The 241,374-nt window shown below is 57.9% G+C and overlaps 13 protein-coding genes and 1 non-coding gene across 25 annotated transcripts; 7 read left to right on the top strand and 7 right to left on the bottom strand.

Moving 5' to 3' along the window:
* Positions 1–643: 643 nt before the first annotated feature.
* LOC132081239 (small nucleolar RNA SNORD60) lies at positions 644–734 on the bottom strand. The gene has a single exon (XR_009419659.1). It is a non-coding gene; the product is annotated as a small nucleolar RNA SNORD60 (small nucleolar RNA).
* Positions 735–1,188: 454 nt separating this feature from the next.
* On the top strand, positions 1,189–28,860 carry TRAF7 (TNF receptor associated factor 7). 4 transcript variants are annotated; one of them, XM_059484315.1, is made up of 22 exons: positions 1,255–1,265; positions 3,502–3,559; positions 9,343–9,461; positions 9,632–9,689; positions 10,695–10,786; positions 15,303–15,419; positions 16,653–16,745; positions 18,362–18,395; positions 19,657–19,840; positions 20,533–20,667; positions 21,738–21,955; positions 22,153–22,226; positions 22,711–22,759; positions 22,884–23,011; positions 24,022–24,104; positions 24,242–24,281; positions 24,556–24,672; positions 25,683–25,805; positions 26,527–26,646; positions 27,199–27,330; positions 27,515–27,634; positions 28,158–28,860. In XM_059484315.1, the coding sequence occupies exons 3-22, from the start codon at positions 9,381–9,383 to the stop codon at positions 28,170–28,172; spliced, it is 2,013 nt and encodes a 670-aa protein (XP_059340298.1). In that variant the 5' UTR covers positions 1,255–1,265; positions 3,502–3,559; positions 9,343–9,380; the 3' UTR covers positions 28,173–28,860. The 4 variants fall into 4 exon arrangements, with proteins under 4 accessions (XP_059340296.1, XP_059340298.1, XP_059340299.1 ...); XM_059484313.1 differs by lacking the exon at positions 3,502–3,559 and having other exon boundaries at positions 1,189–1,265; XM_059484316.1 differs by lacking the exons at positions 1,255–1,265; positions 3,502–3,559 and adding an exon at positions 2,782–2,841.
* A 228-nt stretch (positions 28,861–29,088) lies between these two features.
* CASKIN1 (CASK interacting protein 1) lies at positions 29,089–60,514 on the bottom strand. The gene is made up of 20 exons (XM_059484312.1): positions 60,421–60,514; positions 46,468–46,519; positions 43,868–43,965; positions 43,621–43,766; positions 43,442–43,537; positions 42,958–43,088; positions 42,779–42,887; positions 42,233–42,341; positions 42,030–42,124; positions 41,832–41,949; positions 38,360–38,467; positions 38,117–38,235; positions 36,923–37,010; positions 35,052–35,149; positions 34,802–34,912; positions 34,630–34,731; positions 34,064–34,202; positions 31,879–33,993; positions 31,383–31,776; positions 29,089–30,961 (listed from the first exon to the last, which is right to left on the bottom strand). Exons 1-20 carry the CDS (start codon positions 60,512–60,514, stop codon positions 30,865–30,867), a joined length of 4,419 nt encoding a protein of 1,472 aa, XP_059340295.1. The 3' UTR covers positions 29,089–30,864.
* A 2,628-nt stretch (positions 60,515–63,142) lies between these two features.
* Positions 63,143–68,627, bottom strand: LOC132080921 (hexosaminidase D-like). The gene is made up of 15 exons (XM_059484317.1): positions 68,424–68,627; positions 66,737–66,935; positions 66,434–66,539; positions 66,084–66,318; positions 65,872–65,981; positions 65,494–65,581; positions 65,252–65,416; positions 64,976–65,159; positions 64,706–64,777; positions 64,401–64,605; positions 64,230–64,312; positions 63,951–64,029; positions 63,691–63,792; positions 63,491–63,580; positions 63,143–63,403 (listed from the first exon to the last, which is right to left on the bottom strand). Exons 3-15 carry the CDS (start codon positions 66,526–66,528, stop codon positions 63,220–63,222), a joined length of 1,692 nt encoding a protein of 563 aa, XP_059340300.1. The 5' UTR covers positions 66,529–66,539; positions 66,737–66,935; positions 68,424–68,627; the 3' UTR covers positions 63,143–63,219.
* A 1,137-nt stretch (positions 68,628–69,764) lies between these two features.
* Positions 69,765–74,435, top strand: MLST8 (MTOR associated protein, LST8 homolog). 2 transcript variants are annotated; one of them, XM_059484336.1, is made up of 8 exons: positions 69,765–69,991; positions 70,083–70,134; positions 70,209–70,371; positions 70,696–70,771; positions 72,608–72,760; positions 72,853–72,977; positions 73,398–73,561; positions 73,953–74,435. In XM_059484336.1, the coding sequence occupies exons 1-8, from the start codon at positions 69,863–69,865 to the stop codon at positions 74,069–74,071; spliced, it is 981 nt and encodes a 326-aa protein (XP_059340319.1). In that variant the 5' UTR covers positions 69,765–69,862; the 3' UTR covers positions 74,072–74,435. The 2 variants fall into 2 exon arrangements, with proteins under 2 accessions (XP_059340319.1, XP_059340318.1); XM_059484335.1 differs by having other exon boundaries at positions 69,787–70,134; positions 72,591–72,760.
* A 7-nt stretch (positions 74,436–74,442) lies between these two features.
* Positions 74,443–79,189, bottom strand: BRICD5 (BRICHOS domain containing 5). Its single transcript, XM_059484649.1, has 6 exons — positions 79,139–79,189; positions 77,218–77,352; positions 76,712–76,864; positions 76,459–76,557; positions 75,477–75,630; positions 74,443–74,969 (listed from the first exon to the last, which is right to left on the bottom strand). Exons 1-6 carry the CDS (start codon positions 79,187–79,189, stop codon positions 74,875–74,877), a joined length of 687 nt encoding a protein of 228 aa, XP_059340632.1. The 3' UTR covers positions 74,443–74,874.
* A 992-nt stretch (positions 79,190–80,181) lies between these two features.
* On the bottom strand, positions 80,182–83,786 carry PGP (phosphoglycolate phosphatase). Its single transcript, XM_059484727.1, has 2 exons — positions 83,048–83,786; positions 80,182–82,256 (listed from the first exon to the last, which is right to left on the bottom strand). The coding sequence occupies exons 1-2, from the start codon at positions 83,784–83,786 to the stop codon at positions 81,931–81,933; spliced, it is 1,065 nt and encodes a 354-aa protein (XP_059340710.1). The 3' UTR covers positions 80,182–81,930.
* Positions 83,787–84,044: 258 nt separating this feature from the next.
* Positions 84,045–93,254, top strand: E4F1 (E4F transcription factor 1). 5 transcript variants are annotated; one of them, XM_059484352.1, is made up of 14 exons: positions 84,045–84,339; positions 84,667–84,806; positions 84,935–85,031; positions 85,672–85,853; positions 86,052–86,172; positions 86,441–86,593; positions 87,064–87,230; positions 87,548–87,775; positions 88,083–88,188; positions 88,718–88,935; positions 89,779–89,977; positions 91,061–91,221; positions 91,947–92,009; positions 92,169–93,254. In XM_059484352.1, exons 1-14 carry the CDS (start codon positions 84,204–84,206, stop codon positions 92,511–92,513), a joined length of 2,316 nt encoding a protein of 771 aa, XP_059340335.1. In that variant the 5' UTR covers positions 84,045–84,203; the 3' UTR covers positions 92,514–93,254. The 5 variants fall into 5 exon arrangements, with proteins under 5 accessions (XP_059340335.1, XP_059340334.1, XP_059340333.1 ...); XM_059484351.1 differs by having other exon boundaries at positions 88,080–88,188; XM_059484350.1 differs by having other exon boundaries at positions 87,049–87,230.
* On the bottom strand, positions 93,170–101,439 carry ZDHHC4 (zinc finger DHHC-type palmitoyltransferase 4). 2 transcript variants are annotated; one of them, XM_059484354.1, is made up of 7 exons: positions 101,360–101,439; positions 100,887–101,017; positions 97,932–98,005; positions 96,677–96,855; positions 96,468–96,593; positions 94,892–95,136; positions 93,170–94,065 (listed from the first exon to the last, which is right to left on the bottom strand). In XM_059484354.1, the coding sequence occupies exons 2-7, from the start codon at positions 101,007–101,009 to the stop codon at positions 93,796–93,798; spliced, it is 1,017 nt and encodes a 338-aa protein (XP_059340337.1). In that variant the 5' UTR covers positions 101,010–101,017; positions 101,360–101,439; the 3' UTR covers positions 93,170–93,795. The 2 variants fall into 2 exon arrangements, with proteins under 2 accessions (XP_059340337.1, XP_059340338.1); XM_059484355.1 differs by having other exon boundaries at positions 101,222–101,426.
* Positions 101,440–116,035: 14,596 nt separating this feature from the next.
* On the top strand, positions 116,036–139,768 carry GRID2IP (Grid2 interacting protein). The gene is made up of 21 exons (XM_059484515.1): positions 116,036–116,070; positions 119,155–119,406; positions 121,671–121,756; positions 122,481–122,550; positions 123,696–123,790; positions 124,830–125,013; positions 125,511–125,665; positions 127,121–127,219; positions 128,640–128,734; positions 129,322–129,442; positions 130,077–130,387; positions 131,073–131,486; positions 132,453–132,540; positions 133,452–133,529; positions 134,434–134,630; positions 135,269–135,424; positions 135,864–135,950; positions 136,368–136,497; positions 138,271–138,389; positions 139,054–139,218; positions 139,697–139,768. Exons 1-21 carry the CDS (start codon positions 116,036–116,038, stop codon positions 139,766–139,768), a joined length of 3,009 nt encoding a protein of 1,002 aa, XP_059340498.1.
* An 8,795-nt stretch (positions 139,769–148,563) lies between these two features.
* On the top strand, positions 148,564–159,528 carry SLC5A11 (solute carrier family 5 member 11). The gene is made up of 15 exons (XM_059484648.1): positions 148,564–148,593; positions 149,530–149,634; positions 149,804–149,863; positions 150,228–150,332; positions 152,192–152,297; positions 153,211–153,291; positions 153,742–153,947; positions 154,681–154,816; positions 155,141–155,248; positions 155,484–155,634; positions 156,049–156,217; positions 156,290–156,505; positions 156,994–157,044; positions 157,773–157,840; positions 158,319–159,528. The coding sequence occupies exons 1-15, from the start codon at positions 148,579–148,581 to the stop codon at positions 158,584–158,586; spliced, it is 1,845 nt and encodes a 614-aa protein (XP_059340631.1). The 5' UTR covers positions 148,564–148,578; the 3' UTR covers positions 158,587–159,528.
* Positions 159,474–200,253, bottom strand: ARHGAP17 (Rho GTPase activating protein 17). The gene is given in 21 exon segments (XM_059484104.1): positions 159,474–160,445; positions 164,702–164,783; positions 164,785–165,335; positions 165,969–166,141; positions 167,597–167,818; positions 169,484–169,640; positions 169,766–169,857; positions 170,208–170,321; positions 170,955–171,035; positions 171,456–171,537; positions 172,056–172,167; positions 172,569–172,696; positions 174,778–174,859; positions 175,014–175,082; positions 175,798–175,909; positions 176,559–176,635; positions 176,838–176,949; positions 177,990–178,066; positions 179,599–179,703; positions 183,136–183,175; positions 200,123–200,253. Coding segments are annotated over 21 exon segments (2,649 nt in total). The 5' UTR covers positions 200,176–200,253; the 3' UTR covers positions 159,474–160,317.
* Positions 200,254–200,684: 431 nt separating this feature from the next.
* On the top strand, positions 200,685–216,918 carry LCMT1 (leucine carboxyl methyltransferase 1). Of its 3 annotated transcripts, none has more exons than XM_059484324.1 (11): positions 200,685–200,792; positions 201,769–201,860; positions 202,388–202,509; positions 204,448–204,524; positions 205,220–205,281; positions 210,180–210,282; positions 211,612–211,732; positions 212,381–212,482; positions 213,135–213,226; positions 214,383–214,480; positions 216,130–216,918. In XM_059484324.1, the coding sequence occupies exons 1-11, from the start codon at positions 200,716–200,718 to the stop codon at positions 216,150–216,152; spliced, it is 969 nt and encodes a 322-aa protein (XP_059340307.1). In that variant the 5' UTR covers positions 200,685–200,715; the 3' UTR covers positions 216,153–216,918. The 3 variants fall into 3 exon arrangements, with proteins under 3 accessions (XP_059340307.1, XP_059340309.1, XP_059340308.1); XM_059484326.1 differs by lacking the exon at positions 200,685–200,792 and adding an exon at positions 200,820–201,041; XM_059484325.1 differs by lacking the exon at positions 200,685–200,792 and adding an exon at positions 201,060–201,230.
* A 5,824-nt stretch (positions 216,919–222,742) lies between these two features.
* On the top strand, positions 222,743–227,489 carry AQP8 (aquaporin 8). Its single transcript, XM_059484737.1, has 5 exons — positions 222,743–222,954; positions 224,685–224,811; positions 225,761–225,975; positions 227,028–227,162; positions 227,447–227,489. The coding sequence occupies exons 1-5, from the start codon at positions 222,743–222,745 to the stop codon at positions 227,487–227,489; spliced, it is 732 nt and encodes a 243-aa protein (XP_059340720.1).
* Positions 227,490–241,374: the final 13,885 nt, after the last annotated feature.

The raw sequence follows: 241,374 nt of genomic DNA, 5'->3' as shown, positions 1-241,374 counted from the left end.
AGTTCCACTGGGTACCCACACAACATTTCCAGTCAGTCTGTAAAGGTACACGTGTCCCATGGAAACACTGATAAACAGAAACAAAACCCAGACTTGTCAAAACTTTATTCACCTGTAAGCTACAAAATTTGCTTTATATAGAAGCCGAAGTAGAAATACAACAGTAAAACATTCACAATTAAGGCTGGTCTTGAGAGAGGGAAAACCTTAGAGGAGTAGCTTGTTTTATCTACCACGGAGGTAAACAGAAAAAAGATTTTAATTCTGAATCTACACACTGTAGCACTACAGTTAAGAATGTAAATCCATTCATTTACACTACTGCACCCACCACCCAGCCAGGATATTCACCTTTAACTAACCCACGAGGGAGAGCAAAACTCGGTGAATTCTTCCCTCCAGCCCATTCCGCAGCTGCTTCTTTGTGTTTCAAGATCCGTCTCGTTGCAGAGCAGGAGCATTTCCCGGGGCTCAGCCCCACTTACCGCAAACACCGGAGCAGGGATCGCCGCCTTTTACCGGCCCACAACGCCGGGGACCGCCAAGGCGCTCATCGCGGCCGCCTCCCGCCGAGCCTGAGGGGAGAAGGCAGCGCGTGAGGGGAGGAGCGCGCCCGCCCGCCCCGCCGGGCCGCAGGCACTGCAGGCCTCAGCCGTGGCTGCTCAGCAGGGGCTGCGGCCGCCCGCCGCCCTCAGACGAGGTGTCAGAAAGGTAAATGTGGATCATCAGCGGCCCGTCCTCAGTAATAGCCCCGTTACCGGCCCCGCTCCCTCCCTCCCGCCCAGCCCGCCCGTTCCCGCACCTGCGGCTGGAAAGACCGCACGTGCTCCGCGCTACGTCTTTTATGGCCACTGCGACGCCGCTATTGGTCAGACTGCTGTGGACATAGCCAATCACCAGCGGTTGGCGTGACCACCGCCCCGCCTCTCCCAGCGCTGATTGGCCGCCGTTCTCCTCCCTGCCAATGGCGACGCGCAGCGCAGCGTGGCCCGAGGCGGCAGTTGCCGCCTTCTGATTGGTCACTGCTGGAGGCTGGACAGAACCAGTAGCAACAGTGGTTGTAGCACGGAGTGACTGTCTGCGGGGGCTGCTGGGAGTTGTAGTTCGAGCGGCCCGGCGGCGCGGGCAGGAAGCGGCGCACGGGACTACAAGTCCCGAGGAGAGCTGGGCGCGGCTCTTCCGGGCCGGGCGGCGGGGGGCGGCAGGCCCGGGCGCGATGTGCCGGGACCGGGCACCGGCGCTGCGGCCGCCGCCGCCGCTGGGAGGTACGGGCGGGCCGGGGGGAGCCGGGTGGGCCGCGCCGGGCGGCTCCGGCAGGGGAGGGGCCGGGCCGGGCAGGGGCGCCGGGCCGCGGGCCGGGGAGGCGCCGGCGGAGGCTCCCGGTGCCCACCGGGCGCTGTGTGTGGGGTGCCGGCGGCTCTGCCGGGGCGCTCCGGGCAGCCCGAGCACCATCGGCGCTGTTCCGTGCCGGTGAATGCCGCCAGGCCTCGCTCACCGGGCCCGCTGCCCGCCCGGGGTGTTCGCTGGCTCCCATCGCAGTGTCCGCTTGGCTTTGGCTTTTTCTGCTCAGTTCTGGCGTTTTGTGCCCCGTTCCCCGTCCGAGCAGCACGTGTTGCTGCTGCCTCTCTCCTGCCCTCGCACTAAGCTCCTTTCCCTGGGCTCTGGGCTCACAATACACAAAATGCGGGTCGGTCTCCGTGCCTGCCGCAGAACACGTGCAGGTCCGGATTGCGAACTGTGAATTGTGGATTCTGCCAATCCCTTCTCATTCCACACGAGCTCTCGGGCTCTGTCCCTGCCGCTGTGAGCTGGGGAGGGCGGCGGGGAGAATTCCCCTTGGTTCCGCTTCCCTGTGGGCTCTGCTGGGCTCACACACAGCCACAGGGCTGCTGAGCGCTCCAGGAGCGGGTTTGGGGGCTCACACACAGCCACAGGGCTGCTGAGCGCTCCAGGAGCGGGTTTGGGGGCTCACACACAGCCACAGGGCTGCTGAGCGCTCCAGGAGCGGGTTTGGGGCTCACACACAGCCACAGGGCTGGATCAGGGGCTATAGGGACAGCCGGGACCAGGAGGAGGCAGCTGGCTGCTCACAGGGGTTCCTGTCACCCCTCTTTGAGCTCACCCCAGGAGCCTTTGGTCGCAGCACCCCGAATTACCCATTCAGGCTGCTCTGCTCTGCCCTGAGCACAGCCCTGGAGCTTCAGAGGCACCTCTGAACGGGGTGTCCTGGGGCTGGAGGGAGCAGTGCCTGCTCCTGGGACAGTCTCAGCTCTGCAGGGCTGTCCTGGCACGGGAAATCCCGCACCAGTACCAGTGTCTGTGTTTTGGGCAAGTCCTGCTCCCCAGCTCTGCCCTTTTGTGGCTGTTCCGTGTAACTGGGTTTCCCTGGATTGTCTCTCCAGGCAGAGAGCGTGTTGCTGTTGTTACACAGAATTCTGAATAGTTTGGGAACTATAGAAGAGGGTGGGAAACTCCAACTCCCCTTAAAGCAAGCGAAGAACTTTCTGTCTGCGATCAGGGAATAAATCCTTGCGCTGGGAGAGGGTTGTTTTTCCTGCACCGAACTGAACCCGGAGCGGCCGGGGCAAAGCCGGGAGGCAGCTGGAGATTGGCTGAGCTGTGGGATTTTCCAGCTGCATTTACATATCGCCCACTGCTCCGCATGCCTTTGTGTTTACATCACCGGGAGCGATCCACACGCGCGCTGCAGCGGAAGAGGCCGAGGAGAAGCCCGTCCCCAGCTCAGGGCATGCTGCTGGCATCTCTTTGGCTGAGGAGAGGCCTGTCCCCAGCTCAGACCTGGGCATCTGGCTGGGCTCTGCTGCTCCAGGATGGCCAGGGGTGAGTGTGCTCCAAGGAGAAGGGTGTGCTCCATGGAGAGGGGTTTGCTCCGGGTGCCGGGTGTCAGGCAGCATTCCTGGGAAGCTGCTGCCCTGCAGCAGCGAGGGAGGAACTGTTTCCATCCCTCCAGGAGGCACCTGGAGCCTGCAGCACTTTAGGAATAAGGGAGGAGCTGTTTCCATCCCTCCAGGAGGCACCTGGAACCTTGCAGCAGTTTGGGAATGAGGGAGGAGCTGTTTCCATCCCTCCAGGAGGCACCTATAGCCCTGCAGACTTTGCCAGGGGTACCTGTGGCCTGTCCAGCAGCTGCAGCTGTGTTGGGCTGGTTTTCTGGTCCTTCAGAGTGACCTTTGCAAGGGTGTGGAGTGTTGGATTGCAGCAGCCCAATGCTAAGGTTGGTCTGGTGTTCCAGAAGTGGGAAATCCTCCATGTTCCTTGGGCAGAGCTGTGAGCACAGCAGCCAGGCTGGAGGATTCTGTGTCCCCTGGAATTCTGAGTCACCCTGGGGCAGAGTTTAATCCCTGGTGCTTCTGTCTCAAAGCTGTCAGCAGATTTGCCATGGTGGAAGTGTCCACATCCCCTGGTCTCTTTTGGAGTCAAGGATTTGGTGCTGTTTCTCCCAGGATCACTGATTTGATCGATGAGTGTTGGTGTCCACAGGTGCCTCCTGCTTGTTCTCAGTGGCAGAACCCAAGGGAGCTGTACAAAACAACAGCAGGTGACTGGAATTTGCTGGATTTTTTTTTTTCCTGAAGGAGATGATGCACTTCAGCTGGATCTCTGAAGTGTTCTAGTCTCATCCAGAGGGCAGAGAAGAGTGTGTGTCACGAGGTGTCAAAGCTTTGGAGGGCGTTGGGGGAACAGGGGGTGGAAGTGCTACTTTGTGCTTTTTGAGTCATGGCTATGGGCTCAGGTTTGCTGTGACTTCAATCTGGAAGAATCCCATCGTGTGCTGGGGTGGTTACAGCTTTCCAGAGGATGCAGTGCAGCCAGCCAGAAGGAAAAGCAGCTGGGAAAGGCCTCAGCCATGGCACGGGAATTGGGGAATAGAGGAGAGAGGAGCTTCGATTGCTTTGGGTCTAGCAGAGCTCCAGGAGAGCAGAGTCCAGGTGAGACAAACATTGCTCTGGCCTCCTTGGAAGAGCAGAGGCCAAGTCTCTCCATCCCCAGTCCTTGCTGCAGCCCCGCCTTGTGTTCAGTTGAGCTGCAAGCCCCTCTCTCTGTCAGATTTGCAGCAGGGACACCAAGAGCAGAGCTGAGCCAGCCCACAGACCCTGTGGAACCCTGGCAGCCACTCTGTCAGACAGGTGTGAGGGGTGAGGGTGGCTGCTCTCAGCTCTCAGGTGGGGGATGTTCCATCGGGATCTGGTCGTTCCCTCCCAAGGAACTGCAGCAGCACTGAGGATTTTGCCTTGGAGGGGGAGGATGTTGTTGGTTTCAGGCCTTGGCTGGGGTTTTGTTCTTTTTCCTTCACCAAATCCATAATTTAGCGGTGTGATGTTCTCAGAAGGGGTCTGTTCTGTGAGGGAGGATGTGGAAGAGCACAGGCTGTGAGAGGCACAGCACGCAGCTGTGCAGCGCCAGGGCCAGCTTTTAAAGCACCTTTTGATTAAGGGCCTTGTGTGGCAGAGCTGTGGATGTGCCTGTTCTGCCCAGCAGTGCCTGAGGAGCTGCTGAGCCCACACAGGACAATTTCGGTTGCGGGGTCAGAGCTGGGCTGCATAACAAAAGTGGTGCTGTAGGTGGATCCTCCCAGGTTACCTGAACTGGAAATAAAACTTCAAATGTAGCTTTTGTGTCATGGAACAGCACTGAATATTGGCCTCTGTCCTAACTTCTAATTTAATTGTATTTTTCTGGGAAAATTGAGGTGCTTCATTTCAGCAGAGCAATCACTTTTGATCCAGCCGTGGGGACATTTGAAAGCTGGAGCCTCAGCTTTTCCCATGGAGTATTGCAAATATTCTCCTATCCCAAGGCTTCATTATCCTTTGGGAAAAGCACCATATGAAATGCTTTTCCTTTCTGAACTGCATTTGTTCAAAGGCATGGCAGTGTTCAAGCAGCTGCTGAATGTTCTCTCTCAGTCCCGCAGTCAGTGCAAGCACTGGCAAAAGCAGCAGCAATTAAAAATATCCCTTTTATTTTTATTGATGATGGCTCAGTACAGTTATGGTCCCACTGTAAGACACTCAGAAAAGCTGATGTGACTTATAAGAAAAACTCACAAACAGTAAGAAGACTGTTCCACAGATTCATCAGGTGGAGGTGCCGCGTCCTGTCAGTAAGGCTGAGCTTCTGTTCATGCTTTATGTCCTTCCTGCACTGCCTGACATCTAAGGAGTGTAAGAAATGTCCTTCTGGCTCAGGTAGTTTAGATTTTATCTTGTCTGCAGCCCCTTTGTCTCCTTAGTTTTGTGAGGTTTTTCATAAGTTCTTCAGCACCAGCTGGCACTGCGTGCTGGGCAGAGCTGGGTGTCACCTGCAGCCCTGGTGGTTTCACTGCTGCCTTTACTGCCCATCCTCACCCGGGGCTGGGCCAGGCCGGCTCAGCTGTGCTGCTGGGAGCCCTGGCCAGGTGTTCCTGGGATGAGGGGTGACCAAGGGGCTCCACTGCCTGTCTCTGGTTTGGTGTCCATGGAGAGGGTCCATAGAGTGGTGTCCAGGGAGCGGTGTCCATGGAAAGGTGTGGATGGAAAGATGTCCCCTGAGAGGTGTCCATGGATGGAGAAGTGTCTATGGATGGAGAGGTGTCCCCTGAGAGGTGTCTAGGGATGGAGAGGTGTCCCTGAGAGGTGTCCAGGGATGGAGAGGTGTCCATGAATGGAGAGGTGTCCCCTGAGAGGTGTCCATTGAAGGAGAGGTGTCCCTGAGAGGTGTCCATTGAAGGAGAGGTGTCTGTGGATGGAGAGGGGTGCCCTGAGAGGTGTCCATGAATGGAGAGGTGTCCCCTGAGAGGTGTCCATTGAAGGAGAGGTGTCCATGAATGGAGAGGTGTCCCTGAGAGGTGCCTGTCTCAGGAGCTGCTGTAGCTCTGCATTCCCACACCCTGTGCTGTACAGGTCAGACCAGATGCTGACAGCCCTCGTCAGGAGCTGCACCTGAGGTGCTGCTGGGTTAATTACCTCAGAGTGGTTAATTACCCCAGAGTGGTTAATTACCCCACAATCACCCTGTGCCCTTGGCACCTGCCTGTGCTTTTGTGGGAGTATTTCCCTGGGATGTGCCAACACTGTCAGGGATGTGTAACCCTTCTGTTGAGAGTGCAGTGTTTGTTGTAAGAGGAACAGGTCTTACATCATAAATACCCAAGAAGTGAGATAAGGAAGTTCAGGCAGGGCAGGATAACCCGTGCCTGCCTCTCCCACTGCCAGGCACTCCTGCTCTGGCACAATCTGCCAGCCCAGCAGTTTCCTTGGGGTGAATAACCTCAGAGAGAGGAATCAGCCAGGCCACTGGTGCTGGTTCTCCTGCCAGCTCTGGGGTGCAGTCCTGGGGTGGTGTGTGGCTGATCCTGTTGGGTCTCCCCTCAGCAGTGGGACAGGGAGCGCTGCCTCCCTCTGCAGCTGCTGCTGGTTGGGTTTTCCTTGCCTGAATTACTAAAGGAGGATTTTAAGGCTTTTCCTCTCATCGAGTCTCAAAAGCCTCGAGTTGATCCCTGCGATGTGCAAATGCTGAAACCTATCCCTGCCCCCCCTCACATCTAGTTATGATCAGCTGTGGGATTTACTGAATATTGGGACCCCACAGCTTCCTTTTTCCAGGGGAGATTTAGATTTCTCCCCCTCTTTGTTTACTGTAAAAACCACTGATGTTGCATGTTAAAAGAATTAAGTCCAGGCAGGGAGGACGTGGATCACAGGCTGGGTGCCCAGCAGCAGCCACCCAAGAGGGACACTCAGGCTGGGAGCACAGGGCAGGGTTCAGATCCAAGCAAAGGTGCAGAGATTTTTGCAAGTGCCGTAGGAAGTTGGTATTAATGTTGACACAATCAGTTCTTTTCTGCCTCCTTTTAAATTCTTTGATATCAGTTGGAAAAGGTTCTCAGATGGAAAGGAGGGTGTGAGGAGCTTGTCAGACAATGCTCTGGAGAGGCATCTGCTGTGCTGAAATGCTCCTGGCTGTGGTGGGTGCAGAGGTTTGGGCTGAAATCACATCTTGCTGGGGTTGTGCAGCCTGGCTGATATTCTGCTGGAGATTTTTGCCATTGCTCACATTCCTCTGCTCTCTGCTTGGAGCAGACATGAGCAGGCTCCCTCCTGCTGCTGCTGCTGCTGCAGGTACCTGCTCAGCCAAGCTTATAGCCAAACAGTGAGTGGGAAATCCCTGAATTCCACTTTCCTTCCCCACTTTGGGTTTATTGGAGGTTCCAGACAGGGATTGAAGGACCATTGCAGTGGCTCAGGTGGCTGCAGTCACTGTTTGTGTCACAACTGATCCAACCTTTGATGATATCACAGAGCTCCTCACACTGTCAGTTTATCCCCATTTTTGTTTTCCCTGTCTCTGAGTGTTTCCCATTGCTTGAGTCTCCATCTGTTCATCTGAAGGTGATACATACCCTGAAAATGAGAGGGAATGGAGCTGTGCCTGAGTCTCCAGACAGCCCAGATCCTCCATCAGGATCCTCCTTTCCTCTCTTTCCATCTGGGAATGACTCTTTGCCCTAAAGCCCATGAGGAATATTTGATATACCAGGCTCCCTTAACCCTCACTGACGTGGCTGATGAGGTGGGAGCAAATTCCTGCTCCTGCCTTTGAGCAGGGCAGGATAAAGGGGGTCTAGGTAGGTGTTGCATGGATTCATATCCCTGGAAATTTGAATATTTCTCTATTTTCAGCCAATTATGGGAGGAGCAGAATGCTGAATCCCTTTTCCAGAGGAGAGTGGTGAGCCCAGGTGTACTGCTAGGTGAGGGAACCTACATTTTAGGGATGTACATGTTACTGGCCATGAGATAATGCAGCCTTGAGATGGGAAATCCCAGGAGATGCAGCAGTTCCTGCCATCGCTCATGAAAGTACTTGCTTTGCTTAATTTATGAGCACTGCGTCATCTGGAGACCCCAGCTGGAGACCTCTCATCCTTTGTGGTTGGAGAGGGGAATCCTCAGCCTTGTGCAGAAGGGGGGAGTTTTTGCTGGGAGGAAACCAAGGGCTCGTCCAGGGCTGCCAGAGGGAGAGGGGCTGGGTCAGAGGGGCTCAGAAATCCTGGGGCCAATGGCCAAACCCTTTGTCTGCCCTCTACCACCTCCCTGTCCCCCTCTGCTCTCTGTGCCCTTGGGAGCACAGACAGAATCAAAGGATGCAGTGGGCAGAGCCAGCCCTGTGGCTGCTGCAGCCCAGCTTTAAACCCTGCAGGTCTCCTGATGCTGCAGCACAGCTCTGCTCGTTCCTGCTGCTTTTGAGACAGCTCCAGACTCTGTGCTCAGCATCTCCTCAGGGATCTGGCATTTGCAAGCAGCCAGGACAGTGCTGTCACGTGTGTGGAAAACATGATCCAGATCCCTGCTTTTCACATGGATTTGGGTTTGGTTTCGGGGTCTCTGTTTGTTTGGTTTTTCTTTGGAAGTTTGGGTTTTTTATAATTTCTGACCATAGTTGTTTCTGAGCGTTCAGACCTGAGCAGCAATCCCCTGCCCAGGGTTCTGCTGTCGAGGCTGCCTGCCAGCTGTTGGATCCAGAGCTGCAGGAGCCCTGGAATTGCTGTGTCAGACCCTGAGCAGAGCCTTGGCCGAGGACAGCCCCAGAGTCACCCTTGCAGTGTTCAAAATGTGTGTGCAAGGTGTGCCCAGTCCTGTGTGCCAGGGCTCTCAGGGAGGTGGGAATCCTGCACAAATCCCAGCTCACAGCTCTGCTGGGATCCTGGCTCTCTCTGTGAGCCTCAGTTTCCCTTTCTGGAAAGTGCAGAAATCCCAGTGGTGGTTTTGTAAAGAGCTTGGAGATTTAGGACTTGTCACTCCCAGGTAAGAGAAAACCAGTTGCTGGGAACACCTGGGACACTTCACCTGTCTCTGAGGGAAACTCCAGCCTGGGCCAGGAGCACCTCTGTGTGATGGCAGAGGAGCCGCAGCTCCTCCCTGAGGCTCTCCTGGCTCTGAAGGAGACTGAGAGCATCTTGGCAGATTTGCTGGGACAGCAGCATAATTGTGCCCTAAAGCAGTGTCAGGTTTCAGCAGAGGTTAAAGGAAGCAAACTCCGTGTGTTTCTGCAGGTTACTGTTGTGGAATTCTTGACTTTGCAAACTTGAGCCTAATGGACCGTTGGAGGGAGAGAAATGAGGCTCTTATTAAAAGATAATAATATATTTTAAAAATGCTGAACACTCACTCAGGAATGATTTGAAGGAATCTTTGTGCTCTTGTTTCTGAAAATCCAGATTTATGTGAGTTTAGGTAAACACTTGTGCTGTGTGCTGCAGGAGAGTGTTCTCTGATATCTCTGAGCCCGGGGAAATACCCAGAAGGAGCCTGACTCCCTTTGTGTCCTTTTCTCCCACAGAGCACGCTTCCCATGACTAACAGATGCTGGCCTAGATTATGAGCTCAAACAAGAGCGCTCGCTACAATCGTTTCTCCAGTGGCACCACCAACATCACAACTGCTGAGAACACTAACGGGGTGAGGCAAACAGCACAGCCCTGCTTCCTGGCCTCCCATCCTCCTTTTGAACAGGCTGTTTGCCTGCCACTCAAAACCTCACTATTCACAGTGTATGTGCAGCATTTCAGCAGCCCAGGCAAAGCCTGAAGGCTTTAAATGCCCTGACATTGTTTGTTTCAATATTTCAGACAAGAATGGAAACAACTTTTGGACCAGCCTTCTCTGCTGTGACCACCATCACAAAGGGTGGGTATTTCATGTGTGGTTGTTGTCCTTTTACAGATGAAAGAGCTGTTGGGAGAATCTCTCTGGTCATTAACCAGGTGTTGAGGGGCTGGTTTGGTGTTATGTGTCCTGCCAGGATGGAAACGAGCAGGCACAGGAGTTTTCTCTCCTCAGGCAGACTGAGCAGTACCACTGGGAAGCCTTTGCTGAAAGCAGAGTAGTACAGCAGGGTTTGATGCTGAGCTCAGCACCAAGTCTTATTGATCCCTGTGACAATCATCACCAATGCTGAAAATTTCCATCTTCCCTCTGTGCCTGACTGTGAGTCACTCTGGAGATTTGGTAAAACCCCGTGGCCACTTTTAGCTCAGACAGGAGGGGATGCAGATGTCCCTGCTCATTTACAATTCCTGTGCCTTGTTCCTCAAAGCTCAGCAGGTGAGGGGAGCCTGAGCCCTGGCACGTGGGGGGAATGTAGGAAGAGGCCTGGTTTCATTTTGGGATACAAATATCCTTCCTTTAATAGAAACAAAAAGACTTCACACTGATTTTGATGAGGATATGAACATCTGCCCGAGAAAAATGTTTGGATTACATTTGTCCTGGACTCTGGATGGTTTTGGACTCCCAAATATTTACATTCAGACTTTTATACGTATCAGAGTCAGTTATATGATCTCTATGCAAATATTTCATATTTAATTTAGCATGGCTCCCCTGTGCCTCAGGGATATCCAGACCTCCCTGCATCCAGGCAATTTTTACTGGTGACTGAGATACATGGGAGTATAAAGTTTCCTTTTAATAGTATTTTTAAGGATATTACCTGTGCTCTTTTCTGGGCAAGCTCTCAGAGATCAGGGTGGTTCTGCCTGTGCTGATACATCCAGTCGTGAACCAGCATTGCAGATTCCCCGGTCTTTTCCTTTTCTAAGGAACACTTACAGCTACAGAGGCTGTCCCATAGTTTGGCAGTGTTTCTGAGGAGCCTAACTGCTTGTTTTTCTTTTTGAATTCCCTGTAAAGCTGACGGGACCAACACTTTCAAGCAGCACCGTCGGACCCCGTCCTCCTCCAGCACCCTCACGTACTCGCCACGGGACGAGGATGACGGCATGGTAGGTGTGGGCAGGGCCCTGCTGGCTGGCTTAGCAGAGCACAGGTGAAATGAGAGGTGTCTGGAGCTCCTCTGGACTGCTCTACCTCCCTCAGCATTGTCTGTGATGTGTGCCCCAGAGGCAGGACCAGCCTCGGCATTGCTGCTGCCATGGGGGAGCAGCTCATTCTCACCTGGGGCTTCAGGCTGGAGCTGCTGCTGCTGCTGCTGCTTTTCACACTGCTAGAGATTGTTATGGGGGTCCAAAGCCTGGCAACTACAAATCCCAGAGTCTCCTTGAGAGGCAGTACCTGGCTCCTGGGAGAAGCAGCCCCTGCCAGGATGTCTGGGCTGTGACTGGGCCAGGCACTCTCTGTGCTGTGTTGGATGGATCCCAGCTGGCTCTGCAGTTATGGCCAGAGAATCCATTCCTATTCCCACCTCCAGATGGGGCCTCTGACCACCGGGAGAGGGTTTGAAACCTGCAGATTGGGATGTTGGACACTAAGGGCTGTGCTGGGCTTCCCACACGAACCATTCCTGTATCTCCCAGTGTCTTGGTGGTAAAGCAGTTCCCAATTTTGTATCCAGTTTTATCACTCGCTTCTGAGTAAGTTCTTTTTGGGGAATTTAGTGATTCAACAGTCTTCAGAGTTAGCTGCTTGGAGAGAAATTAAATTAGCTAAATCAATTAAATAAAGAACAGCAACAGCAAAGCAAGGATGACAGAAAGGATGGACAGCTCTGAGGCTGGACCTTGTCTTGTCCCTGGTGCTCCAGCCACATCTCACAATTCAGATCTATTCAGATCTAAACATGTTAGTAACAAACTTCAAATGAAGTATTTGTAGACTTAGGTTACAAGACCCAATTTCCACGCCAGGCATAAATGGATCATTGCTGCTGGAGTTAGAGACTGGGGTCAGCAACAGTGTGGAGCTGCAGCACTTCTTAAAATAAATTTGACACCAGATTGCAAAGAATTTTATTGTCAGCATCCTATAAAGTTCCTTCTGTTGCTCAGAGATCTTGCTGTGTTTTATGTGAGCCCGTGGGGGTTTTGTTTGTTGTTGTTCTTTTCTCTAACAAGCCCTTTGAAAATGTGCCTGGTGTCCTTGGCAAGTGCAGCTCTCCAGCCCACCGCTGACCCCACGAGCTGGGCCAGGGCTCAGGCCCCCCCTGGCTGTCAGCACAGACCCTCTGGGCCCTTTTCACAAGCTGGGCAGCTCTCACAGGGCAGAGGGGAGGATTTTTCCAGAGGAGGGGAGGCTGTGAATATTTCATTGAGCCAGGTCTGATAAAGAAACTCCCTGACTCCTTTGGAAACCCCGCTGGCACAAACTGGGGTGTGCAGCCAAGAATGGGGGAGATCTCTGCTGGGAGCCAGCTTCAGTCCTCTTGGACAGTCTCAGCCCACTTCCCCTGGAGTGTTAAATATTCTTCAGCAATAACAGTGAGAGGATTAATGAGTGGTTCAGGAAGCAGCGTGAGGTGCTGACAAACCAGAACCGCCTCGGTCCTGCTCTGCCTGCTGCTCCAGGCAGGCTCACTAACCTTCTTAGGAAGCTTCATTTGCTTTGTCAAGGAATAATCTGGGATTTCCCTTCCTCATCACTGAGTTTTCCCTCCTCCAGAAGCTGCCAAGGGCTTCTCAGCCATCAGAGAGACAGCTGGAGAGGAGTCAGAGCCCTCCTGTGACCTCCACCACCCCTTTTCTTTCCTTGTAAAGCTGCTGTTATTGAAACAGGAGCAGAGCAGTGTGCTCTGTGTGCAGGGCAGGGATTGCTGTTAGTGAAACAGGAGCAGAGCAGTGTGCTCTGTGTGCAGGGCAGCATTGCTGTTAACAGGAGCAGAGCAGTGTGCTGTGTGTGCAGGGCAGCATTGCTGTTAATGGAACAGGAGCAGAGCAGTGTGCTGTGTGTGCAGGGCAGGGATTGCTGTTAGTGAAACAGGAGCAGAGCAGTGTGCTCTGTGTGCAGGGCAGGGATTGCTGTTAGTGAAACAGGAGCAGAGCAGTGTGCTGTGTGTGCAGGGCAGGGATTGCTGTTAGTGAAACAGGAGCAGAGCAGTGTGCTCTGTGTGCAGGGCAGCATTGCTGTTAATGGAACAGGAGCAGAGCAGTGTGCTGTGTGTGCAGGGCAGGGATTGCTGTTAGTGAAACAGGAGCAGAGCAGTGTGCTCTGTGTGCAGGGCAGGGATTGCTGTTAGTGAAACAGGAGCAGAGCAGTGTGCTCTGTGTGCAGGGCAGCATTGCTGTTAATGGAACAGGAGCAGAGCAGTGTGCTCTGTGTGCAGGGCAGGGATTGCTGTTAACAGGAGCAGAGCAGTGTGCTGTGTGTGCAGGGCAGCATTGCTGCTGTCATCCTGCCTGGGCACAGTGCCACAGGTCCCCACCTTGCTGTGTCTGCATGGAGCTGGAACCAGGGCTGTGCTGGAGCCTCCACCTGGAGGCTGCTCCTGTTGCTGAGGTGGTGGGAACTGCAGCTAAAGATTTTAGCTCAATATTGGAACATTGGATACCATGGATGGAGGCTGCCTGCCTGTCCAGATCTGTTGTTTACAGGGAGCTTCACCTCTGAGCCAGAGGTGGAAACTCTCCATCTTCCATCAGATGTTTGAGTGCTCTTTGAAGGTGTGCCTGATGTTTAATGCAGAAATGAGGTCTCTTGAGTTTTATCCTTGTTTGCTTGGCAGATCAAGGCTGCAGATACCCAGAGGGTCTGGAACTGCCAACACATCCTGTTATTCTGTGTTTTCCCCCCAGCCTGGGGGGAATGAAGGATCCTTCTCAGCACATCCCCTACTCTGCTGTGCAGTTAACACCAGCATTATCCAAACCAGGACACAGGGAGCTCAGCCCAGAGTCCTGCACAAACCTTCTGTGTCTCACACCCCTGGAATGCTGCAGTCCCCTTCTCTGTTGGTGAGAAGATGGATGTTGCCTCCCTGCAGGGCCTGCCTTTGCTGCCCTCACTCCCTGTCACCTCCAGAGTGGGAACTGTGCACAGTCATTCTGGTTATTTTAATAATTTCTGCTTCTAGTGGAGGAAAATCATAAAATGAATGGATACACATAAAATGGATTTACCTCATTATAACCATTCCTCCTTAAGGTTTATGTATTTAGTCAATAAATATGCTGTCTTTAAGGGAGAGACATTTATGCTTTGGCTTCTAAGCAGATGCAGCATTTCTGAGTTCCTCAGAGCCCAGGATCATAAAAATGAGGCAGCAGAGCAGAATGAGGAAGCAGCAGGATCCTGGTCTGCTGCTCTCCTGCAGCCCAGCCAGGCTTTAGGGACTGCAGCTTTGTCTCTGGGGAGGGCAGCAGCCTCTGAACCTCATCTTGCAGCTTTCATGGCTGAATTTCCTGCTGCCCCTCTGCCCTCCTGCATTGCCTTTGTCTGGCCCTGGCTCTGAGGTCACCCATTTCACCCAGGGCAGGCACACAGAATGCAGCTCCCGAGGCTCACGTGGAACATGAGGAAAAGTGTTTTTCCCACAAGGTGCAGGACAGGAGCTCAGCAGAGTCTGGTCATGCAGCTTTGCCTGTTCCCTGGGCAGTGGGAGAGAGTCCCTTTTCCAGTGGGCAGCCAGGGATCTCCAGAGCTCCTTCCAGCCAGCACTCCTCATGGCTAGGGACTGACAGGGGCTACAGCCAAGCCTTGGCGAGTGTGGCACGTGCAGATGCTCATCCACCATGCCTCGTCTGAAGTGTCTGAAGCTTCTGGCTTCATTCTTCCATTTCCTTGTCCAAGCATGCATTCTGCTCATTGAAGACCTTTATTCCTCCTCTCTGCACCTTTTCCAGCCCAGCAGCAGCATCTCTCCCAGAGTAACCCCTCAGTGGCTGCACTCCCAGCTGCACTGGCTCCTCAGATCCAGCCTCCCCACGGTCTGCAGCCTCCAGTGGTGCTTTGGCACCGAATGGCACCTTGGCTACGTGCTGGTGGTTGCCATTCCACCCTGGGAGACGTGCTGTGGTTAATATTCCAGCAGCAGCACTCCCTCCAAGCCAATCCCAGGGCTGCCATGGCAGAGGATCTCTCTGGATTGGTGCTCAGTGTGTGCTCTGCTCTCCCCTCCCGAGCAGGAAGCGGCAGAGCCGGGCTCACAGAGAATTCAATAGAAGGAAGTCTCCGCACTTACGCAAAGAAATTTGGCAGAAGTTAGATAGCGAGTGCAACAACAAGTGCTGCTGCAGAGATTAGAGGCATTGCAGGAGCTGGAGCGGTCTCTGGGGGAGATCTGCAGAGCTTTCCATGAAGGATTAGTTCTTGCAGGCCGTTGCTTTGCGGGTGTGCACGGTAAGTGTGCAGGGAACGCACCTTGGAGGAGGTGATGCGCTTGGAATGTCGGTGTCAGCCCGGCTTAGGGAGTGAAACCCCAGTGACTCCTGTCTGTGGGCACGGGGCAGGGCAGGGCACACAGCAGCAGGGCCGCTCGGTGAAGTGTTGTGGAGGGGGAGAGCTGAGCCTGGGGGCCCTGCCTGCAGTTTGGGAATGACGGCACTGACCAGAGCTGCCCTGTGTCCGCAGCCTCCCATCAGCACCCCGCGCCGCTCCGACTCCGCCATCTCCGTCCGCTCCCTGCACTCCGAGTCCAACATGTCCCTGCGCTCCACGTTCTCGCTCCACGAGGAAGAGGAGGAGCCAGTAGGTATTTGGGATTGCCTCAAGGAGCAGGATTGGGAAGCTCAGTGTCAGAGTAACTTAGTGGGCTGTTGTGAGTACGCAGAGCTCTTGGGGCAGATTTTGTGCGGTGCCTGCCTCAGGCTCCTGCTTTTCGCTTTGTTTCCACCACTGACTTTGCTTCCTCCTGTACCACTTCCCTGCCTGGAAAGCAAGGACAATGGTGAGGCTTTTCTGCTTCCCAGAAAAACTGTAAGTCTGTGCAAAGTCCTGCTTGATTCCCTGGCCCAGCAGCAGAGCAGGGTGGGTTGCAAAGCTCAGGCTGGTGGTCTGGCCCCAGGCAGCAAAAAAATACAATTCCCCATGGATTTGGAGCCCCATCCCCATTCAGGGCTGTGTGGCACCCCACAGACTTGATTGTAAGCCCCAGGAGGGTGCAAGGAATTGTCTGCATGCTGGGGGAGGATACTTTTAAACTGAGCTTAGCGTGTGACCCAGTAACCAACCCCAAACTGGATGAATAAGAGGTCAGGCAGCGTTCTGCCACTGATCTAGGATAAGAGTTTGTTTCATATTTGGGAACCCAGGGGGCTGTGTTTGCATTTCTGAGAGCAACACAGGATGAAAAGGCAGAGGGAACTGCAGAGATTGATTGGAAATGCTCTGAAATGTGAGCACGGAGAGCCGTGGTGCTCTGGGAGGACGTGCTTGGAGCCCTGTGCTGCCTGTCCTAGTTGGTAAACAAAACTGGGGAGATGGGCCCATTGCAGCAGAAACAATGCTGTTTCTGCTTCCTGAGGAGTGAAGTAGCCCTTCCTTCAGAGTGCTTCAAAAGCACAAGAGTGCAGGCTGTTTTAAAATTGCTCTCAAGCTCAGGCTTAGTACAATTTTGATAACTCCATGCTTAGGCCTACCAAGGAGAAAGTCCCAGCCAGTGCAGCTCATGCAGTTCTGGTGACTGAATCCCTGGAGTTGGTCTGTGCAGTTTGCTGTCAGGTGCTGATCCTGCCAGATGCTGTTGGCCCCCAGTTGGTGATGAGCTGAGTGAGGGTGTCCAGCCATTCCCAAGTTCATTCTTTCCCTACTGGAACTCAGCAGATCCAGACAGAATTTTATGTTGAGACCATGAAAAACCCTCAGTGTGCCCCAGGCTCCCCGAGGCTCAGCACTGAGGGGTTGTGTTATTCCTCCTGCAGAGCTGCAGGCTCTTGGTTTGGACTAATCCCTGCTGTGTGTGTCCCTGTGTGTGCCCTGCAGGAGCCCCTGGTGTTTGCAGAGCAGCCCTCTGTGAAGCTGTGCTGCCAGCTGTGCTGCAGTGTCTTCAAGGATCCCGTCATCACAACCTGTGGGGTAAGCATGGCCCTCCCAGACACCCTGGCTGAGCCACACTCAAGCCTGGACTGTCCCCTCTGTCTCTCCCTGGGGACTGCCAAGCAAAACTAAGGTGGGATGGCTTTTCCCAGGAGAGCTGGACTGCCAGCCACCCCATCCTGGCCATGTTCAGTCTCCTTGCTGTGGCTTCCATGAGGTCAAAAACTCCTCCTGAAGGGCTCTGCAGGAGCTCCTGGGCACCCCAGGAATGCTTCAGTTGTGAAGGAAGTGTTGCTTATAAAACAAGAATGGCTTGAAGCTTCATTTAGTTAATGCTTGCACAGGGATTTGAGATCCTCAAATGAAAGGCACGGGGTGTTATGAATATTCTTCTGGATTCCATTTTACTGGGGTTTAATAGAAGCTGTATATTATTGCTGTGCTCCTTGTGAAGAAAGATGGCTTTGAGGCGGCTCTAATGCTTGTGACGTGATCTGATCACCAGGATGGGGCTGTAGCAGCAGCAGCAGAGCTCAGGATTGTTTATTGCAGCGAGGGTGACATTCCCCAAAAGTGCTGGAAGCTGCTGCAGTTTGGCTGCACCATTCCAGTGAGCAGCTCTGCACAGAGACACTGAGATTTAGTGGTTAATGTGGAAAAAGGCCCACTGCAGGAAGCAGCCTGGCTTCATCTGCAGTCCTGCTCTGGAGGGAGCTCAGTGCAGCTGTGCCGGGCAGGAAAAGGCCATGGGAGCAGGGCAGCAGATAACAGCTCCAGAGGGGGACCCACAGCCCTGCCAAGAGCTGGCTCCCTGGCCAGGGAACGTGGCTGAGGAGGCTCCAGGGAATGCACAGGGCAGGATCAGGACCAGTGAAAGCTGCAGCCTTTGTGTTCATTAGTGTGTTAGACTGTGCTTGCTGCTTTGTCAACTTAAACTGTCACATCGGAGAGGGGAGCTATTTAAAGTGCTCACATTTACAGAGCATTTAATGGGCTTACAAACCAGCTGTTCCATCTGCCTGGCAGCAGGACAGGGCCGCCTCTGCTGCCTTGAGGGGGCTCCAGAGGGATGGCTGTGGTGGGCTGGCTCGGCAAGGACAGGGAGAGGCACAGGGGACAGCCCAGGCTTCCCCTTCCCCAAGGGCTTCTCAGGGGAGTGAGAGGAGTGACATGGGCTACAGGGGAGGGTGAAACCCATAGAGAAACCCTATGCAGATGTGGAGGGTAGGAAAGACTTGGATGTGTCCAAGAGCAGGCTGGATGGAGCCCTGAGCCTTGGTCTGGTGGGAGGTGTCCCTGCCCGTGGCAGGGAATCGGAACTTGATCTCTTAAGATCCCTTCCAACCCAAACCATTCCAGGATTCTGTGATCCCATGAATATCAGTGTGGCAGAACACACCCTGGGCTTTGGCTTGCACCACAATCATGGACTGATCCTGAATGGGGAGAAGGCCAAAGCTCCAAACTGTCTGTTCAGGACCTGTGCTTGCCCCTGAGCAAGCAGCTGGGGTTTGCCCTGAGCTAGCACACGCAGAGCAGCTGCTGAGGCTCTGAGCCCAGGCTGTGCTGTGTCCCCCCCTTCCCAGGGGCAGCCACAGGGAATCATTTGCCCACTGGTTTTACGCTGACGCTGCTGTTGCTCTCTGTCTCCACAGCACACGTTTTGCAGGAGATGTGCCTTAACATCTGGTGAGTACAGAGCTGTTCTTGTGTGATGCAGCCAGAACACACTTATTTCCTGGTTGATTTGCTTTCACCTAAAGAGAAACCTGCAGAAAAATGTCCACAGGGCTTAAAACAAGCTGTCAGTGGATGTGGCACTGCAGCAGTGAGGGGCTGGGGGTCAGTGGTGCACTCTGGAGCAAGGGCTGGGCACAGGATGTTCTCAGATCCTGGAAAATGCACTGGATAATCTCAGGATAATACATGTCTCGCCCAGAGCTGACCCACTGATTTCAAACTGAAAGCTTTCTGTGGCTGCCTGGATAAAGAAGCAGGGGCCACGTTTGGCATCAATTCCTTCTCTCCATCCCCTCAGTGCCAGGGCTCTGGCCCCTGACTGAGCCCCACTGAGCTGCTTTAGCTCACCCAGCTCTTCCAGAGCCCTGGGAGAGCCCAAGCTCCTGGCTGCTGGCCTGGGCTAACCAGCTCCCACTTGGGTTGGACTCTGGCTGCAAAGAAAAGACTTTTTTTGGCACAAGCCCGTGCCCCTCTTGGCAAGCTGTTGTTCAGCACAGAGCCAAGCCATTGGCATTACCAGAACAGTGAGCCCTGAGGAGGCTCCCTGGGGAGTCCTGCAAAGCAGCAGCTCTTTCTGCCTTAAGATTTTTGTGTTCCACACATAAGAGGTCCCTCTGCTTTGCATGTTAATCCCCTCACTGTGCTCTGCTATATCAACCCCAGCCCACAGATCTGTGGCAAAAGGCTTTGCAATTGCAATCCCCATGCCTGGAGTGTTCCATGAACAGCTGGATGTGGCAGAGCTCAGTTGATGAGGTGGTGATCAGTCCAAGGCTTGGACTCGATGATCTTGGAGGTGTTTTCCAAGCTGAAGGATCCTGGGTTTCAATGGTTGCTGGCAGCAGGAGCTGAGCCCAGGCCTGGGTGAGGAGCAGGTTATGGCTGGGGGATCTGGTGATTGGTGCTCACTGCCTGTGAACACTCACTCTTCAGCCAGCACAAGGCATCAGTGTGGGCTCCTTTCACTGGCAGCTCCCTCAATCATTATGCATTAACATAAACTGTAACTTTCCCACACTCCAAGACAACCAAAGATGATGGCTGGCATATTCCTGGTGAATATTCCTGGCTCTTTCCATGGCCACTCACCTGGGACTTGGCTGACCCCACCTGGGAAAGCACAAACCACAGTTTCCACGCAAGGGCTCTGGCAGATGCCAGTGCCCCGTCTCAGCCCTCAGTGACTGTGCCATCCTTCCCTCCCTGGCAGAGAAGTGCCCCGTGGACAACGCCAAGCTGACGGTGGTGGTGAACAACATCGCGGTGGCCGAGCAGATCGGGGAGCTGTTCATCCACTGCAAGTACGGCTGCCGGCCTGCCGCCAGCAGCAAGAGCCCTGCCTTCGAGGTGGACCCCCGAGGCTGCCCCTTCACCATCAAACTCAGTGCCAGGAAGTGAGTGCTCCTTCCAGGGATCCTCTCCAGGGAAAGGGCACTGCCAGCCCAGCCTGCCGTGTGGCTCCAGGGCACTGCCAGCCTGGCATGCCCTGCAGCTCCGGGGCTGTGCCAGCCCAGCCTGCCCGAGCTGCCCCGTGGCTCCAGGGCCATGCAGCTCCTGCCAGCGCTGCTCTGTCTCGCTGTGCCAGGGAAATGGGCAGGGTGGCTTCAGGGGACAGCTCGGGGCTGGTGTCAGAAGGAGCACACTGTTTTCTGCTCCCTGAGTGGCAGTACTGGGACAGGGGGTGCATTGAGAGCAGCCATCTCACATCTGGGATGAAACTCCATGGCTGAGGTCAAGTAGAGAACTTGGGATTCTTTTTGTTATCTTCATTGTATCCTATGAATTTGAAATCTATCTCCCTCCCCATCCCTGTTTTCCTTGTCCATTCCTGTTGTTGATGGCTGGCTGAAGGCTCAGCCCATCAGCTGCAGAAGTAGATGTGCCCTGTGAAAATGTGGCCTATTATTACTCTCAATTTTCTGGCCAAATGAGAACTTAAAGCTGGAATTGCAGCCTCAGAGCAGGGGGCTTTGGATCATCTGACAGCGTCCCAGGGCTGGTTTGCTCCTCTCCTGAGGATCTGTGTTGTTCCCAATAATTTTTGCTCGTTGCTGATTTTCCTGCCTTTGTTTCTCTCCGTGCACAGGGATCATGAGAGCAGCTGTGATTACAGGCCCGTGCGCTGCCCCAACAACCCCAGCTGCCCTCCCCTCCTCAAAATGAACCTGGAGGCTCACCTGAAGGAGTGTGAGCACATCAAGTGTCCCCACTCCAAATACGGGTAAGGAGCTGATGCTTTGGGGTGGGGAACTGCACTGAGCTCATGACTGAGCTGCTTTTGCCTGCTGCAGCCTTGGGGTGGCCTGAGGCTCTGAGCAGCTCTCCTCAGTGCTCTGCATTGGCCTGAGGCTGAGCTGGGGGTTCCAGGGGTGGCAGGAGGCAGCCCTGGAGCCTCGGGGTGGGAACAGGCAGGTCATGGTGAGGAGGAGGGCGAGGAGGGTGAGTGCACAGGCAGAAGAGCTGGAGGAGTCAGAGCACGAAGAGAGGGAGATGAGAACAAGAGTAATTTGAGCACCATGGCTGTGTCTTGCCAGCCAGGCCTTGTCCCAGACAAGGGAAGTGCTGATCCACCCCAGAGGGTTCCCTGTCACCCGAGCCCCAGGGCAGCCCCTGCTTGGGTTTACTGTTGCAGGGAGAGTTCACAGAAAGTTCTTCCATCACTGGCACAGGGCAGTGGAGGAGTGCCCATCCCCAGGGGATTTCAATGCCATGTAGATGTGGCACTTGGGGACATGGGTTAGTGGTGGCCTTGGGGCACAAACGCATTCGATGATCTTAGAGGTGTTTTCCAACCTCAGCAGTTCTATGATTCCATGATCCTGAGCCATGTCTTGGCAGAGGCAGAGCAAGGCAAGTCCTGGCAGAGCAGCCCTGACTCTGTGCCATGCTGCAGGCCCAAGGCAGCATCTGCTGAGGTCAGCTGCAGTTTTTTCCACTGGTTTTGATGGCTCCTGGTGAGCCCAACAAACTGATACCACCCTCTGTCTCCTGCCCAAGATCTGCTTTTCCTTGCAACTTCCCAGACAGACAGTGCAGTTTGGGGCCAGTGCCCTGGCTGGAAGAGTGGGAGCTGCTTGGCCTCTCTTGTCCTGCAGTTGCCTCTCCCAGCAGGATCACAGAATCATTAAAACTGGAAAGGACCTCCACGGTGATCAAGTCCACCCTTTGAAGGATCAGGAACCACAGAATCCCTGCTGCTGGCAGGAGGAGCAGGACAGCTGGGGACCCACACAGGCTGAGCCAGGAGTCTCCAGGAGAGCCCTGCTCCAGCCAGCACCTGCCTTCCCCCAGGTGTGCATTCATAGGGAACCAGGACACCTACGAGACCCACCTGGAGACGTGCAAGTTCGAGGGGCTGAAGGAGTTCCTGCAGCAGACGGACGATCGCTTCCACGAGATGCAGGTGGCCATGGCCCAGAAGGACCAGGAGATCGCCTTCCTGCGCTCCATGCTGGGCAAGCTCTCGGAGAAAATCGACCAGCTGGAGAAGAACCTGGAGCTGAAGTTTGGTGAGTGTGCAGCACACGAGCTCTGTGCTCAGAGCTGCAGGGACAGGGCTGCCCTTGGGTGCTGCATTACAGGGCTGCTCTCCCTGCTGATGGCAGCGGTGTGTTCCCAGGCTGGGGGGCAGTGGGTGCCCTCTGCCTGTTCCCTGGGGTGCCAGCAGTGGCTCTGCAGTGACTGTGGGCCTGTCCCTGTCTCACAGATGTGCTGGATGAGAACCAGAGCAAGCTGAGCGAGGACCTGATGGAATTCCGCAGGGACGCCTCCATGCTGAACGTGAGGAGGGACCCTGGGCTGGAGTTACCTGGCTCTGCCCCTGCCTGGGCTTCCCTGCAGTGGGGGGAGCCTCTGGGGAGAGCCTTCTGCTCCAAAGCCTGGGCCTTTTACAGGGCATTGTCCCCAGAAAGCAGGGAGATGGGCAGATCCAAGCAGTGTGGGGAATTGCAGAGTGAGGACAGGACAGTGTATTCTGAGAGGTATTTCTGGGCCTCTCTGAATACTGAGAGTTTAGTGCTGGTGTGAGGTGCTGTCAGAGCCCTGTGGCCTCTGGAGGGAGGTGACAGAGGGATGTGGCAGTCACAGAGTAGAGCAGAGACCTCTTTGATGGCCTCAGGGGATGAGTTGGCCGCTCAGGAAGGGCCCTGTGGGAGTCACAAAGACAAGAGGGGTTGGAGCAGTGGAGGGGACAGTCCTAAATCCATGTCCAGGCCACGCTGGCCCGGATGGCCCCACAGCTCACACAGCCTGTTGTGTGTTTCAGGACGAGCTCTCCCACATCAATGCTCGGCTCAACATGGGCATCCTTGGATGTGAGTATCCCCATTGTGGCCTGGGCTGGGTGTGGGGAGCCCGGGGAGCCCTCCTGGCTGCTCTCAGAGCAGTGCAGGGCAGCAGCACTGCCCTCCCTCCCTCACCTGGCTCTCCTCTCTGCAGCCTATGATCCTCAGCAGATCTTCAAGTGCAAGGGGACCTTTGTGGGCCACCAGGGCCCCGTGTGGTGTCTGTGTGTGTACTCCATAGGAGACTTGCTCTTCAGTGGCTCCTCAGACAAAACCATTAAGGTAAGAGCTTTCCTCTTCCATGCCCCTTCTGCATTTGCACGTGGAACAGAAGCTGAGTTCGTTTGTGGGGTGGGTGGATGTTGCTTCCTAAAGTTTCCTCCCAAGAATCAAATGATTCTTTATGATTATAGCTGGACAAAATTATCTGCAAGGAAACATTATGTGCTAGTGAAATTGAGAGACAAGCAGAGATCTTTGCGAGGCCAAGATCAGAATCTCATTCCTGCAGCTGCTGGTTTTGCTTTATGTGGCATTTAGGGTATTCAGGACTATTTCAGCTTCTGATTTTATGTTCTTTTGTCATAAAAAGTCATCTTTGAACAAAACATTTGTCCCTGATCCGATGTGTCCTTTCCCTGTTTTTTATGGCATGTTTGTTTTCCTTTGTCCTGTTTTCAGTAACTCAGACTGACAGCACTGCCCCAGTGCAGCCTCAGCAGCCCTGCCCAGTGTCACTGTGGTGGCTGCTGGTGGCTGCTGGCCAGGCTGGGGACACCATGGCTGCCACAGCTGACCCTGCCAGGAGCAGAGCTTTGCTTCAGCTTCCTTGGTTGTAGAGCCACGTGGAGGGAAATGGATATTGCTGTACATTAGGGCTGGAAAGCAGATTCTCCCCTGCTCTGCTCTGGGCACCACATTCCTCCTGAGAGAGGATTCCTCCCTGTGTGCTCAGGGAAAAGCCTCTGCAGTGGCAGGGGAAGCTGTGCTGTGCCACTGGAGCCCTGGCATGGGTGGGAAGTGCTGCAGCAGGAGCCTGAGAGCTGCTCCTGTGTCAGAGTTGGTGCTGGCCTGAGCTGAGGGAGCAGAGCTGGAGCAGCTGCTGGCCTGTGTCTCATTAGCTTCAGCCTGGCCCTCTGCAGCCCTTTCCCTGTGCTAGCCAGGCCTGCAGGGCTGGGAGCTGCCAGGCACTGAGTGCTAAGGTGCCAGGCAGTGCCCAGGTGCCAGGCAGCCTGTTTCCTCCTCTGGCTGCTGCCATGCTGCCCAGGCTCCAGCCCCGTGTTCTCTGTTAGGTGTGGGATACCTGTACCACGTACAAGTGCCAAAAGACCCTGGAGGGTCACGATGGAATTGTGCTGGCTCTCTGCATCCAGGGGTGAGTGAGGAGGGGCACCTGTCCCTGGGGAGAGTGGGGACAGCCCTGGGACCCCTGAGCATGCCCTCACACTCCCCATCCTGTGTCCTGCCTGTGCCATGGCACTGTCCCTCGGTGACCCCCTTGTGTCATTGCAGGAACAAGCTGTACAGTGGCTCTGCTGACTGCACCATCATCGTGAGTACAGGCCACCCACAGCAGCAGGGACTGCCCCTCCTCTGCCAGGGGGCACTGAGAACCCTCCTGTGCTGGATCCACCCCCTGGGGTGGGCTTGGGGCTTTCCTGCAGGCTGCATTTCCCACTCCCAGCTCCTCCCTGGGAGCAGGGGGCTGGTGCTCTGGGCTGGGGCAGGGCAGCCTGCCCAGCCCCTCATGGGCTCTGCTTTGGTGGGCTTGACAGTGATCTTAGAGGGCTTTTCCCTCCTAAGCCATTCCATGATTCTTGTTTTAGGTCTGGGATATTCAGAACCTGCAGAAGGTGAACACGATCCGAGCACATGACAATCCTGTTTGCACTTTGGTCTCCTCACACAACATGCTCTTCAGTGGCTCCCTCAAAGCCATCAAGGTGCAGCTCCAGGGCTCCTCTGGGGCTGCTTGGGGACCAGGGACACAAACTCTGAGGCAGAAGTGTCCAAAGAGGAAGGAAGTGCCATTTTTGAGCTGTGGGTGGCCTTGTTGCTAAGGTCTCCTGAGCCACAGGGCAGCCAGCACTGCAGAGGTTTAGCCTTGCTCTGTGCTCAAGGGAAAGCTGTTCTCTGGCTGCAGAAGCACTGTATTTCTTCCAGCTCTAAACCTGAGGCTGCAGCTGCAGTATCCTGGCAGTTCCTGAGCGTGTGTGTCCTCAGGCCCCCAACAGACCTGCCCAGACTATTGGGAATTGTGTCTGGGCTCCAGAACTGGCTGCAGATTCAGGCTGTCTGTTTTGAAACCACCTCCAAAGGATCTTGAGTCTGCATTCCCTACCTAAAACATGCAGAAACCAGAAACAGCTTTTCAGGCTGCCCTTTAAAGCCTTGGCTAGATTCCTGTGGTTGTGCTTCCAGCTCCTGGTGAGACAGCTTATGGGCCCGTCCATCTGTAAGTGGACTGTGCTCTTTTCTTTATCTGGGGCCTGGAGTGCTTCAGCTCTGGAGAGGGCTCAAGGCTGGAGCAGCCACACAGCACAAGGAGAATTTGGGGCCTTTTGGGTTTGTCATGCCTGGCCACTTGCTGCCAATGAGGCAGGCAGGCTCAGAGTGGGGGGAGTGAGCTCTGCCAGTCCCTGTGTGCCAGGGTGGGAGGGGAAGTGCAGGGCAGTTCCTTGCTGCAGCTGTGCTTTGGGCTTTGCAGCATGGCTCTGCTAGGGAAGGGTCTCTGCCAGCAGTAATGCAGGCTCCAGGCTGGCTCCCTCAGGGAATGTGCTTGCTCAGCAGTTTCTGCGTTTTATCTGCAAGTCAGTGGGATCAGGCAGTTCCCATCAGGCAGGAGAGCTGGCACAAGGATCCCCACAAGGGCTGTGAGGGAGGGTGGGCACTGCTGTGTCCTGCCCAGCCCCACTGAGCTTCCTCCCCCTGTGTGTGTCCCTGCTTTCCACAGGTGTGGGATATTGTGGGAACTGAGCTCAAGCTGAAGAAGGAGCTGACAGGTCTCAACCACTGGGTTCGAGCGCTGGTGGCTTCCCAGAACTACCTGTACAGTGGATCCTACCAGACCATCAAGGTGGGACTGAGCACTGGTGACACCTGAGCCCCTCTCCCTGTCCCTCTCTGGGCTCTGCACTGGGGCAGCAGCACCTGAGGCAGCTGCTGGGCTGTGAGAGCACTGCTGACACGTGGGGTTTTCCTGTGCTGATTGCATCTCTGGGCTTTGGGAGCTGCTGGGGAGGCTCCCTGGGACAAACTGGGGCCTCAGCCCTGGCGCCTCGAGGCTGCTGCAGCCTTATCTGCCCTGACACTCCTGCTGATAACGGGGGAAGGTCACTGCCTGGCTGCAGAGCGACCATAAATCCGTGTGAGGGTTCCCAGTGCCCTCCCTCCTCTGTGCTGGCTCAGGTTCTGATGAATAGGTCACCTCTCAGGGGTCAACTGTCTGGGGGACACAGGAAAATTGGAAGTTGCCCTTCTCAGGGTTAATGAATCTCTGTTAATTTGTCTGCGTTGGGTTTTAGTGCTATCAAGGACTGGGCTGTGTGTGCAGTCACACACAGAGGGTGTGAAGTCTCCACCCAACCTTTCCAGCTTGGATATTTAAAGTTGGGCAGCTAAATAAGATAACAGGGATTTGCTCTGCAGTGCTGAACATTCCCAGCTGGATAGGGTGGTCCCTAAAGGTGTGATCTGGGCACACGGGGAGCCAGGCTGGCTCTGTGCATGGCAGAATGGCTGCAAGGGATCTCCCCTGCGAGAAGGGTCTCATCCTGCCTCTGCTCCATCTCTCCCAGATCTGGGACATCCGGAACCTGGAGTGTGTGCACGTGCTGCAGACGTCGGGAGGCAGCGTCTACTCCATCGCCGTGACCAACCACCACATCGTGTGTGGCACCTACGAGAACCTCATCCACGTATGGCACAGGGCCTGGGGATGGGCACAGGGGAACCTCATCCACGTATGGCACGGGCACAGGGCCTGGGGATGGGCACAGGGCCTGGGGATGGGCACAGAGGAACCTCATCCACGTATGGCACGGGCACAGGGCCTGGGGATGGGCACAGGGGAACCTCATCCACGTATGGCATTGGGCACAGGGCTTGGGGATGGGCACAGGGCCTGGGGATGGGCACAGAGGAACCTCATCCACATATGGCACGGGCACAGGGCCTGGGGATGGGCACAGGGGAACCTCATCCACGTATGGCATTGGGCACAGGGCCTGGGAATGGGCACAGGGCCTGGGGATGGGCGCAGGGGAACCTCATCCACGTATGGCATTGGGCACAGGGCTTGGGGATGGGCACAGGGGAACCTCATCCACATATGGCACGGGCACCTGGCTCTGCTCATCCCCTCGGGCACAGCACCCCCCTGGCACTGTGCATGGAGGCAGGAGCAGCTCCCAGAGGGGAGCTGGGTGGCCTCAGCACAGCGTGATGCCCAAGCCCAGCTGTCCCCACAGGTGTGGGACATCGAGACCAAGGAGCAGGTGCGCACGCTGACCGGGCACGTGGGCACAGTCTACGCCCTCGCCGTCATCTCCACGCCCGATCAAACCAAAGTCTTCAGCGCGTCCTACGACCGCTCGCTCAGGGTGCGTGTGGGGCCGTGTGTGGGGCTGGACACAGGGTCTGAGACAGCCCGGGGGCCCCGAGGGAAGGGTGGCGGGAACCCCAGGGGCCTCTGTGTGTCACCCGTGTCACCCGTGACATGCAGCATCCCTGTCCCTCGTGGTGCTCCGGGCTGTGCTGGGCTCATCTCCCCGTGTGTCCCCGCAGGTGTGGAGCATGGACAACATGATCTGCACCCAGACCCTGCTGCGCCACCAGGGCAGTGTCACCGCCCTGGCCGTGTCCCGCGGCCGCCTCTTCTCCGGTGCCGTGGACAGCACTGTCAAGGTGGGTCTGCTCAGGCTGCTCCTGCTGGTCTGGGCTCAGTCAGGGCTGGAGTTAGGGCATTAAATGAGTTAGGGGTCAGAGTGACAGGAGGGGTGGGGACAGGTGAGGGTTCAGCTCTGCTGCCAGGGAACAAGTGACCAGACAAGAGGACATAACCTCCAACTGGGCCAGGGGAGGTTCAGGTTGGACATCAGGAAGAATTTGTTCATGGAAAGGGTTGCTAAGGAAGGGGCTGTCCAGGGAGGAGGTGGAGTCCTCATCCTGGAGGTGGCACTCAGTGCTCTGGGCTGGGTGACAAGGTAGGGACCAGTCACAGGTTGGATATGATGATCTCGGAGGTCATTTCCAACCTTAATGATTCTGGGATTCTCTGAAACAAGGGGATGGTTCTCCAGGGGCAGGAGGTTTCTCTCCTGACAGTGTTGTGGATGCTGGCAGTGCAGAGGGAAGCTCTGTGGGGATGAGGAGAAGCCCACAGGGCTGCTCAGGAGTCACTGCCTGCGGTGCCATCGTCTGTCCGCAGGTCTGGACGTGCTAACGAGAGCGTCACACGAGTCCTGCACACTGAAAGACCAAAAACTCTCCCCTCCATCGGCCTGTGGGTGACCACACCACTGAAACGACTGCTGCAGCTCCTCCTGCACCAACCACTGCCTGCTGCTGCTGCCCCTCGGCCGGCGGCTCTGCGGACGGCTCTGCCCCACGGACGCTCCAGGTGTTCCCTTAGATTGCCCCAGATGATGGAAAAGAGGAAGCCCTTCCAGTGCCAGTGCCCTCCTCTGCCTGTGTCCCCCCAGCTGGGGACACCCCCAGGCTGGCGCTAGGGTGGCACTGGGCCTGGGGGCTCAGTGCCAGTGCCAGGACTGGGCAGATCCGTGTGTCCTGTGGGGACAGGCTGGGCCCTGTCCGTGGCAGGACTGAGCTTTAGGCCGTACCCTGGGTGGGCACCCGACCCCTGTCTGTCTCTAGTATTTAATTTACTGCCAAGGCGCCGGGCCGATCCAGCTGGGAAGAGGTGTTTCCTTGAGTAGCCAGGTACGATTTTTATTGCCACAGCTAGTTCTCAAATCAAGTTCCACAAGCCCATTGTTCACCACCCTGTAATAATGGTCTCCACATTAAAGACAAAAAGCCTCCGTTGCATTTTTACTCACATTTTCTACTGTTTTTAAGATTGTAATATAGATTTGATTATTTCTTCATTGACAATAAAAGCAGAAAGAGTTGTTCCTGCCCGGTGTGAGTTATTGCAGGGAGCCAGCAGCCAGCACTGGCCCCGTGGGGTGAAAATTGAAGTGCCTGGGCCCTACACTCCACAGGGAACAGCTCCCAGCCAGGCCCCAGCACCCCACAGAGACACCCAGGGGTGCCCTCAGACTGTGCAGCACAAACACCCAGCACGCCACGAGGACTCAGGAAGGTTTGGGGACACAAACAGTGGTGGCAGCCCGGCAGGGGTTTTATTTTTTTATTTTTGTTTAAATATTTGTTGCCAGACTTGGTATAGGAGCAAACGTCTTCACAGCACCACGAGCCATCTACAATTCAGAATAGGAAGAATAAAGACGAGTAGAGGTGAAATCTAAGCACAGAAGAGCAGGGAGCAGCACCAAGATGCAGAGCTGGACAGATGGGATACGATACAGAGTCCATAACTTAATCATAAAAAATATATATATGTATATATCCATCATGTAGAACTTTATGGATTTTTTTTTAGATACATATTTTTTTTTCTTTTCAACAGATAATTTCAGGCGGGTGATTTATTTATTTTTTTAAATTATTTTTAAAGTCTTTTTTTTTTGTGTTTTGTTGGTTTTTTGTTTTTTTCAAAAGAAATTTCAAAGTTGTGCCAAACACATCTGGATCAGCGACCACAACAGGAGAGACGGGGGGAGACAGGGCAGGGGGGGAGAGGGAAGGAGGGAGAGACCACTCCACGTCTCGAGAGAAAGAAAGGAACAGCAACACTTCTGTTTGGAAACCACAAGCAAAAAATGCATTCATCAGGACTCAAGCGACTGAACCAGACTCCAACTCCAGTTTGTACAGGAATATACAGCGGCGCATCCCGCGGGACACGCCGGGCACACGCACCCCGCGTGCACACCCACGCACACCCACACGCACCCAGACACAGACCGACAGCAAAAGCGAGGAAAAGAAACCGAACCAAACCCTGAAGACACTCCAAAGGAAATGAAACACCTCCGGTGTAAGAATTAACAAAAACCTCCATAAAACAAGGCACATCCTTTGAGTTCGTAACGGTGGAAAAAGAAAGACGCGACACTGAATCCCAACGGAAAACCCGACCAGAACCGCTTGCACGTACCTTCCACCCAGAGAAAAGGTAAATATTGTGCTACTCTTAGAATGAGTTTGCCACAAGACACACAGCTTAGTATAATCTAATAGTTTTTCTCAAGCTAAAATCCATTTTTCTCTTGATTTCTTTTAAACTGCTTTATATATAATTGCTAATATTTTTAAATCTTTTAAATATATATTTGTTAAAGTTTATTTCTTCTTTATTATTTTGGGGTTGGGGGAAATCTGCTTTATATCCTTTTTTTTTAATTTTTTTTTTCCCCTCCAATAAATTAATACTTTTTTTTTTTAATAGCTTATCACCGTCCTGTCCCCAGGTGGGGAGGGGCCGGGCAGGGGCACGTCCCGCTGCCCCCAGGGCCACCGCCAGCCTTGCCGCCCCCGCCAACGCCGACCGAGAAAGAAAACAAAGTTTAAAAATCAAAATTAAAAACGGAGCAAAGAAACCCAAGTGCATTTGCCCGCCCGGCCCCGCCACCAGCAAACGCCGTCGGTGACACGCGGCCGGCGGAGCCACCGCGCCGGGCAGGGCTTGTGCTACATTCGGGCGGCGGTGACCCGCGGCACCACGGCTGCCAGGGTCAGCCCCGAGCCCCCCGAGCCCCGGTCCGGAGCTTTGTGTTGCTTTGTTTCTTCTGTTGGGTTTTATTTCTGTGTTTTTTGTTCGTTTGTTTTTTGCTTCTGCAAAAGGGAGTCCTGCCGGAGCCGGCGCCGAGTCCGTGAGCACAATCCTGAGGTATCTTCTTCTTTGTGCAAACCCCGAGGGACGGGATGTCCGGGAGGGGACGGCTGTACAAAGGGGACGGGGGGAGGGCGGTGGGGCCGGGGGGTCGTGGATCGTTGTGCCCTTGTGCCCACATAAGCCCTGAGGTTCTCGGGGCCCTGGCGCCCCTCACTCACTCCAGCATGGCATCCAGCTGGTCCGCCAGGTCGTCGAACATGCTGCCGATGTCGTCCAGGATGCTCACGGTGCTCTTCGACTCCACGGCCGAGCTGGAGAGTGACAGAGACGGGTCGGGGCAGGGCATGGTATGGGGACAGGGCACAAGTCCCCTGGGCCCCATGGCACGGCCCTCCTGCCCCTTTGTGCTGCGGCGCCCAGCACTGTGTTCCCAGTGCCGTGGCACAGTGTTCAACCTCCATGTCTCCTGTGTCCCCTCTCCAAGGTAGGCCCCAGGGCACCCACATGCCACCCTTGCCGATGCTGCGCCAGATGACCTTCAGTGTCACCTCCCCAGGGCAGTTCCAGCCAGGGTCCCCTGGTGCCCCACCGGTGTCCCCCAGCACCACCTCACTCCCACCGTGGTGTCACAGCCTGATCCCTGTGCATGCTCCTTATGGCTTGCTGTGCTCGGTGGCACCGAGTGGCCTCACACCCTCCTGGGGCCCACAACCCACCCCTGCACCCCCTTACTCTGCCGCCTGACTGTCCTCCTGCTTGATCTTCTCCTCCACGGCCTGCAGCGCGGCCGCCAGGGACGCGCTCGTCTCCTCCAGCTTCTGCTGCGCCAGCTCGGGGCCGCCGCTGTCCACGGACGGGCTGGCGATGGTGGAGCGGGGCGGCTTCACGGGCACCTGCTGGGGCTGCGCGCCGGGCGACAGGGGCTTGGCGGGGCTGGAGCAGAGCGAGGGCGGCGTGCTCGAGGGCTTGCCCGCGGGGCTCAGCTGCCGGGCTGGCGACGGCGCCGGCGTGGAGCTGGCGCTCACCGACTGGATGGCGGCGTGGGGCTTGGGGGGCTTGGGCGCCGTGGGGGGCGGCGTGGGCTTGGGGGACACGGGGGGCGGCGTGCCATGGACCCGCTTCACCTCTGCGGAGAGAAAGGAGAGGGGCAGGAGGGCGGCGGGGCCGGCTGCGACCCCCGGCGTCCGCCCCGCGGAGCGCCCGTCCCGGGGGCTGGCGGGGCACCTACCTGGGCTGCCGGGGCTCGGGATGGGCACCTTTTTGGGGACGGGCACGGGCGGGCCGGGCATCTTCTGCGGCGGCTGCGTCAGCACGGGCTTGGGAGACACCGGCGGTTTGAAGGGCTTCTTGGGCTCCGCGGGCGGCGGGGCGAACTCGGGGCCGTCGGGGCGGGCGGCGGGCGGCGGGGTGGGCGGCGGTTCGGCCCCGCTCAGCTCCGAGGCCGGCCGCCGCTTCACGGTGCCGGTGCCGTTCTGGTACACGGCGAGCGTGGTCGGCTCCAGCGCCGGCTCCTTGTCCTTGGCTTTGGGCCGGCGCTTGACGGTGTCGGACTCGGTGAGGACGAAGCGGACGCCGTCCTGCTGGCTCTGCCTGGCCCGGATCCGCCGCTTGAGCGTGGCGCTGGCCTCCACCTTGGCCAGGTCCCCGTGGCGGTGGGCCGGGGACAGCCCCTCGCCCGTCTCCCCGCGGGCCGGCCCCAGGGGCCGCGGCCGCTGCTTGATGGTGAGGGTGCCGTCCTCGGCGAAGGGGATGCCGTCGGGGGAGCCGCCGCGTTCCACCCGCAGCCGCTCGCCGGGGCCGTCGGCGGCCGCCTCCGACCGCACGCTGTCGGCGCGCTCTCGGCGGGCGGCTGCCACCAGCCCGGTGACGGGGCCGCTGATGGTCCGGCGCCGGTTCACCACCTCCCCGTCCAGCCCGATGGCCTCCTTGTGCTTGACGGTGGCCAGCACGGTGGCCACGCGGGCGCGGTCGGGGCTGCCCGGCGGCGGCCCGGGCTGTAGGTAGTAACCCTCGGGCGCCTTGGCCGGCGCCGGCCCCGGCCCGGCTGCCACGTGCGGCTTCTGCAGCGCCAGGGCGCGGGCCCCGCCGCCGATGGACGACATCTCCAGCATGGCCGCGATGCTGCGCACGCTGCCGGCGCTGCCCGTGTCCACGCTGCCGCCCAGGTCGCTCGCCCGCCGCTGCTCCCGGCGGCCCTCGCCCTCGGCGCTCGGGGCTCCCACGGCCGCCTCGCCCTCACCCTCCTTGGGGAAGTCCTCGGCCATGCCGGCGCTGGAGATGGCGGAGCTGGAGCGCTTGGGAGGGGGCGGCGGGGGTCCCTTCTTCTTGGGCCGGACGGCGAAGGACTGGCTGCGGTTGACGTTCTTGTCGCCGCCGGCGGGGGCCCGCACCGAGTGGCTGCGGCCCACGCGGCGCTGCACGGTGGCGTAGGGCCCCGCGTCCGGCACCAGCAGCTCGTCCCGCTCCTGCTCGCTGTCGGAGGCGGCGTAGCGGTTCAGGCTGTGCGCCCGCTTCTTCGGCCTGCCCGGCTCCTCCTCGCCCTCGCCCGCGGGCGGCAGGCACAGCACGGGCACCGAGACGGGCAGCACGGGCACCCCCGGCGGCGCCGCCTCGCCCTCGGCGGGCTGCGGCAGGACGTAGGCGAAGCCGCGGTGCGTGGGCGACTGGGGCAGCGAGCGGGGCGAGGCCGGGCGCTCGCCGGGCGGCAGCAGCTGCGGGGTGGGCTTCACCTTGGCCGTGGCGTGCGGGGCCGCCGGGCCTTGCGGGGACGAGGGCCGCGCCTTGCCGGGGGTCTGCGGCGGCGTCAGCTGCCCGGCAGAGGCGGGGAAGGGCTGCCGGGGCTTGCCGGGCACCGGGGGCACGCTGGCGCGCTTCACGGGGTGCCCGTGCCGGGGCGGGCGGCTCTCCTTGGCCGGCGCAGGGGGGCTCTCCCCGGCCCCCTCGGCCAGGTACTCCTGGCTCTTGGAGATGGCGGCGGCGGGCGGGCCCCGCGGGCCGTCCCCCAGCAGCTCCTGCGAGCTGCTCATCCCCCGGGCGCGGCCGCCCAGCCCCGGCGGCGAGCGGTAAGCGGGGCCCGCGGGGTTCGGCGCCTTCTCGGGGGGCTCCTCGGGGCCTTCGCCCGTTATGGCCACCTGCAGCTCGCTGCTGAGCTCGCTGTCCTGGAACGTGGTCATCTTGGGCGACTGGCACTCGGGCGGCTCCGGCGGCGGGGACTCGATGGCCAGCACCTCTGGGCTCGGCCCCGACGCCTTCCTCTTCAGCGTGCCCGGCTCGTACTTGCCCAGCTCGGCGCGCTGCAGCTCCGCCAGCTTCTTCACCGCCAGCATCAGCTTCTTCTGGTGGCCTGCGGGCGGCACATGCCATCAGCGTCACCGCCAAGGGCACCATGGGCAGCGCCGCGCGCGGGGCCTTACCCAGCTTGGTGATGCCGATCTCCTGCAGGTCCTCCCAGGTGATGTCGGTGATGAAGTCGATGTTCTCGTAGCCGTTCTCCACCAGCACCTTGTAGTACTGGGACAGGCCGATCATGGAGAGCCACAGCGCCAGGTTGGCCTGGGGAGGGGGCAGGGCATGGATCAGGAGCTGGCAGCAGGGTCTGGCCCTGCCACCCAGGCACCCGCGGCACACAGGAGAGCCCATCTTGCTCAGGGATCACAGCCCCAGGGGACTCTCCCTGTCCCTGTGCTGTCCCTGTGCCCCACAAGCATCCTGGCCCATTGCCAGCCCTGTTCCCATGGGAAGCCTCTCACTGTGCCCAGACATTGGGGCAGGAGGGGTGTCACAGTGCCACATCCACAGGGAGGACAACTGGCAGCAGCCTGATGGGCCCTGGGGAGCTGCCGGGACGGAACATGGGCAGCTCTGGGACCATGGAGCCAGCTCCACCCTTGTCCAGTGTCACCCTCCCCCGAAAGACAGGACGGGACTCGTTGCCACCATGGCTGTGGCTTCTGTCCCCCTGGCCCCGCACGGCCCTCACCGGTTTGTACTCGGGCAGCCACTCGGGGATGCTGAGGTTGTTGATCTCGGAGGCGATCTTCTTCCTGTGGCCCGGCTTGGTGACCCCGATGGCCGTGAGGTCCTGGGGCAGAGAGGGGGGTCAGTGCCGCCCTGCTCCGGCCGCGCCTCCCTCCCACCGCCCCCGGCCCCACCTCCGGCGTCATCCTGCTGATGGTGGTGATGTCGTAGCCGGCGTTGATGAAGTTGGGAGCGTAGAGCTGCAGCTGGAACTTGCAGAGCCACTGGTACACGGCCTCCGAGCTCTGCGGAGAGGGGACAGATGGATGGGGCAGCTCTGGGGATGGGGACCCGCCCTGGGGATGGGGACCCGCCACTGCTGCCCCTGTCCCCCAAGCCGTCCCCACCCCACGCTCCCCACGGCACCCAGCGCTCCCTGCTCACCTTCCCCTCTGATGGAGGCTCCATTTTCTTCAGCTGGGGCTCGGCGGGGGGCTGGGGGGCGTAGGGGGAGCTGGCCACGCTCTGCGACCGCGACGAACCTGCCGGAGGGGCGGCGGTCAGCGCGGCCCCGGCTCCGGCCGAGGGAAGGGAGAGCCGAGCCCTGGCCTGGGCAGGTGCCACAGCCCCGGGCTGGCAGGGCCAAGGCAGGCACAGGAGGGCACACAGGACACCCAGCCCAGCACAGCAGCCCGGAGCACCCGCGGTGCCCCGAGCAGGGTGCTGCTCCTCGGGGAGGGGCAGGAGAGCTGCTGCACCCTGCACAGCCCTGAGCAGTGGGACCCAGCCAGACCTGTCCCCCAGAGCCAGTGTCCGTGGAGCCCAGGCAGCAGCCAGAGGGGCTCTTGTGCCCAAAATCCTCTGGTCCTACTCCTCTGGCCTTGCCACCCGCCAGGCAGGCTCGCAGGAGCTGCTCATCCCTTGGGCTCTCCCACGGGCATCCCTCCAGGGTAAGGAGGGCTGCCCTGAAATTTTTCCTTTATGTTTCTGATCAGGATGTACAAGGGAAGCCCCTTCCCGCACGCCAGCAACTGCATCTTCCATGTGTGTGTGCATCCCCCCTGTGTGTGTGTGCATCCCTCCTGTGTGTGCATCTCCCCTGTGTGTGCATCCCCCATGTGTGTGCATCCCCCATGTGTGTGTGTGTTTGTGTGTGCGTGTGCATCCTCCCGTGTTTGCATCCCCCCTGTGTGTGCATCCCTCCTGTGTGTGCATCCCCCCGTGTGTGTGTGTGTGTGTGTGTGTTTGTGTGTGTGTGCGTGTGCATCCCCCCTGTGTGTGCATCCCTCCTGTGTGTGCATCCCCCCTGTGTGTGTGTGTGTGTGTGTGTGTGTTTGTGTGTGTGTGCGTGTGCATCCCCCCTGTGTGTGCATCCCCCCTGTGTGTGCATCCCTCCTGTGTGTGCATCCCTCCTGCGTGTGCATCCCCTCTGTGTGTGCATCCCCCCTGTGTGTGTGTGTGTGCGTGCGTGTGCATCCCCCCTGTGTGTGCATCCCTCCTGTGTGTGCATCCCCTCTGTGTGTGCATCCCCTCTGTGTGTGCATCCCCCCTGTGTGTGTGTGTGTGTGTGTGTGTGTGTGTGTGTGTTTGTGTGTGCGTGTGCATCCTCCCCGTGTTTGCATCCCCCCTGTGTGTGCATCCTTCGGGCATCTGCATCCCTCTCGCGTGGGCATCCTCCTCACATGTGCATCCCTCTGCCGTGTGCATCTCCCTCCCGTCTGCATCCCACTTGCGTCTGCATGGCTCCAGCGTTTCCCCCTCTCCCTAGCAACGTCTGCGCCCCCTCCCCGCGTGCCCCCCGCCCTCCATGTGCGCGCCCCCTCCCGTGAGCGCATCCCCCTGCCCGCCTCTCCCTGCCCGCGGCCCGGGCAGCTCTGGGCGTCCCCCCACGCCCACGCCCACGTGTGCCTCTCCCGTCTGTCCCCCCGCTCCCCGGTCGGTGCCACTCCCGTGGCGTGGGCACCCCGGTGGCGCGGCCGTGCTCCCGCAGCCCCCCAGCGCGGTGGCGGTGCCGGGCCGGGGGTGACCCCGCTCGGGCTCCAGCAGGGCTGGCGGGGGGCCCGGGAAGGGAAGGGGCCGGGGAGCAGCGGTGCCCCCCCTGCCCGCCCCGCGCCGCCCCCCGCCCCCCACGGGCCCCCACTAACCGAGGCAGGAGAAGGCCTGGCAGCAGCCGAAAGGCGACAGAGTCATTTTTTACCCACACGTTTTTCTTCTGGCGACGGGTGCCGTGGCAATAAAAAAAAAGACAAATCCCTGGATCCACGGCACGGCCAGGGCTCCTCCTGCTCCGGCAGCCGGGCGGCCGCAGCACGCACCTGCGGGGATGTCCTGCGCCTTGGCCGGCCCATCGCCCACGGCACACTCTTGCGCAGAAGCCTTCTGGGAAAGGACCGTTGCCAGCAGCTGAAAAACACCCCGGCAAGGGGGGAGAGCAGGCACAGTGAGGCGGGCGGAGGGGGCCGGCGGGCCGGGGCTGCGTGTCGCCGGTGTCGCGGGTGTCGCCGGTGTCGCGGGTGCCGTGGGTGCTGCGGGTGCTGCGGGTGCTGCGGGTGCTGCCAGCTCGGGCGAGGGTGGGCAGGGAGGGTTGCAGCAGATTTCGGCGGCAGCGGGGAGAGCGGGAGCAGCAGATGGTGCTTTGCCGGCAGCAGAGCCCACGGCACCGCCGCACCCCAAAGCCAGCCTGGCACAGGCCCAGCCCGGGCTGCCGGCACGGGCTGGGGGTCCCTGTGCCCGCAGGACGGAGCCCCCGTGGCTGGCAGCGTGGCACGCGCTGGGGTGTGGGCACGGCAGGCAGGGTGCCAGGGGATGTGGGCTGGCGGGTGCTGGGGTCGGCGGGCTGGCAGGTGCCATCGCCAGGGAATGGGACAGCCCAGGGGCACTGCAGGGCTGTTGTGGCAGTGGTGGCAGGGCGGCGTGCAGGGCAGTGTGCAGCCATGGTGGCAGCAGTGTATGGTGGCAGTGTGCCATGTTGGTGGCAGCAGTGCACTGGTGGCAGTGTACCATTCCAATGGCAGCAGTGGATGGTGCTGGTTGCAGTGTGCTATGCCAGGGGCAGCAGTGCACTGGTGGCAGTGTGCCAGGATGGTGGCAGCAGTGCATGGTAGCAGTGTGCCATGTTGGTGGTGGCAGTGCATGGTGCTGGTTGCAGTGTGCCAGGCTGGTGGCGGCAGTGCATGGTGGCAGTGTGCCAGGCTGGTGGCAGCAGTGTGTGCAGAACAGAGCATGGTGCAGAGGCCCCTGCGAGTGGCAGCAGAGACATGGCACAGCAGCCCCCATGGACCTGTGGAATGTTTTGCAGGGCCTGAGCCCAGGTTGCCCAGGCAGCACTCAGGTGCCAGCTGGAGGGGACACGCTGGTGGCCGCTGTTGGTGACAGCGTAGCTGGTGGCACACAGGTATCGATGACACTGCACAGCACCCTATCAAGCACCAGCTGAGGTCAGGCAGGCAGCAGACGCTGCACAGTGCGGCCAGCAGCAGCTGGCACGGCCGCCTCGGGGCTCTCCTTACCTTGACACCCTCGGAGCCGGCGTGCAGGGCGTGCGCCCCGCTGCCCGCGCTCTGCCCGCTCCCCGAGCTGCGCGCCGAGGCCACGCTGCCCGTGCTGCCCAGGCTGCTGCGGTCACCACCTGCACACAGGGGAGAGGCTGTCACGGCTCTGTGCCCCGCTCTTAGGGACACCACGGCATGGCAGTGCCCCACGGAGCCTCCGCCGCGTCCTGGCACGCGCCGCACATCCCACCAGTGCCGTACCTGCGAAGGGTTTCCGCAGCACCCAGATCTCCTCGGCGGGCGCTGCCGTGGCCGATCCGCCCTGCGACGGGGACAGGTGGGACGGGCTCATGTCGGCCCCGCGGGACCCTTGGTGGCAGAGCGGAGAGAGCGGCTGTCAGGTGTGTGGCACTGTGCCCGCCTCGCACGGCTGTGGCACGGGGAGGTGACCACGGCCCCGGGACTGGCACTGCTGCACGTGGGAACAGCCCCACAGGGATGGGGTGGGAACAGCCCCACAGGGAAGGTGTGGGGACCCCGGCTGTATCCATGCCCAGGGATGCCAGAGCCATCCTAGGGCCCTGTCCCACCCCAAGCTGGCAGAGGTGACAGTGACCTGTCCTGGGCTCCATCGGCAGAGCATCCCCTCCTCACTGCCAGCCAGGACAGACCCATGGTGGGGTGATCCAGTGCCCTGGCAGAGCCTGGACAAGGGACAGGGACTGTGCCATCCCTTCACAGGACAGGATGGGGACATGACCAGTGCAGGGAGCAAAGGGAGCTGGGCAAACTCAGGCAGTGGGGACCAAGGTTCCCACCCCACTGTCCCCTGTCCCAGGCCGTGCTGGCCATGTCCCTGCAGCTGCCTGCACCCATCTGTGGGGACACTGGGTGCTGAAACCCAGGTGACACACAGGGGACACAGCAGTGGATGAAAGGACCTGGTCCTCCTCTGGGGCAGGGCATGGCTCCTCACCAGCTCCCTGTGCTGGCCACCTCTGCCAGGTCCCACTTGCACCAGGGACAGCCAGCTCCGAGTGCAGGGGGAAAACAGCATCAGGTGAGATGGACAACAGCCCTACAGGGCCAGTGCTGCCACGGCCCCACCACGGCCCCACCACTGTCCTGCCAGCCATGGGGCACTGCCACCCCGCCACCAGCTGTGGGACATTGTCACCCCACTGCCAACCAGGCCAGTTCTGTTCATGGAGCTGCTCGCTCCAACAGCACCAGCCATAGCAGGGGACAGGTGGTACCAGGTGATAAAGTCACTGAAGGAGCATAGCAGGGACAAACAGCCTCACCAAGTCAGGCTGGGACATCCCTGAGCTGCACATGCCACGGTCACACCAAGAGGAGTCTGGCCTAGTGCAGCTCCATGTGATCCCAGCAGGAGAGAAAGCCCCAGGGCAAAGAAGTGCTCCCTTGTCCCCAGTGCCAGCAGAGCCACCCAGTGCCCCCCAACACAACCTCCTTAGGCACTGCCACCGGGGCATGTGCAAAGAGCCCTGGCCCCAGCCACAGAGGACAGAACCCCTGCAATCCCTGCTCCTGGGTGCTCCTGACGCACAGCCCTGCAGCATCTGTCACCTGCCTGTGTCCTGGGGACGGTCCCCAGGGCTCACCTGGGCTCTGCCTGCGCTGAGCCAGCCCCGAGGGCATCCCCTGGGAAAGCCCTTCCAGCTCTGCGTGCACAGCCAGGACCTGCTCAGAGCTGGGCCCTGCAGGGAGCCTGTGGCCAGCAGAGGGTCCCTGAGCCCGTGGCACTGAGATGTGACACTGAGAGGTGGCACTGCGCTGCCAGCCCTGCCTGGCACAGGGCCGTGAGTGCTTTGGGGGTGCCCATGCACCCGGAAAGGAGCACGGGGACACCGGGGTGGGGAGGGTGGCTGTGCCTTGGGCTGTGCCAGCAGCCCTGGAGCAGGTGTGGAGGGAGCAGTGGCAGTGTGTGCCACCCGAGTGCCCCCGCTGCCCCCGCTGCACGCATGCACGCGCATGCACACGCTGCATGCACACACACACACCCCTGCAGCCCCCGTGGGGGCGAGAGGCCGAGCAGAGAGAAAGGACTCGACACACGCTTTAGAGGGAAAGAAAGGAAAATCCATGGAGAGCACGAAGCGAGCGGTGAACTACCTTGTCCGTAACGCGGCTCGTCGGCACTGCTAGGGGAGAGCCTGTGATAGCCAAAGGAACTGAAAAGAGTCTGATGGGAATGTGGTGGTGGAGGTGGAGGTGGAGGCAGGGAATGGAACGGATGGGACGAGGCGTCACCGTTTAGCACAGCAGCCCCGTAAGCCGGGAGCGGGATCTTTTGGAAGTGTTGGGGGATTGTTACAGTCTCCCATGAACCTGATAATAAAACATAACAAGAGACAAAATGAAAAGAATCAAAATAATAGAGGCACGTTCAGTGCCGCCAAAAAAGAAAAAAAAAAAAAAAAAGGAAAGGAAATAAAAGAAAATTAAAGAAAGGGAGGAGAAGGCAGCAAATCAAAAATGCGACCAAAGGGACGTGGAGAAGCCAGAACCGGGACCCAGGTGATGCGGAGCAGAGCTGAGGAGCAGCAGCGGGAGCTCAGCACAGGCACAGCCCAGCACAGGGCACGGACGCATCCCTGGGACAGCCCCAGGGTCAGCTCACGGGCTCTCACAGCCAGGCTGAGGGTCCTGCTCCCTGCAGGGCCATCCCAGGGCTGTGGGGCTGCAGGCAGGGCCGGGCTGGGGCCGCAGCACTGCCACCCCCATGTCCAGGGTGAGCTGTGACACAGCGCCTGCACCCCACACTGCTGCCACCAGTGGGGTGGGTACAGAACCTACAGCCTGGCTGGCACTGCCGTGGGCCAGCTGCAGCCCAGGAGCCACAGAGCACAGCCCAGGAGTCACGGATGGCATCTCTGCTACTGGCACACGACCCACACCTGGAGGGTGGCTCTGACCCTGCCTGTCCAGCGCCAGGTGCCTCCAGAGATGCTGTGGGTTGTCCAGCAGCCACTTGTGCTGCCGGGCTCCTGAGACACTGCTCAAGTGCCACCATTCCCTGCCCATGGCCCCATGGTGTGGCTGCCCCCAGGATCCAGTCCCAGGGCAGGGGTGAGATGGTTGATGTGGGGCCTTTCAGTGCTGCCTGCAGAGGCACCAGCCCCATTGGGACTCTCCTGGCAGAGGGCACAGCCCAGGGGGCTGCAGACGCCCCCAGGAGCCTAAAGGGATGACGATGGCAATGGGGATGGGAACAGGCAGCCACAGGGCAGGGGAGCAGGGGCCGATCCCTGAGATGGCCCTGGCTGGAAAGGCGCTCTCTGTGTGCCCAGCCTCTGCACAGACCCTGAGCACCAGCTCCTGCCACCCCACTGCTGTGCCCGTCCCCCCAAACCTCAGTGGCACCCTGGGTCTCCTCATGCACCAACCTCCCAGCACCTCAAACGCCTCCCCCAGCCCAAGGGCAGCCAGGGCTGACCCCAAACACCCCAGGGCTGCCAGCACCAACCCCACAGACACCACAGCAACACGGACCCTGCACACTGGATGGGAGCGCCAGCCCCACAGGCACCATGGGGACACTGACCCCACACACTTTGGGCGCCATCCCCATGCCCATGGCGGGGACACCAACCCCACATGCATGAGGGGCATCACCCCTCTTTGCCCTCACCGCTGCAGCCCCACAGCCCGGTCCCCACCAAGCCAGGACGGGCTCCCCGGGGCTGGGGGTCTAGGGGGGGTTATTTGCCTGTTCGTTTGCTTATGGCCTCCACGAGGCTGGAGGGGAAGTATCCCACGCGGTCGTTGCCGGTGCGGTTGTCGTGGATGCAGCCCTTCCATCGCCCGTCCGCGTGCTGCTCCAGCACCTGTGGGCGTGCCAGGTCAGGGCCGGGCCGGGGGCTGGCACTGCCACCGCGCCGTCCCCGGCCCCCCCGGCCGCACTCACGGTGATGACGTCCCCGGCTTTCACGTTCAGGCTGGTCAGGTCGTAGTTGTTGCAGTAATCCTTGACGGCCCGGACCTGCAGGGCTGCGGAGGCGTCTGTGGACGGAACGGGGGCGTCAGCGGCCGCGCGCCCCACGGGGGTTGGCACCCCCAGCCCGGCGTCCCTGTGCCAGCGCGGCCGCCGTGTGCCCTCCAACCCCCTACCCCGCAGCATCTGCTTGATCTCCTTGCCGGCCTGGCTGGTGGTGAACTGGTTGACGATGTCCAGAGCCGTCTGGTTGTAGGTGTTCCTGACGTGGGCGTTGATCCCGCTCTGCAATGGCACCGAGAGGGATTGGGAGGAGGCTGGTTCCCGTCCTGCCAGCCCTGGGACTCCCTAGGCCACCAGCAGACCAGCAGCTGGAGGGCACAGCTCTCAGACCTTCGTGTGTACCCCCCTTGCGACCCTCACCCCTCAGTGCGCATCCCCAAGACCCTCAGAGCCTTGGTACATCCCTTCCAGAACCCTCAGAGCCTTGGTGCATCCCCTGCAGGACCCTCAGAGCCTTGGTGCATCCCCTGCAGGACCCTCAGAGCCTTGGTGCATCCCTTCCAGGACCCTCAGAGCCTTGGTGCATCCCCCCAGGACCCTCAGCTCTGCTCCCAGGGAGGGCTGCACAGGCTGCTCTGAGCCCCAGCTGTGGGGTCACCCCTTCCTGGCTGGGTTGGGGGTGCCTGGGGCCATCTGGGGGTGCCGAGGGGGGCCCTTACATCCAGCAGCAGCCGCACCACGTCCGTTTTGCCGCAGAGCGCGGCCTCGTGCAGCGCCGTGCCCGCCTTGGTCTGCCGGTTGATGTCGATGCCAGCCTGCAGCAGGAGCCTGCGGGGCACAGCGGGGTCAGGGGGGCACGGGGGGCGCGGGTGCTGCCCCCCCTGCCCGCGGCACGCACCGGATGATGTCGATGTGGCCGTTCTTGGCGGCCAGGTGCAGCGGGCTGGTGCCGTTGGGGTCGGTGGTGTCCCCCGGTTTGGGCTCCAGCAGCGCCGCGCACATGTTGCTGTTCAGGAGCAGTTGGACCACCTGGCTCAGCAAACACAGACGGAGCAGGGCTGCAAGGGCGGCTCGGCCGCCCCCGGGCTGCAGCCCCCGGCCCCCGGCCCCTGCCTCCCCCTGCCAGCAGCCAGAGCTATCCTGCAATGGTGTTGGCACCAAACTGCCCCGGTGCCGGCCATCCCTGTGCCCCTCCAGCAGCCCCGGGACCTCACAGTGCCCCTGTCCCCCTCCCAAGGGATCTCACAGTGCCCCTGTCCTGCCCCGGGACTCACAGCGCCCCTGTACCCCTCAGAGTGCCCCTGTTCCCTCTCAGAGACCTCAGAGTGCCCCTGTTCCCCCCCAGTCCTCCTCTGGGGACACCCATCCCCGTGAGAACTTACCCCGACCCGGCCAAACTCGCATGCCAGGTCCAGGGGCGTCTTGCCCGAGTTGTCCATGATGCAGGGGTTGGACTGGTGCTGCAGGAGCATCTCCGACTGGGGACAAGCAAGACCCCGGCCTGGTGAGGGCAGGGCTGGAGGGGTGGCACCCCCCCCTGCCAGCCCCGTGCCCTCCGTACCACATCGTAGTGCCCGTGCTGTGCCGCCAGGTGCAGGGGGATCTGGCCCTCGTCTGATGGGATGTTCACAGAGGAGCCTGCCTTCAGCACCATCTTCATGGGCTCCTTCTTGCCCTGCCAGGCTGCGTAGTGCAGGGGCCTCATGCCTGCAGGGGCAGGAAGCCGTGAGCCTCCCATGTGAGCTTTCCATGTGCCAAGGCAGCGGGCAGAGCCCGCAGGGGCACGGGGCGGGGGACCCGGGACTCGCCTTTGTTGTCCTTGATGTCCACGGCAGCCTGTGCCTCCAGCAGCAGCGAGATGAGCTCTGTGTTGCCGTTAAGTGCCGCATGGTGCAGAGCTGAGAACCTGGGGAGCGGGCTGGTGTCAGGGGCCACTGTCCCCTCACAGCCCTGCCAAGCCCTGCCCAGCACCGCAGCCTGAAACCTGCCCCTCTGCAGCACCCGGGGCTGCCCTGCCCTCCATGTCCCCGGGAAAGCCACCCCCTATCCCTCTGTGGGCTTTGGGGTGAGAGCTGCTGCAGGCCTGGCAATGCTGAGACCCCTCTGGGCAGGGCAGGCACAGAGGATGGGGGTACCGGGAGCCCCCTCCCCAGTGACCCACTTCCCCCAGGCTGGCCCCAGCAGTGGGGCCATGCAGGGTAGGGCAGGCATGGAGGGTGGGGGTACCGGGAGCCCCCTCCCCAGTGACCCACTTCCCCCAGGCTGGCCCCACGAGCACAGATGGCAGCGCTGCCGTGCCCGGTGCCGTGCCCAGCTCTGGGGTGGGGAAAGCCCCCGGCCCCGCACCCCTCTGCTCTGGCAGCTCCCGAGGCTCCCGCCTGGGAAGCAGGCCAGGAGCTGACCTACTTGTGCTCCCGGCAGAGGCATCCTCCTCCGTGTGGCTGCGCTGGCACCCACCGTGCTGCTGCACAGCGTCCCCATCCCGTGCACAGCATCCCCATCCCATCCCATCCCCAGGGCCACCCCGGTGTCACCGCCGGAGCATGGCAGCCCCCAGGACACGCTGACCTCTGTGGCTGCCCGGTGCCCGAGGGGCAGGTGTGGGTGACAATCCCCCCGGCCCCGTTCCCCAGTGCCCACGGGGCTGTGGGTGACAATCCCCCTGGCCCTGCGTCCCCAGGCTGAGGGGACAGGTCCCGCGGGAAGCAGGCTGCAGGCGCGGCGGTGCCCAGGAGCTGTGGCTGCCATCCCCAGCGGGGCGCGGCGATGTGAGCAGACAGCCTGCACAGGAGGCCGATCCCCAACGTCTGCCTGGGAAATGTCAACATTTTCCGCTCCAGCGCCCTGCTCAGATCCGCTCAAGATGGTGCAAATCGCAGCCTGGCCCGCGGCTGCCTCGGGGGCTTCCCTCGGGCACCTCCTGGCCCAGCCGGGCACCTCGGCCACGAGCAGGGGAGCAGGGCACCGGGGCCAGCACCGGGACACCAGCACGGTGCTCACTGACACGGGGACACCAGCACGGTGCTCACCAGCTTGGGGACACCAGCATAGTGTCACCCATGCAGAGACACCAGCACGGTGCTCACTGACACGGGGACACCAGCACAGTGTCACCCATGCAGAGACACCAGCACAGTGCTCACCAATGTGGGGACACCAGCACAGTGTCACCCATGCAGAGACACCAGCACGGTGCTCACTCACATGGGGACACCAGCGCGGTGCTCACTGACACGGGGACACCAGCACGGTGCTCACCAACGTGGGGACACCAGTACAGTGTCACCCATGCAGAGACACCAGCACAGTGTCACACATGCAGAGACACCAGCACGGTGCTCACTCACATGGGGACACCAGCGCGGTGCTCACCCATGTGGGGACACCAGCACAGTGTCATCCATGCAGGGACACCAGCACGGTGCTCACCCACAGCACTCCCAGCCAGGAACGAGGCAGCACTGCCGGGATGGGGAAACTGAGGCACAGAGTTGGCTGAGCTCACACAGAGCAGAGCACAGCCAGGCTGCAGCCTGCATCCCAGGCATCCTTTCCAGGAGCAGTGCCTGAGGCTGGACGCTGCTCCCCTTGTGCTTCAGCACCCCCTGAGCCTTCCAGGAGCCAGACACGAGCCGGGCCCTGCCTGCAGCTGCCCAGCCCTGCCACGATGCTCAGCCCTGCTGCTCAGTCCTGCTAGCTCTGCTGAGCCTGAGGTGGCCCCTGGGGTGGTGCCCCTTGCCCCCGGCACAGCCGTGAGCTGGCAGGTACCAGGGGATGCCCACTGCCACCACCATGGTGACGAGGATGAGGAGGCAGCCGGGCTGCTGTGGCTGTACATCCCCAGGGCATGGCCTCCCGTTCTGCTGCTCTCCCTGGCATTGCCCTGGCACGGCAGAGGGAACAAGTGGCATCACATCGTGCTGCTGCCCCGCTCAAGGGGGATCTCGGAGCAGGGGGAGCTGGGGGCAGCTGCTGCCCAGCCCCACAAGCAGCACTCCCAGGGCAGCATCCCCTGTGCAGGGCCCCATGGCCTCCCTGCAGCCTCATTAGTGTCATTAGCAGGGTGGTCTGCAGCCCCTTTCTGCTGCTCCTGCTCCTCGGATGTGGCTGTGCAGCATCACCCGTGCCTGGCGGGGTCACAGCTCTCCCACCCAGCTCCCCACAGGGCTGAGCTCCCCCAGGGCTGGGAAAAGTGGGGTGAGATGTGGGCACAGCCCTGCCCCTGCCTCCAGCTCCGGCTCTGGGTGCAGGCAGGGCTCAGCCACGGGGGCTAATGGGGCCAGAGCCCTGGAGCTGGCAGCTCGGGGAGCCTGGCATTGCCACACAGACCCCGGGCGCTCCCACAGCAGGGCACCCCCTGCTCACAGCACCCCACAGCACCCACACCCGGGCTGGGGCTCCCACTCACCCGTCCGTGTCCTGGAAGTTGACATTGACTCTCTTTGCTGATCCGAGGAGCTCTGGAAGGGAGGGAAGGGGACAGGGTGTTAGAGGAGGAGGCTGGTGCAGGGACAGGGGCACACTGCAGAGGGGATGTGCTGGCAGCTCCAGGTTTCCCTGCACACCAAGGCTGGGGCTCCCTGCAGCTCCACAGGCGCTGAGTGGGGCTGCCCGAACCTGCAGGCTCAGGGTGGGGGTCCCTGCTGAAGGGGGCAGACCCTGGCAGGGCAATGTTCCCCTGACTCGTTCCCCCATCTGGGGCTCTGGAATGGCCCCTGCAGCCCCCCCTGGGCAGAGCTCAGCACATCCCCCTGTACCCCAGCCCCCCTGCACTGCCCTCCCCACCCTCTGGGAAATGAAACCGCGCCGGGGCAATCCAATTAGCAGCACGAGGAAGGATGGAGCCAGATTTACATAAGATTTACCCAAAAAATGCCACTCAGGCTTTCCAGAGAGCTGCTCTTCCCACAGCGGGAGCAGCGGGAGGAAGAGGAGGGTGGGAGCAGCACGGCAGAGCCGCACAGGGGACCCACACAGCGAGCACAGCTCCAGCCCCACAGGGGACCCACACAGCAGCCCCTGAGCCCAGCACAGCGAGCACAGCTCCAGCCCTGAGCCCTTGGGAGGGGACCCAAAGGCTGCCTGGCCCAGCAGGGAGGATGGGCAAAGGCACTCAAAGCCAGGGACAAGCTCTTGCTGGGAGAAGCTGGCTGGAAGGGGCTGCTTCAGGCAGGGAAAGGGAATGCAGGGCCAGAGAGACACTCCCTGTGTGCCTTGGCCGTGGCCTTGCTCTCTCCCCCTCTGCCGTGTCCCCTTGTGAGTGTCCCTGTGGTTATTGATTATTGGACACAGGGCTGTGCCACAGCCCAGGAGCCCCTGCACGGGCACACAGGGCTCAGAGGGCACCGGCAGCAGGAGGGGTGGCTGTGTCCAGCCCTGAGCTCAAACCTGGGGAGTGGTGCCAGGCTGAGCCAGCCCTGCCCAGGCCACACAGCACAGATGGGCCCAGGACAGAGGCTCTGGCACCCAGAGCTGGCTGCCCCCTGCACTCCAGGGCTGCCCGGCTGTCCGAGCTGCAGGACATTTGCTGATGCTGACACAGCCCCGTGTGACAGGTGACAACTGCAGAGGACAGGTTCTACCAGCCACAGCAACCACCCTCCAGCCACCAGGTGCCCAGGGTCCCCTCCCAGATGAGGTGCCTCATGTGGGATGAGGAGAACTGCAGGGTGCCTGGAGAGGGACAGGGACACCTTGGGGTCCCCAGGGTGTGGTGAGGGACAGGAATGCCTCAGAAACCCCCGGATCCCATCCCTGCCATAGCATCACCATGCTCCCCTGGGAAGAGCTGCACATGAGAGGTGGGCAGAGCCCCTGTGGCACCAGCACTGACACTGCCCCGGTCCCTGGCACAGCCCCTGTGGCACCGGCAATGCCCCGGTCCCTGGCAGAGCCCCTGTGGCACCAGCACTGACACTGCCCCGGTCCCTGGCACAGCCCCTGTGGCACCGGCACTGCCCCGGTCCCGCAGCCCCGCGCTGCCGCCAGCGTCCCCAACAAAGGTGCCATTCAGGCCCATGGAGAGGAGCCCAGCGCCGCTTCCGCTGCTGCCTGCGCCAGGAGCCAGCTCCCAGGAGAGGGCCCGAGCTGCCCCCAGGGATGCCAGGGCCAGCGGACAAAAGGAGCCGTGGGCGCAGGAGCGGCACCGTGCCCGGCGCTGGCTCCAGCCTCCGGCCCCGAGACGGGCCCCGAGACGGGCGATGGGGCCTTGCGGGCGGACGGACAGACGGACGCTGTCAGCGGGTCTGCAGTGCCTGGCCGTTCCCACAGGTGGATCCCAGCGAGGGGCTGGCACGGGGCAGTGCCCGGGCACCAGGGTGCAGTGGTGATGCCGCTGGTGATCCCCAGGCACGTGGCACCCTCGGCATCACCAAACCACCATGGCCCCGGCGCAGCGTAGCGGCAAATCTTCCCTCCCTGCACCTGCAGGAGAGGCTGCGGCTGCCAAAATCTGTGTAGCACTTCCATCACTGCCCGTGCCAAGTGCTTAGTCAGTGACTTGCAGCCATGCAGTGGTTTGACTTTCCTTAGAGCTCTGGAAGTGGCCGTCAGCGTGCCGAAGGCAGCTGGAGCACGGAGCCCAGCTGGGCTCTCAGAATAACCCCACTTCCCAGAGCAGGAGAGAAGGAAGGATGGCTGCCCTGGCCACCAGGTCCACAGTGAGATTTGCAGCCAGTCTGGGGCAACAAGAGCCAGGAGAGCTCATTAATGGCTGGGAATTAATGACAAGGAACATTCCTCCGCTAACAAGGCAAAGAGAAGGGAGCCGAGTGCTTCCAATTAAAAATATCGGCTACAAAAGGAGATGGTGGGGAGGAGAGCAGAGCTCCTTCATGGCCACACTGCCAGTGAGCACCCAGTGTGTCCCTGGCTGTCCTCTCTGCTGGGATTCCTGGGGGGTGGCAGGGAGCACCGAGCACCTGCAGTCACCATCCTGCCCTCTCCATGCAGTGCCATCAGGGGTGGCACATCTTTGCTCAGACAGCCTGATCCCCACCACCATCCCTGGGACACCCCAACGACCCCTCTGGCTCCCCATGGGCTGCTCAGGTGATGATTGTTCCGTGTACGATCACAGTGCTGCCCTGGTGTCTCACGGCTCTCAGAGCAGTTTGCACCCCACAAACACCTGGATTACGATGGCAGCCCCAGGGAAGGGGGGCACACACAGGCCCTGGCACCGTGGGCTGCGCTGTGCAGCGGGAGCCGCAGCGTCTGCCATCGACACCAGCTATAAACAGCGCCTGCCGGAGTAAACACCGCGGCGGGAGCGGCCTGCTCTGCTCCAGGAACGCCTTCCCTCAAACACAGGCACTGCAGGAGCTCCATCACGCTCGGGTTGAGCCCGGCGCTCCGCGTGCAGCGAGCTCCTCGCCGGCCCCGCGGCAGCCCCGGCCCCGGCGGGCACCGCGGTGTGAGTGGCGCACGGGCAGCTGGCACGTGCAGGGCCCGGGCATGGGAACCCGCTGTGCCCCGCCCCAGGGGCACCGGGGCTCCTGGCACTGCGCCTGGCAGCTGCTTTGGGTGTCCTGGAGCACGCCATGAGGAGACCTCCGTGCCCAACCCTAGCTATGGGCACAGCGATGCATGGCCACATGGAGACCCCTGTGCCCAACCCCAGCTGTGAGCACTGTGATGAACGGCCACGTGGAGACCCCTGTGCCCAACCCCAGCTGTGGGCACTGTGATGAACGGCCACGTGGAGACCCCTGTGCCTAAACACAGCTCTGGGCACTGTGATGAATGGCCACGTGGAGACCCCTGTGCCTAAACACAGCTCTGGGCACTGTGATGAATGGCCACGTGGAGACCCCTGTGCCCAGCCACAGCTTTGGGCACTGCAATGCATGGACATGTGGAGACCCCCGTGCCCAAGCAGCAATCGCAGTACATGCCACAGGGAGACCACAGTGCCCAGTCCCTGCTCCAGATATCCCAGGTATCTCACGTGCTGTATGGACACACCTGTGCCCAGGTGGCCGGTGGATGCCTCAGTGGCCAAGCACAGCTCTGGGCGACCCAGTGCAGGTTGCAGTGAACCCCCTGTGCCCGGCTGCTCCATCCCCTCCCTGCACACGTGTCCAAGGCCACGGCCCCACGTGGAGGGGCTGCTCGGGGGGCTCCTGTCCCTTGCCAGCACCCCCTCCCGTGCTCCTGTGCCAGCCTCTGCAGCCAGCGCAGCGCCAGCAGCGATCGATGCCCGGCCCGAGCGTGGGGGCTCCCGGCCAAGCCCCCGCTGACGAAGCACATCCTCACCCAGCTCCCCCGGCAGGCAGCAGGCGGCTGCTCCAAGCAGATGGCTCCAGCCTCCGCTAAATCAACATCTTCTTAATGAGGGGAAAGCATTGCTGCCCCCTCCCCAGCATGGCGGCAGCGGATCAGCCAGGAGAACCCCCCAAATACTCCTCTCCATCCCTTCCCTGACCCCTCTGCAGTGACCCCACTGCCCCCCAGCCCCAGCCCTGCTGCTTCCCCACTCCCCAGCTCACATGGGCAGCCAGAGCCCTGCGTGTGCCCCCACAAACACAACAGCACCCCACAAGCAGCCAATACCCACAGGGAAGAGATTCAAGGCAAGCGCCCGTTTCAGAGACAGGGGGGAGGATCCTGCAGCGGCATCGCTGGGAGCTGCCGGATAAAGGAAGCATCCAAAATAGCTGCTCTTAATTATATCCCTGCTAACGAGCGCCACGCAAACAACGGGCACTGCACGAGGAGCCCTGCCATGGGGAGGTCTCATTCCTCACTGCGAGGATGGGGTCCCCACGGCGGCCTGTGCCATGGGGGGACCCCACCGAGGCAGCCACAGCAGCCCTGGCTGGGGCCGGTGATGATGGTGACACCGGGGAGCCGGTCCTGACAGGGAAAAGCTGGTGCTCCTGCAGCCAAGGGGAGCCGGTCCTGACAGGCAAAAGCTGGTACTCCTGCAGCCAGGGGGAGCCGGTCCTGACAGGGAAAAGCTGGCACTCCTGCAGCCAAGGGGAGCCGGTCCTGACAGGGAAAAGCTGGCACTCCTGCAGCCAAGGTCGTGTCAGGCGCTGGGGCCGCGATGCTCAGATGCTAATGAAGCCGTTATCATCTTCCGATCGATCAGGACTGTATAAATAATGCACCGGGAGGCTCGTTGTGCAGGGAAAGGGATTGCCTGGGGCTAAGGGGTGCCTGGGATGGGATGGAGCCATTGCAGGGCAGAACTCGGCACAGCTGGATCACTGCTGCCCACCACAGCTGGACATACACCTCTCACCACAGCTGGATAAAAATTGCCCATCACAGCTGCACAGCCCAGTGTCCACCGCAGCTGGATAACAACTGCCCATCACAGCTGGACATACACCTCTCACCACAGCTGGATCTCCCAATGTCCACCACAGCTGGATAACAACTGCCCACCACAGCTGCACAGCCACAGCTCTGTGCCCCTCTGCCCATCCCCAGCCATTCCCCAAATCCCAAGGCACTTTTGGGGGATGCTGCCCATGTGCCCAGCGCAGGTACAGGTGCTCCGGATGCCCGTCCCTGGCAGACCCTTTGGAGAAGGAGGGGTGAAATCCGCACTGGAGGCTGGCTGGGCTCTGGCAGCCTGAGTCACCGCGCAGCGCTGTCCCCTGGGGCTGCAGGAAGCAGCTTAAATGCAGCTTTCAAGAGGCAGCAGGGACTCCGCTGTGATGCTTTTATTTTTACAAAAAGGAAACTTTTCAGTCCCTCGGGATGGCGCGGGGCTGAGCCTGTGGGCTGCCAGGGCAGGCGGGGACAGGGGACACGGGTGTACCCAGGGCAGAGCCGACCCACCAGGGCTGGGGCTGGCCAGGGGGCCCAGCACCCTCCAGCAGCTCCCGTGGAGGGAGATCCCCACTCTCCCCCTGTACTCCCAAGCCATATCCTCGCCTGACCTTTGCTGTGTGGTGCCGTGCAGCCAGGCCAAGCCACGCTGCATCAGCCGGACCCCTTTGGGCAGTGCCAGCCCCCCAGAGCCCCGAGTACCTCATGGGGCTCCGCTGGGCAGGGGCTCCCTGGTGACTCGGCCCAGGGCACCCAGGAACGTGGGGAAGCAGCAGCGGGGATGGGCAGGACAGAGATGTGGACAGGGATGTGACAGGGGGACATGGGTGGGACACGAGGGATTGTGCCCGGCTCGGTGGGACCAGCACCGAGCATCACAGCTGCCCACTGTACCCAGCGCCAGCCACCTGCCATGCCTGGTGCCCAGTGCCTGCCATGTCTGATGCCAGCACTGTGCCCAGTGCCCGGTGCCTGCCATGCCTGGTGCCAGAGCCTGCCATGCCTGGTGCCAGCCGCACGCCCACACTCGTCTCTGTGGAAATGAATGTTGGTGTCGCTTACAGGGAGCCCTAATTGGCAGCCTGTGGCAAACAGGTAATTTTCAATAATCACCCTGGCTGGAAGGAGCTGCTGCTGGCACAGCGAGGCTGGCATGGCAGGGACGGGCACGTGGCTGCTCAGGGCCACTGTCACCTGTGTCTGTCCATCCATCCATCCATCCATCCATCCATCCATCCCAGCACGGCTGGCACTGCACCTCCTGGGACACGGGAGCAGATAGAGATGGATACACACTGCTCACCTCCACCCTGGGCAGAGACCATCCTCCCCATCACCATCCCCATCCTCATCCCCATCCTCATCCTCCCCAGCTCCTCCCCCTCCTCACCCCCTGGGAGGAGGGACCCTGTCCATGCTGGCTGCAGGGCGGGACCCGGAGCTTTGTGCATCTCAAAGCATCATTAACCAAGGCAGGCGGTGATCGCTGGCCTCCCATGAACCCGGCACGGTGCAGCAGCACTGGGAAGTGGTGGGAGCTCAGGGTGTGCCTCGAGTGTGTGCACATGTGTGCAAATCTGTGTGCAGGCAGCCCAGATCAGTGTGCTCTGAGTGTGTGCACACGTGTGCACATCTGTGTGCAGGCGGCCCAGATCAGTGTGCTCTGAGTGTGTGCACATGTGTGCACATCTGTGTGCAGGCGGCCCAGATCAGTGTGCTCTGAGTGAGTGCACATGTGTGCACATCTGTGTGCAGGCAGCCCAGATCAGTGTGCTCTGAGTGTGTGCACGCGTGTTCACATCTCTGTGCAGGCGGCCCAGATCAGTTCCTGGTGTGCACACATGTTCACATCTGTGTGCAGGCAGCTCAGATCAGTTCCTGGTGTGCCCTGAGTGTGTGCACATCTGCGTGCAGGCAGCCCAGACCCATCAGAGGCTCCGGGGGCTGCTGCAGCGCTGTCTCTGAGCTCCCAGCCACGCAGAGCTAAACAGGCCCTGGGTTCTATTTAAACCTGGTGCCTCCAGAGCCATCGTTTGTCCTCGTCCCCGCCCGGTGCACCGTGCCCACCTTCTGCTCCAGGGCTCCATTTCCGGCAGGAATGGAGGGGCAGCACGGGCACAGGCACGGGCAGCTCTGTGGCCTGGCAGCTCAGGGATGTGCCAGTGACCACCAGGGTGGGTGGGCAGCAGGGATGTGCAGCCAGGCCGTGCCCTGCATCATCCAGGAGCACGGGGAGCGAGGCTGGAGGCCTCAAACTGCTCCCAGGGGGCTGGCAGAGCTGCAGGGGAGGCACAGGGCTGGCAGGACCCGTCCCAGCGTCCCAAGTGCCCCCAGTGTCCCCATTACCCCCAGTGTCCCCAGTGTCCCCAGTGCCCCCAGCACGGCGGGCACGGGCAGGGGCTGGCAGGGGCTGGCAGGGGCTGGCAGGGGCTGGCAGGGCTGGCAGGACCGAGGCTCAGGCAGCCGCTGAGCACACCCGGGAGCGGGGCTGTGCTGCTGCAGGGCTGCGAGGAGCGCGCTGCCGTAAACAGCCCAGCTGCAATGCAGGAGCCGGGCAGCCGCCGCCGCTTTGTCTCTGCTCCAGCGGCTGCCGCGGCCGGGAACCCGCGGGGCCTCTCGGGGAGCTCCGGCAGCCACATCTGGAAGGGATCAGCGGCTGCTGCCGCCGCCACGAGCCCGCCGTGCCCGGGGCCCGGCCCCTCGGCCCCTCGGCCCCATGGCCGGGCAGGCGAGAGGCACAGGGGGCACGGGGCAGAGGCACATGGGCACACCATGCCCACGCCTTCACATGGATGCACAGGGGCACGCACAGCATGCACAGGGGCTGGGGCGCTCAGAGGATGCACAGGGGCACGCACAGCATGCACAGGGACACACACAGCATGCACAGGGGCTGAGGCACACACAGCATGCACAGGGGCATGAACAGAATGCACAGGGGCTGGGGCACTCAGAGGATGCACAGGGGCACGCACAGGATGCACAGGGGCATGAACAGAATGCACAGGGGCTGGGGCACGCACAGGATGCACACCAATGGATGCCCAGGGATGCAGAGGGCCACACGTGGGCACACGGGAGGAGCCCCCAGCCACCCGAGTGCCGAGGAGCAGAGCCTGTGGGGGCTCCTTGGGCACCATCTTCAGCTTGGTCCATCTCCAGATGACCGTGGCAGGGCACAGCGCTGGGGTCCCCTCACCCTGCTGCACCCTGGGGCACCCCAGCCCCACAGCCACCTCCACCTGCTCAGCGCTCTCCAGGTGCTGGCGGTGACCTTGTGGGGACACCCAAGGAGACCCGGGCAGAGCTGGCGCTCCCTGCCAGCCGCTCTCCCTCCCAGCACGGTGCTGCCCCACCGGGTGGCTGGTGCCAGCACCGGGACCCATCCATCACCGTGGAGCAGTCGGGAGAGGCCAGGCCAGCTCTGCATCCCAGTTCCCATTTCTCAGGCTGATTGCTCCTGTCGCTGCAGAGCCCCGCGTTAAACACCTCATTTTCTACTCCCGGACTGAGTTGGAAAATACTATTAACATTTCATTAGCGCTTAAAGATCCCTCTCAGCCCGGCAGGATGAGCCAGCCCTCCTCCTGCCGGGCAGGGGGCATCACTGGGAAGGGGAGAACCAGGAGGGCAAGTCCCAGTGCCCCAGATGTGGGACGGGATGGTGAGCCAGGGCACAGGGGACATCAGCACTGCACTCTGGCTCGGTGACCTGCTGGCCATGGCCCACCCTTGCAGTGCACTTGGCCAGGGACAGGACACAAAACAGTGGCAGAACAACAGTGTCCATGCAGGCACTCCTGAGTTTTGCTTCCTAGTGCCTCTCCCTCACTGGAAGGGAAGCCTGGCCCAGCAGGACCAGCACCAGTCATTAAAAGTCAGCAAATTCATTCTCCAACATTCTCCCAACAGTGCTGAGCAGCATTCCCAGCACACACCAGCCGGCGCCAGTATGGGGACAGACAGAACTGTGGGAAACAACCTCAGGCATCACCCAAGAGCTGGGCTGTCACCTCCAGCACTCGCCCCCCAGCCCTGCCACAGCTCCCACCTGCCATGAGGCAGGAATGTGCTCACTGAGCGCCCAGCACTGCTGTGGGACCCACCCGGGCCCTGGGCACAGCAGCACGGAGCTGCCATCCCCAGGCACCACTGCTGCAGCCTCTGCAGACATGTGGGAAGGGGCTGGGGGTACCTGGGCACACCAACATGGGCAGGGGACTGATCACAGCCATTGCCAGCAGCTGGGAAGGGGAAGGAAGGGTTAAACAGAGTGCAGAGAGGAGGAGAGGAGCCAGAACCCAGCCTGGTTACTGGAAACCACCGTGGGCTGGCAGCAACTGGGACGGCTGTGGAGAGGAGCTCAGGGCACCCGCAGCACTCAGAGCTGCTCAGTGCCAGCCCTGCCACCCTCGGGTGCCGGCTGGCCCTGCCATGTCCCCCCCAGTGCCACCCCCAGCACAGGGGCAGCGAGGCCCTGGTGCACACAGAGCCGTGGCACAGCCCCGCACAGGGGCTGCCAAAGGGCTGCTGGTGCCCAGCCAGGTGCATTCGGGACTGCTGAGAGAAATCCAGGCCAGGAGGGAGCTGGGAACGGAGCTGCCGGCCCGTGGCTCACTGCCCCTCCGTGGCAGCGGCCAACCGCCCCCGGAGCAGGGACAGGGACCCTGCAGCCAGCCTGGGCACGGGGCTGTGCTGGGGGCAGGGGGCACTGAGGGTGTGCACGCACAGCTCTGCCCAGCCACAGAGGCAAGAAATGTAAAATGATGAGAAGCCACCCCAGGCTGGGCAATGGTGCCCCTGTGGAAGGAAACTTGGCACACTCCAGCCCACACTTCCCTGCCAAGTCCTGCTGGGAGCGAGGCTTCACACGGGCTGGGAACCCCGAGAGGCTGATGGGGGACCCGCAGACACATGCAGGAGCTGGGCAGCAGCTGGGGGAGCCTGCCTGTGAGCAGGGCTCAGAGCACAGCCTGGGCCACGCCTGGGAATCACCATCACCTCCCCTTGCTGGCACTACCCCTGTGCCCCAGCCCATCCCCTGGGCATCGCCCCTCCGTCCCTGCCAAGGGCACAGGGGAGGCGTGGGAGCAGTGCCTGGCCATGCCATGGGGGATGCACGGGCCCAGCACCTCTTTGGCCACAGGATCTGGCCCCACAGCCCCTTGCCCCTGTCCAGATGTGCTGCCCAGCACTGGTGGCTCCAGAGACAGCAGCATCGGGGCTCCAGCACTCCAGTGACCACCACCTGCTCATCTCTGCCTGGCTTTCTCTGTGGGCAGGGAGCTTCTGCCCAGTGCCCAGGGAGCAGCAGCAGGGGTCATCAGGGGTGGCTGCATCCCAAGAAAAGCTCCTGCTCTCCCAAGGAAGGCTCCTGCTCTCTGAGAAGGTTCCTGCTCTCTGAGAAGGTTCCTGCTCTCTGAGAAGGTTCCTGCTCTCCCAGGGAAGGTTTCTGCTCTCTCCCAAGGCCGGGGGAACCGGGCAGCTCCGGCGGCTGCCGGCCACGTGTGCCCTGGGCACTGCACCACAATTGGATTTGCATCTGCCCTGCCTTTTACTGCATGGAAATTGAATTGTAAAATGTCAAAGACATTTCCTAACTGCGCCATATTAGCCCGGTTTTATTAAATACTGTTATCAGAGCAGATTATGAATGCAATCAAGTGCAGGCAAGAAAAGCCAGAATTAACTGGCCACTGTGCAGGAGGACACACCGGAGGGCAGGAGGCAGCTGGCGAGGCTCTGCCCAGAGCCCACGTCCCCAGGTGCTCTGGCTCTGCTGCCCACTGTCCCCAAATCCTGGAGCACCAGTGAAGGAACGTCCCCACCCAGCCAGTGCAGCTCCACTCACATCCCAGGACGGCTCCCCAGGGACAGCAGGACACTGGGGGTTCTTACTTTGAGGTTCCTTTGAGCTTTGAGGTCCCTTCCTAGGCAGGGCAGGACCTGCTCCCTGCACATGGCAGCAGGGCCAGGACTGATGGGACGAGCCCTGAGATGCCAGAGCTGCTGCCAGTGACACACAGGGCAGCATTCAGAGCCCTGCCCAGGTGGCAGTGCAGGAACAGGGCTCTCCTGCCCAGAGTGGGGACACACCAGCATCCAAGCAGTGGGGCCAGGCTGGGCTGGGTTACCCAGGGCCACCCTGATGTGGCAGGACACAGGGGATGCAGAAATCTGTGCCCAGCCCTGGCTAACCCAGCCCTGGGTGGCCCCAGAGCTCCAACTGCACACCAGGACACGAGTCCTGATGGCAACCTGGGGGACCAGGGTGGCACTGAGGACCAGGCATGGGGAGGGCAGCACAGTCCCACAGGTCACAGCCCTGGATTCCACACACACAGCCAGTTCCTGCCATGCTGGGTGCTTGTCCTGCCACTGCAGGGCCACATGCTGGGACATCTCCGTGGCCACACGAAGCTGCCATGTGTGGAAGTGCTTTACAGAGCCCCCCAGCCTGGCTGGAGGAGAAACCGGAGCAGAGGATCCAACCTTTGGCTGGAGGTCCCACACTCAGCACCGGCAGCACCACACAGGAGCCATTCCCAACGTGGATGAGCCCGGGCAGGGAAGGATCCAGTCCACTCCAACCCTCCACAGCCACGGAACTGTGGATCCTCTGCACGGCACAGCATGGCACAGCTCCTCTCCCACTGCCCAAAGCCCCAGGTGCCCAGGACAGGGAGGGCACAGCGGGCACAGTGCTCCTGGAGACACCCCACGCTCCCATGCCATCCCATGCCAGGCTGCTGGAGCCGAGGGGAAAACGCCAAGTCACCACATTTCTTCGAGGTAGCACGGAGAAGGAGGGGACAGGGAGGGAAACAGTTTGCTGCCAAATCCCTGCATCTGATTTGCGCAACTTTCAGACAACCTCATCAATTATGGATGGCCCGAAGCAGGCGCGGTGTGCGCTGCGGCCGGCCCGGCCCGAACCCGCACTCACACCGACGGGGCCCCTGTCACCATGGCAACCCGCGCTAATTCACGCAAGGATTTCCAAAATCTCGTGTATTAAACCCCACATGAATAGGATATTATCAGATAACAGAGCTAAGTTACAAATCTTGGCGGTGCCGCGCGGGGAGCGCCGCGGGCGTGCGTGGGACCAGAACTCGGAGGGGACGTGGGGACAGCGTGGGGACAGCCCTGCCCGCTGTCTGCCATTCCATGCACCACCCCAGCCCCACTGCCATGGCCAGAGGTGCTTGAGCGCCCCAGGCTGGGAGCACGGCACCCACAGCACACGCGGCACCCGCTGGCACAGGGGAGAGCGGGGTCCGGTGGGGAAATGGCCCCAGACAAGCCTGGCATTGGCACTGTGGGTCCAGCAGAGCTGGGGATGGACAGCCCAGCCAGGGAATGGCGTGACATCCACCCCAACAGCAGGCTCAGCCCCACTGAGTGTCCCTTGTCCCTAACCTGTGACCCTGGCACGGGAGCACTGCTGGCACCCGTGGCCATCCTGCCTGGTGGGCCCAGCCATGGGAGATGCAGCAGAGCCCTGGGAAGGACAGGGATGCGGGAGAAGGTGGTGGCACTCAAGCACCTCTGGTTGTTCCCACAGCAACGCCAGCTGTGTGCCCAGGCCAGCAGGGGCTGGAGAAGGGTGTGTGGGGACACTGCTGGGCACAGGCCAGGCGTTGTCCCCATACCCACACACTGCCCCAAGAGGCCACGGCAGCAGCAGTGTCTGGTGGGTTGGGAATGAAGGGGGCTCTGAGCTGGAGGTTCTTCTTGCCCAGTCCCTCAGCAGTGACAGCAATGATGGCACTGGGGACAGGGGGTACAGCATGCCATGCCAGCCCTGCATGGCATGAGGAAACACATGTTGGCCTCATGTGGCACCGTGGACATGGTGGATGCAACACCAGAGCAGGAACATGGGGAATGCCATGCCAACCCTGCTCAGCACCAGGACATGGAGCCCCACGCTGGCCCTGCTTGGCCAGAAACGGCCCTGCACGACCAGGGACAGGGGACAGGGAACAGATCACCAGCCCTGCCCAGCTCCAGGGGCGCCCACATTTGGGGAGTGCCGGCCCTGCAGAGAGGGACAGTGGGCACAGCAACGGAGGGACCGCGTGCCCAGTGACCCAGAGCCACACGAGCGCTCCCCGTGGTCCCTGTCCGTACCCAGGGACCGTCCCCGGGCGTCCAGCTCGTCCCCGGCACCAGGCCTGAAACCTGCGGCTGCATCAGCACCATGAATTATTCAGTCCCGGGCGGAACGCCTCGACGGAGCAGTTACATCCTACAGCGAGTAGATACTCATGGAGCTACACACACGTACGCCCGGAGCCGCACACGCACAGCACACGCACGCCCCCGCAGCCTCACACCTGGCCACGCACCCGCGGCGCCGGGCACAGCCAGCCGCAGGGATGCTCCGGGAGACACCCGGGAGCGACATCCAAACACCCCCTCAGCGAGGAACACCAACAGCCCAGCCAAACGCGCAGATGCCAGGGTACACACCGCCACGCAAACACCCCACGCACCCAAACACAGCGGCACACGCGCCCGCGGCAGCGCGGACACACGCGGGTGTGCGGGCAGCGAGCCCCGGCGCTCTCCCGCCGGCCCGGCCGCGCTCCCCGCACGCACACGCGGCGCGCCCGGCCGCAAACCCTGCCCAGAGCCCCGCGAGCACCGGGCCCGGCTCCCGGGGGTCCGGAGTTGCTCCGGGGCACGGGGCAAGGGCAGCCCGGCCGGAGCCCGACCCGCCGGGGGTGCCCCGGGAGCGGCGAGGGGAGCGTTCGCAGCGCTCCGCACCCGCGCGGCGCCCGGGGATGCTCCGAGCCGCGCCGGGCGGCGTCCCCCGCCCCTCCCGGGCCGCCGCCGGGGGTCCTCGGCACGTCCGCGGTCCCCGCCCGCCCGCTCGGAGCCGCAGCCGGGGAAGGGCCGGGGATGCTCCGGGGCGGGCAGGGCGGCATCGCGGCCGGGCCCCGGGAGCGGCGCTGGGATGCGGCCCCGAGGCGCCGCGCCCGCCGCCGGTGCCCGTGCGCGCCCCCCCTCCGTGTGTCCCCCCGCAGCGGCGCCCCCCGCCCGGCCCCGCCGCCTCCGCCGCCGCACTCACTGGCTTTGCCGGGCTTGGGCCTCTGCAGCAGCTTCTGCACGGCCGCGATGTCCTCCGCCTTCACCGCCTGCACCAGCTCCTGGTCCTTGCCCATGGCTGCGCCGCGCCGGGGCTGCCGGCTGCGGGCTCACGGCCCGAGCATCCTCCGCGGCGCGGCGCGGCGAGGGGCGGGGGGCGGCGGGGGGCGGCTCGGCGCGGCTCGGCACGGCGCGGCTCGGCACGGCGCGGCCCCCCCGCCCAGCCCGCCCGCTCCGGAGGCGGGGGCGGGGGCGGCGGCGGGCGCCCGGGGCGGGGCGCGGCGGGGCGGGGGGGCCGCACCGGGAGCGCGGGGGGCAGCGCGGGAGAGGAGGAAGAGGAGGAGGAGGAGGACGAGCAGCGGGAGGAGGAGGAGGAGGAGGAGGAGGAGAGGGCGGGGGCCGCCCGGTGCTGCGGGCGGAGCGCGGGGATCCCCTCCCCGGTGCCGGGCCCGGGGGACGCCCCGGTGGGCGCCGCCGCGCAGCCGTGCCGGTACCGAGCTGGCGGGGCTCAGCGGCCGGAGGGGACGGGGCAGCGCCGCTGCTCGGGGGCTCTATCTCCCGAGGGAGGGTCCCGGGGGATCCAGCAGATCCCCTCCCGGGGCACCCCCTGCTCCCCAGCCCGGCTCCGGGGCGCCCTTCGCCGCTCCCCGTCCCGCCTGACCATCGCAGCAGCTCCGATATCGGAATCCGGGCAGGAGCAGCATTCCTTATTTCTGTAAATAAAGCGCTCATTACCGCGTCATTTTCCACTTTTGTTGACACAATGGCCGGTGACATTCGTCCCTTTCACTTTTAAGGCTGAAACGACCGAGACATTACGGTTGCGGAGGGTTCCCGGCTGTGCCGAGGGCTGAGGAAGCTGAGGAGCCCGGTAGGAAATGGGGCCAGTGATGGACGAGGCGCTAATGTCCCCGCGGTGCCATCAGAGCAGAGCACCGACATCATTCGCACGGAATCAGCCCAAATTTCTGCCCTGCCGGACAAGTTCCCAGCTCAAAGCCTCGCGCAGTCCCGGCTCCAGCAATCCGCGCTGGGGCACACGGGGCCAGAGGGCTGCGGGCCAGCCGGGCACCGGCGCTGGGCACGAGGGTGCGGTCACAGGGCTGCGGGGTACGGGCACCGGGAGCTGCAGCCCCGCGGCACACGGGAAGATGGAGGAGGGAACCAGCTGTCCCCGATGCCCCCTGCCCGCCCCGGGCTGCCCGTGCCCCCCGAGCTGGAGCCCAAGGGTCCCTGCAGTGCCCCCAACTCCCGCCCAGGCCCCATCCCCGGGCTGACCCCCCCTCGGGCACGGCGGGGTCCGTCTCCTGTCCCCACCCCCACTTTCCAATCCAGGACATTTGGGTTGCCAGCACGGAGCGCCGTCTAATCTGCCCTCTAATCCCGCAGCCGGGCGCCGCACGGGGCCCTGAGCCGCGGCCGGGCCCGGGGCTGGGGGCTGGGGCGGGGGCTCCGCAAGGCTCGGGGGCTTCCCTCGCATCTGCCACCACCTGATAACAACCGGAGCGCCTCAACAAAGCTCCCTTTGTGCCCCACGGCTCCCTCCTGCTGGGCCCCCACACCCGGTCACCCCGCACCGAGCTCCTGCCCCGCGGCCCCGCCGGCACCGGGACCGCAGTGACCGGGGCACACACGGGGCACCGGGACCGCTGTGACCGGGGCACCGGGACCGCAGTGACCGGGGCACACACGGGGCACCGGGACCGCTGTGACCGGGGCACCGGGACCGCAGTGACCGGGGCACACACGGGGCAGCGGCTGTGGGGCCGTGGGGCACACCAGCCCTGTCCCTCCTCCCCGCCTGAGCCGGGTTTGCGGGAGGAGCTCCAGCCCGGCGTTCCTGCGGCTCCCTCGGGCTCTTGCCAAGTCGGGTTGGTCTTTGCAGAGCACAAGAATGTGCAGTGAAACGTCCCCGTTCCTGCCCTGCGCTCGCCGGGAGAGAGCAGCGCCCGGAACGGGCAGAGCCTGGGGCACGGGGGGTTTACGGTGGGCACCGAGGGCAACGGGCACGTGGGAATCTGACTGTGGGAACCGGAGACGGCGGCAGCAGCAGGAGGGCTCGTCCCACGCAGAGATCCCCCAGCACAGCTGCCTTTCCATGGGAAAGCAGCACAGCAGGGCCTGTGCCCGGCCTGGGGAGGCAGGGGGGGTCTGGGAACACGCGGGGCCCTGTGCTGGAATTGCAGAGAAGGAGGAGATGAAGGCAGAGTTTGGAGGCTGAGGAAGGCACCGCTGGGCTCACAGCCCTCCCAGCGATCAGAGGACTGAAAGCAGACACAGTGCTGGGCAGCGGGTGCTGGTGGGAGCCTGCCAGGGCCCCTGCACGTCCCTCTGTCCCTGCTCCGTCCCGGGTGCCAGCCCTGGCCTGGGACACGCAGCAGCCACACGCTGGGTCCTGTGCAGGGATGGCACTGCCACCCTCGAGGCCAGCATGAGGCACTCGGGTGTCCCCACGGGCTCTGTCACACTCTGCCCTGTGTCTGCCAACCCCTCTGGCTCCATCAGAGCCTGAGCAGGGGTCCGGGGCTGGCACAGGGTGCAGCCCAGCCCTCCACCCTGTGTCCCCTCAGCAAGCAGCAATATCTACGAAAATACTTTATTGTGGAGGGGCAGTGCAGGGGCTCCGTACAGCGCAGACAGCAGCAGCACTGTCACCAGCAAACACACACACACACACACACGATGGTGGCCATCACCAGCAAACACACACACACACACACACACACACACACACCACGATGGCCCCAGAGCCAGGGGGCAGCAGGACCCACGGCTGCAGCCCCTACGTGGCCTTGGGCCGGCCCTTGAGGCGGATGATGGCTCGGTAGTCCCGCACCAGGTCCCGCAGCTGGTCCAGGTAGGGGTTGACGTTCTCCTCCAGCCACTCCTCCACCGTGTCAGGGAAGTAGATCCTGTCCAGCTGGGCACGCAGGTCACGGACAAAGCTCTCCCAGTCCTCATGGAGCCTGAGGGGCAGAGCAGGGGTGCAGCTCCCTCCTGCTAGGGAGCCCCCCAGCCCCGTGCCGACCCCTCCCAGCCCCGGCAGCACCTACTTCAGCACCTTGCTGCCAAAGCTCTCCATGTTGCGGGGGTTCCCAAACTGCCGCTTCCTGTGGTAGGGGCTGAACCAGCCCTTGATGGCACTGCAGAGGCACAGGGGACTTGGGGCACGGGGCACTGGGGACGGGGAGCTGCGCATCAGGCAGGTCCCCTCCCATGGAGATACATGGCCAGAGGCACCGATGCCTGTTACCTCTCCTCCTCCAGCACCTTGAGGATGCTCTCCTTCAGGTGGCCATTGACCTGCTCCACCATGTGGTAGATCTCCACACCAGGGAACGCTCCCCTGCCCTCGCTGGGGAAGGGAGGGGAAGGTGAAGGCTCAGGATGTGGGGTGCCCTGGGCTGGGTGAACCCCAGCACTCTGGCAGGTCTGGGACCATTTGGGTGACCAGGCCCTGCCTCCCTCCAGTGCATCCCTTGTGATGCAGCTGCCCGCACCACGCGCACGCACCAGGTGCTCTGCTCCAGCTGCACGCTGTCCAAGCCCAGCACATCCAGCACCTTCCTCTTTGCCTCTTCTGTGAAGCCCCCTGGGAGGGCGAGGAAAGGGACAGAAGAGGCAGGGACACCATCAGGCTCACCCTGGCTTCACCACACCCCAAAACTGAGTGAGCCGAAGCTCTTCCTCCTCTTCCTCCCACCTCCCCAGCGCCCTGCCCAGCAGGACGGGCTCTGGCAGGCAGTGGGAGCTGGGGGGGAGCCCGGCCATGCTGCCAGGGCTGGGGCTCACCGTTCACCAGGGTCTGCAGGCAGATGGCCAGCGAGGGGATGCTGACGGGCAGCAGCTCACAGAGCACCGAGTAGTGATCGTACCTGTGGGACAGGGACAGGGACAGCCAGCACCGTGCCAGCACGGCTCTGTGGGCACCGGGAGGGCACAGCGGGTCCCAGCTCCCCTCACCTCTGCCAGCCGGTGAGCACAACGCCCTGCAAGCGCAGCGGGGCCAGCCGTGGCACGGCCTGCATCACCTTCAGCCAGCTCAGGTGGTTTTTCAGGTGGTAGCTCAGCGGGGTCCAGGCTTGCGCCGGCCCCGTGGTGCCCTTGAAGGCGCTGGCGAACCACACGGCCTCGAAGCCGCTCTCCACGTACTTGGTGAGGAACTGCACTGCAGCGGGACAGCACCACCAGTGCCACCATCGCCAGGGGCTGCAGGGGCTCAGGGGGGTTCCCCCCATCGCCCCCAGGGCCCTGGCACGTCACCTTACCGATCTGCTCAGCCTCAAAGTCGGGTGCGTAGAACCACAGCACGGGTGAGACGTGCTTGGCTATCCCGGACTCTGCAGGGAGAGGGGACGTTGGTGCTGGCAGCAGGAGGGAGCCTGGGGCTCCTTGTGCTTCCCCGAGGGCCACATTCCCCCAGGGCAGGGCAGAGGCTCCTGCTGGCACAGGGCACGATGCCTGCCGGGGTGGGCACGCAGCGGGCGCGGCTGGGGAGCCTGGCACAGGTGCCAGCACTGCCATCCCCGTGCCCTCACCCCGCAGGGCTCCCACGCTGATCTTCCTCAGCATGTCGTCCCACATGAGCACGCGCAGCCCCCAGTACTGCGCCGTCAGGAAGCCCAGAACCTCCTTGATGTGCCTCAGGTACATGGTGCCCACGTCGCCCTTGTGCTGGCTCATCCAGTTCTTGGAGTCCATCCCCTCCCCGAGGTGGAAAACCTGGATTTGGGGGCAGGGAGATGCTCAGCAGCCCTGGGGGCACCCCCAGTGCCTGGGGAGAGGGTCGGGGTCCCTGCAGAGCCCCTGCCCACCTCGTCTGCCCCGATGTGGATCCAGGAGGAGCGGCGGTGCTTCTCGATCACCTGGGACAGGACGCTCTTGAGCAGGGCCAGCGTGTCGGGCACGTGGGGGTTGAAGCTGTTGGGGAAGCGCTCGACCTCCCGCAGGTGCTGGTACTTCTCGTGCTTGAGGATGAACTGCGGGAGGAGCCATCAGGGGGTGCCCAGGGGAACCCCTCCGAGCTGGCATGGGGAGCGGGGCTGGCAGCCTCTACCTCCACGTGGCCAAAGGTCTGCACCAGGGGAACCACCTCCAGCTTGTGCTGCTCCGCCAGCTGCTGGATCCGCTCGATGTCCTCCTCGCTGGGAGGGCAGGGACAGGCTCAGTGCCAGGGCAGGGCATGGGGGCACTTCCCCCTCCTCCCCTCCTCTGGCACCCTGCCCACATGGCCCTGGTTACCCCACAAATGTGTGCGCTTTACTGAGGGGCGCAAACATTGCCTGTCAGGGCAGGAGGAGCTGCTGGTCTGCCCAGCAGCACAGCCTGGCACTCTGAGCGTGGTTATCGTGGGCACGGTGCCAGGTGGGTCACACCCACCTGGACCTGCAGGGGCCACAGCCCCACAGCCAGCTGGGCACACTGCCCTGCTCACCTGTAAGCGTACGGGGACCTGAGGATTTCCAGCTCCCCCTTGAAGGGGAACATGTCCTCGTACTCGATGAGGACGCCGTTGGCTCCCAGCTGGGACAGGAGGGGGAACATCTGCAGGGAGGGCAGGGTGGGCTCAGCAGCGGGCATGGCACAGCCCAGGATGGCACACGCCCATCAGCGCATCCTCTCCTCCCTGTCCCTGGGCACCCTCACCTGCTCCAGGTAGGAGACTCTGGGCGCAGCTCCCTTGAGGTCCAGGTGGACCAGCCTCATCTGGGTGGCACTGACATCCCTGGGGACCTGCTGCTTTTGCTTCAGGGTCATTATCTTTGCTGCAGGGGCCTCCAGAACCTGCTGGCTCTGGGGGATGACGTCCTGGACGACGTCACCCGTGTCCCCCCAGAACCCGCTGTCCTTGCTGACGTGCTTGTGCAGCTCCAGGGTGAGGCTGCAGGGAGTGGGGCAGGGATGGGGGTGTCCGTGGGGTTGTGGGGGCACCAGCACCACGCAAGCCCAGCCCAGGGGGTGCCACAGACCCCCCTGGGCCCCTGCTGCCACCTCACCTGTCACGGAAGAGGAACTTGATGCCAGCCAAGGCCACGAGGAGCAGCACGACGAGGCGCAGCAGGTTCAGCCGGTGGCTCCTCTGGAAGGCCATCTCTGGGGTCTCTGGGGACACACAGGGGGTCTGGTCTGTGCCCAGAGGGACCCCAAGCACAGGGGAGCCCACCCAGCCCCACGTACCGTGCCCTGCTGCCCTGCCCGGGGCAGCACGAGGCCCAGAGAAAGGCGGCATGGGGGCAGCCCCTCTGGCCAGCCCGGTGCCCATCGGGGGCGCGCTGGGCAGTGCCCCGTGTCCCTCCTACCTGGCGCGCCCCAGCGTGGGGCCAGCGGCGGCTCCGCCTCCCTCTGCCCGCAGGGTGAGGCCGGTGCCCGAGCAAACAGGGCGGGGGCTGCGGAGCAGGGCCCCGCCGGGGATCCCGACCGGTGCTGGGTCACCCTGCCCAGGGCCGGGTCACAGCGCGGCTGGATGGGGCTGCATCCCGGGGCGGGCACGGGGCATCCCTGCGGGAAGGGAGGGAGTGATTGCGAGCCCCCCGGGCACATGCCAGCACCGGGCTGTGCCAGGGATGGCACCGGGAAGGGAAGGGGTGGTTGGGAGCCGCCCGGGCACATGCCAGCACCGGGGATGGCACCAAGGATGGCACCGGGTAGGGAGGAGGTGATTGGAGCCACCCGGGCATTCCCGGCAGCTGCAGCAGGGCCGTGCCAGGCTGGGGATGGCTGCCAGCACAGGGGGCACCGCTGGGCACACGGGAGGGCACAGGGGGCACGCAGGAGGGGGGTCGGTGCCCCCTGGGCACGCAGCGTGGGGAGCCCAGCACCCAGGAAGGCCATAAATATGCCAAGCGCTAATGGCGCTGTCATGGGAACACAGCGCCTGATCGGAGCGGGGATAAATATTTAGACAGACGCTGTCAGCCCGCCAGGATTCGGTGCTTTTAATGCACGTTATCTTATTTAAATAGGGCAGGTTCCCAGGGCTGGCACTGCCAGGGCGAGGGGCGGGCGCTGGATGGAGGGGGAGTCCTGAGGAGTGTGGGGACAGCCAGGGCCGTGTCCCTGTGCCATGGGGACAGCCAGGGCCGTGTCCCTGTGCCATGGGGACAGCCAGGGCCGTGTCCCTGTGCCATGGGGACAGCCAGGGCCGTGTCCCTGTGCCATGGGGACAGCCAGGGCTGTGTCCCTGTGCCACGGGGACAGCCAGGGCCGTGTCCCTGCCCCACGGGGACAGCCAGGGCCGTGTCCCTGTGCCATGGGGACAGCCAGGCGCCGTGCCCCGGCAGTGCAGCCCTGGGGGTGCCGTGCTGCTCCCTGCACACCTCGAGGGCACGCTCACACACACGTGTGCACGCTCACGTGCTTCCAGAGCATTCCACGGCCTGCCTGGCCCTCACCAGCCCGTGCTGCCAGCCCGTGCCCCCCCCCCCGGACCAGCAGAGGGGTCCCTGTCCCTTCCCATTCCCTCCCGTGGTGCTGGAGCACACCTGGAGCAGCCCCTGGGCACAAGGGACCCTTTCCATAGCCCACCCACACCCCCAAACCCGGCACACCCCACAACGCCCTGCACCAAGGACGTCCCCAGGGCACTCCTGCACCCCACGGCACCCTCTGGGCTCTGCTGGGCATCCCTGCGGCCCCGGGCACACGTGCATCATCCAAGGGCATCCCTGCATCCTCCCGAGCATCTCTGCATCCTTCCAAGCATCCCTGCAGCACCAGGTCCCTGCATTCCCCCGAGCATCCCTGCATCCCCCCGAGCATCCCTCCATCCCCCCGAGCATCCCTGCATCCCCCCGAGCATCCCTCCATCCCCCCAAGCATCCCTGCATCCTCCCAGGCATCCTCCCCGAGCATCCCTGCATCCTCCTGAACATCCCTGCGGCACCGGGGCCCTGCATTCCCCGAACATCCCCGCATCCTCCCGGTACCGGTGCCCACCGCGTTGCGGGCATCCCCCGGCCCGAGCACCCCCGCTCCCCCGGCCCTTACCGGCAGGCGCGGGGCGGCCGCGGGCACCGCCGGGAGCGGGCGCGGGCACGGGCGCGGGCACGGGCGCGGCCGCCGCCGCCTCTCTTAAAGGGCCCGGTGCCCGCCGGTGCGGCAGGCGAGCAGGGATGCACCGGGCGCCGCCGCCGCCGCGCACAGCGGGCACCGTGCCCAGCGCCCTTGGCACACGCGCACGGCGGGGAGCCCCGGCACGAGGGGCGGTTCCACCGTGCCCGGCGCGTGCCCGGTGTCGGTTCCCAGCGCCCGTTCGGGCTCGGTGTGTGCCCAGTGCCCGCCCCCGCCCAGCGATGCCCGGTGTGTGCTCTGTGCCTGGAGCCCGGTGCGTGTCCCGTGCCCCGGGTCCTGTGTGTGCCCGGTGTGTGTCCCATGTACTGTGTCCCGTGTGCCGTGCCTGGTGTGTGCCCGGTGTCCCGTGCCCCAGGTCCTGTGCCCAGTGTGTGCCCGGTGTGTGTCCCATGTACTGTGTCCCGTGTGCCGTGCCTGGTGTGTGCCTTCGTGTGTCCCATGTACTGTGTCCCATACTTGGCGCCCAGTGTGTGCCCTGTGCCCAGCGTGTGTCCCACGTCCCATGTCCTGCATCCCATGCCCCATACCCTATATGCCATATCCTATATCCCATACCCCATACCCCGTATCCGATATCCCATATCCCAATCCCATATCCCATATCCCATATCCCATATCCCATATCACAATCCCATATCCCATATCCCATACCCCATATCACAATCCCATATCCCATATCCCATATCCCATATCCCATATCGCAATCCCATATCCCATATCCCATATCCCAATCCCATATCCCATACCCCATATTCCATATCCCATGTCCCATACCCCATATCCCATATCCCATATCCCATATCCGATATCCCATATCCCAATCCCATATCCCATACCCCATATTCCATATCCCATGTCCCATACCCCATATCCCATATCCCATATCCCATATCCGATATCCCATATCCCAATCCCATATCCCAATCCCATATCCCATGTCCCATACCCCATATCCCAATCCCATATCCCAATCCCATATCCCATGTATGTCCCAACCCCATATCCCGATCCCTGTCCCGTTTCCAGCCCTGCGCCCCCTGGCGGCACGCTGAGCACGCGCCTTCCCCCCGCCGCGCTCCGTGGTCTCGCCCATTGCTTCCCCCACGTCCGGGATATGGTCCGTTCCCGCCGTTCCCGCGCATGCGCGCTCCCGCCGGACGCGGCCGGGCCGGCCGGGCGCACGCGCAGAGCCGGGAACCGGGAGCGGAGCGGGAGCGGGAGCGGGAGCGGGGCCGGGGGGACACGGGGTGAGGGAGAGCGGCGGGCCGGGCCGGGCCCACACCCCGCGGGGTGACACAGGCCCCGCAGGCTTTAGGGAGTGCCCCGGGCGCGGCGGCTCCGGGAGCGGCGGCACCATGAACGCGACGCAGGGCACGGTGGGCAGCGACCCGGTCATCCTGGCCACGGCCGGCTACGACCACACGGTGCGGTTCTGGCAGGCGCACAGCGGCATCTGCACCCGCACGGTGCAGCACCAGGACTCCGTATCCTTCCTTCCTTGCCGCCCCCCGCCACCGCCGCCGGGCCCCGCTCGGGCCCGCCGATGCTGCGTACCGACCTTAACGGCGCCCGCAGCAGGTGAACGCCCTGGAGATCACACCGGACCGGAGCATGATCGCAGCCGCAGGTGAGCCTGAGGTGCTGAGCCTCTGCCCGCTGCTCGGCCGCTGTCGGTGCTGAGCCGGTGCCCGGCGCCCGCAGGGTACCAGCACATCCGCATGTACGACCTGAACTCCAACAACCCCAACCCCGTGATCAACTACGACGGCGTGAGCAAGAACATCACCTCGGTGGGGTTCCACGAGGACGGGCGCTGGATGTACACGGGCGGGGAGGACTGCATGGCCCGCATCTGGGACCTCAGGTGGGCACCGGGGCTGCCCCGGGCTGCAGGGCCGAGGTCACAGCCCTGAGCATCCCTCAGCCACTGTCACGGGTGCCACAAGCCCTGACCCCCCTCACTGTCACAAATCCCGTACCCCATGAGCATCCCTCAGTCACTGTCACGGGTGCCACAAGCCCTGACCCCCTCACTGTCACAAATCCCATACCCCCTGAGCACCCCTCCCTCACCGTCCCGGGTGCCACAAGCCCCGAGCACCCCTCATTAACTGTCACAGGTGTCACCAGCCCTGAGCTCCTCTCCCTCTCTGTCACGGGTGCCGTAACTCCTCCCTCTCTGTCACAGGTCCCGGAACCTGCAGTGCCAGCGCATTTTCCAGGTGAATGCTCCCATCAACTGTGTCTGCCTGCACCCCAACCAGGTGAGGAAGCTGCCTCCTTTGGGGTTCCCAGCTCAGAATCCTGAGGAACAGCTTAATGTCCATCCAGTGCCACCCCTGCCATGGCAGGGACAACTTCCATTGTCCCAGGGTGCTCCAAGCCACGTCCACCCTGGCTTTGGGCACTGCCAGGGATCCAGGGGCACCCTGAGCACCCTGTTCCTGTGGCTCCTCTCTGAGGGGCTGCAGAGATGTATTCCAGCAGAAGTTGGGGTACCACAGAGATGGCCTGGGGGCTTCACACAATGTGTTTGTGCTGATGACCTGGTGGCTTTTGCAAAGGGACAGCACAGGGGCTGCACTGAGCTCATCCCATGGCAGCAGACACGCCCTTGGAGCAGGCTCTGCCCCCCAGCATCCCTGGGGATGGCATGGGAGCAAAGCTGGCAGAGTAGGGGCAGCTGGGGAGCCTGAGGGTGACAACAGTGCCAAGGAAGAGCATCCTGGGGCCTTTGGGTGGGGTTTGGTTGAAGTTCCCCAGTGGGTTCAGCAGCTGTTGCTGAGCAGAGGGAGAGTGCGGGCACTTGAAGAGGCTGAAGGGAGCAGGAGCAGGGAAATCAATAGGGATCAATCAGTGCTAATGGCTGGGCTGGGCTTGCAGGGCTGTGGTTTTGCCTGCAGACAGGGCCGTGCAAACCTCTGTAAAGTCCTGAGTAATGGAAATGTTCCCTTGCAGTTCATTTTGCAAATCAGGAATTTCAGGCTAAATTTGAGATCAGTTATTTGGACCAGACTGTCCAAATAATGTAGAATATATACTGTCCTGTAGTGTCGGTGGTGTGAGAGTGTGTTATGTTAAATGAATATTGCTTAACATCGGTCTTAGATGTGAAATAATCCCTGACACGGTGCTGCTGAGGTGCAGAGTGCTGGTTTGTGAGCAGAAGGTGGTTAATTAGGCCAAAGGTGGCAGCATTTGTTTGGGCAGCTCAGTGGCTCTGCAGTTCCCTCTGCAGAGATGCTGATCCCATTATTCAGGGATTCCTCACGGCCTGAGTAAAGCCATGAAAACTTTGCACTCAGCATTTACACCTGCTGAGAGGGGCTGAGGAGCCCAGAAGAGCCTTTTGTGCAGCCAGATAAATGCATTGATGGTGTTTGTCTCCTCAGAAGCAGCCTGTGCTCCCAGGGACAGGATTAGCTGTGCCTGATGACCTGATCTCCTCTAGGGATCCTGCTAAAATTATGGACAGCGCAGGGCTGTCGATAAGGGCCTGGTTGGAGTGGAGACATGCCAGCATTGTCTTCTGCTCTGAGCACGGGATCAGAGCCAGGACTCCTGCCCTTGGCTCTTGTCCTTCCCCTGAGAAGGGGAGAGACACAGAAAAACCCACTTCAGGTTGTGTTTTCTGCTATCTGCACCCTTGAGTGCTTCGGTTGTTCAGTGCCAACCTGCCCTTAATGCTGCCTCTCAGACGTGCTGAAAACCACTTGGCTGCTGTGGCTGTTGTTTGGAGCCATGGCTGTGCCACAAACCTGGAACTGGGACAGCTCTGTTTGCTCTGGGGTTTGGGAAACCAGCAAACCCTTCTGGGGAGGGAAACTGCCTTTTGCAGGGTGCCATGGAGTCAGCACCCGGCTGGGACAGGCTGTGGGACAGCCCTGAGCTGGGGAGAGAGGAGGCAGGACAGGATGGTGCTGCTTAACCTCAGAGCAGGGCTGCAGGGGTGCTGCAGGGGCACAGCGTGGGTGCCAGCTGCAGGAGCACAGTGTTGGTGCCAGCTGCAGGCTGCAGCTGCAGTGGTGCTGCAGGGGCACAGTGTTGGTGCCAGCTGCAGGCTGCAGCTCACGGTGCCCACAGAGCCGTGTGCCCTGCAGGCAGAGCTGATCGTGGGGGACCAGAGCGGGGCCATCCACATCTGGGACCTGAAGACTGACCACAACGAGCAGCTGATCCCCGAGCCCGAGGTGTCGGTGAACTCGGTGCACATCGACCCCGACGCCAGTTACATGGCAGCCGTCAACAGCTCGGTGAGCCCTGCCGGGGTGGCAGCTGGGCTTGGGTGGGCATCCCCCAGCCCGGGCGCAGCCTGGGCACAGGTCCCTCTGTGCCTCTGCTGCAGGGCAGCTGCTACGTGTGGAACCTGACGGGCGGCATCGGCGAGGAGGTGACGCAGCTCATCCCCAAGACCAAGATCCCGGCTCACAACCGCTACGCCCTGCAGTGCAAGTTCAGCCCCGACTCCACGTGAGTGTGGAGCCCTCAGCACGCTCCCAGGGCAGGCAGGGGCCAGCTGTGCCCCCAGCTGTGCCCCCAGCCGTGGCTGCTGCTGGCTGCACACTGCAGGTCCCCAGGGAGGAGTGGGACACAAGGCAGGGCATGTGGCACCACAGCGTTGCCGTCAGGGGTGTCCCACTCCCTGAGCTCAGCAAGGTTTGCAGCCATGGGCTGTTCTCCAGCTGTTCTCCAGCTGCTGCAGTGTGAGCTCCTTCACGGAGTTTGTTCAGCTGGAATCTGCTCAGTCTGACAGTGCAGGTGTAAGGAGATCTGATTGCACTGGGGACAGGTCTCCGGGCTGTCACTGGCCCTGGCCCAGGTCTGTGTAACCAGAGGCCCACAGGGGGACAGTGACTGATGAGATTGCCCTCAGATGTCTCCTTCTTGCAGGCTCTTGGCCACCTGTTCTGCAGATCAGACGTGCAAGATCTGGAGGACTTCAAACTTCTCTCTGATGACAGAGCTGAGCATTAAGAGCAACAACCCCGGGGAGACGTCACGGGGCTGGATGTGGGATTGCGCCTTCTCCGGGGACTCCCAGTACATTGTCACAGGTCAGCCTGCACCTGGGCTGGGCCAGGCCTGAACAGTGACCCTGGCTGGGACACGGCAGAGCCTGGGGCACAGGGGCTGTGAGGGGAGCAGCCACTGCTGGCTGGAGCATTCTGTGCTGCTGCACTGGGGCAGCTGTTGGAACTGGAGGGGAGATCTCCAGGGTGCTGTTCATCTCACAGCCTGTTAGTCCCTTGAGCACACCTCTGGTAATCTCCAAAAGAGCTAAACCCCACATGCAGAGAAGTGCACTGAGCTGCTCTGCCTTGCTGGTCATCACCAGCCCTAAGGATGGCTGAATGAAGCAAGAGCAAAGTATTTCTTAGAATAATAGTAAGAGAGAAACTTAAAAGGTAATATACGTCCTATTCTTCTTTTCACTCTGTGTTCCAGCCTCCTCGGATAACCTGGCCAGACTGTGGTGTGTGGAGACAGGGGAGATCAAGAGGGAGTACAGTGGCCACCAGAAAGCCGTGGTCTGCCTGGCCTTCAATGACAGCGTCCTGGGATAACGTGTGGCAAGGACAGCACCTCTGCTTGTTTCCCCTTGCCTTGCCTTGCCTCTCCAGAGCCTGGGACACGCTCTGTTCCCATCCCCTCCTGTGTGGAGAGGGCTGGGGCTCTGACAGGGGCAGCTGCAGCTGCCTGGGCTGAGACCAGCCTTCAGCTCCAGCCTGGACGTTGCTGACACGTGTGTGGCCCTGAGGGAGGGAATGGGAGAGGGAGGCACGGTCCCACTGCAGGGACACGGGTACAGCTGCAGGAATCCCTGGGGCGTCGGCTGCTGACAGCTCTGGATGTTCCTGTACCCCAGAGTGGGAACAAAATAAACCTCAGCCTTTGCCAGTGATGGGAGAGGCTGAGCAAAGAGGAGAAGCAGCTCTTGTCTTTGTTTGCAATCCCTTTATTCAAAGTGTTTCACAGAGTGCCTTGGAGAGCCGCTCTCCTAAAGCCAACCACCCCCAGATGTAACAGCAACCACCTGGTGCTGAGCAGAGCCTGGAGCCCCAAACCTCCAGCTGCTTCCTGGGATTCCTCTGGGCCAGGCTCTCCTAATTCCTATGGACAAGGCACTGGAGCAGAGCTGCAGTGTCTGTGCTGGCAGTGCTGAGCAGAGGCCTCCTGCTTCTCTAAACTCTCCTGATGCTGTGTCTCTAAACTCTCCTGATGCTGTTTCTCTAAACTCCTGACCTGCAGCACAGAATCGGCAGGAAGCTCTGGGGATGCTGTGGGTGTTCCCTTCCTCATGGAGGTCAGAGGCTGTTGAGGAATCCAGTCCAAGTGTGAGGGCACAGAGGGGCTGTGGCTGCAGCACTCACTCGGGCAGGTAGTAGAAGCAGATGGAGACACAGATGTTGCTGGGGAAGCAGATGTCAATGCACAGGTAGATGAGGCGCTGCCTCCCCGGCCCTGCCAAGGAGCAAGGACAGCAGTGAGAGCAGGGCTGTGGTCCCCGGGGATGCTTTGGTCCTGCTGAGTCCCCCTGATGCTTTGGACTCCTGCAGAGTCCCTGGGGAGCTGAGCAAGGGGAAAGCCTCAGGGAATGACCTTTCTGATTCAAGCTGGAGTCAGATGGAGCAGGCTGACAGCTCAGCAGGCTGCTTTGGCTGAGGATGAAGGTGGCAGGGATTAAGCAGTGATGTCTCAGGGACAGCTCTGTGTGCTGGCTGTGCTGTGCTGTGCTGCTGGGGCAGCTCAGAGCCCATCCCAGTGCCACGGCTCAGGACAGGGGTGGGTACGAGCCAGCACTCAGGGGTGGTGGACAGTGGTCTCATTTTGCACTAGAGGTCACCTGTCCCTGTCCTGGCCCTTGGCAGCCAGTCCTGGGGAGCATCAGCTGCTGTGCAGCACAGCCTGATCCTCTTAGAGGTGCTGGCAAAGCTCCTGCCCGCCCTGCCAGGGGAGTGCCCCACTTACCGTGGGCTCTGCGCACCCAGAGGATGGAGGAGTGCTCACACAGGCTCTGCACAGCCTCCCCCAGCGCCCCGGGCTCCAGCTGCTGCCCGGCCACAATGCCCAGGAACTCCCTGTAGAACTTGGTCTGGTTGTTGGGCTGGAGCGGCTGCTCGGCCTGAAAGAAACGGCCCCGTTGGTTCCTGCAAGGCAGGCACTGTGTGTGTCCCCAGAGCCCTGCTCAGCTCCCAGGGCACCCAGGAGTGCTCTGTGCCCCAGCAAGCGTCTCCTGCCAGCTGCCCTGTCCAGCTCCCAGCTCTCATTGCCTGTCTCTGGGCTGCTGGCAACCCCAGCAATGCCAAGTTTTATTTCCATTTAGGAGCCTCAGGGCTGGGCAGGTGCTTCCCTCTGCCTGCATCCCTTTTGGGAGCCTGTGTTCCCACACTTCTCTGGGAGTAAGGACCAAGGACCCCCAGGAGGAAAATGGAAATGGATAGCAGATGGCGGGGACACAAAAAAACGGGCTTTCTGTCTCCTGGGGATGGAATCTGCCCCTGCCCAGGCATCCACTGACACTTTGTTCTGAGGGTCCTTGTACATGACTGCCTCCAACCTTGTCCTTCCCTGGCAGCTGGTAACAAACCCCCTTTGTTTTTCCTCCCCCAGATTTTTGAGCAGGTAACAGAACCCGGTGGGAGCAGGTCCTGCAGGAGCCCTGCCATTCACCTCCGTGGGACACACACCTCCCCTGCCCCAGGCTGCTTCCCACAGGAGTCAGGGCATGGATAAAGGCAGGAGCTGCTGCTCAGAGCTGGCTGGGAGCCCAGCCTGGGGCACAGCTCTGCTCCTGGGAGCAATGAATGCCCCACAACAGGGGCTGGGAGAGCCCTGCCCCGGCTCCTTGGGGAACAGTTCCCCTGCAAATCCCACAGGGAGAACACTCAGTGACCCTGTGCAAAGCCCAATCCCCCCCAGCTGTCCCGGGAGTGCTGCAGCAGCTGCTCACGCTGTGCTCAGAGGTGTTGAGAGCCATCTGCAGGTCCCAGGGCTCCATCCTCCTCAGGTAGCAGGCTCGCTGCTCCAGCGGCTTGTAGCACACGTAGCCCTGGCAGATGGACAGATGTGGACAGATGTGCCCTTGGAGCAGGCAGCACACGCCCACCCTGGCCCAGGAGAGCCCTGAAGAGCCCATTCCCTTTCCCCTGCTCTGAATTGATGATTAAAGGTGCAGAGGGAGGCAGGGCTGCCCCGGCACTCACGTTCCTGCTGTCGTACAGCACCACGGCGCTCAGGTTGCTCCGGGAGGTGATGTAGTAGGTGACAGTGCTCCTGGCCTTGTCCACCACGGCTGTCTGGTTCCTCAGCGGGTCCTGCTGGCCCTGCAGCGTCACTCGGAGGAGCTGGGAGCCAGCCTGGGTGCGAGGAGAGGGAGGGCAGCACCCACCAGCAGCTGCTCTGTGCCTGTGTGCAGCTTCTCCCACCTACAGCCCCGGCTGGCCCCTGCTCCCCCTGCTCCTGGCTGGCTCAGCAGTAGAGAGGAGCAGGCTCTGACCCAGGGGAAGGGTGATCCACAGCTCCATCCTCACCCCAGTGCCCCTCGTGCCAAGGGCAGCAGGGGCTGGAGGAAAGGGCCAGGGGACCCCCAGGCCTGCCTGCACCTCCCTGCTCTGCCCAGGGACTGATCCAGCCAGACTCAGCCCACCCGTCCCTCCTGGAACTGCTTCCCACACAGCCCAGGCTGCCTGCCCAGATCAGCATCCCTTACCTGGGCAGAGCTGGGGGAGAAGCTGAGAACCCCCACAACACTGACACCAACGACTGCAAAAAACAACAAGGCAACGGACAAGATGATCCAGAAGGTCCTGGAGGGAGCTGGGAGGTGTGCTGGGGCCCTCCTGTCCTAGGAGCCAGGCAAAAGAAGGAGGAACAGGAGTTAAAATTGACTCTTCTGCCAATTCTCTTTCACCAAACAAGTTTCCAGCTCATGACACAAAGCCTTGTACACTCTGGTTGGAGTGCAGAGCTGCCAAACCATTGCAGCACCTGGAGTAACCCCACAGTGCTGGAATTCAGATCCAGCATCCTGGTACCCAGCACTGGCACAGCCAGGGAAGCTGCAAAGCCCCAGGGCAGGGCTGGAGCAGCAGCTTTCCAGACACAGGGAACAACAAATTAAATTATTGTGGTTTACAGCAGAAATCCCCAGCGGGACAGTCAGCATTGGAATCAGACCCCGTGTGGAGGGATCCTGCTTCTGTCCCCTCCCTGTGCTGGGCTCTGCTGGATTTTCTTGCTAAATTATTCTCCATGAGACCAAGGAAAAGAGCTTGGCAGCGCTGTGACATTTCTATTGGCTCTATTAATTTACTTTAATTCTTACATTGAAGCAATTAAATTTAACTTCATGGCACATAACGGGATTTTTACGAAGCAGAAAATGTGCTTTCAATAATCTCAAACACAGCCCACATTTAAAAAATAACCTGTTTCCCAATCCTCTGAAGGACAGAGACATTCAATCCGTGCCCAGGATTGCATGTGCTCCAGCTGCACGAGGACGGGCTCACCCAGCCTGGGGACAGTTATGGATCTCTATTGGAAACAGAGAACTCCCAGGTTATTCCCTGAGAAAAGCAGTGAGGTAAAACTGCACCTATGTGAAATCCTGTCAATTCCAGCAGAGCAGAGCCCCAGCCCTGCAGTGCCTGGCAGGTTTTCAATAAGCAATGGAATTCCCTCTGGTGGGAAAGGTGCAGATAAAGAACTCCAGCAGCTCCCAGCTGTGAGGGCACAGCTCACCCCCATCCCGAGCAGCCTGGCTGTGGCTCCTCTGCCCTGGAACCTGAGCAGGTAAACCCGGGCACCCCCGAGGCACCTCAGCCCAGGTGGCAGCAGCTCCTGGCAGGAGCTGGGCTGGGGATCAACAGAACCCTCCCAGGATCCGTGGGAATGGCAGGAGCTCTGCCCCTTGGATGGGATCAGGCAAGCACAGAGCACTGCAGGGGCAGGGAGTACTCACTGATGGAACAGGGAATACTCACTGCAGGACAGTAAATACTTCAGGACAGGGAATGCTCAGGAATACTCAGGGATACTCACTGCAGGGCAGGGAATGCTCAGGAATACTCAGCATTACTCACTGCAGGGCAGGGAATTGTCACTGTAGGACAGGGTATTCTCACTGCAGGACAGGGAATACTCAGGAATACTCAGCAATACTCACTGCAGGACAGGGAAAGCTCAGGAATACTCACTGCAGGGCAGGGAATGCTCAGGAATACTCAGCAATACTCACTGCAGGGCAGGGAATGCTCAGGAATACTCAGCAATACTCACTGCAGGGCAGGGAAAGCTCAGGAATACTCAGGAATACTCACTGCAGGGCAGGGAATACTCAGGAATACTCAGCAATACTCACTGCAGGGCAGGGAATACTCAGGAATACTCAGCAATACTCACTGCAGGGCAGGGAATGCTCAGGAATACTCAGCAATACTCAGCAATACTCACTGCAGGGCAGGGAATGCTCAGCAATACTCACTGCAGGGGCAGGGAATGCTCAGCAATACTCAGCAATACTCACTGCAGGGCAGGGAATGCTCAGGAATGCTCAGGAATGCTCAGCAATACTCACTGCAGGGGCAGCAGGGCCCGCACCGTGCCCTCCTTCCATCCTCCCTTCAGACCAGGACCCGGCTGCTGCTCCTCTGCCTGCTGCCCACGCTCAGGCCGGGCATGGTCCCGGCTCCAGGCACGCCGGGGGAGCCTGGCCGTGTGTCCGTGGGCCATAAATACCTGTGCCCACAAACACCTGTCCCTGGCAGCCCGGGGGCTCTGCGGGACCCGACACCTGATGGGGAGCGGGAGCTGAGCGCTGCTGTCAGTGCCGGGCGCGGCTCTTCCTGCCCGGCCCCGGGGCAGGCGGGAGCCACAATGGGGGCCTTTGAGTGCCCCGGGGCTGGCACGGCCCTGCACGGCCCAGGTGGGGCTCCTGGAGAGATCAAATGGCCAGAGGACGGTGGCGGCCTGCCCGTGGGGCAGCGGCAATTCCCACATTTCAACGGGAGCTCCTGGGCTGGAGCCAGGCGCCGATCCTGCCGTCCCTGCAGGGCTGCACAGACACACGGACACACCCGTGCCACCCTGCAGGGAAAGGGAAAAGGGCTGTGCCACCAAGTCACTGCCACAGCCCGCGCCGCTCTCACGCCGTCACCCGTGTCCTGATCCTGAGCAGTCCAGGAGCCCCCAGAACGTTCCAGACCCGCCAGCCAGACATAACCAAGGTGTGGAGGCAAGGAAAAGCCAAGAATTCCTTCACGTGATGTCTACCCAGGGAAAATGCAGGCTTTGGACTCCTATCATGCATGGGGCTCAACAAACTGGGTGAAGGGAGCCCACAAGAAAGGAGGAGAGGGACTTTGGCCAAGGGCGTGGGCAGGGCAAAGGGGAATGGCAGAGGGTGAGATGAGGCGTTGGAAAGAAACTCTTCCCTGTGAGGGTGGGCAGGCCCTGGCACAGGTGCCCAGAGCAGCTGTGGCTGCCATGGATCCCTGGCAGGGTCCAAGGCCAGGCTGGACATTGGGGCTGGGAGCACCTGGGACAGTGGGAGGTGTCCCTGCCATGGCAGGGGTGGCACTGGGTGGGATTTGAGGTCCCTTCCAACCCAAACCATCCCTGACCCCCAGGATTCCCAATGCTCAGCAGACCAGACCACACGGTGAGACAACGCTGGGGACAGCAGGTTTGAGAGTTTAATGGGAATTCAAGTAGAGGATTGGGAACAGTTTGGAAGCCAGAACAGAGATCTGAAGCACGATTGACAGCGCCAGCAGCACATTCCAGCACCCCTGAGCCCAGGCAATGGCTCCCTGGCCAGCAAGAGCCCTCAGCAGGGACAGAGCTGCCTGAGGGATGCTGGACTCTCTCCTGGCCTTCTCCTGACACAAAAAGCACCAGAAACAGAGACTGAATGCAAACCACACTGTTACATCGGACAGGACCTGCAGTGAGTCCACAATGTCCATCTCCATGTTACCCAGACCAGGGGTAAGCTCTGCCTCTGGGACTTTGCAGGAGAGATTTTCCACGCTTCCTTCCACAACTCCACATTACAAACAACAGCCTTGCAGAGGTTCAGCCAGTGCTCTGGGAACACTGAGAGCCTCTGCACTGCAGGGTTATTGCTGTGCAAAGGAGGTGACAAGTTACCAGGCAGGAAATCAGCACTGCCCGAGCTCCTCAGCTGGACAGGAAGGAAAACCAGTGCTTAAATTGAACTGTAGGTACTGGAATCTATGCAATAAAAGCGAGTTATTTGCATATATAATTTTCAATTATTTCTGTAATGCGAAAGCTTTCACTGTGGGATTCAGGCAGCACAAAAACTACCCTGTGGTGAGCCCCTCATTGCCCAATCCCACCTGGAGATCAAAGAGAATCATCCCTGAGCAAGCCAGCACTCCTCACCACCCAGCGTGCCCAGCCCCAGCTGGCACACACGGAAGATCTGAACCTCAGGGATGGGAAGGAAGCACGAGCTGCTGTCACACACACCCAGAGCCACGGGGCTCCCTGGGGACAGCTGTCCTGGGCACTACACCCATCCACGGACTGAGCAGGAACTGGGATTGTGCACTAAAGCCAAGGCAAGAGGCTCAGTGATGCTGAGGGAAGTGCAGGAGCTCGGTACACATTGATCCTGGGATTTCTGGGAAGCAGCAGGAATGAGGGACAGTCCTGTGTGGCCACAGACTCTCTGCATTACCAAATGCAACCGTTTAGGAGAATTAAATCAGTGCTAAGTACATTCCTCTCATCCTCCCTCCTGGGAAACAAGATATATTATCATAGACTCTATTTATAATTTAAATATATTCTAACTTTATGCTCAGGGAGTGCCAGTGTGTACAAGTGCTTTACACACTCTCGACCTTGGACAGACACTGGTCAGCAGACAGGGTCTGGAATTATGTGGGATCATCCCAATCTGCATCACAAGTGCAACATGCAGTGAAATGAAAGAGATGAATTTGTGTGACCTGACGTGGGGCTGTGCCCCTCAACGGGGCCCTAACTGGGAAAAAGAGTCAGCCCAAGGGCAAACACCAGCTCCACAAGTGCTTCCAAGCACAACCAGAGTTACTGCACATCCCAAGAGTCGTTTCCCTGAACAGACTGGGCTGAGCCATGGCCCAGCCTGGCCAGGACATGATCCTTCCCCTCAGATCACCCAGCTCCAGCTCAGCCCAGAGGAGCTGCGCCATGGATCCAGCGCTGGATCGATGCATGATAACCAAACCCAGCCCCAAGCCCAGCCCCTGTAACGCCCCCTTTGTTCAAAGTGCATTTCAGACTGAGATGTAAACAGAATCATACAGAGAGGACAGAGAGGAGACAAGCGAAGGGTTCTAACCCCGGGGAGTACCTAGCGAGTGCGTGGGTTACTGCCAGGGGCTGCTGCAGGGCTGCCCCTCACCCCTCACTGCCCCAGGGCCGGCAGCAGGTCGGCGATGCTGTCCACGTAGAAATCGGGGACCAGGCCGTGCCTGGCGGGACAGCCGCTGTCCTGGTGGCCCCGCACCTCGTCCAGGGCCGTCACCCCGGTCAGCGTGAGCAGCGTGGTCAGCCCGCAGCTGTTGCCCATCAGGATGTCCGTGTCCAGCCTGTCCCCCACCATGATGGTGCGAGCGGGGTCCACCGGGAACTCCTGCGCCACGCAGTCGAACATGAAGCGGTTGGGCTTGCCCACGATGAACGCCTCGCGCTGCGCCGCCGTCTCCACGGCCTTCACCAGGCACCCTGTCCCTGGGGAACAGACAGAGGGATGGATTAGGGACAGGCAGAGTGTCCAGGGCCTTCCCCAGGCACCTTGTCCCTGGGGAACAGACAGAGGGATGGATTAGGGACAGGCAGAGTGTCCGGGGCCTTCCCCAGGCATCCCAGCCTTCACCAGGCATCCTGTCCCTGGGGAAACACAGAGAGGGATTAGGGACAAGAGTCTCCACAGCCTTCACCAGGCACCCTGCGGGATCATGCAGAGGGATTAGAGACAGAAGGCTCTCAGCACCCACACGAGCCAGGACAAATCCGCTCAGGTCACTGGGAAGGGACGCCTCAGCTTTGCAGGCAGAGGGACGGGTGGGTCCCAGGGGAAGTGGTGCTTAAAGCCTGCCAGGAGGTGGGAATTCCGTCCCGCAGTGTCGAAAGGGAACTGCCATTCCCAAGAAAAGGATCAATAAGGATTCCCTCTCTTTCCTCCGGGGTGCTGTGGAGGAAAGGCTCCGGGACACCGAGGCTGCCTCAAAGAATCCCAGGATAGCTGGAGGGGACCTCTGGAGACCATCCAGTCCAACGCCCGTACCAGGCAGGGCCACCTGGATTAGGTGACACAGGAATGTGCCAAGGCGAGTCTGGAACATCTCCAGACAGAGACTCCGTGACCTCCCTGGGCAGCTGCTCCAGGGCTCCGCCACTCCCCAGGGAAAAGGTCCTTCCTGAGGCTGAGCTGGAACTTTCTGCGTTTTACCACCACGACCCCGAGGCACGGAGAGCGCCCCTGCCCGGGCCCACCCGCTCCGCCCCCCGGCCCCGCGCACCGGGGATGCCGGCGCCGCCCTCGAGCGGCAGCCGGTGGTCGCGGTTGGTGCCGACCAGGAGGCACTCGGGGCCGCCGCGCAGGAGGTACCGCAGCGCCTGGCACAGCTTGGCGTAGCTGAAGTGCTCGTCGAAGCCCACGAGCACGGCGCGCACGGCGGGCTCCAGCGGCGCCTGCACCCAGTCGGCGGGCGCGGGCCCGGGCAGGGCGGCGGGCCCGGTGCCCACGTGCGGGATGCCCACGGCCTCCAGCTCGGCGGCCAGCGCGGCGCTGCCCAGCACGTAGGCGGCGGCGCCGGGCGGCAGCGCCTGCCGCAGGTAGCGGGCGGCGCAGAAGGCCGAGCTGAAGATGTGCCGGGGCTCGGCGGGCGGGAAGCCCAGGCGCCGCAGCTTCTCGGTGTAGGCCGCGCGCGTCCGCCCGCTGTTGTTAGTCACGTAGCACAGCCGCTTGCCCGCCGCCGCCAGCCGCTCCAGCGCCGCCGCCGCGCCGCTCACGGCCGCCTCGCCCCGCCACAGGACGCCGTCGCAGTCGAAGAGCAGCGTGTCGGCGTTGGCGAGCGCGGCCCGCGCCGCCTCGCCCTCCAGCCGCCGGCAGCGCCGCGGGCCGCCCGCCGCCATCCCGTCCGCCATGGCCGCGCCGCCGCGCCCGAGCGCCCCGCGGACCCCATTGGCCCTGCCGCGCTCCGCGCCCGCCGCCCGCGCCTCCCCATTGGCCGCGCCCCGCACGGACCGCGTCCCCATTGGGCGGCGCTGCCGGAGGCCACGCCCGCCCCGCCGGGAGCCGGCGCCCGGTGTCCCCCCCCTCCGTCCTCCCGCGCGTCGCCGCCGATGGCGCCTGGCGCGCCGCGCTGTCATTGGCCGCCCGGCCCGAGGGCCCGCCCCCCGCGCGCTGCTATTGGCCAGGGCGCCCCGGCGCTCGTTCGGTAACGCGTTGGGCAACTCCGCGGTAACTCCTCGGGAACTGCTCGGGCTCCGCTCCGCCGGGGCTCAGGGCTCGGCGGTCACCGGGGGCAGCGGAGGGACCGTGCTCCGACACCGCCCGCCGGCGCCCGGAACCTCCGCGCGGCGGGCGCGTTCCCCGCCGAGCCCCGTCCCGTTGTTATGACGACACGGCCGTAAAGCCGCCATCTTGCGGCGCGTTGCGACACGGGGGCCGCGATGGCAACGGGCGCGGGGCCGGCTGCGCTTACGGCAGAAGCGGCCGGGCCGGGCCGGGGCGCGGCCGCCGCGGGCTCCGGGCCCCCCGCGCCCCCCGCCGCCCTCATCGGCCTCCAGCCGCCCTTCGGCGAGCAAGGTACCGCCCTCACGGCGCCCCGGCCGGCGCTGCCGGGCCTGGGGGCGGCGCGGCCCGCTGGGTGAGGTGGCCGGCCCGGTGCCGCCAGCGGGGCGGGAGGCGGACGGGTCTCGGTGTGCCTCGGCCGGGGTCTCCCCGCTCCCCTCCCTCATCCCCCGGGCGGAGCGGCGGGGCCGGGTGGTGTATGCCGGTGCCGGGAGGGGCTGGGGGGCTGCTGGGACGGGATCCCGGGGCAGGGAGCGGAGACACACCGAACGCCCGGTGCCTCGGGCCTGTCCCGCGTCCCGCGTCCCGTGTCCCGCCCCGCTGACGGCGCTTTCCCCGCAGACGAGGATGACGTGCACAAGTGCGGGCGCTGCCAGTCGGAGTTCAGCTCCCTGCAGGAGTTCGTGCAGCACAAGCTGCAGAAGGGCTGCCAGCGCCCTCCCGACCCGCTCGCCGGGCTCCTCGGCCACGAAGGACAAAAGGTGACCGCGGCCTCTCCCAGCCGGGGCTGGAAATGATTGGGATGCTACGGGCTGTTGGGTTGGAGGGGAGGGAGCAGCGTGCTCGGGCAAGCAGGACCTGCCTGCTGAAAGGTGCTCTGTGCCAGCAGGTGGTTCCTGCTGTCGAGGAGTCCATCACTGTTGCTCACATTGTTGTCGAAGCATCTTCCATAGCAGAGGAGATCAGCGACGCCTCGGCCATCGTAGGTGAGCTCTGGGGTGCCTTGGTGTGCCCGGGGCGTCTGGTAGCTGTTCCCTCATCTGTGACCTCTTCTGATGGCTTTGGGTCGTGGTTGGGTGGGTGACACCTCTGTGTCACTGGGATTTGGGGCTGTTCCTGCAGAGCTCTGGGAGGCAGCCCTGGGCCAGCCCTGCAATCCTCCCCCATCAGGGCCATGGAATAGTCATGGGATGGGCTGGGTTGGGAGGGCCCTCAAAGCCCACCCAGTGCCACCCTTGCCATGTTTAGGGACACCTTCCACTGTCCCAGGGTGCTCCAAGCCCTGTCCAGCCTGGCCTTGGGCACTGCCAGGGATCCAGGGGCAGCCACAGCTGCTCTGGGCACCTGTGCCAGGGCCTGCCCACCCTCCCAGGGAGCAATTCCTTTGCAATATCTATTGTAAACCTACCCTCCTTCAGCCTAATTAATACAACTAATTAATACAAATTAGATGTTAAGCTCTGTTCCAGAAGTGCCCATTTTATGCTGCCATAATGAGAAGGTTGCAAAGATTCAAGTGGCAGGTTTAAAATATCTTTTCTCCTTCTTCGTGCATGACATGCTGAGACAGTAGATGATGGTTTGTTGTCCTGTAAAGAAGCCGACTGTGTCCCCACCTTTTCCCAGGCAGTGGGCACATCAAAGAGGTCATTGTAGCAGGAGACCATGTGTTTGAGAACCCGAATGGCCACGTGGATGGGGAGGTCAGTGAGGAGCAGGACGCTTCCAGCGAGCTGACCAAGGTCAAGCTGCAGGTGAACAAGGAGGGGCGATACGTGTGTGAGCTGTGCCAGAAGACATTTAAAACTGTGAGTATCCCCTCTGCTGTTGTGGGCTAGGGAGCCTTTTAGGCTGGCTGTGAACCTTAGAAGAGCTCCCTAGACTCAGTAGCAGTGTGCTTTACTGCCTGCCCTTCCCAGAGGGAAGTTCTGTTTTCACAAGGAGCCTTGTTGTTCTTTACAGCTAAAATGTAAAATCTTTAAACTATTTGGAAATTCTTTCCCTAGGCCAGCATCCTCAAAGCTCACATGATCACCCACAGCAGCAAGAAGGACTATGAGTGTAAACTCTGTGGGACTTCCTTTAGGACAAAGGGGTCTCTGATCCGACACCATCGGCGGCACACGGGTAAGAGTTCTCCCAAAGAAGAGCTCCTTGTCACGGGAGCTGTCTGTGGCTATCCTTTTGCCTTCCAGGGGAACTCCTTGCTGCTTCCCATGTTTTGCTGAGACCACTGAGCTCCTCAGCATTTGGGGTGCTGGGAGGCAGTGGAAGGTTCTGGGATAGGCACAGTCGTGTGCTGTAGAAAGCTGAACATGTTCTTCAGCCCGTCACACAGAGCTGATCCACACAGTGCTGGCTTTAAAATGGTTGTTTTGATTCTTGTCATTTCCAGATGAAAGACCTTACAAATGCAAGAAATGTGGGAAAAGCTTCCGGGAATCGGGAGCTTTGACTCGGCACCTTAAATCTCTGACACCTTGCACTGAAAAAATCCGCTTCAACGTGACCAAAGAAATAGTTGTCAACAAAGATGATCTGCCACCAGGTCAGTGGTGCTGCCAAGACCTGCCTCCTGTCTGATAAAGCCAAACCCTCCCAGCACTTGGAATAGAAATTCCTTCTGGCACAGGTGCCCAGAGCAGCTGTGCCTGCCCCTGGATCCCTGGCAGTGTCCAAGGCCAGGTTGGACAGGGCTTGGAGCAGCCTGAGATGGTGGAAAGTGTCCCTGCCCATAGCAGGGGTTGGAACTGGATGACCTGCAAGATCCCTTCCAACCCAAACCATTCCATGATAAGAAATAATCTTATGGTTTTGAATTTACGTTTTTTATACCACAAAAAAGTAATTTATACAGCAAAGTTACCTCAAAGCCAGGTGTGAACTCAAGAATGTTTGAGAATCTGGTACGAAGGTGGTGTTAACAGGCACCTTGTGCTCTAAGGCAGATTTTTAGGGCACAGGGAGTTGCTGAGGGGTGCATTTCCCCTTCATTTCTTGCAGGTTCGTTTCTTGCAGGACCCTGCAGCTCCACCACAGACACAGTGTCCTCCATAGCGAGCGAATCCATCGAGGCCTCCCCTGTCATCCACCTCGTGACAGATGCAAAAGGCAACGTGCTCCATGAGGTCCATGTGCAGATGCAGGGACTGCCCGTGGTGGATGCAAAGCCCCTGGAGGCAGATGTGAGTGTTGTTTGATTCAAACACCCTCCGTGTGTTTTACACAAAGAATGTTTCACCTCAGAGCAGAGGTGTCTGGGGTACTGGCAGTAAATCTGAGTGTGGAATGAAGGGCTTCCTTTGGTTGGTTTCCTTCTGGGCTTGTCATCCCTTGGGTTGTCAGAGTACAGATCCACCTCATCCTCCTCCTCAGCCCAAGGCATTCCCTGGCTGATCTTTCAGCCCCATAGCACAGCACACCCAGACAGAGTGGCACGCGCAGCAGTGTTGCTGTAGAACATTGTGGGTTTGCTGTGCCCAACTTCTCTTTGTTCCTGCAGCAGCCGCATCCCAAGGAGCTGCCCTGCGAGGGGGAAGTGAACAGTGAGAACCTGCTGAGGCAGGCCATGAGGAATTCGGGGATTGTCATCGAGAGGGTGGCTCTGGAGGAGGTGCCGAAGCCGGATGAACCTGTGGCAGCTGCTCCAGAAGAGCTGGAGAACAAAGGGATGGAAGTAGAAGAGGAGCCGTGTGTGGAGCAGTGTGTTAAACTGGAAGGAGCAGAGTCTGTATGTTTGTATTCCATCAGCACATTAATTTTTTAACTTTCCTTGTCTGTATTTGGGTGTGGGCAGCTGTTGTCCTCATGTTGTCCTCGTGTGTCTGCCTGTGCCTGTGGCTTTGTCAGGTTTTAGAGTTACATTGTGCAGGTGTGATTTAAGGGAAATGTTCCTTCACACATGTGCTGTCTCTTTCACAACGGAGATCTCTTTCCTGTCCAAGCTGGAGTGTTAAATTGGGAATTTGGGTAGCAATCCTAACTGGACACACCAGTACAAAAATAGAAAAGCAGTTTTCCCATTTTCTCTCCAGCAGACACCTGCAGAAGGAACCAACGGGTACAAACGTTACATTTGCTCTCACTGTAATGAAGCCTTCAATGAAGTTGCTGCCCTGGAAGCTCACAGCAAAAGTCACACAGGTAAAGGGCTGCTGGGGCTGCTGTGTGACACAAGCTCAGTGACCTCAGCTGGGTACAGCTCCTCTGATGAGGAGAGACTGCAGGACCTGGCTCTGGTCAGTCTGGAGAAGGGAAGGCTGAGAGGGGATCCCATCAATCCATACAAATCCCTCCCAGGGGTGTCAGAGGATGGTGCCAGACTCTGTTCAGGGACAGGATGAGGAGCAATGCCCAGAAATTTAAACACAACAAAATCCATGTTAACATGAGGAAGAACCTCTTTGCAATGAGGGTGGCAGAGCCTGGGACATGTTCCTGTGTCACCTGCTCCAGGTGACCCTGCCTGGCCAGGGGCTGCTCTGGATGATCACCAGAGGTCCCTTCTCACCCCAGCTATTCTGGGATTCTGTGAAAGCCCACCCACGTGGTGACAATACAATTCCTCCCCTTCTCCAGGTTGCTTTTTGTGACAATTCAGTTACACCCGTACCACATCCTTGCGCTGCGGGATACCCTGATCAACCACACCTTTTTCTCTGTGTCCCTCTAGAGTACAAACCTTTCAGGTGCGAGGAGTGTGGCAAGGAGTTCACCAAGGGCTACCTGCTGAAGAAGCACCAGGAGGTGCACGTGAACGAGCGGCGCTTCCGCTGCGGGGAGTGTGGCAAGCTCTACAAAACCATCGCCCACGTCAAGGGGCACCGGCGCGTGCACTCGGACGAGCGGCCCTACGCCTGCCCCAAGTGCGGCAAGCGCTACAAGACGAAGGTGAGCCCCAACCTCACCTCACCAACCCCCTCGCTGCTTCCCCACAGCCAGGCTGTGGCACAGGGCAGGAGGCTTTGCTCCTCAAAGAGCTCGTCTGTCTCTCATAGCTCAGAGAACCTGTGGCTGCTCCATCCTTGCCAGTGTCCAAGGTCAGGTTGGACAGGGCTTGGAGCAGCCTGGGACAGTGGAAGGTGTCCCTGCCATGGCAGGGGGGTGGAATAAGATGTTCCCTAAGGTTCTTTCCAACCTCAACCATTCAGTGATTCTGTGAGCTGAAACTCCAGGAAGACGTTTTGGTTTAGTGGGCAAAAGAACAGTCTTTGTAAAAGCATCACATTTCTGAAGAAACTGTTCCTTCATGTGTGGAACAAATATGTGATAACAGTGTCCTGGTTCTGGCCAGGATGAGGTTGATTTTTGCAGTAGCCAGGAGGGTGCATGTCTAGAACATTCTGGTATGAGTGTAAGGGGTTCCTTCTCTCTGTTATCAGGGCAGGTCAGTTGCTCACCTCTTCCTCACTCTCTGTCACCAGTAGTGTTTTTTTATCTTATTTCTGTTTCTGTAAATTGTTCCTATCTCAGTCCATGATTTTCACCTTTTGTGCCTCCAATTCTCTCCAGCCCACTGTGAGGGGAGGGGGAGAGGGAGAGGGGAACAAGTGAGTGCCTCTTGGTTTGGAGACTCATGGTGTGAGCACTGGCTTGGGAAGTACCATTCCTAAACCACCACCCAAGAAAATCATCCTATAAAAGATGCTGAGTTGCACCCTGGGAGCAGAACCTCACATCTGTGAGTTGGCCGTGTCCTTTCTGAGCGCTTGCCTTGCCTCCCTGCGCGTGCAGAACGCCCAGCAGGTGCATTTCCGTACCCACCTGGAGGACAAGCCCTACGTGTGCCAGTTCTGCAGCCGGGGGTTCCGGGAGAAGGGCTCCCTGGTGCGCCACATCCGCCACCACACCGGCGAGAAGCCCTTCAAGTGCTACAAGTGCGGCCGCGGCTTCGCCGAGCACGGCACCCTCAACAGGCACCTCAGAACCAAAGGTGAGCAGGGCACCCTCAGCAGGCACCTCAGAACCAAAGGTGAGCAGGGCACCCTCAGCAGGCACCTCAGAACCAAAGGTGAGCACGGCACCCTCAGCAGGCACCTCAGAACCAAAGGTGAGCAGGGCACCCTCAACAGGCACCTTAGAACCAAAGGTGAGCAGGGCACCCTCAGCAGGCACCTCAGAACCAAAGGTGAGCAGGGCACCCTCAGCAGGCACCTCAGAACCAAAGGTGAGCAGGGCTGGGCTGCCCTGGGCCTGAGCTGGGCAGGCTGGGAGTGGTGCTGAGGGTGCATCTCACACACATCACAGAACCACAGGACACAGGCTCAAGCTGCACCAAGGGAAATACAGGTTGGATATCAGATTATTTTTACAGAAAGAAATGGAATGGCCTGCCCAGGAGGTGGTGGAGTCACCTCCCTGCATGTGTTTATGACAAGCCTGGATGTGGCACTCAGTGCCATGGTTTACTTGAGGTGTAGGGCATAGGTTGGACTCTCTGATCTTTAAGGTCTCTTCCAACCTGGTCATTCTGTGGATTTAATGACTCACAGGGAAGTGGGCATGTTCTGGGAAGGAAATGTCTGAGTAAAGTTCTCAGCAGTAATCTGGTTTGGTGGGATTAGTTGCACTGGGCTTGCTGCTCCTTGAGCTCCTAAGCAGGCATTTCCAGACTTCTTCAGGTAGTGCTGACGGTGTTACTCCAAAGGAATAATACAAGTTTACTGGAGGAAAAATGGACTTTTGTAGGAGGTACTGAAATGTATCAGCAGAAAAGATCAATGATTTAAAATATACCCAAATTCTTCCTGTATGTTCTTCACACATGGCTTGGATACCCTGAGTGGTTTTACCACCTGCATTTACCCATGTTTGGAATTGCACTGGAGAGCTGCTCTGCTCCTGGTGTCACAGGGACTCTCCTGGGCTGTTCCTTGGCCTGTCCTGGTGGGCCAAGAGCCCCTCAGGTGCCACTGGTCACTCGTCCATGGCATCCCCGTGCTGGTGCTGCAAAGCACCTTCCAGCTGCTACTGGAGATGGACACAAACAGTGATGTTTTTCTGGAATTCCCTGCAGGTGGCTGCCTCCTTGCTATGAAGGAGGTGGAAGAAGTGATGGTGTCAGAGGAGAGTCAGTCTGCTGACAACTTGGCAGCCACAGTCCTTTCAGAAGACCCGCACACGGTTCTGGTGGAGTTCTCCTCAGTGGTGGCAGACACCCAGGAGTACATCATCGAGGTGAGAAGGGGCAGCCAGCCTGCCCACTGGGAACTGAGCACAAGCTTTGGTCAGGGAAAACCCTGCACTTGTTCATGTTCCTGCTCCAGGCTTTTGGGAGAAGGTAAAACAGGCCCTGCCCTGCCTGCACGGCCCCAGGAGCCAGTGGGATCAGCCTTGTTTGGAGGGAAAGCACTTGGAGCTTCCCCACCCTCCCAAAGTGCTGTGTGTGCCAGGAGGCTGAGCCTGAGAACTTCTGACCACACCAGATTTTAAGTCCTCACAAGCTTGCTTCAACTTTCCCTCCTATTTTCTCCCATTTCTGTTTATCTTACTTTGTCCCAGATAATCTGTGTTGTTTCTAACAGAGGCTGCCAAAAGCAATGAATTCTGCATTTCACTTTCTCCCCTCTGTCACACAGAGCCAGCTCTCATCCCAGCAGGGTAACACAGCTCAGTTATTGAGTGCTGCCATAGTTCTTCTCCAGTAAGAGAAAAATCTGCTGCGTGGCCAAATCCTGCTGAGGGAGGACTTTCTCTTTCAGTTATTTGTGAACATTGTGCATTCATTTTAAGTAGTTCCTGATAATGGGATTGGGAGGGAATGTCAAGGAGTTGTCTTTGGAGCAGCTACTGCATGTGAGGGGAGCACAAAGACTTGTGTAAAAGATTAGTGAATTATATCTTGGTGATAAAATTCTTTTCATAAGAACCTAAAAAGAGAATAATCTTATTTTGTCTTCCAGACTTCTACCGAAGACATGGAGACCAGTGAAGCTACTGAAATAATAGAGGGAACAAGACATGAGGTAAGGCAGTCCTTGGGTGACAGGAGGGGTGGCACATTGCAGAGTCTGCGCTGGGGTGCACAGCTGCAGCAGAGCTGCTCCTGTCACTGCCCCAGGGGTGACACGAGCAGCGATGACTGCCCTTAACTCTGTCAGTAAACGCAGCCCTGTCCCTGGCAGGTGGACAGCCACATCATGAAGGTGGTGCAGCAGATCGTGAACCAGGCCAACTCGGGCCACCAGATCATCGTGCAGAACGTGACGGTGGCCGAGGGCGGCGCGGGCGCCGACGCCGCCGACACCATCACCATCGCCACCCCCGAGAGCCTCACCGAGCAGGTGGCCATGACCCTGGCCTCGGCCATCGGCGACGGCGCCGTGCTGGCCACCGACGGCGGCCTGGCCGCGCAGGAGGCCACCGTCACCATGGTGGCGTCCGAGGACATCGAGATCATGGAGCACGCCGGCGAGTTCGTCATCGCCTCGCAGGAGGGAGACGTGGAGGTGCAGACTGTGATCGTGTGAGGGGTGGGAGTGCTCACCTGGGCACTGGGGCTGCTCGCGCAGCCAGGGGACACTCCTGGGGCGGTGCAGGTCTGAAACGGTCTAGGACAGGTCTGAAACGGTCTAGGACAGGTCTGAAACGGGATAGGACAGGTCTAAAATGGGATAGGACAGGGCAGGTCCGAGGTGTTCTCAGTCTAAAACCAATTCCAGGAGTTAAAGCCTTGGCCTGGTCACCCTGAGGAGACCGACAGGTCACAAGTGGCACTCAGTATTCTGTACAGCAGCCTCGAATGAAGGAAGATCCTTTGGGAATCAGCCCACCACTCTGCCCACCACTGGGATGGCAGTGGTCTGGCTTTTAAAAGGATTCAGAAAGTGTAGCAAGTATGTGGGGTCTCACAAGGGATTTTTTCAATATATGCATTTAAAACAAGTTGAGAAAACCAAACCTAAGGAGTTGTGGTGTGTGTTGAGCACCATGGAAACACTCTCATGCCTTTAACCTCACTCCTTCAGGCCTCCCAAGGCACGGTACTGCAGTATTTCTCCTTTCTTTGGTATCCTGGACAAGTAGCCTTATGTACTGGTCTGTGAATGCATCATTGTACCCTGCAATGCCAGCCAGGCTGCTCCGAGAGCCAGCCTGGGGGCTGGAAAGCCATATTGTATAGGAATTTGGTTTTTTTTAAACCGTATTTGGATTTTTAATTGCATATTGTACAGATTTGGCATGTAAATAAATACATTTTTAAAAATAAAGTTATTTAAAGTTCTTACTACATTTTTTCCAATTTCTCTTCTGTTATACTCAGAAGAATTTCTGGAAGGAGAGGTGAACAGGGACACTTTAATTTCCTTCCTGAAGTTAGTGCTCCAAAGCTGCAGCCGGACATGGTTTCTGCAGGTAAGATCCTGCCAGAAATCATTCTTGCAGTTAAATACACACAGCCTATTGTAGTCATTGTTAACAGTCATGGCTTAATTGTTTCCCTAAGAAAGATAGAAAAAGATGCTGCTTCCTCAAAATTCACAGGAGCTCCGTGTTAGCCCTTCCCAGAGAGAAAGATTCACCTTGGGAAGATGAACCAAATCCTTATACAGGGGCCAGGACTGAGCTGGCCCTGAGTCTCACTGAGGGAGGGAGCTCCAATGAGGCACCAATATGTGAATTCTGCAGTAATCTTGTTCCAAATCTGCAGTTCCAGAATCTTGTTCCATAGTCTGCCTGGGGCAGCCAAGCCCACTGCTGAACTGAAGTCTTAGAAAACATTTAAAAATGCCCAGAGAAACAAGGATATCTTCATGTTTTCTTCTTCCTTTCCAACGTGGTAGGAGGGTTAAAGATTTCCTTTAAGTTCCTCCAGATCCCTTTGGAATAAATGTTTCTGTAGACGAGGGGTCTGTCATGAGACTGGGAGCCCCCAAATCTTCGGGATTTGCACCATTCGTTGGTGGTCTGGTTGGTGAGGGCCAAATACAGACTGAAGGAGCAATATCCCCCCAGCACCAGGGTGAGCAGGATGACAAACCCCAGCATGAAGACAATCCTGGGGAAAGTCAAGAAAAGGTGCTGCAGAGAAAGAGAAAAGTAAATTAAAATGTGGGAGGGTTGAATCCCATGGGCACTGCACAGCCCCAGCTGGAATGCACATCCATGTGCACGTGGAACTGTATCAGCATTCTGTGGGGTGTCCTGCTTTAACACCTCCACAAAGGTACCTCAGGGACTCTCAGCTGTTTCCTAAACCTTACTACATCAGCTCATCACTGGAATGGAAATTCCTTCTCTATGAACCACATATGAACTGAGTGACAGATCCTGGAGACAGGAACCTGTAGAATGGGAGGTGCTGTGAGAAAAAACCCCATTTCTGAAGGATTCAGCAGTGGCAGCTTTCTAAATCTAGTTATAAAACAACTAAAACCCTGCAGCCTGTCCCCAAACCTGCAGTCTGCCCCAAAACCCTGCAGCCTGTCCCCAAACCTGCAGTCTGCCCCAAAACCCTGCAGCCTGTCCCCAAACCTGCAGTCTGCCCCAAAACCCTGCAGCCTGTCCCCAAACCTGCAGTCTGCCCCAAAACCCTGCAGTCTGTCCCCAAACCTTGTAGTCTGTCCCCAAACCTGCAGTCTGCCCCAAAACCCTGCAGTCTGTTCCCAAACCCTGCAGCCTGTCCCCAAACCCTGCAGCCTGTCCCAACCCTGCAGTCTGCCCCAACCCTGCAGCCTGTCCCAAAACCTTGTAGTCTGTCCCAAAACCTTGCAGTGTGTCCCCAAACCCTGCAGCCTGCCCCAACCCTGCAGTCTGCCCCAAAACCCTGCAGTCCGCCCCCGTGCTGGAGGAACAGAACGCAGCTCCTGACAGCAGAGCACCAGCCAGAACATTGCACAGCACTGACCTGGACGAGGAGGGGGATCCCCACGGGCTGCTCCTGGCCCTGGGCATCCAGGTAGGTGCCGTGCAGGGCGCTGGAGAGCAGCAGCACGCGCACGAGCAGCGCGGCACTGACAGCGGCCACGGCGCCCGCGGTGGCCGTCAGGGACAGCAGGTAGAGCAGGAACAGCCCCGCGTTGCCGGCCCCGATGCAGTTGTTCACCCACACGCAGTGGTGGTCAAAGCGGTGCACGCACGTCCTGCACACGCCTCCGGGAGGCAGGGGCAAAACGAGAGCCTCGGGGTCAGAACCCAGGAACTCCTCTGAGTGCCCTGGAGGGCTCCAGCCCCTGCCCGGGGGGCTCAGAGACCTTGGCACAGAGCCCCAGACCCCCGTGCCTTTGATTTTGACCCATGGAGAAAATTACCACCTTTATATAAAGAATTAAAGTCAAGAAAGTTTAAGTAGAATAATAGTTAGCGTGTCACAGGGTGAAAAATAGATTTTTGAATTTTTAGAATGGGGGCTAGGGGTCCCAAAATGGAGGAATTTGGGCGTACCCTGTCCTTCTTTCTCCATCCTAGCCCCCATCTTCTGGGTGATGCTGGCACTTTGGGATTGGTTTAAGGCAGAAGCTCACTGTCTAACATAGGTGATAGGTATTGGGAAGTTATGGTAAATAATGCACACATAGTTTTTAGTATAAAAGATGACACCAGTGTGCCTCAATCCAACATGCCAGACAGACCTATGGCAGGTTGGAGAAGGAATGTTACAGATAAGAAATAATAAACAACCTTGAGAACAAGAACAGAGGAATCCTGACTCCTTCAACTGCCAGGCTGGAGAAAGAGGCTTGTACATATCTCAGAGTCTCTCTGACCAGCAGAGATTCTGAGCTCTTGGCACTTGGTTTTTAAGTAAGCAGTTGGATCTTTAGGTGTTTTTTAAGCTGGAAATGTGTGGGAGTTGCAGTCGGGGTTTAGCTGGCAGCTTTTGAAGCAAATAAATTCAATTGTGGATCCTAAGCAAAACAACGTATTCCATTTCCTCTTTTATTCACCAAGACTGCAGCTCCAAGGCTTTGGTTTCTCTGACAGCACTGCCTGGCAAAGCACCTGAAAGGCAGAGATTGGAGCTCCCACCTTTATTTTAGATGGTAAAATGAGGTGGTGGGCTTCTCATCCCTGGCAGGGTTCCAGTCAGGCTGGCAGGGCTTGGAGCACCCTGGGCTAGTGGAAGGTGTGCGGGGTGACATGAGATGGGCTTTAAAGATCCCTCCAGCCCAAACCAGTACAGGGTTCTGTGACTATGAAACAATCCTGATCTGAGGTCCTGACAGCTGACAATATCTGTTATCAGCTGTTCCTGACCCTGAATTATCCCTCAGAACTGGTAATTTCTGTGAGAAGCAACAGCACCCAACCAGCTCCAGGGATGGGCAAATGCAGCTGTGACCTGGGACCTCAGGAACACAAACCCAGCCCTGTGAGCCCTGAGCTGGTAACAGAACAGCTGTGGTGGGAACTGCAGCTCCTGGGGCAGAATTCCTTTGGGAAGCTCTTAGTGCCATGGTTATCAAGGAATCTCAGATCCTTACTGCAGTGCTTGGACCTGGCTGGTTTCTCCAGGGTGCACGTGGGACACACGAGGCCTCTCTGGAACAACACCCCATCATAGGCATAAACCTTAGCCAGGGATGCAGCGTTGGATTTGGTCACTGTACCTGCCAACGAGACAGGGAAAAGAACTAAACCATGGGATTTGCAGCAGGTTTTTGTGTTTTCAGGGAGCAGGGTGTGATCTCACCAGGGTTGGCCCGGGAGCAGAGCAGGAGGCAGCCCAGGTTGCCAGCCAGCAGCAGGTAGGGCAGCAGCAGCAGCAGCAGGTGGAACTGCAGCTCCCAGCAGTACACGAACACCTCCCAGGTGTACTCCCCAAACACTGCAGCCTGCAGGGCCACGTGCAGCACCACAAACAAACAGCTCCTGCCAGCAAAGGGACAGGCTGCTTAATACCCAGCATCCTGATTAACAGGTCAAGTACACCCAGAGGTGATCAAAGACTTCCCAAATGCAAGGAGACACCTCTTTTAGGTTTTCAGGCCAGCTTGGATTGCATATTAATAGTGTTTTCTCCATCCACTGCCTTCTCCTTCTCTTCTTCCCACATATGCTCCTTTAAATATGTCAGCTCAATTCCCTGCTTTATTCACATATACTTTGGATTTTTTCCCCTGTCAGTACAAAGTCCTATAATCACTTGCTGCTGACAAAATATGCCACAGCAATAGGCCACAAAACATTCTGCTGTGAAAGCAAAGAAAATAATCTTTAAAACTCTGCAATAATAGCTGGTAGGAAGTAAAAGGGTGGCAGGAGGTGGGCAGTGAGCACCAGTTCCAGAGCATGTGGAGACTCCCAGTGCCCCCAGCACCCTGGCAGTGCCACCTCTCTGTCTCAGGCTGTGTTAGAGCAGGGCATCAGCAGAACAGGCACCAAGCCCCCCCAGCACTCCCAGCACAGCTGCAGACCTGCAGCCCTGCAGTCACTGGCACAGCGAGCTGCTGTCCCCAGAGAAAAGGTGTTTGAACCCTTCCTGAGGCACCCGAGTGCACAGACACACAGAATGCACCTGAATCCAGCAGGCTGCTCTGCAGCTTCCCCCCAGCCACCCGGACAGCCAGCCTGCTGGGCTGGCACTAATGGGATTGGAGGCAGAGGATGGAGATGAGTCTGTCTGGCTCCATCTGCAGCTGCCACAGAGGCTGTGGTGATTCCTGTGGGATGCAGGATCCCACCAGTGCGACCAACATCTGCTACTGAGCCACATTATCAACGTTTGTCAATATGTTCCAACATTTCAGGGCTCCACCCTCCAAACAATGAGCGGGGAAGGCAGAGGCAGCAGCGTGGCAAACCTCAAAGGGAGCCTGGAATCCTGGCAGGCATCCCAAATGGAGACAGAATTCCTAAGGATAATACTAGAGCTCTGGTGGCAGGAATCCCAACAGTAACCAGAAATAAGAGAAGAAAATAATTCCAAAGGCACAAAAGTGCAATACCTTGTGTGGAAGAGCCTGTGCAGTGCCCGCTGTGCCACCCTCTGCAGCTGGCTGGGGATCAGCAGTGCCAGCACCTGAGGAAATGAAGGAAATGGCAGGGAACGTAGGAAATGGCAGGAAATGTTACCTGACCATCCCTGCTGCCTCGGGGCAGGCTCAGATTGAAGTACAACCCTCCTCCCTCAGCTCTGGACCTGCACAGCCCCAGCACTGGGGAGGAGGCTCCTTTTCAGGAGAACCAAAGGTGGGAGAGGAGACCTTCAAGACCATGAAGCCCAGCCATAACACAGAATCACAGAAGGCTGCACAAGCCCTTCAATCTCCTGGATCCCAACCTGTGCCCAGTGCCCACCTTGTCCCAGCCCAGAGCTCTGGGTGCCACCTCCAGGTGTTCCTGGGACACCTCCAGGGATGGGGACCCCAAACCTCCCTGGGCAGTTCCCATGCCTGAGCCCCCTCTCCACGAAGGAGGAAGAGAGGCAGGAATGCTGCTGGGGTTTTCCACAGGGGTTCCACACTCCCCCCAGGCCCAAACAAACATATCTGGGTTAATGTGTGAAAGTTCTAAGGAGCTTAGGCTGGGTGTGGGGAGGGGCTGGGTTAGGCAGGGGATAGAACTGAGCAATTCCCCAGCTACAATATGCTCCATCAGCCCATCTCACAGATCAGGGAGGGAGATAAGCAAAGGGATAAAGCTTGTGGCCTCCAGAAAAGAAAGGGGGGAAAAAAGAGCCAGCCAGATCCCCAAAAATGCAGTTTGTGCAGCTCCAGCCCATGGCTCCAGGTCTGACTGTCCTTTCAAGCACAGCTGAAGAAGGAGCTGCCCCTGACCATGGAGTGAGTCCCCCAGGCAGGGCTGTCCCTGAGGAATTGCCTGCTCTGAGCTGAGATCTCTGGAGCAGGAATTGCCTGCTCTGAACTGACAGATCTCTGGAGCAGGAATTGCCTGCTCTGACAGATCTCTCTCTGTAGCAGGAATTGCCTGCTCTGACAGATCTCTGTAGCAGGAATTGCCTGCTCTGACAGATCCCTGTAGCAGGAATTGCCTGCTCTGACAGATCTCTAGAGCAGGAATTGCCTGCTCTGACAGATCCCTGTAGCAGGAATTGCCTGCTCTGACAGATCTCTAGAGCAGGAATTGCCTGCTCTGACAGATCTCTCTCTGTAGCAGGAATTGCCTGCTCTGACAGATCTCTAGAGCAGGAATTGCCTGCTCTGACAGATCCCTGTAGCAGGAATTGCCTGCTCTGACAGATCTCTAGAGCAGGAATTGCCTGCTCTGACAGATCTCTGTAGCAGGAATTGCCTGCTCTGACAGATCCCTGTAGCAGGAATTGCCTGCTCTGACAGATCTCTGGAGCAGGAATTGCCTGCTCTGACAGATCTCTCTCTGTAGCAGGAATTGCCTGCTCTGACAGATCTCTATAGCAGGAATTGCCTGCTCTGACAGATCCCTAGAGCAGGAATTGCCTGCTCTGACAGATCTCTCTCTGTAGCAGGAATTGCCTGCTCTGAGCTGACACATCTCTATAGCAACACAGCAATTAGAGAGGCTGTGCCTATTTCTAGCTGACACAGAGGGAAAATATGCAGTGAGAGCTTCTTGCCTCAGATGTGAAAGACCAGGAGGCAAAAAGCATATGTGGAGCTGAGAAGATGCTAAATATTTTGGTGTGAACTGGTGCATCTCAGCTCGGCGGCTTGAGGGATGAGTGTTTGCAAAAAGAAGATTTTTTTTTCCAATTGTGCTGTAAAATGAAACACAACCCAGCAGAAAAGAGCCTGCGGAAAAGCTCAGCACTCTGCAGCCTAATGCCAAGTGCCCTCAGCTGCTCCTCCAGGCCCTTCACCACCCCATGACCATTTTCTGGATGCTCTCTAAGATCTTCAGACCCTTCTGATACTCTGGGGTTTGCCTTGCTCCTTATCTTAAAATCATTTATCTTCTATTGTGACCTTACATTTAACATTGCCTGTATTCATATCCCAGGTAAAATATTGATTACATTCATATGTATTTATTTCCCAGGCACAAGTATTGATTGGATTCCCCCAGACAGTGGCTTCATACCGCAGCAGTAATTTAATTGCTGCTGTTTAAACACTTCATAGCAGCAGTTATTAAGATATGGGGGAAAAAAATCAATTTCTCTGCACAGTGTGTCTATAAACCAAAAGGAAGTATAATGCCAGTAATAAAAAAAGTCTGTCTGAACTCCTGTGAACAGCATTAAACATAATTTTCAATTTAAGTGATAATTTTCTCATCCTTTACCTTCCAAAAATATTACAGCATTTTTTTTTCCTTTTCATTCAGACACAGCCCAACAGACAGAAAAATGAACTGGTGCTTTCCCAATTCCCCGTTTTTACAATAAAATGCCAATTCTTAATCCTCTTTTAAAGCTCTTCATTCCTGCTTCTTTCTTACTGAACAAGAGCCTGCAGCATTAGTACACACATTAAAGAGCTTTCCCTCAAATATCTGCCACCACTCATAATTCTCTCCCTATTTTAATCCTCAAACCTCCCCCACCTTTTTCTTCTTGATGACAGCAGCAACACCACAAAACTGCAAATCCCTGGGGCCCGATTCTTATTTAATTTTTCTGAGATGTGTTGTGGTGTTAGTGAGGAAGGCACTTCTGGCATGGTGGGAAGCTCCAACCTCACCCCAGACAGGCACGGGCAGGGCTGGGAGACCCAAATGATTTTTACAACCTGCTCGGGCAGGATTGAACCATCTCAGAGAAGTGTATTTCTACTTCCTATCTCACTTCCTTGAGAGCAGGCATTAAAGCAGGATGAAATATATTATCACTCTGACCAGACACACTGGCTTTTGTTGGGTTTTTTTTGCTAACAAATACAGCAGTTGCACTAATTTTAGCACACAAAGCAGGGCGGGTTGCCAGCAGGGCAGCTGCTGGTTGCCCTGGCAGCGCAGAGCTGTACCTGGCTGGCCCTGGTGACACTCCTGGTGAGGAAGCTCTCCTGCCTTCCCGAGATCAGGCACAGCAGGGCAGCCACGGCCAGCACGGAGCACAGGTACAGCAGGAACAGCGTCAGGAAATCCATGCCGAGCCCTGCAAGGGAGAGGAGAGGCTCTTGGACCCCTGGGTGCCATCCTGCAGCAGAGCCTGGCATTGCCTGTGCCCAGGGACGGAGCAGCCCCTCCAGCAGCAGCCAGCACTGAGGGCAGCTTTATGTATCTCTGCAAGAATCCCCATATCCTTTAGGCTGGAAAAGCCCTCCCAGCCCATGCAGTCCCAGCTGTGCCTGATGCCCACCTTGTCCCCAGCCCAGAGTTCTGAGTGCCACCTCCAGGAAATCCTCGGGCACCTCCAGGGATGGGCACTCCAAACCTCCCTGGGCAGTTCCAATCCCTGAGCACCCTTTCCACGGGGAAATTCTCCGAAATATCCCACCTTGAGCCTCCCCAGCACAGCCTGAGGCCGTTCCCTCTGCTCCTGTCCCTGGAGCACAGCCCGACTCCCCGGCTGTGCCCTCCTGGAAGGGAATGCCAGAGAGGGAAAAGATCCCTGGGGATCCCCCTTTGCTCCAGGCTCAGCCCCTGCCCGGCTCCCTCAGGGATTCTCCATTCCCCTCCCGGCCCCGTTCCCTTCCCTTCAGGGATTCTCCATTCCCTTCCCGGCCCCGTTCCCTTCCCTTCAGGGATTCCCCATCCCCTCCCGGCCCCGTTCCCTTCCCTTCAGGGATTCTCCATTCCCTTCCCGGCCCCGTTCCCTTCCCTTCAGGGATTCTCCATTCCCCTCCCGGCCCCGTTCCCTTCCCTTCAGGGATTCCCCATCCCCTCCCGGCCCCGTTCCCTTCCCTTCAGGGATTCTCCATTCCCCTCCCGGCCCCGTTCCCTTCCCTTCAGGGATTCTCCATTCCCTTCCCGGCCCCGTTCCCTTCCCTTCAGGGGTTCCCCATCCCCTCCCAGCCCCGTTCCCTTCCCTTCAGGGATTCTCCATTCCCTTCCCGGCCCCGTTCCCTTCCCTTCAGGGGTTCCCCATCCCCTCCCGGCCCCGTTCCCTTCCCTTCAGGGATTCTCCATTCCCTTCCCGGCCCCGTTCCCTTCCCTTCAGGGGTTCCCCAGCCGCTCCCAGCCCCGTTCCCTTCCCTTCAGGGGTTCCCTATCCGCTCCCGGCCCCGTTCCCTTCCCTGGCGGTGCCGCAGCCCCGGGCTCACCGGGGCCGGCCCGGAGCAGCCGCGCCGGGCGGAAGCGGCGCCGCTCGGGGTTCGCGGCGGTTCCAGCGCCCTCCGGCGCCTCGGCGGCCCCGGCAGCGCCTCCGGCCCGGCGGGGAGCGGGGCGCGGCGGTGAAGCGGTAAAGCATCGGTGAAATCAGCCCGCCAACCCCGGCACCGCCGCGCTCCCGGCGGATCGGTACCGTGCGGGCTGGTCCCGCCTCCGTCCTGCCGCTGCTCTCACCCGTGCCGTGCCGTTCCTCGGCCATCGCCAGAGATTCCGGCGGGCTTGTGGCCCTCGGTGAAGTCTCTAAAATAAATTTCCCGTGCTTTCCCCGAGCTGTGAGCGCACATTCCCCGGTAGCCCTGATCCGCCCGGTCCCGCCGTGCCCCAGGTGTCCCCGCACCTGCCGGGCTGAGCCGGGAGCACGCGGGATGCTGAGCCCAGCCCGGCCCTCCGAGCTGTTGTGTGACAACTGAAACCGCCGGGGCCGATTGGGTTACGGGGCCTGCCTGGAACTTGCCAGAGAAACCCGTCCGGGGCCGGCCGTGCCGCCGATCCACCGGATCCCGAGCTGCTGGGATGGTTTGCCCAGCCCCGGGTCCCGCTGTGCCGCTGGCCGGAGCTCGGACAGCACAGGTAAGCGTTCCAGGGATGCCCCAGGGGCTTCGGCCAAAGAGGAGATTATTCGTCTTGGTGGGAGGCAGGAGAGGAGCTTGAGTTTCAGGAAGAGTCTCTTTTTATTTCCCTCGGTAAGCCCAGTGCACCGAACAGGACATGAGAGGGAGAAATGCAGCCAAAATATTCCCAGGGCACAGCTGTCCTGGAGTGCAGCCCAAGGCTCTTGGGTCCTGATGGAGGATGGAGGGAAAAAAGCCATTTCCTCATCCTACAGAGACAGCAGAATTTCTGCAGGTACAGAAACAGCCTGGCTCGGGTCACTGGATGTCACCTGGCAAGCCTGGTGGCACAGGAGGGGCTGGGGTGGGCACAAAGGGGTTTATTTGTGGGGGACAGGCAGGGTCTGTGTGTGCCGCAGCCAGGCCAGGAGCTGCAGGGACAGCAACCACATTGGGACTGGCAGGGGAGCTGTGCCACCCTCGGTGCCCTGACAGGCTGTGCTCAAGGACAGCCAGCCAGCAAACAGCTGGGCAGAGGCTGAGACTCAGAGGGATGGAGCTCATTCAGTCCAAGCACTGTGAAAATCACTTAGAAACTCTCATCTGGCCAAAGTCTGGCAGAAGGTCTTAATGGAAGGCACATCCATTCACTTGGGATCCCAGAACTCAGCTCTTTCAAGGATTAAAATTCGCTGTCTGTGTTTAAAGTGCTCAAGTCAGTTAAAAATGGAGGGAAAAGAAGCAATTACCTCGCTGGCTGAACAACAACAACAGAAAAAGGGAATTAATTGTGGTTTTGACTGTTTGGGCAGGGAATAGTAACAGAGATGCCTGAGTTTGTAGGAGCTGTGTGTGTCAGTATGGGAGGACAGATGCCCCAAAGCTCCAGGAGCACTGCTCAGAAGGAGATTTGCGCAGGAGAACCTGCCAGAAAGGAGCTGCAGAGGACAGGAGGAGCAGGGAGAGCAGGAAGAAGAGGGTTTCAACCCTCTGAAGCAGTGACATGGCCACAGAGGTCCTGAGCAGGAGGAAAACCCTGCAGCTCTCCTTGCCTAGGCTGTGCCCAGCCCCGTGCCAGCTGTGCCACCTGTCCAGGGAGGTTTTCCCAGCCCATCCATCGGTGCCAGCAGCACAGCCCGTGCCGGAGCCGAGGGGAGGCCGATCACAGAGTGCTCCATGCAGAGATGCAGCCGCCCCTCCCGCCGGTGCCGCAGCAGGACGTGTAATTCCCTAAAACCTCTTAGCGTGCTAAGCCCTGGGATCCCTCAGTGCCGAGGAAGCCGGGGAGAAAATCAGAAATAGCAGCTTAAGGGACAGTCGGTGCCAGCGTGGGGGGCCCTGCGGCCAAACGGGGCTCGGCTGCTCCCCCTGCCATGACCCTAAGGAGCAGCCTGGCTGGGGACGGCTCTCCTGGTGAGCCCCAAAGCCCTCGACCCCCAAATCGCTGCAGCAAACCACGTGCAGTCCCCAAACCTCGGTGTGTCACTCACCTGTGCCCAGGTCCCGGCTCGCCCGGGTGTCCCCGGCGCTGTCCCCTGCTCCGCACGGCGCTGGCGCTCCGCATTTGCCCTGTGCCTGAAGGATTTCCCTCCACGGGCACTAATCTGTTTTCCCTCCTTCCAGCTCCTAATTCCCCCTAGATCTGCAGGCTCAGGTCAGCGCCAGGCTCAGCCAGGACGAGCGCGGCAATAAGTGTGCCCGCGCTCCTCTGTGCGATGGAGATAAGGTTAATTAGGAAAGGAAAAGGCCAGAAGGAGCTCAGCGCGTGTGTGGCGCTGAGCTGGAGCCGCTGGAAGGGCTCGGGGCTGCCGTGAGAAGGCCGGCAAGGGGCGGCCACCCCTGCCCGCTGTGTCCCGGTGCCACGGCAGCACCGGAGCGGGCCCAGCCCCGGGGAGCACGGGGAACCGGGAGGATGCTCCCAGGAGCGCTGCGGGTACATGGGAAGCGCTTCCAGGGGTGATGGAGGAGAGTCAGGAGAGCTGCGAGCCCCCGGCGGGACGGAGCTGCCGCCGCTGAGAGCCCCCGATGGCCGCGGATTTCTGTAAGTGCTGGGCCCCGGGGCGGCGACGTGAGACAGAGTAGAAATAGTCCAGAGTAGGAACTGAGGTGCAGGGAGCAGCTCACACTGGTCTGCCGGGCTTTTCCTGCAGCACAGCCCGCAGCAGCAGTGCTGGGACTGTCCCAGTGCTTACTGGGCTCCCGCTGGAGCGCTCAGAACCCGTGCTCGGCAGCCCCTGGGGTTTGGTCATAGATGGGTTTCATCCCCGAGTTTCACCCTCAGCTCGTTCCCTCTGAGTCTCATGGTCTCTGTAGGGTGATTTGCCCGGGTAAAATTGTCAGAGTTTCATTTTTGCCCAGGTAAAATTGTCTGGTTTTCATTTTTGTAAGTGCTTAATGTGTGTTCAGTGACACAGATGGAATAAACACGGGGGTAAAAAGAGTCTTCACAGACAGCTGAGATCAAACACAGAGGAAAACCCCGTGTGGGTTACTCTAGTGAGTGTCAGCGGACAGCGCAGGCACTTACACACCACAGAGTCACGGAAAGGGAGGCTGGAAGGGACCATGGCAAGGTCATGGGGACAGCACAGCTTGGAAAGGGCATCCGAGGGCACTGTGCCCATCAGCTGGCCGGGTTACCTCGGGCAAAGGCAGCTCCTGCAGATGTTCAGGGCTGCTGTGCCCCTTTCTCCTTGGGCATCCTGGAGCCAGGCCAAACCCTTCACGTGAAACGAGTCCTGCTGAAAACCATCATCCTGCCATTTTGGGATGCTGCTGTCAGGAGAACTCATACACGGGACTGAGAGGGCACAGAGAAATGATCCTGGGAGAGCTGAGAGGATCTGGCAAATTCTAATGAATTTACAGTAATTTTTTAGTTGCAAACAGCTAAAATACTGAGTGTTGAGAAGGGCTGGTTAAAATCAAGCTGGTTAAGTCCTTGGATCATCTATTCATTAATGTAACATTAGAGATGTAACATTAATATAACATTAATGTAGCATGTCAGAGAAATGAACTAATCATTTTGATGGACAAATAAATACAAGAAGATGCCAAAGTGAGGCTCCTGGGGAAGGGGTAGGTGGGTGCCCCAGGTGAGACCAGGGCTGTGCCAGTCACATCTGAGTGCCACGTGTAGCCCCAACCTTCCCAGCCAACGTGGCCTCCTCAATGGCCCCACCAGCAGCCGAAGATAGAGTAAAAGCTGTTATTTTAAGGAAACGTAGAGGAAATACAGGCTCTTGGGGCGTTTCTTCCCACAGTGAGGGGAACACAGCACACACTGTAACCCCCATCTGATGGGCTCCACACGGCATCTACAGGAACGACCCATAAGGACTGAACAGCCACCACAACTCCCCTCTTTCCCTCTTTCCCTCCTTCTTTTGCAGTCGCAGCCATGCCGGCGACCAACCAGGGCTGGCCCGAGTCGTTCGGGTTCGGGATAAGCGGCTCGGGGCCGTGCTACATCCTGTGGGTGCAGGAGGGCAGCAGCGCGGCGCTGGCGGGGCTGCGGCCCGGGGACGAGGTGCTGGAGCTGGAGGGGCGGCCCGTGTCCCGCCTGGGCCGGGAGGCGCTGCGGGCCCTGGCCCGGCGCTGCGGCAGCGTGCCCCCCAGCATCGGCGTGGTGTCCCGGCTGCAGCGGGCCAGCGTCCCGCCGGGGCCCCGCGGCCGCTTCGGCTTCGAGCTGGGCAGCGAGAGCCCCCCGCGGGTGGCCAGCGTGAGCCCCGCGTCCCCCGCCGCGGCCTGCGGGCTGCAGCCCGGCGATCTCCTGCTGGAGGTGGACGGCACCCCGGTGGCCGGGCCCGAGGCCGCGGCCGCGCTCGTGGGGTCGTGCCGCGGGCGGTGCCTGCGCCTGGCGCTGCTGCGGCCGCAGCGAGGGGACGCGGCTGGGGACGATGCCGGGGACACTGCCGAGGACGTTGCCGGGGATATCACGGGGGACATCGCGGGGGACGCCGCCGGAGATAACATGGGGGACACCGGGCCCAGCGCCGGCCCCGCGCACCGCGACAGGAGGCAGAAGGCGCAGGAGTTCAGCAGGAAGGTGAGGCCGGTAAGGGGTGTGGGTAAGGGGGCAGAAGGCGCAGGAGTTCAGCAGGAAGGTGAGGCCGGGGTGTGGGTAAGGGGTTGGGGCGCTGGGCACCCCCTGTGCCAAGCAGAGTCGGAGATTGCCACCTCCAGCCTTGGCATGTGGACGGGGTATGCTCCCGGCTTGGTCATGTGGTGCATGAGCACCCGAGAGAAGGGTCTGGAAATTACCTGGGAGAAGAGATGGTGCTGCAAAGGGCTTGGAGGGTCCCTGGGGATGATGCTGCGGCTGCAGCGAGGGGACACAGCTGGAGACTTTTTCTCTTGTTCTTGTTCCCTTGCTCTACAAGAGCGTGGAGAGACCCACAGGGCAGATCCTGCTCTGGTGGTCCCTGGATGTCCCTTCAAAGTCTGGGCCGGTCACCCTGCAGACGTTTTAGTTCTTATTTTGTTGCAAAAGGGAAAACATCAATGTGATTACATCTTCATTGTGCTCCTGAAAGCTTCCTAGTGGGTATTTTAGCAAACACCTCGCCTTGTGCTAATTATAAATTTGATCACAGTTGTTTTTTTTTTTTCAATCTTTCTAATTTCCATTTCAAAGTAGCCTTTTAAAATGCTGTTATGAAAATAACCAGGCTGGTAGGGCTTTTTTTTGTATCCCGAGTTAATGAAGGAACAAGACGTCCATAAAGAGATTTGTGGGTATCAGGCGAATCCCCTCAGTCAGCGTCTCCATTAAAGATTCACGAATACCCTCTGAGGTTTGGATTCATGGGCGTGGGAAACAGATACCTGCTGATTACAGGAGATTAACCAGGAGGGGCGGTTGTTCCGGGCCGCCTCTGAAGGCGCATTCAGCCGAGTGAAACATTCCTGGATGATCACAGGAGAGCGAGTCTGTTGTGGTGTTGCGAGCACCCCATCAGCACCTCTGTCCCCTCCTTCCCCACCCCCGCAAGCAGCCGGGACAGCCCCAGCAGCAGCGTGGGCAGGAGCAGGAAAGGCAGAGCTGCTGGGGCAGGATGGCAGAGCTGCTGGGGCAGGAAAGGCAGAGCTGCTGGGGCAGGATGGCAGAGCTGCTGGGGCAGGATGGCAGAGCTGCTGGGGCAGGAAAGGCAGAGCTGCTGGGGCAGGATGGCAGAGCTGCTGGGGGAGGAAAGGCAGAGCTGCTGGGGCAGGATGGCAGAGCTGCTGGGGCACGGCTCAGCTGGCAGATTCTCTCCAGAGGGAATTCACAGCACAGAATTTGAAGCGGCTTCAGTTTCTGTATGATGTAGCAAACACTAAAGCCAGCAGGGCGTTTTACTCCTCCTTTCCCGGGATCCCAGCTCTGGTCGGTGCTGTTGGTGCTGTGAGCTCCTGGGCACTGCTGCCCGCCCGCTGCCAGGCTGCAGGGTCAGAGGGTGCTGCTGGTTTGTGTTTCACACTGCACTGCCCACGGCTCACCTTTTCCCAGCTTCTTTCCTTTGGTGGAGCCCAGGCTGAATGGCCTGACAGACAGACGGACAGACAGACAGTTGTGCCAGCGGCTCTGGGGCAGGGCTGTGCCAATGTCCCACGTCCTGGGGCATCACCAGGGAGGTGCTCAGGGTCCCAGTTCCAGGGCAGAGCCTTCTCTCATCCCCCGTGTGCTCAGGGACACGCTGGGAACCCATGAGGGCTGGCAGCACCCCCGCGTTGGATGGGGTGCCCAAGGAGGGGCTGCATGTGGCACTCAGGGGTGTGGCACTCAGGGCACTGGGCTGGGTGAGAAGGTTGGGATCAGGCACAGCTGGGACTCTCTTCCAGCTGAAACCATTTGTGATTCTGTGGTTCCCACCCACCAAGCCCTGCAATTCCAGCCCAGGCAGAAATCCCACAGCAGCCCTGTGGGATCCATCCCACCAGGAGCACCACAGAGTGTCAGTCCTGTGCTGGACTGGGGGCCGTGCTGACGAGCCAGCCCAGGGGACGCTGCTGCTGTGCTGCCCCAGATTTGGTAACCTTGAAGTGCTGCTGCTGCTGTTGCTGCTGCTGGGAGCCCTGCAGTGCCTGTGCAGAGCCAGCAGCACTGGGGGGCTCTGCTGGGACCCTGGTGCCAGTGTCACCCTCCCTGGGGAGGGACAGGTGGGACAACACCTGCAGAAATGGCTCTAAATGGCTCTTCCCCTTCCCCAGGCAGGGGATGCCTGTGGCTCCCTGGCAATGCCACCACAGGGGTGCACACAGAGCCCTGCACAGTGCCCGGGGGAGGGTGAGGGGCTCCTCTCCCCTTCCTGCAGGCAAACCCTGGAGTGAAACCTGCACAAAAACATCACTTGCAGCAAGTCCCAGCACTCACAGGTACAGAGAGGGGGTCACAGGGAGTTCCTGCATCCCGCTGGAGAGGTCCAGGTGAGGAACCAGCTCCCAGTGCCCAGTGAGGGAGGAGGTGAATAAGAAGGGTCCCGTGTAGGTAATTGGCTCGATGGTAATTAGCTAATTACTCTGTCCAAACTGGAGAGGGTGGGCCATGGCTGGGAGGGGTCAGTGCTGGTTCCAGGGCTGGCACTCACCTTCATGTTCTGTCTCCCATGCCCGGCAGCTTCCCGGGGCTAAGGGCAGGATGGAGCTGCCCAGAGGGATCAGGGAGTGAGGCACAAAGCTTCAATAGCTCCAAAAGCCCATGGCAGCATCCTCTGCCAGGCAGGCTCCCGCTGATCCCATCCCAGCTGTGACCCAGCAGGGTTTGGGAGTTTGGGGTCACACCCCTGTTCTTGGGGACTGTCTGGACCAGCAATTCCAGGGCTGTGTGTGGGAGCAGAGCAGAGCTGTGTGATGGCTGACCCCTGAGGTGTCCCTCTGCTCCCTGCATGCCTCCCTCCACCTTGGCTGAGCAGGTGGGACCCATTGTCCGTGTGGCAGTGCCCCTGCTCAGTGTCCCTCCCCTCGGCTCCCCTGTCCCCCTGCAGGTGGACGCCATCCTGGGGCAGCAGCCGCAGCTGAAGGAGAAGCTGTTCGCGGTGCTGAAGCAGTACGCGGCCCAGAGGAGCGTGGAGGGCCTGGCCCGCGGCCTGAGCCCGCTGCTCACCCACGAGTGCCACCAGCCCCTCATGGACAGCATCAGGTACCGGGGACACCTTCACTCTGCCCTGGGGCCACCCAACCAAACTGAACCAACCAAACCAACCTAAACCAAACCAAACCAAACCAAACCGAACCAACCAAACCAACCAACCTAAACCAAACCAACCAAACCGAACCAACCAAACCAAACCAACCCAAACCAAACCGAACCAACCAAACCAAATCAACCAAACCAAACCAAACCAACCCAAACCAAACCAACCCAAACCAAACCGAACCAACCAAACCAACCAACCCAAACCAAACCAACCAAACCGAACCAACCAAACCAACCAACCCAAACCAAACCAACCAAACCGAACCAACCAAACCAAACAAAACCAAACCAACCCAAACGAAACCAAACCAACCAAACCAACCAACCTAAACCGAACCAACCAAACCAAACCAAACCAAACCAACCAAACCAACCCAAACCAAACCAACCCAAACCAAACCAACCCAAACCAAACTGAACCAACCAAACCAAACCAACCCAAAACAAACCAAACCAACCAAACCAACCAAACCAAACCAAACCAAACCAAACTGAACCAACCAAACCAAACAAAACCAAACCAACCAAACCAAATCAAACCAAACCAACTAAAGCAAACCAAACCACAGCTCCCTGAGCCCGCTGCTCACCCACGAGTGCCACCAGCCCCTCATGGACAGCATCAGGTACCGGGGACACCTTCACTCTGCCCTGGGGCCACTGAACCAAACTGAACCAAACCAAACCGAACCAAACCACTGGCTCTGCCTGCAGCAGGTGATGTGGCTCCCATTCCTGGCTGTGATGTGGAAGGGAGATGGGATTAGCTGCAGAGCCACTGGAGATTCTCCAGAAGCCTGGCCAGAAATAATTAGGGTTCTGCAGGGTGAGAGCTGGTGCGGGTGAGGGCTCAGCCAGCCCTGCCAGCAGCTCTGGCACTGGGGGGCTGGGGGGGTCTCTGCTGGGGCCATGGGCTGCCCGGGGTGCCAGGGCATGGTCACTGGCCCCGGGGTGCCCTGGCAGTGCTGTGATGGGGCTTGGGGTCCCTGGCACCTCTGGAGCCCCAGTGCCAGCTGATCTGGCAGCGAGGCTGGGCTGGGGCTGGGCTGGCCCAGGGACACGTGCTGGGATTACAGCCAGGCTGAGACCATGGCCATTAGGGAATCAGGTCTCCATCTGGCCTCGCTCCGGGCCCAGCTTTCCAATTGCTGTTTAATCAGAGCAATTGCAGGATTTTACAGTTTCCATAACAACGTACCCGTGCGGGGTCTGTGCCCTGCCCCACCGTGGCAGGGTGGGGGTGGCTGGTGCCCTGGCCATGCAGGGTCCCCCTGCCATGCTGGGGCTGCTCTGGGTCCCCAGAGCCCTGCACACCTGGGGACAGCGGGCACAGAGCCCTGCAGGGCCGGGGTGCAGAGGGGATGCCAGCTGCCCGCAGTCACCTTGTCCAGGTGCCCATGCCAGCCTGTCTGCCCCACTGGGCATTCTGGGGGGAGCTGAGTGCCAGCAGCTGGGGCTGGGGAGGGATGGATGGCACTGAGCCAGGCCTGACCCATCACCCCAAACTGAATCACAAAATGAGCCCCCACCACCCACAATTCAGGGAAATTCTTTCCCCCAGCAAGATCCGTGAAAATACCTCAAATGCCTCGGATATCCCCTCTGCCATCATCCCTGGGGAATTATGCAGGATTACTTCCCCTCACAGAGGGGATTTGAATAAGTGTCCAAATCTTCTTCCGGACCCAAGCCCCTCTGTGGGGGGCACAGCAGGTTCCCCCCAGCATGTCCCTGTCCCAGCAATGCCTGTGTCAGTGAGGAGAGCCAGGCTGGAGCCAGTGATGCCATCCCCAGATAGATGGGCATCATCCCATGGCATCCCATGCCAGCCTGTGATGGATGCCAGGGGCAGCACCACGTTGTGGCTCCCCCAAACAGGGTCACAGCCCCTGATTGCCCCTGCCCCCTGTGAAAGGTTAACCCCAGGGCTGGGTGAGGGGCGCCATGGATCTGGCAGCTAATCTGGCTTTGATGGAAATGAAATATTTAGCTCAGGGAAAAGATTTACTGTCTGATCTTAATGAAATGAAGCCAAGAAAAGAAATAAAAGAGGTGCCTTGCAGAGCAGGTTTCCCAGCTGTGGGTGCTGGGGCAGTGCCAGGCTGGGCCTGATCCCGGGCTCTCTCTGATGGCAGGCAAGGGCTGTCCCTGCCTGTGCTCTCACTGCGGGTGTGAGCAGCTGCAGCAGCTCTGGGTTCAGGGGGCTGTGATTCAGGGTGATTCCAGCCCGTTCAGTCTGTCTGTGGCTGAGGAGGGGTCTGGGCTCTGTGCCCTGGGGCAGCACCCGGGGCTGGGAGGGCCGTTGGGGGGGCTCATGCAGGGGTGTCCTGGTTTCAGTGCTGGCTCTGGGGTGGGGGCAGTGTGGGGGTGCTGCTGTGGCTGTCCTGCTGTCCTGGGGCACAGGGCAGCCACCCCGGGCACTGCTGTGGGTGCAGTGTGGGCAGAAGGGCCCCTCAGACCTGACCCAGAGGTGTCCTGGGGCTTGTCCTGTGGGATCATCCCAAGGGGGACTTGGGACCTCCTTGGGACCTCGGGAATACCTGCCATGCATCCCTGTGAGGCTGGCACTGGCTGGCTGTGTGTGTCCGTGTGTCCCCTGGCACTGACGGGCTCTGTGTGCCCATGTCCTCTGGCACTGGCATGCTGTGTGTCCGTGTGTCCCCTGTCACAGGCAGGCTCTGTGTGTCCGTGTGTCCCCTGGCACTGGCATGCTGTGTGTCCGTGTGTCCCCTGTCACAGGCAGGCTCTGTGTGCCCCTGTGTCCCCTGTCCCTGGCAGGCTCTGTGTGCCCCTGTGTCCCCTGGCACTGGCAGGCTCTGTGTGCCCCTGTGTCCCCTGTCCCTGGCAGGCTCTGTGTGCCCCTGTGTCCCCTGGCACGCAGGGCCAGCCGCCGCTCCGTCCCCGTCTCCCACTGACCCTGGCGCTGCCCTGATTGGATCTTCCCTGTGCACCAGCTGTATTTGTTTGTGTGCTGGTGCTGCTGCCGCCTGTCTCTGCTGTCCCCTCCCTGCTGTCCCCCGGCTCCCCCCGGGCTTTGCCGAGCTCCCGGCCCAGCGCTGCGGCTCAGTGTAACCCCAGACCCGGCCGGGCGCTCGGTTCCTCCCGGGGCTGCAGCGGCCTCTGCTCTGCCCTGCCCTCCAGCCGGCCTTTCCCACTATTGGATTGTTTCCCCCCCTTTCTTTTGATCTCGAACGGATTCCATCCCGTTTGCCCGGAATTAAGCTCCCGCAGATTTCAATTTGCTGACATTTCTTTCCTCTGCCGGGCTGTGGGAAGCGGGGATGATGCTCGTGCTGCGCCGCGTCCTCCCCGCTCCCATCCCCTGCCCATATGGCTGATGTGAGCAGGCAAAGTGCACAGCTGTGCCCGAGGATGCCGAGAGCCGGCTGCCAGGGGGCAAGATGAGCTGTCTCGGGTGAGTAACGAGCGCTGCGAGCGAGGGAAATGGGTTTAAATCGGGTTCATCCCGCAATGTGGCAGCCCTGGCACCGCGGAATCAAGGTGTGCTGGAAGTTAATTAACTCTTAGCGTCCGAGGAGCTGCTCCGCCCGAGGGATCCGGGAGGGGGAGGCTCTAATTGGGTTCTTCCATCACGGCACACCGCGGGGTTTGTCCCCGCTCGGGCTGGCCTCGGGTGGGTTGTTCTGGGCCGGTTTCAGGGGGTCACATCCCTCGGTGCTGCTCCGATTCTTGAGCTGGTTCCAAAGCAGGGCAGAGCCCCGGTGCCAGCCCCGCACCCGGAGCTCTGCAGAGCCGTGCCAGCTCCATCCCCGGGCTCTGGGGACAGGAGCCACCCTCGGGACACGGGGATGCCCTCGGTGTCACTCAGGGCACCGAGCGAGACACGGGGGATGCCCTCGGTGTCACTCAGGGCACCGTGTCCCTTTGCAACGCGCGTTTTCCCGGCGGTGCCGTGCCAGGGACGTGCCAGCCCCCGGCAGCACCGTTTGGGTTAAAAACATCTGTTTGCAGTGGAACTGGGGGAATTCAGATGCCGTCCCTCCGAGCCCAGTGCTGGGCCAGCAGCAGGCACAGCCGGTGACACGGTGACACAGGCAGTGTCCTGTTACCGGGCTGAGATGGGGATGTGTGTGTTCCCCGCGGCATCCTTAGGGGAAGCTCTGGTTCTGTTTGGGCTGTGAGATGTTCTTTTGGCTCTCTGTGAGTCGTGTTGTGTTCAGGGCTGCGGGCAGGACAGTTTGGGGCGGTTTGTTCCTCCCTGCTTGGGTTTCGCTCCGTTTGCTCCCGGGATAAAGCCAAGGGGCCGTGCCGGGCTGGGCCGTGCCGGGCTGGGCTGGGCCGAGCCCGCTCTCGCCCCCGATCGCGGCACAGCCGAAATCGCTGCCCTCGGGGGCTCCCTTGGCGCGGCAGAAATCCCACCGAGCCCGAGTTAATAACGCTCCCAACACAATCTATTTGTCTCAGCTTGTTTTTCACGGCAATGAAACTGCCTGGCGTGCTTCTGTATTAAACTGCTCCAGCCATCTGTGACCGGCCCTGGATCAGAAATTTCATTTCAGCCATTAGGATTTAAATATTATGGGTTGTGCTGCTTCCCTGCTTCTCAACCCCCTCCATGTACCCACCCTCCAGGGCTGGGAGAGCTTCCCGGCTCTTTTGGATGTGGATGGAGCTCGAGAAACCCCCCGAGTGCTGATGTGGACACTGATCTACTGTCCACGGTCCCTTCATTTCCACTGGAAATCCACCTGGGTCACAGGATGGTAATGGAGGAAAAGCAGCTCTTGTTCGCTTCCATTAAAAAAGAAATCCCTAATCTGATGGCCCAGCATATGCTCAACTGCCCAAAAAAGAGGGGAATTAGGGCAGCAGGGAACAAAACGTGCCAGCAGTGAGACAATTGGGAGCGAGTTCCTTTTTTATTGGCGGAGTTCAAATAGGTCATGACCAAAATGCCTCGGTGGGAAATCTCCCGATAGGAGATTAAATTCCTTGGGCGAATCAAACCCTGGCTGGGATGCAGATGGGATCAGCCCGGCCCCCTGCACCCTGCTGGAGCCACAACTTGTATTTTGGGAAGGGCTTGCTTAGGATGAGTTTTCCAGTGCCTGGAAAGCAGGGAAAGCAGCCTGGGGCTGCAGGAAAAGCCTTTCTGGGGTCTCTTTGAAGGTCTAACTTGTATTTTGGGAAGGGGTTACTTAGAATGAGTTTTCCAGTGCCTGGAAAGCAGGGAAAGCAGCCTGGAGCTGCAGAAAAGCCTTTCTGGGGTCTCTTTGGGGGTCTCTGTGTCCCCAGAGCTGTGGGACCGCCAGCAGGGTTTTTCTGGTAGTGGTTTCCACAGCACAGTTCAGACATAATCCAAGTGTAGCTCAGTGTTTTAATCCACTCTGGGACGTGTTTTCCTGCACAATCGGCAAACTCAAGGTCAGGTCTTTGCTGGCTGTTTTGGGGCCAAACCGTGCATTTTCCATTTTTCCTTCCTTTGCTGCTACCTGGGGATTGTGTGTGATGTTGGCAGCCCTGGGAAGCCTCACATCCTCTTCATCAAACACCAGTGATGTGCGTTATGTAAATTAAAGAAGGGTTTTGTCTTTTATTCCTGCTGAAGGGCGTTGCTGTGTTCCCCTTGGGGTAAAGGATGCTCTGTGTGAGGGTTTGGGCCTTGACCCTGCTCCTGCTCCTGGTCCAGCCTGGCAGCTCCAGCTCCCCACCCCCGGTGCCGTTTGCCTTTAAGGTTTCTCTCGCCTTCCCGCAGCACGCAGTTTGAACACAAGCGCTCGAGAAGTCGCTAATTAGCAGCAGGGAGGCATCCCCCCGGAGTTGGGCGCCGAGCCGTGCCCTCCTTTCTGAGGAGCGACGGGCTCGTTCCGGCTGGAAAGCACAGCGCTGCAGTTCTGGGGAGAGGGAAGGAGGCGAGGAGGGAAGGCAGGACCGAGCCGGGCACTGGCCAGGGGGGCTCTCGGCCGATGCTGGGGGCGCGCCGGGGGCTGGCAGCTGCCGGAGGGGCCGGTGCCAGTGCCGGTGCCGGTGCCCGGGCACGGCGGGGGTGCCACGCGCGGGGCGGCGCCGGCTGGCACCGTGGGCGTGAGCCGGGGCTCAGCTGCATGAGGATCTGAGGCGTCTCCCTTTCGTTGCCGCCGCACCCCGACAAATGGGAAAGGACCGGAGTTTCTCGCGGCATTTTCGGTACGTGTCCCCGCTCCGCTGGCGGCGCTCGCAGAGCCCCCACGGGTGTCCCTGGGTGGCTCGGCTGCCTCTGGGGGCTGGGGGACCCCGCTGTGTCCCGGGACAGCCCTGGCACCGGTGCTGGGGCGGTCGGGCGATGCTGGGATGGGAATTGGGGTGGGAGCGGCGGGCAGAGCCCCAGTGGGGCTGCTCTGGCTCCAGCCCTGCAGGGCAGCCCGGGGGATGAGGATGAGGATGAGGATGAGGGGCTGCGGTGGGATGGAGCGGGGCTCGGTGTCCCCTCGCTCCCCCGGCTGGGCAAACTTGTGGCAGCTTCACCGGCCCCGGACAGGCTGGAGCCGCCTCTGCTGTCCCCGGGGTCACGTCCTGTCCCGCTGAGCCCCAGCACCGCCATGCGGGGTGGGACCGGCCGGAACAGCTCGGTGTGCCCTGCAGGACGCGGGTGTGTGTGGCACAGGGGCTGGCAGGATGTTTGTGTGTGGCAGGACATGTGTGTGAGGCACAGGGGCTGGCCAGGACAGGTCGGTGTCCCTCGCAGGACATGTGTGTGTGGCACAGGGGCTCGCAGGACACGTGTGTGTGGCAGGGCATGCGTGTGGCAGGACATGTGTGTGAGGCACAGGGGCTGGCTGGAATGGGCAGGCAGCTCCCAGCAGGGTGGGCTGCAGGAACAGGACTGCCTGCCCAGGGCTGGGTGCCCAGTGACCCACCTGGCAGCTGTGGGACGGGAGTGTGGCACGGGCTGAGAGATACCAAAGGGGGAGTCCTGAGGAGCTGAGGGCAGGGGACGGGCACAGTGCCACTCTGCCACCATCCTGGCCAGGCTGCTCTGGGGGTGGGGTGAAGGTGAAGCAGCCCAGAGCATCTGGGACTTTTCCTGGCCTGGAAAATGCCCTGAATTCACATCCATGTGTTCCAGCAGACTGAGCTCTCCCAAGTGAGTGCAAAGCTGCTGCAGAGGAGGGCTGGTGCCCTCAGTGGCACCGGGCATGGGAGTGGGCACAGGGCTTAGGATAGGGGTGCCTTTCCCATCCCTGTCCAACAGGAAACAGAGCTGGGGCTGACCTGGAGCACCCCAGGAAGAGGAGGAGGAGGAGGAGGAGGAAGAGGAAGGCACAAAGCCAGCACTGTAGCACCCTGGCCCTGCCTGACCTCCACAGACAGTGTGGGCACATCCCTGCCCTGTGAATCCCAGTGGGGTTTGCTGGCAGAGGGAAACCCCAGCTGGGCACTGCTCCTTGGTGCCATGGCAGTGCCCAAAGGCAGGTTTGCCCTGGGGGATGGCAGGACATTGAGGAACAGCCACAGAAATGGTTTTGCCTGCTCTGGTGGGATTGTTTGTAGCAGTGAGTGGGGTCTCTCCTGCCTGGGCCCTGCTGTGCCCCAGCTCTGAGCCAGTCCTGGGGCAGTGCCAGGGCCAGGTCCTGGGCTGGGTCTGGGGCTGAGCTCCTCAGCCCAGGGCTGAAGCAGAGGCTGGTGCAAAGTGGGACAGCTCTGCTGGAATGGGCAGATGTAATTTGGCCAATTAAATGGGATTGTGCTCATTTTGCCTGTGAGGAACCCGGACTTCTCCCTGGTGGGTGCCCAGCCTGGAGCAGAAGCTTGGGGGACTCACATCCTCCTGTGTCCCACAGGCTGAACTATTTATTAGCAAAATGTCACTCTTCTCTAGTTGCTGCTTAATCCCAAATCACCTGGGAATCGCACCAATGTGTTTTGTTACTTGTTTTAAATTGTCACCAGATGCTCTGCGTGAGCATCTGCCAGCTTTGGGTGCCTCGTGCTCTGTCTCCTGTACCAGCTCTTGTTCCAAGCTCTGCCTTTGGCTGGGGGAAACAGAGATGTCCTGGTCGCGGTAGGTTTGGGATTTGGAGCCTCTCCTCCTGTCTCCACCCAGGATTTTGTGTTCCCGTGGTGCAGCTGCCCGAGGGAGCCCTGTGGGATGCCCTGCCAGCCCCGGCTGTGTCCTGGGTGCTGCCCCTCTGAGCGGCTCCTGTGGCACCAGTTTGGCCCAGTTGCTGCTCAGGTGGGACCTGTGGTCCCCAGGTAGCCGGGGTGAGGTGTGCTGACACCCCTGGGGCTGTGATAGCACCCTCGGGGCTGTGATAACACCCTCGGGGCTGTGATACCACCCTTGGAACTGTGATCACACCGGCCCCGCTCCCCTCACACCCCGCGGTGCCAAGGAAGCGGCGCTGCCGGAGCTCTCGGGATGGTTCTGTGCGAACGAGCCGCAGCTGCAGGAGTTGCTATAGAAACACTCGGAGGCGCCGGCTCCTCCAGAAGCCCTGAACGTGCGAGGGGAGGCAGGGGAAGGTGAGCAGGTGTCGCCTCTGCCTGCTGTGAGGCAGAAGGAGAAGGTGAAGGGTCTGCCGGGTCATGGAGCTCACCTGGGCCCAGGTGGGAGCGGTGCCTCCTCCTCCTCCCTCCTGGGATCCTGCTGTGCACTCCCTGAGCATCCTCTGAGTGTCCTGGGCATCCCTGCAGGGGCACAAGGGGCACCTGGCTGCTCCTACCAGGCAGAGGGGAGGTGACCTCAAACAGAGCGAGTACCAGGGCTGTCCCCTTGCCTGTGGCATCACCGTGCCCGTCTCTGCAGCACCGTCATCTCCCAAGGCCACCAGGCTCTGCCTGGCTGTGGAGGGAGCTGGAATGAGGGAATATTCACGGCTGGAGCTCAGGAGAGCAGAGTTTGGGACAAGAGATGGGGGCAGCGCTTTGGGGTACCAGAAGTGGGACTGGGGGAAGGTTCCAACATCATCATTGCTCCAGCTGAGCTCTGCATGGAAAGAAGAGATGCAGGTGGCAGCAGTCAGTCAGGTCCCGGCGTCCCCAGCACCCTCGGTGTCCCCAGCCCCATCATTCTCAGCTCTGTGAGGACTGAGGCCAGGCTCACATGAGGAGTTCAGCTCTTTCCCTCACAGGGACACCCAGACCCACAGCTCTGTGCCCACCTGCCTGAACCCCCAGCTCTGTGCCCACCTGCCTGAACCCCAGCTCTGTGCCCACCTGCCCGCACCCGCAGCTCTGTGCCCACCTGCCCGTGCCCCGCTCCTCACCCCCCTCCCTCGCCTCGTTCCCCAGGATTTTCATCCCCAAGAAGCACCGGCAGCGCTTTGACGAGGTGGTGTCGCAGAGCCTCATCAGCAAGCTGTGCCGCTCCCGCAGCGAGCACGGCAACCGCCTGCGCCGCAGCCGCAGCGAGGACCAGCAGGAGCGGCTGCTCGTGTCCACCCGCGCCAGCTCCGTGCCCCGCAGCCACGAGGAGCTCAGCAAGAGCCTCCGCAAAACCTCCTCGCTCGTCAGCAGCAACGTGGCCTCGGGGGCTGCCCGCAGGTACCGCCCTGCTGGCTTTGGGGTGGAGTGCGGGATGGATGGAGTGCAGGATGGAGTGCAGGATGGATGGAGTGCAGGATGGATGGGGAGCAGGATGGATGGAGTGCAGGATGGATGGAGTGCAGGATGGAGTGTGGGATGGATGGGGTGCAGGATGGATGGGGAGCAGGATGGATGGGGTGCGGGATAGATGGGGAGCAGGATGGATGGAGTGCAGGATGGATGGAGTGCAGGATGGAGTGTGGGATGGATGGAGTGCAGGATGGATGGAGTGCAGGATGGAGTGCGGGATGGATGGAGTGCAGGATGGAGTGCGGGATGGATGGAGTGCAGGATGGATGGGGTGCGGGATGGATGGAGTGCGGGATGGAGTGCAGGATGGATGGAGTGCAGGATGGAGTGCAGGATGGATGGAGTGCAGGATGGATGGAGTGCAGGATGGATGGAGTGCAGGATGGAGTGCAGGATGGATGGAGTGCAGGATGGATGGAGTGCGGGATGGAGTGTGGGATGGATGGGGTGTGGGATGGATGGGGTGTGGGATGGATGGAGTGTGGGATGGATGGGGTGTGGGATGGATGGAGTGTGGGATGGATGGGGTGCAGGATGGATGGAGTGCGGGATGGATGGGGTGCGGGATGGATGGAGTGCAGGATGGAGTGCGAGAAGGGCGCTCAGTGTGCAGATCCCCTGGGGCCATAGCGAACGAGGATCTCTCCCTCTGGAAGGCTGGGCAGCTTTGTGCCCCTTGTCCCAGCTCTGTGTCCCCTCAGCTCGGCAGGGCTGGCTGTACGAGCTGTGTCAGCAGCTGGGGTGGCACCTGCAGGCTGAGAGGGGATGTTTGCTCCTCGCTGGCTGGGATGCAGGGTGTGCCAGCAGGATCCGGAGTGCCCGGCTGTGCCAGCAAGATTAGGATGCCCAGCTGTGCCAACAGGATTTGGGGTGCCCAGCTGTGCCAGCGGGATTGGAGGCACCCAGCTGTGCCAGCAGGATTTGGGGTACCCAGCTGTGCCAGCAGGATTTGGGATGCCTGGTTGTGCCAGCAGGATTTGGGGTGCCCAGCTGTGCCAGGATTCCTGGCTGTGCCAGCAGGGTTCAGGGCACAGAGCAGGCTGGAAGGAGGATGGAGCCAGGTTGGGGTTGGTCTCTTTCCCCAGGTAACGAGTGACAGGATGAGAGGAAATGGCCTCAAGTTGCAGCAGGGCAGGTTTAGTTTGGATATCAGGGAAATTCCTTCACACAGGGGCTGTCAGGCATTGTCACAGGGCGGGGCTGGAGTCCCCACCCTGGAAATGCTGGGGAAATGTGAATATGGCACTCGAGGAGATGGGGCAGTGCTGAGCACGGGGTGGTGCTGGCTTGGCACGCGGGTTCCATAACCTGAAAGGTCTTTTCCAACCCTGGAATTCCTTGATTTGAGTGGGTGCCCGGCCCTGCCCTGCCCCAGCAGGTGTCTGTGTGCTGTGGGAGGAAGGCAGCACAATCCCCAGCACAGGGATTGTCCCACAGCACAGGGATTAACCCACTTCCCTCCGTGCCCAGATGGCCAGACTGCAGTGCCCGAGGGCAGGGAGCTCCTGCAGACCCTGCCCCACCCAGCCAGCAGCAGAGCAGGGATCCAGGCTCCTGCCCACCCTGCTGCCAGCCTGAGAGCATCCAGGGCATCCAGGCTCTTGCCCACCTTCCTGCCAGGCTGATCTTCCCTGTGGCTGGTCCCAAATGCACTCCCAGCCCAGTGTCCCTCCCTGCCAGCACAGGATCCCGCTGGCTGGAAGTGATCTCAGCAATGCTGCCTTCCCCCAGGTCCCTGCAGGAACAGCCCCCAGCTGCAATCTGCCTCCCAGCAGGGAGATTTCCTAATGCTCCGTCCAAAATTTCCTGGAGGAATTTAATTCCTCTCTCATCAACCTTGGAGACCTTTGCTCCCTGAAGCACATTGTCTCTCTAATTCTCTGTAATAAAGAATCACAAGCTGGTTTGGGTTGGAAGAGCCCTTAAAGATCATCCAATTCCTGTCATGGGGGGTTGGAACCAGATGATTGTTAGCTCTTATACATATATTTATTCTTTAAATCTATATATTTATCCCATATTGCATTTTGAAACCACCTTTGAAAGACACTTTGGTATCAAAGGGGGCATTGGGAGCGTTGGGGACTTGGGCACTCAGGAGAACCTGGGCTAACAGGGTTGTGGAGGGGCTGGGGAAGGAAACAAGGGCTGGATCTTGTACTCTGACATCCTGTTTGCCTTTTTCACCCCAGAACCGTGCGAGTTTATAAAGGCAACAGGAGCTTTGGCTTCACCCTCCGCGGCCATGCCCCGGTGTGGATCGAGTCCGTCCTGCCAGGTAGGAACACCAGATTTGGGGCACCAGGGACTCATCTCTGCTCTGAACTCCAAATGTGGAGTGCTGTTTGCTAGGAAAGAGCCAAAGGGACTTTCCCAAGGCTCAGTGATGGAGTTTTTCCAGTGGAATAATGAGCACCTTTGGTACAATTTAGTTTGGCTTTATCCACTCCTGTGGTGGTCCCCAGGACGAGGAAAGAGATGAGAATCTTGACTCCGTGTTTCAGAAGGCTGATTTATTATTTTATGATATATATTATATTAAAAGAAAATGATATATTAAAACTGTACTAAAGAAAGAGAGACGAGACATCAGAAAGCTGGAAAGGAATGAATAATAAAATCTTGTGACTGACCAGACAGTCTGACACAGCTGGCGTGATTGGCCATTAATTAAAAACAATTGACATGCTGGGTAAACAATTCTCCAGATCACATTCCAAAGCAGCAAAACATGGAGGAGCTGAGGCTTCCCAGCTTCTCAGGAGAAAGGACCCTGGCAAAGGGATTTTTCAGAAAATATGTCAGTGACACACACTCCTTGTTGGGAGAAGAGGGAAATGTGTTCAGTGACCATCCTGACATGCCACCAGTGCTGCACCCAGCTGGGTGAAGGGTCCCAGCCCGCCCAGCCCAGCCAGGTGCAGGGGTGCCCTGCCTGGGGATGCCCCTGGACCCCCATCCCAGGCAGGGGAGCTGCAGCTGGAGCCCCTTTGTGCCCCCAGGGAGCCCGGCGGAGAAGGCTGCGCTCAAAGCTGGAGACAGGATCCTGTTCCTCAACGGCCTGGACATGAGGTACGAGCTGGGCAGGGCACCCAGGGCTGGGCAGGGGCTGGGCACACCCTGGTTTTGTGTTTTCTGGGGTCACCCTTGGGCAGGGGGAATGGGAGCTGCTGGTCCTGTCCCTGTGTGCTGCCGTGGTTTGCCCTGAGGGGACAGCTGGGGACAGCCCCTTTGGTGCTGCTGTACAACACCTGGCTCTAAAGGAGCATTTTCTCCAGCCCTGCTCCTCCTCTGGGTTCTCTGTGCAGGACAGGTTATACAGCCTGGTTCTGACTGCAGCCCACCCCAGGCCCCAGTTTCAGGCACTCTGAGTTAATCTGTAGGTGTTAAACACCTGGGGTTCTGCTTTGGAGAGCAGCAGAGCCCCATCCAGCACAGGAGTCACTCCCACAACATAAACGTAAAGTCATAAACTTAAAGTCAGGTGGGAATCCCATTTGTACCTAGAATTTAATTCTGTGTGTTTGTGCACCAAAGCAGTGGGACCAGAGGGACTTGTGCCCCTCACCCGTGCTGTGTCCTTGGGGGTGTCTTTCTGCATAAAAACCAAGAGCAAAGGGTGAGAGGAGGCTGCAGGACAAGAGAGAGTGATGAATATTTAAAGGTTAAAGCGATGCTGCTTCTGTCAGGGCTCGGGTTCTCACGTTTCAGCTGATCCAGCGAACTCTTGGCTGATGCAGCACTGCCAGGAAAAGGAGACCGGGCTGAGGATTGTCCTCTGAGCCCTGCTTTTGGCAGGCATTGTCCCAGCCTGGCCCATGCCCTTCTCCAAGGGCATCCCGAGATTTTCTCACCTACAAAATTACGCTTCATGTTCCCCTTGCCTTTTCTTCTCACGCAGAATTAGGGCAGGCGAGGACAGACCTGCAGCGCTGTGTTATTTAAAGGAAAAATCATTTTCTGGGTCTGGGTGCAGCTTAACTCTGCCGTGGCACTCCTCAGGGTGGGCACAGGCATTGCCATGGTTATTCCTTGGTGCCCACTCGTGGGGCAGGACCCAGGCTCTGCCTTGGGGCAGCACAGGTGGAGAGAATCCAGGGGATCACAGAGGGGCTCTGAGCAGCACCAGGAGGCTTTCCCAGACAGAGGAAGGAGCTGCCAGCTGTGTGTGCTCCCTGCTGCCCTGGGCAGCTCTGACCAAGCTCTCTGTGCTGCAGGAACTGCTCCCACGACAAGGTGGTGTCGATGCTGCAGGGCAGCGGGGCCATGCCCACCTTGGTGGTGGAAGAGGGCATTGTCAGCTTCTCCAACGGTAAGAGTGCAGAGGGAGGGGCTGGAGAGCAGCCAGCCCAGCCAGCTGCCCGGCTCCTGGGCAGGAGGGAATGGCTGGGCACCTCCTGGGCTGGGCAGGTATAACAATGCTGGGCACCTCCATGGGCTGGGCAGGTATAACACTGCTGGGCACCTCCTGGGCTGGGCAGGTATAACAATGCTGGGCACCTCCATGGGCAGAGCAGGTATAACAATGCTGGGCACCTCCATGGGCTGGGCAGGTATAACAATGCTGGGCACCTCCATGGGCTGGGCAGGTATAACACTGCTGGGCACCTCCTTGGGCTGGGCAGGTATAACAATGCTGGGCACCTCCATGGGCAGAGCAGGTTTAACAGTGCTGGGCACCTCCTTGGGCTGGGCAGGTTTAACAGTGCTGGGCACCTCCATGGGCTGGGCAGGTTTAACACACTGCCTGGGGATGCTCCTCTGCCCAGGCACGTGGCCCTTGCACGCTGGGATCAGGCTGGATCCCAGGCTTGGCTGCTCTCCAGGAGGGCTCATCCTGCTGTGTGGCTGTCCCTGGTGTCCCTTGCAGTGTCCTTCCTGCAATGTGTGTGCTGTCCTTGTCTGCAGTAACCCAACCCTGTGCTCGGGGCTGAGCTGTGCAGGATTGTCATCCTGCTGAGGAGGCTGGAGGGTCCCTGTGCTGCTCCCAAATGCCCAGAGCTGGGAGCCAGGCCTGGCTCTTCCCTCTGGAGCAGCACTGGGCTCCCCTCAGCCCCACCTGAGGAGCCCTGGGATGCCCCAACTCGTTTGCAGGTGCTCTCACACCAACACCAGCAGCTCCCTGCTGCACAGAGCCCCAGCACCTGGAATGGTTTGGATTGCAAGGGACTTTAAAGATGCTCTCATTTCACCCCTCATACCTTCCACCAGAGCAGGCTGCTCCAAACCCCCTCCAGCCTGACCTACTCCGAAGCACGCAGCCAGTGGCCCTCAAAGTGCTCCACTGGCCTCGAGGGAAGCCAAGGAAAGATGGAATATTTCTTTGGAAAGATGGAATATTTATTTTGCAGACTCTGACTCTGCTGAGTCCCCGAGCAGCTCCTCGGCCCTCACCTCCCTGCAGTGGGTGGCAGAGATTCTCCCCTCTAGCATCAAGATCCAGGGAAGGACGTTCACGCAGCAGCTGGAGCACCTGCTGACCCCCCCCGAGCGTTTCAGCGTCTGCAAGGCCCTGGAGGGCTTCTTCCACCACCGGTAACTCCTGCCAGCTGGGACCCCTGCCCTGGCACGGGGCACTGCCAGGGTCACTGTCAGGCAGGGCACACCTGGGGCAGCGACCTCCTTTCCTGCCCTTGCTTGGTCTCCCAGCAGTGCTTTGTCAGAGGCTGTCACAGAACCATGGAATGATGGAATATTTGGGTCGGAAGGGACCTTAAAGCCCACCCAGTGCCACCCCTGCCATGGCAGGGACACCTTCACTGTCCCAGGGTGTTCCAAGCCCTGTCCAGCCTGGCCTTGGGCACTGCCAGGGATGCAGGGGCAGCCACAGCTGCTCTGGGCACCTGTGCCAGGGCACCGTTTCGTCCTGTTGCAGGCTGTTCTATCCTCATGGGATGGGGTGCTCAGCTGCTCCCAAGAGCCCTTTTCCCTAATGTACACACCAAAATCAGATGGAGCCTTTGGCCCCAGGAGCTGCCACCCTCCTGTTTCCAGGAACATTGACACTGTCACTGCCCTCTCCTGTTTTGCAGGACCATTGACACTCTCATTGTGGATGTGTACCCGGTGCTGGACACCCCAGCCAAGCAAGTCCTCTGGCAGTTTATCTACCAGCTGCTGAGCTATGAGGAGCAGGAGCACTGCCAGCAAAAGCTGGACAGGTTTCTGGGGTGCAAGGCCTTGGCAGGTGAGAGGCAGCCCCGTGCTCCAGGATGGACATGCCGTGTCCTGATGGTGCTGGAGCTCAGACCCTTGTGCTGGTGCAGTTTTGGATGGAGAGGAGAGATGGCACCTCAGAGGGTGACTCTGGGGGCTTTTGGAAGCTGCTCAGGTGTTAGAGATGAGCAAGTCCAGGACAGCTGGTGCAAGGGCAGCATTCAGATCAGAGAGGTTAAATAAAGGTGACACAGCATCCCTTGGGATGCCACAGGAACATCCCTGCTTGGAAGAGGTGGTGCTGCTCTCCCAAGAAGACACAGAGGCAGTTGGTGATCCCCTGGTCCCCCTCAGCATCACCCTCACCTGGTTGTGTGGCAGCACAAAGCCAGTGGTGGACTCAGGAGAGCAGGTTTGAAGTGAAATGTCCTAATCTGTGTGTGTGCACTCTTAATTGCTTCCAGTTTTGCTGTTCTCAGCTGCTCACACAGATGCGTTAATTTTAGACCCAGCAAAGGTAAAAGAAGTGTTGTTTTGGAGGAACACAGTGACTTTAGCAGGAAACAGAACAGCCCCAAGTCCTGGTGCAAATCCTGCCTGTTGTGCATGGGATGCTGTGCTCCATGTGCTCTGTGCACCCTGGATCTGCTCGCTGGGTTTGCACTGAGCCCCCTCTGCTCTGTGTGTGCAGGATCACAGCTCAGCCACGGGCTGTGGATCCCCAGGAATTCATGTCCTGTAATCGGTGTGCAGTTCACAGCTGCATTCCAGGGATGCAGAGCAGGAGTCCCCAGCCAGGGGAGGGACAGGAGCAGCTCTCCCTGTCCCAGGCACAGGGGCAGCTCTCCCTGTCCCAGGCTGCTGTCCCCAGCCCCAGGCCGGTCCCTGGCTCCTCTCAGTGTCTCAGGTGAACGGGGCAGTCTCTGGGCATGAGCATTTTTCATTGTTCTGGTCTGTTCTGTGTCTGTGCCCTGCAGCACCATGGCCAGGTGAGATCTCTGGGTTTGGGCTGGTCCTTCCCCTGGGCTCCAAACTGGGTGATCTCCCCTGTCCCGGCGCTGGGTACCTCAGGGATGCATCCCTCCATCCTGTGAGCCTCCCTGAGCTGCACATGGACAGTGCATGGGCCATGTGTTCCTTCCACAGCATCCCAGTAAACCCTTCCTTGGGGGCAGGAAGGGTTTACTGGGACCAGCCCAGCTCAGGGCTGCGTTTCCACGTGGGCCATGAGCTGGTGGATGGCAAAAGGGATTGGATAGAAAAAGGGACTGGATGTCCCATCCCTGAGCATCCATCCCTGCCCTGCGCTGGCAGGAGCACCTGAACCTGCTCAGCTCCAGGGACGGAGCCAGCAGCCACCTGGGAATGTGGGTTCCATGGGGGACCCTGGGGGGCTCTGGGGGGCTCTGGGGGTGCCTGTGCGGGGTGAGGAGCAGCAGTGGGAGCTGTGGCTCTGGCTGTGCCTCACAGAGGTGTTTCCTCACAGCCGAGGCAGAGGCTGAGGATCGGTACCGCAGCTCCATCCGAGGCGCCTCCCTGTGCCGGGGCAGCCTCAGGACCCCCCGGCCCGAGGAGGGGGCAGCAGGTGGGTGAGGGGGCTGATTCCCTGCACTGGGGAGGGGGCAGCAGGGGGGTGAGGGGGCTGATTCCCTGCACTGGGGAGGGGGCAGCAGGGGGGTGAGGGGGCTGATTCCCTGCACTGGGGAGGGGGCAGCAGGGGGGTGAGGGGGCTGATTCCCTGCACTGGGGAGGGGATAGGGTGGGTGAGGGGGCTGATTCCCTGCACTGGGGAGGGGGCAGCAGGGGGGTGAGGGGGCTGATTCCCTGCACTGGGGAGGGGGCAGCAGGGGGGTGAGGGGGCTGATTCTCTGCACTGGGGAGGGGATAGGGTGGGTGAGGGGGCTGATTCCCTGTCCCAGGGAGGGGATAGGGTGGGTGACTGGTGCTGGGACATGGGGCTGTCCCTGCTGTGTTCTGCTCTGCCCCAAGACAAATTCCCGACCTATTCCTAAGCAAGAATGATGGAAAGAGATGGAGGTAAAGGTGGAGGGAGGTCAGAGCAGAGCCAGCAGTGAGGTATTGGTTGGGAATCCATGTTTTCAGAAACAGAATAACAGAATTATAGAATGATAGAATCATTGAGGTTGGAAGATCATTGAGTCCAACCTGTGACTGATCCCTACCTTGTCACCCAGCCCAGAGCACTGAGAGCCACATCCAGGGACAGCAATTCCATAATGAAAGGACCAATTCAATAAGAGACCACTTGATCAAAAGGCTGAATGTTATTTCCAACCCCTTTCATTACTCAGATGTGAACTGCTCCTGCTGGTCTGGGCCCTCCACCCCTTCTGGGGATAAAATTTATGGCTTCCCTCTGAACATTCCCAGAGTCCATCCAATTAACAGGGCAAACCACACTTGTGGAATGATGTGAGGAAGGAGATCATGGTTCAGGGCCCCTTTGAGACTCTCAGAAACGCCATTTGAGGCCCCAGCCCTGCCTCCCTTCAGGGCACACAGCCCTGCCTGTCCCATCTCCCCTGGCTGATGCCAAAGGGCCCTGAGCTGTGCTCCTGACCTTGACCTGCCCCTGACCTCCCTGAGGACCTCCTGGCCTTGTGGTGTCCCTCAGCTGTCAGGGGCTCTGAGACACTTCCCAGGGGAGGAGGATCCTCTGCCCTGGCTCTGAGGAGCTCTTCTGGAGGGGATTAGAGCCTGGAGAGCAGCCAACAGCTGTGTGTGCTGCAGGGGAGCCGTGGCTGGGCAGATGTTGGCCAGCTGTGGGAGCAGCCCTGTCCTCAGCTGCCCCGAGGGAAGGACAGAGCAGCTTGGAGCTGTCTGCTGACCCCAAACCCACCCTGCACTGCTTCCTTGGACCCCCAGAGCCAGGAGCTGGGGCAGGGGGGTCACTGTGGCTCCCAGCAGCACACAGGGCCCCGTGTGGGTCAGGGCTGTGGGGCTGGGGCACACACAGAGCAGTGATTCTGTCTCTCCCTCTGCAGGCAGTGACACCGTGGAGGTCCCCGTGCGCCTTATCCCTGGAGAGAGACAGGCTGGAGATGGCACGTCCCTCCCGGAGACACCCAACCCCAAAATGGTGTGATTGATGGGGCAGGGGGCACCTCTGTGGGGCTCTGCCCGCCTCTGTGGGGTGATGTGGGCACAGGAAGGTTCCTGGCTCCTTTGCTGTGAGCACAGGGCAGCAGGAAAAGGGAATGGTGTGTGTGTGGGTGAACACCTGCAGGGGCTGAGGGTGTCCCTGCCCCTCCCTGAGGTCACATCCCCGGGCAATTAGTCACCCTTAATGAGGCTGATGTCTGCCAGTGTCCCCCTACAGCCTCATCAGTGAGAGGCTCTTGGGGGGCTCAGACAGGGCTGGGGTGAAGCCCCCCTTTAGAGAGTGGGAGATGGGTACTGGTGGGCCAGAGAGTCCCAGAAACATTTGGGTTGGAAGGACCTCAAAGCCCACCCAGTGCCACCCCTGCCATGGCAGGGACATCTTCCACTGTCCCAGGGTGCCCCAATCCCTCTCCAACCTGGCCTGGGCACTGCCAGGGATGCAGGGGCAGCCACAGCTCTGGGCAGTCGGGTCTGTGGGGACTGTCCTGCCCCAAGGGCATGGCAGGTCACTGGGGCAGCTCTCCTCAGGCCTGGCCATGGCAGCAGCTCTGTGTCCTCCCCCAGATGTCAGCTGTGTACGCGGAGCTGGAGAACCGCCTGATCGGGGGCTTTGGCGGCAAGGTGGGCAACGCTGCCCTGCACAGGACATCCCCCCCTGCCCCTGAGCTGCCACACGCTGCTGCAGGTACCTCTGGGGACCTCAGGGGACCGTGGGGGTGCTGGCCTGGCGGGTGTGGACAAGGCAGTGTCCCCTTGGTGCCATTGCACAAGGCAGTGTCCCCTTGGTGCCATTGCACAGGGCAGTGTCCCCTTGGTGCCACTGCACAGGGCAGTGTCCCCTTGGTGCCATCTCACAAGGCAGCAGCCATGGTTCTGTGGGTGAGGGAACCCGCAGGGCTGGCTCTGCAGTGTGGAATTTTCAGGCACTCTGAGTGGGATGAGAATTTGACTCTAAGTTTCAGAAGGCTGGTTTATTATATTATGATTTCTATTCTATTCTATTCTATTCTCTATTATATTAAAATATATATTATCTATACAAAAAGAGCTCAGCTGGCTCGGACAGAGAGTCTGAGACAGAGCCTTCATTATCATTCCTTCCTATTCTATTCTTAGCTTAGCCAGCCTTCTGAGAAAATCCTTTCTTCTATTCTTTTAGTATAGTTTTAATGTAATATATATAATAAAATAACAAATCAAGCCTTCTGAACCACGGAGTCAGCTCCTCACCTCTCCGCTCACCCTGACACCGCTGTGAGCACGGTCACACCGGGGGCTGCAGGACCCCCACGCACAGCTCCCGACGCTCTGTCCCGCAGGTGGCCGCAAGCCGGGGCTGGCGTGGCCGAGCGAGCTGGCGAGCCAGCCGTGCTACTACCGGCTGCACAGCAGCGTGGCCTCGCCCTGCAGCACCGAGTCCAACCCCTACGTGAGCCTGGACAGCAGCCCGGCCCCGTCGCCCACGCGCCGGCCGCGCTCGCCGCTGTCGCGACGCAAGAAGCTGTTCACCTTCTCGCGGCCCCCGCGCAGCCGCGACACCGACCGCTTCCTGGACGCGCTCAGCGAGCAGCTGGGCCACCGCGTCACCATCGTGGATGAGTTCCTCACCCCCGAGAACGACTACGAGGAGGTGAGAGGGCCACCGGCTCTGGTTTAGGCGCCTTGGGTACAGAGATGGCCATGTGAGGGGTCAGGGGACACGTCCTGGGCTCCGCAGGTGGCACGAGGGGCTGGACACAGCGGGGTGGTGGGGATGGAGGGAGGGAGGGATAGATGGATGGATGGATGGATGGATGGATGGATGGATGGATGGAGGGATGGATGGATGGATGGATGGATGGATGGATGGATGGATGGATGGATGAGGAGGATGAGAACGATGGATGGAGGGATGGATGGATGGATGGATGGATGGATGGATGGATGGATGGATGGATGGATGTGGGTGGAGGATGAAGGATGGAGGATGCGGGTGGAGGATGAGGAGGATGGAGGACAAGGAGCATGGAGGATGTGGGTGAAGAACATGGAAGATGGTGCAGGACAAGGAGGATGGAGGATGACAAGTATGGAGGATGGTGGATGGCGGACAAGAAGGATAGAGTATGGTGGGTGGAGGACGATGAGGATGGAGGATGTGGATGGAGGATGAGGATCATGGAGGATGAGGAGGATGGTGGATGGAGAATGAGGGTCATGGAGGATGGTGGGTGAAGGATGAGAAGGATGGAGGATGTAGATGGAGGACGAGAATCAGGGAGGATGGTGGATGGAGGACAAGATGCCACCCTCACCCTCTGCCCTGTGCTCCCCAGATGAGTTTCCAGGATGACCAGGGCAGCTACGTCACCAACGATGTCAGCAGCAGCGAGTACATCAGCAGCAGCGACGAGGGCAGCTCCCTGACCTACTCCACGCTCTCGGACCACATCCCCCCGCCTCCGCTCAGCCCCCCGCCCCCGCCGCCCCCCCTGCCGTTCCACGACCCCCAGGGCGGCCCCGCCAAGGCCGAGCCCCCCAAGGGCAGCGTGGCCCCCGTCCCCAAGTCCCTGGTGAGCCACCTGCACCCGGTGCCGCCGCCGCCGCCGCCGCCGCCGCCGCCGCCCGTGCCCTGCGCCCCCGCCCTGCACCGCGGGCTGCTGCACCGCCGCAGCGACTCCAACCACATGAGCGTCAAGAGGCTGCGCTGGGAGCAGGTGGAGAACTCGGAGGGCACCATCTGGGGACAGGTATGGCCCGGGAGAGGGGAGGAGGGGACGTACAGGGGGTCCCAGATGTGTTCTGGGGAGCAGTGACCTGGCTGGGGCTCTGCGGGTCTCCCGTGCATCCTTCAGCTGTTTGGAACAAGAGGGCACGAGGGGAGGTACAGGGGGTCCCAGATGTGCTCCAGGGAGCAGTGACCTGTGCTGAGGCTCTGCAGGGCTCCCGTGCATCCTTCAGCTGTTTGGAACAAACTGCTGGGCTGGGCAGAGCCCTTGGAAAGCCTCGGAGGCGCTGATTGTGTCTGCAGCATCCTGGGCAGCACTTCCCTGCCCTCAGGGGTTGCCTCCAGATGTGTTCTGCAGCTGTTTGGGAGGGGTTTCAGTGTGAAAGGATGAGGATGGGTGGAGCAGTGATGGGAGAGCCCCAGACAGGGCAGAACAGTGGAGAAACAGCAGAGCTGAGGGGTGACACAAGACAGGACCACCCTTTGGCATGGTGGCCACGAAAGGGTGCAGAACTCTGAGCTGGATCCCATCCCTTGCCGGGGTTTCACTCCCAGCCTCTGCTGTCTCCCGGTGGTCAGGACATGCCACATTCCCTGTGCCCTGAGCAGCCAGAGGGGAGCTGTGGGATCACCTTCCAGTCCCGCAGGCACTGAACCCTGCAGGTTCCTCTCCCCAGCACTCCGGAGAGGAATATCCTTCCTCACAGTGATTTCTCTGTGCAGAACAATCCCCGAATCTCCTGTGATTCCCAGTTTATCCTCCAGTGAGGGGCTCATGTGCAAGGAGCAATGAGGCCAGAGGTGCTCTGTAGGATTCCAGCTGTGTCAGGAGCTGAGCGAATCTGCAGGGCAGAGCCTCCGGTCACAGAAGGTGATACCAGCCCGTGCTGGGAACAGGAGCTCAGTGTGGGGACAGGGAAGGTGCCAGCACAGGTGGCACTGAGGGGCTGTCCCCGTCCCAGCACAGCCCCTATTCCTCCTCCCACAGCTCGGGGAGGACTCTGATTACGACAAGCTCAGTGACATGGTCAAATACCTCGACCTGGAGCTGCACTTTGGCACTCAGAAGCCCACGAGTAAGTACTGAGCCCCAGAACGGCTCCTGGGGCCAGCAGAGACCATTTCCAGCTGGGAGGGACTGGGAGGAGCTGGGGCTGGATGGGCAGCAGGGCAAGGCCAGTCTGTGACATCACCCATGCCATGAATTTGTTCATCCTCAGGATTTTGTGGCTGTGGCACAGTGGATCATTAAGGTGGAGATGGTTTCATTACCTCCCTTAATTATCCCTGCTGCCATGATCTATTTTCTCTCCACATTTCATTGGGCACTGAAACCCAGCTTGAGGCTTTCACCAACTGCAGGTCCAGTGCCTGAGAGCTCTGGAAATGCTGCAAAAGCCATGAAAACATTCCTGTGTCCAAGGAAATCACCTCCAGCAGCACTTCACTCCTTATGCAGATAATCAGTGGATGTCCCCAGAGCTGTGCTGATGGCTCTGGAGCTCTGTGCCTGTGCAGATCCCATCACTCACAGCCCCACTGGATCCTCACCCAGAGCAGTTTCTGGGTGCCACAAGCCCAGAGCGGGGTCCAGGCTGGGCTGTGGAGTGGTGGTGACCCTGTGGGAGGCATTCCAGTGAAGCCAGTGGGATGTCTGAGCTGTCCTGCAGGGGCCAAGATGCCCAGCTGGCACTGGGATGCAATGGGGCTCATCTCAGGGCACACTGTTTGTAGGATGTTTCTGAGCAGTCTGGGATTTTCTGTGTGTTTCACCTCTCCTTTTGCCTTTTTCAGCTCCAGCTGAGCCCTCCATTGGGGAGATCTTTGAATTGCAGAATTCAAGGATTCCTGGAGCCATTGCTGTGTGCAAAGCATCCGTCCTCCTCTCTCTCATTCGTGGTCTCATGTTTGCAGGACAGTGTTCTTCCCGCTGGAGCCGCCTGAGCCTGTCCTTACCCACAATTAAATCTTTCAGTTTCTCTTCCAGAGCCAACTCTCATGCCTGAAAACTTTAAAAAGAAAGACGTGGTTGAAATTTTGTCCCACAAAAAGGCCTACAACACATGTAAGTGAAGGTACCCCCAAAAGGGGCCCACAGGTGGGATGTAGAGAGCTGGAAAGGTAAAGGGGAAGACCATGAGCTCAATCCCACGGGCACAGCTCAGCTGGGATGGACTGACTGGACTCTTCCTGCAGCCCAGGATGGACTGGGACTCTTCCTGCAGCCCAGAGCTGTCCCAGGCCGTGCTCAGCCTGGGCAGGGCAAGGAGGGAACTTTGGGGGCAAGGATGGAACTTTTGGGCAAGGATGGGGATGGGATGTGCCTGGTGGTCCTGGGGACCCCTATAGGGAAGCAGGGCAGTGTAGGGGTGGTGCTGCCTCTCCAGGATGTGTTTCTGGTGGGGAGGAGGGTGGGAGGGCTCGGTGGGACCCTGCCCAGGATCCCCCTGGCTCTGGGGCTGTGGGAGCAGGGCTGGTCCCAGGGGCTGTGGGTGAGGTGCACGCTGTGCCCTGGGGGGCTGCAGGACCAGAGCCACCCCTGGGTCCCCACGCAGCCCCTGCAGGGTCCCAAGGGAGGGGAAAACCCTCCCTGTGCCAGGGCTGTTCCTGCCTGGGCACCTGCACGGGTCTCACTCCGTGGGGAGGTTGGTGACCCGCTCCTGTCCCTATTCCTGCCGGGCAGTGTGTCCCCCTGTCCTATGGGGCAGTGTCCCCCTGTCCTGCCGGGCAGTGTGTCCCCCTGTCCTATGGGGCAGTGTCCCCCTGTCCTGCCGGGCAGTGTGTCCCCCTGTCCTATGGGGCAGTGTCCTCCTGTCCTGCCGGGCAGTGTGTCCCCCTGTCCTATGGGGCAGTGTCCCCCTGTCCTGCCGGGCAGTGTGTCCCCAGCCCTGCCACACCCCGGTGTCCCCTGCTCCCCCCAGTGACAGTGACAGTGACAATGACAGTGACAGAGCCGTGCCTCCCCCCAGCCATCCTGATCGCGCACCTGAAGCTGTCGCACGCGGAGCTGCGGCAGATCCTGATGACGATGGAGACGGATCGCCTGGAGCCCTCCCACATCAAGCAGCTGCTGCTCTACGCCCCGGACGGGGAGGAGGTGCAGCGCTTCCAGAGCTACAAGGAGAGTCCTGGCAAGCTCAGCGAGCCCGACCAGTTCGTGCTGCAGGTACCGTGCTCTGGGAGGGGGCTGAGTGTGCCTGTCCCTGCCAGCAGGGCATTCACACCTGGGTGATGCTGTGTGTGCCTGTCCCTGCCAGCAGGGCATTCACACCTGGGGCTGAGTGTGCCTGTCCCTGCCAGCAGGGCATTCACACCTGGGTGATGCTGTGTGTGCCTGTCCCTGCCAGCAGCACACTCACACCTGGGGCTGTGTGTGCCTGTCCCTGCCAGCAGCACACTCACACCTGGGGCTGGTGGCACTGGGACCATGGGAGTGATGCCCAGTTGATGCCTGAGGGGTCTGGCAGCTCGCAGGGGCTGGTTCAGAGCTGCAGCGCCACCAACACGTTTGCTCCCTGGTGACAGTGGCTTTGCCCAGCTCTGATTTATCTTCCATTGACAAAGTCACCCGTGGGTGTTGGTGTGGAAGTGCCCATCCCATGGCAGCACACCTGCCCTGTGCCACCTGTAAGTCCTGCTCCATGCCCAGGGCAGCAGAGGTCCTGTGCAGAGGGGCTGTGGCACTGCAGATGGTGGCACTGCCCTGCAGAAGGTGACCCTGCAGAAGGTGGCCCTGCAGATGGTGACCCTGCACTGCAGATGGTGGCACTGCCCTGCAGAAGGTGACCCTGCCCTGTTGCCCAGATGCTGTCGGTGCCCGAGTACAAGATCCGCCTGCGCAGCCTGCACTTCAAGACCACCCTGCAGGAGAAGACCGAGGAGATCAAGGCCAGCTACGAGTGCATCTGCAAGGCCTCCCTGGAGCTGAAGAGCAGCAAGAAGCTGGCAAAGATCCTGGAGGTCAGAGCGGTCCCTTCTCCTTGGGACAGCCACCACTGGTCCCTGTGCACCCCCACACTGCACTCCCCCTGAGGAGGCGTTTTTGGGGTCCTGGGATGGGCTGAGCCTGGCAGAGAGACAACAAATCCCACTGCAGGTCCTGCATGGCCCTCCTCAGATGAGCTGTCCCAAATTGCTGTTAATTCATTTGGGTTTGCTTTAAAAAAAGAAGCAGGTGGGACAAATGAGGTTGCTGTGTCCTCAGAGGCATTTGCAGAGGAGGGATGAAACTCCTCAGTAGCTCCTGGCCAGTGACCCCCCCTCCAGTTCCTTAAATCCATGGGGACAGGGTTGGTCTGCACATTAATGGGTGGGGAACAGAGATTCAGAGTGCCAGGAGCTGGAAGGACCCAGGGCCAGGAGCTGACCAGCCCCTCATGCCCTGCTCTCCTCTTTGCAGTTCGTGCTGGCCATGGGGAACTACCTGAACAACGGGCAGCCCAAGACCAGCAAAACCACAGGCTTTAAAATCAACTTCCTCACCGAGGTGAGGAGAGCAGCTCGCTCTGGGGCAGGGCACACCGAGCTGGGGGCTCCCTGTGCCCACAGAGCTGCTCTCATAGGGACCCTGGGAGCCTTTGGGAGGGTGCAGGGGCTGCATTGACCCACAGGGGGGACTTCAGAGAGGCTCTGCTGACAGTCTGCTGGGAATCCTGCACACCTAGGGCCAGGTGTGGGTGGGAGAGGTGCTCACCCCATAGGGGCTGCAGGGGGACACCTGAGGGCTGGTGACAGGGGACAGCCCTGCCCTGCAGGAGGGGCATCTCCAGCACGAATCTGTGAACATTAACTGTGTGTGAACATTAAATGTGCAGTTTAACCCTTAGCCCCAGCACGAGGAGCAGCCCACCCCGGTGTGTGTGAGCCCTCAGGTGGGATCCTCACTTGTTCTGCTTTGCTGCAGCTGAACACCACCAAGACGGTGGATGGGAAATCCACCTTCCTGCACATTCTCGCCAAATCCCTCAGCCAACACTTCCCAGAGCTCCTGGGCTTTGCCAAGGACCTTCCCACGGTGCCGCTCGCTGCCAAAGGTAAAGGAGAGAGGAGCTGCAAGCCCGGGTGTCCCTGCACTGCCCCTGGGCTGGGTGTGAGCCTGGGCTCGGCCGGGAGCTGCACAGCCTGGCTGGGGCAGGATGGAGCCTGGGCACATCAGGAAAGGTCCTGAGCAGCAAGAGAGCCTTGGGAAGGGCTGAGCTGACAGTGACAGTGACAGTGAGGTGTCACCCACCCACCCCACACTGCTGCCCCTGGACAAAGCTCTGCTCCAGGGAACAGGGACAGGAGCACAGGGAATGGCCTCAGGCTGGGCTCAGGGTGGGATTTAAGGGAAAATTCCTTCCTGGAAACGCTGCCCAGGCCTGGCACAGCTGCCCAGGGCAGGGGTGCCCATCCCTGAGAGGGTTTAACAGCCCTGTGGACGTGGCACTTGGGGACAATGCTTGGGTCAGTGGTGGCTTTGGCAGAGCTGGGGAAACAGCTGGACTGGATGACCCTGGAGGGCTTCCCCAGCCTAAATGATTCCACAGTCTGTGATCTTAAATGATGCATTGAATCCCTGCAAAGCACGAGCTGCATTCCCCTTGCCCAGCATCCCCTGCTGTTTGTGAGCAATTCCCTTGGGAATTAGTGCTACAGTGCATAAATAAAGGAGCAAACTCCAGCCTGGAGCTGTGAATTTCCACCGGAGGAAGGTCTGTACCTGGAGCTTTCCCAGCTGGAATTTGTGTCTGGCCTAACTCTTAAATAACCCTTCCATCACTCCCAGCTGCCCACTCCTGGCACTGTGTCCCCCTGTCCTGGTGTCCTGTGTCCCTCCTGGATGTCCATCACCACCAGTCCTGCATGCTCCTTGCCATGTCTGGGCTCTCCTGGCTGCTCTGGGTGTGAGCACTGAGAGCTCCTGGTGACCCGCTGGTTCCAGCAGGACTGTCTGTCTCTCTGTCCACCCAGCCTGGACAGCAGGACATGGGCACAGAGCAGTGTGGACAGACAGACTGACTGTCACTATAGCACATGAAGGAACACGAGTGCACGCTGCTGCTCTCAAGGTGAAAAAAGGGAACATTTAATTTCTGACTCCAACATTTATAGATTTCCTAGAGTGACAGTGGGTTGGAGGGTGACAGTGCCACGTCCCCAGTGACACTGGACAAACCAGCAGCCCATCAAATTCCTCCTCTGTGACCGTGTTCACACGGGTCTGAGGATGAGGGAAGAGACAAGGCTCTGACTCCATGGTTCAGAAGGCTTGATTTTTTATTTTATGATTTATATTACATTAAAACTATGCTAAAAGAATAGAAGAAAGGATTTCATCAGAAGGCTGGCTAAGAATAGAAGAAGGAAGGAATGATAACAAAGGTTTGTGGCTCGGCTCTCTGTCCAAGCCAGCTGACTGTGATTGGCCATTAATTAGAAACAACCCCATGAGACCAATCCCAGATGCACCTGTTGCATTCCACAGCAGCAGATAATCATTGTTTACATTTTGTTCCTGAGGCCTCTCAGCTTCTCAGGAGGAAAAACCCTAAAGAAAGGATTTTTCATAAAAGATGTCTGTGACGCTCCTCCTCCATAAAATAATGCAAAACAATGAATTATTTACACAAAGCGTGTGAGAAAGTTCCTTACAAGAATGTCAACATCAGAAGGCTGAGAAAAACTTAAAAAATCAGGGCGACAACTGCCCCTGGCCCAGGCTCATCACCTCACCCCACCTGTGGGAGCAGAGCCAGCCCTGCATGTCCCACCCTGCGTGTCCCACCCTGCGTGTCCCACCCTGATGACCCCGCTGTCCCCTGCAGTGAACCAGAGGACCCTGACAGCCGACCTGAAGGACCTGCACAGCACGGTGAGTGACATCCAGAAGGCGTGTCACAGCATGCCCGCCACCGCCGAGGACAGGTTTGCCATTGTCATGAGCGTATCCTTCTGTGAGAGGGGAGCCGGCTCTGAGTGCCCCCAGGGACCCCGATACTGCCTGGGCTGTGCCTGGTGCCCCCAGGGACCCCGATACTGCCTGGGGCTGTGCCTGGTGCCCCCAGGGACCCCAACACTGCCTGGGGCTGTGCCTGGTGCCCCCAGGGACCCTGATACTGCCTGGGGCTGTGCCTGGTGCCCCCAGGGACCCCGACACTGCCTGGGGCTGTGCCTGGCGCTGCTGGGAGCTGTCCCTGCTCTCAGCCAGCCTGGAGAGCAGGTTTGGGGTGTCCCTGTGTGGCACAGCCCCAGGAACGTGCTGGGACATCTGTCCTTGGGAGCTGTGCTGACAGGGACAGCCAGCACCTCCACGTGTGCCTGTCAGCATCTCCCTGCTGCCAGCTGGGCTGGGACCAGCCATGTGATAAGAGATTGGACCCAGCCATCTGATAAGAGATTGATAAGGGGGGATGGGACCCAGCTATCTGATAAGAGATTGATAAGGGGGGATGGGACCCAGCTATCTGATAAGAGATTGATAAGGGGGGATGGGACCCAGCTATCTGATAAGAGATTGATAAGGGGTTGGGACCCAGCTATGTGATAAGGGGCTGGGACCCCTGCCAGCGCCGTGGAGCAGCTCTTTGCCCTTAAGCCAAGCCCTGCAGTCCTTCCTGGAGAGTGCCCAGCCCGCCATGCGCTCCCTGGACGACCTGCAGCACAAGGCCATGGAGGAGTTCAGCAAGGTGCTGTCCTTCTTCGGGGAGGACTCAAAAATGACAACCTCCGAAGCCTTCTTTGGCATTTTTGCGGAATTCATGAGCAAGTTTGAGGTGAGTTGAAGCTTTCCAAGGCAGCAGGGATGTCCTGTGGGTGTCAGTGAGGTGTGTTATTGTGTGTGACTGGGATGGGGTTTTGTGAGCAGCTGTGCCTGAGTGAGAAGCAACTTTTCTGATGCTGATGAGGTGCAATTTTTCTGACACAAAAATCAGCTGGCCAGGGTGGGACACTGAGGGAGGCCCCAAGCCCCAGGGGAGAGTGATGTGGTTGTTCATACTGGAATGGTTTGGATTGGAAGGAACCCTAAAGATCACCCTCTGTTCCTGTTCATGCTGGAATGGTTTGGGGTGGAAGGGACCCTAAAGATCACCCCATGTTCCCATGGCAGGGACACCTCCCACCATCCCAGGCTGCTCCCAGCCCTGTCCAGCCTGGCCTGGGCACTGCCAGGGATGCAGGGGCAGCCCCAGCCGCTCTGGGCACCTGTGCCAGGGCCTGCCCACCCTGAGCTGTGCCCTTTGTGTCCCACAGCGGGCTCTCAGTGACGTGCAGGTGGGCGAAAGCCAGCGCAGCCCCAGGATGAGCTCTCCCCTGGCCTGGTGACCGCCTGCAGCCACCTGAGGTGCAACAGCTCCTTGCCAACAAAGTGCAATTTGCTCCTGTCCAGCCTGGTGTAAATACGCTGCTGCCTCCTGCTCCCAGCCAGCAGGGTCACCGGCAGAGGGGCCGGGGCAGGCACTGAGGAGGCACCGAAGGTGACACAGGGTGACGCAGTGAGGGTGACACAAAGACAAGCCCTGCGCTGGGCCTCACAGAGCTTCCTCAGCACCCTCCACCTCCATAGATCCCCGAGCCCGGGGTTTGTGTCCATCTGGTAAAACCCCACTGAACCACGTTCCCCAAACTCTGTGACTGCTCCTGTGACTGGAGACCCTCCCCACACCCCCATGGGCACTGCCCGAGCCTGGGGGCTCAGCCCTGGGCTGGGGGAGAGCCACAGAGCCCCCGGGCAGCCCAGCAGGGAAGGGAGCAGGGGGATGAGCAGCAGGGAGGGCACCCCCAGCTCCTCTGGGGATGCTGCTGAGCCCTGTCCAGCCCCTCTCCAAGCCCCTCTGCCCCGGGGCAGAGCACAGGGGGGAACAGCAGAGCAGAGAGCACCGGAGGTGGCCCAGAAGCTCCAGTCCCCTCCCCTGGCAGCCAGTGGCAGTGGAGAGCAGCAGGACCCTGCAGGACCCTCCTGGCACATCCCCGAGGTCCCGAGGATGGATCCGGTCTGATCCTTCCAGCTCACGGCTCCTTCCTGGCCCTCAGCTCTGCACAAAGCTGTGCCAGAGGCTGACAGGCCTTGAAACCCTCCCAAGAGAGCAACACCATCAGCACGAGGTTGTTGGAACTCGCCAGCAGGCAGCCCCGAGCAGTTCCGTGGCTCTTGGAAAGCACAGAATGCCCGGGAGCCTGAACGGGAGCAGGAGGGCTCTGCAGCCCCAGGTGCTGCTCCGGGCACGGCAGGGGCAGGGGGGAGCAGGGCATCCCCCTGGAGGGGTGCAAAAGCTGATAAACCAGCTGTCAGTCTGTCTGTCTGTGCGTGTGGCACCCGGGGACAGTGCTTGGGTGAGGGGTGGCTTTGGCAGAGCAGGGGGAGCAGCTGCGCTGGATGGCCTGGGAGGGCTCTCGCAACATAAAAGGTTCCACGATCCTGGGAGCCCCTTTGCGGCAGGAGCAGGTTTCATGGGGGATATCCCAGGGAGCTCCAGGAGTGTCCATGGCCACCTTCCAGCGTGCACACCCATCTCTTGGTGAGCACACCCACCTCCAGATGTGCAGAGCAACATCCCAGTGTGCACACCCACCTCTCACCGTGCACACCCACCTCCAGATGTGCACACCCACCTCCAGATGTGCAGACCAACATCCCAGTGTGCACACCCACCTCCAGATGTGCACACCCACCTCCAGATGTGCACCCCCAGCTCTCACCGTGCCCATCCCTCTCCCAGCTGCCCGGACCCTCCTGGATCCCCCCGTTGTGCCCCTGGCACGGAGGGACAGCGTTCCACGGCCGCTGCTTGCGCCTGCGGGGGCTCCCGAGCTCTCTCCGTGCTTTGTGAGCATCCCCTCCGTGCAAAGCCCACCCGTGTCCCTGTGTCCCCCTGTCCCCCCGCAGCCAGCGCCGAGTAGGTCCCGCCTGCCCGAGGCCGGAGCAAGGGCTCCGTGTCCCGCAGCCGCCGCCGCTCCGGGACACGATCACCGACCGGTGCATTATTTCATTATTTCGTTATTTACGGGAGACCTTACGACCCTCGGATCTCCGGGTTTTGGTATTTTTTTAAACCCCGCTGTAGAAAGTGAGGTATATTTTCACAAGTGTTCTCCGTTTATACAGCTTTAAGTGCCAGGTAGTGGGTAGCCTCGTGTTCCCAGAGGTCCGGGACAGGGCCACGCTCCCTCTGCTCCTCTCTCCCTTTTGGATGTTGCGCACTGCATTCCGTTGAGTTTTTTTCCTTTTTTTTTAAAAAAATATGTCCGATATTTAAACCACCACAGGTTCTTTTGAAACTGTCCCGACAGAAGATGCTGTACATAGATTTTGCTACATGTTGTAACTTTCTGAAATAGTTAGGACTCCAATCCCTTTGGTATTTTTATGTGAATATTTTCAAAGAGCCAGAACTTCTGGTGATAAGATTTGATAAGGGGACGATGTATATTCCCAGTTCAGTCTCTACCCAATGCCTATGTGCTATTCCTGAAATAAAGCTACTGCCTTCTGCCTCCTGACTGCACAGACCTCTGTCTTCTGTCCAGAATTGCTGCTGGTGATGATGTCGGGGATTCTGCACCTTCTGCACTGTCGATCCTGGCTCTGACACCTGCAGGCTCTCACCTGGCTGCGGCTGGTGGGGAGAAGGCCCTTCCTGCCCCACAGCGTCCAGGCTGGAGGGACCAAAACGAGCAGCAAATTCTTAAAATAGCACGGATTTTTAACTGCAGCCTTCAGAAGAAAACATTTAGCGAGCTGTATGAGCCAGTGAATTGTTTCCCTCTGGAAAAGAATTCTTGGCCGAGGCTGAGTTCATGTCCAGGGGGGTTTATCTCCCGTGACACCGGGAGCAGACAGACGGGAGCAGCTCCCTATCAGGTGCTGAGCCTCAGGCGGTTCAGAGCAGCCCTGGGAGCCGCCCGGGGCTGGAGCAGCTCCGTGCAGAGCCACCCTCAGTGTCCCCGGCCGGGCACGTCACCTCCTGCCCTGGGGCACGCACTGACACCGCGGGAGCGGAGATGCGCTCCAGGGAGCGGGGAGGGTGGAGCTGCTGACCTCCGAGGGGCCCGAGCAACCCGAGCCACCCTGAGATTCCACTTGGGGCGCTCACACTGACTCCTCCTGCCCCCAGGGACCGGCCCAGCGCGGCTGCCACAGCTGCGGTGTGGGGCTGAGCCCGTGGAGCAGCAGGGATGGTGTCCCAGAGCCCCATTCCTGAGCCCATAGAGCAGCAGGGATGGTGTCCCACAGCCCCATTCCTGAGCCCATAGAGCAGCAGGGATGGTGTCCCACAGCCCCATTCCTGAGCCCGTGGAGCAGCAGGAATAATGCCCAGAGCCCCATAAGCCAGCAGGAATAATGCCCACAGCCCCATTCCTGAGCCCATAAAGCAGCAGGAACAATGCCCAGAGCCCCATAAAGCAGCAGGAACAATGCCCAGAGCCCCATTCCCCACATCCCAGGCTGAGCCCATAAACCATCAGGAATGGTGTCCTAGGGCCCCATCCCCACGTCCCACACAGCATCCACACCATTCCCTGCACACCCCCCTCTCCTGGGCTCTGGTAAGTTTTCTGCAGCCACGAGGTCATTCCTGCCCAGATCCAGCACCTTTGAGGCTCACTCGGGGTTCCTGGGTCAGCCCTGCCCTCGGGATCATCCTCACAGGAAAGCCTGGCCCTGGGAAGGAAACCCCAGCCCGGGCAGGGCAGGGATCACAGCCCTGGCTGCTCCTGCTCCTCGGGTGCCACTTCCATCCCCTGACAAATGCTGGGAAATGGTGTCCCTGGAAATCCCAGCTTCCATTCCACACCTCAGGGGATTTGGGGATTTCGTCCTTTTGTGCAAGAAAGAGGGGAAATGAGCAGCTTGAGCACAGCCAGGGTGCATCACAGCTGGGCACGTTTGTGCCAGGCAAAGTGGAACCACCTGGGAACTTCCCTATAAGTACCTCAACTGTGGCTTGAAGGGCCACGATCTGTAATTGCTCTCCAGGTGCCATGAAAGATGCCAAGGGACAGAGAAGGAGCTCAGCTTCAGGCTGGGAGGGTGGTAAGTCAGGGGGAAAGGTGGCACAGACTGGCAGGCAGCACAGGACACCCAGTGCTGCATTTGTAGGCCTTGAGGATCAACCTTCAGGAAAATTTGGGGTTTCCAAATCATAGCAGATTAAATGAATGCCTCTCCAATTGCAAGATTCAAAGAGTTACAGTTGTGTTCATCAGAGCTGTGACTGGGAAACAATGAGATAGAGATGTGAAATTATATGGAATTATCAAGTTTGCACTAGAAGGGACTTTGAAGATCATCCACTCTTAACCCCTGCCATGGCAGGGACACCTTCCCCTGTCCCAGGCTGCTCCAAGCCCTGTCCAGCCTGGCCTTGGACATTCCCAGGGATGGAGCAGCCACAGTTTCTCCTGTGCCAGGGCCTCCCCACCTCACAGGGAAGAGTTTATTCCCAATATCCCAGCTAACCCTGCCCTGGCAGGTTCCAATGCCCTCAGTGGGTCACCTGCAGTGAAATCCCTGCTGGTAACTTCAAGGCTGGGACAAGGATTGGGCTTGTGAGGGCACAGTGCCCATTCTCCATCCACCCTGCAGGCTCGTGGCTCACCTGCCCTGCCCAGCAGTGCTGCTGGGATCTGGGCACCCCAATTCTGGGATTTATGAGCTGCTCCTGCCACAGTCACTGTGCTGTGAGATTCAGCATCACTCTGTGTGTGTTTTGGCCCTGATGGTTTGTCAGGGATTTCAGGCAGATGATGCTGAAGACAAACCTCCAGCCTGCTGCCAGAGAGGGACTCGGTTCTGGATTAACCTCCAGCCTCAGCAGAGTGCCACAAACCCCAGCCCACGGCCGGATCCTGCGCCCTGCGAGGCTCAGGCACAAACACGGACACAGGACAGGCTGTCAGCTCCTCCCTGTGCCACGGGCTGTCAGCTCCAGAGGACATCAGCCCCGATTTTTTATTGTTCTGTGTGCCTCGCATAGAGCACAGATTGCTTAAGAGAATGGCACTCCGTGGAGTTTGACCCGGGAGCCCTGATAGTGAAAATAATGCACTTCTCACCAGAGCCACGGGAGACCAAAAGAGTAACTTCGGTCAATTAGTTTAACTTTGACTATAAATATTCCTTCTCATCCCTTGTGACCCTGTTAACAGCTCCGCTGGCAAACCCCGATTCTCTGGCAATATTTAAGCTGCCTGTCAGTTGGCAGAGCCCTGCTGGTGCCCGGCGCGGGGAGCAGAATAAGACCCGGCTGAGCGCAGTAAGTTCCCTTTCAGTTCTACCTCGAGTCGGGAGCTCGGCGGGGTTCGGGGAGCTCAGCCGGGCCGCCGCGGGCCCCGGCGGGCCGTGCTGGCCGCAGGAGGTGCGTGGAGCTGGGGATGCTTTAGAATCCCCCCGAGGCGGCACCGGAGCCTTGGGGCCACGTGTGCTGCGCTGCGGTGATACAGCAGCGCTTCATTCCCATGCCGCGGCCGTCCCCGCGCACAATCTCTGGCGAGGAAAGCGCCGCCGCCGGTGCCAGGCACCGGGGGACAGCGGGCCGTGAGCGGAATGCGCAACGCGGGCAAAATTTCCACTGGGCCGCGGCCGAGCCGCGATCCGGGAGCCCGCGGCGGGGCGGGAGGGTCCGGGAGGAGCCGGAGCGGCACCTGCGGCTGCCCGGGAGCGTCCCGGCTGCGGGGCATCTGCCATCCCTGCGGGGCATCTGCCCTCCCTCCCTGCGGGGCATCTGCCATCCCTGCTGTGCCCCTGCCCTCCCTCCCTGCGGGGCATCTGCCATCCCTGCTGTGCCCCTGCCCTCCCTCCCCGCGGGGCATCTGCCATCCCTGCTGTGCCCCTGCCCTCCCTCCCTGCGGGGCATCCGCCCTCCCTGACTGTGCCCCCGGCATGGCAGGGGCTGCAGGGCTGTCCCCCTGTCTGACACCTCTGGGAGGGACAGACAGAACTGTCCCCCTGTCCGACCCCTCTGGAAGGACAGACGGACACAGCTGCTCCTGTGTGCACACCTCCGGGAGGGACAGGCAGCGCTATCCCCTGTCCGGCGCCTCTGGGAGGGACAGACAGTCACGGCTGTCCCCCTGTCCGACGCCTCCGGAAGGACAGACAGCCGCAGCCCCGGGCTCAGCCCCGCTCTCCCCTCGCTGTGCGCGGCTCCGCAGCTCCGGCCCGGCCGCGCTGTGACCCCAGGCGGACCCGGGGCTCCCCGCGGGTCCCTCCCGGCCCAGGGCATTCCCGATGCTGGCGTTCTGTGGCATTCTGTGGCCCTGCTCCGCGGGCCCGCGGTGGAGTGTCCCGGGCTGGAAGGGGAGCTGGAGGTGTGGGGCAGGGTGAGCAGCTTCCCAGGCTGCCATACCAAACGCTGTTTGTCCTTTCCTAGTCAGGGGCTGGGCGTGCCAGTAAAAACTCAGCGGCAGCCAAGACACATTGGCCTCAGAGAGGTGAGAGAGCAGCCCTGCCAGGAGGGATGGGACCCACGGGGATCCAGGGGCTCACAAAGAATGGAAAAGGCTCTGCTGAGTGTCCCCAGGGCCAGCCTCAACCAGATCAGAGCTCCCTAGCAGCCTGGGACTGGTGCTGGAGGCTGCAGGGCCGGGATGCAGCTCCCAGCTGTGGGAAGGAGGTGCTGGGGTGGTTCCTGCCCTGGGAACTCCTTATTTATTGAGCTTTGGTAAAGAGATGAGCCCAGGGGTGCTGCAGGACACAGGGCAGCCCTTGCTCTCCTGCATCCTCCATCTCCTGCATCCTCCATCTCCTCCCTGTGTGCTCTCCTGGCTCACCCCCTGGCAGCCCTGTGGTGCCACCAGGGCAGGACCGTGGCCAGTCACGCTCTAGGCAAGTCCCCAGGTCCCAGGTGAGCCGAGGGCAGGCCCGGCTCAGCCCCACACCTGGACACAGGTGCTGTGGGGCCCGTGGGACAGGAGGCTGCCCCGGGCTGCCTTTGCTGCCCGGGCTCAGAGGCAGAACCCGTCTGACCGCTCGTGATCCCAGCGTCCGTGCCGGCTGTCCCGGAGCCCTCGCCACACCTCCCCAGCCCGCTGGCAGGGACAGCCTATAAGTGTCCCCTGACAAGCGCAGAGAGGCCAAAGGAGCCGGCCAGACTGCAGGAAGGGAGCAGCACACACCTGGCCCAGGTGTGCAGTGACATTGGGGCTGGCCTGGCTGCGGGGCTGCGACTGCTCCTCCTGGGGACCCTCCTCGGCCAGCAGGGTAAGGAACACCCCAAACCTGCCCTGGGCAGGGTGAGAGGAACACCCCAAACCTGCTCTGGGCAGGGTGAGAAAGAGGAACACCCCAAACCTGCCCTGGGCAGGGTGAGAGGAACACCCCAATCCTGCCCTGGGCAGCCCCCAGGGCTCCTTGGGCACCAGCTGTGGCCATTGCTGAGCCAGGGACTGCCCAGGTGGCCTTGGCTGCCTCTCACCTCCTGTCCTGCTCTCAAAGTGTGCCTGAGCTGAGGCAAGGAGGCAACAGGGAGGAACTGCATTAATGCAAACACCTGACCAACCTCCCAGGGGATGCTCCAGGGAGCCCTTCCAGGGATCCCCCAGTGCTGCCACACCTCAATCAGGCATTTCTGGAGGGGAAAATGTGTTTTTGTATTCCTTGGTTGATGTCTCTCTTCCTGACAAGGAGCAGGGGATAGTTTCTAGTTCAGGAGGGACCCAAGTGCTCTGCACAGCTCCTGCTGTGGCAAAGGAGGAAAATGCCAGCACTGCTGGGGCTGCTCATGTGCCCCCACTCTCTGCTGCCTTGTGAGGGACATGTTTGTGGCAGCAGCTCCTCACTGGGGCCAGTCCTGCCCTGCTGCCACCCTGGCTGTAACCCCAGCTCTGCTCCTTCCCTCTGCCTGCTCCAGCTGCTCTCACCTTTTCTCTAATGCCCCCATTTCTCAGAAAACCAACAGGAGATGCAGCAGACCAGCTGGCAGCATCTCCCCATCACAGCAAGGGACTCCTGGATGGGGCAGATGCAGGGACAGCAGCCTGCCCCAGAGCCCTGGCAGCAGCAGCACCTCAGCACCCAGAGCTCCTCAAACCAGCCCCACCTGCCCGGGGCTCTCCCTGGCCACCCTCCCGTCCCTCCACAGGCGTGTGCAGCAGGCCAGGCCGTGCCCAGCAGCCATGGAGCCCAGCAGCGTGCCCCCAGCCTCGGTGACCCCCTCGTGGGACGTGTTCCCCCAGCAGACCCTGGAGCCCGTGGACATCGCTGTGCTCGTGCTCTATTTCCTCTTCGTGCTGGCCGTGGGGCTCTGGGTGAGCAGACACCCCCAGAACTCCCTGGGTGTCCTGTGTGCTGAAAATGGGGCTGCTCTGGCTGGGATTGGGCTGCTTCCCACTGCACTCAACAGCTGCAGGGGGCAGTTTGCAGGTCCTTGTCCTCTCCCCAGCCTGGGACGTGCCCTCACTGTCCCTGGGGAGTGCCCAGGCCTGTGCTAGCCAAGGTTTGAGAGCCCTGGTGAGGAAGAGGCTGTCTGAGCACAAACCACTGCTAACAATGATGTTTTGTTCATCCAGGAAGGAACTGCTGTCCTATAAATCACCTGTGCTTGTCCACACGGGTCCTGACAGCAGATTCCTTAGATTATTAGCATTGTCTATATATAATTAGGGCAGAAGGGCATCCTTTGGCGTGGCTTTTGTGGCAGCCTGGCTGTCAGGAGGCAGAGAGGGGAATAGCTGCTCCCTTTGGATGTGGTGCACAGCTCAGAGCATGGCATGGATCATCTCCGTGGATCTCATGGATCATTGCATGGGGAAGGGGAGCCCATGAGCCACACGTGCACTGCCCAGCATTCCTCCTGAGCGCTCCTGACACCCAGAACTCTGCAGTTCTTGCCCCAAACTGCTTTCCTTCCTTTCTGACCTGGTGGGATGGAGTTTGGTTACCCAGAACATTCCATCAGGGTGTGAGGTGATGGAGAACTGCCTGGGGCTCAGGGCACTCAGGAGGAATGCTGGGCATTGCACATGGACACATTGCAAGTGTCCCTCGGGAAAGATTTCTGTGCAGCTGGGGGCACTCAGGGGCTGTGCTGGGCAGCCCTGGGAGTGCCCTGAGCCCGTGCCCCCCTGTGTGCCCGCAGTCCATGTGGAAGACGCAGCGCAGCACCGTCAAGGGCTATTTCCTCGCCGGGGGACAGATGGTCTGGTGGCCTGTGAGTACCCTGTGCCCCTGGGTGTGACTGTGCTCACAGGGGTTGTCAGATGAGGGAGAGATGAGAATGCTGACTCTATATTTCAGAAGGCTTGATTTATTATTTTATGATATAGATATATATTACATTAAAACTATACTAAAAGAATAGAAAAGTTCTCATCAGAAGGCTGGCTAAGAATAGAAATTAATTAATAAGAAAGGTTTGTGGCTCGGGCAGAGAGAGAGCCAGCTGACTGTGATTGGCCATTAATTACAAGCAACCCCATGAGACCAATCCCAGATGCACCTGTTGCATTCCACAGCAGCAGATAATCAATGTTTGCATTTTGTTCCTGAGGCTTCCAGCTTCTCAGCAGGAAAAATCCCAAGAAAAGGATTTTCATAGAAAGATGTCTGCGACAGTGGGGCACTGCCCCCCACTTCTGCTGGGGCACTGCCCATGCCTCCAAACAGCAATAAACAGCCAAAAGTTACTCCTGTGCTTTCCCAGCTTCTAGTTGGCTTTTCCCCCTGGATTTGAGACTGCAGGGCGAGGCCAAGCCCAATGTCCCACAAAGCCTGGCTGCTTCTGGAGATTTCCACGATTCCCTGGGGTCCCCAGCATGGACACAGCTCTGTGCTGAGCCTGGGCTGTCTCATCTGGGCTGGGCTGCTCCCTCAGCAGTGCTGGTGCCAGAACCTGACATTCGTACCTGTTCCCCTCACCTTTTCTGCTCACCCACAAGAACTGGATGCTTTGCAAGCAGGATGGTCCCAAGCAGAAGTGGGCAGTGAATGGTGAGCGAGGCTGCAGAGAGGTGCCCAGGCCACTGAAGCTGTAGGGAGAAGAAGGTGGCAGAGGCTGCCGAGGATTCCACGTCCTGCGCAGCCAGGAGCGGGGACAGCTCCCTGTGCCCCCGTGCCAGGGCCACAGCTGGTTTCTCCCTTTGCCCAGGTGGGTGCATCCCTGTTTGCCAGCAACGTGGGCAGCGGGCACTTCATCGGCCTGGCGGGCTCGGGAGCTGCCTCGGGCATTGCAGCCACAGCCTACGAGTGGAACGTGAGTGGGCACGGGGCTGGACAGGGCATTCCACCCACCCTGCCCTGCCTTGCCCTGCCCTCCCTGCGGGCTCAGCCTGCTCCTGCTGCAGGGCTGGCAGTCCCCAGCTGTGGGACACTGCCCCAGCCAGCCTGGAACCCCTCTGACCCTTCGCTTCCCTCCCTGGCAGGGCATGTTCTGCGTGCTGGTGCTGGCCTGGCTCTTCCTGCCCATCTACATCGCCTCGGGGGTACGTGGGGATGGATGGATGGATGGATGGATGGATGGATGGATGGATGGATGGGCTCCCTCCACTGCTCCTGGCACTGCTCCCCTGGCCCAGCTGGGGTGGCAGAGTTGCTGGCAGGGGGCTCAGGCTGCCCCCAGCCCCTGGCAATGAGCAAAGACCCCTCCATGCACTGACCATGGGAATGGACACTCAAGGTTGTTGTGCAGCATCCCAGCAGAGCCAAACCCCAGCCCAGGGCAGCCCCCAGGGCCCTCCTGCTCCTGCCCCACTGCAAACACCCCCAGAGCCCCCTGGGGAGCCCCTGGCAGCTCTGGGAGTACCCCAGGGACTGTCCCCCATTCCCTCACTCCCTGTCCCTCTGCAGGTTACCACCATGCCGGAGTATCTGCAGAGGCGCTTTGGAGGCAAAAGGATTCAGATATTCCTGGCCATCCTCTACCTGTTCATCTACATCTTCACCAAAATATCTGTAAGTAGGAAAGAAAAAGAAAAAGGGAAATGGATTGGGTTGAATTCACTTTGGAAATGTGTGCTGAGCAGTGAGGCTGAGAAAGGCAAGGAGTGGCTGTGCCTGGCTGAGCAGAGAAGGGTTTGTGATCAAAACACCCAAGGAAGACAGACTGTATTTTAAGGAGTGGCTTCTCTTTTTGGCTCGACCAGCACCTGAATGCCTGTGACAGCAGGAGGGACAGCTCGTGTCAGTGCCCTGAGCAATAGTCCATGGACAGGTGGGGCTCTGAGGGTGGATGTGGTGGCTGTTAGATTTTGCACCCCTGGCAGCTCCCCCAGCTTCTCCCCTTTGCTCATTTATTGCCTGTGCAGACACAGGTGCTGTTACGGCAGGATGGAGGAGCTGGGACAGGCTTGGAGGAGAAGTCTTCATTCCTTTATTGCACCTGTTTGAATAAATAACTGAATGAAGCCTTGCACAACAGCCTGGTGGCTGTTCATTAACTGCCAGCCAGGGCACGGATCCGTGGAGCACACAGATCCCTGCTGGGGTATTTCCTGTCCTGGGGGGGAACACGGCGTCTGACCCTGCCTCTGAGCCTCCCAAAACCTCTGGCAGAGCCTGGGAGTGCAGGGCACAGGGAATGGCTGCCCAGGGCCAGAGGGCAGGGCTGGGTGGGGAACTGGGCAGGAATTCTGCCTGGGAGGGATGCAGAGCAGCTGTGGTGCCCCTGGATCCCTGGCAGTGCCCCAGGCCAGGCTGGGAGCAGCCTGGGAGGTGTCCCTGCCGTGGCAGGGTGGGAATGGGATGGGATTTAAGGTCCCTTCCACCCAAAGCGCTGCAGGGTTGTGTGGAGTGGATGTGAGTGCTGGGTTCAGATGGCACCGATGGGGAAGGTGCCCAGCTTCTCCTCTGGATCAAATTGAATGACTCCATTTCCACCTGCTGGGATGTCTGAGTGCAGCTCCTGTGCTCGGGGTGTTTTACCCCTGCCTGCCATCCCTGGGCCTGTGCTGGAGCTCTCCTGTCCCATTTGCAGGTGCTGCAGAGCAGGTTGGGCAGGGCTGGCCCGCCCTGGGGACATTGTGCTGCTGATCCCCCTGTCCCCATGGCAGCAGCAGGGACAGTTCTGGGGGGCTGGGGAGGGGGGTCTGCAGGGCACATTCCCCAGGCCCTGCCCAGCTCCCCCACCCTGGCCTTGGGGATGGAGAGAAGCTCACCCCGCTCTGTCCCAGGGCTGGGCACGTCCCCTCTCGTGGCGCCCCTGCCATCCCCTGGCTGTCACTGCTGGGAGCAGCAGGAGTGACAAACGGCTGAGGAGGGGTCCTGGGGCTGCTGTGTCACCGTGCTCACAGGGGTCTGAGGATGAGGGAAGAGACGAGAATCTGACTCCATGTTTCAGAAGGCTGATTTATTATTTTATGATATATATTATATTAAAACTCTACTAAAAGAATAGAAGAAAGGATTTCATCAGAAGGCTAGCCAAGAATAGAATAGGAAAGAATGATAACAAAGGTTTGTGTCTTGGACAGAGATCTGAGCCAGCTGACTGTGATTGGCCATTAATTAGAAACAACCACACAAGACCAATCCCAGATGCACCTGTTGCATTCCACAGCAGCAGATAATCAATGTTTGCATTTTGTTCCTGAGGCTTCCAGCTTCTCAGGAGGAAAAATCCCAAGGAAAGGATTTTTCATAAAAGATGTCTGTGACACTGCTGTGGGGTCCTGAGGCTGCTGTGGGAGTAGGAGCTGGGGCTGGGGCCATGAACAAACCAGGCTGGTCCCAGGAGAGAGGGGGTCAATGTGCACTGGGAGGGGCTGGGGGTGCTGTCCCCACAGTGTGTCACTGTCACTCTGCTGTCCCTGCAGGTGGACATGTACGCCGGGGCCCTGTTCATCCAGCAGGCCCTGCACTGGGACCTGTACATCGCCGTGGCCGGGCTGCTGGCCATCACTGCTGTGTACACCGTGTCTGGTGGGTGCTGGGGACGCTCCTCACCTGACCCTGCCCCTGCCCCGGACCCTGCACTGACCCTGTCCCTTCCCCTGTCCTGTCCTGCCCATCCTTCTGAGGCATTCAATGTCCCAGGCCAGGCTGGACAGGGCTGGGAGCAGCCTGGTGCAATGGAAGGTGTCCCTGGGACAGTGAAGGTGTCCCTGCCATGGCAGAGGTGGCACTGGATGGGATTTAGGGTCCCTTCCCACCCAGCCATCCCAGGACTCCATGGCTCATGCCATGCACCATGTCCAGCCTGGTTTTGCCATGAGTGTGGACATTGGGGTGGGAAGGCAAAAGGAAATTCACCTTTTTATAACAAATTTCCATATGATGGTAAGTGAAGGCTCCTCAGAGGCTGCTCCAGGTGGGTGCAGGTGTGCTGTGCCCCAAGGAGAAGCCGTGCAGGGCATTGCCAGGGTACATTTCCCCTGTTTCCCCGGAGGTGAGAGGGATTTGCAGCACAATGAGCCGTGTAATGCACAAAGACTCCGGGCTTGGATGCCCTTTCAGGGCTTAGGAGTGGCCAAATGGAAAACAGCCACACAGACAAATAAAGGTTATTCCTTTCCCACTGCTCACCCCCAGTGATGTAAAATCACAATCCCCTTTTTTCCCTCCGCCTTTTCCAGCTTGGGCTTTGTTTTAGAATTTTCCATGGATTTCCCGTAGATTTACTCCTGCTTTTGGCTTCTAGTGACACAATGGTGACTCACGATGAGTCAGATGCTAAGGAATTCCAAAGGGCTGCTGGCCAAAGCTGCCCCAGCATGGACAGAACCCCCAGCCAGGTTCAGTTTGGGGCTCAGTTTGTGCTCAGGAGCCTGTGCAGGGTGTGAGGTGCTGGGGCAGGACAAACCCAGCTCACCCAGCGTGTCCCTGTGCCCTGCAGGTGGCCTGGCAGCTGTGATCTACACGGATGCCCTGCAGACCCTCATCATGCTCATCGGGGCCGTGTCCCTCATGGTCTTCAGTGAGTGCTTCCCTGGGCCTTTGTCACTTGCACTGCGACAGAAACCTCACCGAGTTCAATACTGGGGAGAAATCCTTCTCTGGGAGGGTGGGAGCCCTGGCACAGGTGCCCAGAGCAGCTGTGGCTGCCCCTGCATCCCTGGCAGTGCCCAAGGCCAGGCTGGACACTGGGGCTGGGGGCACCTGGGGCAGTGGGAGGTGTCCCTGCCATGGCAGGGGTGGGATGAGATGGGATTTAGGGTCCTTCCCAACCCAAACCATGGCAGAATCCTGTGATTCCATAGCAGGGGCAGCACCCGTGAGTGTCTGCCCTTCCCCAGCGCAGAGGGAGAATCAAGAGCTGCTGGTTTTCAAGGAATGCTCCTGGAGCATCCCCCGCAGTGACCCAGAGGCTGCAATCAGAGTCCCGACCTGCGGGGATGCACTAACAGCTTCTCGTGGCCCGTTCCAGGTTTCATTGAAGTCGGTGGCCTGGAAGGTTTGCAGGCAAAGTACTTTGGTGCCATCCCCAGCATCCGGCAGGAGAACAGCAGCTGTGGGCTGCCCAGGGCAGACGCTTTCCACATCTTCAGAGACCCCGTCAGCTCGGACCTGCCCTGGCCAGGGGTCCTGGTGGGAATGACCATCCCCTCCCTGTGGTACTGGTGCACAGACCAGGTGGGTCCCTGCCTGCTCCTGGGCCTGGGCGGGTCCCATTGCAAACCTGGGGGATGCCACCTCACCTGGAGTGATTTTATGATTTTCTGATTTCACCTGATACTGATTTTCATCAGTAAAATCCTATTTTACCATCAGCAAAATCAGATGGTTAAGTCCCAAAGAAGGAAATCTTGATATGCACAAGTAAATATTAGTAATCATCTCCATGGAAAAAGGGGTAAGAACGTGTTTGTGTGTTAATCCTTGTCTATAAAGAAGTCTTTGGTTTGTTTGCTTTTTAACTTGATCCTTTGTTCCTTGTGAGCCACCTGTGAGTTTCTCCTCTCACCTTTGCCGGGTCTGGCTCCCATCCCTCCATCAGAGCCCCAAAACCCCTCCTGCTGCTCCAGCTGTGCTTTCCTGCTCTCTCATTTAACTCTGCCCACTCCAGCCCTGCCCTGCTCCTGGGCCAGGCTCCTCCACAGGGCCAGGGAAGGGCCCAGAGCAGGAAAATGGAAACCCCTGGGCATGGGTAGGCGAGGTCAGGCCCTGCAGCTGGGCTGGAAGGGCACAGAGCAGTGCCTGTGTCTCTGCAAGGAGCCAGCATCCAGAGCAAGGGCTGCAGAGCACGGCCAAGCCCTGTGATCACCCTCTGAGCCCTGCAGAGTTCACTGGAGATCAAAGCCAGGGTGATCCATCCCAGGCAGCCCCTGCTGCTGGCGGCCAACCACAGCCATTCCTTCGTTCCTAGGTCATTGTTCAGAGGTCCCTCGCTGCCAAAAACCTCTCCCACGCCAAAGGAGGCTCCTTGATGACCTCCTACTTGAAGATTTTGCCCCTCTTTATGATGGTAATGCCAGGCATGATCAGCCGGGTTCTGTTCCCAGGTAAGTGCTGAGGGAGGGATCTCAGCGATCTCCCCCTGCCTGAGGCTGTGCCAGCTGCACAGGGCTGAGGAAGCCTTTCCTCAGTCAGATGAGGGGTTCCAATGCACCAACGTGAGGAAATGTCCTTCCTAAATGTCCAGTCAGGAGCTGGATGGTGCCAAAGCAGCCCCAGCCCTCGCTGAGCTGAGCCAGCCCAGGGTCGCTGGCTGGGAGCCCCCAGGCTCTCAGTATTTCCCTTTGAAAGAACATTTTACAGCATTCAGAGAGGAGCCAGCTCAGAGACACTGTGCACTGCTGCCTCTCACTGCCCACTGCTTCTTCCAGACCTGGTGGCTTGCGCAGACCCAGAAATTTGCCAAAAAATCTGCGGCAACCCCTCTGGCTGTTCTGACATTGCTTATCCCAAGCTGGTGCTGGAGCTGCTGCCTGTGGGTAAGAGCCCGGGGATGGTTCTGCCATGGTGGGGTTGGCACCTGGGAGAGGGGCTCAGAGAGGCAAAGAGCCTGGGGCTGGCATTTAGAGGGGTTTGTGTGGGATGGACCTCCCATTGCCATTTTGGAGCTAAACCAGGTCTAAAAGTCTGTTCTACCCACAGAAGACCCCAAGGCTGCCCTGCACTGGAGCCTCTGAGGGTTCCTCAGGGTGGCTCTGCCTCTCCTCGTTCCAGGGCTCAGGGGCCTGATGATGTCCGTGATGATTGCAGCCCTCATGTCCTCCCTGACCTCCATCTTCAACAGCTCCAGCACCATCTTCACCATGGACCTCTGGAAGCACCTCCGGCCCCGCTGCTCCGAGTGGGAGCTGATGGTCGTGGGCAGGTGGGCACAGCTGGGAGGGCTGGGCAGAGCCTGGTGCCAGGCACAGCTGGATGGGCTATGATTTATTATTTTATTATATATATTATATTTTATTAAAGAATGCTATTCTAAAACTATACTAAAGAAAGAGAAAGGATACATCAGAAGGCTTAAGAATGATAATGAAAGACTGTGACTGACTCTTCAGAGTCCAACACAGCTGATGGTGATTGGTCATTAATTAAAACAATTCACATGGAACCAATCAAAGATGCACCTGTTGTTAAACGATCTCCAGCCCACATTCCCAAGCATTCAGATAATTATTGGAGGCCTCTCAGCTTCCCAGGAGACAATCCTGGGCCCAGAGGGTTTTTCAGACAATCTCGTGGTGGCAGGGCCAGATCTCACAGGCAGGCCCTGTGTGTCCCGCAGGGTGTTTGTGCTGCTGCTGACCGTGGTGTCCATCCTGTGGATCCCCCTGGTGCAGGCTGGCCAGGGGGGGCAGCTCTTCATCTACATCCAGTCCATCAGCTCCTACCTGCAGCCGCCCGTGGCCGTGGTCTTCATCCTGGGCTGCTTCTGGAGGAGAGCCAACGAGAAGGTAGGGGCTGTGCAGGCCCTGCAGCCCTGCTGGGGACTGCTCCGACACTGAATCCCCTCCTTGCCTCCCCAGGGCGCGTTCTGGGGGCTGCTGCTGGGGCTGCTGCTGGGCGGGGTGCGCCTGGTGCTGGATTTCATCTACCCCGAGCCGCAGTGCGGGCAGCCCGACACCCGGCCCGGCGTGGTCAGGCACATGCACTACCTCTACTTCTCCATGGTGCTGGGGGCCACCACCAGCCTCACCGTGCTCCTGGTCAGCCTGGCCACCGAGCCCCCGGCCCCCGAACAGGTGGGTGTGTGTCCTGTGTGTTCCCCCAGCCCTAAATGCCTTCCTGGGTTATGGGCCACCTTTGTGTTCCCTTAGCCCTAAATGCCTTCCTGGGTTATGGGCCCTCTGTGTTCCCTCAGCCCTAAATGCCTTCCTGGGTTATGGGCCCCTCTGTGTTCCCTCAGCCCTAAATGCCTTCCTGGGTTATGGGCCACCTTTGTGTTCCCTTGGCCCCCAATGCCTTCCTGGGTTATGGGCCCCTCTGTGTTCCCTCAGCCCTGAATTCCTTCCTGGGTTATGGGCCCCTCTGTGCTCCCTCAGCCCTAAATGCCTTCCTGGGTTATGGCCCCTCTGTGTTCCCTCAGCCCTAAATGCCTTCCTGGGTTATGGCCCCTCTGTGTTCCCTCAGCCCCCAGTGCCCTCCTGGGTTATGGGCCCTCTGTGCTCCCTCAGCCCCCTTGATGCCAGCAGTGCTGAGCAGCCCCCCTGATGCCCCCTTGATGCCACAGATCAGCCGGCTGACCTGGTTCACCCGTGGGGATGCCCCGGCCGTGCAGGAGGCAGCAGCAGCAGCAGCAGCCGGGCCCGGCCCCACCAAGGAGCAGCTGGAGCTGAGCCCCACTCCTGAGAGCGGCCCCGACCCCAGCAAAGGTCAGTGAGCACAGCCCCAGGCATCCCTAACAGCCTGCAGGACAGGGAACATTAAAGCTCTTTCCTCTGGAGCTCTGGAGCTGCAGGGTGTGCTGAAAGAATCACAGAATTAAAGAATACAGAATGTGCTGAGCCAGAGGGACCCCCAGGATCACCCAGTGCACCCCTGTCCCTGCACAGATCCAAACCCTGGGCATCCCTGGAGTGGTGTCCAAACCCTCCCAGAGCTCGGTGGGGCCATGCCCATTCCCTGGGCAGCCTGGGCAGTGCCAGCACCCTCTGGGGGAAGAACCTTTCCCTGAAATCCAACCGAAACATCCCCAGCCCAGCCCCAGTGCTGCCCCTGTCCCAGAGCAGAGCTGGGAGCTGCTCCTGAGGAGGAGCTGCAGGGCACAGTGAGCTCTGACCTCCATCTCCTCTTGCCCAGGGCCAAAAAGCTTTACCTGACACTGTACCTAGGCAGGAGTTCAGTTTCATTTCCAGCTCTCAATGGCATTACCAAGGAACTGGGTGGGATACAGAGCCATGGCCACTATCCCAGGCTGGTGCTGTGGCACCTGCTGCCAGAACTGGCTGGAAAAGGGGAGGATGGAGGAAGACACAATAACGTTGATGAAATTCCCTCTCTGTTTTCCAGTGGTGTTCTGTGATCAGCTCTAGCAGCAGGGAGAGCCCTGAGCCCTGGGCTGAGGTCTTGGCAGACCAGTGAGGGAGGATGTGCCTGTTTTAAAGCTTGTGCCTGACAGGATTGGGCACAGCCATGTGCAGAGCTGCCCGTGCATTGATTGCAGCCTGGATTCCCATGTCCTGTTTTTGCTAGGATTCCCATGCCCTGTTTGTGCCAGGCTCAGCCCTGTTTGTGTGTCAGCTTTGCTGCTGTCCCTTTGATCTGTGCCAGGCTACAGTGAGTTAATGAGTTATGGTGCAGCTCCCCTGCTGCTGGGCAGCCTCACACTGTTGGACATGAGCGTTACCTTCCAGCATTAATGAATGAGGCATGGGCAGTGCAGGATGGACCTGGGGGCACCAGGCACCTACAGCTCGGGTTTTAGCTTTGGGTTATCATTACCACGGCTGCTGGAAGAGCAGAACCTGAGCTCAGAGCTGCAGGGAGCACAGACCCGGTGCTGCAGGGGTGCCAGTGCAGTGCTCAGTGAAACCAGGGGTGTGTTTGTGCCCCAAGCCCTGCACAGCAGTACCAGGCACTGCTGGCTCATCCCCCATCTCCTGTTGCAGGTGCAGCCGAGGCCAAGGGCAGCTCCAAGCTGCTGAGCACCGTGCTGTGGCTCTGTGGCATGGAACGCAGGCAGGAGGGGGCTGAGCCCCTGCCCAGGGCTGAGCCCCTGCCCGTGGTGTCCCTGGAGGAGGAGCCCCTGGTGAAGCACATCCTGAACATCAACCTGCTGCTCTGTGTGTGTGCTGGGATCTTCCTCTGGGCCTACTTTGCATAGCCAGGGGATGCCAGGCACACACACCATCTAATCCTAACTGGTGTAAATATTAATGATTAGCGGAGGGTTAATGTAATTCTTAATGCTTTCTAAATTTTATTTCTTTATTTAAGACGTTTTAAAGACATAATATTTTCTTTATTTCTAATGGGGGCCTGGCTGTGCCTGGGCAGAGCGCTTGGCACTGGCACTGCCAGACCCCACCTGGCACCAACCAGCTGAGGAAGGTTGGTTTGGTTATTTTAAATATTTAATTTTGCTCTTTGGCCTTAGAGCACTGCCTGGAATTCAGGAAGCCTGGAATCTCTTCCTGTTTATGCCTTGATAACCAGCTACGACCCCTTGAGTCCCCCTCTGGTTCAGCTCCTCTGGCCTTGGGGGACAGCCGTGACACCTCGAGTGCCCAGAGCAGAGCCCAGGGCTGTTCTCTGTGCTCTGCTGTGCCTCTGGCTCAGCTGTGCCCGTTCAGCTCCTTCCCTGTGTGCAGTGAGTGCTCATGGACCTGTCTGGGAGCTCTGGCTGAGGCACCACCACTGACACTCCAATGGCAGCACCAGCATGAAAACCGCACCACAGCTGCTGCCGGAGGCACCTGAAGGACCTAAACCTGTGAAATGCTGCTGGAAACCCTGGGGGAGGGAGGCACTGACACTTTGGGGGATAAACATCAAAATCAGTCACAGGACTGGAGTCTGTGGCTCTCCAAACTGAATTTAAAGATTTGCTACAGAGCTGGTGTGGTAACAAAGGAGGGTCTCACAGTGCTCCCACTGAGGTCCTTAAGGCAAAACCAAGCTGAGCAGCCAGTGACTCCAAGCTACACAGCGCAGGGGATCACTGTGACCTTCAGGACCCAGTGGAAGCAACAAAACTAGAATAAAGATGCCTTAAGTTGACAAAAAACAATCTTTAATTTTATAAATGTTCACTCAACTTCTGAATCCAAACAGCTGTTTCAAAGTTCTTTCAAAATTCAACCGTTTTCAACAAAAGCACAAACCCCATTTCCACGGTTTCCTCGTGAAACAGTTGCCAGTTGCACATGAACAAAGCAGGTTAATACAAATAACTATGAAATCAGGGTAAGTACTGCTCCTACGTAGCAATGAAATGATTAAAGAGACAGAAGTTCCTCCTACAGCACGACAGTCCTTCAAGGCACTGGATGCATCCACAGTTCCACAGGTGACTGAGAACCAGCAGTCACCACCAGCACTGGGGCAGGGTTTGGTTCATGGCTTGAGGGGAGTCTGCAGCAAATCCGGGAGGGAACGTCCCTTGGGAGAGAGATGTCCCTTGGAGGCAGCTCCTGGGACGGGCTAAGAACTACAAAGAACCTCTAACGGTGCCGTGAGAAGGATTATTTCCCTAATACAGACATGCACTTTAAATAACTAACGTTCTGCTTCTTATTCTTTTGGAATTTCTGCTCATACCACCTGTATCAGCACTGACCACGCTTCCTAGGCGAGCTCCTGCAGGAATTCATTCCTTCCATCCAAGAGTTTGAAAACCGTTGTCCAGACCCAGATCATTAAACTTCTTCTGAGGGCGAAACCCGGCCAAAGGCTGGGCTCCATTTGCTGAGAGGTCTCCTCCAAGCAGGGCCAGCCTGGAGCCGAGTGCCAGAGGCCCCATGCCAGCTGTGCCCAGCTGTGCCCGCTGCCAGAAGAAGCCTTTCCCTGGTAGGTCTGGGGTTCCCAGGAGCTGGAAGGCGGCGCCGCAGCGCGGTCACAGCGCCGTGCTCTCCGTGTCATTGTCAATGTCCAGCAGCAGGTGGGTGTGCAGCTCTCTGCCCAGCTCTGCAGGAGGCTCGGGAGGAGGGTTTGCAAGTGGCTCTGGAATACTGCAATTAGAGTCTGCACAAAAAGGGAACAGCAAGTTTAGCCTGGGCCAGCTCACTGAGTCGGGGCTTCCTGGGCATCTCCTTGGGCAGAGAAGGGAAAGCAAAGATCAATGAGGGCTCTGGGGACAGAGCTGGCCCCTTGGGCACACAGGGCTGGGCCCGGCTGAACAGCTCAGACTGCTCCTCCCACACACCCTGGGCACAGGAACACAAACCCCCTTCTTCCTGTAGGAGGGAGGAGACCGAGCTGATTTAGGATCAGACTCCCCAATGCCCCTGGAGAGCTACTCTGGACTTTCATGTCAAAACACCCAGCAAAATAATCTGGCACCTAAATAACCCACCAGGGAACACCACCTGTGACTCTGGAAAGCAACAGGAACAAGGATGGTGTCAGAAGGAGGCAGAAGTTATTTACACCAAGTGCAGATCAAACCTGTCTCCTGTGTGAACAGGGAGCCATGGTCTTTGCCTCTTCTGAAGAAAGGAGGATTTTATTCAAGATGTCAAAAAAAGGACCACAAAATGCTGCATCTCTGGTGACTGACTGCCCTGGCAGCTTGAATTACCAGACCAGAAAAATCCCCAGCAGCTCAAAAAAGGGTAACTGAAAATCTTGTCAGGATTTTGGAAAGCTGATTTATAACGTGCCATGACATCCCTTACTGCAGTCCAGCAGCTGCTCCACATGGGAAGTAATTTAGATCACTTAGATCAACAAAAAATCCAAATAAATGCCTTATTTTCAAGCACAGGAGGTGCAGACAGGCGTCCTAGAGAGACTGGGACTCATAACTCTACGTGAAACCCTGAAGTTAACCCAGCAGTTACTGCAGAACAGCTCAAGCTGAGCTAAATGAATGACCTGGAGAAGGGGAAGCAGCCCCTGAGTGCAGCCTGCCCTGCTCCTGAGCCCCCCAGGCTGCAGGGATTTGGGATCCTGCACAGAGCAGCTGCAGTCCCACCCTGCTCTGGCACTGAGCAGGAGCTGCAGCCACGGAACCCCAGAAGGGTCTGGGCTGGAAGGGACCCTAAATCCCACCCCACCCTACCCTCTGCCTGGGCAGGGACGCTGCCAGCAGCCTGGGGCAGCCACTCTGGAGGCTGTGACACGGGAGGAGCACCGGTGGCACAGGACAGGGAGCGACATGGGTACAGCAGGAGCCTCTGCACGGACACAGCAGCTCTGGGTGTGTGCACAGACACAGCACAGGGGACAGTGGCCAGAGACACCAGGAGCTTCACATTCTGCTCTCCAGGGCTTAGTGGGTTAATGCAGCAGGGGCAGCCCTGTCTGGCCATGCCAGGGACACACACAGCAGGGCACTGGGGGTTAGTAGTTAGCACACACATCATTAGCAATTAGCAATTAGCAACAGTGGCGGCCAATCAGGGGCCTTTTCCTTACCATTGCACTTGCCAATACAGTTCCTACTGAATGCTGGTCAAACATCTGGATTATTTAATAAAACCTTTGATTAGAATATTCTAGGGCTTCTTGCTCGAACACCATAAATAGAATTTGAGGCACTACTAAAGCCCAGCACATGGACAAAGGAGTTAACAGTGTCCTGAGGACAGCTCAGGATTCCTGTTCAGGGATCATTAGGAGCTTTGCAGGCACCTTAATTTTGTTCCCTCATTCCACTTGTTAAGGTTCAAATTAAAACCAGCAGCTGCACATTGTGAATTAGTGAGTCTGTAAGTGCTTGTATGTGCAGGTGTGAATATTAGAGCAGACACTCTTATGTGACAGGTGGTGGTGTTAATTCAGATTATTAATCCTTTAAAACACATTGATCTGGAGAAGGTGGATGCTTTAGCATGGGGTGTACTGGTGGAGGTGAGCCTGAGTCACTTCAACCCTCCCCAAGGGGATTTTAGCTGAACAGCATGGATCTTCTAAGTCCCTGCACCAGTTCTGGAGAGAATCCCCCCTCAGCAGCTTTCCCTTCCCAGTTTCCCTGCATGGCAGCTCCCATGCTGTGTTTACAGCACACACCTGGGCTGATCTGCTCTGCTTTGCAGCCCCCTCTGGCAGGTGCTTCCCGTGCCCAATTCTAATGAAGCAGCCCCAGCTGGAAGTTAATTACAAGATAAGGATTTCTCCCATTACTGGGGTAAAACAAACCCTCCCTGTCTGCTGTCACTGAAGCAATTTCCTCAGAACCAGGAAAACCCTAAAATGAAAATAAATATGGTCAAAGTGTGAAACACTTGGAAATTTAGATTAAGTCTTTCCTTGAAGTTTGACTCATTAGCACAGCTGCTGCTGTTAACTTCTTTGTGAAGTGCTGGCAGCATTCAGAGCCCAGCCCCACTTCTGACTTCAGCTTGGGAATAAATTATCCCCATATTTTAAATATACTGACAAAAGTACAATCAGAAGTCAGTTGTTTTAAGAATCAAAGCTACTTTTTAGTTGGTTAAGCAGCTCATTTAGTGCAGGTCTCTTCATGGAACCCCATAATGGGCAGAGACATCTCCCACCATGCCAGGTTCCTCCAACCACCACCCAACCTGGCCTTGGGATCCAGGGGCAGCCTCCAGGCCACCTCTTTCTCCAATTACCAGAAACCCCAAACCTGAGTGATTTCCAGCCTGGCTTCTCAGTGTAACACTGATTTCAGTGTCCTGTCCTGCTGCACCTCAGGCAGAGCCCCCAGGGAGGCTGGCGGCCAACCTGCCATGGTGCGGCTGCTGTTCTGCCATGGCTTTAGTCACAGCAGCCTGGATTTTGCCCAGAAACCCCAAGTGGTTAAAAATAACTGCAAAGCTGAAGTGAGAGCTACATTAAAAGGTAACCACAAACCACCAAGTTGTAGGAAAGGTCAAATTTGTCTGCAGTGAGAACAAACCTGCTGGAAATGGGTCACCCACCACACCTGAGCTGGGGATAACTCTGGGGGCCTGGTGTGAAGAGTGAATTCTTTCCAGGGACCTAAGGAATAACTGAATGTCCACAGCCCTATCAGAGCTGAGCAGCAGAGCCCTAAACCCTCCTGCAGGCAGAATGCTATGGAGGGACGAGGTACAGAGCTGGCAGAGCACAGTTCCTACACAGGGTGAGGACACAGGGCACAGAGCACAGTTCCAAGCACACGTCTGAACTCAAGCTACAAACAGGAGCAGCTGAGCTGCAGGCTCTGTGAGTGAGTACAAACCTTATTCGCAGTAACCATCCCCACCTGTGAAGGCATTGGGGTACAGCTGTTAGGCAACAGAATTGATATCTGCATTCCAACACATCAGGCTAATTCTAGAGAAGCTGCAGTGTCATGGGAAAGTTCCAACCATTATTAATTATGAGTAGATTTAAAAGCATTAGTCTCCCACATCCAGTATCTCTCCCTTCAGAATTTCCCAGAATAAGCAGTGACTCAGCAGGAAAACATTCCAGAATCTGCTGGTTTTGAATGGCCTCAGGAACTACATTTAAAAAAAATAAACTTTATTAAAGTAACATAATCCCAACCAAACTGGTAACTACAAGCTTCATGAAGCTTCTGTGACAAGACAAAAGTTTCTCTTTATTTCATGGTTGTCTTAAAACAAAGACTGCACTTAAAATGTCAGGCTCTATAAATACTGACCTAAGAAATACAGTTTAATACAACTGATTCTTCAGCTTCTGGATGTCCAACTTAAATGCACATCAGAAGGCTCTGTTCTCATAAGGTAAAACATCCTCTGCATGTTTTGCCTACTAGAACACGTGTCAGTGACCACTCATGCCCTTTCCTTATCTCAGTATGTGCTGAAATCCACCATCCTTGGCTACATCTTCTCCCTCCTCTAAATATTTGCTTTTTTGGCAACAGATGTCCAAGCAGAACTGACTGCCAAGATGCTGAGCTGGAGCTGCTGTCACAGTGTTAAGCTTCCAAACAGGAATAAAAAAACCAACAAAAGTTCATCTCCATTTGCCCCCAAACACTTCTGCCTGAGGAAGGACACCCTCGTGTGCAGAGCAGCTGGGTGGGCACTAACTGGAAATGAGCTAGGAGTATTTTAACTGAGATTTGTGCTGCCCAGCTCCCCCCAGCTCCATCAGCGCTTTGGAGGGGGCACTAACTGGGAATGAGTTCTGATTTTAACTGAGATTTGTGCTTCCCCAGATCCCCCCCCACTCCATCACTAACCGGGAATGAGCTGTGAGCATTTTAACTGAGATTAGTGCTGCCCAGCTCCCCCCACTCCATCTCCATCTCCACCTGGTTCCCTGGCATCCCCACAGCCAGCAGCGGGGGAGGATGATGATGCACTCACCTGTGACCATCCTGGAGGCCGTCGGGGGGGGGTTTGCAGCACTCCCATCGGCGGGCGGCTGCGCGGGCGGGTGCGGCGGGGGGCGGCACGCTGGGTCTGTTGCGGGGCTTGGGCACGGGCCGGGGCCGGGGCAGGGTGCCGCCCTGGGGCGGGCACGGGGCCGGGCAGGGCTCGGGGGGCACGGCGGGGGCGCTGCCCGCGTGCTTGCCCAGCGGGGGCGTGTCGGGAGGGGTGGGGGTCTGCGGCAGGGGCACGGACGGGGAGCAGGGGGGCGCATCCAGGCCCTGCTCACCGGGAGATGCTTGGCTGCTGCTGCCGCTGCTGCTGCTGCTGCTGGTGCCGCCCTTGGGCTGCAGGGGGGGAGTGGCCGCGGCCGGGGGCTGCGGGGGTGGGTGGCTGGGGGCCTGCAGAGGGGACAGGCTGCTGGAGTACCTGCGAGGGGCAGAAACCTGGCAGGGAGAGGGGGTCTGGGCTGCTCCTGGGGCTGCGTGCTGGGCAGGAGGAGAGGAGCTCCTGCCCGGGGCTTTGGGAGAGACAGAAGGAGGCTGAGCAGCTGGGGAAGAGCTTTGGCTGCCTGGCTGTCCCGGGGGGGGGTTGGCTGGCTTGGGGGGGGCTGGTGCAGGCTTCTTCATAGCTGTGGAGAGAAGAGGGGACATGTCAGCATCGGGGACTGGGCAGTGACAGGACGTGGGGAATGGCTTCCCACTGCCAGGAGCTGGGGTTAGATGGGATATTGGGCAGGAATTGCTCCCTGTGATGGTGCTGAGGCAGGTGCAGGGTGCCCAGGGCAGCTGTGGCTGCCCCTGGATCCCTGGCACTGCCCAAGGCCAGGCTGGACAGGGCTTGGAGCAGCCTGGCACAGTGGAAGGTGTCCCTGCCCATGGCAGAGGACAGAACAAGAGGAGTTCTAAAGTCCCTTCCAACCCAAAGCATTTTGGGATTCTTCGATTCCAAACCAAGCTCTCAAAGAGAACAATCAACAGCACAAAAAAGCCCAGCTGTGTTATCAAAATGAAGTGTTGCATTATCAAGTACAAGCATTTACTGATCAATAGCTTTTGAGAGTTTGTTAAACAGCACTGGTGACACTGTCACCATTCAGAGAGTCCAAAAGTCACAGCTGCTTTACAGCCAGGCCCTGGGGACAAGCCAACAGAATAAAGTGCTGCCTGTGCAAGGGCAGAGATGCTGATAAAGTGATTTCAGCAGCATTCCTGCAGCACCTCAAGGCTTGGAACACATTGCCTGGAAAGCAACGAGCACCCACCTCTCCTCAGGGCGTGGGGACTGGGCCCAGCAGCGTTCTGGGGCTGGCTGACACCGAGCTGGGAGCTGCTGGGCGCTGCCTGGCCCGGGCCCGGGGCTGGGGCTGGGGCTGCCTGCCCGTTCCTCACCGGGGGAGGAGTGGCTGCACTCGTGCTCTCCTTGCATTTGGAGGTGCTGCAAAGGAAAGAGCCCACGTCAGAGATGGTGTAACCTCGATGCCTTGTGTGGCTCAGCTGCAGCTGCTCCCTTACAAACCGTGCTGTGCATCAGACAGAGGAAACAATTCTCATGGAAAGAATTGCCAAGCCCTGGCACAGGTGCCCAGGGAAGGGGTGGAGTCACAGCCCCTGAAGGGTTAAAAACATGTGGATGTGGCACTTGGTGGCTCAGTGGTGGATGCTGAGGCAGTGTTGGCTGATGGGGATGATGGAGGATGAGCCAGCTGGGGTGGGTCTGGGCAGGGTCCCTCCTGTGGCTGTGCACCTGCAGGCTTCTCTCACTGCTTTGTATTTAGAGCCACCTACAGCAATTTAGCCCTCCAAAGGACTGGCTTTATTCACTTCCACTGGCACTGTGCAGTTTCTCCAGGTGCTGTTAGCAAACTGTGAGTACTTGCACAGAGCCTGTGCAGATTTTAAGTGCAACTTTCACACATGACCCCTGAGGTTTCATTTCAGCTGCCTCTGCCACAAAAACCATCTGTGGAGGAAATAGTGGTGTGCAGGGGATTTCCAAACGAGCAGGTTTTGTAAATATGTCACCTGAGAACGACCTCTGTGCACAAGAACCAGCGCTGCATCCAACCCCACGGTGGGGCTTCACCCTGAGGCCGACATTTGGAGGCTTCACACGTGGTTTGTCACAGCTCTCAGAGCACTGGGGAGCTGACAGCAAAGTGCTGCTTCCACCCCTCACAGGAGGAACTCAGGCTGCTGCAATTAGCCCTGGAGTTCATGAGCACAGAGCTTCAAGAGAAATTAAACTGCAAAGAGCCTGTGTAGCTACTTGTCCTAAAGGAACTAATTCTGAAATATGATAAACTGACTCCCAGGTCTCCTGTAAGTAAGTCTGCACATCACTAACACCTGCTACACACAAATAAACAAAACAAGACATAAACAGATAACAACAAACAAGAAACAACAAACAGGGCCAACAGGTTTCTGGTATTGCCATTGTAAGTTTTGCTCTTTCAGCAGCAAACTGGTATCACCTCTGTGCACATCTCCAGAACATAACCTGGGAGGGTCAGTGTGGGCAGCAGAAACAGAGTGTATTTTTCATCACCATTTTTTCCCCCAAGAATTGCAGTGTGCTAGAAGATGAGCTCCACAACAGACAGAGCTGCGTATGTTATATTAGCAGATGAATTGCAGAACACCCAGAACCATGGATGCTATTGTGTAAGACCAATTCGGTGTGTAAAACCAATTCTGTGTGTTATTTCAGAAGCCCAATTGTGGAGCCATACTGGTGGCAGGAGAGCACCTGCAGGGCACATCCCAGGGGCACAGGTGGCACCAGGGCAGTGCTGCCCACACCTGCAGGGCACATCCCAGGGGCACAGGTGATACCAGGTCGCTGCCAGAGCCGCTGCCAAGCTGCTGCCAGTGAAGCCGTGCCTCTTACCTGGCATCCTCAGTGCCTGGAGCCGGGGGCTGCTCTGCTGGGGCAGCAGAGGGAGCGGGGCCAGCCCCGGGGCCGGGCTCAGCCCCCGAGGGCGGGCAGGGCTCAGCCCCCGAGGGCTCGCAGGGCGGCAGGGGCGGCTGGAAGGCGGGCGAGGTGAGCTTTCTGCTCACTGTGCCACACCGCCGCGGGGTCACTGACAGCTCCAGCACCTTCACACCAAAGCTACAGAGAGAACAGAGAGTGAACACAGCAGGCGGCCACCCCGGGGCTGCTGCAGCACGGCTCGGGGCGTCCCCCCCCCAGACAAACCCCACATGCAAAGCAGCGACGAGGAACAGCTGGCTGCACCACACCGTGATGTTTGTTAGAGTCACCACTGGCTGCACAACACCATGGTGTTAGAGTCCCCAGTGACTGCACCACACCATGGTGTTAGAGCCCCCAGTGACTGCACCACACCATGGTGTTAGAGCCTGCACAGGCTGCACCACACCATGGTGTTAGAGCCTGCACAGGCTGCACCACACCAGGATGTTAGAGCCTGCACAGGCTGCACCACACCATGGTGTTAGAGCCTGCACAGGCTGCACCACACCAGGATGTCAGAGCCTGCACAGGCTGCACCACACCAGGATGTTAGAGCCCCCAGTGACTGCACCACACCATGGTGTTAGAGCCCCCAGTGACTGCACCACACCATGATGTTAGAGCCCCCAGTGACTGCACCACACCATGGTGTCAGAGCCTGCACAGGCTGCACCACACCAGGATGTTAGAGTCACCACTGGCTGCACCACACCATGGTGTTTGTTAGAGCCCCCAGCGGCTGCACAACACCAGCAAGGTTAAGACATGCAACAGGATTTGGCTCATCCCCACAGAGGGATAAGAACAAACGACTCAGTGACATCTGGAGACAAACACTGATGACAATGAGGTCAGAGCACTGGGATCTCACATGTAAATACAGACGTTTCCTCACATACCACGGTTGGTAGCTCCTCACTACATGTATTCTGCCACATGAAGTTTGTTTCTATCACACGCTAAGTTGCAGCAGAGATTTAAAAAAAAGCTACTGGATACAGGCTGTGATTTGGGGGCTGGAATGAGAGATCCTTACAGTCCTCTCCAACCCAAATCGTTCTATTTGTGTTTCAAGGAGAACAGTGGAGAAACAGACCCCAACTCTAACAGATTTTAGAATGCATACAGCACATTCATCCTAGAAATAATTTTATTCTTGTTGTGATAAACACTGAATCTTGAACTGACTTTCTTCTTCCTCTGTGAGTGCTGACAAATTTGCATGTGGCTGGTCACAGCTGACAGGTAACAACATTTGCATCAACAGCTAGAAACAAGCACATCACTTGAATACTCACGATGAGTGATAAGAATGAACGTTACACTACATGTTATATGGGAAACAGCACGTTTTACTGGGGGTTTTTAGCATTCTACTGCTTGCTGTGGCAATACTGTACCATATCAACTCAGAAGTCTTATCATGAAGGCACCAGGTAACACCACCTCAGCTTTTGGGCTTTGAAAGAGAAGCCATGGGATACCAGAAGTTAGAGACTAGAGAGGCTACTGCAGACACTTCTGTTTCAGTGAATCTCACACCAACCCCAGTGTGTGCAGGAGAATGGAGACTGGGAGCAGCAATATCTGCTTGGGATTTGTCATGCATGGAGTGTGACTGGAAGGAATAACAGTACATTACCTTTGAGCCATCCTCAGGCTGCAGCAACAGGGAATAAATCACTATTGTTATCTACAGCATTTCCATGAAATTCCTCTCCTGACACCAGTGAAGGTGTCTGATTGAAGCCTCACTGGAAGAGGGCTGTAATGGATCCCCAAGGTGAGAATTACACCTACCTTTCCTTCTTCAGCAAATCCCCTTCCATCACAGTCATGCTCAGGGGCCTCTTCCTCTCCAGGGTCCCACATTCATAGTCATTCCCAGTGTGTGACAAGTGATTGGAATTTACAGCAGGAACTGCCACAAAGGCCCCAGACACGTTGAAATCCTCATCTGAAGAGGGACAGACAGAATGCCTGCTCAGACACACACGCACATCCCAAGGGTGCCCCACTGCACAAGCCACTGAGGCTGAGCTGGAGGGGAGTGTGACACTGCTGGGCTGGGGCACAACTCACCTCCGGGGAAGAACCAGTCTGCATGCTGGATGATGGGCTCAATAACTGCCACCACGTGCACCGACGTGGCTGCTGCCATCTCAGCCAGGGATCTGCAGGAGACATGTGAACAACGCTTTATTCAGAGTTCCATCAAAGTGAGAAAATGAAAATCAATTCAGACTACCTAAATGACAACTTAGGCTAAGCGTGACGGATCAGCTCCTCAGTACCAGAGAAAGAGCAACTGTGCTGGACTCCAGACCACTCAGAGCTTTTGAAGCACCCCTAAAACCCTCCAGCCTCAAAGGACCTCGAGGCATGGCCTGAAAGAACACTTGAAGTATTTTTTAGGTAAATAGTCTGCTGCTGTGAATTGCTAAATTCCTTGCTAAAGGGTTTAAATCTATCAATTCTCCAGCTTCACCCCATTCTGCTTTGTGGCTTTCTTAAAAGAACTCACCCTTCATTCTTTGCCCACAGCAAGTTGGGGCCCAGGACTATGGCGATGTTGCTCGGTGTCATTTTGTTAATGTCACTGTTCTGGGCAAGCTTGGCCAAAAATTTGATTAAATACCTTCAAAAAGGAAAGAAATCATTAAAGAGCAGGAACCAGGAGCGTTTCTTGTTGAAAACACGTAAATAAAAATTGAAGAGCTTGTACAGAGAGCTCCCAACAAGACGGAAATGAGACGAGCAGCCCTCTCGCTTGGCAGCTGCCCAAAGCTTCTGCTCCTGACTCATAAAAGTTGAACTGGGTAGCAAAGAAAGCAGCTCCCATCTTAGCAAAACAGAACCACAGAAATGTTACATTTCCAGAGAAAAACCCTTCATTTCAGCTAGTTTCATGTCCTGTGATGGAAATTCAATGCTTCTAGGAACCACCAGAGCTGGTTTTGTTCCGGTTCATTTCCAAAACACAAAACCAAAAGGAAAAATGAGATATTTAAGACAGATCCAGGTGATTTCTAAGACTACAGCAAAGAGCAGAGCATGAGCCATAAGCAGAAAGGCTCTGTGCATCACTATTTCCTGAAGGCCAATAGGGAATCAATCTGAGGACACCACCTGTGCGTGGCCACTGCTGCATGAAACAAGAGGTATTTTATAAATCTCACTGAATTTGGCCAGAACAGCACACCTGGATCAGAGTTTAGTTTAACTGGCTTTGGGGTGCCAAGCAGCTGAGCTAAGAGATGCTCTCACCTACCTGAAGTTAACTCGGTAATGCTCAGGTAATCTGTTACAAATCCTCCACAGCTCCTGCAGCTTCTTATCCTGGTCCTGAATACTGAAAGGACAAAAAATGCCATGGCATCTTACTTTCAGGGCAGGAATTGGTTCCTGCAGTGACAAAGAGATGATGGTATCAACTTCCATTTATATCAAAGAAATGTTTGTACTCAGCAACCTGCTTGTCAGATCCCTGAATTGTCTTTACCTGCAACAAAACTGCTTGAGCATCAATACTGTGCAGCCAGCAGCGTGAAGCAGCCCTAATAGCTAAAAAAGGTACGTATTTCACCACATTTTGTGCAATTTTTATTAAGCTATTTATTATTTAAAATAATTTGTTACACAAAATACCCGTTAGTGAAATAATAAATAACTGTGTGAGCTTGGCTGTTTCTTCTGAATTCATCTATGAAGAATCAAATTTAACAGAGATATGCAGCATGACTTCCTCCACAGCTATTTCTAGCATGCTTACTTGGCAGCTTGTGTCCACTCCTCATACAGGCTGTAGGTCATGAGAGGCTCTGGCAGCTCCCTCAGATAGGATTTCAAGGCACCTGCAAAGCAGACAGGGACAGGTTGGCTCCTCAGCCACTGATTTCACACTCCAGGGAAAATTCCTGCCCTCACTTTGCAGTTTTATCTGTGCAGGGAATTCCAAGTACCAGGGAAAGTGGCCAGACCTGACACTTGCTCAGATCTCAGCACAAAGGGTCAGTCAGGAATTGGTGCAATTTGACAGAAACATGCTGTAAAACTCTCAATCATCCCTTCAGGACAAAGGACTTCTTATCAAGATGTACTGAAGGTCTACACACAGCTCTAACCTACCCTGACCAGGTTAACACTGTCATGGCAGCTGGGCCATTGTGATCACCTGAATTTTACACACCATAGTCACAAATACAGCAGCTGTGATCAGTATGGGTACCCTACACTTATCTGTGTCAAACTGTGCAGTGAACCTTCCACTGACTGTCCCTTCTCCCAGTGTAAGTGTGGAGATACCCCCTGAGCAGCAGGAACCTGTGCTGTGTCAGTTTACACCTGGATTGCATGCAGAACACCCCAATACCTGCCACAGCGTGGGGATCTGAGTAAAACTCATCCAGCTGGGACGTGGAACAGTCCAGGGCAGCTTTCAGCTTTTTTAACTTGGAGGCTCCAGCAGCAATTCTGAACAAGCCCTGCACCAGAGAAATAAAACAGAATGATTGGTAAGCACACATGGGCACAGTTTTACAACAGAACACTCCAGCTCTGGTGCCTTCCCTGACAACTGTGACCCAGCTGGCCCCTCATGTGCCCTGTCACTGCCACCTGACCATGGTTCAGCTCTGTCCCACCCCTGGCCCACCCTAATTTCACTGTAGGTGCGTCCACTTCCAAAATACTTCACACAGTGCTGAGGTTATCCTATTGCAAAACATTTACCAACTCCTAAATGACGAAATTAGTTAAGGAACCTATTAACAAACAGATCCCAGTTTATGAGCTTCACTGGGGCCTCTTTCCCCCGTTCCTGAGCTGTGACCTGGCATCACCCAGCTCCTCTCTCACCCCTGTGACCTGGCCTGGCATCACCCACCTCCTCTCTCATGCCAGTCTCCAGCAGCATCATGACACAGGCTTCGATGGGCACTGCGATTTCCCGCCCGCTGCGCTTCAGGTGCTCTTCCAGGGGGGTTCCAAAGGCTGGCTTTTCAGTCCATTTGTCTAATTTGGAGAGTAGCAAAACACTGAGCAGGATATCTACCAAAGCCTTGAACCACAGCCCAGGCAAGAAGAGAGGAAAGCCTCTAGTACAGCACAGAAATGTTCAGGCTACAGCAGGAGTTTTACAGCCCTTGATTGGTAAAGTCCCTTGGATCATGAGCAAAGAGAAAATGAGCTGCTGGTGGTCAAGAAAAAAATACTTCTGCATCTTTCTGGATGGAATATCACATACAAACTCTGTGTGTAACTGGAATTACAAATAACAAACCTCAGCAAGTGCCAGCACAAGGCTGCATGTTCCAGTAACACTGATTTGGCTCTGCAAGAATCTGTGAGGAAAATCTTGTCCAGACCGCATGACCTGGGCTGATTTTGGTTTTAACTGTATTTAAAGTGAATAAAAACTGAGCTGTTTTATTCCTTAAATTTGATCCCTTAAATCAGCAAATTACAATGGATGTTAACAGCCCCAGTGTATCACATCAGAACTACCATGGTAACAGCCCAGCACCATAACATTCAAATTTTCAATTTAATTCTTCAACTCTAGTTTAACTCCAATTTGAACAAATTTCTCCAAATTGAATGTGAATTTGTTCTTTCCTGTAATTTATGTTCTGACCCATTTCTGCTACTTTAACTGAAAGAATGCAGATGTAAAAGGTTATTGTTAGTACAGATGTGTTATTTCTTTTATGTGGAAAAGAGGCCAAGAAGGACAAAAACTTCAGAGGACTTCAAAGAGTGCTCTGAAGGCAATGTGTTTCTGCAAAGGATTTAATTCACCCCTTTTCTTTACAAAACCACATCAATCACCTCCCTTGTCCTGTTTTAGTCCCTCTCATTTGTTAACATGCCATGAGATGCACAAGGCATTTCCCAACCTCTGCAAATTACAGCAACATTAGGAAAGGAAAGCTCAGCCCTTGTTCTGAGTGCCAGCTCCATCCCTGGCAGTGCCCAGGCCAGGCTGGGCAGGGCTGGGAGCACCTGGGACAGTGGACGGTGTCCCTGCCATGGCAGGGGTGGCACTGGGTGGGTTTAGGGTCCCTTGAACCCAAACCTTCACGGGATTCTGACACCAGGAACACCAGGTGAGAAATTCCCTGCACTCAGCACTTGGCCACCATGGCTCCTTCTAGGGAGGCCAGACCTGAAGCCTTTGCTGCTCAGCTGCCCTGTCCCAAATTCCATGCAAAATAACAAATTTCAAGCAGCCATATCCACAAAGAACCTTCTGCACAGCCTGCTGAGCCCTGCTGCTGTAGCAGCACCACCTCCTCTCCCACAGAGTGCAGATATCCCACACCATTTCCACAATGCTCCCACTGATTTATGTCTTGAATTGGTTCATCTTTAACAACCTGCATCAGCTGGAGGTACCTGAGCCTGCCTCAGCTCAGACTGTATTTCCCTCAGACTCTGTTCACCTATTGCTCCAAAGATTCAGGGACAGTACAGCCAACATTTTGGGGAGTAGTTTCCAAAACACACAGTGCATCTTCATCCCAAAGAAAGTCCCCTGGCAGTGGAAGCTTGGCAGCAGTCCCAGTTCTTCTTGGGGAAGAAATGAAGCTGTACAATTCATTTTTTAACAGCTGATAATCAGCACAAGAACTTAAACTCTCAATTTCCCTGCATGCAGTGCACATTGGGAAATAGGATTGCCCAAAACGAGGGGAAAAAATCCAGCTCCTTAAAATCCATGGAGTTTTCCTGATAATCACCTGTAATCACTCAAGAACCAAATCACAGTGACACTTCCATTGGCCTGGAGAGCCAGCTGTGACTCAGCAAAAGGGCACAAGGAAAACAGGTAAGCAAACAGAAAAATCCTTCCTTTACCCTCCTGGGTACCAGGGAGATCCTTAATTAATCTTTGATTAGTGTGTTAAACATGGCTGGAGAACTCTGGAGAACAGGAAGATGGAATTATGCTCGGGAATGTAAAATTGTTAAGCAGCTCAAAATGGCCTCATTAAATCAGTGTGCATGCAAGAGAATCGAGATAGAGGAGGAGAATATTGTGCATAGGTGGCACAGGCAAGGAGAAGCATCAGCCAGAGCACAGGTTACTTTACCTTGATGGGCTTGAATTTCGGGGAGGACCTTTTCTATGACTGCTAATGCTTTTCTATGGTAATCTGCTTGTGCTTCTAATAACTGAGAACAGAAGCCACATTTTAAAAACAAAAAGAGCATTAGCTTCTGATGAGCACATAAGACAAGACTAAAGGTTTAGCACACAAATGGCACCTGTGAGAGCCCAGTGTGTGTGGCCAGCTGTGCAGGAGCAGAGCCCAGGGGCAGCACTCACCGTGACAAAGCAGCGGGCGTACTCCCCCTCCTTGGACACAAAGCTGTACATGTCTGCAGCCAGCTGATCCTGGGGAAACATGGGCAACAGGACAGCACGTTTACTCATCTCAAATCTGACACACTCGTTCACTGTTTATTTTGCCTGCAGGAAGTTTGAACTGAGGAGCTGTGATGCACCTGCTCTGATCCAAGTGCTCTTCAAGCTTCAATCACTTCTTCAAATTGATTTCAGAATCTTAACTCTGGTTTATGCAGCAAAGCAGTTTGCCCCTTCAGTCAAGGACACATTGCCATTCAGTCCTGTATTTACAGCACTCAAGACAAGTACTAATAAAAATGGTTTCAGTTCTCAGTACTCAATGGAGCATTTGCTGCTGAGAAGTGAAAATGAATGTGAGCTGCTCAGGGGTGTCACAGGTCCTGGGGTGGCCCAGCTTCAGTTTCCTCCAGGTGCCTCCTACTGGAGCACCCAGGCACCCTGAGCATTCATTCATGGCCAGGACACAGCTGGCGCAGACTGAAACTGAAAATAATGTCCAACACCCAGCTTAGAAACAGCCTGGATGGAGTTCTGCAGCAATCCAGAGATCAGCTGGCATGAAAATGTCCAATACCCAACCTAGAAACAGCCTGGATGGAGTTCCTCATTGAACTGCAGCAATCCAGAGATCAGCTGGCATGAAATGCCCCCAGGACAGGCACTGTCACAGCCACATGATTTGCAGTTGCACAAGTGGGCAATTCCATGGCAGCTGGGGAAGGGACACTCATCCTGTCCTTACCTTGCACTGCTCTACTTTATTCCCAGCTTCATCCATCTCTTCCTTAAGAGATTCTATTTTTGAGGGATGCACTTGGAAATTTGTTCCTGAAGTTTTGTGGGCTTGGTTGTATCTGGGGAAGAAAAATTTCAGTCTGTGAGAATCAATATTCAACACAAATCTGCACTTGTGGCTCCCTTGGAACTGGTTTCTCTCTAAAGGAACAATCCCCACAGTTCCAGAGGTTTTCCAACAGAACCAAAGGTTCCAAACACACCAGTCATGACATGCTGACATAACCCACCAGCAGCTATAAAAATCATCAGGGCCCTGTGTCTGCCCCATAACATGGGTGTGGAACATGCTGAAAATGGCTGCCCCAGCTCTCAGGGAGGGTAAAACCATCCAGAGGCACTCATGGAAAACCCAGGAGCCTCCCAAGGAGATGGCTCCACACAGCTCCTGTTCCCTATTCAAGCTGAGAACTCCAGTGATTCCTTATTTAAGTTAAACACTTGTATGAACTGGAAACTGGATGAGTTCCCAACATTTTTCCAGTTGTATACAGGCATGTAAGGACTCTGAAATCCTGATTCTGTTTGGATCTAGCACTCATGGATCCTCTCCTGGTGTAACTGAAATGAAAGTTTGTCTTTTTTCACCCATTGCCTGCTCACAGCTGCATTTCAGGAGCAAGCACCAGAGCAGAGCAGGAGCCATCAGATGCCAACAAGGAGCTCACATGGACAGAAAAGCAGCCAGGAACTAAAATGCTCTCCTACCTTCCCCTTGCAGAATCCCAGTCCAGCACCAGCTTTGCAAGCTGCTTCCTCTGCTTCTGAATGTTTGGGATCTCTGTCTGAAATGAGAATTAGGCGCTTACATTCCATTTTAAATTGTGCACTGTAACAAATCACATATTGTACGTTTCATACCCACTTTCCACCACTAACACAGGGCTCCTTAAAGCAGTTTTTTAGTGCCAGCACTGAGATAAACCACTTCTGCTCAGTTTATGCATCAGTCCAGGTGTGTTCCCCTCTCAGGCAGAGCTGTCTCACCTCTGTCAGCAGGCACAGTGGGTCTATAACTTCCCTCTCAATCTGTACTTCATGCTGGGAGAGCTCCATTGCCAGTTTATTCTCTGCATCCCCACAGGTATCCAGCATTTTCCTGTAAGAATTACAGAAATCTGTCAAGGCAGTTACTGACTGAAGGAGGATTGAAGGCAGAGCAGAGCTTTGCAAAGCTTTGTGCTGTAGAAAGCAAAGCAACCCTTCAATTGCTCTGTGCTCTCTTGGAGCCATCTGGGACAGGCAAGTGCTCTTATTAAACCTCTTTATCCTAAATTCCTGAGCCATGACAACACTTTGGAGGCTTTCAGACATCCAGGTGATTACAGCAGCCCTGAGGGCACAAAGTCAGTATTTATTTCCAAGCCCATCCTTCCATCTCACAGAGAAACTGCTCGATGCAGTATTTCACTTTTTCCTAAGCCCCTTTAATGTGAAGATCTTAACACCCTAATTCCCAGCAATTCCATTCCCAGCATCTCAGGCTCCAGACCCATGACCTGACCTTCATTTTATGCTTGTTATAAGGAAAACCCCTACTCTGTGAGATTTTTATCCAGGTTTGAATCTCCTGCAGTGGCTCAGAAATATGCTCTCAGAGGTTTCTGAGGTCATTCTACACTGTCTCCATGAGAATTCCCACCAGCAAGGAGAAAACCCACTTGGCTCCAGGAATTCAGCACAAGGAGGTTCACTTGTTTCAGCCACTTTCCTGTTAATTGCAAATAACCACTTTTCCAAGATAGATAAATTTGGGCTACTTTAAACTAGGAGCCATTAATGCAAATTGACATTATTTTAGGTCATCAATTCAAACCTGCAGAATGCAGTTTAATTGTAGAATACACAACATTTTAAACTTCAAATGGAGATGATATTTCTACTAACTCACAAAGAAAAAAGCCATTTTAAAAGCTTTTATGATAGCAGAGAATCCTCTGTAATGCAATTCAGCCTAAAGCTTGTCCCCAGACCATTCCAGAAAAACTGCTTGCTCACAGTTCCTCCCTTTGGATTAGAGAAACTAGAAATATTAAGTTTTATTAGACCGAAACCAGCCTTTGTGCACCCAGAGGTTCTAATTGGAGCCCTGCAGCAATGAGATGTCAGACAGCAAGCAGTGAAAAGGCAAACACTTACCCCAGCAGAGTTTCATCACTCAGCTGGATGGAGCCCTCCTGCATGTTCTGAGCCAGGGCTGTGAGAGGAAGCTTTTTCTGTGGAACACAAGGAACAGTGCTTAGCTTGGTGCTGCTCACTCTTTCCAGCACATCCCCTCTCAGGTTCTGCTCCCCTTCCATATGGTTTCTATTACACAAACACAGCTCATTCCTGGACTCCAGGAAAATGCCAAGTCACAACAAGTTTTGAGCCCCAGGACTCCTGTTCTCAGACACTCTGAAAAGCACTTTCCTCTCAGTTTTAGCTGGAATCACTGGCCCAAAGCATATCTCAGGCACTGCCAAGGAGAGATAAACAGCTTAGAGCTGAGATTTGAGCACCCAGCTTGTCACCTCTCTCTGCTGTGTGCCCCTGCTCCAGGACTGTTACTCAATAAAAGGAAAGTGTGAATGTGAATTCTTTCTGGCTCAGATGCTCTAAGAAAACCCAACTACAGCTTTGCTGAGGAGGGCAGAACCAAACGTGTACAGAACAGCATTTCCAGCCAGCTCAGCTGCCAGGGCAGCTCCAGACCCGAGGAGCTGGGGCAGAGCTGCAGAGCTGCAATTGTCTCCCCTGGCTGGGGCAGAGCTGCAGAGCTGCAATTGTCTCCCCTGGCTGGGGCAGAGCTGCAGAGCTGCAATTGTCTCCCCTGGCTGGGGCAGAGCTGCAGAGCTGCAATTGTCTCTCCTGGCTGGGGCAGAGCTGCAGAGCTGCAATTGTCTCCCCTGGATGGGGCAGAGCTGCAATTGCCTCCCCTGGCTGGGGCAGGAGAGCCCCCAGCACCCAGCAGGGACATGAGGTGTCCTGGCACTGCTGAGCTGTTCCAGGCTGTGCTGGGGTGGGCTGGTACTGGGCTGGCACTGGAGTTTCACTGGGATGTCACTGAGGTGTCACTGGGGTTTAACTGGACTGTCTCTGGGATTTGACTAGGATGTCACTGAAGTTTCACTGGGCTGTCCCTGGGGTGTCAGTGGGTTGTCACAGCAGTGTCACTGGAGTTTCACTGGGGTGTCACTGGAGTTTCAATGGGGTTTCACTGGTGTTTCACTGCAGTGCCACCAGTGCCAGCAGCAAGCTGCCCTGGCAGAGCCATGCTGCCCTGGTGGCACTCTGGCACAGCCGCGCTGCCCTGGCAGAGCCGTGCTGCCCTGTTGGCACTCTGGCACAGCCATGCTGCCCTGGCAGAGCCGTGCTGCCCTGTTGGCACTCTGGCACAGCTGTGCTGCCCTGGCAGAGCCGTGCTGCCCTGTTGGCACTCTGACACAGCCGTGCTGCCCTGGCAGAGCCGTGCTGCCCTGTTGGCACTCTGGCACAGCCATGCTGCCCTGGCAGAGCCATGCTGCCCTGGTGGCACTCTGGCACAGCCGTGCTGCCCTGGCAGAGCCGTGCTGCCCTGTTGGCACTCTGGCACAGCCGTGCTGCCCTGGCAGAGCCGTGCTGCCCTGGCAGAGCCATGCTGCCCTGGTGGCACTCTGGCACAGCCGTGCTGCCCTGGCAGAGCCGTGCTGCCCTGTTGGCACTCTGGCACAGCCGTGCTGCCCTGGCAGAGCCGTGCTGCCCTGTTGGCACCCCCAGCTGTACTCACGTGTCTCTTGTCGGGGTCAGTGCCATGCTGGCCCTGCAGACAGGCAATCAGCCTCTTCTGGGCCAGGTGGCACACGGACCTCACGGCGTCCAGCCGCCTCTCGATCTGCTCAGCCACAGGGGAGGAAGGGAAAACAACACAAAAACCAGAAGTTATTTCCCTGGCCTCAGCAGAAAACCTTCCCTCTGTACCGCACGCAGCTCTGGGCTGCAGATTTCTCAAATTCTCCAGCTTACAAGAAGTGCAGCTGCTTAGGAGAAGTGCCTGACAGCAAAAATGCTTGGGGGGAAACTGAAATTGGTTTTTCTCTTCAGTGGCACAGAGATTCAGTCAGAGCTCACGGCACTGGAAAGTGGGAAAGGGAAAAAGCATTGCCCTGCTTGGCACAAGGCAATCAGGGTGGCACTTGGCATCTGAGATGAATGGCACATGCAGGTACCCGAGACAGCAATTTAGAGAGAAAACTGTGGGAAAACTCATCATTGTCACTGTGACCTTGTGAGACAAACCTGGACCCCAAGCTCCTCCTGCACGTCCTTCCCTGGCTCTTAAACACAAGGACACAGCTCCCACATGCTGAGCAAAACAGAATTTCCAGGGAGAGACAACTGAGGTTCAAATGGGATGGGGAATTAAAAAATAGGAGTCAAAGCCCAAACAAGAGCTCTGTTCATCAGCATCTAATTCAAACATGGCTTAATACACAGCCTGTGAATAGGACAAATATATACATTATAAACTGTTCTTTTAAGGGATTTTAAGCAAGGAATTTGGACTATTTTATTTCAAAGAACACCAAAAACAAACACAGAGATGAGCAGTGGGACAGAACTGCTCGTGGCACTGAGTTCTCTGTGCACAGCACCCAAAGAATGCTGTTTATCTGCATTTTGATGACTCACCAAGAATAACAGGAGGCCCTTTGGAATGGGTTCTATTTAAAAAGCAAGGGAAAAAAAAAAAGTAGATTTCATCTGTAGAAATAATCTGAACAGATTCCAGTTTTTGATACAGCTCTAAAATAACTTTTATTATATTTTCAGGAGGGCAAAATGAACCCAAGTTGAAGTGCTCAAAACGATCAGTAGAAATCCATTAGGGTAGAAAAAGCTGCAGAGAAACTGCCCAGAGATTTCTCTGAGAGCACAAGGCTCTGCCTTTTATCTACAGAGTGTGCAGCAACAAATTCAAAATTAAATCCAGGTGGGAAAAGCCCATAAGGAGATCAATGAACAAGCAGGTATTGTTTGTGCTCTATTGGTGCAGATAAGATTATTCACTTCTGTTGTGTTATAACCAAAATGAAATCCTGGAATGGTTTGGGGTGGAAGGGACCTTAAATCCCATCCAGGGCCAGGGACACCTTCCACTGTCCCAGGTGCACCAAGCCCTGTCCAAGCCTGGCCTTGGGCACTGCCAGGGATGCAGGGCTGCTCTGGGCACCCTGCGCCACCTCACAGGGAACAAACACCACCACCACACTCTAAACCATCCTTTTGCTACAGGATAATTCACTTTGCAAGGCCAGGCAGTTAGAAGCTCTGACACCGAGCACAGGGTGTCCCACACGTGGAGCAGGTGCCACCCTGGGGCTGAGGCTCCTCTGAGCCCCTGGCACAGCTGGGCAGCCCTGCCTGGGGCTCCTTGGAAAGCTCTGCAGCTGCCAAGGCTCTTTGCAGGCGCCCTGAGCTGCAGGGAGGGCACACGACTGACAGCAGGAACGTGACCCCACAGTTTCAGCCCTGCCCTCTGCTCTCTGATCTGCTCTCTAGGGCAGAGATGGCAAGAACACCACAAAGGGCATTAATCTCCTCCAAGCCACCTCTGAAGTGACCGTGTGACCCAGGGGCCACGCTGTCTGTCCCCTCAGGCCATCCCCAGAGTACAGAGCATCACACAATTGCTTTATTATCTGCCACGGGGCCGTGCCAGAAAGCAGGGCTATTGTACAGGCCTTTGGAGCACTGAATTATAGCCCTTGCCTTCAGATGAAACACACTAAACAGACACTTGAAATGGAGCACAGCCCTTCAGAAAACAGAACAAAAAAAAGCTGTAACAATCCTGTGGCAAAGCTTGGGCTAAATATAAAAAAGCCCAAGTGTGAGCCATGTTTGTGAAGTGAGCAGCACCATGTTTCCAAACCCGTGGGTTAGATAAGAGCCTCCTGCCCCTGCTCAAGCCCCCAAGAGCAAACAAACAAGTGAGTAAATTCTTCCACTTGGGTGTAGCCAGGCTGCTCGGGGCCTGGGAAAGCCTTGCTTGCAAAATTTTTTTGGCAACGAGCAGCAGAGCTTTTGGCTTTCACTTCTTGTTACTATTCTGCAGCTAACCAGAAAGCAGCTGGGCTCTCACAGGCTACCAAGGTGTTTAACATCTTTGTGCCTCTGAGCTGCACACCTCCTCAGGAATTAGGAACAGAACTGTCAGACTGGGAAGGTATTTTTAGTCAGATTGGGAAGGTATTTTTAGTTTAAATAAAGCAACCCCCTGAAAAGGGGGTGAAATGTTTCGGGTCACCATTACACTGGCACAGGTGCCCAGAGCAGCTGTGGCTGCCCCAAGGCCAGGCTGGAGCAGCCTGGGACAGTGGAAGTGTCCCTGCCATGGCAGGGGTGGCACTGGGTGGGCTTTAGGGTCCCCTCCACCCAAACCAGTCTGGGACTCTGTAATTCTGGGTATTTGAGCCGAATTCATGTCTGAAGGCTGACACACTCCCTCAGCTGCCTCCTGAGGCACCTCCATCACCTGCCTGAGCTCAGGCTGAGGTGCTCTTTGATGAACCAGAAATGAGCACCACACTGAGTCCAGGAGCAGCCAGCCTGACTTCCCTCCCTGATTCGTGTTCCTTTCACAAACCCTTCACAGAGAAATAGGGGAAGACAGCTATGTGGGACAAGTCTGCAGGCAAGTCTGCTCCACGGAATCAGTCACCCCTGCTAATGTGACAGTTGCAGCTTCAATTCCACCATGAGAGTCGTGTTTGATGAGATGATAAATCTGCACAGAGATGACAAGTCTGCAAACAAATCGATGTCAGCATGACAAATCTGAGAACAAGTATCACAGCTAAACAAGAAGCATTTGTACACTCACTTCAAGCAGTAACAGACTCTATTAGTGAGCAGTTGGGAGGATTTCTCTGCCCCTTCTCTTAAGGCCCAGTTGATGTGTCCAGGTGAAAGCAGTGAGGACAGAAACCAGCCGTGGCCAGCAGGGTTTCCTAATCCTCCCCAGCCAGACTGGCACATCACCAGCACCAATGGCTCCTGGGCTCAGCAGGCCTGTTCATCTCATTAAAAGCAGGAGTGGTTCCTCCTCCACTCTACCAAGCCATGTGATTGCACTCAGAAACAGAAATAACTGAGTTTTTCTACTCAAAATGTACCTGTTATTTCAGGTGCTGTAAAGTCAAGGATCTCCAGGGTTCCATCCCTGACACGTGCAGTATTTCTCCCCACATCAAGTTCTCCACAAACCTCAGAAAGCTCACACATCACAGCATTAAAAAAATACATATGAAGCATGTTACAATACCTGCAACAGGTCTTCACTGAGCACCTCTGTTCTCTCAGCCCTAAGGGAGGAAAAAAGACAATTGTCAGTCAACTGGCATGTTCAGGGTCACAGATTGCCTCAATAATTCCAATAAAACTTGCTCAGTTCCAAGTTATGGCCCCATAACTGCAAACAGCACCATGTTCACCTGTCCCAGGGGGTTTGGGAAACCCTGACACACAAAGCCTGCAGCACAAATCCACTGCACAAGCACCAAATGGTGATTCCAACTGCACACAGAATAACCCAATGCAAACTGGGTCAATGCACCTGCACCAAGCCCCAAATGGTGACTCCAGCTGCACCTGGAACAGCCCAAAGCAAACTGAGCCAGTGCTCCTGACTGTACAGGAATATAAAGCCATGAGAAGAGCAGGGGAGGCACCATCCCCTCCCTGAGCTGGAGCACTAAAGCAGAGCTTTATCCCTCAAAGCAGTGGGGATGGCAGCCTGTAGCTCCCCACACACCCGGGCTCCAGCAGAAACCCCCATCCCCTCATCCTGCCCAACTCCCAGCACTGAACAGAGGCTCTGGTACTTGACAGGCTCAGCAGAATGAATGGCATTCCCAGGAAAGGCTGCCTGCCACAGCACAGCCCTGCTGGCTCCCACACGCTGCCAAAGGCTGCAGACGCACTGCTGTGTCTGTCCCTGCACACACCTCACACCCTGCCAGCCCAGCTCTCACAAACTGAAATTGTTCAGTGCTGACACAGCTTTATTTGTTGCTGGCTCTGTGGCTCTAGCAGTGATCGAGTCTCCCTCTGCCAGGCGTATAAAATAAAGATAAATTCAGCTTCCCCAATCTCTCCTCCCCGTGCTCACCGTTACTACACATCTACACCAGGGAGCACTTGGAGGGACTCCAGCACACTCTCTTCCTGTTCTGAGAGTTTCCCCTGCTGCTGCCAGAGTCCCTCAGCTACTCCAGCCTTTATCAGCCCCTGCAATCTGTCAAATAACCCACTGCAAACCCGGCACGCACAGCAAGCTTGAGTTCCTGATCAGCCCTCAGCAGCTGAACGTGCCAAGAGCCTCCAAGGACAGGATTCCTTCAGGTTTGGGTTGGTGCTTTGAAAGCATTTATTTGAATTCAATTTTACAGCACGTTATCTGCTTCAACTAGTTGAGAACCATAAGGTGTTTAATAATTAAATGCCAGAATAAAGCAAAAGCTAAGAGCCTCAGCCAGACTCAGACAAAAGCAGCTGAAATACTCTGACAGCACTGCAATATTTATTTGTTGAGGAAAACACAGACAAGATTGATAAACTTTTCTGCCACCCAAACAGAAACATTTCATGTGACGGAAATGACATCCTGTTAGAGAGCAATTATTTATACTTATTGTTAATATATTTATATTGTATCACTGCATAACCCACCCGGCTGCAACCACAACTTTAATTCAAACCCCCTCAAACATTAGAACAGAGCTTCCATACAACTTTAGAGTAATATACAGTTTGATCTCTCCTTCCTTTTCCCCAGGATGTTCTATCCACTGGGGTAAATGGTGGCTCAGTACTGGGCCAACAGAAGTTTGCTCCCAGTTTAAATGTTGTTACCCACATAGTATGGATAATTTGTGAAGTGCAAAATAATTGTATTTCTTTTTCTCAATTGTATTTTATTTCTCAAATAATCGTATTTATTTTTGTATTTCTTTTTCTCAAACTGATGTGGTTTCTGCAGGCCCAGAGCCCCCGAGGGACTCCCAGGTGTCCTCCCTGGGGATGCTGGCCCAGCCCTGGTGGCAGCAGGAGCAGGGCCAGGCCAGGCAGGGCAGAACAGCCCCTGCTGCTGATGTCAGGCTCGGAAATGCAGCCAGGGAAAACCTCACCCTTCCTGCAGGCCCACATTCCACCTTTAATAAGGAAGCCAAGAAAGAGCCACTAAATAATGTTGTTTTTCAGTGATCACAACCATGAAAAAGAAAACAGCTCTGTGATAGCAGCCAGCCCATCTCCTCTCTGCACAGGGGAAAGCAGCAAACCATCAAAGGGACCTGGCTTCCTTGGCAGTAACCTCTGTCTCCCTGGAATTAACCTCTGTCTCCTGGAATTACAGGTATGACCAGTTTGAAGTTTCCATCCAACTGCAACTTCGAGGGATGCTAATTCCTTCTGCCAGCTAACCAGGGAAGCAGCAAACTCCTAAACAAGATCAGATTTTCTTTTTCACTGCTAAACTTCTGTCCCCAGCCCTTGCTAGGGTTTATTTGCACGCTATCTAACCGAAGCAGTGAAGAAATCCCTGGGAATGCTGGATTGGGCACACAGGGCTGGCACCCCACCTGCAGCACAGCACAGGCTTCAGGTGCCCAAACCCCAAATACCTGCTGTGCTCTGCTGGAGCAGAATGGAGCTGCTCCCCTGGGAAAGGAGCCCCTGAGAGCTGGAGCTGCTCTGCTGCACCACAGAACCCTGACATGAACCAGCTGGCACTGAGCTCTCAGGGCAGCAGCGCCTTTAACAGACCGATTGTAAAAAACACAAGGGAACAATCGTTTGTTATGGCTACAATAATCCTCTTAATGACAAATGGGATAAAAGTACTGAACTCTGTGAAAGCAGCACTTCAGGCTGGCAGCAGGGCAGGCTCTGAGCACAGCACAGCTGCCAGGCTCAGCCAAAGCCCTCGGCAGAGCCAGCCGTGCCCCCATGGTGCCAGGGCACTGAGAAACTCATTTCTAACAAAACTCTTGCTTCTTCAGGCAAATTTTCTTTTCAAGACAGTAAATAGAGTACTTAGCATGAAACAGGATATGGGACAGAAATGCTGGTGCCATTTCCTACCTGTGGGTGGCATGGCCTTAACTCACTCCAAGCAAAAACCCAACTGGTTTCACAGGGCAAGACTGTACCTTTTTATTCTAGACACGTTAATCACAATGCTTTGGCTGGCTGTGACATTGTAAAACTGCATTCCATGTGCCCCCAACTGACCTCCTGTCAGAGTGCTTTATGGAATAATTCCTTTTAATTCCCCTTACTTTTTCCCTTCTTTCTGACCCAGCCTGAAGGCCAGCCCAGCCACGGGGCTCTGCTGCAGCCCAAAGCCTGGCTCTGCCCAGGCAGGCTGGGCAGGACAGCTCCCAGCCCACAGGTTAAAACCTCAGTCATTTGTCCCCAAAACGACTTGGCCATTTTGCAGCTCCTTCACACTTCCAGGCCAGAAGTCTTCTCTGCACATCTGGAAAGAGCAGATGGGAATTCCTGCGAAAAAAGTGTTTATCTTCCACCGGGAAAGAATTTACATTTCCATGTATAATGCTTCATCTAAAGAGTATCTGAGAGCCCCCTGGTCCTGCCCATCACTGGGGGGGCATCAGCACTGAAGCAGGGCTGATCTCCAAGGCAGGTGAAAGCCACAGAACCACTGCAAGAGACATTTTACAGGGGCTGGGGGAATCCCTCTATCAGACAGAGGAAGGAATTCCTCCCTGGGAGGGTGGGCAGGCCCTGGCACAGGTGCCCAGAGCAGCTGTGGCTGCCCCTGGATCCCTGGCAGTGCCCAGGCCGGGCTGGACAGGGCTGGGAGCAGCCTGGCACAGTGGGAGGTGTCCCTGCCATGGCAGGGGTGGCACTGGGTGGGCTTTGAGGCCCCTTGCACCCCAAACCCTTCCAGGACTCTGTGAAATGCACACCTCCGAAAGGCTGAGCAGGAAGGAAGCAGAGCTAACCTGCCACACGAGCCATGAAGGCCTGGCCAGTGACAGCAGCAGCAGTGACTCAGTGGCAATGCCACCGTGGAGACCAAGGCTGAGTCACCCACAGCTGGGCAGGGCGGGGCCCTGGCAGAGGTGATGCCATGGCAGGGCAGGGCCAGCTCTCAGCCCTGGAAAGGTTTCAGGGGCAGCAAGGAGACATCCACCCAAGCTGGAGACAGAGTCACAGCCAGCCTGCCCTGCTGGGTGGTTTCTCCTCAAACAAAGCTGTGTTTGTTACCAGGAGGAGCCAGCCCGGCCTCTGGTGAGGTAACACCGAGCACCTCGGCGGGCTGGCAGCACATCCTGCCTGCTCTCCATGTACAATAGGCAGCACTTGCTGCCAGGAAAAATGAAACGATCAGCAGCTCCGCTCCAAAACAAGGAATCCAGAATTAGATGACAATTTCCCTTCAAAGAGGTTTGCTTTTCTGACACTCACCAAGACAAACTCCACAGAAAATACAACTCCAAGGTGTTTCAGGACCAAGTCACTCCTGCCTCTTTGATCTTAGGCTAATTTTTGAATGGAAACCAGCATGACCCAAGCTAAACATCAACATTCTGAAGTGGGTTTCAAACGTTCAAAAATAACTCAGAGAACGCTGTCAGGTGTTAGTCACCATCACTTTCAGTATTAGTATTCAGCGAACACCACAAGCCAGCCATTAGCACAATTTAGTTTGCCTCCTATTCTCATTTTTCACCCCATTTAAAAAGGTAAGCTTCTGTGCATGTATTAAAATGGATTTAATTGTAAATGTGGTGACCACTGATGTTTCAGTGATGCAGAAATCCCACCAAAGGCTGTTCTGGAGCTCACCCACCAGCTGCAGCTCCTGTGCCTCCAGTCCTTTAAAAATGGTGCATCACCTCCAAATCATTCCAGTGATCCAAACACCTCAGAGCTGCACAAGTACAGCTCAGGCCTCGGGGAGCAGGTAAAGAAAGATTTCTGCCGCTCTGCCTTCCTTCTTTACGCTCTGAACTGAGCTCCCCATCAGCCTGTGCCCGCTCACTCCCCAAGCTCAGCTCTGATCTCTCCCAGCCCAGCCCTGGAGTGGAGCTGGTGCTCTGCTGAGAGGCAGAGCAGGCTGCAGGGAGCAGATTTCACCTTGGCAGGAGAGCAGAGAGCTCCTGAGCACGGCAGGGAAGCCCAGGACAGGCTCTGCACTGGAGGGGACTGGAATTCCTGCCTGGTGAAATGGATCCAAGGCCGGGCTCCGGAGCCAGGCAGTAAATTTAGCCCTGGAGAACAAGCACAGCTCAAGCCAAATGCCATTTTCAGGCCACTCTGGGAGGGACAGGCACTGCAGCAAGGCCCTGCACAGCCCCTCCCTGAGTGGTTTTAGCATCACACCTTGAGAGCTCCACCAAACACGGGGCAGCACTGGTGGGTTCAGTCCAGCAAAGCTGGGCTGGTCACCCTGAGCCACAGCACTGCAAATCTGAGACGGATTTGAGCTGAACTTTCTACAGGCAAAAACACAACTGTGGTCTGAAAGCAGGAGCCCATTCACAGCAGTTTTGTTTGAGGGAAGGAAGCCGTGTTTCAGTGAGCAGTCTGATGAGTCCAACAGCTTGTAAACCTCTGGGTGCAAATACAGATTTACAATTCAGTAAATTGTAAATCCAATTGCTTCCAATCACCTGCTATCCCAGCAAACCAAACACTGACTGCTCACCATACCTGGGACGAAATATTCTTTTTGACTCTGAAAAGCCCCAAACCTCCGTCAGGTAAATACCAATGTGACTTCTTTTACAAAGTGCATTTGATGGTGAAACTATTAACAGCTTCTGAAGGAAAGGAAAAGTGCTGCTGCAGGGGATTAACATTCTAGCTGCTAAAATCTAGCTGTGGTCTCATATTTTGTTCCCCAAGAAAACAGTCCTATGACAAGCTGTCAAAATTAGTGACCAAAAAACCCCAAAGAACCTGAGACAAACTTTGTAAAGTTTCTGGTATAGCTTATGAAATGATGATGTATTTCCTATGCTTTGCTTTTCCCCCCCTTCAGTACTACAATCTGCATTCCTTATGCTATACTTCACTACAGAACTTGAGCTTTCCAAACATGTCAGTTTATTAACATAATTTATTTTAAGAAAAGCACACAAACACACTCCACATCACGTCTTGGTAACTGTTTTTAATATTTAACTACCAGGTATTTATTTACATTTAAAAGTTTATTCTCACACAAGGTCTCTCCCCAGCAAGAACAACCTCTTACTTATGCAGAAACATTCATGTAAAATTAGCTGGGTACAGTTCTGCTATAGGACACAGTCCAGAAAGCAATCTAAATAATTCCTGAACTGTTATTCCTCAATGTCAGGTGTAATTTTACATCCCCTGCGTGCCAGCAAAGCAGCAGGTGCTGCCAGAGCAGGGATTCCTGTGCTTTGGGCCCCAGCAGCAGCTCCAGGTGAAATTTAACCTGGGCACCAGGAGCAAGAAATGATCCTGCAGCACCTGGGGCCAGCACCTGGCCAGGGCTGCTCACCTGGGCCCTGCAGGCAGCCAGCTGTGTGCCAGGGCCCTGCAGGCAGCCAGCTGTGTGCCAGGGCAAGGCCAGGGCACAGAGCAGGGCTGGGCTGCCCCTCCTTCAGTTGCCCACAGCCTGTGTCCTGCAGGGACCCTGCCTGGGACTCTCCCCTTCCCAAATGTGAGCTGGGGGTCCTTGCAGCCCTCCCTGCCCCACGGTGGCTCAGGCTGGGGTCACATCCAGCACCCCAAACTGCTCCCGGCTGCCAGGCCCTCTGCTTGGCACGGGCTGGGCAGCAGCACCAGCACAGGCTGCACAGGCAAATCTGTCCCTTTCAGCAACAGCAGCCGCTTAAGATCAGCTTAAGCTGATAATGGAAGTGCACCCCGGGGCTGACATTGCATTCCCAGCAGGTGACATCAGCTGGCAGGGCTGCTGCCACAAGGGGCTGTGTCCTGCTGCTCCTGTCCCTGGCCAGGCAGGAGCATCCCCACTGCCAGCAGCTCCGGGGCTGGCCTGGATGCCAGAAAAGGCATTTCCCACCCAGAGGGGTAAGTGAGCTCCAGGACTGGGACAAAGGGAAGGGCAGCTGGAATCAGGCTGGCAGGGCTCTGGGCACCGCAGGTCTGAGCACAGGAGGGCTCAGGGATTGATAACAGGAGGCTCAGGGATTGATAACAGGAGGCTCAGGGATTCCCCCTGTGCCTTTGGCAGCTTGTACATTTGAGTGAGTGCAGTGCCCTTGCCAAACCACCTGCTGACATGAGAACTCCTCCGCATGTGAAAAGGGAATTTTAAAAACTACCAAAACACCCTCCAACATCTCCTGAACTTCCCGGCAGATCCTGATTTCCACTCCAGCCATGACACAGGTGGATTAGCACCGACTCAAGCCATTTTTGAGCTTCGTGATTTCTTTTCCCAGAAGTCCTGCATTGTTAATTGCTGGAAAGGGCTCCAAGAAGCAGCTCTGCCTTTTCCACAGACAAGCTCTCTACAGGACAGACGTGTCTGAATAGGAAAACTATGCACTACAGGAATGAACAAAATTCACTGAAGTGCTGAAAAAACCCTGGGCGTTTTTGTGTATTTGGTTCCTTTTTTTAAAAACTTTGACAAGACAAGGGGGGATGGCTTCATGCTGACAGCAAATAGGTTTAGATTAGATATTAAAAAGTGAGTTCTTCCCTGGGAAGGGGGTGAGGCCCCAGCACAGGGCACCCAGGGATTCAATGGCTTCAGTCTTGCAAAGTATCAAAAAACTCCAGGCCAGAAATTATTATTTCACTAAAGGTAACACTGCTCTTTTTTAATGTGTTGCCCAGCCTGATCTATTTAAAGTTTGGGGATTCACAAAACTGGCAAGAGAAAGCCTTGGAGAAGGAACCAAACTGAATCAACACAAGAAGCAAAACAAGGAAATGCAGAAAAGGCAGAACAATGAAGCAGGAATAGAAAGTCAGGCTGCAAAAAGGAGCTGGAAGCATTGACACAACAGCCAAAAGGCTGCAAGGGAATCCGGGATCTGCAGTTATGTAAAGTCAGCTGGGGACAAACCAGGCACTATTCCCTATGCCCACGGTTTCACAACGGAGCCTTTGCGCTGATTTCCTGATTAACAATTAATGGCTGAGCCCTTGATTGTGTTTCTGCAGGAGGAGGAGGAGGAGAGGCATCCCCGGGATCCCGCACGGCTCCTGCTCTGCTGCTGTGCTGTAGCCTGGACACGGCACACACAGAGCCAGGAGTGCTGGGCATTGCCACCCTGCCACACACAGAGCCAGGAGTGCTGGGCATTGCCCCCCTGCCACACACAGAGCCAGGAGTGCCCATTGCCACCCTGCCATGAAACCCAGGGCTGCCATTGCCACCCTGCCACACACAGAGCCAGGAGTGCCCATTGCCACCCTGCCATGAAACCCAGGGCTGCCATTGCCACCCTGCCACACACAGAGCCAGGAGTGCCCATTGCCACCCTGCCACACACGGCACACACAGAGCCAGGAGTGCTGGGCATTGCCACCCTGCCACACACAGAGCCAGGAGTGCTGGGCATTGCCCCCCTGCCACACACAGAGCCAGGAGTGCCCATTGCCACCCTGCCATGAAACCCAGGGCTGCCATTGCCCCCCTGCCACACACAGAGCCAGGAGTGCCCACTGCCACCCTGCCACACACGGCACACACAGAGCCAGCAGTGCCCAGCACCAGGGCTGCCACTGCCACCCTGCAATGAAACCCAAGCCCAGCCTGCCTGGGGACAGCAGCAGCCCCACACCAAGCAGAGTTTATGATCCTGCACTCGCACACACGCCCGGACCTGCTGTTACAAAAGCAGGATTACTCAGCTGCCTGTGCTGTCCCACAAAGCCCAGCAGCTCAGAACACTTAATCTGCCTGTGAAACCACTCTGCAGCAGGGCACAGCAGCTCTGTGCTCAACCCAAAGGGAAGCTGCAAGCTCAGCTCACACACTGGTTTCTCTGTGTGAGAATATCAGGTTTTTATCAGCTTCATTTCCTACAGAAAACGGAATTTTTAATCTGGGGATTGATGTTTCCTAACAATTGCTTGATAATTCTATGTGAAGAGTCTGCATTTGAATAACTGCTGTACTTGCCACAGCCATACCTCAGCTGTGACTTTTCAAACTGCCTGCAGGACAATTTATCTCCTAAAAACCAGCCCACCTTTGAAATTAAACTTTCCTATCACTGGCTAAAGCAGCTTTCTTAGCTTTAAACATGGAGGATGTGTTACCTTGTGTACAACAGCATTTTCAGCTCTCACCGTGACCTACCTTGTCTGTGCAATATCCAGCTGTACAAACTACTATTTTTCCTTTAATTAATTTTAAATTTCACTCTGGAAGCACCACTGGGGTCCTGAGAAACCAGCGAGATTATGTATACAAAAAACTCACTGCAGCAATGTGGAGCACGGGACAATCGGCAAGACAGAAGGAAAACTCCTGTATTGAGCCCCAGATGCCATGTGGGCACTCTGCACCCCCCGGATTCCCTGCCCTGCAGCCACTGCAGGATGTCCCTGGCGCTCTGCAGCGCAGTAACTGCAGCACACAACAATCCCTGTCCAGCAAAGAGGCTCCACCTCAGCCAGAGGGGCTGCGCTGACCTCACCCAGCTGGCCCGGGCTCCAGGAGCTGTTTCCTGGCGAGAATTGCACAAGGATCCCGACTGTCCTGTGCATCAGCCATGGAAGAGCTGTAGCAGCTTCCAGCTCCAAGGCTCCAAGGCTATTTGCTTCCTAAGGAATACATTTTAATCAAACCCACAGAGTCCTGGAAGGGTTTGGGTTGGAAGGGACCAAGAATCGAGTTCAGCCTTCCAGACTGGTACCTACAACAAACAGCCTGCAAAAAGGAATCTAGTACAGTAATCCATCCAAATCACTGGGTATGTCACCACCAGTGCTGTGAAGGCACCTGGCTCTGAGTTACTGAAATCAGACCTCCTTACCCAGTTAAATGGTGTTTAATCAAACTGCCCTGGTTTCACATCAGAGCTGTGCCACGGCCAGCTGCTGCCCCAGACAGGCCCAGCACTGTGGGCTGGAGGCTCTCCTCAATGCTGAAAACCACAGCTACTTCATTGAAGTTACAGTTCTTTTCTTTCTAGAAACTGTGCAGAGTATTAGAAAACATTTCTAACTCACAAAGACACTTTTCATTTAACCCCTTCCTAGAGAGATCCTGTTGTTTGGCATTTCATCATTGCTAACACAACAACCTCTAACAAGCAGCTCTGGCCACAGATCCATTATCATAACCTTAAAATAACATGCAAGTGTCTAAGAAACACATTTGCCTTCATCAATTCCAAGTGTATCCCATTACAGCACCAGGCTGGAACAGACTCTTACATCACTTCTGGCTATTTCAGCAGATCAAATCATGACTATTTCAAGATTTTGACTCTGGGCATAACCTGATACTAAAATTATTCTCTCTGAAGAACCCCATCAGACCAAGTGAGCATCAAGGAATCATCCATGGTGGGGATTACTTTGTTTATATGAATAAATATCAGGAGGAAAAGAGGCCCCTCCCGTGCCTTCAGCCAAGCCGCTGCCACTGAAGCAGATCCAGGGGTATTTTTCCCTCTCTGTGCTGTTGTGTCAGATACCAACCCCTGCACCCCGGATGCACCTAAAGCCCTTGGACAATATCCCTTCCCACTCCCCCAGCAGCTCCAGGCAGGAATGGTGACTCAGGCTCTGGTTTCGTGCTGGGGCAGAGCACAGTGTGCCAGCTTTGGCACTGCCCTTCCTGCTGCCCTGCACCTCAAACCCTCCTGGAGCCACCTGGCAGCCACCTGCACAGAAAGAGAACCCTTCATTCTTCATTTTAAGGCACTGTAAGCCAGGCTTTCTCCAGACAGAGGCTGCCTTTATCCCCACACTGTCCTGACCCTGGCAGAACAGGGAGCTGCTGCAGCAGAGCAGATCCCAGGGTGTCTGTCTGGATTGTGAATATTTTATCAGCCCTCTCATCTGCTTCATCAGGCAGCAGCTCAAACACAGCCAAAGGAGATGAGGACACGCATGCAAGAAGGCAACTAATACTACCCAAACCCCCCAGCTTGGAACCTTTTCATTTCTTTTTCTGCAACAAAAATCTCAAGTATTTTACCCACTACCCACTCAGCACCTGACATACAAAGTTATATAGTTACTTTTTCTTTTCATTCTTTTCACCAGCAGGCTTTAGCTGGTTCCTACTGGAATTCACAATGATTTATTATTCAAGTAAACAAAATTTAGTTTGTTGTTTAGCTCTCTGTGGGAAAGAGAAGCTTTGGGCTGACCTGATTGTGGACTTCCAGCACCTGAAAAGCTGATGAGAAAGATGGGGACAGACTGTTCACAGGGCCTGCAGTGACAGGACAAGGGGAAATGGCATCCCCAGGTTAGGGGGGACACTGAAGACATGGTGCTGTCAGATGGCACCCCTGGCTCAGAGCTGGGAAATGCCACCCACGGGATCCCTGGGCATCACACCCTGCCCTGGCACCGCCCCTGGAGCTGGGCAAGGCACTCCCAGGTTTCATGTGGTCTGGAAGCACATCACAAGCCGTGAGCCTTTCAAACTGAGGGCTGAGCAACCACTTACTCATTGATTTAAAACCTGCTGCTGCCCTTGTAAGGGTATGAGAGAGAAGTTTGTTAAAAACACAAGGTAATTTCTGAAGTGTCTAATCTTCAGGACTCTTCATGACCTGGACTTTAAACATGAGATCATCTTGGCCCATGAGGAATTACAAGATCCTGATAAACTCCCTGCCTTTACAAAACCTAAAGGAAACACCAGAAGCAGGCCAGAATACATTGTTTTCTTCCATTACATTGTTTTGTTCCCCATTTACAGACGGAACCTCTGGTGCTACCAGGGTTCCAGCACAGCAATCCAAGCTCAGCCTCACAGCTCTCCCTAGGCTCTCCACCCAGACAGAACACTGGAATAAACTCACTACAAACTCCTCACCTCCAGTACATCCAGGTGATTTTTCCTTTGCCTTCAGCAATCTGCTTTGAAGGGGACATGAATCAATGGGATTAACAGACATGCTCACAAAATCCAACCTAGACACAGCTTGGGTCCAACTTCCAACATCCATTTCTGCAATGATTCCTATAACCTGTGGTCTGTGACTGTGACAACACAGTCCCAAACCCCACGGGTGCCAAGTCTCACCACAAGCAGCAGCCCCAAACTGAACACAGAATAGCTGCTTTTCTATAACTGGAACTTTGTTCTGTTATAAAAATCCAACTCCCAAGCTGCACAAGCCATTCCATTGCGTCCCAGGTCCCCAAAGGGTGCAGGAAACAGATAAATGCAGCGATATGGAGAGACTGTTGAGCCTGCTGGGGTAACTGAGCTCTCTCCCTGCTCCCACCCCACATGGAAACTCCACCTGGCTGCGTTCTGTGCCTGTGCAGAGCCCCCAGGGCAGCTCCGGCCCCACAGCCCCATCCCCAGATGTTTATTCCAGCTGTGACCCCTGGGCTGCCATTCCCACACTCTGCTCCCACCAGGGCCTGAGCTGCAGCCCCAAACCCTGCTCAGGAACAGCATCCCCCTAATTAAATCCACCCAGACTCCTTTAAACCCATCATTGCATTCAGCTGCCATCCAGAAAGAGCTAATGCAATTTCCTAATTAGAGACCTGGAACTTCATTTGGAGATAAACAGGAAATGCTTAAGATAACGACTATAAACACTGAAATGAGATTTTTCTTTTCATGAGCACTCTGATGGAGACAAATGCCAACCTGCAAACTCCCTGTAAATATGAAATATTTCAACCCTGTTTACCCCTTCTTCAAATTCCTCTGCCAAACACAATGAGCAGTGCAAGTAAATAACACTCAGCAGATTTAACTTCTACTTAAGGATGTCTGGGTGAGCCAGAAGTTTTCAAGTACTGGGGTCATACTCAATTTCTTTCCCCCTCACAAAACTAGAAAAACATTAAAGAAGAAGTTCTTTGGTATTAAATGGCACTGCAGGGTTAATGTTATATTAATGGAAATATTGAGAGAGATGGATGCACTCTGGTTTTACCACCCTGGACACTTGAAAAAGTGAGTTTCAAAGTACTGTCAACACAACATGAAGAAGCAGAAAAACCTTCCTTAAGTAACAATAGGCAGAGCAGTTCTGGGAAAGACAAGAATCAATGGATAATGCTTTAGCAGGAAAAAAAAAAAAAGGAATAATTTGGACCATCTACATTTCCCATGAAGTACTACTAGAAATTACTGCTTTCCAGCAGGTTTCCCATGTACAGACAAATGCAGGCAGCTCCTCCTTGTACAATATTTCAGTATCAGGCACTTGAGCATAACTTGCTTTAATGTAATAATTACGTTACAACTCCAGTTCCAGCTCAAGACTCGGACATTGCCAAGTGGCTTGAAGAAACACTAAATATAGCTCAGCACAGTAACTTTTATGCAGGACATGAGCTATTAAAAGCCATGTTCCAAATCTCCTGGTGAGTCACAGCAATGCCATGAGTGCAGGGCCTGGAAAAACCTATTTGTACACAAGGAGTTGTATTTGAGCAGTGGGAAAGGAGCACAGAAGCTGCAGAAAGCCAGCCTCTTGCATAAAAGCAGAGCCTTCTGAGGCACTCTCTGGGCCCTTCCAGATTTCTAATTAGTCAGAGCTGCCTGTCCCTGGTTTAAATTACTGCAAGAGCCTCGGGGCAGATCGAGTGTCTCTCCCAGCAAAGGCAGTAAGGAAATCCACCTGTCTGATCCTGGGTGACTCCACCAGACCCAAACCTCCCCAGCAGTGTCTGGAACCATTTTTAACCAGAATGGCACTGAGGGATTGCACCTGAAGGGTGAAGGAAGAACCTGATGGCAACAACAGCAGCAGTCAGTCCCCAAGGCTGGAAGCCCAGCTCTGGAGATTGTCACAGCCTGAAATGCCATTAATTACCAACCTGAGCTCTGCAAGCAAACAGCACCATGCAGACCTCTCCATGGGCTCATTCCGCATGGAAATTACTCAGCTATGTAGTTCAAATGCTTATTAGTGTATCAGTGCAAAGCTTTGATGACAATAGCTCTGAACATTTATTTTCATTAGGGATGACTGCAGCTACAAAGGAGAATATTCCCAAGCTTCTAATCAAATCTGTCTCCTTTGTAATTTACAAAAGGGTAAAAGGAAACCAAGACAAGCCCTTGTAGATGGGTGAAGAATTACTCTGCTGACATCAAACACAATGCCATTTAAATTCCTGGGCCCAACACTCAGGTGCTGTGCTGGAGTGAGGATCTGCTCAGGGAGCATCCCAAGGGAATGGGATCCCACCTTGTCAAACCTGAGAGACAGCACATCCCAAACCAGCCCCATCCCAAGGGAATGGGATCCCACCTGTGACACAGCACATCCCAAACCAGCCCCATCCCAAGGGAATGGGATCCCACCTGTGACACAGCAGATCCCAAACCAGCCCTCACTGCTCTGTGCCCAGGCCAAGCTGCTCCCAGTGCATACAAGCCCTGGGCCTCCACAGAGATGAAGGTTTAGAGGAATTAGGACAGAAATCCCACCAAAAGCAATCCCAGCACGTGGCCCCTAAGGAGTCACAGGCCACCTGAAATTCATGGAGCTCAGAACTGAAGTTACTCCTTCCTGCTCCACTCCCTCCCCAGCTAATTTATTCAGCCTAACTGCACTTTCCCAGCTGTTTGCGGCTGGATTGAGGATGTAGCTCAAGATAAAGCCAGCTCTGAGCTGGTTCCTCTGGCTGATCAGCCCTGTGCCCGCTGTGGGCAAGATGCCACTTGATGGCAATGCACTAATTCAGCTGATGAGGAGCTGATCATTTCCTGGCCAGCCCTGCCTCTGCCCTGCTTTTTGGGAATGATCCTGACTGGATGTGGGAGCCTTTAGGATGCCATGGGCACCAACACACACCAGGACTCCCAGTCCACCCCTCCAGCCAAGCCTGCCCTGAGATCACCTTGTGGTGCCACCTCCAGGGCCAGGCTGTGTCTCAGCCACCCTGCCCAAGCTCTGATATTTCACTTCTTAGGTTTCCCAGGGCTTGTGCTGCTCCCTTCGGCAGCACTGACAACAAATCTGTCCAATATACGAAATATAAAGTCCTCAGCAGCAGATTGAACACTTAAGGCAGCCAAGAACATCCATGAGATAATTGCTGCAAAATATTTAACACATCTATTAATTATTGTGGAATCCTGTTCCACTGAGCTAATCCCCTCTTTAATTAGTTTCCTACACGTATTTCATAACTCCATATAATTCCATCTGTGGACTCACAGCCTTCTCATCAATGCCATTCCTCAGCTTTGATGGAGCTCTTGCCCATCCTTTCTTATTTCCCATATTCAGGTGTTATTTCCCCGATGCCAGGTGTGATATTTGGGGTCCAAGGCCTGGGATGGCAGCCCTGGAAGCAGGGCAGGAGGGGACAGCCCTTCCAAACACAGCACCAGGAGCTGCAGCAGCCAGGCAGGGATCCAGGGGATGGACCCCTCACACAGATCCCAAATTGCTCCCAGCAGCAGCTCCTTCCCTGCAGGGCCCTGGAACACTGAGCCACCACCTCTGCAGGCATTCACACACCCACAGGGATCCTCCTGATCCCCTCATCCCATCCCAGTGTAAAAAAACAACAAATGAGTTCTCCAGCTCAGCAGAACATAACACAACTCAACAGAACATAATACAACCCAACAGAACACATCCTACTGCCTGCAGGATCCTGCTCGATGTCTGTCATGTCTTCATGAGCCCTCACACCAAACCTGAAAGCCTCAGCCCTGATAGCTGGAAGTGAAACCGGTTAAAAGCCCTCCCTGCTAGGGGATTTCACTCTGGGGAACAAAATAAGGCCCTGGTGACTACAGGAATGCCTGACTAGCACATGAAATGTGAGCAATACAAAATAGTCATCATTAATGAATACCAAACATGTTAAACCAAATGACTCGGTGTCATTTCTGCAGCTTTTAATGAAAACCAACGAAAGCGGTGTAATTTTTAATGAAAACCAACGAGAGCAGTGTAATTTTTAATGAAAACCAACGAGAGCGGTGTCAGCACTTGAGTGAACCCAGCCTGCCCCAGCCCTGCGTGCCCAGGGCACCCCGAGTCCATGGCCAGGTGTGGGGCAGGAACTGCCCAGCCACCACACCCAGTGCCCGGGCAAAGGTCAGTGCCAGGCTCCCCACCCTGGCTCCATGCTGCCCTGCATTCCTGTGCGCCCCGGGCCGCTGATCCTGCCCGGTACAGCCCGGATTGCTCCGCATTCCGCCCGGGATTTGGAGCTGGGGGCTGACACACGCAAACAGGGAATGCCAGTAATCCCCCAACAACATAAAACACCCATTGATTCACGTGAAATGGGAACGAGAGGACGAGGCTGGTTAGGAAGTTGTTCCCTCTTTAATAGCAAAACAAACCTATTAAAAATCTCCTCCTTGGGCTTTTTAGCTGGCACACCTGCCCTGGGCTGTGTGGGCTCCAAGGAAAACAAACACCCGTGGAGGGAGTTCTTGGAAAGGAGGCCACCAAGACATAAACTCAGATAAAAACTTTACACTATCAGCACCAGTACAGACTTTCAATTTAAACCCTCAATATAAGAACTGATTTTCAAATGAAATCTTTGCTAAAAGAGGAGGAAGTTTCTGCATTGGTTTCTGCCAGAGAAGCAGCGCGGTGACATTTGCATGCTGCGCTCGGGGACAGCCGCGGCTGCAGGGCACTTCCCTGTCTGGGCACAGATTTGTTACTGCCCGCTTGGGTCAAAAACCTCCCGAGTCGGACTCGGGCAGCTGGAACCCGATGGCAATCGTACCCACAGGGCTCCTGGTGGCTTTGATAAAATCAAATCCTGGGAAGGCGAGTGAACTCCTGGGGAGGCACTCTCGGAGCGCTCTCAGATGAGAGAGAAAGCAGAAACGGGGCGAACACCTCGGCAGAGAGGAAACGAAAGGAAGCGAAAGGAAACGAAAGCCGCCGGGGCGCAGACAGGCAGCGCCCGATGCAAATGGCCCCGCGGGGCCGGGAGGGGCTCGGGACCCCCGAGAGCCCCCGGAGCTCCGGGACCCCGGCGTGGCTGCGACCCTCTGCCCGAGCCCGGCACGGCGGACCGAGCCTTCCCCCATGGCCCGCCGCTGCCGTAATCCCCCCGAGCCTCTCCCCCGAACGGCGCCGCAGCCCCCGCGCCCGGCCCGGCTCGGCGCCGCCGCCCACCTGCCCACGGTCTGGTTGGCCAGCTGCTTCATGCGGTTGAACTGCTTCTTCATGGCGGCGGCCGCTGCCCCGGGCTGCCCGGGCCCCGCCGCTCTGCGCCGGCCGCCCCCGGCCCCGCCGCCGCCCCAGCACCGCCCGCCCGGCCCGGCCCCCGCCGCTTCCGGCCCTGCCCTCCGCCCGCACCGCGCGTGATCGGCGCCCCCGGCCCGGATGTCCCGCCCGCAGCCCGGATGGCGCCGCTGCTCAGCGCCGCGGATCTTCCTGCGCCGCTCGCTCGCTGGCGCCGGGTGCTGCTGCTTCACGAGGGGCAGTGGGACCGATCTCCCTGGCAGGGCCGCCCGGTACCGGAGAGTCGCAGCCCCGCATCCCCGCTGCTCCGCCGAGCGGTGCCGGACTACAACTCCCGGTTCGCCTTGCGCTACGGCCGCCGCTTCCCGGTCGAGGCGCTGCATGCCGCGCGCTCTCATTGGGCGCTGTGCATTTCCATGAGCGCACGGACCAATGGCCGCCGAGCTCCCGCGGGGGCTGCCCAATGAGCGGCGGCGGGGGGCGGGCCGCAGGGGCGGTGGCAGCGGCCGGGCCCCGCGCGCTCCATGGCGGCCGCCACCGGCCCCGACGAGGCGGACGAGGCGGTGCGGGGCACCTGCGAGGACGCGTCCGTCTGCAAACGGTACCGGAGCCGGGCCGGGCTGGGCAGGGCCGGTGTTCCCCGCGGCGGGGCTGGGCAGTGCGCGGGCGAGGCTCGGGCGGCTCCCGGGAGAGCAGAGCAGGAGCGGTCCGGGCCCGTCCCGGTGCCCGGGCTCTGTGCGTGCGCCCCGGCTCCGTCGGCCGCAGGGCCCGGCCGGGTCACGCTCGGAGCCGGTCCCGGTGTGTGCGCGGGGGAAGCCCCGGGGAGCAGCGGGATGCTCCGGGACCTGCGGTGAGCCCCGAGCCGCCCCCGGTGCCCCAAACCCCGCCGGGCCCGTCCCGAGCCGGCCTGCGGTGCTTCCCGGTGCTGATAGTGACTGGAAGTGTTCCATAGCTGAGCCAAGGACCCGCCTGGCGCTTTTCCATCTCCTCCCTGCTCCCGCCGGGACGGACCCTGGCAGGGGATGGTGTCACTGCCCTGGTGTGTGAATTTAACCCCTCTCTTGGTCGGGCTGTCCTTTTGGGCTTTAGAGCAGCAGAGCGTTTGTTGGGCAGAGAGTTTTCCTTGGGGAATCACTTGTAAAAGCCATAAGTTCTGTTAAACAGAACTGTTTTACTGTAAACTGATGTGGTAGCTCTGGAATCAGTGCAAACGCCTTGTCTCATACAGCAGGTACAAGTAAAGCCTGGTTTGTGTGCCTGAGGAGCTGCAGACAGACAGTTCATCTTCTTGCTCCCCCAGGAGGGAATATTTGAGATTTGAGTCTTTGCTCACAAAATTTCATCCAATAATGGAGAGGCCATTAAAAGGATGCTTGTTGAATAGGGTAACAGCTAAAATTTCTAACTAAACTTTATATAAATTCTTAACTCAGATAGTTCCACACATGGAACTGATTTTTAAACCGTGTCTGCATGTGCACACCCAGGGCAGAGGGACCTTTCCAGCCTGTGTATCTTTTAGGGTAAATTTTGGAGGCTTTATTTCATAATTCTCTCTTTTCCCTGCTGCTGCACAGGTTTGCTGTGAGTGTTGGCTACTGGAAGGACCCTTACATCCAGCATTTTGTGAGACAAGCCAAGGAGAGGAAGGCACCTGAGATCAACAGAGGCAAGTTGGAAGGGGAATGGGGACACCTCACCTGTCCTGACAACACCTCTGCACCCTGGGGTTGGGGGTGGCAATGTGTGAGAGAGTGAGAGGAGGTTTCTCCACAGCACTAATTCCATCCATGCTGTGTCTGATCTTTGAAATATCTGTGAGTCAAAACTCTCTTCCTTTGCTTTTTGAAAGCAACTCTATTTCTTTCCTTTTCTGCTGTCTCTGTGTGTCCCTGTGTAGAGATCTCCTCAAAGCAGTCCGAAATGCTGGCTTGACCCAGGGCAGTTGGGTCTCTGCAAGTGCAGAATTATTCTGCTCTGCTTCAGGTGAAACTTGACTAAAACTTCTATTTGCCTAAGGAGTTGGGTTTTATCAGTGCGTGGGGCTTTGTTTGTAATTAAAAAAGAAAAAGGAAAGCCCTTAGGTAGTTGAAAAGAGGGCATTATTGTCCCTGCAGAGTGCCTGGGGACCTGCCTGAGTGCTGACCTTGGAGAGCTGTGTGCCAGGGGTGACTCCCAGCTCTGTGTGTGCTGCAGGTTATTATGCTCGAGTGCACGGGGTCAGTTACCTGATCAAGGCTTTCCTGCAGAAGACACAATGCAACTCTCAGATTGTCAACCTCGGGGCTGGCATGGACACCCTGTTCTGGAGGCTGAAGGTAATGGGGGCTGCAGGGGAGGCCTGGCTGGACAGGGGCTGGGGGACCCCTGAGGGGCTGCCCTGGGCTCTGGGGGACCCCTGAGGGGCTGCTCTGAGCTCTGCAGGCTGGCTCTGTGTCACAGGGCAGCACAGCAGCAGCTCCCGCACAGCCCCACAATAGCTGGGCTTTAGGGAACCTCTGGTGATCATCCAGAGCAGCCCCTGGCCAGGCAGGGTCACCTGGAGCAGGTGACACAGGAACATGTCCCAGGCTCTGCCACCCTCATTGCAAAGAGGTTCTTCCTCATCTTAACATGGATTTTGTTGTGTTTTAATTTCTGGGCACTGCTCCTTGTGCTGTCACTAAACAGAGTCTGGCACCATCCTCTGACACCCCTGGGAGGGATTTGTATGGATTGATGGGATCCCCTCTCAGCCTTCCCTTCTCCAGACTGACCAGGCCCAGCTCCTGCAGTCTCTCCTCATCAAAGAGATGCTCCAGACCCCAAATCATCTCTGTGGCCTCTGCTGGGCCCTCTCCAGCAGCTCCTTGTGTTTCCTGGGGAGCAGGACTGGGCCCTGCAGCTCTCCAGGGATGGGTGCAGAGGCAGGAACACTCCCTGACCTGCTGCCACACTTACCCCACGTCCCCTGGGATTGCAGTTGTGAGTTTATTTATGTAAATAATGGAATCACAGATTGGAAGGGATCTGGAGAATCATCCAGTGCCACCCCTGCCATGGCAGGGACACCTTCCACTGTTCCAGGCTGTTCCAAGCCCTGTCCAACCTGGACTGGGGCACTGCCAGGGATGCAGGGGCAGCCACAGCTGCTCTGGGCAGCCTGTTCCATAAATTGTGTGTGTGTAATTCATGGAAATTCAGTTACTCAGGTGTTGTGTGATGGTGTCATTCTGGGTGAACACACCTCTGAGTGAATTGTCTTCCCACTAGCATTTACATGGGTAAATTTGGGTTCTGGAGGGAGGCCTGAGGAGCATTTTGCTTGGTCACAATTTATTGTATTCCGTCAGTGGAAGGGAGACAATTCTGATTTTTTTTTTCCCTGAGATGTGAAGCTTTTCTCTTACCCGCGTTTCTACAAAAGCTCTGCCCAAATACTGTTTTGGTAACAGTGCTTTTCAGAGCTGAAGTGGGGCCTGTCACTCCAGTTCTGTGTCCTTGCAGAGAGCAGCTGTGGTGCAATGAATGAGCAGGGAGTTCCTGGAGTGTTGAGTGCTGGTCTCATCTCAGAAAGGCGCAGGGTGACAGCCAGCACGGGCAGCACATCCATCACAAAGGCCCTGCTGCAAGGGACAGGCTTGGCACAGCCTCTCCAGCAGGCTGGGAGACCCTGCCAGCGTGGAATGAAGGGCTTTCCTCTCTTTTGTAGTGCAGGCAGGCTGGTGTGCCTGTGCTCTGGCTGTGGGCTGGGGGAGAGCTGCAGTGTGCTCACTGTCTGCGTGAGGCTGTGCAAAACCTTCCTGCTCCTCCCTGGAAGGCTGTGCTGACAGTCCTGTGCTGAAAATCCTGGTAAATGCTGTCAGTCTGCTGTGCTCTCCTACAGCTCCAGAACAGGCTGCAGGGTGTGTTTCAGTATCTGTGTCTGGGGTTAGAGTCCCTCTCCTCTCAGGTGACATCCCAGCCCCACCTGGACACGTTCCTGTCACCTGCTCTGGGTGACCCTGCCTGGGCAGAGCTTGCACTGGGTGAACTCAGGGGTCCCTTCCCGTCTCACCTATGCTTTTGTGATTACATCAAGTGATAAATCATTTCTTTAGCTCTTAGAGGGCATTCTGACATCTCTCAGCTGGTTTTTGTTGGGTTTTAAGCCGTGGGACACTGTTACAAATGGCACTGTAAGCCAAACCAGAACTGTTCAGGATTTTGCTTATGTCTTGTCCTGTGCATGGGAAACTTGAGTGTCCCTAACTCTAGTGTCTTCCTGCAATTCCCAGGATGAAAATCTCCTCCCTAGGAAATATTTTGAAGTGGATTTCCCAATGATCGTTGCAAGAAAAATACACAATATCAAGTAAGTCTGTGTTCAGCTGTGGGGACTGGCTGTCAGTCAGGGCATTATTTCACCTCTGCTGAGAAACTCTTCATGTTCTGGGGTGTGAGGGTGGGCAGGCCCTGGCACAGGTGCCCAGAGCAGATCCTGCATCCCTGGCAGTGCCCAGGGCCAGGCTGGACAGGGCTGGGAGCACCTGGGACAGTGGGAGGTGTCCCTGCCATGGCAGGGCTGGCTCTGGGTGGGCTCTGAGGTTGTTTCCCAAACCATTCCAGGACTGCACGTACAATAAAGGCTCATGGTGCAGGCAGGCTCTGCAGCTCCTGTCCCAGGCTGCAGAAGGGGATGGCTGAAAGCTTTGGGGAGGACAGCCCTGAATTCCCAGATGTGCCTGTTCAGTTGGAAGCAGAACAGCTGGGAATGTTCCTGTTGGAATGAATCCATCGGGGGTAATTGAGGGCTTGTTACAGTGCCTGGATTTCTCTTGAAAGGTTCTCTCAGAATTAAAGAAATTGTGTGTAACAGTCAGCTCCAGCTTCAGCAGCTTGCAAAGGTTTTCCTTTCCAGCAGAGGGCAGAGATATTCCCTCAGCTGCTTTTGGCACACACACACAGACACACACACACACATATATATATATATGTTAAGAAAAAAGCTGTAAGCACTCTGTTCAACAGGCTTAACTGCTCTGAGATGCTTCTTCCTTCTTCCCACAGATCAAAACCTCCCCTGTCAAAACCAATTATGGAATCCCATTCAGGGGACTCTCTTCTAATAGGTGAGTCATCTTCAAACTCAGTCAGTGATGTACTGCAGCACTTTTAAAACTTTTCTGATCATTTTGTTCTGCTATGTGGGCAGGCTTTTAATGTTTGAAATGCTGTTTGGACAGAGAATTGGGAGGGAAAAGAGGCTTTTTTCTTGTCTTACAGACTCCTGCCCATTTGTTCTGTATCATGTTAGAAATGTCTTCTCTTTAAGTGGTTTTATTCTGGCAGAAAGTTGTTGGGTTTTTTTCTTTTTCTCTCATATGTAGCTCCTTTTCTGTCACAGGAAAGGAAAAAGTGCTACAGAGAGGCATGGATACTGGATTAAAATATCTGTTGAGTGTTTATCTGCTTTCTGTCTCATTAAGAGCACAAATCTTTACATTTAGCAGAGTTTTCACAGCAGAAACACAGCCTGCACAGTCCAGGCCCATGAGCCAGTGCTGTTTGATACATTTTAGTGTTAAAAGGATAATGATTTCAGGTGGTGTGAGATGCTGTAGTCTCTTGGTTTGTACCCACATTAGGGATCAGAGGTTTGTGGGCTCCCATCCCTGGAGTGTCCATCCCTGGCCAGGGCTTGGGGCACCCTGGGACAGTGGGAGGTGTCCCTGCCATGGCAGGGGTGGCACTGGGTGATCTCTAACCCAAGTCATTCTATAATTGTAATTTTGTGTCAGGACTGCACCTGAAAACCTTTTTACCTGTGGAAAATTGCCTGGGTTCCACTGAGTTCATGTTCTCAGTGCAGGTGCTGAGCTGCACCAACTGTCCTGTGCCAGAGAAATGGCACAGTGGTGGTGGGGAGGGAATGGCTCTCATATGGATGAGGAGCTGGGATGGAGGGCGAGCATATGCTGTTCATTTTTGTTCTGGAGGAGAGGGAGATCTGTGCTTGAGGGTATGTTGTTGTTCAACACTAAGAAAAAATTGGGAAAATAGTGATTAGTAAGTGGCAGCTTGTTGGCAAATCCAAACTCTGAAGAGTGGTAAAGAACTGCAGAAGTATCTTGTGAAATTAGTGACTTGATGATGATTTCAATGTGGATTAATAGAAAGTGATGCACATGGGGGGGAAAACAGTTTGTGCCTCACATGTAAATGATTATTGCTGCCTTCCTGCAGGATCTGGGTATTAGAATAAATAGATGGATGAAAGCATGAGCTCAATAATGGTCCAGAAATACAAAACAATTCTAAGTACTTTTGAGAAAAAGCTGGAAAACAACTTAGGTGCCAGTGTTAGATGATGTTCCCTCTCTTTGACTTTTCCCTTGGGAGCTGCTGCTGGCCTCTGGAGGGCTGGGATCATCCTGGGGAGACCTCTGGTCTGACCTGGTATGGTGTTAGACCTGCAGTATTGTGGGGTTACCACTGGCACAGGGAGCAGCATTGCCAGGGGGGGAATTGCTCAGGATTTTGGAATCCTGTCCCTATATCTGCCTCCCCACCTCAGTCACACTGCTGGCTCTGCACACCAGGAATGGTTTGTTTAGGCTGTTTGAATCCTGGTTTGAGTTGTGCTGGCTCTTTCAGCTTCCCTCCATCCCCAGAGGTTCTTGTGGCCAGTGTGGGTGTCAGGGGACGTGCAGGGCTGGCCCTAGATTTCCAGGACAAGCTGAGAGTGTGGCAGTGCCTGCTGGGCTGTGGATGAAGCTGGGGCTGGGCAGAGCAGGCTGCAGGGGCTGCTGCTCTGGAGAGCTGCACGGATACCTGAGCATGAACATCCCAATGAAATCACTGGAGTCAATATATCCTGCGTGCTGCCTCTTGGAAAAGCTCCAGGAGATTGTTGCACTAATGTGAGGAGGGAGTGAGAGAGGGGAAGCTGGGTTGTGGCAGAGGCAGAGCTTGGTGTGCCTGGAGGCTGCAGGGCTGCCCCACAGCTGGGTCAGGGCAGCAGGGAGGGCCTGGGGCCTCCCTCTGCACAGCAGCAGGTCTAACACAGCTGGAAGGAAAGATTCAGCGTGCTCAGGTCAAAAGGCAGCTGTAAGCAGCTCCTGCTACTACTCAGTTACTACAGGCTTGTCTTGTTCAGTGCTTGTGAAATCTGAACCACTTGTGCTGTTCCTGTGTCCAGAACCATGGACAGTAACCACACAGTGTGTGCCCAGGGCAGAGCATTCTCTGTTGGTCATCCCTGGAGAGCTGGACCTGTGCCCTGGCTGGGGTAGGTGGGAAGGAGGGCTCATCTTTTCCCCCTTCCCCATCTCCTCCCTTGTAGTTCTCCAGTTAAATCTGAGTTTGGTGTTTCTCAAACCTTCATTCAGCCAAGAACAGAGAGAATCTTTGTACAGGGTGAGGGTGAGCATCACACAGAGCCCAGGGCAGCTCTAGAGGGGAGCACCCAACCAAACAACCTCACTAAACCCAACCAAACAACCTCACTAAACCCAGCCAGACAACCTCACTAAACCCAACATAACCACCTCACTAAAAACACCAGGTTTTGGTGCTGGTGCCTGGTAGGAATCAGTGCCTGTAGTGGGATTTGCAGTGGTTTAAGCCCCAAATGTCACTGGCTGTGCCAGCACTAGGGCACTGGCCTGAGTCACAGCACTGCAGTAGGGATGAGCAGAGGGGTTTGAACACACACACACAGAATCAATTCAGGTAAAACAAACTCTTGTTCCTCAGAGGAAATCAGTGGGGAGCATGTGACTGTGCTGCCAAGCTGGAGCTGGTTTTTCCTTTTCCAGCTGCCCTGTGCATGGGCAGGCATTGTGAAATCCATTTGCAGCAAGGCTGCTCAGCCTGAGGCAGCACACTGCTCGCTTCATACTGACAGAACCCCTGAGTGGGGAGGGACCCCCAGGGACATCCCAGCCCTGCCCTGCCCTGCCCAGCACAGCCCCAGGAACCCCAGCTCTGCAGGGAGGTAGGAGTTGGTGCCAGACCGTGTCCCAGCCGGTTTTGGGGTGTTTGTGCATGGATTGTGGCCCCCAGGCTGGGGACAGTGGCAGGTCCAGCTGTCCCAGCTGTCACTGCCCTGCACTCAGTGTGTGTTTGCTCCCTAAGGGAGAGGTGATGGAGCAGCTGAAGTCTGCCTAGTCAAGGATGATCAGCCTGAACACGGGGAAATTCAGGTGAGATGCTGAGGAGAAATCCTTCCATGGGAGGGTGGGAGCCCTGGCACAGGTGCCCAGAGAAGTGTGGCTGCCCCTGGATCCCTGGCAGTGCCCAGGGCCAGGCTGGAGCAGCCTGGCACAGTGGAAGGTGTCCCTGCCATGGCAGGGGTGGCACTGGATGTCTCTGTGGTCCCTTCCAACCCAAACCAATTCAGATTTTGTGATAAAAATGCTCAAATCAGTGAGCTGTGAGCAAGGAACATTTACTTCCACCTTGGAGTGTTTGTGCTCCTTCTCTCCCAGATCACTTAAAAAGTTTTGTGGTTTATTTCTGGCTTTTATTTCTGTTCTTTATTGAGGTATTTGTGTGACCCAGCCTCCGAAGCCGGACAGGGAGCTGGCATTAATTCCCTACTAATTGTGGTGGCTGACGCTCGCGGTGCCGTATCCATGGACAGAAACCAGTCTCTATTTAAACACTTCCCTGTGTGTGGTGGGGTTTTTGGGTGGCTTTTTTTGATGCCATTATCATGGCCTTGATGTAATCACTTAAATAGAAGGGTGTGGGAAGTAGTAAAGCTATTACAGAACATGCACATGGAAAAAGCCTTGACTCAAAATGTTGAATCATTCAACATGCCGCACAAGTTTTTTTTCTCTTTTCTTCCCTTGTAACTCTCTTTCTGAACTGTTTCTGGTTCCTGGATCTGCTCCCAAGTGCTGCTGGAATGGCAGCTATTTCCCTTGCTCGTGCCACTTCCGGAGAGCTGGTCACTTGAAAACCAGAGGTGATCCTCTGGGATGTTTGGTCACTGTGTGTTGGGGTAATTGGGAACCCCACACTTGTCCCCAGTTGTTTTGTTCATGAATGGAAACCCCTTTCATCCTGCCCCTTCAGCCACTTCTCTGCTCCCTCAGGCTGTGCCAGGGGAGGCTCAGGTTGGACATCAGGAGGAATTTCTCCATGGAAAGGGTGGCCAGGCACTGGAAGGGGCTGCCCAGGGAGGCCTGGAGTCCCTCCAGAGCCATCCCAGTGTTGTGCAGGGCTTGGCTCTGGCTGGGTTTGATGGAGCACTTGGGAAGTGCCTCCTGTGGGCACTGGGCTCCCCTGGGTGCTCATTACTGCTGGGTGTCAGAGTCACTGATGGCAGGAGGCTCTGCTGCTCCCTCCCAGCTGTGCCAGCATGGCAGGGGCTCCTCTGGGATTTGTCCCTCCTTCGTGCTGGGGAGCACCCACAGGGTCCTGTTGTATCCCTGGGGAATATCAACAACAACAGAATACCCTCTGTAATTTGACTCTTTCCTTAAATGCCACCACTAAATCATACCAAAAGGCTAAATGATAACTTCTTCTTGGCCCCAAGTCTCTGGCTGCTCCCCATATTTATTACATAACTACATATGCAGTTATTTTCTCTAGCTATATCTGTTGTTAATATTTGAAATATTGCCACTTAGCTTAGCTCTTCAGAAATGGATGTACTTTTATGTAGTTCCTATGTACATACGTTGGGCAGTCTAAGAAGACTCCCCAAACCAAACACAAACCCTGCCTTTAATCTTGCCATTTTTCTTCTCTCTGCATTGCTGGAAACCATGGTAACAGCTGGGCTAACCTCTCTGCTTCAGCGTGGCTGCAGAGGCAGAGCAGGCTCCTGCAGGGTCTGCTGGTGATGGAGAACACAGCCAGGAGGGGAATTCATGGCTTGAAAGGAAGAGTTTGCTGCTCACAGTTGGGTGTAACACAGCAAACTTGGGCTCCCTGTGCTCCTGGGCAGTGTTTTTGATTGATAACTGCACATCCCTCACTGGTAACGTTGGTCTCTCACATTTGCTTGCAGATTCCCACAGCCTGGACTCCAGTCGATATTCCATAGTAGGGGCAGACCTCCGTTCCTCCTCAGACCTGGAGGAGAAGCTGAGGAAACACAGCTTGGATACACAGTAAGGGGTTTCATTGGCTTTTGGTGGCTTTTTTTACAATGGAGTTTTTTACAGCTGGGATACACAGTAAGATCACTGGGGTTTCATTGGCTTTTTGTGGGTTTTTTTACAATGGGGTTTTTTTACAGCTGGGATACACAGTAAGATCACTGGGGTTTCATTGGCTTTTGGTGGGTTTTTTCCAATGGGGGCTTGTGGAAGCCCTGGGCCAGGCTGGACTGGCTGGGAGCTGGGACAGTGGCAGTGTCCCTGCCATGGCAGGGGTGGCACTGGCTGGTCTCTATGATCCCTCCCAACCCAAACCATCCCAGCATTCTGTGATTTCTGAGTTTCAGCTCTGTAATTCTTTCCTGTGGCCTCCTCTCAAACCCCTGTTGTTTCCTAAATGTTTTGGTGGGGCTGCAGCAGCGTCCTTGGGATCTGAATCCCAAAGCTCCTCTGGGGTTCTCTTGTTGAACACGAGGCTTTGGGGGGGCAGGAGTTGAGTTTTTGAGTGGATGATGGACAGACCTTTCAAATGGAAGCAATATAAATAGCAGAGATCTGGCTGGGTGGGAGAGAGCATATGGGGAAGCAGAATGCATCAAATTGCCATTTAATTCTTTACACTTCCATCCTCTGAAATGTTGCCTTGCTTGCCTACATTGCTGCTCCTTGTGGAATTTCTCCTGCTTCTAGTGACTTTTTTTCCCCCCTTTCATTCCAGCAATTAAAAGCAAACTCAATAATTGTGAAGAAAATCACTTGTGTAGATGTCTATTTTTGTTCTTTTGTGGATGGAGGGGGAAGAGGCAACGTGCAAACTATGGATTACATTTTGTTAGATAATAATATGTGAAGATTGTTTTACAGATACTGAACAAATTTGTCTAATTAAAATTCTTCCTAGAACTTCTTTTAAAGAGAAAACTTTTTTTTCCTGTTTGTAATTAATGCCTGATTTCACTGATCTCTGCAAGAGTGGGAGCTGTGTGTGCAGGGCACAGTTGTCCTGCAAAGGGAATTTTAACACACATAGTTCTTGCTGTCAGAGAGGACTTAGAGAATACACACTGTTCTGTGCTCAGGGCTGACTTTTGGGGAGATTGATCCCTAAAATCTCTGGTTCACAGGAGTCTCTGTGGTTCATTAATGCACAGCTGCCAGAGAGCCCAGTTTGAGTCAATGTGATGAAGAGATTCCATTCAGTCTTCAGTGCCTAGTTCATAAAAGATGGAGCTCTTTCAGGAAATTGTGCAGACATGGAGTGACTTGCTTGCTCTCAATCCTCAGCAGATTTTTCTTGTTCCTGTGCTGGAAATCATGTTCTGCTGTGGTTTTGTTTTACAGTTTGCCAACGCTGCTGGTGGCCGAGTGTGTGCTGGTTTACATGACCCCCCAGCAGTCTGCCAGCCTGCTCAAGTGGGCAGCAAGCACCTTCCCCGTGGCCATGGTTATCAATTATGAGCAGGTAAAACCAGAGGGGCGTTTTTAGACCTGCATTGTTGTCACTAAAATTGCTCTCGTAGGTGGGAGTTGTTGGGGAATGAGAGTGGGCCCTGTCCTTTTGTAGGAACAGCAGTTTCTGCTGAATTTCTGGAGTAATGTGTTTTAACTTGTAGCTTGGTTAGCTCATTGTAGGGAAAATACAGCTATTCTGAAAGACAATTTCTGAAGTATGTTGAAGCAAAATAATTGAGACTTAATCCATATGTGGAAAAAAACATAGAATATTGATTTAGCTAAAGCAGAGCAAAAAGAACCGACGCTGAGTGCTGGCTCTGGCTGTATAACATTACATAATTACCTCTGTGTTCTTTGGCAAAGTGGAGCAAAAATCACATCAGCCTGAACTCTGGTTCTCCTGTGGAAGTAAAACACTGCCTCAGGGGAACTAGGTGGCTGCAGGAGTTAATGACAGCATCTTCCAAGCTGTCAGTGAGTGCTGGAGAGCTGAGGTAGAGGCAGCTGTGCTGCCAGCCCCGGTGTCCCTGGGGCAGGGGCACTGTCCCCGTGGCACTGGGCTGCTCCTGGGCACTGGGAGCTGCTGTGGGCTGGCATTTTGTGACCCAGGCAGTGCCAGGGTTTAGCAGGCTTTGCTGTGTCCTTGTGTCCCCAGGTGAACATGAGGGATCGCTTCGGGCAGATCATGATCGAGAACCTGCAGCGCCGGCACTGCAACCTGGCTGGGGTGGAGCTCTGCAGCTCCCTGGACTCCCAGGTGAGGGGCACAGGGCTGGCACTGGGCTTTCTCACCTGGCTGGGAGTTCTGAGTGTGCCCTGGGGGCTCAGCAGGGACCAGGGCAGGGGAGACAGGCACCGAGCCCTTTGCTGGCCACGTTACCATGTAATCTGGAATGGATTGGTTTGGAAGGGACTGTGGAGCCCATCCAGTGCCACCCCTGCCATGGCAGGGACACCTCCCACTGTCCCAAGGTGCCCCAAGCCCTGTCCAGCCTGGCCTTGGGCACTGCCACAGCTGCTCTGGGCACCCTGTGCCAGGGCCTCTCCTCCTCACAAAGAACAATTCCCAATTCCCAATATCCCATCCAGCCGTGCCCTCTGGCAGTGGGAGCCATTCGGTGTCCTGTCCTTCCATCCCTTGTAAACAGTCTCTTTCCCTGTTTCTTGTTGGCTCCCTCAGGCCCTGGCAGGCCACAGTTGGGTCACCCAGAGCTTCTCTTTGCTGGCTGAGTGTCAGTGCTTGCACAAACCCCTGGCTGCCCTTGCAGAGATCACAGCACACACTCAGTGAGGAGTCTGGGAGCTCTTAAAGGCCAGCTCAGTCAGCTCAGTGAGACCCTCAGGGGGAGAAGCTGTGCCCTGTGCTTGCCCTAGAGCCTGTGAGAGCTGTGCTGCCCTTTGTTTTGCAGAGGGAACGGCTGCTGGGGAGTGGCTGGGACAATGCCCATGCCGTGGATATGATGAAGGTGTACAGCTTCCTGCCACAGGCTGATGTCAGAAGGTACCACTGGGGGAGAGACCCCAAAGTCATCCTCAGGTGCCATTTCCAAGGTCCTTCCCATGCACATGGGATCCCCTGGTGGAACATGAGGCTGCCCCAGGTGCTGCCCAGGGGAACACAACCACACGGCCCTCCTGAGCCTAAGGCTCTGCACGTGCCTGGACTGATGATCCAGAGGGTGAACGCTGCCAGGAGCAGGCTGGGACAGTGATGGCTTCTTTGGGTGTGACAGGAGGCATCTCCTGACAGAGATTTGCAGATGGGAGATGCCACAGAAATGCTGTGTTGAGTTTTTGCAGTCCCCAGGATGTTCCTGGTGAAGATTTTGGCTGGGGTTAGACCACAACACGTTGCAATCATGAGGGGGAGACTGCTGGGTCTGCAGAACTCAGAACAGGGACTAAAGGCTGTTTAACAGTCACTACTCTGCCTGGATTTTGTTCATATTCCTGCATTAAATGCTAAACAGTGGGAAATTTTAAGGACCAACTTCTTAGGGATATAATGTGAATTGCTGTGAGTCATTAATAGATGAAATTAGCTGAACAAGTTACCTTGGTCAGAATATTCACCTGTGGGGGTTTCTCAGAGCCTGGAACTGAACAGGTGAGAGTGGAAATCAGAGGTGGTTTAAATAGGAACAGGGCTGTGTGGTGGGACCATATGGCACTGGTGCAGACACAGAGCTCGTGCTTTCTCTGCAGCATTTTTGGCTACCCTGGATCTGCTCAGCTCCTTGCACTTGTTCCACATGCCAGGAAATAGGGTTATGTAAACTCTGTCCTCCAGAATCACTGAGGCAAGTGCTCTTTCTTTAGAAAAGTCTTTCCCAGAGTGCTCCTCTGCAGCTCCTCACACCTGGGAGTGCACTGAGGAACTTTTGCCCCTGAGAGCCTCAGCAGGAGCCCTGGTATTGGTCAGGAGTTACCCAGAGGGGTCCTGGAACAGGGAATGCCAGGGATGAGGAGCTGGAGGCACCCTGTGGGTCACTTGTTCCACACATTGGTGGGGTGGCATCACGGACAATGCCTGTAACCATTCCCTGGAGAGGCGACTGCCTTTCTGGCCACAGTTCTCACTCCCATGGAGTGAACAATTCAGTAACAACTCTGCTGAGAATCCAGCTCAAATCCCGACCTTTGTTTTATTCCCGCAGAATAGAAGCCCTTGAATTCCTGGATGAAAAGGAGCTGTTTGAGCAGCTGATGCAGCACTACTGCATCTGCTGGGCTTCCAAGGACAGCAGCAACCTGGGTAAAGTCCTGCAGCCCCTGGGGGTGCTCCTGCCATGGGGATGTCCTGAGGGAGGGCTGGGCTGGGATGTTTCACCAGGTGTACCCCAAATCCCCCTGATCCAGGGCTCTGCTGCTCCTCCCTGGGCTGGGAGCTGCTCCCAGCTGGGCACTGCTCCTCCACAGCCTTTGGGGCTTTCTGGGCATCCAAGAGAAGCCTGTCCAGTGCAGGGAGCTGGAGTTTTTCCCCCAGAAGATGCCGTATGGGTTCCTTTAAATAACTGCCTGCTTTATCCCATCAGTGCTAATTGAAAGGTTTACAAATCCCATGCATGGGAAGTGCCATATGGGCACACGGTATATGAAGGCACAGTGTCCTGACAACACAAAAATAAATTTGTATTACTTATCCCAGGCTTCTCTGCACTGTCCCCATTTGCAGCCATCTGACACTGAAGTTTTCCACACTGCTTTCTCCTTGGGGAAGAGCATTCCCTCTGAAATGATCTCTTCTACCTGTTCCTTTTGTTCTGAAAATTCTGTCTCTCCTAGGCTGGGATTTCTGTCAAAGAGAGAGACTTGATTTAGGTTTTCTGTAGCATTTGGGTGTTGCTGCTGCTCAAGAAATGATAAAATGAGGGGAATTGTTGCTTGCCGGAAGCAGGGATGGCCACAGCCTCTATTTGTCCAGATTAGAAAGACAGCTCTGTGCAGTCACTTTGTCTCTTTCTGGCTGCAATTTCAGGGATTTCAGTCTTTCCAGGAAAACTCTTGTGTCATTTCTCCCCTTCATCCTCCCTGCCCTTTCCCTGCTCCTGACCGAGTACCCACGAGCAGATTTTATTTATTGAGATAGATTTATTCTGTTCCTCTGCAAATGGGAATGGATTTGGTCTCTGCAGCCTGGCTGGGCAGCACAGCCTCTGACAGAGCTGCTAAAGGGAGATCTTCAAATACAAACTGGTAAAAGGAGCTCTTCAACACCCTGCTGCTGCTGCTGCTGTGACAGAGCTGCTGCTCGTGCTGCTGCTCTCCTGAAAACTCCAGAGCTGTGAGCTCCAAACCCATGTTCTGCATTGGATCTCTTCAGGCTCAAAGTGGTGACTGCAGCACACAGCCTGTTCTAGAGGAGCCAAGGCCCAAAAGTTCACCTGTTCCTAGCAGTTTTGGGCAGTTTTGGGGGGTCTCAGCATTGTTCTGTGCTGGGATTAGTGAAAGGACAGTTTGGGGTTGAGCTCTCTCAGCAGTTACAAAGAGATCTCAGAGGTGATAACCAAGTGTCCAGTGGACATGGCATAGGTGTGCCTTAATCCAAAGCACGGCTTTTTTATCCTGGGGGAATTTACTGCCCTCGTGATGGTACTTTCCTCTGCCTTGTCTTCCTCAGACCCTGAGGTTCCTGAACATTGTGTTGTTCCTTCTGCCATGAATAATTCCACTGCTCCTGCAAATTGGCTTCATCAAATTAATTGCTGCATCACAATCAAAAAAGGCTTTAAAAGTACAGCCCAGCCTTTCCTGCTTTCCCCACACCAAATGCTTTATGTTTCAGTTTAAAAAATGAAATAACTCTGCAAGCATCCCTCCTGCTGTGTGTGAGGGACCGTGGTGCAGTGAGGGTAGGAATAAACCCTCCTTTCTTGCCCCAAACCCCTCTTTGTTTTCACACAGGTCTGGCAAACATTGACTTCTGAGGGCAGCAGGGAGGGGGCCCTGGGGGCTCAGGGCTCAGGATGGACATGCACAGGATGGGTTTGCACGTGCCAGCCCCGGGCTGAGCCTGGCACACTCCTGGTGCTGCTGCTGGGGACGGGCTGGAGCTCCGGGTGCATCCAAGGAACACCGAACACTGAACATTGCATCCAAGGAGCATTTCTGTGGGCAGGACGTGCTCCCGTTCCCAGCTGTTCAACGGTGGACTCGCACAAGGTGTCGGTAACTCCTGTTCCAAGCTTGCCTTCCTTAGTTTCACACTGAAAGTCAAGTGTTCTTGGGTTCTTTGATTTGCCTCTGTGTGTGTTTGTGGCTGTGTAACACGTGCTTGTGGCAGGGAGCTGGGGGTGGCTGAGCAGGAGGGAATTCTGTGCATCTGTTCTGTTCAGGTCCCGTTGGATGAAGTGTTGGCTGCACTGCCCTGCAGAGCTCTCACTGCTGCCAGGGGAAGGGTGGAGGGCAAGGAGGGCCCTGACTGTGTTCAGGGATGTACAAGAAACTGGAAAAGAGATTGGTTTAACTGGGAAGGGCTTAGCCCGTGGTGTCAGCACTGGCATGCTGAAGGAAGAAATGAATCTCAGTTTGCACTGCTCCTGGTAGTATCTCTACCCCAGTTCCTCCTTCTCTCTCTCCCCTTACAAGAAGCAAAACAAAATCCCAACAGCAATGAAAACCCTTGTCCTGTTGTTTGAAATTGAATCTTGCAGCCTTCCTATGAGAAAAATAATAAATGTTTAGTATTTATAATTTGCCCCCTGTTTTCCTTGCTAGAAATGACCGGTTTCTCTCTGCTTTAGTGACATTTTTCCTCTCACCAGGAGTGTTTTCTAAAGCAGTTGCTGGCAGGCCCTGGCACAGCTGTGGCTGCCCCTGCATCCCTGGCAGTGCCCAGGCCGGGCTGGACAGGGCTGGAGCACCTGGGACAGTGGGAGGTGTCCCTGCCATGGCAGGGGTGGCACTGGGTGGGCTTTAGGATTCCTTCCAGCCCAAACCATTCTGGGATGCTGTGAGATGACCTTTCCTTCAGGGATTCAAAATGAACCCAGAGCCCAGCACAGCCCCACATCCCCTCTGCCCTGCAGGACCTTCCTGGGCAGTCACTGATGCCCAGAGGCACCAGCCCTGTCCTGCCCTTTCCTGCAATTCAGCGAGGAGTTCAGAGTTGCACGAAATCCCATCTCTACTATCAGTTAGCTTTGGCCAGGCCCCTTTGGGACCGTGTTCCCTGAGCCTCCTGCAGCATCTCAGTGAGTGGGAGCCAAGCTGGGTGTACCTGCCCTGGAACATCCACATTGTTCCTGGAGCTGCTTCCCCTGGGAACACCCCCTGAGCTGCTGCTTTTCATCTCACAGGCTTGGAGCACAGCTCACTGCAGGGATGTCCTGGCTCCATCAGTCTTTTGTGTCTCTTGTCATGATTTCATCCCTTTGTGTTGGGGAATAATGTCTCTGCTAGCGTGAGGCAGATCTGGAGCTCCTCAGCTCTATTTTGGGCGCCTGTGTGATTTGCAGCCCTGCAGCATCCCTGGGGTGGGAGGCACTGGGGTGCCCTGCCCTGCTGGAGCCTGCTGTCCCCTCAGCACCCAGCTGGGAGAAGGGGAGTCACTCACTGCTGCCAAAGCTCACAGAGCCTGTCCTGTGCTGCAGTGGGGTCACCGTGTGCCCCAGGGCTCAGCAGCACCAAGGAGCACCCTCGGTCCCTGGCAGCTGGGGGGGACAGGGCGGGCAGCCCCTGCTCAGGGCTGTGCTGACAAACAGGTCCATAAACCCCTCAGCTCTCCCCGGGGGCTGTTTGGGTGTGCGGGTGCTGCTCTGCTGGGAAGCTGCAGGCTCAGGAGCTTTTCCAGGCAGGAGAGGCTCCAGTTCTCTGCCTCCTGCTGCTGCTGCCAGGGCTGTGTGACCCCTGCACGTCCCTGGGCCTCTGCCCCTGCCTCCTGCTCCAGCCTGGCCCTTTCCTGGGGCATTGCTGCTGATGGGGCAACAAAATTCATCTCTGGGAGTCACAGAATGCTTCAGACTGGAAGGGGTCCTTAAAGCCCACCCAGTGCCACCCGTGCCATGGCAGGGACAGCTCCCACTGTGCCAGGGTGCCCCAAGCCCCATCCAGCCTGGCCTGGGCACTGCCAGGGATCCAGGGGCAGCCACAGCTGCTCTGGGCACCCTGTGCCACGGAAGGATTGTGACCAGAGAGGCTGGAGAGGAGCTGTGCTCAGAATGGGCTCCCAGAATGGGTGCCAGAAAGGGGATGGGAAGCTTTGCTCAGGAGGAGGCTGGTCCTGTGTCCCTGGCACAGTCAGGCAGTGCTCCCTGCCCCTGACTGTTCACCAGGAGCCAGGAGCTGCCCACATTCACTCCAGGCTGCCCACACTCACACCTGGCTGCTCACACTCACACCTGGCTGCCCACATTCACTCCTGGCTGCCCACACTCACACCTGGCTGCCCACATTCACTCCAGGCTGCTCACACTCACACCTGGCTGCTCACACTCACACCTGGCTGCTGCCCACACTCGCACCTGGCTGCTCACACTCACACCTGGCTGCCCACACTCACACCTGGCTGCCCACATTCACTCCAGGCTGCTCACACTCACACCTGGCTGCCCACACTCACACCTGGCTGCTGCCCACACTCACACCTGGCTGTGGATCCCTGCTCTGGGTGCTGCCCCTGCCCTGCCCCTGTGTCCATCCACATTGTCCATCCCTGAGCATGGCCTGCTCGCTCTGCACAGATGATAAATGAAGCTGCCTTCCAGGAAATTAATTTATTTAACTGCCAGGGCTTGCCCAGCATTAGGAGCTGAAGGAAAAGCAGTGGTTGGCTCAGTGCAGGGGGTTTCAGCCCCTCTGCAGAGTGACCAGCTCCCATTTCGAGTTTACACAGTTTTCAGGTGCCTGGGCTGTTGGGCACAGGAAAATGTGGTTATTGAGGATGGAAATAACCAGGACAGCCAGGGGCCAGGTGATTGCAGGGAGGATGTGCAGGGCTGGGGGGACCAGCAGCATCCACCCCTTCTGGGGGATCCTGGTGGATTTAATGCTGAGCACCAGAATTAAGAATGTGAAATACAGAATTAAGGCCTGGGTGCCTTCATCGTCCTCGAGGTGATTTTGCCAGCTCAAACACCAGCCTGGGCTGCAGGACTGACACAGCTCCATCCATCCATCCCTGCTCTGCAGCAGGCAGCGCTCAGCCCGCCCTGGGGATCCCTGGAAATTTCCATCTGCTCTGAGGCAGCGATGGGAGGAAAACTCTTACACAAGAGGGCTCTGGGAGGGGCAGAGGTCACCTCACCTGTGCACTGCAAACCATCCTGAAGTTCTCTTTCAGCCCCTTGTGTAATCCCGGGGACTCTCAGATAAACGGGCAAGATAAGGCAGTGTCAGAGGAGTTGCTCTGGTTCTTTATGGCTCTCTGAAAGAGCTGACCCCGAGCTGCATTCGCTGGGCCTTTCCTTGCAGCACCACGCTGTGCAGCGCCAGAATGCTTTGGAATGACTTTTCTATGGATGCCAGCTGGAATTCTGGTGTTTAAAATGTACCAGGGCTGATTCACAGAGAGCACTCGAAGCGCTTCAAGAGCTTGGAGTGACAGGAAAAAGGGAATGAATTCAAACTGGCAGGGAGGAGGTTTAGATTGGATTTTAGGATGAGATCCTTCCCTGGGAGGTGGGGAGGCCCTGGCACAGGTGGGATTCAGTGTCCAGCCCAAACCTGGGGTTCTGGGACTGTGTTAACAGCACTCAGTGATGTCCTTTAGTGCCTGCCTGAGCTTTTGCAGTTTGGGTGGTTTGGGTTTAGAATCCCAGAACGGTTTGGGTTGGAAAGGACATTAAAAGATCATCCAACCCTCAGATCTGGTTTTCTATGCGGATCCTCATTTGGGTGCCTTGGTTTGTTTGGGAAAGCAAAGGGAAGGTGGCAGATCTGCTCAGTGAAATGAGGGGAGGAGTGAAACACTGGGGGTGGATAAAACTGGGGTGCTCTGGCTGTCCTGCCCAGGCGGATGGGTGAGGGAAACGTTCCCTGTGATTCCTAAAAACCATTTCTGGAAGCCTTGGCTTGCTTGGTGCCACCACTTCCTGTACTAATTGACACAGTTGCTATTGTCACTTATCTAACAAATCGGTGCAAGCCCAAACAAGGACAAAAATAAGTGTCTGCTGATAGGAACAGATTTATCTGTTCTCATCCCCACGCCTTTTCCCACGGGCAGAGTTTCCGTATGAGCAAACCTTGGTGCTGAGGATTCCATCTCCTGCTCAGGGCAGGGCTCTGCCCTTGGCATCCTGGGGCACCTCCGGGCACGGGGCAGGTGCTGAGGCTCCCAGCAAAGGGAACCCTTCCCTCAGGGCTGTGCCTTTGTTCGGTGCTGTCTCAGGCCCCTGCTCAGCAGGAATTGAAGCCTTTGTGGCCTCAGTGTGGAGCATTTCCTCTGCAGGGCTCAGGCAAACATCCCCGCTCCCCAGAGTGGTAAATGTTTAAAAGCCAAGGACAGGGGTTAATCCTGGCTGTGGGCTGTGACCTTGCCGTGCTCTGAGGCCACCACGGTGCTGGGAGCAGAGCGTGGGCACGGCGGCACCAGCCTGGGCACCTCCTGTGCCAGGGGCACCCAGCAGCACCTGGATCTGCCACCTGGCTGCCTTTGCTGGCCAGGGAGGCTCCTGGGGCTGCTGGGGCTCACCCTTGCTGCTGTGGGATCTGGGTCTGGGGTCTGGGATACAGAATCTGGGGTCTGGGGTCTGGGACAGCCCAGCTCCTGGCAGTGCCTGCACAGTGCCCTGGGAGCAGCTGCAAGGAAGGAGCAGCTGAGATCTGGAAGTGTGTTACATTGATCTCTCATGATAACCACCCCCAAAGTAACTGAAATCTGGATTCCTTCTGCCCAAGCTCAATTTCTTCCCAAAGGAGCACTGGTCATGCAGGGAGCCATGGGACAGATGGGTTCCATGGAGCTGTGGGGAGCTGGCCTGGGACACAGTGCCCTGTGAGCTGATGGGATTGAATCCCTGTCCCACAGGTCTGGGGGTTCATGGGGGCCCCCGGGCCAGGCAGACCCAGCTGTCCCTCCACGTGCCAGCTGTGTCTATGAGTGATGCCAGGAGCTCTTGGCTGTAGGAAGAAGCTCCTGGAGGCACTGGGTCAGTGGGGGCTCATTCAGAGGGGCCCTCACTGGGATTCTCCTGCCCGACCCCTGTCAGCACTGTGGCCACAGGGACAGGCAGTGGAAATTTCCTTCCCATCCCCAGGGCCTTGTGACAACACCATAAACCAGGGAGGTTCTTTACCTGCTGACAGGAGAGAAGAGCTCCTGCAAACCCCAGTCCCCACAGCAGCACAAACATGGGCTGCAGGAGCTCGCTCCAGGCTCAGGGCCCATCCTGCAGGGCTGGGCTGGTCCCTGACTGCATCCTGGGCAATTCCTGCTGCTCCAGGAGCTGCCCTGGCATCACCCTGGCAGTGCCCATCTCTGGGTGGGGGTCACACTGATCCCGCTCAATCAATGCCCCAAATCGGCCACATCTGGATCCCTTGGGTCCCTTCAGCCCAGCTCAAACCCTCCCAGTGAAGCCGTGCTGGTCCTGCTGGGAGCTGTGGGCTGTGAGATGCTGGTACCTGGGGTGCCCCATTCCCCCTGCCCTGGCTGAATCTGCTGTTCCAGCAGTGATCCCCGCTGGGATGAGGAGGGTTTAGGGAGGGTTTAATCAATGTTGATGTTTAATCAGTGTTTGATCCATGCCAGCTTTGCAGTGGCTGCTGGATCCCCTGGCACCGCTGCCCTCATCTTTATCGAGAGCAGTGCAGGAGGAACAGGAACCCCCAGCCTGGAACCCTGGGCAGGATGAGGGCTGAGCTTTACAGGAGTTTTGACTGATGTTCTCCGCTCACAAGGTGCCAGGCCTGGCACAGGTGCCCAGAGCAGCTGGGGCTGCCATGGATCCCTGGCAGTGCCCCATGGCTGCGGACAGTGGAACGTGTCTGTGCCAGGGCAGGGGGTGGCACAGGGTGCTCAGAGCACCTCAGTGCCTCAGAGCGCTGCAGCAGTTTCTCAGTTCCAGCTGCAGTTTCTCAGAGCTCCCTTCCCTCCTGAGCCAGCCTGGGATTCTGGGCTCCAGCAGAGCCCAGGTTGTTCCCCTGGGTTTGTTCCCCAGGCTGTTTCCCGGTGGCTCCTGCAGGCCCCAGGGCTGAGCACAGGTGCCACACTCCAGACGTGCAGGGCAGGAACCCCATCCTGACCCTTGGCAGAACCCCTCACACCGCCCCACCACCGGCAAGGGAGAAACCCCCCAGCCTTGAAGCAGCGATAACGAGCTTTGATACCCCTGGGGGCCGGCCCTGCAGCTTTTATGGCCCCTTTTTTTCCTTAGCAATGCAAATCCAATCTGTATTTAGAGCCTGCCGTGCAGAGCTGCCTGTCAGACTCGGGGGCAGCCCTGGGGTGGGTCCCTGCTGAGGCTCCTGCAGAGCCAGCTGTGCTCCAGCTGTGCCCTGGGCTGTGCTCCAGCCGTGCCAGCCGTGCCTGGGCTGTGCAGGGCACTCCTGTGCTGAGTGCCCGCTGCGGGAGCTGATGGATGCCCAGACCAAGCCCTCTGCCCCACGGCTGCCCCGCTTCGAGCGCCGCGTGCAGCCGTGCCTGGCAGAGCTGCTGGGCACTGCCCTCTTCATCTTCACGGGCTGCCTGGCAGTGCTGGAGGAGCCGGGGGGCACGGGCAGGCTGCAGCCCGCCCTGGCACACGGGCTGGCCCTGGCTGCCACCGTGGCCGTGCTGGGGGACATCAGGTAAGGGACACGGGGCACGGGGGGTGCCCCTTTGGAGCCCCTGTGAGCTGGGTGGCCCTTGGAAGGTGGTGGCAGCGGTGGTGGCATCTTTGGTGGCATCAATAGCACCGTGGGTTTGGGCTGTTCACCTGGCTTTGGCTGGCAGCGTTTCCATTTTTAGCCCTTTTTCATAAAATGGTCAGGCTGGAACGGGAGCATTCTCCTCTGGGAGCTGGAAGTAGGAGATATTTAAGGGCCCTTGCAGCCCAAGGCATTCTGTGATTTTGTGATTCTCTGTGAAGCTGAGATGATTCCTTTCACAAGGATGTCAGAGCAAAACATTTTGACCCAGCTGTGCTCCTCCTCTGGGTATTTTCAGGTAAAAAAATTAAAAGGGGATTTCAATTACTCAAAGGCAGCGTTTAGAGAAATGTGCTCATTGAAAAGCTGTTGTGTGGAGCCGAGATGTGGATTTATCCCCGAGGAAGAGGCTGGGAGAGCCCCTGGGGGGTTTCATTGCCTTCCCTGTGTCAGCTGCAGGGATGGGACTCCCAGGCTGTCCTGGCCTGGCCAGGGGCAGGGGCAGGGGCAGCCCAGAGCCATGGGGGGATAGCTCAGCAGTGCCTGGTGGGAGGGAGAGCAGCCCTGGTGGGGTTTGTGCAGGGGAACTCCTGAGCTGGGCCCTGCTGCACAGACCTGGCATGGGGAACCAGGGCAGCAGCACTGGGGGCTTCAGGCGGGGGGCTGCAGTTCACACTGAATCCTGAAATGGTTTGGAGTAGAGAGACCTTAAATCCACCAAACTCATGGGCAGGAACACCTTCCACTGTCCCAGGCTGCCCCAAGCCCTGTCCAGCCTGATCTTGGGCACTGCCAGGGATGCAGGGGCAGCCACAGCTGCTCTGGGCACCTGTGCCAGGGCTGCCCACCCTCCAGGGAAAGGATTGAGCCCAGGGAGGCTGGAGAGGAGCCCTGCTCGGGATGGGTTCCCCATCCAGGCTGCTCCCCAGGTGGGTTTGTGTCCCCCCTGTGCCCAGGCTCCCTCCCAGCCCTGGTGGTGCCAGGGGAGCCCTGTCCAGCCCTGGCACAGCCCCGAGCAGCCCAGCTCCCTGCTCTCCTGGGGCTCAGTCCCAGCTGAGCAGTCAGATGTGCTGATGGATCCCAGACTCTCTGACTCATCACCAGCAATTACCAGGCTGATCAGTTATGAAACCTGTTCATTAACCCGTGTCTCATGGTAATCACTATTAATTAGAGGGTCTCTGTGTCTGACTGGCTTGTGCTTTTTGAGGTGAAGGATTTGGGTTTGGTACTGAGAGCCCTGCTCTGATGGGGGATGTCCTGCCAGGCTGTGCCAGCCCCAGCCCTGCATTCCTGCAGCTCTGCCAGGCTGTGCCAGCCCCAGCACTGCAGCTGTGCCAGGCTGTGCCAGCCCCAGCCCTGCATTCCTGCAGCTGTGCCAGGCTGTGCCAGCCCCAGCCCTGCAGCTCTGCCAGCCCCCCCCTGCCCACAGCTGCCCTGGCAGAGGTGCTCACAGTGACCCAGCCCCAAACCCTGTTCCTCAGACTGTCCCTGTGGCCCTGCAGGCGGGGCTGTGTGCCCACCCTGCTGCCGCTGCTGCTCTGCAGAGAGGGAACAGCTGGATCCTGCTTTCCTGCAAACTGGGAAAGCATCCGTGGCTCCAGCCACGGCAGGAGCCCCGAGCAGGGCGCGTCCCCACTGATGCTCCTCTCTCTCTGTCCCCTCGGCAGCGGAGGCCACTTCAACCCCGCCGTGTCCCTGGCCGTGTGGCTGCTCGGGGGGCTGCACGTCACCCTGCTCATCCCCTACTGGCTGTGCCAGCTCTGCGGAGGCGTCATCGGGGCTGGCCTGGCAAAGGTACGGACTGGGGGTGTCCCTGGGGCGGGGGGACTGTCCCTGCCTGTCACAGCTGGCCTGGCCAAGGTACAGACCTGACACTGTCCCTGCCCTGTCACAGCTGGCCTGGCCAAGGTACAGACCTGACACTGTCCCTGCCTGTCACAGCTGGCCTGGCAAAGGTACAGAGCCGGGACTGTCCCTGCCCTGTCACAGCTGGCCTGGTAAAGGTACAGACCTGACACTGTCCCTGCCCTGTCACAGCTGGCCTGGCCAAGGTACAGAGCCAGGAGAGCCCCTGGGGCACAGGGACTGTCCCTGCCCTGCCCGGCTGGTCTGACCTCCCCAGCCTGCTGCGGGCTCTGTTCTGCAGAGTTTGCTGTGCCCTCTGAGGGGGTACAGGAGGACTTGGGGTGCCCCTGCAGCACTGCCGTGCCCACCCAGCCCTTTCCCCGTGCCCGTTCCCCCAGCACTGTGCCCAGGGTCCATTTGGGTTCGGTGCTGCCCGTTCCCAGCACCGTGTGGCCCCACACATCCCCCGGGCACCGGGGCTCTCCCCTTGCCCAAAGTGGTACCCCCGGTGCCCAGCGGTGCCTGGAGCCTCCTCGGTCAGGCGTGTTCGTGCCAGGCGCTCGGGGCTGCCTCTCCCCCCGCAGTTTAGCTCCTCTTTAAGCCGCCCACGCTGCCCCGGCAGGCGGCGAGCCCGTGTGCTGGCACGGGCACAGCCTGGGCACGGCCGGCTCTCCCCTGCTGGCACGGGCACGGCCTGGGCACAGCCTGGGCACAGCCTGGGCACAGCCTGGGCACAGCCTGGGCACGGCCGGCTCTCCCCTGCTGGCACGGGCACGGCCTGGGCACAACCTGGGCACAACCTGGGCACGGCCGGCTCTCCCCTGCTGGCACGGGCACTGCCTGGGCACAGCCTGGGCACTGCCTGGGCACAACCTGGGCACGGCCGGCTCTCCCGCAGGCGGTGGCACCGAGCGAGCGCTTCAGCAACGCCAGCGGCGGAGCCCCGGGCGGTCCCACGGCCCGAGAGCAGCTCCCGGCCGTGCTGGGGGCCGAGATCGTGCTCAGCTCCTTCCTGCTGCTCGTGGTGTGCATGGGAGCCGTGAACGGCAGCACCCGCACCCCGCTGGCCCCGCTGTGCATCGGCCTCACCGTCACCGCCGCGATCCTGGCGGGGTGAGAGCCTGGCCCTGTGCCCTGTGCCCTGTCCCCTGTCCCCACCAGGGGCTGCTGGCACCGGGCAGGGCTCAGGAGGGACCCTGGGTGTGGGGTGGAAGGGGGGGCAGGTCTGAGCACCCTCCATAGGGGCACCCCAAATCCCACCCGACCTGGGATGGGATAAAGGGATAATGGGATGGGATCCATGGGATGGGATCCATGGGATGGGATGGGATGGGATGGGATGGGGTGGGATGGGATGGGATGGGATGGGATGGGATGGGATGGGATGGGATGGGATGGGATGGGATGGGATGGGATGGGATGGGATGGGATGGGATGGGATGAGACGGGACGGACCTGACCCCTGCCACACCAAGGGCCCTCCCCTGACCGGGGAGTCCATGAAATGAGCCCAGTGGGCGCTCTGGCAGCCTGGGAGAGCTGATGGGCTGGGGCAGGAGCAGCCCGGGCTCAGCCTGGAGCAGGAGCAGCCCCAGCTCATCCCGCGCGTGTCCCCGCAGCCGGCACAGCCCCTGAGCCCCCACCATGGGTGATAACACAATCCCGGGCCTGCCGGGCCGTGTTTGCCCTGGGAAGCCCTGAGCAAACAGGGGGGTTCGTGTCCCTCGTGTCCCCGCACCGCTGGCAGCGCTGCCAGGCTCCGGTGCCACCGTGCCAGGATAACGAGCACACACGCAATTAGAAATGTTAATGGAGCGCTGGGTTCAGGCAGCGCCCACCACTCCGGCAGCACCCCGGGCTATGTTTGCACAAACCCCTCGGCAAATATTTACCCTAAAGCTGCGATTGCTGCCCTGCTCCTGTGTGTGAGCCGTGAGCGGCGAGCAGCCTCCCTGAGCAGAGCCCAGTGCCCACCTGAGCCCTGGCAAGGGTCCAGGGAGGGAGGGGGGTGGTGATGCTGCCCACCCCATTGCCCCACAGCCCCATCCCGCACCGAGGGGATGCTGCTGCCCACCCCATTGCCCCATCCCAGCGCTAAGGGGAGGCTGCTGCCCCATGTCCTGCTGGGATGGCGCAGCCACCACGCTCCCCTTGTCCCCTTGCAGGGGCGGCGTGTCCGGAGCCTGCATGAACCCAGCCCGAGCCTTCGGGCCGGCTCTGGTGGCGAACTGCTGGAACTACCACTGGGTCTACTGGGTGGGGCCCATGCTGGCCGCGCTGCTGGTCGGGGGGCTGGTGAGGTACGTGGCACCTGCATGGCACTGCCACCCTGGCACCCTGAGCCTCCCTTTGCCCCTGCTGCCCCTTCCATCGGGCAGCGCTGCCAGCTGATGCTTTTCCAGAGGGGTGTCCAAGGCTGGGAACTCCTTTCCCTTTTCCTTCCCATGAGGACAGGGTGGCAGCAAAGGCCCAGCCTGTGCCCGCACGTGTCCAGCCTCAGGCTGGTGCTGTCCCCTGTCCCTGTTGTACCCTTGCCATGGCAGCAATGCTGACCCCAGATTTTTGTCTGTTTTTCCTCCCAAAGGCTCCTGCTGGGTGACCAGGCCACCCGCCTGCTCCTCAAGTGACAGAGGGCACAGGGCCCTGCCCGTGGGCAGTGGGTGCAGCCCAGCCCAGCCCAGCCCAGCCAGCGTGGAACCTCCTGCCCCTGCTCCTTCCCCTCATCCTGCCCCCCTGGCACCTCCCTGGCACCCCTGGGCCATCCACGGTTCCTCCCGAGGAGGATAGAAACGGGGTCTGCCAGCCCTGCCATGGCACTGCCCCACCGGGAGCAGCCTCGTGGTGCCCCAGGCTGCTCTGGCACTGCCCCTGCGCCGTGTCTGACGCCCAGAGCTGTGCCCGGGCACCCACAGGAGCCCTGTGCCCGCTGGGTGAGCACGCACAGGAGCCCTATGCCCGCTGGGCAGCCGCCTCCTCCCGCTCCCCCCGGCGGCTCTGGCAGTGCCAGGGCAGTTCCCAGCTGTCCCCGTGGGGCTGGCAGGGCGCTGCCAATGTCACCGCTCTATTTTCAGCTCGTTTCCTACTCTGCCGTGCCGGGAGGTGACCCTCGCAGGGCACGGGCTGGCACAGAGAGGGTTTTAGGGAAGGACGGCGCTGCGGAGCTGCAGGGGTGAGGGAGGGCCGGGGATGGAGCACCCCTGGCTCGGTGGGAGGGGGCGGCTGCGGCACCCCCGGGCTGGGCAGGAGCCCCGGGAGCTCCGGGTGAGCGGAACCCGGCGCTGCTCGCCCGGGAGGAAAATGGTGCGGCCCCGAAAGGAGACAAACGGCACGGCGATGTCACCGGGACGGTCGGCATGGCAACGGCCCCAAAATGCCGAACCAAACGCGGAGCAGAATCGCAGCTTCCTCCGCCGAGGGAGCCCGTGGGGAGCGGCTGCCGGGGGTCCCCAGCGTGTCCCCGCCCTGCTGGGGCGCAGCGCTCGGTGGGAGCGGGGCTGGGCCCCCCGGGCGTGACGGGGTCCCCCTGCTCCCCCTTCCCCTTTCGAGAGGATGCTCGGGCCCGCAGGAAGCGCGCTTGGCTGCGGCTGCTCTGCGCCGGGCAGCCTGCTGCACCGCGGGTACTGCCTGCACCCCAAATCCATCCTGCACCGCGGGTACTGCCTGCACCCCAAATCCGTCCTGCACCCCAAATCCGTCCTGCACCCCAAATCCATCCTGCACCGAATCCATCCTGTGCCCCAAATCCATCCTGCACCGCGGGTACTGCCTGCACCCCAAATCCATCCTGCACCGCGGGTACTGCCTGCACCCCAAATCCGTCCTGCACCCCAAATCCATCCTGCACCGCGGGTACTGCCTGCACCCCAAATCCATCCTGCACCCCAAATCCATCCTGCACCGCGGGTACTGCCTGCACCCCAAATCCATCCTGCACCCAAATCCATCCTGCACCGAATCCATCCTGCACCGAATCCATCCTGTGCCCCAAATCCATCCTGCACCGCGGGTACTGCCTGCACCCCAAATCCATCCTGCACCCCAAATCCATCCTGCACCCAAATCCATCCTGCACCCCAAATCCATCCTGCACCCTAATCCATCCTGCACCGCGGGTACTGCCTGCACCAAATCCATCCTGTGCCCCAAATCCATCCTGCACCGCTGCTGCATCCCAGAGCCCCTGTACCCCAAATCCATCCTGCACCCAAATCCATCCTGCAGCCCGGCTCCCTGCCGCACCTGAGGTCCATCCCACCCCCATCTCCCTGCTGCACCCCGGTTTCAAGGCACCTCTCCCCGGAGGTGCAGGGCAGGGACTCAGCAGGTCCCTGCAGGGCAGTGGCGGCTCTGCGGTGCCGAGTGCAGGGGACAGCAGGGACAGCAGGGACAGCAGGGACAGCAGGGACAGCAGGGGGACAACAGGGACAGCAGGGGGACAACAGGGACAGCCCGTGCACAGCCTCGTGTGCTGATGTGCTGGGCACATTCATCTTTCGTTTGTCAGGGTGACTTCTGATAAAGCATCTGTAACACCACGTTGTTTTTCCTTGAGTATTATTAAAGTGCTTGATTTATGCTAATTAAATACCAATTAACTTCCAAGCACTTAATGTGCTTTAAGGACATAAAATACATCTCATTCCCATTCAATTAAATCTGCACCAGGCCTGGACATGGGTCTGCACCGTGTTTTTATCAGCACATGGATCTGTTGGGATGTTGCCCGGGGTTTCCCAGGTTCTGGTGCCTGCTGGGATGGAAAGGGGTGGGGATGGTGCTCAGGAATAGGTGGGTGCAGGATCCTGCTGCCAGGGGCAGGCACAGCGTGCTCACTGCTGGGATGAGGGGCTGCAGAGGCACCAACACTCAGCCCCTGTGTGGTGGAATCTGGGATGAGCTCAGGGCACTCGGGAGAAATGCCAGAGGCTGCACAGACAGCACGCACACGCTGGCCCAGGTGCCACCAGCTGTGCCCGGTGCCAGCACGTTGGGAACACAGGGAGAACAATCAGGGTGCTGCAGAAGAACAGGCAGCCCTTCCCTGTGCCTGCTGCTCAGCCGCCTTCACCCACAGCCTGGGAAAGCATCGGCTCGCAGCGTTTTCCCCTCCTGATCCTCCCTTTGGCAGGATTGCAGGGCTCTGGCAGTGTGTCCCCCAAAGCCTGGCGCTAACACAGCAGCCCCAAGCAATGCAGCCCAGGGAGGGGTGCCAGGAGCGCGGCTGGGGAGGCTGGGATGGATGGGCACTATCAGAACATGTCTGGGGGGTTAGGATGGATGGGCACTATTAGAAGGGCATCTGGGAATTCTCCTGCTGCTCGGCTCCAAAGGATTCCTGCAGCTGGAGGAATCACAGCCTGGAAAGAAGAGCTGAATTACTCCTTTAGCTCCTGTTTCCCATCAGGCAGAGCCGCAGCGGCTGCAGAGCGAACCCGCAGCTCCCGGTGTCGGTGCCGGCGGCTCCCAGGGGTGCTCCGGGCCGGGCGGGGCCGGGCGGGGCCGGGGGGCTGCGTGGGGACAGCGGAGGTGGCGGTGATGACGCGCGGAGCCAGCTCTGCGCGTGAGCTGGCAGCTGCATGTGGGAGCGGGGAGCGAGGGATGCGGGAGTGGGAGTGGGGATGGAGCTGGGGAAGCTGCGGCAGCCGCGGCAGGCGGGATGGGGATGTGGGGATGTGGGGATGGGCATGTGGGGATGTGGGGATGTGGGGATGGGGATGTGGGGATGTGGGGATGTGTGGGGATGTGGGGATGGGGATGTGGGGATGTGGGGATGTGTGGGGATGTGGGGATGTGGGGATGGGGATGTGGGGATGGGGATGTGGGGATGTGGGGATGTGGGGATGGGCATGTGGGGATGTGTGGGGATGTGGGGATGTGGGGATGTGGGGATGGGGATGTGGGGATGGGCATGTGGGGATGTGTGGGGATGTGGGGATGGGGATGTGGGGATGTGTGGGGATGTGGGGATGTGGGGATGTGGGGATGTGGGGATGTGGGGATGTGGATATGGGGATGTGGGGATGTGGATATGGGGATGTGGGGATGGGGATATGGGGATGTGGGGATGGGGATGTGGGGATGGGGATGTGGGGATGGGGATGGGCTGCTGCCTGCCCGGCCCGGCTGTGCCCGCGGGGCTGGGCAGCGTCCCTGGGCACCGTGCCACCTCCCCAGGGATGTGCCATGGCCCTCAGCGCCGTGACATGCCCCTCGCTACTGTGCCATGGCCCTGGCTCCCATGGCAAATCCCACAGCAGTGCCCTGTATCCCCAGCACTGCCCCGTGTCCCCATAACTGCCCTGCGTTCCCATCACTGCCCCGTGTTCCTGGCTCTGTCCCCATGTCCCCATCACTGTGCCACCCCCTGTTCCCAGCGCTGTTCCTGCCGTGCTCCCCAAGCCAAGCCCGGCAGGAGCAGCCCCACAGGCCGTGCACAGAGCCCTGAGGAGCCTCCCCAGCAGGTTTTGCTCCAGCGGTGTTTCCCGGGGACACTGGGGACACTCCCAGCCCCGTGCCAGGGCCGTGCCCGCTCGGTGCCACTCTGCTCCCTGCGGCAGAGCGGGCACGGCCCTGGAGCGAGGCTGCCGGGAGGGAAATGTGGCAAGAGGGGCTTTCTCCATTCCACCCCACTCCTCCTCACTGCACTGATCTTTCGTTTCCCCTCACTGGCATCGGCCACCCCTGGGGCTCCCTGGAGAGGGGCTGGCACAGAGCTGTCCCCTGGGGACCCCCGGATCCCCAATTTCCCGCAGTGCAGGGAGAGCAGACCCCCTCTCCTCCCTGCTGACACCCAGCACCGAAGGCTCCCTGTGCCCAGCCCTGCTCAGCCGAAGGATTTACATTTTAAAGGGGTTTTAGAATGGATTTGCACAGACGTTTATTTGCAAGTGTTGTTTTTTTTTTTCGGCTTTTGCCACTTTGAATGTTTGTGGAGAAGAAATAACAGACAGAAACCACAGCCGGGAAAGCCTCCGAGAACTCGTTTGCGCTCATGCAAATGCGGCGAGAGCGGCAGCCCGGGGTCAGCCCGGCCATCCTCAGCGGCAGCCGGTGCTGCTGTCGCTGCCGGCTCTGTTCCTCAGCCCCGGGAGGTGCCGGCTGCCCCGGTTTGTCACCAGCGAGCGGCGGGGCCGCAGCTGCGGGCGCTCCGCGTCACCCCGGGCTGCCTGGGGCCGGCAGGAGCGAGGGCTCGGGGGGAACGCTGCTCGCGTTCCGCGCTGGCAGCAGCCAGAATGCCGCACAATAAATAGCCGCTTTAATTACCGCACAATATTTACAAGATTGCTTCCTCATTTGGGAAATTAAAACAAATGCTCCATCAAAATGATCAACACTGTGCAGGGAACATCAGCGCGGGGCTGATGGAGGAACCCTCGGGCCGCGCATGGAGGCGGCGCTGGCGCCTCGGGGCTGCCTCTGCTCCGGGTCCCCGCCCTGAGCCCGGCCTGGCACGGCTCGGCCTGGCGCGGCTCGACCCGAGGAGACCTGGGGGGTTGGCAGGGGATGCTGAGCTGCCAGGGTCTCTCACCCCGGGGTGGGCTCCAAAAGGAGAGCTGGGGAGGTGGCTGTCCCCTGTCCCCGTGTCCCCCTGTCCCTTGTCCCCCTGTCCCCTTGTCCCCGCCCCAGCAGTGGCGGCGCTGCCGGTCTGACGGGGTCCCGCCTCGGCCGGTGGGTGGTGCCACGGTCCCCGTTGTGTCCCCGCCGTGCTCCGGGCCCCCTGAGCATCCCCGGGATGTCCCCGTGGGCCGGGGTGGCCTCTGGGGACCGAACCCCCGGGGCTGCTCTTGTCCCAGCCCCCTCCCGTTCCGAGCTCTTCCCCCAGCTCCTTTCCTCCTTGTTTTGGTTCGGTTTTTTTGCAGAACTCCCGTTGCCATGGGAACGGTGACATCCCGACATCCCGAGCCGGGCGGAGCGCAGGGAGCGCGGCTGCCCCGGAGCCACCCCGGACACGGGCGGGGGTCCCAGGGTGGGGGATCCCAGGGACGGGGGGTCCCCACGGGCAGGGAAATCCCCTGGAGCGCTCCCATTGCAGCGGAAAGAGCAGCGCGATTTAATTACACCCGAGCACCTGCTGCCAGTCCGGCGAGTCCTTTCAGGGGAGGAAATTCCATCTGGAATGAACGGGGTGGGGTGGGGGGAAAGCAGGATGGCCCTTAGCATCCAAGCGTTCCTTAATAAAGGCGCTCCCAGGACGTGATGGATGCGAGCCAGGAACATTTGGGATTGTGGAGAATTCACCCTCCGTGTTCCCGGAGCAGGGAGAACGCCTGGGGAGCCCGGGTGGCATCGCACGGGCTGTCCTGGGATGCAGGAGCAGCTGGGGTTCACTGGGAGAAAGAATAGAGAGGGAGAGCGGGGAATGGGGTGGGCTCCGAGCCCCTGCCGTGTGTCAGTGCCAGCGCGACCCCCGAGAGACGGGGCACAGCCTGGGCATGGCCCAGCTCAGGCATGGCACAGCCTGGGCACAACCCGGGTATGGCACAACCCGGGCACGGCACAATCTGGGCACGGCACAGCCTGGGCGTGGCACAACCCGGGCACAACCCTGGCACGGCACAGCCTGGGCACGGCACAGCCCTTACATGGCACAGTCTGGGTATGGCACAACCCGGGCACGCCACAAACCAGGCACGGCACAGCCTGGGCATGGCGCAACTCGGGCATAGCACAGCCTGGGCACAACCCGGGTATGGCACAACCCGGGCACGCCACAAACCAGGCACGGCACAGCCTGGGCATGGCGCAACTCGGGCATAGCACAGCCTGGGCACAACCCGGGTATGGCACAACCCGGACACGCCACAAACCAGGCACGGCACAGCCTGGGCATGGCGCAACTCGGGCACGGCTCAACCCGGGCATGGCACAGCCAGGCGGCGGCCACAGCCCGATGCCAAAGGAAATGCCCACAGACACCATCACGGGAAAACCCCACGGACACCACCACGGAAAACCCCAAAGGGGTTTTGTGCCCCTGCAGGATCGCACCCCTAACCCTAACCCGGCGCTGCCCGTGCCGGTGCTGCGGATCCCGAGGAGCAGGAAGGAGCTGCAGGAGCCGCAGCCGAGAGGGAAGAGCCAGAGAACGATTTCCAGCTTCCTGCAGATGGCAACCGGTGCGATCTGGCTGGCAAACACAGATGAGCAAGAGTGGGGGGGGGATAAATAAACCTCGCGGCTCTGGAGTAAAACAACCCGCTGGGGTTTGCTGCAGAGAATTCCCTCTCGGACAGCGCCGGGTCCCCATCCCTGCACCGGGCCGGGCGGGGACAGCGCTGCGACAGGAGCGTGGCACCTCGGGGACACCGCCAGGGCACCGGGGACACCGTGCCCTCCCACCTGCTGCCCCGGGGCTGCCCTCGGGGCCAGCGAACCCAGGCGCAGCCGAGGCACCGCTGCAAAACCAGCCCGAGTCATTTCAGCACAGACCAGGGAAAGCCTCGTGCGAGTGTTTTCCATTCCAAAGTTATTTTGGGTCCTAAACTGGTGAAGCCCCAAGTCTTTCTAGAATATTTCTGTTGCTGTTATTTTCTTATTTTTTTTTTAATGAAACTTTTTTCAAAATATTTCTGGAAATTCATGACAGGTATGCTGTCCTCTGCCTGCAATATTTTTTCATAGTTTTTCCTCCGGGTGAGGAGCTGAAGGGACACGATCCGGTACTGGGGAGGGAGACCAGGGGGACACCAGGGGACAGCGAGGCAGGACCGAGGCACTCCCGGCCGCAGCTCCCGCCTGCCCGCTCGCCCTCAGGATGGAATAATCTGCAGTGGAAAAAACACGAGATAAAGGCGGTGAGAAACAGCGAGCCCGACCCGGCGCTGTGGGGTCTGAGCGACATCCCGGGCTGGTTTGTGCTGGGAAATGCCCAGGACAGCCAGGCCGGGGCTCCATCCAGGCCCGGGGCTCCATCCCGGGCTGGTTTGTGCTGGGAAATGCCCGGGACAGCCAGGCCGGGGCTCCATCCAGGCCCGGGGCTCCATCCCGGGCCGGTTCGTGCTGGGCAGTGCCCGGGACAGCGGGGCTGGGGCTCCAGGGAAGGGGCACAGCCCGGTGCCCCAGGGCACAGACCCAGCCAGCCCCGATGCTCTGTGCAGCGCCTGCCTGCGGGGATTTCAGCACCCAGGGCAGGCCGGATAAGCCGGGGGTGGCCAAAGGCCAAAGGAACATCGCAGGAACACTTGGGGTTTCCACATCCCAGCCCTGAGGCACCCGGGTTACGGGGTTCTTGAAGCAAGAACCCCGCACATCCCTGCCCCTGCTGCACCCGTGAGTGAGGAGCGGCAGAGCGGCTGTGAGAGCAGGGATTGCTGCCTCGGCTGGGAGGAAAAGCCTCCCAGGCACAGCTTAATGAAGAAATCATTGTTCAGGGATCAGCCCTGCGCCGTTAATGAGCCTCGTTGTTATTTAAATGAGGCTCCTGGAAGGGCCGGGTGAAGAATTCATTATGAGATGAATTTTCTGAGCAGTGTGATGAATGATGGGTATAGAAGCAGCCTTCCCTCGGGAGAAGGAAGCTGCAGAGAAATTGAGCTCCTGCGGGAGAGCAGCTGGAGTTTGCCACGGCACAAGCAGAATTACTGTGCGGCCCGGAGGGGCCGGTGCTGCTGCACGGCCGGGGACAGCACAGGCTTGGTGGCTCTGCTGCCCTCCTGCTTCCCCTTGGCTGTGCCACCGGAGCTGGGCTGTGCCACCAGGCTGTGCCACCAGGCTGTGCCACCGGAGCTGGGCTGTGCCACCAGGCTGTGCCACCAGAGCTGGGCTGTGCCACCAGAGCTGGGCTGTGCCACCAGGCTGTGCCACCAGAGCTGGGCTGTGCCACCAGGCTGTGCCACCGGAGCTGGGCTGTGCCACCAGAGCTGGGCTGTGCCACCAGGCTGTGCCACCAGAGCTGGGCTGTGCCACCAGGCTGCTCCCAGCCTTGTCCTTGGGCACTGCCAGGGATCCAGGGGCAGCCACAGCTGCTCTGGGCACCCTGTGCCAAGGCCTGCGCACCCTCACAGGGAACAATTCCTCATTCCCAATATCCCATCCATCCCTGCCCTCTGGCAGTGGGAGCCATTCCCTGGGTCCTGTCCCTCCATCCCCTGTCCCCTCTGCAGCTCTCCTGGAAATCCCACAGGATTTCTCTTCATCTTGCACAGCTCCAGCCCATCACTCACAGCTCAGTCTTGCTGCTGTTGAGTTTGAGTCCCGCTTTTTTAATCCAGCATAAAAATTTAACTCTGTCCTTGACTCTTTGTGCTGTTCCCTGGCTGTCCCAAGCCAAAGCTCCCCTTTGCATCCCAGTGAGAGGTGTGGAGGTGGCAGTGCCACCCTGCCCCTGCCACCACCCCGACCTCACCGTGCACTAACCCAGTGTGAGCACAGAGGGAAACCAAAAAGTTGGATCAATAGCAAGGAATAATGACAACTTCCCGTGGAGTTATAGGACACGGAAGCCAATTATCGATCAGATGGTTTGGGAACCAAGCAACAACACCCCAAGGATTTCACCACAAACTTTGCTCAACCAACTGTGCAGGAAGGCGGTTTGATGTGGGCCGTTTCTGGGTACATGAAACAGAATTAATTTGTTCTCCCTGCAAGCCAGCAGCCAGGAATATGAAATATTTAAATAGCCTAAGCATGTTTGGCATGTGCCGAGCCATGCGAGCGCCCCGAGTGCCTGAGCCTGAGGGGCTTTGGGCAGTGCCCCCAGTGCAGGGAGCAGGGGCTGTGCCAGCCGGGTGGCGCTGTCCCCGTGTCCCTGCGGCTGTCCCCGTGTCCCCGAGGCTGTCCCCGTGTCTCTGCGGCTGTCCCCGTGTCTCTGCGGCTGTCCCCGTGTCCCCGAGGCTGTCCCTGTGTCCCTGTGTCTCTGCTGCTGTCCCCGTGTCCCTCCGGCTGTCCCTGTGTCCCTGCGGCTGTCCCCGTGTCTCTGCGGCTGTCCCCGTGTCCCCGAGGCTGTCCCTGTGTCCCTGTGTCTCTGCTGCTGTCCCTGTGTCCCTCCGGCTGTCCCCAAATCCCTGCGGCCGTCTCTGTGTCCCTGCTGCTGTCCCCGGTCGCCGCGGCTGTCCCCTCTCTCCAGCCACCCCGGAGCTCTGTGTCAGCTCAGGCTCCGGGGTTTGGGTTTTTTCTCGCCCAGCAGTGGCGGCTGTGCAGGATCTCCTGCCGCCGGTCCGTGCGTGGGGAGCTGGGTCTCTCCTCACATGAACGCAGCCTCTCGCTCTCCCCGCTCCATCCTCGCCGCACGGAGGACGTGGAACACGCGAAAACTGTGAAAGCAGAACGGGAAAAGCCGGAGCAGCTGATGCCAGCGGGCTGCGGGGGGTGCCCGTCACCCCGTCCGGCCCCAGTGTCCCCACGGAACCCGGGGCAGGGCTCTCCCTCCCCGGGGATGCCCCAGCCTCGGCTCCAGCTGCGGCTCCAGCTGCGGGGCTGCCCCCGGCCCTTTGTCCCGTGGGGTCTGAGCTCGGCTGTGCTGCCCCCGGGGACCCCGAGCAGCCTCTGAGCGAGCGGGGGCTGAGGAGCCAGCTGCTGTCAGCAGCGACAGGATCCTCCAGGGGCTGCAGGGAGAGGGTTTTCTGCCTAAGAATATCCCTGTCCGTGTTCTAGGATCCCTGTCCCCTCTCCAGGATCCCTGTCCGTGTTCCCAGATCCCTGTCCCTGTTCCAGGGTCCCTGTCCCTGTTCCAAGATCCCTGTCCCTGTTCCAGGATCCCTGTCCCCTCTCCAGGATCCCTGTCCCTGTTCTAGGATCCCTGTCCCCATTCCAGGGTCCCTGTCCCCTCTCCAGGATCCCTGTCCCCATTCCAGGGTCCCTGTCCCCTCTCCAGGATCCCTGTCCCCATTCCAGGGTCCCTGTCCCCTCTCCAGGATCCCAGTCCCCTCTCCAGGATCCCTGTCCCTGCTCCAGGATCCCTGTCCCCTCTCCAGGCTCCCTCCTGGCCTGCAGGGTGAGGGCAAGAGGGCAAACGGATGTGGAGGCTGCCGAGTGCTGCTCAGGCACCTTTATATTTAATTAGAGCCGGACTTTTCCTCCACCTGTTTCCTGTGGCGGATTTGGGTCCTGAAGAAAAAAGAGATTAAAAAAGAGAGAGAGGAATCTGTTCTCCAGCTTTTTCGAACTCTCCAGAGGAGGCCGGTGCTGCATCCCCCCATCAGTGTGGGCTGGAGGCTGCAGTGCCAGCAGGAGGGGACCGGGAGCGCAGCCCCCGCACACCCAGGGGCTCTCACATGTGTGGGGCAGAGCTTTCCCAGGAAATGGGGAAATTCCGCTTGGCTCTGGGGCTGTGTCCCTTTGCTGGGCTCTGGGGCTGTGTCCCTTTGCTGGCCTTTGGGGCTGTGTCCCTCTGCTGGGCTCTGGGGCTGTGTCCCTCTGCTGGGCTCTGGGGCTGTGTCCCTTTGCTGGGCTCTGGGGCTGTGTCCCTCTGCTGGGCTCTGGGGCTGTGTCCCTCTGCTGGGCTCTGGGGCTGTGTCCCTTTGCTGGCCTTTGGGGCTGTGTCCCTTTGCTGGCCTTTGGGGCTGTGTCCCTCTGCTGGGCTCTGGGGCTGTGTCCCTCTGCTGGGCTCTGGGGCTGTGTCCCTCTGCTGGGCTCTGGGGCTGTGTCCCTTTGCTGGGCTCTGGGGCTGTGTCCCTCTGCTGGGCTCTGGGGCTGTGTCCCTTTGCTGGGCTCTGGGGCTGTGTCCCTCTGCTGGGCTCTGGGGCTGTGTCCCTCTGCTGGGCTCTGGGGCTGTGTCCCTCTGCTGGGCTCTGGGGCTGGCTGTGTTGGGTGAGGCCGGGTCTGGCACTGTCCAGCCCAGCCCACCCCTCGCTGTCACCCGGGCCGGGTTGTTGGGGCTGCGGGATTTCCCGGCAAGGTTCAGGTTCCCGGCTCCCGCCCCGACCCCGCAGCTCACGCCGGGCTCTCTGCTCCCACATTTCCCTGTGGCTGCTCCTGCTCCCCCTTCCCAGGGCAGCTCCTCGCTGCCTGCGGGGAGGATGAGGAGGGGGAGGATGAGGTCCCTTCCTGAGGATGTGAATCACGCTCCAGGGGCGGCTGCCCTGCTCCCGCTGCCTCCTGTGCCCCGGCAGCCGAGCTGGGCTGTGGCAGCTCCATGGAGATCCCTGTGGCCTGGCAGGCAGTGAGATCCTCACTGCGCTGGGTTTGGTGCTGCTCTGCAGCAGGAGCTGGTGGAGGGGAAAGCAGCATTAGAGCAGAGGCTTTCATGGGAACAGGAGGGAGCTGGGCTGGTTTCCCCTCTGCTCCACCACTGCGCTCCCCCGAGAGCGGCTGCTCGGGGCTGTGTGTGTGTGTGTGTGTGAGAGAGTCCCTCTGCACACCTGGGGACTGCCCCTGCTTTAACAAGTATAACAGCTTCCTCAGAGGAAGGAGCTGCTGGGATGTTCATCCCCACGTCTCAGAGTGCTGGGGCATCTGGGTCCTCAGCTTTGTGAAAATTAGCATGGCCGTGAAGATCCTGCCTTTAATATGACGTGACTCAGAGCGCACTAAATAATGAAAAAAGTAAAATTAAGTGGAATTACGTAAACTAAGGAAAGAAAGCAATCCCCTGAGAGCAAGAACTGTACCTGGCTTTTGTGCTTTTGTACAGAGGCCCAGCAGTGACAAAAGTTTGAACATGATTATCATGATTATCAACACTCGTAGGGGGAAATGAAAGCCATATTCTCTGCGTTCCACATGCAGCAGTTATGGGGCCTGTCCTTGGGAAATGGGAACACACAGTTAAAAAACAACAAGGCAGAGGCAGGCAGAGCCCAGAGTTTACAGTAAAAAGAGCAGAATCCAGCCCGGAACAGCTCCACGTGCAGAGCAGCAGCGCTGAGGGGAACACCCCTCTCCCCTCCAACAGTGCAGAGGGAAGGAGCCAAACTGCTCTGTAATTATTGCCATTATTGCTGGGCTCCTTCCCGTGCAGGAGGAGTTATTTCTGCCTCACAGCTCGCTGGGTGAGCTGCAGTGATCAGGGCTCCTGGGGCAGGGGTCCCCCAGCATGGCCAGTGCTGCTGGGGACAGAAACCCCCACGTGTGGCCCCCACACACCCCGGGGACATCCCCCCATCCCCTCCCAGCACGGCACAGCACCAGCAGCACCGGCTGCCATTCATTTCTCCTTCTTAGCAGGAAAATCAGCCGGTGCTGAGGGATGGAAGCAGCCTGCTGTTCCTGCGAGGGTGACATCAGCAGGACAGGTCAGCCCTGGTTTATTACTGCAGCGAGCCTTTTAAAGCAGCTGCATAATAACAGCCCTGGGCCTATTTCGGGAAAGCCTCCTGGGTGTTTAATTCCATGGAGTGAGTGGGGCTTTCTTCACAGAAAGAGCATGTGGGATGGAGGGCTGGATCACAGTGGAGCAGGGATGGTCCCGGGCCTCAAAAGGGGAAGGATCACGTGGATGCAGATCCAGAATTAAACCCCAGAAGTGAGAATTTAGAAAGGCTTGTTTGTGGAAATAGGGTTACGTTTCCCTTGGAGTTGTCTCATGTTTTGATTTGAATTCTCATCTCCTCAGCACCCAGAGCGGGACGATGCAGCACCAGGCGAGCCCAGGGAGACCTGGATGTCAGAGGAGGAGGCTGATGGATCTGATTTTCCATGTCTGTGGGTGCTGTCAGGGAGTGAGAGAGATGAATGGTGGATGTGGTTGGAAAACTCCTCTGTGCCAGCCAGCTGAGATGCTTGCAGGGGGTTGGTAAAAGAAGATCATTATTCCAACTGCAAATTCAAATTCAAAACATCATTCCAAGAGGCCCACTGAGCTGGTGGTTTGTGCCCAGTGTCTGTGTGAGCCCAGTGTCTGTGTGATCCCCGTGTCTGTGTGAGCCCAGTGTCTGTGTGATCCCCATGTCTGTGTGAGCCCAGTGTCTGTGTGATCCCTGTGTCTGTGTGAGCCCTGTGTCTGTGTGATCCCTGTGTCTGTGTGAGCCCTGTGTCTGTGTGTGTGATCCCTGTGTCTGTGTGATCCCAGTGTCTGTGTGATCCCTGTGTTTGTGTGTGTGATCCGTGTCTGTGTGTGTGATCCCTGTGTCTGTGTGATCCCCGTGTCTGTGTGAGCCCAGTGTCTGTGTGATCCCTGTGTCTGTGTGATCCCCGTGTCTGTGTGAGCCCAGTGCCCAGCCTGGCACAGCTGCTGTGCCCGAGCTCCTGCCTGGATCCCCTCTGGACTTGACTCATGTTCTGCAGAAAATCAGGGTAGAAAAGAAAACATTCTGGCCTCAGCAGTGGGAAGTCTGGGACCCAGGAGGACCCAGCAGTGTCACTGCCAGTCCTGCAGAGGGCATGGGGCAGTGCAGGTGTCTCCATGGCCGGCACAAGCACATCCATATCTACGTCCCACTGAATCCTGCTTGTTCCCTCACCTGCCAGCTCAGGCTGTGGGACAGGACGATGTCCCGGCCTTGGTGACACTGCCTCACGCAGGCCACTGGCCAGGTCTGTGCCTGCCCCGGGCTCTGTCCCTGCCCATGCCCAGTGTCCATCCCTGCCCATTCCCAGTGTCCATTCCCAGTGTCCATCCCTGCCCATTCCCAG

This window comes from Ammospiza nelsoni, chromosome 17 (assembly GCF_027579445.1).
Source record: "Ammospiza nelsoni isolate bAmmNel1 chromosome 17, bAmmNel1.pri, whole genome shotgun sequence".
Lineage (NCBI taxonomy): Eukaryota > Metazoa > Chordata > Aves > Passeriformes > Passerellidae > Ammospiza > Ammospiza nelsoni.
Note: the sequence above shows the minus strand (reverse complement) of the source record. Positions and strands in the feature narration are given on the sequence as shown.

What these genes read in the sequence shown, in the direction of transcription:
- MLST8 (XM_059484335.1), top strand. Translation starts at nt 69,863, where the DNA reads ATGAACGCGACGCAGGGCACGGTGGGCAGCGACCCGGTCATCCTGGCC. An exon ending in GAGCATGATCGCAGCCGCAG is followed by an intron (nt 70,135 to 70,208) that starts GTGAGCCTGAGG and finishes CGGCGCCCGCAG; the next exon opens with GGTACCAGCACATCCGCATG. An exon ending in CTCCCAGTACATTGTCACAG is followed by an intron (nt 73,562 to 73,952) that starts GTCAGCCTGCAC and finishes TCTGTGTTCCAG; the next exon opens with CCTCCTCGGATAACCTGGCC.
- LCMT1 (XM_059484324.1), top strand. Translation starts at nt 200,716, where the DNA reads ATGGCGGCCGCCACCGGCCCCGACGAGGCGGACGAGGCGGTGCGGGGC. An exon ending in AGAAAAATACACAATATCAA is followed by an intron (nt 204,525 to 205,219) that starts GTAAGTCTGTGT and finishes TTCTTCCCACAG; the next exon opens with ATCAAAACCTCCCCTGTCAA. An exon ending in GCAGCTCCCTGGACTCCCAG is followed by an intron (nt 212,483 to 213,134) that starts GTGAGGGGCACA and finishes TTTGTTTTGCAG; the next exon opens with AGGGAACGGCTGCTGGGGAG.
- E4F1 (XM_059484349.1), top strand. Translation starts at nt 84,204, where the DNA reads ATGGCAACGGGCGCGGGGCCGGCTGCGCTTACGGCAGAAGCGGCCGGG. An exon ending in GCAAGCGCTACAAGACGAAG is followed by an intron (nt 88,936 to 89,778) that starts GTGAGCCCCAAC and finishes CTGCGCGTGCAG; the next exon opens with AACGCCCAGCAGGTGCATTT. An exon ending in TAGAGGGAACAAGACATGAG is followed by an intron (nt 92,010 to 92,168) that starts GTAAGGCAGTCC and finishes TGTCCCTGGCAG; the next exon opens with GTGGACAGCCACATCATGAA.
- TRAF7 (XM_059484313.1), top strand. Translation starts at nt 9,381, where the DNA reads ATGAGCTCAAACAAGAGCGCTCGCTACAATCGTTTCTCCAGTGGCACC. An exon ending in TGTGACCACCATCACAAAGG is followed by an intron (nt 9,690 to 10,694) that starts GTGGGTATTTCA and finishes TTCCCTGTAAAG; the next exon opens with CTGACGGGACCAACACTTTC. An exon ending in TGTCCCCACTCCAAATACGG is followed by an intron (nt 20,668 to 21,737) that starts GTAAGGAGCTGA and finishes GCCTTCCCCCAG; the next exon opens with GTGTGCATTCATAGGGAACC.
- BRICD5 (XM_059484649.1), bottom strand. Translation starts at nt 79,189, where the DNA reads ATGCCCGGCCTGAGCGTGGGCAGCAGGCAGAGGAGCAGCAGCCGGGTC. An exon ending in TCTCCCCCAGCTCTGCCCAG is followed by an intron (nt 76,865 to 77,217) that starts GTAAGGGATGCT and finishes CCTCGCACCCAG; the next exon opens with GCTGGCTCCCAGCTCCTCCG. An exon ending in CTGGGTGCGCAGAGCCCACG is followed by an intron (nt 74,970 to 75,476) that starts GTAAGTGGGGCA and finishes GCTCCTTGGCAG; the next exon opens with GGCCGGGGAGGCAGCGCCTC.
- LOC132080921 (XM_059484317.1), bottom strand. Translation starts at nt 66,528, where the DNA reads ATGGCCTTCCAGAGGAGCCACCGGCTGAACCTGCTGCGCCTCGTCGTG. An exon ending in GAGTCTCCTACCTGGAGCAG is followed by an intron (nt 65,982 to 66,083) that starts GTGAGGGTGCCC and finishes CCCTCCCTGCAG; the next exon opens with ATGTTCCCCCTCCTGTCCCA. An exon ending in CAGCTGGAGCAGAGCACCTG is followed by an intron (nt 63,793 to 63,950) that starts GTGCGTGCGCGT and finishes TCCCTTCCCCAG; the next exon opens with CGAGGGCAGGGGAGCGTTCC.
- AQP8 (XM_059484737.1), top strand. Translation starts at nt 222,743, where the DNA reads ATGGATGCCCAGACCAAGCCCTCTGCCCCACGGCTGCCCCGCTTCGAG. An exon ending in TCGGGGCTGGCCTGGCAAAG is followed by an intron (nt 224,812 to 225,760) that starts GTACGGACTGGG and finishes GCTCTCCCGCAG; the next exon opens with GCGGTGGCACCGAGCGAGCG. An exon ending in ACCGCCGCGATCCTGGCGGG is followed by an intron (nt 225,976 to 227,027) that starts GTGAGAGCCTGG and finishes GTCCCCTTGCAG; the next exon opens with GGGCGGCGTGTCCGGAGCCT.
- SLC5A11 (XM_059484648.1), top strand. An exon ending in CCATCTACATCGCCTCGGGG is followed by an intron (nt 149,864 to 150,227) that starts GTACGTGGGGAT and finishes GTCCCTCTGCAG; the next exon opens with GTTACCACCATGCCGGAGTA. An exon ending in CGTGTCCCTCATGGTCTTCA is followed by an intron (nt 153,292 to 153,741) that starts GTGAGTGCTTCC and finishes GGCCCGTTCCAG; the next exon opens with GTTTCATTGAAGTCGGTGGC.
- ZDHHC4 (XM_059484354.1), bottom strand. Translation starts at nt 101,009, where the DNA reads ATGGATTTCCTGACGCTGTTCCTGCTGTACCTGTGCTCCGTGCTGGCC. An exon ending in CACAGGCTCTTCCACACAAG is followed by an intron (nt 96,856 to 97,931) that starts GTATTGCACTTT and finishes CTTTGCTGGCAG; the next exon opens with GAGCTGTTTGTTTGTGGTGC. An exon ending in CTGCTCCCGGGCCAACCCTG is followed by an intron (nt 96,594 to 96,676) that starts GTGAGATCACAC and finishes TCTCGTTGGCAG; the next exon opens with GTACAGTGACCAAATCCAAC.
- PGP (XM_059484727.1), bottom strand. Translation starts at nt 83,786, where the DNA reads ATGGGGACGCGGTCCGTGCGGGGCGCGGCCAATGGGGAGGCGCGGGCG. An exon ending in GGGCGGCGCCGGCATCCCCG is followed by an intron (nt 82,257 to 83,047) that starts GTGCGCGGGGCC and finishes TCTGTTCCCCAG; the next exon opens with GGACAGGGTGCCTGGTGAAG.
- CASKIN1 (XM_059484312.1), bottom strand. Translation starts at nt 60,514, where the DNA reads ATGGGCAAGGACCAGGAGCTGGTGCAGGCGGTGAAGGCGGAGGACATC. An exon ending in AACTTCCAGGACACGGACGG is followed by an intron (nt 43,966 to 46,467) that starts GTGAGTGGGAGC and finishes CCCGCTCCCCAG; the next exon opens with GTTCTCAGCTCTGCACCATG. An exon ending in TGGTGCGGCTGCTGCTGGAT is followed by an intron (nt 42,342 to 42,778) that starts GTAAGGGCCCCC and finishes GTGCCATTGCAG; the next exon opens with AGCGGGATCAACGCCCACGT.
- GRID2IP (XM_059484515.1), top strand. Translation starts at nt 116,036, where the DNA reads ATGGGAAAGGACCGGAGTTTCTCGCGGCATTTTCG. An exon ending in AGGGCACCATCTGGGGACAG is followed by an intron (nt 131,487 to 132,452) that starts GTATGGCCCGGG and finishes CTCCTCCCACAG; the next exon opens with CTCGGGGAGGACTCTGATTA. An exon ending in GGTTTGCCATTGTCATGAGC is followed by an intron (nt 138,390 to 139,053) that starts GTATCCTTCTGT and finishes CAAGCCCTGCAG; the next exon opens with TCCTTCCTGGAGAGTGCCCA.